General features: G+C 44.4%; 3 protein-coding genes across 4 annotated transcripts; 1 reads left to right on the forward strand and 2 right to left on the reverse strand.

Moving 5' to 3' along the window:
- The first annotated feature begins 3,474 nt into the window (after positions 1–3,474).
- Positions 3,475–33,846, forward strand: CFAP91 (cilia and flagella associated protein 91). The gene is made up of 18 exons (XM_059822930.1): positions 3,475–3,548; positions 3,882–3,957; positions 6,065–6,222; positions 8,976–9,059; positions 10,201–10,257; positions 11,163–11,344; positions 12,053–12,230; positions 12,573–12,730; positions 12,991–13,173; positions 13,282–13,424; positions 19,544–19,660; positions 22,546–22,617; positions 24,178–24,324; positions 27,275–27,496; positions 28,771–28,919; positions 30,140–30,231; positions 33,411–33,730; positions 33,812–33,846. The coding sequence occupies exons 1-17, from the start codon at positions 3,475–3,477 to the stop codon at positions 33,710–33,712; spliced, it is 2,394 nt and encodes a 797-aa protein (XP_059678913.1). The 3' UTR covers positions 33,713–33,730; positions 33,812–33,846.
- Positions 33,847–47,043: 13,197 nt separating this feature from the next.
- On the reverse strand, positions 47,044–195,581 carry GSK3B (glycogen synthase kinase 3 beta). 2 transcript variants are annotated; one of them, XM_059816718.1, is made up of 12 exons: positions 195,423–195,581; positions 139,103–139,296; positions 111,987–112,070; positions 99,320–99,430; positions 96,220–96,350; positions 94,832–94,938; positions 85,438–85,535; positions 73,822–73,917; positions 63,404–63,442; positions 60,839–61,025; positions 54,719–54,817; positions 47,044–47,764 (listed from the first exon to the last, which is right to left on the reverse strand). In XM_059816718.1, the coding sequence occupies exons 1-12, from the start codon at positions 195,508–195,510 to the stop codon at positions 47,697–47,699; spliced, it is 1,302 nt and encodes a 433-aa protein (XP_059672701.1). In that variant the 5' UTR covers positions 195,511–195,581; the 3' UTR covers positions 47,044–47,696. The 2 variants fall into 2 exon arrangements, with proteins under 2 accessions (XP_059672701.1, XP_059672708.1); XM_059816725.1 differs by lacking the exon at positions 63,404–63,442.
- Positions 195,582–218,112: 22,531 nt separating this feature from the next.
- Positions 218,113–233,131, reverse strand: GPR156 (G protein-coupled receptor 156). The gene is made up of 9 exons (XM_059822190.1): positions 233,001–233,131; positions 230,156–230,292; positions 227,617–227,752; positions 226,671–226,781; positions 225,501–225,626; positions 224,936–225,031; positions 221,893–222,129; positions 219,913–220,071; positions 218,113–219,297 (listed from the first exon to the last, which is right to left on the reverse strand). Exons 1-9 carry the CDS (start codon positions 233,103–233,105, stop codon positions 218,113–218,115), a joined length of 2,292 nt encoding a protein of 763 aa, XP_059678173.1. The 5' UTR covers positions 233,106–233,131.
- Between the last annotated feature and the right edge of the window lie 23,822 nt (positions 233,132–256,953).

The raw sequence follows: 256,953 nt of genomic DNA on the forward strand, positions 1-256,953 counted from the left end.
ATAGACAGCACCCCAGCTCAGCTACAGAGTCTTGTTCTGGAAAAGCTATTTCTGAAAAAAACCCAACAAACCAACCCAAAAAATCATGCTATGGCCCGCAGCTCTGAGGAGAAATCCCATCAGTCAAGTTCTTTGAAAACTGTACCTAAGAAACAGGCATCTTTTTTGATTGCTTACTGTTTAGTTGCCTTCAGCTCACTTTCACCAGAGTGACAGTATGCGTCCTTGACGTGGACAGACCTGCCAGATAAGCTTTGAGTCCGTTTTCCAAAGTGCTGGTCAGAGACTAGGTTGCCAGAATTTACTGCCTGGGATCAAACATTTTCTCAGAGCCTTTCGTGTTTTGGGATCTTTTCCTTTGGAAATGGCTGATCTGCATTAAAAACAAACAAAAAAAAAGAAGACTGATTCAGACCAAACCTCACCGCTTCGCCATTTGCAGTGTATTCCACAGCACACACCAGCGTGCCAGGGGTGCTGGCCAGGTTTCACTCCAGCTGCAGGTCCATAGGAGTATGAAGACTTCAGGCAAAGAACATTCAAGATAGTAATAATCAACATATCTTTCAACACTTGCAAGGCTGTTCACTGCCCACATCTGTAATTCACAGAGATTTCTCAGAAACATTAGTTAAAAATAAGCCAGTAGTTCACACACACATCCCCCCCCAATCTAATCTAAGCAAGCTCCATAAACCTGAACCTTGAGCTTTTTAGCTCAGCCACATATACCTGTCACCTCCTGTGAGTGAGTACTAGTCTTCAGGCAGCTATGCAGTGACCTGAAAACTTCTATTTTCTGACAGGTTAGTTTTCAGCCCCATCAGTCTCCTGAGATTGTTTGCCACATGGTCTTTCAGCTGCCAACACCAACAGATCAGAAGCAGTGGGGCCAGGCAGCTCATGGTGAACAAAGAAGTTGTTGGCAATATCTTACATTTAGACCAATTTAATGTGGTTAAAGTTAATGGTGGGACTGCACCTTTTCGATCTTCCACAACTCCAGAGTACTCATCTGTTAGGCTATGTCCTGGGTTTTTGTTGTACTCCGTCAACAACTCATGTAACTGTTCCATTGCTCCTTCCCTACCTGGTTTCCATCTGGTTCCTTTCCTCATCAGAAAAACAGAAGTCCAGACCACCTGTATCCAGTCATCTCTGAAAACCTTAAAGTGGAAAAACTGAGAGGGTGGAGCTGACAAAGAATAATTTTTTGGCCAACATATAGTTTACACGCCTCGCTACCTCAAGGCAGATGTCCAGCATGGAAAAATTTCAGCATGGAAATTATGAAGTTCTAATGAAATGAGACACAAAAAAGGAAAACTGAACTCAATCATGAGAAATGTTGGTCAACTCTATTAACAAGTGACCTTCGCCACCCCTGTCAATAATTATAATAAGGTATCACTTTGTAAAGCTCTTTAGTAAAATGAGGGCCTTTACAGCCTGCTGGGTATCTTTAGGGCATAGATCAAGCCATTGTGGAAAGTAACATCCTACAGACGTCAGTCAGCAACAAAGCTATGACAGCATTTCTTAGTTCAGACCTATTTAGATAAAATACCCTTAGAAAGAAGTTGTTGCTTCAAACAAGTGACGGGCCTTTAAGAAAGTAAACCAGCATTCAAAGTTGAATAAAATGTCTACGTGTACATTGGCAGAGCCGAGGAACTTGGAACCGTGGTCCTAATATTGCTCTCCTGTGATGAACCACTGAGGAGCCAAAATTTTATGTCAGATGTGGCAAGCTGTGAGGAATTCCTTGATATACACAGTTTTATACACAAAATAACTAACGTGAGGGACCTGCTTCAAGATCATAGGCAGAGGAAAGGGCCCATTTGCAATTCTGCTGCTTTTTGTGTCCTATACCACAAGCCTTGGCAGCATTGCCTCCAAATCTCTTTAGGCTGACAAAAGCATTGGCCTTTCCTGCTTAACAGCATGAAGAAGCTTCCAACTTCATTCCTCATAGAAGAGGAAGGCCTCCTCCTTGCAAAAACAGCAACGCATCTTAATAACAGCGTAGTGTTTATTTGCAATGCTTTGTGCAGTTCTCTCCAGATGCTTTACAAATGCAAAAATACCTGCAGCCCTTCTGGGAGGTAGATACCATGCTATTTTCGCCACTTTATGGCAGCAGAAGTCCTAAGTAGTAACAAGCAGAGCCAGGAATAAGAATATCCAGGCTTGAATCCAGTCCCCCACTGTCATTGCTAAACCAGTTTTCTTAAGCACTGAGGGTCCAAGGGAACTGGAGAGCATCACATACAACAACTTGAACAAGAGCTGTTGAAAAGCAGAAACTCCTAGGCCCTGTCCCCCCACCCCGGTCGATCATTCCCTGACCTCCTCAGACTACACAAGCCTCCCCTACGCCTGTTCCACAGCGCAGCGCACAGCACGGGCTCTCCGCGGCTCCTCGCTCGGCAGTGAGGGGGTCACCAGCAGGGAAGGGAGCGAAGCTGACCCCGAGGCTGCCCGGTGCACGGGGCCCAGCAGCGGGGAACGATGAAAAGACCTGCGTCCCCACCTTCCACACCGGAGCAGGCGAGCGCTGGGCCGCCTCACCCCCTCAGCTTCCCGCCCACGCTACCGCCGCTAGCCCTCAGGCTCCCTCTGCGGCGGCACAAAATGGAGGCGGGCGGGCCGGCCTCGCCGCCTCACAGGCCTTAAGGCTCTCCGGAAAGCTGGGCCCGCGGGGCAGAGGCAACCCCCGGCCACGGGGATTTGGAGGAAGCAGCAGCAGCACGCCGGGAAGCGGAGGGGGAAAGCTGGAGGGCCGACGCTGCCCCCGGGCAAAGACCCGAGATGCCGCCGGACCCTCGGGGAAGGTGAGCGCCTCGCCCGCGCAGTAACGGCCCGCCGTGGGGGGCGTGGCATACCTCGGCCCCGCCCGCCGACGGTCGCCATGGGAACGGCAGCCGGAGGCGCCATGAGCCGTACGGTGACCGGTGCGGTGCTGGCCCCTTTCCTCGAGGACGGCCGCCGCGGCCAAACGGCTCCCGGCCGGACCTTCGACCGCTCCTACGGTACCGGGCCTGGCCGGGAGGGGCAGCGTCCTCCCCGCGCCCTCTGCCCCGCCTGCAGCCCCCGGGGCGGGGGGACTGGTGCGGCCAGGCCCGACACCCTCCGCGGGGAGGGAGGCCGCGTCCAGCGGGGCCGGCCGGGCCCGGAGCTGGGGGGGGGCGGCGTGCGGGTCGTTAAGCGGTTGGGCTGCCACCCCCGGGTCTCTCCCTCCGGCCGAAGGGCACAGGCAGGCACCCCCAGCCGCCGTGCAAGACGAGGTGCGTGGCCGGAGCTGGGCGAGAGGCTGTCACTGGGCGACCGGTGACTTGCTAGGCCGGGAAAGCAGGTTTGGAGCCGGGAAGATGGGTGCCGCCCCAGGAGCCGGCCAGAGCCACTTAATGGTAAAGCCTTAGGGTCGGCAGCAGTAACGGAGTCATCAGGAGCGAGGAGAGGCTTGGGACTATGAAACATTTGCAAGCTGGAGGAAAGCCAGCACTAGCTAGATATCCCAGAGGGAAGCATCATGTGCAGTATGATATTTCTACCGATTACCATTGCACCATGCTTTGTTTTTTCTGTTTCATGTCTTCATTTTCTGTTTAAGGTGGCAGTGCTTCCAAAGAAAGCAGATTTTTCTTCAGTCATGTGCATGTTCCACAGAACAGCAGTATTTCACAGCTCTGAGGCTCACTTGTGTGATGGTGAAGTTTCTTCAACATGGAGAGATGTATTTCCTTCTTTTTTCTTTCCTAGTTTGTTTTATACTCTCTTATGGACAGACTTTTAAAGAGGGAAGCGGAGCCTGACTGATGATTCATGCTGATTCCTCAAACATGTAACTAGTTCCATTTGTTCACTTATCTTTCAGGCCCTCTGTACACACTGTCAAGTGAGAAAAACCATTCAAAGTCAAATGTCCGTGTTCAGCTTGTCGGTGATAAAGTGGTAGGTGTTGGCCAAAGACAGCTCACATGTGCACCTTATATTTCTGTGTGTATGCATACACATGGGTAGAAACTCTCTCAGTTCTAAGCTGCTCCCTTGAAACAGTAAAAAACAAAGCAAAGGAAGCAGTTTTATCTAAACCAAGACTTAATGCAGGCAGTAACCATGATTGCTGGCCTAGGGTGACTGTAGCAGCAGCCTAGAAATGCCCAGTTCCATGTACTGAGTGATTTCCTAAATTGTGTGTCAGTATTTTTAATAGAATATCTCCAAATGCTGTTAACAATAGCTTGTATATGTTATTAATATCTAATAAAAGAACTCAACAGTTGTTGGGCTGTTGTTCAAGCAGAGCTGTTAAAATACATTATTTCACACAGTGCCTCCTCACTTACCTTGGTATATACTTACACTATAGCTCAAGGTAGCATACTTAGACAGTTTAAAATTAACTAGGTGGCAGCAGCTAAGCAGCCTGTAAAGACTGCAGACCCATCCTGATTTTCCATACTAGCTTAGAGCAATTTAACTTCCTTAGCTAGGTAGCCCGTGTTTAGCTCCCTACTGCATTTGCTCCCCTGCTATCAATATTCACCCAGCCTAGGGCATGTCTGTGGGAGTTGCAGTCACACCTTTAGACAGCAGTGACTGATGTCTGGACAGGCTGCATATAGGTAGAATGCCAAAGGACTTGGTACAGATTTGGTACAACTGCACAATGAATTGGATTTTAAACAAAGAGTCCTCCTGAAGCTATGCACTTGACTGAGCTTGCAAGGCAGATATTCTGAACTCTGAAACTCCATTGCTGTACAGCGAGGAGGAAATCCCTGAACAGCTTTCCAACAATGGAATCAAGAAACAGCTTTTTGAAGAATGTTTCTGAATGTCTCTTATCCCATTATCTCAGACTCTTATACCTACATGAAAACAACGTATGTTTGTCTGCCTCTCTGTAGAGAGACATACACGTGGAGCTGGAAACATTGCCTGTCATCATAGAGATCCTTGCAAGAATATGGCTGTGTTAACAGTTCAAGCCAGACAAAGTAAGCAGGCATACTGTCTCTAACGTCGTCACGTCATATGTGTGATGTTGCGGATGGGTATGGTGACAGACTCTGACTTGCATAAAACATGTGCTAAGCATATGAATCAGCAAGTGCATAACGTGCAATTCAAAACAATACAACTTTGAATTCTTAATCTATAGCATCACAAAATGGGGTGGACAGGGTTGTGATAATACTAGTTTATAGGGTTTTCCAACCTCTTGAAAGTTGAATTCCCTTTGAAGAGAAGTGAAACAAAAACGCAGTCTCATGCACAGCAAGCAGCTACTCATAGCAGGGTGCCTAGTTCTTCGTTATCTGACACTCTATGACACTGGTGAGTTAGTGTACTTGAAATGTCACCACTTCCCTAGTTAGCACCCACTGAAATGAAAGGGGCATTTCACAATTCAAATCTGATTTCAGGCTTTACAGAAGCTCAAGCCAATATAGCTACATCACTTATACTTGAGTCACAATTGCAAAGATTTATTGGCAACCATAAATTTAGAGATTCAAGGCATATCTACCCAGGGAAATTAGTGCTTAGAAGGTAGGGTGTAGATTTTTAATGTGATCATTTTTGTGTGCCAACTCCCGTCAACATATTTTTAACACATGCTAAAATTGTTACAGTATAAAATAATGTAACTTTACTCTGTAAGCGGAATATGTTACTTCATTTCTAGAGCACATGAAATAGGAGGGAGTTACATGGGGTAATGTGCTACAAGTTCACATTACTGCACCTTCACAGTTGCTGCACACTAACTTCTTTATGTAACTAACTGTTAGACCCTTTGATGTTAAGTATAAGTTTAGACACTGGGAAAGAGCCAGAAGACATATCTGTGCATCTGCTGCTAGTCTCATGCTCCACATCTTGAGAAGTACCATCTAACCAGCTGACATCATTAGCATACGTATGCCACCTTCTTTCCCCATCCCAAAGGTGCAGTCCTCTAAATCACAGCAAGCTGAAGTTCTGCTCTCTTTAATGCTGTTTGAAATTGCTGAATCACTGCCTCTCTTCTTTGTGTCCACACAAACATTAGGTAAAGGCACCAATGTTCAGAAGTATGTTTAGTAGCTTGATCCATTTCCCGGACTACAGTCTGTGCTTGGTGGGCAAAGATCCAGCGCCCCCATTTATTGACCGAAGATGGAGAGGGAGGGCTCAGCAGCGCCTGGAGGCTCTTCAGCAGCTTGCTGCGTAAGTGTTCTGTGGTTGGATAATTTAAAACAAACATACAAACAAAACCAATAAAAACCCATGCACACTGAAGTGGAGATGAGTGCAATTTGCTCCTACTTATATTTCCCTTGAAATGAAGAGACTGCAGCTGTTGTGGAGTATGGTTGCCCATCTGTTTCTTACAGGGTGGATGTTGCACATTCCTTCATCCCTGTGCTATCTGCTTTGCAGCGGTTGCCAGGACAGAGAAGGGAGTTATTTCAATCTCTTACAGATCAGATAAGTTATGAAGACTTCAGTGACTCACGTGTGTTACTTCAGCAGGAGCGGTTTCCTTTTAGTCCCGCGCAGTTGCAACTAGTTAGTTGCTTTTGCTGCTCATTCAAGGGCCTGAACCAGGGCCCCACATTTTTAGTACAGGGGTTTCTTATTTGAACTTTCTCCTGGCATCACAATTTGAGCTTCTGATTCAGCAAATATTTAAAAAAACATTTATGTGGTTTGCCATACCATGCGTTTTTTGGAGTCCTCTTGTAGCTGTATTCAAGACTGCAGGCATCAGCCTAGGTTGTTGTTTTCAGAGGTTTTTGCTGCATTAACAAGCTAACTTTAGACCATGGGCTTTTCAGATGATGCTGGGGTTGCTGGTAACCACATGCCAGACAGTAATCAAAGATGTTTAAGAGTGATACAGCGGATTTCACACCTAGTTTTGTTCAGTTTTGAAAGCATATTCTTCTCAGTTCCATAATAAAGTAAGAATTTTGGAGCCTTTTTTATTATCATTATTATTTTCAGCATTTCAAACTGTCCCCAGCACATGAAAAACCTCAGTGGCTTCTTACAATTTGTTACTCTGTAACAAGAACTTATTTGACACCTGCGCTGCTTTAAAATTGATTTACATTTCAACAATATGTATTTGCAAAATGTCTTGCAACAAAAAATGAGAAATACGTCCCCTCTGTTTCAACCTGCACTGATTGACAGTGTTGCTGATACAGAAGATAGACTATTTCCCAGCTGTCTTCTCAGTAGTTGTATTGCCTCTGCAAGGTTACCAGGAATAAATGCTCATTTATTTCAGCAAAGTCAGCAAATATAAGTCAAGGACATGCAAGAGGCAGGATCTGTGGAATAACAGGGGCTATTTCACTGGGTTCCCATTGTGCCTATAACTATACCATAATAGGATGAACAGCTTATGCTAATAAAGTTAGATCATAAGAATAAGTGCCCACCTGTGCTGAATGAAACACAAATCCATCTGGATGGAGCAACAGTCTGATATGTAAAGAGTCAGCTAGTGGAACTAGCCATCAGCTCAATTAACTCATTTGAATTACAAACATAACTTCACAATAATAGGTTGATTAGTGCTGAGCAAGTATCTCAGGTTACTGCACTGCATCTCGAAACATTCCCCTCTCTTTTGTTATGTGATATGACTGAAAATGCTGGGAAGAGATGACTTTAAACTTACCTTGGCAGTAAATTGTATGCCACGGGAGGTTAATGAAGCATCTCTCTATAGGCTTTGCTGTAGCGGTTAGCCATACTGTGGCTCCCCGAGTTTCACAGCGCAGCTCGCAGGTCTTAGGTGAGGTCTTTGAAGACAACTGATCTCAGCATGCAATCCTCTGTTTTGATCCCAGCTGTCGAGCAATGTAACATATTGTTAATGGTATCTCTGTAAATATACCTCTGTATATAAAATAAAGCAGCAGCAACCAAATCCAGCACCCACAATCCCATACATCTGAGGCCAGGATTCTTACAAGTTGCTAAAACTGGTCTTACGTAAAACATGACCTTCAGGCCTTGCCATATATATACCTTAAGGAAATGACTTACCTTATAATGCCATGGTATGGGTTTTGGTTTTTTTTTTAAAGAACTTCTGTTTCTTGACTTTAACCACCTTGCAGCTTGAGAAGCGTAAGACTGGAGTATAAAGTGGTTGTGAAATCAAATAGCAATCCTGATGCGTAGCTTTTAAAGGACTCAATTCTCCCCATTCTCTCACTGACTGTTTTAATGAGGTCTACCTCACGTTCTTCCAAAGATTTAAAATAAATAAAACCCTCCAAGATATTATAGTGAAAAATTTAAACAGTCTGCCTACTTTAAAATCAAAATGGGGACAAAATAAAGACAGACTGGTCTTGCAAAAGATATGCTTGTTCCAGCATAGGTTTTGAAACATTCACATGGTCATCCTATTTTTTCTCCTTTACTGGAGAATTCAGATTGAAATTGCTGATTCTAAAATTTTCCACATTTGCTCAAAATCTCTTTAGCTACTTTTGAAAGGTAGAAAGCGGTAGTCTTCCCCTTTGTTCATCTACTCCTTTACACATATTTTCTGTTATGAAAAGTTTTTCACTCTTAAGGAAATGAGCTTGCTCCCCCCACTCCCAATAAAAGTGGTTTACTTTACAAGGTCAAGCATTTACAAGTGGCTAATCCTTTCCACAACAGGCACATAAGAAACTTTTATTAAAGGCAGCAAATGACCATTTCTTGCCCACACATAGTGGGAAATACACATAGTGGCAAACTGTTTTGCTATCTATATAAGTATGAAAAAAGCAAAATATAATTGCTTGTATACATATGGGGATTTTGTGGAATTTGTAGTGTGCATGTTTGATTGTGCAACCACAGAAGTAGAGAGAGAAGATTAAAATAAAAAAAAAAACCATAGGAAGAAAAGATCAGAACTGCTCTGAATGTACTTCTTAAATTATATCCTGTATTTTGGCTTTTAGAGCTCAGTCTTCTCTTCAGATACCTCAAATTGTGTATGAAGATCCTGAAGTTAGTGGAAGGAATCGCTACAAATATTTTGCACGGTAAGGAATGAACTGATTTGAAACAGAGTTCAAAAGCTTGCTTTTATGCAGTTTAAAGAGCACCTAAATAAATGCCAGAACCTTATTTCTTCTGTCTTTTCTGTCAGTTCTTTGATCACTGCTGTGGAAAATCTAAATAGTAACCAAATCTTAGTAACCAAATAGTAATAAAAAGGTCTTTTTAAATGCACTCTATGCCAGAATTTTCAGGTAATTAGTTACCATATAAGCAAATGTACTTAATAATTATATACTTAATAATGATATGTACTTAATAATTGAATAAACATTCTGTACTTAATAATTATTTGTAGAAAGCTTTGGGCTGTAGATCCTCCTGCACAAAGGAAGAAGATGCTCACAAAGCCATTGTGGTTCTCCAGACTTCTGAAAAGCTGCCTTCTTAAGAAGGAACCTTTTAACTCCCAGTTTCTGCCAGGAGCAGAAAGGGAGCAAAGGGAATCCTCGATTAACTTTTCATTAATGTCCTCTACCGCAGGACTGCTCTGCTCCTTCCAGAGTGACACTGCGGGTCAGCAAAGGATTCAAGATCTGAAGCAACAGCTAGCATACAAACATTCTCAACTTAGTCACATACACTTCGAATTACGTTCACTATTATAGTCAGCAGCTATTGGCCAATATGTCCACTTTAAATATAAAAAAATGGCCAAGTTTAATAAATTTAAGTTCTTTATGGCTCTTTCAACAACAACAAAAAAAGTGCAAAGACAATGTTCTCTTCTGCAATTTGAAATTAAGCTTTAAAGTCTCTCAAAGGCTATGGGAAATTGATAGTGAACTACAATATGCAAACTACAAGAATGCCTAAGAAGGAATTAGTATTATGTCGCTAAGCCCGTATCACTTTCAAGGTACTTCATAAAACACTGCAAAAAAGGAAACAATCAAATTAGATGAGTCCAAACGAGTTTACCTACCTTACCAGCTGATTGTAGGAATTCATTTCAGGATTTCAAGAATCAGAATTCAGGCACAATTCTTAAACATGCAACTACAGAACCTGAGCTGTGGAAAATCAGTGTAACTCCACTAAAGTTAGTGGACTGCAGTTTTTCTAAACTGGGATGATCTTTTACGCTCATGGTTGTTGTCTTACATCTGCATTCTCTCTTTTCAGACCTCTCATCCCTTCTAATATGCTCCTTCCGCTAAATGTTGCTTACGCAACAGCAAAGTAAGTAGCAAGTTCTGGAACATTACTGTTGTAACGGGTCACATCTCACCAGAAAAAGACTGGGAAACTATTTAGCTGGTTCATAATGAACCAACAGGAAAAACTTTTGAAGAGGTAAGGGTTTGTTCACCATTGAGAATTCCTGAGGAAACAGGTGACTGACTGTTTCAGAATTTGCTTGCAGTATGAAAGTAGTGCCTCAAGTGTGTTATGATTATGAGGCCTGAAACAGAAAGCCAAGTGTCTCTGAATTCTAGAAGAGATACCGATGCAAAGAAGATTCTCCAATACAGCAATATTGTTGGAAAATCTTCTGATGTTTTATTACAATCTCCGTGATTGTAAAACTTGTTGCAACTTGTAATACACTTGCAATACTGTTCAGTGGTGCAGAGCATCCATGAAGAAGTCTAATGCGGTTTTCAGTGGGGATCAAATTTTGAGGGGACATAAGAAGATTCAGTTTGTAGTAGAGTCAATGAAAGTTGCAAGTGCTTACATCAGCATTGAATTTTTTGTTCTGGAATTGTTGGAAAGACAAACATGTACGTAAGCTAAATTGAAGCAGTCCTACTTCATTTTACACTCAACCATGGGCACTTTTTGTGCCCATTAAAAGCAATGCTTTAGAATGGATACATAGGGAAGATTTGCATGTAATAACTTATGAGAGCTGAAACTAGAAGATTTCTGGATTATTTACCTAAGGAGGGAGGTTTCAGAGGACTCAGTGTAGCCTCAGTCTGCTTTTACTAAAGATAATGGAGTTAACATCAGTGAGAGCAATGTTAATATAAAACAAAACACATTTGGATATCCTACCTTTGCCTTAGTGTTGTGTTTCTGTTTTGGTTTTTTTTTAAAGGAATGAGACAAATGTTCTTCCATCTTGCATCTCTTTTTAGAACAGAGCCCGATGTCCATTCAGCTACAAGAGACAGCAAGGTCTTTGGTCCCAAGTTACGAACTTTGGGCACACAGACAGATTACAGGGATGGTGAAGCCCAAACGGATCCCTATTCCCCTGAATATGTAGTTCCCAGTGGCTCAGTCCCTGAACTTCTGACACTTGCTTCACTCACTTGGGGTGAGTTGTGAAATCAAGATAAATGATAATAATCATGTCGCCTCTTTAGCAGGAGGGTTTTTTTTTTCCATGTCAGGTTTCAAGTCTATTGCCAGCTTTGGCAGCCCTTTGTTGTCTTCCTTTGGGGCACATTATTTTATCTATTTCTAAAATAGGTATGATATTTTCCTACTTAATAGCACTGTTCTGGGTCATTTTATAAAGAGTTTTGAGCTCATTCAATATAAAAAGGTCATCTGTTTTACAAATACTAACTAGGAGCAGTTTTTCCATTTACCCACTGTTCTTCAGCTGTTCTGAGTTAGACATCAGTAAAAAACCAGTGCGAACACTGCTGCCCCAGGATATACCTGTGAGCCTCATTTCCCAGAGTCCCACCTGTAATAGTGGTGGACACTGGCCATGCCAAAGAAAGTACTCATTCTGAGAAAGTGTCTTCTTGGAAAAGTTTTTCCTCCTTTGCAGCCTGCAGTAGAGGAATGAAGCGCTAATGTTAATGTCAACTAAACTATAGCAACTGCAGGTCCTACCATTCCTCATACAGTAGAATTTTACTGGCCTTAGAAGTATTTACTTCTGGCTATTGACAGTTCTGCTTGTGTTTAACGTACGGGCTTGTGCCCATCCAGCCCTCTAATACATTTTGGTGGTGGTTATTTGCTGGATTCACCATTCTCCCAAAGACCTACTGCTTCTTGTCCCTGTAAGGTCGCGGGCTACCAGCAGGACTAGCTGAGGTGGAGATGATTGAACGTGCCCGGGAGAAACGTGCATGGGAAGCAACTCTTCCAGCCATGGACAACGCCTCACAAATTGCGAAGAGGAGGAAAATGATGGATGATATGGAGAGGAAGGAGTGGGCCTTTAGAGAACAGGAAATAGAAAAGTAGGAGTCCAATTATACCCTTTATTTCTTTTAATTATTGACTGAATAGAGAAGGAACAAGAAGGTTTAGGGGATTGGCTGAAGGGTACAAGCCTTTTATTTCTGTGAAAATCCCCTGATTTTGGGAAGGGATATTTTTGTTAAATTTAATATAAGAGACTGCTACCACAATACTTTTCACCAGTGCTAAACTCATTTTTTAAAATGAAAGATTAAATACGAGATATGCAATATGAACTGTGTGTAAAGCAGTCAGTTGGTATGTAAGATTTGGTGATGACAGCATTGCACAGAACATTGCAGAGTACAGTAGGTCATACCTGGCCTTTTCTTTTCTTGCAGGTTGCAGGAGATTCGACTGGAAGTCTTAAAGAAGCTTCTGCAGAGGCGAGAGGAGAATCAGAATGAGCTGGATGCCAAGCGCTTGGATGACCACTGGCAAAATTGTCAGAAGGCTAAAGAAGAGAAAATAAAAAAGATTCAGCATGACTGTGCACTGAGTAAGTTTGAAAGACAGGGAGAGAGCAGTATGAGACTTAGTTTTCAGACAAGCCATTTCTATTTTCACAAGGTTGCAGTCTTTATTCAAGATGAAACGGGTTGTTTCCACAATATAGATATGCATGGCCAGCATTTGTTCTGGTCAAACAGGTCATGTTTTTATATTAACTAGCAAAAACTCTTGTGAATTTCCAAAGATACAGCTTTTTTTAGAACTATTTGTATGAAGAACCTTCTGACATTTGTATTTCCTTTTCAGTGCTCAGGAAACTGATAGCTAAGAGGAAGAATGTGATGGGGAAGCTGGAGAAACGAGAGATCATCAAGGAGTATACTGACTTTGCAACACAAACATACGCTCCTATGTCTAGAATTGGTTATTTCCCAGACAACCATTCCGAACGCTATGTGGTAAAAAACTTCTATCTTAACACCTTTGCAGGTAAGGCGTTTTGGAAGACTCAGTTTGTATGAGATACTTAAAATATTAACAGAACTCAAATTTCTCTCCCCAGCACTCCATTACTTAATCGCTGTTTGTATTTCTTAGGACTGTGTGAACTGGAAGCATCTCTCCCAGATTCTGTCACCCAGGTCAAGATTAAAGCTCCAAAACCTAAGTACACCACCACTAAGACTGGATTTATTAAAAGATCAGCAAGGCTAGAGGTGGAGCTGGCACAAGTTCACCAGGTATGGAGCTGCATCCGGCAGCATGTCAGTTCCTCTTAGATCTGAACTGCTCAGAAATGCAATTGGGAAGACACGTGTGTAAGCTTTCTCCCAATTTCCTGGGCTAAATTCCTATTTTCTGTAAGACACCTTCAAGGACAGAATGGATCAAACATTCAGACTGCTGTAGGCATGACCAGTACTGCTCTGGAACTCAGTCTGTCAGTATTCTCTCTCCCTCATATCTGTGCCTCTGCTCCAACCCTATAGAAAACAAGCACAGCTGCTTCTGCCTTCCTGCAGATCAGGTATTTGGATCAGAACATATTATGTCAGTTTGAAATTCTCTCCTGCCATTTGCTCATTCTCGTTTCTCCCTTGCTTTTATATTGCAGAAGTGGCAAGCCTACAGGTTACACTGTCAAACAACTAATAATTCAATAAACCAAACCTGGATTCATACTCTAAATATTCTGTGCATTTTTTAAAATGTACATTTTAAGTACATATTGCAAAAACACCTGCAGCAAAGCGTGATTAAAATGACCCCACTCATAAAATCGGATCAAAATGGTGGATGTACATCACTGTTGTTCCCTAACAACAGCATCTGATTTGCAAACATGCTAATAGTATTTTGCATATCTTAATTTATCACAACTGTTCATGCAGATGAGGTGTCCATATATGCAATTAACCACTGAGGAAAGAAGTGCCTCATTTGCATCTACAATCACAATATTTGTAAATTACATGTACTTTTAAGTACGCTTCTTGTGATGCTGTTGAGGGTTACCTTTTTTTAAAATCAGGCGTATTCTTGGCTGGCTGCTGCATCTCTGAAAAATATTGAACTTCATTTGTAAAGCTTGGCAACTTTCACTTATGCTTTATTTAGTGAAGAAGTATTTCATAATTGGAAATTATGTGTATAGCTTTCTTGGTTTAGTGTAATTTAATAATACTCTCAATGCAGACAGTAACTTTCTGCTAATGAATTTTAAATGAAAATCTTGTTCTGAAAAATCAGTCATATAATCTCAAATTTAAATTCCACTGGATCTTGTAAAAGATGAGACATTGCATCTGATTATTATTCAGAAGGAAAATTTTCAAAGAAAATCTTGAGTGCTACAGGAATTGTTCAAGAAATAAGGACATTAATTCACCACAGTTTTAGAGAAGACGACACAGCAGTATTGAAGGGTTTTGAGTTTGGGTGCTTTTTGCGTAAAATTCAAGCAGTGACTATGTATAATCTGGATCATAACACAGTTCTCATAGGCAGCAGAATGTAAGTCCAAGCTTTCAGAGCTGAATTCCAATTACAGCAATTGTATTCTGTTTGTTCAAAATACTTCTCATGGTTGGAAAGACCACGGTAGAGTGTCTAAACTGTAGTCACAGAGAAGTATGCCCTAGTCCTGGCTGCTCACACAATAACATCTCTTCAAAGAAAAATTGGTGGCCAAAGGGAGGTGGGATGCAGAACAAAAGCAGACAATTCTGCATATTGTGTTTCTTAAATCAATGTAGATCACTTGGTCTACATTGATTTGTACCAGCTGAGGGGTTAACATAAATAATACTCATTTCCTCACCACAAAAAGGCAAATTGTATATTCTTTTAGAATCACAAAGCATTTCCTTTGCAGGCAAAGATGATAAATCCACTATGCAAAATCTAACTGCTGCTTTTAGATACACAGAAGTAGACACCAGACTGGTCGGTCCAGACAAGCAGAAACTACTGACACTGTGAAACACCCAGACTGCCTCAGCCACCGTTAGATTTAAATAAACTTTCTGTTCAGAGCAACAAGAAATTACTGCCCTAGTTAGCGCTTGAGCTCTGTGAGACTGTTACTGGTCACTTCTCCCATCAGAGTCTTTTGCTTCTTAAGTTTGGTGGCTATAGCATGCTCTGGCTTAGCAGGGCCTCTCTGACAGGTCCACCTCATAAGCTGCTGGAGCTGTGAAGAAGAGGGCAGTAAAGGGTGCAGAGTACTTGAGTTAACAGAATTTAGCACTTGAGAGGCCAGCTGTCTGACTACTTGGCATAAAGCAGTCCCAATCGTGCCAACAACCTGCGTCATACGCGGTATGAAAGAGGTTTAAAGCGGGCAATTAGGGATCATCTTGGAAGGGCACTGTGTTGCTTTGCATTATTTCTACTGGTTTTCTCTTCGAAAGCCTCTTTTTAGTGCTGTCTTAGCACACCTAATCTATAAATTTTCTCCCATAATCCTAGAAATAAAGCATAACTCTAGAAAATTCAGAGAGTACACAGTGTTCTAGCTCTCGAATGAGTTTCTTTCATTTTCCCTGGATAATCTGTGGAAGGAGGTGGCAAATGGAGGAGGAGTGCTAGATTTTGGCCTCAGAAATAATTAATTTTAATAAAGGAAGTTTCCAAGGCTTGCTTCTCTGGCCAAACAAGAGGCAAGATGGACTAGTCCTCCTCATTATGTTCCTCTGGGTTTGCCATATTGAGGGTTTTCCTAAGCTTAAAGCTTGTAAGAAGGGATAAGCAATTATCCAAGGAACTACAGAAAGGATCTGTGTCCTCTTGAGAATAAGAACCATCTTCCTCCAGACTTGAAACTAAGCCAAAAATAAATGATTTTAGAAGCAGACTTTTTGAGGACCATCCTGAAGCCTTCTACAGGAGTATTATGTACACTCAGTATTCTTTGAATAATTCTCTAAAACAAGAGAGCGTGGCAGAAACAGGGGTGACCCAGGATTTACAGTAAAAACAATGATCTGTATCTTAAGCCAGATCTGTAAAAGGACAAGGAAAGCTAGTTCCTAGCCAGCACAGATGACTGTGCTTTAAGAAATGTAAGTGAGCCATTATATAGGCAGCCTTGTGTGAAAATCCAAGGCATTGAGAAGGTAGCATATATAGGTAATTACCGTAGGAAAGAAGTGCAACTAGGTAACTGAATACACCAAGGAACGGAGGAGCTGCTAGAAGAAATCCCAGTGCAGAACAATGCATGACTTTAGGCTGACCCTGTGTGCTCTGCTGACTCAAGAGGGGTGAAGTGTCAGGTAGTTTCAAAGTGCTGGATCAAGATGATGTCAGAACAAAGAAGCTCTCACCTCAGCATTAAGTGCAACTCTCATTCCTTTATCCGGTTGCTGGAAGAAGGTAGAGAAGCAGGGGCGCCAGGAATGTCTCTGGAGAAAATCCCTGCCAACTTCAAAGCGTAGGAAAACCTGTTCAAGCAGTTATTTCATCAAGAACAGATCTCCAGCACAGTGTTAGTTGGCTCGTGCTCAGACAAGCTCAAAGAGCTATTATGTCAGTCTTGATCAGCCAAGATGCAGCAGCCATGCTGCATTGCAAAGTAGGTAGTCAGTCTGTCCTTGATGATCTCACCTTCTTCATTCGCGGACAAAAAGGAAGAAAGCGAAACATAATTGTATACTCTATGCTGTACACGAAAATAAAATATACCTAGTCTCTTGTGAAAAGGAGAGGATCACAGAGAAAGAAGGATGGAATCTAAAGAATTATTTCTTTGAACAGAGAGTTGTTTCTCAAGCCACTATCCTGTCAAGAGTTCTGCTTCTATCAGAAGCTAGCAAAGAAGCGAAAGCATATGGCTAGAAGCATGGGTGCCATTTGCTGTTCACTGCATTTGCCAGGAAAATGAAAAGGAGATGAACTGGGTGGTCCTTCACTGTCCAGTCCAACCGGATTATACCATGACTCTGAACCTATTACCTGAAAAAAGTAATGTAGTCTATCTCAAAAAAATTAGAGTGTGATGCATAGGCAGTAACGTTTGAAGTATGCTGTTCAGAAATTTAGCACTTCTTTCTTTTTAAAGAAAGTATTTTACAGCGATTCTTGGGCCCTGGTCTCCCTATTTCAAAAAATGGTAACTTGTTGAATTAGGCAAAACCAGTTATGCAAAAAACATATTTTCTTTTTCTTTTCTTATGTTAAAGTCTTAAAATAACTTAAAACCTCAGATTAGAGAAAGCAAATGGTAAGCAGTTTTGACTTAGTAAAGATAGTAAAGCAGGCACTAGACTGTGCTGACATAAAAATGTAAAACCACTTCTGGGAGCTGCAGTATTTCTCAAATCTACATTAATAAGAATTCCCTCTTATCCGAAATGCTCATAGATTTTTCTGTCTTTAAAAGTTGTTATTCTGGTTGTATTTTGTTATTCTGGTTAGCAAGAAATATTTTTGGAGGCTAAGGTTTTATTAGAAAAATTCTTATGAATGCAACATTGTACTAATAAACATAGGAGCCATTGTTTTCGAAAGAATCACAAATACAGCAGCTTTTTTCTTTCAATTTCTCCCCCCATCATGCAAAACACCTTATAAATCATAGCAAGCACTGTTATAATCTTCATGCCAGAGAGCTCTAAGGTCATCAAATACAAGAAACAGTTCAGAAAATCTCTCAACATTTTTGAGCTATAACCATTTCACGTGGCTTATAAGCAGTTTATAGGTTTTAATTCTTGCAGTATTAACACGGTCCATTTCAGAAGTTTTCAATAATAAAGCATTTTATCCCCTCCACCTAGAAATCGCTCTCCTTTTCTGAAGCAATTAGTTATCCTGGCCTGAAAAGTCAGATCCAATATGCAAGAAGAGTTTTGAACAATGACCACTGGAGTTTCAAAACTTCATTAATTTCACTGTTAAATTCTGTGCAAGCACCATCAATTTCCTGTTAAGTGAGAGAGAAATTCATCATGGGATTTTTTTCTTACATTTTTCTTAAGTTTTTCTTTGGTTTCTCTCCCTAGTGAAATACTGTATTTGAACATTTGAAAGAGAGAGAGTGAGAAAAGAAAAAGGCACACTTTTCCGTGCTGGAATATGTCTGTTCTTTCAGTAATAAAGACTACAGATCCAACCTATACAGTAGTAGGATTATCATTTTGAAGGAGCTTTAAACATACATACTCTCTTCCCTGTTCTTTGCGAGCCGGTGTGATGTCCTACAGCAAGCAAGCATTGCCTTGCAGTTGGAAATTATTATCTGAATATCTTGTTCTAAGTAGCTTGCGATATGAAGTTGGAAGGACTTTGGTTCCCTAAACAGTTTGAAAATGTCTTGAAAGAGTTGTGGCTGTGGTGCATTTCCACTCCTAGCCTGTTTTGGCTGACAAGGTTGGGCATCTGCCACCAAAGAGCTGCGAGCAAGATAAAACCCACTATTAATGGGCTTGTGGATTTTCTTGGTAGAAGGAAGTTCTCAGGCAAGTTAGTTTCCCTTTCACCCTTAGTCCACTCGTACAGTTGCTGTGGGTGCCAGTGGGCTGCTGGGCAGTTGCAGATGAGCAGAGTAGAGTTTCAAGACATATTTGGCAAGGAAGGGGTCCTGGGTCATTTGGTTCACCCCTGCGCATTAACAGCGTATCATACAAAGAGGTTTCACTGAGGAAGGGCCACAGAACAGTGACAAAATGCTCTTCAGATGACCCCCTTCATAAAACCTCCTGACCGCATAACGTTTCTAACCCGCAGTAACAAGCATTATACCTATAGTTAAAGGCAAAGAGTTATAACCAGTCTGTAGTGATATGTAAACCCTAAATAAATTGTGATATTCCTACCCATTTTTCATGTTTTAAAAGAATCTTACCTCTAGCTTACAGTAAAATAATTAATGTTTTTGTCATTGCATAAGGGAAGTAACGCACACAACTGCCTCTGCTTGCATATGGGTCAGTGTTTAATTGGTTCAATGAAATTCCTGTTTTAAAATGAAAAAAATAAATCTGAAATATGCTTTTACTTAACAATGTATTATATTAGTGAGTAATTTCGCACCGATTTTAGATTAATTTTAGGTGACTCACCCTATGCAATTGCTGATTACTTCCTTGTAAATATATAGTAAAATAACTTCCACGTCCTTCTTACGTATGACTTCGAAGTTCCCATCAGTATCTTCTGACCAACCGATAGCCTCATCTCCTGACCATATGCAGTTTTTCAGTTCACGTGCAGTAAGAAATAGAAGCCACAAGCCTGCAAAGTGCAAAATACTTTCAGCTCCCTGTAGTCAGTGTGATCAGCAACAGTCAGCATCTGGAGGACTGGACTGTGTTGTTCTATGTAGCCCAGTTTTGATTAAATTGTATGTCCATTCCAGGCACTACTGGAGAAGAAGAATAAAGTCAAGGAGCCAAAGAAGCCCCTCTGTTTCCTTGAAAACATAGAAAAGCCTGTTCCTCGGCCACCCACTCCAATCCTGGAAAAACCATCAATTGTAAGTGGGCTGGTTTTAGCACTTTTTTTTTTCCTATTGATCCCTGATTGTTTCCTACGCGGTTGTTAAAGGAATGCCCAGAGAAGGAAAGAAGTAAGCTTTATTTTTTTGTGTGCATTCATGTTAGAAATAGGCATCACTATTTCTTAAGACTCTCTTAGGGTCTCTTTATTCTATAGAGATACTGGCAGCCAGAGAATTGAAAATCTTTATAATATCTGTTGGCCAAATCCTTAAATGAACTTTATTTTATAAAGGCATAAATTAGTAGACATGTTATTCCCTTGTTCTTGGGTAACAAAAAGGCAGAATCATATTATTATTATTATTATTCAATGTCTTCCAACCTTCTGATGTGACAACACTATTGTAATCTAGTGGAGCAATTAAGTTTAGTCCCACTGAAGTCAGTGAAGCTCTGGGCGCTTAGCACTGAGCATGCACTTCATTAATTTGCAGGAGTGAAGCTCTTGTCATCATGCAGGATGCAGTCTTTGATGAGCATGTTTCAGTTCACAGAAGATGATTCTTCTGTAGAGACTGAAATAGCAGTAATGATGTGTCATGGGGGATGTGATGCACTGTAGGAAAAAAACAACTTTTTAGGGGAGCTGCAACTTCTTTTCCTTTCTTAAAGTAACGTACTTAGGAGGTGGTTGCCCCAGTGGATTGCTTTGTCTGCTTATTAACACCATTTTCATGATGTAGTAAGAATCAGACACCACTACCATTTAAACTTGTGAATTCAAGAGTCACACAACCATGGAAGTGAGAGACAGAAAGTCTTATTAGATCATCCATGCTGTCTTCCTTTGTGCAGTGTGATGTCCTATGGTTTATACAGTCTATTTTAAGATTACTAAAACAAGAATATCTCCTTGGGAAAAGCTTTCCACAGCTTTACTAACTCCTAGGTATTACATACTGTATTGCAGTGGTAGATTTACACTATTTAGATTTACCAGTTTAGCAGATTGTTAAGTATTTCCAGGTAAAATGGAAAGAAATCAGAAAGATTTATCCACCAGTTGTAGTCATTCTTGAATGTGTTTACAGATTATATTTTTTTTAAAGAGTTCCAATACAGTAGAATTCCACATAAATGAATTCTGTCAACATTCGGTTTATTTTTAAGTATCTTTATGTGTGAACACATAGAAGAGTGGACCTCTCCAGTGAAGCTCCATCTGTAAAATCAGGCTACTTCAGCCACTGAAGAGCAGCACTAACATCTCCTGCCTTACAGAATCCACGTAAAGTTTCTCCTACCAGTTGGCTGTGAGGAGCACTGAAAGCAAAGCTCTTCTCTGTTGCTAATGCTTCTCTTCCTGCCACACATAGATATGGCTGTGAGGAGCACTGAAAGCAAAGCTCTTCTCTGTTGCTAATGCTTCTCTTCCTGCCACACATAGATAAAGTACCAACTTCAGCCTGCTCCTAGATCTTTCTATATCCTTATTTCCTTTTTTTTCCCCCTGCAGGGCATGATAGGCTTTCCATCTCCCCGTATTCTTTCCTGCTGGTCTGTAGCAGGGAGATGGAAAAGTTGATAATTACCCTTGCTAAGGCATCATTTGCAGCACTGAACAACAGAAGTACAGAAAAATGCACCCCACAAAAATTTAAACCAAATCTTAGTTTATATCAAACCAAGCAGTTTGGCTTACCTGTCCAGTATACGTGCCATCTCCATTTCCAAAACTCTGTCCTGAAGGGCTTTCACACTGTAGCCTGGTGATACGGTCAGTTTAGCTCTCTAACTTGACTGGAAATTCATCCCTTCTTTCCAGATGAAAAGAACATACCTAATCATAAGGCAGTCCTTTGGCTAATTCTGCTTTGCTCCTTCTGGGTGGTGGTGTGGAAAGGCAGGAATGCTTCCTTTTTGCTTTTGGAAAACTTTATCTTCACACCTAAGAAAAAACAGATACTAAGATTCAAGCCCACACCACTTCTCTCATCCCACGCTCTTCCCTGTTTTTCCAGCACCTCTAAAATACCACATTTCAATGCAGACCTCATATGCTCTTCATTAAAAAATCTTCCTTGCAATTTTTAGATTTCTTTTTATTTTTCCCAGGCACCCAATGGGCTTTTTACTTCTGCTACTGTCTACTCCAGACTAGAAGACCCCTCAGCAAGAAAAAATGCTGCCAGCTGTGCTTCCTCTATTTAAAATAAGCCTTTTTTTTTTTTTTTTCTTCCTCCTATGGTCATGTTCCCTTTCCCACTATGCTCTATCATTCTTCCAAGTTTGTACCAGTCACACAATGCTAGGTCAGTAAAGTTCTCAAAGAGACAAATCATAATATAATGTAATTAATTTTACTTCCAAACTATCACTTTCTGAGTTTTAAATTTACTGAGTTACTCTGATAAAGGTCACCACTGGAATAAATATCAAAAGAAAAATTGTGTATGTTCCCTTTTAATTTAATCCTTTTACTTATGGTTAACAGCTCTCTTGTACCTCCTTCAATAATAATTCTATCCCCTTAGTGTCTTGACCTGTTAAATTAATGTAGCTGATGCTCATTTTGCAAACTCAGATTCAGTCAAGCTACAAACAGTACTTCTAACGCATACAATAATTTTCTCCATCAACATCTCCTTGTCATTAGGTACTCATCTCTAAAGACCCTCTAAAATCTCAGATAGAATCTAATTATGCAGCCTTTCTCCCCCACCTCTTGTAAAACATGGAAGTACGGATTATTCTGACTCACCTTCCTTTCCCTAGAAATTCGAAGAACGGTGTACAGAAACAACTGAGAAAAAGCTGGATGTGACTTAGACTTTTTGATAGTTAGATGGATAAACTATAGAAATCTCAGTCTCCAAGGAAATAATTAATTATTGTGTGGATATTTGTTTTGTTTTGGCAGGAGGAAGAGGAAACAGAACTGGCAGTGATCTGTCTGCAGAAGTTGCTCCGAGGCAGGGCTATTCAGAACATGGTATTCTGTGTCTATTTGTTTATGTCTGTCTTCAGAATGATGGTGGGAATGATTGAAAGTATGTTTGCAATCTTTCTTCTACAGCACTAATTAAGGGTAATGAGGCTTGTGCAGCATATCCTCCTGTATGTTATCTGGAGTCCTTCAAAGCTGAAGTCTTTGCTCTCTAGCCCAAATTTCTTACAGAAACTTCTGGGTTCCTACACTTACTTGTCTGTGAGTGTCTCCCTGTTCCTGCCGTCCCCTACACTCAGCTGTTTAATTAGATGCTTCATAGCAGAATTACTCAATTGGCAAATTCTAGACTAGATCTGGGCCGTAAGTACATTTTGCCTTGATTATGCCAAGATCCCAGGCACAAGAAACCTCTTACATCCCGGCAGGGTGGCTTGTATTTCATACCATCTTTCCAGTTCCCTGCGATGGTGAGCTGAACCTTAGATGAGGAGCAACTGAAGCATACCACCATGATTTCCAGCAAATGCAGGACCCATCATTCTGCTTTCAGTGGCACAGAAGTGGGTCTAGGTAAAAATTGAGTAGCCATACTTCGTGGGCTTTATATTAAGCAAGTCTATCACTTTTGATCAGACCAGTCCAGAAGGTTTGTTGTCATGCCTGCTGAGAATATAATTGATAGTCTCTCTTGCACTAACTATTTAACGTTTGTGAAGTGTTCCCGGCGGGACCCTGACCTGAGCTTTAGCAAATGATACAATACTGTGAAAGTGGCTTGAGGTGGAATATAAACTTCTCAAGTCTTCTCCAGTTCTGTGGTGATCTATGAGAAGGATGTTCGATGCCATTGCAGGACTGTTGAATTTCACATCATGAAACATCCCATCATTTTAGGAATCTGCTTCCAGCTACTACTGGATCAGAAATATATGACTCAGTTGGAGAATGACGTGAGCACGGTTGAGTGATCCTTTGTTGCTGTTGGAAGTCCTGTTGGAAGAGAGGGGGAATGCAAATAAGACAGTGTCAGGGAAGGACTGGGCCACATAACCCCATAACAGGGACAGCAGCAGTTTCAACAACCTCCCCACCAATTTATTGCTTTGAGCAGTTGCTGGACTCCCTCAAAACAAAGGTCAGAGAGCAGTAGATGTTGAAACAGGAGACATCTAACCCTGGACTGAGGAGAAGGGGCAATGCTTACGCTGGGAAGCTTTGACATTGAGGCTGGTATAACAGGATATCCAGAAGGCTCTTGCCCTTTTCACTTGACATTGGTAGTGTTGTTCCGCATTCCAGTGGTTTGAGTTCTGGGTGAAGCCAAACAGAATTAAAAAATATATATATAATAAAGTAGCAAAGGATCATCTATACTCCACAGCAGAAGGTCTCAACTTTCATCTTCTATGCAGGAGAGTTTAGGCAAGATGTACCTGACAGCTGTAGTGTTTGCCTAAATGGGGCCACAAATTCGTTACGGCAAACCAGGTCTTGGAAACAGCTGACCTTGCAACTCGGAGAAAAAGACCGTGCTCTGCTGGCAAAACATGTTGATCCATATTCTCCATTTAATATGCTTGGTTGTTTAACTTTATTTTAAAGATGTTCGAAGGGAAGGAGAAGCGGCTGGAACTGATCCGAGAGCTGCGCACCACTCATGCACTCCAGGAGGATGGACAGCTGCTGTTGAAGGCAGAGGAGCAAATGACACTGGCTCTACAGCAACAGCGTGACTTGCAAATGCACAAGGTTTGCCTGTATAGATGGAAAGGCTGATTCACAACACTGTCCTGACCAGGCAGTCCGTGCTTGCAATACCACCAGCACTCTCCCATTTAATTTCTTTGGTTTTTTCTATTATCCACAGCACAGAAAGCACCCCAAGTAACAAAAATGCTCTCCTAGCACAGGCCAAGCATTGAATGCCTGAGGGGCTGAAATTGCTCTCTCACTGCTGTGGGGGCTCTGGGGAATCTCAGAAACAGACTGAGGCACCCTGACCACAGCTGCTACCCAGGCTACACTTGCTTTGTTTGCAGACAGAGCATGCACTTATATTTACAGGGCTTTGAACAAACTGCATTGTCAGACAAAACTCAGTTTTCCCACATTTCAATCCATTTGACTGATGCTGTGACCTGGCATCACAATACATGCTTGTCACTCACATCTGTCAGATATTTTACTGAATGTGTGTTACTGCTCTGTCATTTCCCTGTTCCTTTTCTGGCTTTGCACATTCTCAGGCTCTTCCTCAGGCATAAAACATCACAAAAAAATGCCAAAGCGGACTTGCTTTTTAAATCTTGCTGGGCTCGAGACTTCTAGGAGCTTAGCAATGGTGTCACATTCTTGTACTTGCCGCTGTTATGGAGAGCAGAGAAATTTTGGGCTCCATCCTCTGCCAAGGATCTAGTGAGAGCTGGGGATGCAAATTCCTGTCCTATTTCCTTGCACAGCTACAACCTTCCAGAGCAAAGTGAATCAAATGGCAGATGCTGGTCTGAAATGGATCATAAAGAAATTTTGTCCAGGCTCCACTGCATCTCAGACACACAGTATCTCCCACATTCCTGCAGATTTTCCTATAGTTTTTACTACTCTCCTGTTTTTTCAGGGACCAGCTGTGAGGCAATTCTGCAGGTTCTAGATTATGATAACAGCATCCGCTGGCCCGCTGGCCTGGCAGAGGTGAAGCCGAATCACTGCTTCCTGCTGGGTGGGCAGCAACAGAATTTCCCCTCAGATGTCAGTAAAAATTGAACTGGGTGACTATGTTTTACTGTTTGTCATTTCCAGATGCTCCCTCATACACAGGGAGCCCAGGTGCGGAATGCAGGAATACAGAATTTTTCTACTGAGGAATTAAGAGAAAAATAAAAGCCGTAGGCATTAGGAACTTGAAATGCTCCTTCTCTTCTGGAAGCCCAGGTGAGAGTGAAGGAGAGAGCAGTTCAGACACCATAATGACATTCATAGAGAAGGAGAGAGAGCAAACGGTAAAGATGCTGACCTCTGATCTCAGAATTTCCTTTTGGGAGAGCCACTATCCCCCTCTGCTGGTATCTACCTCCTCCTCTACTCTTGCTTTTTTTTTATGTCTCTGAAGGCACACAAAAGCTCAGGTCTTCAAACATTTTGAACTTTAAAACTTTCTGGAGTGCTTGTGCAGGATTTTTCTATGTGCGTGGCTATTTTAGAAAGTCAGTCATGACTCACAGTTCTTTAGGTTTTGGTGGTCGCAGTTTTTTTCCTGGGTTGTTTTCCTCCATTTCACACCAGTTTTAGACACAGCACCTGGAGCAATAAAGAGGAAGCAGCATGTTAGTTCCATGTTATCCCTCCCTGTGGGCTGCTGCAGTTACTGCATTGCCATCCTCCATCTTAAACACCCACGGGCTACGCACTGTCACTTCTAGATGTGTGCAACACTGACAATCCTACTTTCTTTGAAACACTGCGTGAGCAAATGGCACAGCAGTATAAGAAAACTGATTTATTACTACTTGTCTGGGATATTTCAGCTCCATTTTGAGTTTTACATTCAGGTCTGCTCTGTTACTGCCTGTTTATTCCAAGAGAGACACAGCATCCCAGTCAGTTCCAGACATTCCCTCCTGCCAAGGACTGTGGCTTCATAGTCCGTACTGGAGATAATGAACTTACCATAGATCTTGTTGCTCTCTGAAGTGCAATCACGCATACCCAACCCATAAAACATGATGCGCTTGGAACAAGGAGTGAATGGCACAGTAACACTGAACACTTGGAATCTAGTCTCAGCTCTGTCACAGACTTTCTGGTTTTCCATTACCTAGAATTTTGAGGTCTCATTTGCACTTCTGCAAACTCAGTATAATTACTGTTGATTTGACTTTGTTAGCAGTTAGTAACTTGTACAGTTTTAGGTAGTAATTCATGGTTGCTGTATTATCTCAGCAAGTTGATTCACTTTGGTTGCATCATGAATGTCCAACCAAAGACGTACCATGTCACTGAGGTGGCTTTGAACTGTAACAGGCATTTTGTATCCTTAGCAGAGGATAGAAATGTGACTGTACTCACAATTGCACAGTTTCCTAAACCTTAATTCAAGCTTCCTACTCATAAAGACTGAGGGTTTACTTTCCAAATGCTAGAAAGAAGCTTCATTTGCAACTTTTGATCCTATTTTTCTGTTCTGGTCTAGCTAAGCTTATTACAGAAAGGTGGAGGGTGTGCAGCTGAAGTCATTTCATTGTCACTTTTATACCTCCCCTTTCTTGGTCTGGGCAGTGGAGCGTTCCCCAGTAACAGGCAGATGGCCTCGGCAACTGTTCTGGTTATACTCATAGCCACAAAAGCAGTTCATAATACCTGGAATAAAGCACTGGAATACAGTGCTTTATCTCCTCCCACCCACGCAAGCATAGGGGCTGCTTGTCCTAGTGTGACTGTATCAGGACTATTCCCACCCTGACTAGCTTTGCTATCTTTTAATCTCTTTATGCCATCAGACCCTATATACAGGAACATTACGTTATGCAGAATCCAGGCCAGCGCATGTAAAAACAACAAGAATGCAAAACTCCTAGGGTTGTCCCGTGGCTGGTCTGAGTGGATGTTGCAGAGCTGTTTCACGTGCCTGTGGTAGTCCTGGGACTTCAACCAACATTCCTGAGGTTTGTGACACAATTCTTTGCATTTTTGTTTTTTAAAGCTGTCATCAGTGGAAAACCACTTGGCCAGGGAAGAAGGAAGGATACTGGTGAACATATTTGATTTCCTGTCCAAAGAGCTGGTGAGGCTGCAAGAAGAACGGAAGATCCACGCTTTTGTCATGCTGGCTGAGAGGCAGAGGCGGATGTGGGAAGCGGAGGAGAGCGGACGTCGTCAGGTGGAAGAGAGGCAGCGTCAGGAAGAAGATGAGATTTTCAAACAGGCAAGAGAGGGAGACTGGCGAGACTGTGGGCAGTTTGTAGGAACTGTCTCCTTGTGGGAAGGTCCAGATGGAAGGGAAGTGCTTCAGCTCTGACTTTGGTGATGGCTAGTTTTAAAATTGAGGGGAAAGGCTTAGTGAAGAGAGGGTAATGCCATTAAATTAAGGATGATCTGAATACCCCTACAGACAGTTCTGTTAGGCATATCATGAACGGATGTAGGTTTCTAAATTTCCACAACAAACACCTATGGAGAACAGATGTACCTAGATCATCTTTAGGAATAATGTTTTGTCAGCACTTGGTCTGTCCAGCAGAACTTTTAGGTGCTCTCCCAGGAAGGATGCCTTTAAGCAAGGTTTTGGAAAGATTTTGCCCCCCACAAGGTGGACTGCAAATAACAACAGGTACAGAAATTATTCTGAAGTAATGATAATGGATAACATAACCTTGAAGTCCAGAAACAAAAATCCTGAATTACCATATTCCATAATTAGTCTATAGTCCTATTCCTATTCCCTAGCTCCTGACTGCATGAAGCATATTTCTCCCAGTTGGAAGGAAGGAGTGGGAGCCTAATTGACTAAACCAATAATTTTCAAACTTTGTGGGAGGAAGTTAATACCAAGAGAGTCTGGCATCATGTTTATTTTTCTTCTAATTTTAGCTTCTCCTCTTATCTTTTCTGCATCTCTGAGTGGGAAGCAAGGAGGGTTCAAAGTGCCATAAGCTTATGCCCTTCAGACTCGCAAAAGGAAAACACCCATTTCTAGAATCTCTCCTCTACATCCATTATAAGGAAACCAATAATTTTATCTTGGTTTTATTCATGTTACTTAGACTGGCTTGATGGAACCTTTTCCTTCAGGATTTGCTTGAATGAAAGCTGACTAATTTACTGAAGTCAATACTGATGGTTATTATTTGGCAGTTGTTGCTTAGGGGACCATGAGAGCTGAGGAAGCAACTGCCATTGCATTCACAGAACTAACCTGCTGCAGCAGAATTGGATCTGTGGATAAGTTTTTCTTCCACCACTGGTTCTTTCCTGCACTTGTTTCTGTTCAATTAGTTCTTGGAAAGAATTATTAGAAAATAAATTTGTCCACAAGTTATTCTTCCCAGAAAGCACCTCTGAAACCAAATCTCCGGCTAGTCTGCCTGAAGTGAAGAGTCTGGTGAAAATCTGTGTTTCTTGCTTCTTTGGAAATCTGCTTCCACCACGCTCCTGGCACAGCAATAGGCAGAGGAACAATCTCTCAGTGTTTTGTTCCAGGTGGTGAAAGTGCACCAGAGCACTATTGACTCCTATTTGGAAGACATTATCCTGAGTAGCATGGAGAACACAGCTGAAGAACAAGCCAGGGAAGAGATTCAGCGAATGGCTGTAGAAATCAATGACATTGCTTATGAAATGGAAAGTCGGTACGTTATTAAATGGCACATTAGAGGCTGTTTACAGCACTTTAGAACCTGCCTGACCATCTGCATCTGTGGTTATGTGTATAATCTAAGACATGGGAAGGGCAGAGCAATACTGTTCATGATCGCTTCGTTAGTGTGACTGCTGTATGGGAACCACACTGTTACTACCTGGTACACACATCATAGAAGTCCATCAGAGCCTTATTTCTATACAGCATGTGCCAGATTCCCTTTGCAAATCACTTGTGGGATCTGTGAATCACCCTTTTTAGACTTCTCCATGCCAATGTGATGCTGTGACTGAGCTTTAAGTGAATCTGGGAACTGCCTAAAGCAATACCCATTCATACTGGTCTTTTCATTTATTTACACTACTACAGAAAATCGGTTTGAAAGAGATGCTAAAAGATACAGCTATACAGAAGGCTTTCATTCTGGGGTGGCTGTTCTTTAAGAAACTGCCAATTTCCATGGGGGTCAGTCATATTGATGGCTGCCTGACAAGGCACTTTGAGTGGAGTAAGTTGTTGAGAACACCACAGTTTTGTCTTTGGCTGGGGCATCAGCAGTGAATACTTTTTAGGACCTGCCAAACCTCCAGTTCAGTTTCTATGCTTTTTTTCTGGAATTGAGCCATAAAAATCCCAGTGACACAGTGACTCTCCTATGGTACAGCAGCTGTGTATTTTGTAACTAGATGAATACAACCAGAATGTTGAAATCCTTGGGGAGAATGAAGCGTAGATAATGAATGCAGCCCCTGGGCCAGTTGGGAACCCACCAAACGCTGGCATGGAAAAGAGCATGGGGCCCAGCCAAATGCAGAGTCACAAAAGGGAAGAATTTAGCAAACTCAGCAATGGGCCAAAGACTAAATTGACAAAGACACAAATCCTCAGAGGTATCTCCGTGTCTAATTCAGTTTGTCATTAGTGGGAACTGGGCTCCTAAATACGTTCAAGGATAAGGAGCCTAGGGTGATCTTCTCCCTGGAAATACTGCTTTCCAATGCAGTATTGGACACATTGGCAGTGCAGTGCAAAGGAGAATAGTCATACTGTCACGTATTATAGGATAAAGAGAGACCCAGCTGACAATTAGCGCCATGACAATACACTCCCTTGAAAATAGTGAGAATATTTACGAGGGACGCCTCTGTTTGCAGAAGTGAGCTGGAGAGAAAATTAAAATACTAATACCACTCTGCATCTCTTCTGTAGTCGAACTCGCCTACAGTCAGAAGAGATTGTAGCAGAGCTCGTTTATGATTTCCTGATTCCAGAAGCTGAGAAAATGTCTGTCAGAGAAAAAGGTAAGGAGTACAGTAACTTTATTCTCTTTGTGAACTGGTTCTCTCTCCTCACTCTAGCTCACTGAAAGGAAAGATGCAGTGCCAAGAGTTGTCTCAGTTCTCTGAGATTCCTCTTTTGCAATCTGCAGGTAGAAAGTTAAGCCCTCTGACCCTTTTTCACCAATTTCCCAGTAGCTTTAGTCTTTTAAAACGGTGGCCTGAATTCAGACCTGATGTCAATTTGGTGTATCTGCAACAATAAAACTACATGAGAAGAAACAGCCCATTGCACCTTCAAAAACAAACTAGGAAAAGTCTCCAAGTAGCATGGCTGTGAATTGTCTATTATATGGCAATTTCTAAAAACTGTGCAAGTCTTTAACAGGCAGATTACTTAAATATATGCGATATGTGGAAGGAAGATTATATGCTTTCCCCCTCCTCCCTCAATTGGTTGAGAGCTAGAAGCAAAGATAAGGTTTTAGGGTTGGCCGTAGTATTTTAAGTAGATAATCTTGCACTTGTAAAGGATGCTTCTGTTTAGCCAAAATGGAATAGCATCTGTCAAAATACAGAAGGGAGGGCCCTGGAAACCTGTGTATTACATTGAGTGTCATGAATAAAGGGCTGTTCTTAACTGGGATGTTTCCACTGACCAGCACACTCAGACCACGACTAAACCAGTCACCCATAGAAAATGGATATAAACTAAGAAAAGCAACTGTATCACAGTAGAGTCTGAAGTGGTCGTTGCCGCAGTGAACTTCTCTGACTTGAGAACAAAGGCACTTCATTGCTTTTTTCCTTGCTTTGTGAATGAAAACACAAACCCTGCAAACACATTTTGTGGTCTCTGAATTGTGCAAACTTTTTTCTTCCTAGTTTGTGTATTTTTGTCGCAACAGCAGCATCTATTCAGCAGCTGGCAATTCTGCAGAAGCTTACATCAGCTCCCTTCTCCTTAGCCCTGCTTCTGCAAGCCTACCAAAGCAGGTGATGTAATTTTAGTCAATGAAGCCTGCAGCTGAGGCACTAACACACGCAGGTTAGCCTGTCTCAGAAAGGAGAAGAGAAAAAGAAGACCTGGAGATCGCCTAGGATTCTGGACATACAGAGGTACCAACAAGGAAGAAAATATGTGCTGGGCTTAAATGCAACAGCAGCTGATGAACAAAGCACTTCAGAAGCACTCTCAAGCAACAGAGGAAGAAAAATCTTCAAAATCTGTGATAGCTACAGTGGGTTTGCCTGGAAAGCAGAGCTAGACCCAGGCAAAAATGAAAGTGGATGCTAGAGGAAGAGCTAGAGCAGTAGGTGATAAAGTACAAGACCTCCTTCAAATGTGGTCAGGTGAAATTTGCCACAATATTCTTGTGACAGCAGGCATCAAACGTCTGGAAGAGACGTGGCTCATACTCTCTTCTGCTATTGCTGCATGGGATGGAGGGGACTCCATACACTTAAGAGAGAGGTTAATGTACGGTCTGATGAGCACACCCTGCCGTAAACCTCCTGCACAGTGAAAGGAAGCAGAATCAGTAACTGTTCCATGTAAATCCAAAGGAAATAGTATCAAAGAATGGCATTAGATCTCACAAGCACATCAGTGTATTGCATTTCTGTGGCAGCTTTTAAAGCTTTCCCTATCGTGAGCCAGATTATTTATTATTATGAAACTGTGTTTTATAGCAACATGGCACATGCTTGAGCAGACACCTTGCTTGAAATGAGCAGGAAGTGATCTAAGAGCGCAGTTTGTCTGGCCTGCCAGAGGAGCAAATCCATTCGTAGAACAAAGATTTGAGGACCTGCAAGTTCAGTCTTTGCCTGCACTTTAGCTTCCCCTTAAACATCTCTGTTTTGCCATTACCTGGTCTTTTCTTCTTTTTTTTTTTCTCCTCTTTTTGTCACATTCCTATGCATAAAAGCAGGGATTATCCAATACTGGCTTATCATGAAACTTCTCTGCACCTCATTTCTGAACCCTCCCTCATAGGAAGTAGAAGTCAATGTGCTGATATGAAAAAACTTGCTTTTAAAAGGACAATCACTCACCAATTTGAGCCTGCTTTCTTTTAGCTGGAATTCACTGTGGATGGAGGAAGGGACCGCAGCAATACCAGGAGAGTATTCCTGGTATATTTGATGCAGTTCATGCACATATGATGGAAGCCAAAATGCCTTGGGTAGAGAAAGCTCTCCTGGGAATTGAGAGCTGGCTGGTGAAGGTCAGCTTTTCAAATGCAAGTGAGATCCAGTTGCATTCAGTGTCGACAAAATGGACCTGGGAGATGGATAAACATAAAGAGAATGGGTTAGTAATGTTGGGCGACTGAGTCAGTGACAGCATGCAGAACTGTATGACAGCATGCAAGACATCAGTGGTTCAGATTCACAGTTAAAGTACAGCTCAGCCTTACAACATGAACAGACCAAAGCAGCAAGGAAGTCTTGGACTGTTGCAAGGCAGTGACACGATGAGAGCCAAAGCTCATTCCTGCAACATTCCGTACACCCTCCTTACAGGCACGCAGTATCTCAATCCCCATGTTTACCAGCATCTTAAGTCTAGAGAGAGAAAGAGGGAACAAAGAATAGTGAAGAGCAATGAAGAGAATTGTGGGGTGAATGCTTTGGCTCGAGTCATTATTTCCCAAGAGGTGGGCTGGAAATACATGCAAACGAGATTGAATGAAAACTGTAAAACACAGTAAAGAACAATCCTTCAGTAGCAAAAGGGAGATGGTAAGGTAGGTGACTTAATGTGTCTATACTGTTTCCAGGTCTTACTCTGAACTCAGAAAGAGTTTCTCAGTGCAGGCAAAATCATAAGACAGGAGAGGACAGATTTCAGCTCCAGTCTTCCAGAGACCTGCTGCAATTAACAGACACTGAAGGAGAAGTTATTTTAAAGCCTGATAACACATCCTGGGCAGCTATGCCCTAAGCTGGAAAGGAAAACACTTTGGCTGTGCTTCCCACTGTGGGGGGCTAGTCTTCAAAGTGAAATGCAAAGTTGGTTGCTGCTATTAGGTGGCAGTAGAACACTTTCAGCCGAAGTTAGAAGGGCGTGATTTTTTTCCCTGGGATAGGCTTTTCCACAGCTGCAGGAAGGCTAAAAGCTATCCCTCCCTTCTCGCCTACGGAGAACACTTTGCTGTGCATTTCCAAGTAAAAGCCTTACCTCTTTCTATGCACAGTGAGGCAGTCCCAAAGAAAACACATCTCTGCTGCTCATCAGATTATCCACAGGGGCATAGAGAAGGTAGTGGCTGATCTGGCACAACATCGGGAGGCATCTGGCAGCAAGAAAAAGGAAGATCCTGCTGCTGGGACAGCTAGCGCTGCTTTGAGCGGGACAGCTGCTGGAGCAAGTGCAGCTGGCAGCACTTGCTCTGCCCCAGTTGCACGCGAAGTAGCTGAACTTCCACGCGAAGAAAGCCCAGGAGAGACAGCAGTGAACCCTTCTGGTGGATCAGACAAGGATCCCACAGCCTCCTAGAGACAGAAGGTGAGCCAGGTGAGTTTCCCTTCCCCTCTGCGATTTGAGCTCGGAGCACAGTGAAGGAGAGGGAAGCACATTATATTTACTTTTTTTCAGGGCACCCAGAATGGAAAATCCTCTCTTTCCCTTGGGCTGTCCCTCCTGCTGCCTGCCAGCAACGTTGTCCTGGAACCCCTCTGTATACATTTTGGTGTGGCAGCCCCAGTCCAGCCCCTTCCACCCCCTTCCCAACTAGCTATGGACCTCATTAGCTAATTTTCCTCTTTTGATTATTAAGAGAAACTTGAGTGAGAAAGCAGTGTTAGCATTCCTTGTTTGTTTTCCTGGCACAGACCAATAAAGATCTGCACCTGGGCTTTTGATGGTATTTCCGTGCATCAATGACATTAAATGAGTAAATATTCCAGCAGTGGGAAATTTTTGTGTTGAGACCATACACAGAGTCTTTTCTCAAGCATGTCCCACTGATTTCCTTAGTGGAGTAAAGCGAAGAGTAGCTTCCTGCATTAGCACTGCTATTAATAAAGGGTTGAAGTTGAACGAAAACGGTCAGATCTTGCATCATCTTTTCACATAATTATTCCTTGCATAAAGAAAAGGCGCTCTTGACCTCAGCAGAGTGGTTCCTGCCAATCAGGCAGTGTCTGACTCTAATAACTGAGCCTAGGTAATCACAGAATGACATGGCGGGGACTGATGTCGCTTGTGCAAAGAACCCATTAGCCAGTGCTTACGGCTTTTCCAGAAACGTTACTCTTTGGGCTGACCTCTTCTTGCTTTTTATCGTCCCAAAGGAGAACAATTCTGGAAATAATCTTATTTTTCTTAGAACTGTGTTAGTCACTCTGGCTTCCAGCTCCAGGGGACTATGCAGGCAGGATGCTCGCTTTGCCTTGTTTGCAAGCATGGGGGTGCTCCAGCTCAGGATGTCAGAAATCCGCGGGCTGCAGACAGGCACAGTGCAGCTGATCAGAGAGCTGTCAGGGACTTGCTCAGCTCTCCAGCACTCACCTGTTAAAATTCCTGAGGTCTGTGGGTTTAGCATGCGAAAGGTACATTTACACCAACATCAAACACACCAGCTTTGGAGGAGCAGGCACAGCCACACCACCACACCCAAAATGCTTACTCACTGATGCTCTGGCTACAACTTATGCAAAAAATAGCAGTGTTAGCTCTCCGCGCTAACGTGCTAATGGGCTGATCTCTTGTGTACTTCCACCATTTCTCTGTAACTGATAGTCCGTTCTTTGTGCTGGGTCTGCTGGTAAAGCCTCCGGTGTGGTCCAGCTAACCCTGACCATAGCACTGCTCCTTCAAAACACAACCCAGCAGCTGGTCAAAAATTCAGGCTCATTAGTGCATTCCTGGGAAAATTTTGCATCAGGTTTCTGGTTTGTGGATTGGGCAGGAGGGGAGCGGGGTGGGCAGGGAGAAGAGAGGAGAAAAAAAAGTCTGAATACCCCCGTATTCCACTGAGCTGTGAATAAGAACTGGAGAGAGGAAAATGGGAGCTGCACCAAGAAACTACTGCTGGTGTCCAGGTCACTGAACCGGAGGCACCAGGTGACTGGTGGGGTCAGGCAGCCTCCGTAAGTACTGCAGAATCTGGCAGGAGTCAGAGATGGGTGATGAGTTTCAGTTAGGACTCTCTAAGGATGACCCCCCTTAGGGTTTGGGAAAATTCTCATAGCGTACCTTGCTAGTCAGTAAAAGGGAAGGTAGCAAATGCAAAAAACATAGAAAGAAACGCTCTCACAGTGTGGGAGGAGAAGCTGTGCAGGGATCTGCTCTTTTGCCTCAGGCCAGCTTGGACAAATTTAGCCTGGTTGAAAGAGGGGGGGGATAACATGAATCACAAGAGCCAATGTAATGAGAGAGACATGGAAAACTTGATGCAGCAGAACAGTAGAACAGAAAGACCGATCCAGTGAGGCGTTTACTGTATTTCTGAGATGGTATGTTGAAATAAACATTCTCCATGTGGCTTGTTGTACAATTTGACGTGGTTTTAGAAAGATAAGTATTCCAGCAGGTGTGGGAATAGACATAGGTGGCCGCGCTTTGGTCTTCTGCAGGGATACAACCCTCTGCCCGACAACGAGGGGGCAGGGGACTCCAGATGCTGTGCACAGGCTGAGCTATAAATGTCTTGGCTTCTGTTATGATTTAAGGGACGCTGTCAGGGTAAAGCCATCTTTTCCACATGACATTGCCTAGCATGTAAACTGAAGGCCACAGCAGGATTCCTGCAGGAAACTCTGCTCTAGAAACTGCTTTCAATTGTCATGTGCGGGTTTGGTTTTTTTCCCAAGCTTTGCAGAATGTGCTTTCAGAAAGAAAATGAGCACAGCAAGAGGGAATTGGGATCATAAATCAACAGCACAAGAATGCACTATTCCCTCTCCTAGCAGGAGCCAGAACAACCCTGGGGAAGAGCCCGTACCCGAAACAAACACAGCAGATGCCTCCAGGGCTGCACCAATACAGTGGAAACACCAGGGAAATTCTGCTTGTCCCGCTTTTCTTTCACCAGCTGCCCACTGGGAGGGAGCCTGGCTGTGCCGATCTGCCGGCTTCTGCCTCCTGGCAGGTGGGGGAGACGGGCTGAACCCAACGAGCCGTTGGGGTCACTGCGCTGTGAGAATGATGAGAAAAATCGGTCTCTTTGCAGTAAATTAATGAATGCAAATTGTCTCAGGTCTTCCCTGCCGATACGGCTCTTGCAGTGTGGAAGGAGGAAACCCTATCGCAATAACTACAGTTCAGACCAGCAAAAAGAACTTTCGGTAGGACAACTGGAAGCCAATGCACCTTTCTCACTGGACACTTAACTATACCTATGCTTTTGCCAACATAAAAACCCAACAAACACATGCTCTCCCGTCTCTCCTGCCTCCCTTAAAAGCAGCATGACCATCACAAAATTTGCTGCTGTAGACCTGGCTGCGGTGCTGCTAAAGGAGTTCCTGGCACTTTTCTGAGCGCTGCTGTTTTTGTGCTCCTGGTCTTGCAAGCTCACAGGATCTGCCTGCTGCTTTGTTGGGCTCAATTCAGCCCTCACACAACTTTGGGGGGGTGGGTAAGCCTACAAGTATGGTCCTCACATGCTAAAGGCTTTTAACAAGGTCCAATTGCACTGATACTAACTTCACCTCCTCCCAGTCCTGTCTCCCGGCTTCCACCAAAAATCCTGTTCATGCAGCTTTTCCTGCGTTTTTCTGACTGGTGAGTCAGTATCTTCTTGGCATCCACCAGCCTCCCCTCACCTCAGTGCCCTCCAGAGTCGGGCCAGGGCTTGAAAGAGGAGCTGTTGTTTCATACGTATGCCTTCCACCCCACCAGAGAGGCAGGAATCATTTTGAACATCTGCCAAAACTGCCAACTCCCCGAGACGTAACATGTACACCTAGACCAGTAAATTCAACCTGCCTGCGACCACCCCGGACTGCGGCGCCCACCTCTCCTCCCAGCCACTGCCGGGAGCAGAACTGGTGGGGAAAGCACCTCAACAGACACTGCTTGCACGAGAGAGAAAACCCCAGCGGGCGGATGGGAAAGGTGTACGCTGAATCCCGGGGAGGAGAAGCAGCTCTGGCTCTCTGCTCCGATTGTATCATCCGTTCCCTCTCGTTCTTCCTTTTCTCCCATATGCTGCGTCAACCCCACGCACCTCTTCCTCCACCTCCTGTGGCTGGAGTCCAGGCCACTTCTCTTGGCCCGTTCCTGTGTGCCAAAGCCCAATCCTTCATGCAGCGCTCACTCAGAAGGGATGTTCCGTTCCCTTTTCCTTCCTGGGCTGCTCACATGTATCCACTTGTTACTCAGGGCCAGAGCCCTGCCCAGCCAGCCGGGCTCAGCACACCATCCCCAACAGACCCGAGAGCTGTGACTGCCCCTGCAAATACTCGCCATTGCGGCTGGCCATTAGTCTACGGCTGGTTGGACCTGTTGCACAGCCCAGCCCATGCCCAGCCGTCTGCGATTTATCACATCTAGTTCCCCCAACGGGGAGCTTTCATAGTACCCTGCGCTCCTCGCCCATCCTGGAGCTCCTCGGTCGGTGCTGGGTGCGGGGATGTTCATCCTCTTCCTTGGGGTAGCGGCTGGAAGCGTGCCGTGCTACCTGCAATGCAAATTGCAGTGAGCTAATTGCAGCTGCGCAGCGAGGACCCGATGCTGTTGCTCTTGGTGACAACGTCAGCGCTGAGCGTGAACGAAACCAGTGCTCTGAATACAGATGCAGCAAGAAGCCTAAAATATTTAACCAGTGCTCTTACGGAGCCCCTAAATTGAGAGCGCACTAAACCTTCTCCGAAACACCCTCCTCGGCCAGCATCTGCTCGCTCACCATTTTGCATCACTAGTGTTTGGAAAGCAGCCGCTCCCACCCGCGTTATGGAGACTGAAAAGCTGCATTCGCTCCCCTCCTTAAGTTGCTGTAGGAATAATCGTAAGAATGAATCTCCCTTTTATTTATGAGCCAGTAATAGCCAGCCCTTCCCTTTAAAGCCTCTTGCAAACACTGTGTTGGTTCCTTACCTATTGAAGCCTTTCGCCACTTGCCCGTGTAATTTTTCCACCTCCAGCCAAATGCGAACCATTTTTCATGGCTGTGCAGGCCCCAAATTTGTTGTCTCCAGCAGAAACAGCTTCCGTTGACCAACCTGTTCCTAGGCCTGGTGCCATGAAGCAAAAATCTTGAAAGAGGAGTGAGGTGTAACTGAGATGGTCCAGAGACTCCCCAGCTGGGTAGCCCCCTTCATTTCCCGAGACTGCTAGCAAATGACAGCATCCCGAACAACGTCAGTGATCTCCTTGAGCAAAAATGCCCTCAAACAAGCCGGGTTTTGCCAGCAGTCACCACTCGCCTCCTCAACACTTTTGCCTGTCAAAGGATTTGGTTACAGGAATGAGATGCGGAAGGGAGGAGAACACGCCTGCCCTCACGCCGCAGGAAACACGGGGTAGCTGCTGGGCTGGTGAAAGGAGGATGAATACCTCTTGCTTCCTCTCAAGCTCGCAAGCCGTTCCCACCGTATGTCTGACCCTGCCTCAGTCCCTGCAGCCCCGGCCTCCCTCTGACAAGACCTCCCACGTGTTCCTGTGTCAGCAGCCGGCGTCTGGACCCCGCGAACCCTCACCATGTGGAGGCGTAAAGCACAGGGCGTTCAAGCAACAAGCTAAGATGAAGAGTCCTGTTCTAACTCCTGGATTCCACCAATTTTTAAAAACTTTGCTTAGGGAAAAAAACCCCACCAACCAAAAAACCAACCCCAACCCCTCCGTCTCTCTACTTGGCAATCCATTACACACCCAGACCCCAGGGCCCTGCCACCGTACGCAGGGCCCGTGGCTCCTCTGCTTGGGAGGGGCTGTGCTCGGCCAGGCAGCTCTGCCTGGGGATGAGGTTTCCTTTGCCCACGGCCACGTTTTCTCACTCTGCGGTAAGCGAGGGGGCTCTGCAGGATGCCCTGGACTCGGGCAGGCTGCCCGGCTACGGCTCTCCTACCAGAGCACCCTGGTCACAAATGCTCTGCTGCAGCCACTCGCAAGCTCCCACAAGGGAAGAGGTTGGTTGTTCTCCACCTACCTTGTCCTGGAGGACCCAGCCTTGCCTCTGGAGAGCACGAGCGGAGACAGGTGATGCAGAGAGCGGGGAATCCCTGAAAGAGAAGGCTTTAACTCCATTGACCGCATGGGAGACCGACCCAGCTGAATGCAGACTCTCAGGGGGCAGTAGGATATACCAAGAAGAAAACATCTGTGCCAGGACATCAGGAGTTAGCTGGGCGTGCAACAAGGTCCAGGACTGCATTCCAGCGTCAACCAGAGGCAGGTGTTTGCTGTGAAAGTCCAGCTCTCCCTTACAGCCCTGACCACTGTCACCTGCACTGTCTCCTGCGATGAGCACCAGCAGCAGTTTGTTTGGGGGACCGGTCTCTGCCCCAAAGCCTCAGCAGTTGTATGACATTCATGCCAAGATGTGAGCCTGGGTTTCCTGCCCTGCCCCGCGTGGTGTTGCTACCTATGCACCTTCCTTTCCCACCAGAGCTCGGCTTTGGCAGCAGGTTGGGTCTGACCTGCAAAGATGGAGCAGCCCTGCCCTCCCCAGGAACGCCAATGCCCCCAAGGCTAGAGAGGGAAGACAGGACAACGACCCAGCCAAGCCCTTCCCAGAGCCAAAGGAGGGGAGCGAGGTTCAAGTCTGGCTAATGAGGTTGTGTACCATCTGCCGCGCTCGCTGTCTCCAAGCAACTGGACTAGGCGCTTCAGACACAAACCGCGGTGTTCCCGCTCTCCCCTCTGCATTTTGCAGCTTGCTTCCCTCCTCCTTTGTGGCTCTTGTTCTTCCTTCACAGAAAGTGAAAGCCGCTTGGACCTTACCACCGGCAGCCTGAAAGCTGCCACCTTCCAGATAACAAACGGTGCCGGTAGCCTTGACGCTGACTTTTAATTCCAGCACCCAGATGGCTCGAAGTTTGGTCGATAAAGGCAGAGCACATCAGTGGAGCAGACTTGTACCGCATTCAGCTCAGTACCGCTTTGCTTTTGGATTAGCGTTTTAAATCATTCAAAGGCGTCAGTGACCAACAACTAAGTGGATTTGAACCCGGTTTACAGACAGGTCTCAAAAGGTATTTTTGCATGGGGAACGGTGACAGAACGACTGTTCCCTGGGAGGTTGTGGGGGACTGGCTACTGACGCTCAGGTGTTTCATTATTTCTTTTTAAATGGTGGTTGGGGTGAAACTATAGAAGTCTCATTGACAATGTTTGCAGGGATTACAATGGGAGGGAGTGACGGATGAACTGGACAACTGCAGCCTCCGCACAGAAGGGCGAATGCAATCCTTGGGTAAGGAGACGGGGAGGCACCAGCTGCAACGTGCTCTCTAGCGCCTGTATTTGACATTGGGGAGAGTGTTGTAGGAAATCTCTGGCTTGTTTTGGTACCCACTGCTTAAGGAGGGTGTTAAAAACAATTGTAGAGAAGAGGATAGAGTTGAAAAGCTTAGAAAGACGTGAAGGAGCTGAAGATCCCCTTCCAGTCAGCTTAGCAAGAAGTTACAAGGTGACTAGGTCCCGGTCAAGGGACTCTGATGCTCAGAAGAGAGACCTGAGGCTGGAGCAGAGGGTTCCTGTGCAGAGACAATGCAGAAACAGAGCCCGCAGCTCGCATTCGCAGTGAGAGAAGTTCAGAAGACACAGAAGGCCCCAGTGCATGTGCATCTAGAAAAGAAAAGTGCCTAAGGATAATTAACCACCACCCCAAATTACTGAGGATTGTGATGAAGTCCCCATCAGCGGCAAACTTTAAATCCATAAACTCACCTGGCGAGGTGCGGTAGTTCAGGCAGCGATGCCTTTGCAGATGTGACTGGCCACCCTTAATGCCAGGGGCCGGACTGGTTGAGCAGAGCAGCCCTGGTCTTGGCACATGAATTAGACGCAGCCCGAAGCCCGGTGACGTTGTGGGACCGACGTAAACGAAGGGACAGCAGCCAGTCACCTGTGTCGCTTCTGGGGCAGCCGGGCCGTAGCCAGCTGCCTGGCCCTGTCACCCTGGTACCCCAGCGCCTGCCGGAGCAGCAGAGGCTGAGCAGAACAAGACCCATGCCCCCATGGGTGAGCCGGGGCGGGCTGGCGCCTGGTTTGAGGGGCGCAGCTTCAGTAGCCAGGAAGGGCGAGAACAGCCCACAAAGGGCTTGGTGCAGGGGAGCCGATGCATAGCAGCGGGGGGATCGGAGGGACCCTAGCACAACACTTACGGTGCAGACCCACCAAAGACATCAACTATGCTGTCACCGCTGGCTGCCTGGTCCAGGGAGCAGGGGGGCCTTGCTCCGCGGGAAGTGCTGGGCTTCACTCACTCAGGCCTTTAACACACCAACCCGTTTGGTACCAGCAGCCTCTTCTCCGGTCCCGACCGAATTCAGGCATGGGCAGCCTCTCTAATAAACCAAGGTCTCTTCCCCGAGAGAGGACATGGCCAGGACACCCCTTCCCGCCCCGCTCCCACCTCTCCTGGAGCGGCTCCAGAGCGGAGGCTCCAGGCTGGAGCCCAGGAGAGGAGGTTTCATCTGGACAACCGCGGCTTGTGGCACACGAACAAACCAAGAGGAGCCTCTTTGCAATATAAATTTGTTTTTATTGAAGCAGCAGTCACATGACCTCGCATCTAGCCTTTAGGATAGCGACAGAATGGATTTGGCCAGGTCAGCCAGCCCAAAAAAGGATTAATTTTTTTTTTCTTTTTTCTTTTGCGCTAATAGACATGTCATGTTTAATACATACATTATCCAGTACCGGAAACCCAACTCAGAGATAGCTACGTGCTGATTTGCTGGAGGAACGGTCCACTGGACGTGGTCTCGACAAACTTTACAGATCACCACCAAATAACATTACTAATGGGATCAAATGATAAAAAAAACCCAAACCCCAAACAACCATGAGTGCAGGATTCAAAGCCAGCAGTTTACACAGGTTCTTAAGTTCGTATCTATAGGTGGACGGTAAAGGAAGATTGGTTGGTTTTAATTTGAAATATTTATGTCCCAGGGTTCCTCTCTCCATCAAATCAAACTGTATCATAGACAAGCTGGCATCTCTTGAAAAATAGCATGGAGTAACACAGTTCATTTAAGAAAACATGCTTATTTCTTGCGGTTTTTCTTTTCATTATTATTACAAAGATCCACGTCCACCTACTCTTGCAGAGTGGAAAGAGGCATGAGGGCAAGGAAGAAGGGGTGGAGAAGGGAGAGAGGAGGAGGAGGAGGAGGAAAGGAAGGGGCAAGTTTTTGAAATAAAGACCACACACTTGGTATTTTTTAAATTTCATTTCCAGGCTAACCTACTTTTTATTTAATGCAAATTACAGTACCAGTTAACTATTTCCGAACCGAGTCACACAGAACAAAACGTATTTACAAGGGGAACGGGGCGGGGGAAATAATAAAACATTAAGCATACTTTCCACAAAAAAAGTTTATATTTAAAATGAAAAAAAAAAAAATCAGTCACAGAGGCATTCAAGTAGTAATAATGTTATACAGGTTTTGCTTTTCCTTTAAATCAAGACAGATTTGCACAAGTGTATGCAATAGTTTGTATACAACCCACAGTCCTTAATATATATATATATTTTTAGATTTCTGTTTTTAAGATGGAAGTGGTCACGCTAATTGGTGTGTACAGGCCCAAGTGATCCATCAGCAACACATTAATGAACGCAAATTTTACAGGCAAGCAAATTATATATATATAAATATATTTTTTATATATATATATTAAAAATAAACTGAGAAAGACCAACACAAGGAAGCTACTTTTCTCGAGCTAACCCCCTAGGTACTGTTTTCCCTTCCTGTCGTTTTGCCGTTATTGCAGTGTTGCAAAACGAAGCCAACTATGACCAGAACCGGCTGAGAGCCCCGTGGAAATCAGCTGCCACCCCCGGGGTACCCGCCGGCCGTCTCCGAGAGGCAGAGCCCGGACTGAATACCCTACTGTGCTTTTTCCTCATCGGCTTTGCCTTTTTCTCCGCGGTGGCTGAGGTTCCCAGTACAGGAGTACGAGTCTGACAGGCTGCTTGACTTCTCCTTTTCCCAGTACTGCAAAGCAGGGGGGAAATTTAAGTTGCAAGTCGCAGGCACCTGCCGTTATTTTCGGTAAAGCTTGGCTTCGAAATAAGGGGACAAAGTGTTCGGGGATCTTCTACCAGCCAATTTTCTTTTGCAGGTAATTTTTTTTGTTTGTTTTTTGACCTAGCAAGGTAGATCAGTTTAATATTAAAGGACACCAGCATCTTGGCCGGACGTCCATCAGGGGAGACAGACTGCGATTAAGTCCGGCTCAGAGACCCACGCCACAGCAGGGCTGACGTAAAGGACAGATCAAGACCGGACTGGGTTAAAAACAAGCCCGAAAGAGAGTAAAAGAAGAGAGGGACAGCTCCGAGCAGACCGCCGCCAACAGCTTGGCATCACTGACCTTCGTGTCACCAGAAAGAAAGCGCAGCCTCTGCTTCACTGGAATGAACACGAGATGCTTCGAAATAAAACAGCAACCTTTGGTTTGGTAAAGAGTTAAGTGTTTTCCCATTCAAGACAATCTTATGTGGAATACTAACAAGGTAGTAAAACACAAGCAAACTAGTTTTAGAAACAAGGCCTTCGTGCTGGGCACAAGAAATCAAGAGTCATGTTAAACTCATCACCTCAAGAAAACAAAAGTGACTTTGGGGAGGGGCGTGGGGGAAAAACAGGGAGAAGAGAAAGGGAACAGAAAGTCCCCCCGGCAGAAAAAACCACCACGGTCTCCTACAGCGATGGCCCCGCTCCTACCGCGGCCGAACGGCTCCGAGCGCAGCATCCCTGCGGGGCGCGGGGGGTTTCCCTCCCCGGGGGTCCCTTCCGCCCGCCGGGCCCAGCCGCTGCCCCCGGCACCGCCGCAGGGAGGGTGGAAAGGCCGAGCCTCCTGGAAGCTGCTGCCGCCCAGACAACTTCTGGGCACAGGATCGGGGTGGGGAGAGATGAGCAAAGCCGAAACGAGCTGCCAGGGCAAGTGTCCGAACGAAACCGGTCGCTGCTATAGCGGGAGGAGGAGAGGGCAGGGTGGGCAACTTGGAGACATCCAGAACAAAGCCACAGCTCCAGTGAAATGAGTGACGGCGGAGACGGTTTCCTTTCGTTCCGCTACTGATCAGGCTATGACTGAAACCTTACAGCACTCAGAGTTTGAAAGTGGGGGGCAGGAGGGGGAGCAAAGATGCAGGTTTGGGGTGGGAGACGTCGTTAATAAAGGAGGGGGGAAAGGGAAATAAAAATCAAAATCATGGAAGCGAAGGCACTCCAAACTATATAGATACACTATACATCGCTAGAGTTATTGTTACAATAATACAGGCCGGTACCTACTGTACAGAGTTAAAACTATATGGCTTTAAAAAGCTCGTCTACATTTTGTCTGATTATTAAACAGAATCACTGCCCTGAACGGTAACTTTTTGCTCATTAATAACAGTTCCTGGGTCCACATATTTACATACAAAACAATAAAACTCAAAATTCAAAAACAACCGAAAATAATAATGTACAAGCTTGAATTTGGTGAGGAGCTTTGTTTTTTTTTGTTGTTGGTTTGGTTTTTTTTTTGTGGTTTTTTTGTGTGGTTTTTTTTTTTCTTATTTACAAAAAAGGTTATTCAAAGACCTGGATCTAACTTGTATAAAAGAGTGTGTGATCCTGCCATGATCCTTGGGAAAAAAAAAAACAAACAAGAAAGAAGAAATAAAACCAGAGGGGCACCCCCGACCCTCCCCGCAGCCTAACACACACACACACAGAACACACACAGACGCCTGCAGTCACAAAACCAGAGAGAAAAGCTCCTAACTCCCCTCCGCCAGCCTTCAACGAGAAGATGAAACGAAAAAGAAGAAAAGCCACATTTCCTGGCACAAGCAGCAATTTTTCTTCATTATTTTTATTACTTTTTTTTTTTTTTTTTAAAAGACTCAGTAATTTACTGCCTCCAAACAACAGCATCTGTGGGCAACGCTTCAGCAGGCTCGCCTATACAGCGGATCCATACCCTGCCACTGTCCTACTTTTTGAGTCTCCTGCATCTATTTGGATCACTGGGTCAACCAAGCCCCTTCACTTACCTTTCGGGACACTGACTAGCCGAGCTCTCGCATTAAGATGCTCTTCAGCCCTTTCTATTAAGTTGCACGTAAGGATTTGGAAAGCCTTCCGTTTCTAAACGTGGGTGTGCTTTCCTTTGCAGCCAGCCAGAACGTAACGACAGCTAAAAGCTTTAAAGCCTTTTTTCGTGTGTGTGCCCGACAGCAACGAGCCGAGGGGTATAACATGAGGGTTTATCGGTTTCACGGTAGGTGGTCGCTCACCTCTTGAAACAGCTCCTGCTTCCCCGAAACCCCCCGTGTGTCAGGCAGGAGGGAGAGGGCAGGGCTTTTATCAGTTCCAGGGCTGCTAGGAGAGAGCTTCCAAAAAATCCCACGTCAACAGGATAAAAGGTACAAGAAGAAACACGCTGAGCTCATAAGCAAAACCCCCACTGTCCCTGTGGCAGCCGAGCTTGCCGACACCGCTATCGCTGGCTACCCCCAGGCCGCGCGAAGCTCCACGTGTTCCCAAAAAGCAACCGCTTGCCTTAGATCCGCAGGTCGAATAGCAGCTCGATAAGCACCAAAGGCGACTACAGTTTCTCCAAAGGAGGATAAGGCCGGAGCGGACACCAACCGCAAGCCTACAAGATCAGGTCTCCAAGAGTCTCGTTTCTACGCTGCGGCTGCGTCCGGCCGCTCACCTGACCCTTTCCCGAGGAATATTGCTTTGACTTCAGGAAGAGAGACATGGATGCTCACACCACGCGCTGTCGCAGGGAGGAAACCCGGACCCTGGACAGATGGACTAGAACAAGCATTCACCTCGCGCTTCAGTCAGACTGTTTCGAGATCGTAGACAAAATAAAAAAAGCAGTATTTTATCTATGTATACATGTATATATTTATATAATATATATACACACACACTCATATATAGCCAGCTTTCCTACAAGTCAGCAGGTACAAATTACTGTCGAGAGCACTCGGATGTGTATTTTATTAATATTCTACCAATGTAAAAACATAATGGCGATGTGGCAACACGCATCAATAAATAGAGATCAAAAAAAGCAAGAGGTTAAAAAAGATGAAATTAAATACAGATTCTAGCTGTGGATTTAAAATCAGAACTATCGTAGAATGTGGCATCCTGCAAGTTAAAACTGCAGTTAAAAAAAATATTACAAAATAAACCAGTAGACTGTTACAGTTCACATTATAAACCCTGGTGTCCTTTTCCTGTACGCACCTTGGGGAAGGAAAGCCTGTTCAAATCGAGAGCCTGGGGCGGGGAGGGAGGGGAAGAAAAGAAAAGCAAGCTTTCACAGTGGCCACTTTCCAAAAAGTCCCTTAACGTCCCCGGCTGGGCCCCTGCCTCCTCCAAGGATTTTGTTCGTCCGCTCTTCTCTGCTGAAGACAGGAGCTGACCGGCCGCCTCTGCCGGCTGTTTTGCCCGCGACACGAGGGGCAGGAGCTCCGGCTGGGCAAAGGAGCTGCTTCGGTAAAGCTAACCGCTTGTGTTCGGTGCATGTGTGTGTATTATATTATATATAGCCCACGTGGGTAAGACTTTTCCCATAACGAAGCTGCATGTTTCTTCATTGCTAGCACTGATTTTTAAAATGAAAGGCTTCCACTAGCGGTTCAAGCCTTAGACACACGGCAAACCCTCCCCCCCACCCCACGGCAACCTATTTTCCTACCACGTCGCCCGCTCCCCATACCGAGCCGGGGCAGTTCTTCAGACAACCTGGGATATGGATTCGCTGACAAGAAACGCTGAGCTCTGTTGAATGACCCCTGCTAAGCTCCCGACCAAATTCAAGCTGTGCACTACATCAAAGTCCGAAACTTCACTTAAAAAGAAAATAAAAAAAGAGGTTAAAAAAACAGAACTTCAGCAGAGAATGAGGTTTGGGTTTTTTTGTTTTGTTTTGTTTTGTTTTTTCCTTCTTTCTGTTGTGGGAGGGGGCATGAGGCAAGAGTCCTGGTTCTGAAGTACACAACAGCAAACTTCCAACATGAAGAGATTGTCGAGGGGAGAGACATCGGTGTGTTGTATTGCTCCGCTTTCCCTCCTCCCCCCACCTAGTCCCCTGCCCCGGACACCCTGCAGAGTGAGAATACAATGAAACTGGTTTGTATTTATAGATATTTTACAAGGTTAAATAAGAACAACAATAATAATAATAAAAAATTGAACACTAAAATGAACAGGTTGGTTGGTTTGTTGTTTTTTTTTTTTTCCTCTTTTTAATTTTCTTTCCAAATGTGACCAGTGTTGCTGAGCAAGACTCAAATTACTGGTGATTTTTCCTGTGCAGCTGGCTGCTTGGTACCGGTTCAGGTGGAGTTGGAGGCTGATGCTGTAGCTACACTATTGGTCTGAACTCGTTCTCCTGCGTTAACATCTGCAAACAACAGGCAAGAGGAAGGGAAGAGAGAAGAACAACCAGTATTACCTCCAAAATACAGACACATTTGGAACAATAGCTATGACATTCTCCGCACGGGGAAACCCACAATTCCCACTGAGGTGCCCTTTGGTTAGGATGCTCTCCTGACTTCAGGGGATGCAGATGGAACAGTTTGGTCTGGGGATAAGGTGGGAGTACAGTCTTTAAGCAGGACAAAGGCAACCTCAAGGGCTGAGGGTTGCAGGCCGGCACGCGAACACCCAGCTGGGCTCTAGCAGATTTTGCAGGACGTAACATTGCTCACGCAGCGGTAAGTCGCCCACGTTACTTCCCAGTAGCTCTAATTGCAAGATGAGGCACACTAACCTCACCAAAGCTAATGCATCAAGTTATCTGTGGCCACTACAAGGTTTCACGTTGGCGCTGAAGTTTCGTATTGTTAGGCCTTTTTGTAACAAAGGCGTCTGTTAATTGTGTGAATGAGCGCAGACAATGAAGGCGAGGAGCCTGCTTCCCTGGCAGAAACAGCTAGTGTGTTCATGTGTCATTCATGCACTTGTTGCCTCAGAAAACGTTGTTCAAGTCTACTGCTTTATTCTGTGTTGCTCAACCAAAGTTGGATCTGCCACCCTCTGAACTGCTGAAGCATATTAACATCAAGGCCTGAAGCCAGTAACGAGGTTTACACAAGCATACGACATTGTTAGAGGATCGGGTCTCTGCAGTAAACGGTCTCCAACACCTTCTCTTCTCTGGGAGGGACAGTGCTCCGCAGAGAGACAAGTCGCAGGATCATGGGCATGTGCCCAAGTGCACTCCAAGAAAACGCAGGGCTTGCAAAGAAATACCGAAAGGAAATTCACTGTAACTGTGTTTTCATAGGCCACACACATCAGGTATTTGCTCTAAAAAAATTGTTCTCAGTATTAGAGGAGTTGGTAGGGGAAAAAAAAAAAATATGCACCAGCTTAATCTGGAACCATCCTATGCAGCATCTAATTAGCACGGCCACAAAAAGGAAAATGGATGAATGGTTAAACACATAAAATACTCGACACAATAAATACACGATAGGAAAAAAGATATTAAGTGAGGTTTTCTACAAGAGACCATCATGCATTTCTCCCATTTAATTTAAGTAAGGTTAACTGCAAAGCTATCAATACTGCAAAAGGAAAAAAAAAAAAAGACTTATTATGGCAGTACAGAAGAGGGCAGACTGGGCAAACAGCGCATTCGAAAGACATGGGGAAAAGGCCTTATAAAAAGAAAGAATAGATTTACTGATCTCAGACTGAAGGACAGCATGTATAAATAACAGACACGACAAAATAGAACTGGCGGGCAGTGGGGGTGCAGCAATACTTCCCCAGCACAGGAGAGCTCGTGAGGGAAAGCAGCCGGGCAATGCTCTACAGTCACCTGTTAACGAAACCCCTCTCCTCTCCTGCCACATTGACCTGACGGTAGTTAGAAGAGCAGCCGCGAGCAAAGGCCACAAAGGCGAGTCTAGAGACGGGCAGCACTTGCTGAGCAACAAATTAAGTAACATACACAGACAATGGCAACAAAAATAGGAAAAACAAACAAACAGCAGCATCCAGGGATACAAGGGGCAAGTGGGAAGAGAGGATGATGCCTATTGGAAAAGGAAATGCTGCGAGGAGCGTGTGGGAAGAAAAGGAAATTGTCCTGTGGGCAGAGGATGCCAGATGACTGCTCTGGGAGTTTCCCATTCCCTTTCCTCTCACCCCAAATTAATTGCAACCCCTCCCTCACCAAGGGATGACCACCATGATAAAAAAAAAACCTCATGCAGTTAAAGCACGAAGGCAGCATGACGACAGTACCAACGTTATTTGGAAAGCTAGCCTTGCACGCAAGAGACTCCCTCCTACGTGGAGATAATTCTGCTCCCTGCAGGAGCAATTCCCAAACCCCACGTGCATTCAGACCAACAACGACCACGGAAATTCAAAGTGACCCAGCCAGACAGGTAATAGTTTCCATACTTTAAACTCTCACTGTGCCTGTTCTAGATTAATTTTCAGGTATGGATAAACTCCAGTTAATGCAACATCTGCCATGCCTGATGCAAGCAGTCCAGCTGGAGTCTGTACTGTTGGCAGAGGATTTCTCTGTACGTGTACAAAAAGTGCTTGTATTTCATTTGCTGAAATGAAATGTGCCTTTTGATCTCCTATTCCTGAAGACAGCAGAGCCTGAAATCGTTATCATTACATTGCTACTGAGCGGAGATAAAGAAAAAAGAGGAGGGGATGGAGCTACTTCATGTAACATATGCTCCTCTTCCATCATCACTTTACTGGGGGAGTTCCTGAGAAATATATATGCCACATGTTAAAAAGGAAATAAACCAGGTGACGCAGCCCAAGACCATTTACATGGGGCTTTTTGCAATATATAGAAGTCGACCCAGGCTGGGAGAGAGTGCAGAGCCTGCCCAAGGCTCTACTGGCTCCAAACCTGCAAGAAAATGCAGTATTTTGACATTCCAGCTTGTTCTTTGAATCCGCATCGACAGGACATTTGGGGAACAAAGCGGGGCTTGTTCCAGCATCTCTTTGTTGAAGTGCCAGAAAAAGAGCACAACTGGACTATGAGGGTCTCTGGACGTTCACTGGCTCCTCCTTACCAATTTGGGCATAAGAGAAGAAAATCTAGGCCTTCAGCAACGTTGCTAAAACATCTGCTTTGCAAAGCAGTGGCCTGTGACACCGTGGAAGCCGTGGGGAGCGAAGCTAGGAGCTGACGTGCAACTTTCTGGTAAGGGCCAGATGACTGCACAGCAAACTGCGGCTTGAGGTCAGGGCAGCCTCTTTGCCCTAAACTGCCCTCCTGACACACCTCTGTCTGTGTGGGCAAAGAAACCACATTAGGGCTTAAGTGTCAGCCGCTTCCAAAACTTCTTCCAAACAGAGGGCAGAAGTATCTCTCATCAATGTAGAGCACCTCCTCCAATTCAGCTTTTCCCCCTGAGGAATGCCTCAGCTTTCTTGGAGGGTACGTGACACTCCTTAGAAACCTCCCGGAAAGGAAAGATGGGGCTACAGTTCAGAGCAAGACAGAGACGCCAACTCAGTCTGCGAAAGCCCATTAGCACTAATGACAGCATTAGTTGGTTGGATTTGTAATGCTGACAGACTGTGCCACTCGTCTACAAAGATACAGAAACAAAACTACCACCAGCCTGGGAGTCCTCACAGGACAGCTGAGGAGACAAGTGGAAGGAGGAGAAAAGCCTGGTTTTCCTGTTGTGCCTGCTTATGGATGTAGAAATCCAGGGCTCAGAGCAAAACTGGCGAGCCTGAAATGCGCAAGTTTTACTCCTCTAACTGTCACGGACTCACGCCTATGCTGGGCTTGCAGAAGCCTGAGCAAATTGCTTGCCCCTCTTCTCCTGGTTAAGGAATTAAAGTTTTCCAAAATTCCTTCAATGGGAACACCGTAAATGCACTAAATCTTATTTTGTGGAGCACTGTGGGCTTTTTCAACTGCCACACACCAGCAGGTAACCCCAGCTCTAGTCTGTTTTGTTGCTGAAAGTTCAGGCACACCATCGCATTTGGGATTACACGGGATCAACACAGCAGGATGCCGAAGACGATGACCCCAGCATCCCTGCAGGCACAACTGCCCTGCAGATGGCAATTACGCTCTTCCCATCTTAAGGCTGACTAGCAGAGAGGTAACTACTGCTGCTGGCTGATCCAGGAAGAAAAACATGTAGACACACAAGCAGATATGCTTTCGGCTTGGTGTGCATGCTCCCCTCTCAGATGCTGTGGCTGCACGGCGATGAAACCATCCTCCTCCAGGTAGATCAAGTCAGCATACACATGAATAAAGCTGTACTGGCATTTTTAATCAATGGCCAGCACAATTCACAGAAGGCTAGCACACCATTTCAAGCAGGGGCCAGTAACTCCCATCTTCCTTTTCCTCCTCTTTGGTTTAGACATGCCACTAATGTCACAGAGAATTTCTCATAAACATTTAGGTGAATTTACTAACGTCGATGTGGCAAGGCTTCATACTCCCACTGCAAAGCCAGCTTCCATTAGTACAGTGAGTCCAGCTTTATGCCTCAAAAGGAGAAGACATTTACAACAAATACATTTTTTTAACACTCAAAAATTAGCTACAATAATCCCCCTGCATTTAAGATCATGATTCCAGGATTACTGTTGCATTGGGCTGTTGAAACCACCACTGTGAATCTATCAGTTAATAAAAATTACTCATTTTGTGTAACTTTTAAAAACGCAGATGCGTGTCGTATCAGTTAGCACAAGGGCTAGTATTGCTGGTGTGGTGAAATCTGCACTGTTAACGTGGTAAGTTGAAAAGCCAATGTTTCCATCTCTTAACACCACACCACTGCTAAGTCTCCTGGCAAACACACTACTAGACTTCGGACAAATAGATCTCATTTTTTTAGTTATTCTCTAACTATGACCCTGCCCTGGTGCACGATGAAAAGCAGTGCTTTACACCTTATCAAAAAGCTGAGATTCTGATATGGCTGCACACCAAACATGACAGCTATGAAAATGGAGTAACTGTCCGCAAGCAGGTAACAACAGCCCAGCTGGATTATCTACAGTGACGAACTAGTACACCGCGTTTCCGTGTACGTGCACCTGTGCTTACAGAGTAGGCAGCTATGCTGGACATAACAGCAGACACTTGAACCTCAGTACCAGTTCTGCTTGCTAAAGGGAGACAAGAGTTACACACTAATAATGTGGACTACAGGTTCATACAACTTGCTTTGCCCTTCGAATTGCCTTGAGAGCTACATTTTGTAGCTTCATCGCTACTCAAAAAAGTAGTTTCTGGACTTGTACTGCTTAGTCACATCAGCAAACGTTTTGCAGGAACGCCTCCTGCCTATCGGGATGCACTGGGTTAGGTGGGAAAGTCCCTCCCATGCTGTCCTTGTAGTTACTGAAGAACTAGAAATTTACTGCTCTGGGATGTGCTGGGGGTATAGGGAAAGAAGGGACCCCTTCCATGAAAATCTCTTGCTAAGTGTAGCATCAGCATGCAAAACACAACGGATTAACACAACCTCATACAGGACCTAATCCTAAAAATCACAACTCTGATGAAATTCCCACTGCCTGTTGTGAGAACCCCATGTGAGTAAGAAACTACAAACCAGCTGTGCTGCAGAAACCCAAAGCTGTGTGTTGCCCAACACTGAACTTAATTTCACAATTTCTTTCCAAGCTGCAAGGATTTTTTTTTGTTGTTTTTGAACTATGAATAAGATGTCCTACCCCAACTCAGTGCAGTGCTTGCAAACAGCAGGTCTAAAAATGTTGACATCAGTAAGGTGGGGTTGGGTTTTGGTTTTTCTTTTAGTATACTTCACATTTAGGACTCAGACTAATGCCATTTTCCCCCCACATGAACTCTCTGGGTGAAAACAGACTTCTTAACCCCATTGACTCCTCAAGACTTGGCTCTTGGCAAAGAGAACTCCTTAAAAGGCATGAGAAGGGCATTAAGTGAAACAGTATTTTTCAGAAGGGCTTAAAATAATTTTCCATGTTTGTATTTTGTAGTTTTTTCAATCACTTTTACTACTTTATCTGCTTCCCCCCCCCGACTCGTTGTTGAGCAACAGATGCACATAAAAGAGAAACAGAGAACGTGACTATTTGCAAAATACTGCCAAGTGCATGAAACAAACATACTAAATTTGAAAATAGCAATTTTGTTTTCTCCTAAATTCAGAGCACGTAAATTGTACAGGCTGTAGCTTTTATCTACTGCTGCTACATTTTCAGAGAGAAGCCTCATCTTTCAAACCTGGATGCATCTGTCTGTCCCGGAGCATGAAAATGCTTTCTATGCAGCACTGGCTGGAGCAAGCGCATCAGATACCAGGTAACGGTCCGGCACGTTAACCTGCAAAGGCTTTCCTGCACGTTTCAAGAATACCTTTTTAATTAGGGCTTCTCCTTATCAGCTATCTTACACTGAGTAAGTGCCCTGCACCTCAAAAGGGGGTCACAGCCCTCGCCAAATGGGGCTGATGTGCGCGCAGGGTACGTATGGAAGCACACCCATTTTGCGGCTTGCCTTTGGTTTCCCAAGCCCTGAGACAGCCGGCTGCTGTGCTGACTCAGGGCTGACTCAGAGGAAGAGTGCCACATCCTGCAGCACCTACGATTTTCTCTGGGAGTCTCCCAACTGATATTACCCAGCTTTTAAGCTTTCACTGGAAACAGAATACAGTATGGAGTGGCTACAGGCCAACAGTGAGCTTTTAAAAGGTTTCTGACAGAAAATAGAGAGAGCGCGAGAGGCAAAAAAAGACATTCACTCATTGCTGGCCAAAACCATCTGCCACATGCCCGAAGACGACACAAGCGAACTCGGTAAGAAGCAACTGCAACTACTTAGATGAGGCAGGGAGTACACTGACTGAACTCCCTAACCAGACTTTTAAGAGCTATTGCCATTGGGGAAAAAAATCCTCCCCATCCACACTCCACGGAGGCCACGTGTACTGAAGCTAACCATTTTTTCCTCTTCCTAGGCATCACAAACTCATGCTCCAAGTCAGTATTAATTTCAGACTGTCTGAGAGCTCAGAAATTAGGTGCAAACCAATCCACAAGGATTGCTAAAAAACAGGGGAGGTAATGATTTCTTACTAGTGGAAGTCTGAGCGAGAGGGACCAACAAACTAAACAGTCAAACATGGAGCTGCCCCAGGTTAGGATTTGGGTTGGTGACCACAGCTAGCACCCAAAAGACCACCTACCAAGTTTCAGGTGATGCTGGAACGAACCCTTCCTCCCCATTCACCCTGAGGGCCGAGGTGGCTCACGGACCACAGCAGAGAGAAGGTGCCTGGGCAGGGGGAGTGAGGGTGGGGAAGGAGGGAGGCAGGCAGGCGCATGTTCTCACCTGAGGCTGCTGTAGCATTTGTAGGGGTTGAAGCAGCTGCTTGGTTCCGGGCATGAGCAGGGATGAGGATCGAAGCCAGAGATGGGTTACTCGACAGTTCTGGAGGGAAGGTGGAACAAACAGAGTTAGCTCATCGTCCACAAAGAGCCCTGCATGCAGGCTCAGCTCCTCAGGTTTACCCCCCGTACCAGCAACCTTGGGTGAAATGCATGCCCTTACAGCCAAAGGTCGCGTTACGTTTTCTTCTTCACCGACCAGCGAGAGGAAACCACAGCCATATTCGTCAGGGCAGTCTCCAGAGCAAGACTGTCAAAACTACAGGTAGTGGTGCAAAGGAATTATTTCCTAGAGAAGGTCAGCGGCTTGGGAGCTAGCAAAGAACCAGCCAAGCCTGTTCCTTATCAACAGCCTGGTAACGCTGCTTCCTTCTGAGCACTGGAAGGATTCCCTTCACAAACCCACTTGCAATCAGTCTCAGGGCAAAGGCTGATAACAGTGGTGCTGCTTTGGGCACTGGTTCAGCAAGCAAGCAGCTGCCACAGTTGCTCCAAGAGCTTCAGTTCTTTGGCTCGCTCAAGCATCACGTTCTCAAGGACCCAGGAACCCAAGACCAATCTCTCGCAGCAGTCTCCTTGAGCGAGGCCAAGAAGAGGTGACATCTCATTTAAAAGCACAGTGAAAAGCAAAGGGAATTGGTGTGCTGGGCAATTTAAATGACAACAAAATGATGCAACCATTCTTTCTGAAGACATTATCCAAGGAAAAAATAGTCATGTCTTTTAGGCTCCAAATCTAATATAGCTTCAACGCGTATCAGAATAAGAAATAGGCATCTTACAGCCACAACTGTGGGAGGATTAAGGGCAACACGTTGCCAACGAATGACAATCTTCTGGCACCCTTTCAAGAGAATCTAGTGCCTCACAGAAGGTGGGACTGAGCCGAGACAAGACAGGTCCTGTTTGTTTCAGAAACAGGAGTGACTGACTGTCTCTTGAGAAAGCAACATCTGGTGAAAAGGATGTGAACAGTCACCTCACGGAAGGAGACTGATGACTTTTGGAGCTCCAGGAGGTCATCTGGAGGAGAAATAAGAATAGACAGCTTTTTACATAAGACCTCCAGATAGCAAGGGCTGTACAGAAACCAGTCCAAATCACGCCATGGGTTCAGTAAGGTGGTTTTGTACACAGTCTTAAATTACTTGGGCTCATTTTTAAGAGCCTATTGCTTTTCTTTAACGCAGGCTTTAAACTGAGGGCCTAAAGGGATCAGTAGTCTACCTGGCGATTTTTTTTCCCCTCCATTAAGTTACATTAAGTTCCTTTACTGCTGGGAGGGCAAGATGCAGAAGGCTCTCAGCTGCTTACAAGCCTCTTATTACTACACATTTTGAGACTGTGTTTCAGCGCTTATGAACACAAGCTCCAGCCCAGAACCAAACAGAAGTTGCTACATTACCTGCAATCCATCCAATCTATCCTGTAATGCTGCATTCAGGTCTAAGCAGACCTAGCTAGTCCTTTTACAAAGCCTCAATACTCACAGCATTTGTACAAATACTAATCCTCAAATTCATGTGGGAATAATTCACAATTCATACATTCGTAATAGAATTCAGAATTCGTTAAGTCTCCATTTTAAATGGAAAAATAAACCGAAGAAACATGAATCCTCAAGTGTCAAAGCTGAACACCAGCGATAAACCTATACTTTAACACTAATTTGGATATTAGCTGCTCCATGCGAGAAGATGTAGCTCCTTTAGTATTTTTTGCAAAGCTATTTCTCAAATCTGTTATTACTGGCAAACTGCTGTTTACCTCGCTCTTTTAAAAGTTTCTATCATCCCCACATTATTTTCTGCTCATCACTGGCAGCAATATGGCGCTGTGACCCAAACGAAAGCAGAGCTAAAACATCAAGGAAACCAAATGACATTTGCTACCTTCCGATGCCATGCGATGCCTTGAGGATGCAGCTACAGACTGCCTGCATCGTTGTAGCTAAAGAACCATCTGATCCAACAGAACAACGCCCTTGCAATGGCACTTCGACCCCGTTCTCGTTCCTCCCATATGTTCATCTAATGCCATCAGAACACCTCCTTTTGCAGCACCAATTATGGCAAGTATACTGTTTTTTGTTGTTTTTAAGGCAAGTGCCACTATTTCTCTGAAGCTACCTTAAAGAACTTGCATAGAGACTAGAAGACTGATCTTGTTCCCTTCCTCTCAAACCCTACGTTATCTTTCTTGGTATGAAGTTTCCTAAATTCGGCATGCTCTGAATGTCTTGACACTTCACTTAGAGCAGCAGGTCAATTCAGACAAGAAATAACCAAAGTAAATCAAACTCTTCTGGCTGAAGTTTAATAGCAGCTTTGCTTGAGAACATGTTTGAATTTTTGTTCTGCCATATTTTTGCAGCTATCCCGTCTGTAAGGATGAGACATGTTGATAGCGAGGAACAAGCTTGACCTGTGGTATCTGCAGTCTACAAAGTATTGAGAATCTCTGTTCTCAGTGATTTCCACCACAGTATTTGGAGAAGCTGTTGAACTGTAGCCTGCTTATCTAAATCAAACTTGCAATTCAAGGCTGGATTCATTACAACCAATACTGTTTCAAGAAGGCATTGTGATCAAGGCAATCCAGACAAAGTTTTCAATACCATGATGTGAACAGAGTAGCTATCCCAATTCATTTATGAGAGCCAACTCCCATTCACATCAGCTGGGAGAACACCTTTGGCTTTCTCCAGATCAAATTATGCCATTTGTAGCCAGTTTACAACTCCAATAAGGAACAGGAATGAAAATGTCCAGTTTTACTAGAACATCAGATCATCTTCATTCCCCAAATGCAAGAAAATGGTTCGTGTTGGGAAATAGTGCAGCACTCTTTTTCAGTATGGTTATGTTTGATGTATCAACGCTCCCAGAAGCCCCTGGAAAATATTAGTCTTGTATCATGTTTGCTTTGTCACAGTAACAAACTTTCCATGTAACTCAAGTTATTCCAGCAGTTTCTCCTCAACGTAGAAGAGTGCCGGAAGCAGAAGTTTCATCGTTTTCTTTTCTTCCCTCCCTCCACATGCCCTGAGCAGAAATAATCTGTCTAAAAAAAACCTACATGGCACTCAAATGGTCACACCAAGGATTTCTGGTCACAATGAAACAGTCTGGTTAGAAATGAAGGGGAGATATATATATATTTTTACATATATATATATAGTCTTTTTTTAAAGGTCACCAGCTAGGCTCATTTAAAAAAACAAACAAACAAAAAACCAACAAAAAACCTACACAAAACCCCCAGACTCTAGCAAAAAAGTCATTTTTCATCGAGAAGCATGATAACGATTCCTAAGCGCTGAATCACAGAAGACTTTTACAGTCTTTAATGGCCAACATGGAGCGACAGTAACATTTGCGACCCAGCACAATCACCGACATCTTAGAAGTAGTTTAGGAAATGGTAGTCATTTCACAGATTGTTTGAAAATTCAGCTTCTAAGAAAAATTGCTTTCTGTGCTTTCTGTCTTGCAGGTCTAAGCCACTGAACTGCAGCTCTGTGGCTAGTGGAGATACCTCCTTGGCCAAAATAATTTCTTCAAACCCCAAGTAGCATTTAACATTTGTTTAAATACTAAGAGAAACTTAGGGGCAAGACATTAAGAATGACCAGATAAAGCTCTCTTCGACAGCTCTCATCTCTACAATAAAGTAAGCACCTACATGCCCCACAACTACTGCTGGCAGCCAAAGACCATGATCTTTATCTTCCATATACTCTCACTGCTTTTTTTCTAGACTATATCTGAGCAGCATCGGTGCCCAAAATCAGCAGATTTGGTACGATGGTTAGGTTCTTTCTGAAAATCAATCCAATGCATTAATGGTCAGATTTATGTTGTTATTTCTAACAGTTTTGCCTTCAAGCCTTCTGCAGCTACCTCCCACTTCATGGGTTTCAGGCAACTGGATATAGCCAAATAAAACACTTCTAAAACTTAATATTTTCTGTTGAAAACAAATGTCATCCGAAACAAAAGGATGTCTTTCATTACCTTTTAAATTACCACAGATGTCTTAACATGAGTCATCATCTAATTTCCAATGACCTGATCTATTTCCCAGTTGGGAATTCTGCTCTGGACTAGCCAATTTGACGGGACCTTGCACAGTCTGGCTAAAGAGTGAGGACTGCACAGTGGTCACAAGAGGAGCAAAAGCTTCTTGTGTATCTTGAGGTTGTCATCAGGACTGCTGCTGCACGGTTATTAGTTACAAAGGTCTTAAAATCACTGCACTAAGCAATGTATATATTTATTTTAATGGTTATTTTTTTTGAGCTTGGCTGGTCACCTGCAACAGAGCTTATTTGGAAATGCGTTAATGACCAGCCTCCATCCTGCCTTCCCTTTTTAGATGGAAGAACTGGCACCTGCCGACGACAGAAACCTGCTTTTTTGAATCTTAAGGAAATCGCTCCACTGGAACTGGTTTCTCTTGTCATTCCCATGAGTCACTGTGCAAGGGGAGAGCACATCAGCTCCTTAGCATGGCAAAAGAGGAGCTTTGAATTTGCTTGAGCATTAGGGTAGCTTACCCAGCAGTTCCTACACTACCTGGGAGGAAACCAGGGACACAGCCAATACATACTTTTATTTTTCCCCTAAGGATTTTTAAGAAGACTCACTATAGAGTTTCTCAACCCTTTTTAAAATCCTTGTTTTCATGTAGTAGATAAGCCCAATCTTAACATCATTAAGGAACAATTAGTAAGAAATACCTTCAAAAAGAACAGGGGTGAAGCTGTATTAAGATACTGGGATCAAAACTATCTTAGCTATGGAAGGTGGCCTTCGAGTGCAAAGAAAAGGCAATCTATGAGTACTGTAACGAGGAAGGACCTGTAACATAACTACTAAATTCATAACAACAGATGCAGGAATCTGCACAGAGGATAGTGACCTGGAAGCACAAGCTATTTTCTTGAACACCTTAAGGTGTTCATGCTTCAGAAATGTTTTAGTGTATTCAATATGTTTACCTTCTGCAAGGCAGCCACTCAAAGCAAGTTAAAAGTTTATTTCCAGGCAGGTTAAAAAACTACTTTGTACAGACACAAAGCTTTTTGCCCCCCCCCCCCTTTTTTATTTTATTTTAAATAAAAGGGCTCCACATGTTGAAGGAGAGGGCTGTTTCACATTTTAGCAGGGGGGCACTGCATGCACTAAAGAGTTTGAAAAATTACATTGATGCTAACTGAGCCAAAAGGTGTTTTAGACTTTCAACAGAAAACACACACAGATCTGTTCTTGCTCAAAGGGTGAGAACTGGCAGCTAATCACTTAAAAAAAAAAAAGTGCTGTAAAATTAATTACTAGCATATTTGTATGCCATACTTCTCACATTCTCTGTCTTGGCAGGCAAAACCATTCTAGGGGGGATTATCAATTTTACATTTCTGAATTCTGTGGAAAAAAAAAAATACATGAATGCTTTTAAAATTTGATACCAGTCTGGCTTCAAATAAAAAATTTAATTGTCTGTCATTTTTACAGATGCTAAATGACTGGGTCAATGTAATGCCAGATGAACTGTACAGCACATAAAATCTGGACACTAAAGCCTCTATATTTATCTCACATCCAGAACCAAAATGGGCAGCAACACTACAAACCTCCCTGCCAAACCTAATATGCATTACTCCTTGCTATGGTGTTTCAGGTATGAAGGAGCGGGATCATCTCCAGAACGATAATCTAATCTCCACGGTCCACTGACAGTGATACTTCACAGAAAACCATCAGCTAGGTCGCAGACACTGAACTGCAAACATAAGCCTTCTTGATGCAATTCAATAGTAACAACCCTCAGTCCCCTGCACTGAATTTGAATCGAAGGCACCAGGCACCTGAACATCCCATAACCCATTTCTCCAAGTCCCTTTCCTCTCTTTTTGAAACGGACAGCCGGTTAAGCAACCGCTTGATAACCTCAGTCCTGCTTGGAGATTTTTTGCTTTTGAGGGAGTGACATCCGCATTAGAGCGAACATTTATCCCAGTGCTTCTTCCTAAAGAAGGGATCCTTCAATGCTCCCAGGCTACCTTGAGTGGTGAAATTGAAGAGTGCAGGTTTCTCTCGCCCATTTGGTAACTTGACATTTGGGTCCCGTAGTTCATCGAAGAAAGAGTGCGCACAGGCCTCCAGGGGAGTCAGGCGGGCAGTGGGGGTGTACTCCAACAGACGGCTACATAGCGCAATTGCTTCTGGTGGAGTGCGGGGCCGGAAGACCTGAAAAAAACCAACAAGCAAGGAGAAACAGGTTGTCTGGGTATGTTTCTTTTCTTTGCTGACCAGAAGCAAGTCAGAGCAATTAAACCTCTCATTGCCCCACAAGCTGGAACAAACTGGTGGTTTGTGCTAATCAAGGTCCTCCCGTAAGGATGGGAAAATCCAGTTCCTGGGGTTGAGAAAGGGTTAATTGCAACATCTTGCACTAGAGTGAAGGTGCAATGCCAGCAAGAGACTTCATGAGAGCGCACTCAGAAAAACAACTTTAAGAACAAAGGGGAAACTCATTCAAAAATCATGACAAACACACACAGGTGCTACCAGCCATGCATATGGGGTGGAGTGAAGGTGGAGAGGAGGGTTCAAATGAGCAGGATTCACCAAATGTAAAAATTGAATAAGGCCCCACTACGGTTTTGGGTTGGGTTTTTTTTGGCTAGTGAATGAAGTCGTACTAACACGGACTTTTGCAGGCAGGCAGGTCAGATTGTTGCTATGGAGGCTGCTGTTCAACTTTGGAGAACAACAAGGAAAGCACGGGTGGGGTGCAGGAAACGTCTAGCTCTAATTTGCAAGTTACTCCTTCTGTGACCTTATTCTGGCAAGTCATTCCCAGAAGTTTATTGGGATAATTCCTGCACATTTGGTATTTTTAAGGACAGCTGAAAGTTGCGTCAAGAGAACCGACTATTTTACTCTAAAAGATTTTTACCTTGAGTGATTACAAAAAGGCGTTCTTCACTGCAGCTTTGTTTTAAACCTCTAAGAACGGTTCTACCCTCCGTTAATCACACCCCCCCCATTCTCCTTTCTCATTACGTCAAAAGCAAAATATGAGTTAATCATGTACGTGACCTGGATGGCCTCCTCAAGCACTTGTTTCTCGCTACGTTGCGCGTGATACGCAGGCTGGGGAAAAGGGAGTGGGGTGGGTGTGAGTGTTAAGTTCTGATGCCAGCATTTTTGGTAAAAATTGACCTAATCCAAAATGCTTTTGCACCACTGCAGGCGAACCCAAGCCACACAGCACCAAGGAGAAGGGAGAAAAAAGAAAAAGTCAGTGCATGACAAGCTAGCTAATCACAGATGAGGCACTTGCACAGGCACTCCTTAAGTAGGTTTTAAACCAAAGACATATTGCTCTCGTTAATGAGAATCAAACACAAATGCAAAGTTCTCTGGGGACTGAAATTTTTTCCCCTTGGTGCCCAGCTGGCTCAGGAGCACGGGGGTTTGCTGCAGTGCGCGCTGTACTAACTTGCGTGGCAGGGAATCCTGACTCGGGGAGTCAGAGCGCCAGGTACCGAAAGAGCAGAATTTATTTCCACTAGCAGGTTACTGCAAAACAAACCGAAAAAAGCTTTCGCAGGAGGCCTATAATGACAAAAGGAAAGGCTTTAGCTTAACGCTGCCAGCAGAGAATTCTGCTGACCACCGTGCCGTGAATATACGGTTACACGGAGGGGCAGAAGCTCCAAGTTCAGTGCCAAGCCCCATTGCCTGCAGAGCCGGGATTGCTGACCACAGTGCAAAGTGGATGCAAGTATCACTCCCAAGTCACGGCCTGACCAGAACAAAATCTAGGACTGTCTCCAATTCAAAAAAACCCCACCCTCTATTTTTTTTTTTTTTTTAACCCCATGGTAAGTAGCACAATTGAGTATGTCTTGAGGTAAACCCACAGAAGTGAAGTTGCTTGGTATTTAACGTGATGTAAAAGTACTGAGGTCTCCCTCATCCACCTTCTCACTGATGTTTTAACAGGCTTGATTTACCACAGCTTGAAATTGAAGTACATCACTCTTAAGCTGTGTTTTTCCCTCAGGACAGCTCACATATCAGCTACTGTAAAGATTTTTAAAAAGAAAAAAAATCTTTTTTTTTTTTCTTGAGGCAAAGACGACAAGCCCTTATCGTGAGCAAATTAGTAGGCAGACAGTTGCAAATCTGCCCTCTGTAAAAGGAGTAAGTCTAGAAGGAGTTTGTCCACTCTTACACTCCTCATTTTCAAGTCGGTGAAACCCTGACATCTGTTTCCTACACCCTGTTGAGAACTGCTCAGCCTGCCTTTGGATGAGAAATTAGTCCCTTCGGGTCGGCAGTTCCCAAAGTCTGCCCTAACTGCTTCAAACCAGGGAGGGAAAAAATACAAAATAAATTAGAAGGCCTCACCCGGCCTCCTCCTGCAACAAGTGGTGACTAACAGACGGCGTGAGTTACAGGTCTGTGCCCACCTCATCTCTATCACCTTGTGTTACAACATTCGCCTGGCTGCTGCCTCAAGGCTGCGGTTTGAACTCAAATATTCCACTTCTAGCATTTCTCTCCTTTTTTTCAAGGCTAGGCCTAGTAATTTGAAAAAATGTTTAAGTACATACCCGTACTCCTGAGGTGAAATGTCCTGTTCCTGACGAGTCCTAAAGATGATAATGCAGTGAAATAATCCAAACAGGGGGAGTCAATCCAAAAGAGAATAGTCCAGCAAGGAAAAATATAGCCAATATTATAAGAAATCCATGGTGTGGGGGACATAGAAAATGTTTATACAATTAGAAACTTTAAACATCAGTCTCCATAGCAGCAAGTCCAACTTCACCACAGTGTATGCCAAAAAAATCGATTGTGCAATGGTGAGGCATAGTATAGAAACATTTCTATATTAAATTTATGTTCCGATGCCAGTGCATTTACTAAAAAAATAAAAAAAATTGAAATCAAAACTCTAACTTGAACTAAAAGGGTAATTGAAATTCCCATCATAAAGAATTTTCAGTCCTTGGTCCTGGATGTAAACGTCCACAGACAATGGGGCCAGATTAGTTCGTCCCCAAAGGTGCATCCCCACTTGCAAATCTGTCCCAGAGACACAATGTAAACTTTTGGGTTGTTTTGGGTTTTGGATTTTTTTTTTCCCCCCCAAAAAAACCCAAACCCCTAGCAATTTATAATTTGTGCTGAAGAGAAAGTAAAAATCCGAGATCTGTACTTTGAATTTGGATGCTTTTAATTTGCGTGAGCTACGAGTGCCTCAGGCCGCCGCGGATTATTCTCCATTTTGGATTGACTTCCCCCGCCACTGGATTTTGTTTGCTGGCGTTATCTCTTTAGGATTCTTCAGGAACTGGACGTACCACCTCAGGAATGCGGGTATGGACTGAATTTCTCTCTATTGTGGGTTTATTCCCCCTCATACCCGTCGCACCCGTTACTTAAGAAATTTTTTTCCCTTCAATTTGTCCCCTCCCACCTCCCTTTTGAATAACGCCCTAAGAACTAAAAGCAAACCCCCCTGCCATCTTTTAGCTCTTCCCATTCAACACAGTTCCACCGGGAAAGCTGCCCAATTCGCCCACCGAGAACTACACGAGCGGCTGCCGCCCGCAGCAATGGGTCCGCCAGCACTTCCATGCCACGGGGCGCCGACGCCAAGGCAATGCCGGGCCGGCACTCCGTGGTGGGAAGGAGTGGGAGGACAGACAGACAGTGGGACTTGTGAGCCACGAAGGCCCTCGCGCGTACGGCTCAGCGGGAGTTTAAGGTCTCTGTAGTTCTCAGTGAGGGAATCAATTTAGTAAATAATCCGCGGATTATTTTTAGTCTGCGGACTAAAATTTAGTGCACGGACTAAAATCCGGCCCATCGGAGCAAAGTCTGTCTCGGTCTAAAATACATCTGGGTGAAAGCAAAAGAAAAAAAAATTAAAGAAAGAAAAAAGGAGAAAGGAAAAAAAGGAAAAAAGCTAAGTGCACAAAGTAAAGTGTTTGGGCGGACTAACATTTAGTATGCAGACTAAATATGGCCGGGCAAAAGGCACAGCAAGTCCACAAACAAAAAACAAAAATAAAACACTGACAGGAACTTTTAAAGCAATCAAATACTACCCCACCGGCGCAGCAATTCATTTTTCTAAAATGAAACAAGACCTTGTGTAAGGCTATTTGTCCACAGGAGGGACCGAAGGCTCAAGTTTTCATTTTAAAAAATGAACCTGTTTTGGAGATAAACAAATGCAAAAAAAAAAAAAAAGGCTTTACATACAATATTCTTCAAGGAAAATTTGCACTTGCATAACTCAAAACCTCTTGTTTCTGCAAAGCAAATGAATTTCAGGCTGAGACCCAGGTCGCTGGCTTTTTGTTTGGTTGGGGTTTTTTTTTTGGATGAGTTACAAAAATCTCTGAATGATCATGTCAAATGGAAATGCTGACTCATCCAAAAGCACCGCTTCTGGTGTTTTTGTTCCCCTCCCCTCCCCTCCAGATCCCAATAAATCTATACCTCACCAAAAAGCTGAGGGACCAGTGCAAGTTCTTTCTTTGTTCAGGCGTGCTGGTGATGCTCAAATGCTGACAGACCGTAGCAGCTAGACAGCAAGGCCAGACACACTCCTCTCACCTTTCTAAGTTACGCTGCTATCGATGGGAATTTTTTTTTTATGTTATTTCTCCTTCATTCTTCTGGAACTACCGCCATCCTCAACATTTCAAACACAATTGCCAGGCTTAAACGCCCCTGGCGCACTATGCGGCTCTCATCCCCAAGTGACTTCTATTTAGACGAAGTCTTTGTGCAGTAGCAGAGCAGTCACATTTTATCTTACTAATTTGAAATAGTTCCCACCAGTCTAGGGGACTTCACGCCCCTTCTGAATTTTATTTTTTTGTTGCATGCATGGAAAGACAAAAGAAAAAGGATGGAAAGCACAGGGTTCTCCTGTTTCACTTCACTCCCATCAGCATTCAGCTCTCAAATAAAACCACGCGGGGCAAGAGCTAAGTATTGTTTTAACAGAATGGTTGCTCTGACTTTCAGTTCATTGACATTCTTCAAACAGACTTTCCATGCACGACACGGAGCTCTGTCATCTTGGTCTAATTAAGCCCCAAAGCCAAAGCTTCGCAATGTTACACCAAGGTGCTCTTCTAGCCAGCGTGTATTAAAAGACATGACTTCATGCCATCAACCACTGTGCGTTTTGCATGCAGATTGAGAATACCGCTCACATGCTGTGCTCCCTAAGAGAGCAGAGGCTTATGAAAATGACATCTGTTGCTAACGCATCAAGTTTGTGACACCACGGTTAAAAAATTCCTCACCAGCTTCAGCGACTCATACGCTCTGCCAAGAACCACCCACACCACCGATTCAGGCTGACAGTCTGTGCACATCTCCTTTCAGTTTTGTAAGCACATTTTTGATGGCACATGAACATTAGGTAAGAGAAAAAGCTCCTCCCTTCAACCAAAAGCTCATACTGTTTATAAGCAAAGTCATCAGATGTGGGACACGACCCTCAAATCAACTTTTTAAAAATGCCATCGCACAATACGATTACCACCACTTTACGACATGAAGCGGTATTTCGGTCAGGCAAGTTTAACACAATAAGCCTTATGATAAACACGACACATTCATAAACACAAAAGGAGAGGGAAGAGACACATGCGGGAGAGCAGTGTTTGCACTGAGCTCCACCTAACACAAGGAAACCCAAAGCTGCGGCTGAAGCTCTGGCCTTGGGGCCAGTCTTCTTCCACGGGGCTGAAGATTTCAGAACGCGATTTCTGAAATACGCCATTTGGTTATTTTGAAGTGCCTACAACTCATGTGAAACAAATGAAGGTTAAAAAGTCCACCAAAGAGGCACTGGTGTTGGAAGTTATTTTAAAATAAGCCCTTCAACTTCCTTCTCTGATGAAATCCCCCTACATTTTTTCTAAAAAGCAGCTCAGAAATAGCAAACGCCTTATTAGTCAAAAATCCCTGTCAGGTGGCACTTCCACAGACAGGAAAATGAAATAAAGACAGAAGGGTTAAGTGGCTTACAAATGAGCCAACACAGAACTGGGAACAGGACCAGGAACCTGTCTCCAAAGCTACTTCTTGTTGAGACCACACACTTGTTACTGGGCTCCTTCCATTGAGGACCCGGGCAGGGACAGAACGAGCTCGCGTTTATTACCCAGTGCATGTGCTCTGCTTCTATCAAGCTCTAAAGGAAAGCAACAAAGCTAACCAGAACAAAACAGCTCCCCTTCTTCTCAGAGAGAACCCCCAAAAATCTACCTCTGGTATCGCTCTCAGCCTTGATGGGACAGCCGCTATGAACAGCCTAGACAGATGTGTTGCAATGAGATGGCTAAACAGAAGGTAGATTGCAGAAGACATGTTAAACTTAGCATTTGATTTCCATAGTTGCACCAATGCAAATCATGTCTTCATGTTACATTAGTGCTCGCTCGTTTATTGTTAAGCAGTGCTTTCTTTACTGCATACAAATTGGGCAGAGGCAGGGTAATTTACCGCCCAACAAACCTGGCTTCTTTTCTCATGCTTTAGATGGAGATAAGAGATTTACACGGTCAAAAAAATCATTGGTCCTACAAAAGGAGCTGGGAAACATGAACTTGCCAGAAAAATTTGGTTTGTTTTTTTTTTTTTTTTCCTTTTAAGTTAGTCTCCAGCAGAGCTGTTTTCACTCTTTGCTTGAAAAAGTTGTTACACACCAAGTGAAAAACAGAACTGTACTCTTCAGAAAGAGGTCAGGGCACAGTTTCACAACAGGCACAAATCACCTCCAGTACACACTGGAAGAGACAGTTCTGCCCTTCTGGCCACACAGGTCTGCCCTGTTCCCTTGTCGCAACACTTGCAGTCAGGGCTGAATGGTCAGGCAGGTAGGAAAGGTGATGCAAATCCTGAACATTCATGTTATTCAAGAGGTTTTTGCTACTATACAAACAGTAACGCAGAAGGGAGGCATCAGGAATATGCAGGTGGGAGGTGGAGAACCGACCCCACTCCATGACGAACTTATGCCAATTATGAAACTGCACCCAAACATCTCATCTCTATGGTACCTTTGGAGCTCTACAAAAGAGCAGACCCCAGCCTCAGAAAGAAGAGTTTGCATTTTCAGCTTTAATTCAAATGCAAGTCTACTTACAAGACTTCTGACAAAGGAATTTTTGCTTTCGTTTGTCATCAGTTATAATTAGAAGTGACAAAACAAGCTATGTATTTATCCATTTTACTGTTTGGTATTCTTCCTCGAATCTACAGTATGAGCAGTCACTTTGGAAGCATTACAAGCAAAACAATCTGCTTAAAAACCAGACAAGAAACAGGAGAGCGGGAGTAGGACAGGATGAAGACATGAAACTGATTCTGGAGGGTGGAAAAATATGCTCATGAGAGAGACCAGACTCTTTATGTCCCAGTCCCAGAGTGTGGGGAAGACAACAGGACTGCCTGCTACAAGCACAGAAAAATTCATCAAAGTGATTAGTTTGGTAAAACGTACACAAGGAATATACACACACACACACAGAGGACACTCAGACCAGACTATTTGCCAAGTATTTTATAGTATTAGCAGAAATTATTTCATAATATAGGCAGAAATATGGATCCTAAAGTCAATATCCAAAGCTACTCTGTAATACAACCAAATGCGGTTCTGAACAACTTCAGCTGCAGCCAGGAGCGGCCAATTGCTTTGGAAAAGTGCCAGAAGGGATGAGCTAGAGCCTGAAGTTTCATCTTAGGCACTGTTTTGCTCTGCTGTAATAATTTGGCTTGATGACACAGACAGAAGAGCGCTCTGAATAGTATAAATAAGAAAAAAAAAAAAGGAAGCACTTAGGAAGTTGGGAGGGACCCTGCCCTAACCTGCTGCAACTTTCCTATGATGGCAAAGTGCTGCAGAGAGAAGTCCTCGTGTATTCATCCACAAGAGTGCACTGCAGAAGGGCAGAGATGCTCAAAACCAATCTAGACATGACAGTTTTTCTCTCGCTCTCTTCCACTGTTAAACAAATGACTCCTGTCTTTTTCAATCTCAACGCTGACTTGGAAATTATGATTCGGACACCAGCTAGCTATAGATTTGGGGATGGTGAATGAAGCCATCCTTTTGAGTACACTCAAACCTATCTCACCGACTGTGTATTTAAAAAGTGCAAGTATCTTCAGAACAGCAGAAACAAAGGCCACTAAAACTACAGCATGCTGAAGAGATGCACTGTCCATTTTAAAGAGCTGCCTGCAGTGGAAACTGCTTCCACGTCTATACAACGGAGACAAGGCAGAGGTTATGATTTGACTAAAGAAAACAGCCTTTGCTGACACAACCTGTTGTCTTGTTCTGCCATTATGAACCACAGCCATGCCTTCAGCTCAGTAGATAAATCAGTTCATTATAATGCCATTACCGGTAAACATGTGGAAGAATCCTTGGTAGGGGAAAAAAATTCAAGTGAGTCATCTCCCCCATGCAGAAAAGGCCTAAACTACATAATTATATCACATTTACTACAACCTTTCTCAAATGAGATCCTTTACTAGCTGGATGCAAGGGGAAAGGTGGGCCATCACAGATGGACATTCTTCATATTTCTGGAAATAATCACAGCACTGCCTTTGTTTTTCATAACCCAAAGGATTTGAGATCTGAAGGTAGCATCTGAGTAATGCTAGGATAAAGGCCAGCTGTAATGAGGCCATGGTAAGCAGCACCTATTTAACACAAGCTTATCAAGCACGTGTTTAGACCTTTCATCAGCCGCCCCACTGTCCCTGCTCCCCTCCAAAGGGGCCAAAAGCTTCAGAGAAAGCTAATCGCTAAAGCTGAACTTCAACAGCCCTGTGATGTACAATCTTGCACTCGATCTCAGATTTTCTTCTTGGCTTTCCAGTCACACAGTTATAAAGTATAGAGCAAGCTCAGTCAGAAGAAGAGAAAGAAGTGTAAAGATCAGTAGCAGAGATCAGACTGCACTTCCAAGAAGAAAGAAGGCTCAGGGCATTGAGGTGCCCGAAAGACAGAGAAAGAAGGTTCTGACCTAGTAAACAGCAACAAAGCCTCCAGAATGAGGTGATACAGTTGGAAAAAATGGACAGGTTTTCCAATCCAAGATAAACCTGAAGACACGACTGTGTGTCTAAAAGCCTACCCATTTTTTCTGACTCTAGTCAGTCAAAAGATATTCCCACCCCTGCAAAACCTTGCTTCTCCTCTTCTAAAATTAATGCTACTTACTTGCGGACCAAGGCAGACAAGCAGTAGAATGCGCCTCCATAAATACAAAATATTCTATACTAAATGAAAACAAAGGGAGGTCTGGATGGAAAGAACAGCTACATTACTAAATTAAACACTCTGGTATTCTGAAGACGACCCCCCCCAAAAGAACCAAAGTGTCCCAGATTCCTCCTTTTGGGGCTGGGGTGCCAGAGGGGAAGAAGAGAGAAGTCCTGTTTCGGAAGAACTGTTCGAAAGATTCCTGGCAAGTTCAGATTCTCTTTTCTTTTGCTAGCCAGGGACACACTGAACTCCCATCATCATTTGCATCATGCACGTAACTGGTATAAAAACACGCACGTGCTTGGGCAACACAGAACTGTATCGGAGAGAAGAGAGGCCTCTGTACATTTTATAACAAGAGATTCCAGCTCTTAAGTTACAAAAGTATTTCAATCTCAAATTGTCAACAGATTGAAAAACCAGTCTGAGAAGAGTTTGCACTATAAACTTTCGTTATTGCTGCAGCACAGAAAAATATTTTTTAGAGTGTTAGCTTGACTTCTCTCCTAATCTATGAAGACAGACCCTTGTTAATTTGAGATCTCTTTCTTCATACTGCTACATCACATTGAGTATCAATACTGTATTTGGATGATACCAATCCATTTCCACTGAAAAGTCTAAGATACATATATGAAGGTAGACTTCAAGTTTCCGTAAAACTTGTGCTCAAAATTCCAATTTCAGCCTGAAACTGAATGAATCCGAGAAACAATATTCCTTCATGGACTCATCCTTATTCAGCCTCAAACAATTTCTCCAGTTTCTTTAAAAAAAACCAAAACCAACCCAGAACCTATTTCATTCTGCAACAGCACCAGCCACCGTTCTTCTTCACCTAGTAGGTAACAGAAAGTGTAGCAGATTACACCACCACAGTGATATACTGAGTAGGAAAATAACGTATCAGTGCCTGCCAGAAATACCTGGAGAGCAGACTAGAACCAGGTACCTTCGACTGAAGTCTGCACCACAGAATTTCAAATGCAACCCATAGGTACTACAGCTTCCAAAGAAAATTCTTAATTGCCATCTGCACACACTTTTGCAGACCAAGAAAGTTCTGTGAAAACAAGAGCGAACCATGGACTTTACTTTTGTTTAGATTATTGGCCTGGATGCAACCAGTTCCAGACTGCATAGAATAGGTTAAACATCTAGACGGTAGCTGAACATGCACCTTCACTGGGCATCTCCACTGCATGACATTAACTCCAAGTAGGACCTACAAAACCCTCAACTTTGAAAAATACCCATGTTGTATTAAACAACATGAAGCAACAAGGAGAATGCCCTCATGTCAAAGAGCTTATAGCAGGGAGTGGCTATATTCTCAGTAATTCTCTCTCAAAGATCCTGAAAACTAGCTGCCTGGAAGTTCTTCCACACAAAAACCCCCTTAACTTCAGTCTCCTGAGTCCTCTGGTCATAACTAGTTCACAAAAATAACAACCTTCTAAGCACTGTAATCTGCAGTAATTCTTTAGCTTAGATGGCAAAGCTTTGTGCTTTTGAGGCTGAACTTTAAGTTTCAAGTCCTACTGGCAACTATCTGTAGCACTCTAGTTACATACATCGTTAGAACAAAAACACATTTGCACTTCACTTCTTCAGTCATTCCTTTTCTGCTCATTAGACAGCCAGAGTTCAGAAGTGCTTTTTCTCCCACGCTTTTCAATTCTAAGATACAGAAGCTCCAAGAGGACACACATGCCCACTGCCATGCCATCAGTGTTACACCAATACAGCTGGGTAAGGAAGACGAATTCTACATAATACTACCGCTTAAATCTTTCAGGGCTCAACATGCTCAAAACGTTGAAAGGAAAGGATCTTTAGAAGTAATACATTGAGAGGATGATCATCATTACCAACACCATGCTGGATAATCTATTTTGTTAATTTAGCATTTGTATAATAAGAAAAGTACAAATCTCATAAATGAAGTATCACCTAACCCAATCGTAATAGACTGGTTTACATGCTATCCTACACCCAGCCGATGTCAGGAAGAGTTGTGTGCAGAATGACTCAAGAATGAGAAGTTATGTTGCAAGCACAGCTCTCCAAAACTAATTGTGTCCCATGAAGAATGCAGATTTGATCTTCTGGCAAGCTCCTCTCAACGCTTTATAATCGACTTAATTTCACTTGCGGTCCTTTAGAATGACCAAAAAACATTCATATAAATAGAAGGAAGTCTCAGGTTCTTTTTGAAGCTTCCATTTGCCAAAAGATCTCTGTTGCGGTCTAACAGACTGTCAGGTGCATACAGATGATTAAGACTGATCAGGCAGAAGATTAGTTGCGTAGATAGCTTAGATGCTCGCTCTGTGTCCTACACTACATCTCTGCACTCCTAGTCCATTGCATAGTAATTTAACCCCTCCTAATCCAAACACCTTCCCTGCAGGAATTCAGATGCAACCCTAGTATTCAATGCTACAAGGCTCTTGGATTTATTCTTGCAACCTCCCCCATGATGCAATTTGAAACTGAAAAGACCAACTCCCAGGGATTTCATTTGCCCTGATTTTTTTCCCCCGTTAACATAAGGTATTAAAAAGCCTTGATGGATTTACTGACCTCTCATACTATTATAAATTACTTAGCCAACCCACAGAAATAAATTTGGATATGGAAATGCAAACTGGGGATTACTGGGGAAGGGGAGACTTTAGGTGATGCATAACTCGTTGGAGAATGTATCACAAAAATAGTGACTTGCAGTACCTAGCCTGGCATGTACCTAGTGGGTACACAGCCTGCTACCGCAAAGACCCTCAATGAGATCCAGCTAGTTTATACCGAGTTTCTACCACCACAGAGCATTTGGCCCTAAAGAGTCTGACCTGGCATGTGCTCAGCTAGGAATGTGACCCTTCCACGCATGCACACTACTTTCTTAGCAGAAGGAAACCTGAGCCGTTAAGATATAATATACTGCTACTATGTCAGCCATTTCTCAAGCAGCAAAAAGGAAACATTAACTACCCAGGCTTCAGCTGCTTAAGACTCAATATTTAACTTATTCCGCACCCAAGAGGCTATTTAAATAATTGTTACCCTGTCCCAAATCAAATATCCGTCATTCCTCCACCTGTGGAAGACAGCTTAATTGTGTGGCAATGTATTTGTTTTAATGTTAACAGCTTCCTCTTTGATCCTTTGTCTGTATGTGCTGCAATAGCGTCTCCTTGTGAAAGCTAGGTAACAAGAACAGTCTTAAGAAGTAACTCCAAGAAAAAACAACCCCCCTCAACAGCACACCTATAGGAGTACAAAGGTAACAATATCTATGTGAACACCAGTTAAGAAAGTGACTGTCAGCCCTCGTCACATTATGTAATAACATTACCAACGTGTCACAGGAATCACTGGAACATGTCCTCATTTGTAAGTGACTTTTGTGCACATCAATTTATAGCATGACAGGATTTAGATATATTGCAATCTGCTATAAACGCACGTACCATTGTTAAAAAAACCCCCAAACACCTGTAGGCAACCTCAAAAAAACCCCAGACCAATAAATATTACAGTGCACTGCTTCAATACCTTCTACTCCTTATCTACATCAAAAGTAACCAGGTCCCCAGCTTAAAGGCACCCAGTTTAGACTGAAAGCCACCAAGCCACTGAACAAACTGAACTCTTTGCATTTCTACTTCCAGCCCACATGTCTTTATTATTCAGTTCATACAGACTCACCTTAGTCCATGGATGTGCCTTAATCTGAGGGAATTTGAATTCAGTATAGTTTGGATTCATTTCTCTAATTTGCTCCCTTGTAGGCGTGCCCAGAACCTAGAAAGGAGAGAGAAAAATAAAACAACAGGCAAATTGTTTAGATATGCTTCATATTCACATGGTACTGAAGAGCACAGTGTAACCTATCACATACTGAGACAACTTAACTGAATTCAATCTGTGTAACTAGTAAGTTAATACAGTGTTGAGAACAAAACAAGAAAACTTCTGCAGAACCACTGAAGTTGGAAGGGACCTCCCTCTCCCGGGAGCTTCTGATCCAAGCCCCCTGCTCAAGCAGTGTCAACTGGAACAGGTCGCTGAAGACCGTGTCCAGCTAGGCTTTTAGCGTCTCCACAGAAGGAGACTTCACAGCCTGTCTGGGCAACCTGCTCCAGTCTTTGACCACCCTCACAGTAAGAAAAAAAAAGTGTTTTCTTGCATTCAAATTAATTTTCCTGTGTTTTACTTTGTGCCGCTGCCTCTTGTCCAGCCAGTGGGCACCAGTGAGAAGTGCCTGGCTGTTTCTTCTTCATTCCCTCCCACCAGGTATTTATACACATTGATGAGACTTCCCCCCGAGCCTTCTCTGCTCCAGGCTGAACAGTTCCAGCTCCCGCAACCTCTCCTCATATGACAGATGCTCCAGTCCCTTAATCATCTTTGTGGCCCTTGCTTCAACTTCAGTAGTCTCTGGCTGGCAATTCAGTTCATGCTCCCAGCCTAGTGTCAAAAATTTAATTCTCTTCTACAGTTTTTCACAAAATTCAAGCATCTTTCTCAAACTTAGTGGTATTTCAATGGGGAAGAGAGTTCGCTCTAATTAGACTGTTATAAAGCAGTACTGCCGAACACATTCGGGGATTGCAGCTCACTGCCTACGGCTGATTAAGGATCAGACCACTAGCACAGACTGCATTTTACAAGTCACCAACAGCAGCCCTCTGACGAGCTTAAAAGCTCAGCCAGTTACTGCTGAGGGGAGCCAGCCAGGTTTCCCTTCCCGCCTCCCGCCAAAGCGTGGGGATTTTGGTGGTGGCAGTGGTTCCCCACCCCAGTATTTCCACATGGAACATAAACTTAGTTTAAACCTAACCTGGAAGCATCTAAAATGCGTACCACTCCCTGGTTTACTTTTACAAATTTCTATTTCTCATTCCCAGAACCTGCACAATGTCATTTATACATGTAAATTAGTAGTTGTACGAGAAATAACATACAATTGCACATCTCTTTGTAGGGGTGGATAGATTTTGAAAGGATTCCAGAAATCCCTTCAGGGGATAAACCGGACAATACGGCATTAGTGCTTTCTGTTCAGTTAGCACTAAGCCTAAGAGCCATCGCCTTCTACCCAAATACAAAAACTGCAAAGCAGGTTCAAAGAATCCCGTTGTTTTCTGTTTGCACCCGGTTGCTGGGTATCGTTTTGTTCTGCAGAGAGACCTGGAGCGGGCAGAAGGCAGAGGAGTCGCTCCTCTATGCTAAGCTGCGGTTCATCTTCCTATAGGAACCCTGTAGCCACGCTACTCTCGCCCCGTGACAAATCTCTCTCCGTACAGATTAGCATAATGTTATCAGCTCACCTCATGAGACTGCACTGTCACCGTCAGGAAACAAACAATCTAAAACATGACGTTAGCACTCTGCCTTACTGCTTGATAAAGAAATATTTGGTTACATGGTCTGGTATCTGTGAGCATTTTCATTCTGTTTGAAGAGGGGAAACGACACAAATGCACTCTCAAGGAGTCAGGTAAAGAAGAGCAAGTATCACTGTTTAATTAATTCGTGCAACAGAGAAGGTATACATCATCATATATATCATCAGGTATTACGGAAGGAGCTTGGTATCTCTTTATTCTTTAAAATATGAGCTGTACGGCACAAACTAAAATACCTCCCCACAAAACAATCTTAATAAACAGCAGTGGAAATAAACCCCCCAACCTGTTCAGACAGTTGCTTCTTGGATAACAGCTAGAAGTGACAAGTTGTAAAAAACAACTCCCGTAACTCCTGCCTTCCCATCGCTAACCAGGAGTTAAATCCCACCTACTCTAAAAGCCAAAGGTTACCTTCAGAGCTGACAGAAGGTTTTTCTGTGCGTGTCTGAAAACGCTGGCTTTGCTCAGGTGGTAGAAAAGAGGGTGTTTGCAGGATTCCATGCATTTTGCTCAACTTTCAAAGGAAAAAAAAGAGCTGACAAGAAAACGCGCCCTTTCCCTGCCGGTTTTTTGTCTGGCTCCCCCAAAGCACTGGCCACCCAGCTGCCAGCATGACCGCTGCACTCAAAGCTTTCCAGTTCTAAAAGGCGAGGGGATTTCACACCAGCAAATATTATTTTCATCCTAATTCAGGATAAAAGTCACTTTTAAAACTTTGGAAGTTTTTGGATTAGTTAAATTAACTTCCTGAAAAATCATGGATAACTTGTATTGCTGTCCCACCATTTCTAAAGGCTAAGTTTTCAGGCCTCCCTAGTATAAACAGGACTTGTTTCATAATACGTTTACCTGCTTTCCCCTTCTCCCCCCCAAAAAATTCCTTTCATTGCCTTCCTTAGAAGAGGCGAAGACTAGATTTTTTTATCCAGCCAAAATTCAGGAAGCTGGCTCAGTTCCCAAGGCTGCTCAGAACAGGAGCCTCCAGTGCAAGTATCTTTATTTAAAGACTGCCTGTAGCATCGGAGAGAATTCAGATTAGACAGGCAAGGGCAATTTCATGGACAATGGACCCATGGACAATGTCTACCCATACATTTCACTAAAAACACAGCTGTAACTCCAGATGATGAGAGGGAGCAACTCCTAAGCTCAAGCACAGGCATTTAAGCAAACAGCACTTAAGGTCTCATGAACGCTTAGAAAAGAAGGTACCGAAGGGGGGATCCCACCAGCTAAAAGAAAGGATCGCCTGACCTTTCAGTTACATAGCAGCCTGTGACACACAAAATAATTGTACAAAAGGAAAAGTGACTTATATTAGCCACTCAGTGTATTTACTTTGTTCTCTCTGGATTGTAAAGCCAGATTGGGCTTTCAATTTGTACTGAAGGCAGATTAAGGCCAAAAAAAGAGGAAAGGAAAGTAGACAGGAAGAAGAATGGAAGCTTTAAAGACTGTGTCAAATTCAAATGGGGGATGAATAAAGTGATAAGCTATAAAATTGTACTGGTACTTGACACATCTGGAAGAGGTCCTGTAGCAATTAATGGACAACTCCTCTCCCCGCCGCCCCAATGCCCCAACACCGTTTGTTACGTGATTTTTAAATTGTACCTCACTGATTTACACTGAGTTTCCAGTATATCAGGATTACATTCAAGTAACCTTGGTGAGCAACAGCAATCATTTAAGCTATTGCAGAAATTGGGCAAACCTCTTCTTTTAAAAAATGTCACGTATGTGACTGCTCTTTCCGTTTGAAAGGCAAAGCAGCAGCATATATTACTTTGCACATTTTTTGGCAGAATTACTCCATCAAACAGCTGCTCTTGCTATACCAACTCTGAAAATACTATGGAGCAGATGTTCCTTGGAGAGAGGTTTCACAGAATGGCTGAGGTTGGAAGGGACCTCTGGAGGGCATCTCGTCCAACCCCCCTGCACAAGCAGCGCCGGCGAGAGCCAGCTGCCCAAGACCACGTCCAAATGGCTTCTGAATGTCTCAAGGATGGAGACTCCACAACCTCTCTGGACAACACGTTCCAGTGTTTGACCACCCTCACAGGAAAAATCCGTTTTCTTGCGTTCAGACTGAATTTCACGTATTTTGGATTCATGCCCATCACCTCTTGTCTTGCCACAGGACACCACAGGGAAGAGCCTGGCTCCCTCTTCTTTGCACCCTCTCTTCAGATACTTCTACACACTGATAAGATCTCCCCTCATCTAGCACGGACAGAGAACTTTTAAGAAATACAGGGTCCAATACTGAATTATTCAGGTCTATGCAGATTAGTGTATACTAGTCTACTTCTTGGGGACAGTCTTATGAAAGGTGATACTGCAAAGGAAAAAGTTGATTTTTTTTTTTTTAATTGGGCACTTTTTTTTTTTTAAAGTGAGAATCAAAACAAAGTAGGTACTTGAATAATACATAAAGTTGATTCCATCAGACAACTACATCTGGAATGAAGACTAAACTTTTGAATGAATGAAGGGGGTCTATGTGAAATGACAAGAAATCTTCCTCCAAGTGCAGACAACAGGTCAACTAGTTTTGCTCTTCATTTCTGATTGTCATCATCATCTCTTAAACAAAAATAAAAAGAAACCTTCAAGGCCAGGTTGGACGGGGCTTTGAGCAACCCGGTCTAGTGGAAGGTGTCCCTGCCCATGGCAGGGGGGTTGGAACTAGATGATCTTTAAGGTCCCTTCCAACCCAAACCATTCTATGATTCTATGATTATCTACTAAGATTAACTGAAGAATCCAATCACTAAGACGACAGATACTGCTCTGATTCTCTTAGGAAAAAAACTGAATGCAACAAGTTTCACAAGTGTTTTCTGGAAAGTTTTTCCTTGACATTAATCTGTAATAGATGAAGCTCCCCAAATAATCTTTATTCCAGAACAAGGTTCGTGAAGGTAGGGTAATGGTATATATCTCAAGCAATTAAAGAAAAGCTATAGGCTCCCAATAATATCATCCTTAACAAACATGAGGAGGAGATTTCTGAACCTGGAATGTGCCCTACATTTGACTACAAATAGCATGAAAGATCTTCACTTTATGTTCTTGCAAGCGAATTTTCATAGGGGAAAAAGATGGAAGAACGTCTCCAAAGGAAACCTTAGTTACACCCCAATACTGAAGACAGCTCCTGTCCACACCTGGCTTCACGGTGCAAAACTGCACGGAGTTATTTGTGACCAAACCCCCACTGTTGCAACACCAGAAGAAGAGGAAACTGCAAGGGTCTCAACAAACCCCAGTGGAATAAAGGCTCCGACAACCATTGTTACTGCTAAACCTTTGCTGAAACGTAAATATCAGGGTTCAGAAGCTCTGGCTGGTGATCAGTGAACTAAAGGGGTAGAAGGTGGTTATTTAAATTAGAAGCCCCTAGAAAGCCATAGTTACAGCGGTAGAGTGCCTTCCCTGGGAAAACCATGCAAGTTTACCAGGAAACATGCTTCAGGAAGTCTGGTGTGTATGACTTACCAGATGGCATACTTAATACTTCTGCAAACATGTCTGCACCTCTTCAGAAAGTTGTGAGAGGTGTCCCAAACACTTAGTTAAAAAAAATTCACTGTGCTGACAGCTCAAGCAGTAAACATGGGTCAGCTTTGAAATAATACTTTAAGAGGTCTGTGGTAGAAAATTAAAAAAAAACTTACCCATTTTATATAGACTGCCTTTCAAAAACACGCTCTTGTCAAACAAAATGAAAGCCAACCAAATATAGAGATTTCTTCTATTCACAAACACAAGAGCAGCTAGACATCGGGAATAGGAAGAAACCCCTTGTCACTGCTGACATGAATGTAATTGCTCATCAACTTTTTTATACTGCCTGCAAGCACTGGAAGTGATGAATTACATGCAGGCACAGGAACAGCCAAGTTGTGATGTGGAGGGACACTGGGGAAAAGTGTCATGAGACCTCCCTTAGGGGCGAGGAGAGGGGACCCACGTGAAAGCCCGTGTCAGATGCAGGCAGGTCCTCAGCACAGGACAACATCCAATACAATGAAACACTCTCTCCTACTGCTTACTCTCCCGGAAGAGACAGCTCCTCTCTCCCCATTAACTACTGCGACTGAATTTATTTTATTTCAAAAACTGAGCCCAAAATAGTACCTTGACATTTGAGCATGAGCCATATATTATAATTGAGTCTATACTTAGCATTCGGCTCAGTAAAACTGTCAGAGACCAAAAAGTTACACATGGATAGGATTCCTGATACTATTGAGCTTGTCTTTGAATACATTTTTTCCCCTTGCCTCATTCCTAACCCAGAGAACTATGGGAAGATTTTATTATTTCTCCTAAATAACTATGAAATGCCAGTTTTGGTGCAAGGAATAATCACACAGTCCAGCGGGAATTAAAAAACCCAAAACAAACAAAAAAGCCAACCCCCAAACAAACAAAACCCCATAATCCTTTCCTATAGTTTTCACAAGTTAGTTTATGCATCTCATACTCTAGATTGCAGCATACGGAGAAAATATTTCTGGCAAAGACAACGCAAGGCAGACCAGCAGATGCTGTCCTCCCCGTGTCCCAGGGCTGCTCAGACAATTATTGCTGCTTCATTCTTCTGACAGAGACGATTTTTTTTCTTTCCATTTTTGAGGGGAGTAGGAAGGTACTAAACAGAACCTTTCAGAAGATAATGATTATGTTAGAAACAAAACCATTACGCTTCCAGGATTTTATTTTTGCACAGGGGAATAAGGAGTAACCACTGTCTGCAGGAACTGTAGTTGGAGATGGTTTAGGTTGCGGGGGGATATCCCAGCCAGTTTTCCCTTGATGGTTTCGGAGCACTACGGGGGGGGAGGCAGGGATCCCCGACCTCCCAAGCTTTCGCAGGGGGCACGGCAGTCCCACAAACAGGACTGCAAGCCGTGCGCACACGGATTTACGGAGGGGTCTGCCCTGATGGTATCTCAAAAAAATCCCTGTCGTGGTCTGAAAGCTTCTTCTTTTAAGCTGTATTCAGCGGTATCCCACTTGCACAGTGGATTTTACATCGGGAAGCAGCAACTGCCACCCTCCCGGGCTGCTGGAAGGAGGAGTGTTTCACCCTTCCATCGGGGACAGAACTGTACGACTCCTCTGAGGCATGGCGTTTGCTCATGCATCATTTCTTTACGTGACCACTGATGAAACCCACACTGCCACTGCGCCTGCTTCACAAACTGAGCGCATTTCTGAACGAGATGTCACTCGAAAGCCCGTAGGGACATGAATTTTAATGATTATATCAGGTTACCCACTTGAGATACTCCCAGCAACAGGATAACCTAACATTTGGAATAGCTAGCAAGAGCTAAAAATAAGGAGGAAGAGTCACCATTCAAGATCAAACTCTGGAAAAAGCACAGCACATGATCTCTCTCCTGTAATGGTATAAGTATTCAAGAAGAATGTACTTGGGTTAAATTATTTCTTCAGCTCGAGCTCCAAGACAGTATTTCCCCATATCGAATATCATTTTGTCAGGGGTAAGTCGTCAAAGATCTCTCTCTCCCAGCCAGATTGAGAACATCTGGAAAGACTGTCTTGAAAGAAATAGAAACTAGAGAAAAAGCAGCTAATAAGAAAGGGACTGTTTTTTGATTCACACAAACATGATGCTGTGGTTCTAGAGGGGCAGAGGTTTTTGGAGCAGTTTGCAAATATGCAACAGGCCTGGAGAAACTCCAAGTGCAACTGGCTGGAGAAGATCTTGCAAGACTGCTTGAAATGAAACTACGTGAAGCCTGCTGAAAGTGAATCCAAACCTGACAAAAGCCAAAAATGCTTCTGATGCAGCGAGGAACTGAGGATGTCGGGCATGCAGCCTGCAGGAAGGACAAGCCGTGCCGGACTGACATACCACAGAAATCCTATCTTCATGAACACAGCTACCGAGGGGATGTCATCAAGAACTGCATGAGAAAGGAGGACTGGTTTAATGTGATGGCATTGTGAAGTCATTCTCCAGCCTAATGGAAAAGCTTCATACCCAGGTGTAGCATCCAATTGCTCTGTTGTGAAATGAACTCTGAATAATCAAAGCTGAGTAAGCAACTGAAGAGACAACTGAACAATTTATCTTGGCTCAAAAAATGCACAAGAGTGACTGTGACTCTCAGTCATCCTGAATTGATAGGAACCAGCAGAAAAGTTTCTAAGCTGACCTCTCTTGCAGTGGAATCAAGTAAATTTAAGGGATGAAAGTCAGATGCATTTCCAAATGTGTGGATAAATATTTTTTTTACTATAGCCTTTTTTGGGAGTTTAAAATACTCCATTTTCTCTGCCCCTAAGTTTCAGACATACTCAGACATAGTTCCAAGGAAGCTAGTCTGAAAAGCAGGTCCCAACCTGCAACCTTCTACAAAGTTCATCGGCGTTCTACAACTGGCAGATCCCACAGCTCTGCTTCTCCTACAGCCAGTTAGCATTTAAATAAGTCTGTGTTACAATGGAAGTTTTAAATAGTAGTATTCTGTGGCAGCAAATGGAAGTGGTGGACATCATCTGTAAAAATTTTTTTTTTTTTTTTAAATGAAACATATTCTAAATGAATTCTTATACAAACTAACATTTTACATGTTGAGCCCCAGACTTAACGTTTCTGGCAATTTTTATGCTGCAGAGTTGCATGTCTTCAACTGTATTGCGGCTGCAGAACCCAAGCTTGCTCAATGAACACAGGTTGCATTTTTATGCTAAACTTTCAAATCTAAGTTGAATTTAAGCATCATGCTGGGAGTGGAGAAGAGGAGAATGTTTCGTGACTTTTTTGCAGATTTCAAAACCAGATCTGCTCAATTTGATTATTGGTCACTTTTAAGGGATACAGAGTAGATGGGACAGATCCCTGCCAACAGCTGGCAGAATGGAAAATTGAGGACCTCACTTTCTTTTTCTACCTTCTCAAGAAGTGAGGAAAAATGACTTGAAATTTGAGGTAATTGTGCTGTTCTCCCTCTACTCCCAGCACAGGAAATATCTGCGGGTCGGTATCTGCCCAGTTCTTGCACTTTTCTAGACAATGTCTCATAGCTGTTGATTTTGAATGCAGTACTCGCAATTGTAACTCTCTCTGTATTCTCACCTCAGCTTTCTACCAGGGCTTTTCTGAATAGTTGCTACAGAATTTCACAACACAAGATTTGGTGACAAGGGCATTGAAAAACAGTTGGCTTCGGTAGTTTGCACTCATTTTCTCTTCCAGTGTTGCCTTGAGAATATATGCTGCCTCAGTAAAAAAATATATGGGCAGAAAAATATTCATGGTACCCACCCATTCGGACTCGCATTTTCCATCACGCTTCCCTAACGATTCAGTGAACATCCTTTCATATGACTACTAGTGTAAGATTTACAGCATTTGTTCTCTCAGACTTTCCTAAAACATACTGTCTCAGTACTGTAACCTTTTAACTGAAGAGACCAGGCTTACTATGAAATTGAGTTATCCCTACATTTAAGTTGTTTCACCTCATTTCTATGCGTAGGGGGCTACATATCTAACAGAAGATGAGAAAACCCCAATGCAACACAGGTGTGTGGACGATCATTCAGTATCCTCCTTTCTACATGTAAAGAAATGATTCAGAAATTTGTTTCTGCGGAAGTGAAAATCATCATCTCAAGCTATAATTTACTGAAGTTAAGCCTTTACCCTGGATACTCCTTCAGCTATCATGAGAAATAACATTAGTTTGCCAGTACTATGTATTCAGCTATGAATTGGTCAATAAAAGTTAATCACACCACTCACAGTAGTAGCCTTTAAAAGAAACCACAGATGGGACACAGGCTATCAGCAATTTTATTAAAGTACTCCTCTGCTTCAATACAACTTAACTCAAGTGTAAACAAAGCAGAATCATCACAATCGGAGCACATACGTGCTATAAAATTATTAATTCACAGATGTTTACTTCCAATACTGCAGAACTGAAAACGTTCAACTGATGGTAACAGCTTCTAGCAAACGTTGAACCAAATCACAATCTCTGCTTGGCAAGCGTGTCAATAATGAAAATGCATCTATTTCCTGATTATTTTACTTCCACATCGTGAAAATCAAAGCAATGGTAAGGCAGAGCACTATGGTTTTGCTGGTAAGGCCCCTCTACTCTCAGATTTCTAACTGAGCTACAAAAGGACTTACAGGACTGTCACCGGGTTATAAACAGTTGTATTTACAAAAACTCATTAGATGTAGTCTCTCAGGATTGCAGTTATTAATCAAGAAACAAAACAGGACTTTTTGAAAACGTCTGAAGGCAAACGCCACAGTTTACTGCACAAACTCCTGAGGAACTCTGGCCATCTGAAGTGGTCACAGGGACCACTTCACACCTCACAAAAGCAACGTAGCAGAAAGCAGTGCACCGCTCCAAGACACTGCTCAAAAGGAGAAAACTTGTACCATCATCAGCCCTGACAGCAACTCTAGTTTTCCCATCGGTGGTTCTTACGTAAACTGACCCAACTTGGACATGCTGAGCTTGACATACACTGAGCAGATAGGCAGTAATAAGAAACCACGGAAGTCATAGGAAAAGTAAGTGCAAGACAGGGAGCCTCCAGAGGAAAGGAGATGACTGGAGGATTTCCAGCAGGACAGACAGAAACCCACTGTAATAGAAGCGAGGTTTACATGGTCAAAAGCTGGTGGAGACATGGCAAGAGCCTAGAAAGGGCAGAGCACACCCCATGAGACCATAAAGCAGGCTACAGAAACACTGAGCCTCATCAGCCCATGTCCTCCACGCAGGAGAGTGACAACTTGGTGTGGGTTGGTGTCATACACTCTGTAGGACAGGGACAAAGACACCAGCAGCTCTTCTAGTGAGTAACACAGATGCAAATAGGAAGTTCTACTCTTTCAACCACACATTTTGGTTTTGAGGGGGTTTTCACATGCATGCCACACAAACACACATGTATCAAGGTAGCAGTTAAGTGGCAGAACCAAGGAGGAAATTCTCTTAATACAGTCCCCTCGTGGTGATGAAATCAATAAAGCCAAACAGCGTGTGCATACATCTTATCCTCTGTAATATTCCCCTCTTATTAAAAGCATAGTATAGATTGAGAGGAAAAATATACTGCTCTCTCTAGAAATCTTGCTTCCTTCATTGCAGAAGTTGAAGGAGGCGGGGGAGGCTAGGGTGCTGGGAAGTCAGACACAAATCTTTTAAGCTATGAATTATTCTTCCATGCCTCTAATTTGAGAATCACAGAATATTCACAGCTTACCAAATGAAATCAATCAACTTGTGTTTGAACATAAGTGATATATCAATGTTATGTATTCTGAAACATCAGGTCTTTTTCACTTGAAAAAACAAGACTCTTCAGGTAGAAGGTATCTTTGCCCTACATTTCCTCATTCTCCATCTGCAAAAAGGAGTGCCCTTTCTAACCGTTCACCTCAAAGAGCTGAAAGGAAGGAAGGAATAGAAGGCGGCTACATATGTGAAGAATCTGGCACAAGGAAATTTAATAACACTGTTTTCAAAGCCAAGTACTAATTGCAGGCAACAAAGGAAAAAGAGCCAGATTCTTCAAGAATGAGAATCACACATTAATAAATATTGGCTCAGTACGTAAGCACTATTTCCAAGCACACTGAAAGTGCAATCCTTTAAGAGGGGAAAAACCCTATATAATTAAAAGATGATATATCGTTATGGATTACTGCAAGAGGGGCATAAAGATCATAAAGTTCTGAAAGAAGCGTGCTAAGTGTTTTCAAATGCGGTTTACATGCAACATCCTGTACGATGGTGACAGAATATATATGTTGACAAAGTTGTAAGAGTGCACGTTTTCATGCTGATTCCCAAGGAATAATGCAGTCAAAAAACCACTTTGAATTCCATACCTTGATTATTTCCACCAGCTGATCCACACCACTGTCACCTGGAAAGATTGGTTGTCCTAGTAACAGTTCAGCCAATACACAGCCTGCTGACCACACATCTAAAAAGGGGAAAGAAGTGGAGGACAGGGAAAGGTATCAGTAGAAGGTACATATTAGGCCATTTATATACAAACTGACAGTTTTAAGCTACTTACTTTCTTCTTTGCCATGTTTAATACTGTATATAACACAGCTAAAACTAAAAAACATTCCTCTTCTAAATGTTAATCTAGAAAACACAGACACCTGATGTAAAGCAATGGTGGGCAGACAGCCTTGGAAGTCAAACCATGAGACAATGAGAACTGGAAAATAATGTTAAACACCATAATATATTGACATTAAAACTTACACATGCAGGGGAAAGACCTGAGAACATTTGCCATCTGAAAATTCAGAATTTCCCAAAACCCTGGGTTGTTTTTGGATCACACTTATCGTGAACTATGCATAGGTATCATCCACCACAACAACTGATGTTTTTACTGTTTCTGAATGTTGAATAGACTCAACTTTTCATGCATATATTGAAAGCTTATATACACTAGCAGATGAACCAGTACTGCAAGTATTACTTGTATTCTGCAGTACATGATGATTAAGGGATCTGGGAGACAGCCCCTCTAACTCAGTCACATCAAGACCTAATCTTTATCCCAATTCCATTTGCAAACTTGGCTGGACAACAGAACTGCAAGTCATAGACCAGGTCAACAGCACCCATCGAAGAAGCCATCAACTAATTTCCATACATATACCAAAAGCCACAAGTAGTCACTAGCAGCTACTCCTCTACACAAAGAAAATTTTCATGATCTATTACAGATATATCTTCTTACATATAAATAAGACAATTCAATACTACAACAGCAACTTAAGAATGTATCTAAGTGTACTACAGAATATAGCATTTTATTTTTGAAACACAGTTAATCTGAACAAAAAACTTAAAGGAAATGCAGTAAACACTGCGTAGCAGATGGTTGTGAGAATTTGCTGTAACTGCACACCAAATATTGAAGTTTAAGCTGCTCAACACACTAAAAGTATCGCACCTAGATGCAGAGACAACTGTTTCTCTAAAAAAATAGATTGACTGTAAGGTTTTCTGGGAAAGCCATCATTTGTTCAATGCATATCTGAAACCTTACACTAAAATCTAACCTCAAACAAGCAATCGGTAATGCAAGTTTTGTAAAGCCTATGATACTGTAATGACCCAAAAGGGAAAAGAACAAGAACAGTCCCCTTCCAGCCATCTTTCTTTGAATTCTCACCTACTTTTATGATCTAACCTTCCCCTGAGAAGAAACGGTAGCATCACCATGACTCAAAACCCAGAGAATTTACCTCCTGAGGCCTCTTCCAAGCTGAGATAACACACGCTACGACAGAGATCCTTATTCTCCTCGTGTATTTGAATTACGTCATTGGGAAGCAGGATACACCCAAGATTGTCAGTTATGGCTAAAGGTCTGTGTAAGGAAAACGTCTCTGACAGTTCTCTAAACAGTCTATTATCACTTTGTCACAACCACTAGAGACTGGTACAAAAAAATAATTAAGAAAAAACCATTCAGGAATTCAAGATTACTAACAAATATGACTTTTCCTTGCCCCATTTCTAAATGAAAGAGAGCAGGGCTATGCAAAAATACTTCCCCCTCCTCTCAAGAAAGATACGGTTCAATTGTAACATACAGTAGACGAAAAGCACTGCTCATTACTGCAGCTTTCAAAATCATTCACCTCTAAGTCAAATAGATGCATTTTTACATAATGCCTTAGTACAAACATTGCATCAGGGTTTATCCTAAAAAGTAACTACTTAGAATACAAACAGCAACCAGAAATAATCCGAAGTTTGACTTTTGAATTTCAAGAAGCAAACAAATCAGATTATGCTTTTTGATTTTCTAGTCATATTTAATAAAAATGATATGGCCACCAAGGTGCTAAAATCTCTTTTGGACAACAAATGAAGAAGGCATCACGTAAATAACATTTAATTGCATCCAACTGCTATATGACGTCTCTCTCTAATAGCTGCTGCTGTTGGACCAACATGTACCAACAAACAAGTGATGCAAAGAATCACTTTTTAGGTCATCCCATGCATACTGGGTTTATAGAAAATGACACAGCAGTTCAACAGATAGCTTAGATTTCTTCAGACGTATTGAAGAAACAAATTAGACGTACTAAGCAGTCAGAGTACTGTAACTTAAAAGCCCAGTTAAAGGCACCTTAAAGGGTTTTGAAAAAGCTGAGTCCTCTATACTGAATATGCAAAACAAGCGGTACCCCAAAGCTATAATCATTATTTACAATTTCAATCCTTGTTTTGCACTGAAAAACAAACAGCTCATGGGGAGCAAAAGTATTTGACAGAACATACTCACGTCAGCTTTGGGTTTGTGTAAGTCAGCACTCACAACTCACTTCCTTTTAAAAATTTTGAAACTATGTTAGCAAGATTCCGCCCCCCCGAATTAGACTGTGGCTTTTAAAAACTGTTTTAAATAACCTTCTGGTCTGGCTGCTCCATGAAGTTGGCTTTGTGCTGTTTTATCTTTTCCCAGTCTCCCTAAACGCCTTCGCACTCCGTCAGCCGATTTCAGACAAGCCTGAAAGGCAGAAGTCTCAAATCCGTTGCAGAAGTTTTGTAAAAACCGTGGGGAGACTGTGCATCAGTGCTGTTGCTGAGGAGAGGAGGGCCACGTCGCTGTGGGACGTGCTGGGCTTGCCCCCACACCACCACACTGCAGCTGCAAACAAGTCGAAGGATGTACAAGCTCTCAAGGTCCTTGCTCAAGCAAGGAGGCCAAGCAAAAACAGCAGAGAAAGCTGAGGGCATCGCAGGGGGAGAGGGGAGGAAAAAAAAAGGATGTAGGTGATGAGGAAATAGCTGGGGAAGTCTGAGGAATACTTGCTGTATTTGTGATGGGTTCAATCCACCAAACATACAACAAATCCTTCGGAAACCTATGTAGTTGTTCCTCATGCAGTGAAATCTTCCAAACCAGGTGGTTTAATGCTTTGTCAAAAGTCTATTTAATTTTCCTTGATTTTCCTCGCTAACACTTTAAACACGCACTGAAATAAGCTACCGGCATTCCAAAATACTCAACTTTTTTCCAGGAGTGTAATTTCACTGACTTCCAAATCAGGACTTGGGCAATGTTCCCTGGGCAAGGAAGTGAACGAACCCTTGAAGCATCCTCGGTGAAAGCCAGAGAGCGGAGGCTAACTTCAGCAGCTCCAAGCAGGGATGGCAACAAAACACAATTTACATAGGTGTTTATAGAACCCTGGTGAGCAATGTACAATATGGAAGAAACTGGGAAATCTCAGCTCTGCTGAAACTCAATGGAATTTATGCCATCAACTTTAACAGGACTAAAGTTTGGCGCCAGGGTAGTTTGCCCTTTTTTTTTTTCCCCCTCCCCTTTGAATCTGGCATTTTAAAATTTATCTTCCAAATTTGGATGGTAACATTTTTCTCAAGCCTGAAGTAAACAATGTACTGAATTCTATATTTAAAGACATGGTACTTAAGACAAGTGATAAGGTAGTTAAGATTAGCTTTTGATAGCTCCTTCCCAGACCCTTTTCTGCCTTAGCACAGTCACAGCTAACTATTACAGGTTACTAATCTTTCAGAGTAAGTTTGTGGTGTACCTACCCACTCCCATGGGACAAGAAGCATTTTCTGAACTATTTCTTTTTAATATGTGCAATTTAATTAAGGCGGAATATGACTATCATTCACATGCTTTAAACTGTTAATAAACAAGGTAAGAGAGAACTTTAACAGAAAACAAGAATCAAGGCAACAAATCACCTTTATGCCAAACTAGTCGGGACAGTGTGAAATTTTAGGAGAAAATACTGAAAGCTATTAATTTTAAGTAGAAGAAAGTAGGCAAGGCTACTTTCTTCATACTTTCAGTGAAATGTAGTTTAAACAATATGAACAGTAAATGCAACTGCCAGCCAAAAGCAACCTTCAAATAAGCTTATTTCAGATAGCTTTCACACATTATAGTAGCAGCTAATGTCACATCTTTCGCAGACTGAAGAACGCTTAGACAAATACTATTATTACGTGAACTACCTGCACTAACTTAAGCACACAAAGAATCATACAGCCTCCTATAGTACAAAACTTTTCTTAAATTAAGTTTCTGTTACTTTATTGATCTCCACAGTTGTTAAGTGGACATTAACTTATCTAATAATATCATCTGTGTAATCCCCTTGCTTTGGAATGCCATTTCAGCGTTAAAGAAGGTAAGAAAAGGAAAATTTCCCTTTAGTTCAGGGAGAGGCATCCAGCAGAACAACCTGCCAAACACCCTCCTTAGCCTGAATTGTGCAAGTGGGCAATGACCATTTCCAGCTGCCTGTGACAGAACACTCCGTCCACGACTTTCATTTTTGTGATCTCCAACCCTGCCGTTCCAAGCTGAGAAGCTGGCCCTCTTCTTCACAGCACGAGCGCCGCTCATTTTATTATGCTCCAGCTCCTCTAACTTCTTATTTGGAGGACACGAAGGAAAAAAACAAACCCACAGAAAACCCACCAGCTGAGCCTGCTCTCATCCATTTAGTACAAATTAAGAACTTCCCTTTATCAGACACTTTATGGGGCACATTTACCTTTCTATGGTTTTTTTTCCCCCCTCATCTATTCATCTCTGCCCCACTATCCCTTGATCTTGATGGACTTCTTCCATCTTGGAAGTGACTCAGAGTTGCTGCTCTGGAAACAAACTAGTAGGGAAGAAACCAGGAGTCAGAAAAGCAGCCCTAGGAAGTCGTAAAATCAGCAGCTTCTAGTTGCCAAATGCCAGAGCACAAAGTGCTTTTCATCGCTGCTTGTTTGGAACACTTTTTAGGATGTCAGAATGAGAGCAAAATTCTGAATTACGGGCATGCGGTGCTATGTCGGTGCAAGTTTTGTACCTCAAGCTACCACAGATTATGGAGACAGAATAAGGCTGAAACCTTAAATGCTTGGAAAGCCATGCTCATTCCAGTACTTGGAACAAAAGCTAAACACAGGTGTGTCTATTTTTCTGCAAGGAAGAGATGAAACTACAATGACAAGTGATAGACTATTTCAGTAAATTAATGCCTGTGCTTATTTTCAGCATTGGAAGTTGCTATCTGAGATACAGAGGCAAATACTTTTCACTGTTCGGCAACAGGTTTGGGACACACCTCGCGATGGTTCTTCCCCGGGAAGCTCTGAGACAGCCCGACTACGCACGCCTCCAGAGGAGCTCCTGCTCCAGACCGCTGAGGTGAAACCCTCTCTTCCCTCTGTCTTAGCGCTCATTAGGAAAGTGAATGAGTAACTTTGGGATACTTATTTTGGGACACCCCAAGAGAAGCCAGCGATACAGCCACGCAGATCAATCTCTCCCTGCCAGCAGCTATAAATGTTCCCTCTGGAACGCTCTCAATTCCTGCCAGCGCAGTGACAGAGAAAACGCACCGAGACCAGCAGACCCTTGTTATCCAGAAGCGCCATCGCGTTCTGGTGAGCTCTTCATTGTCCCATCACCTAACCCAGTAAAAAAAATAAAATGCATGGTCTGGGGGTAAAGCTTAACTGCACAGCTTCTTTCTATACAAGAGGATCACATGGCATCAGAAACATCTGCACCCACCCCGGCTCCACCGCCTCTGTTTGTCCCAGGACGTTGTAGGGGAATATGGGCAGCCATCCCACATTTTTTTAGCAGGCAGCAGCACCCAGATGACCAGCGCAGCCAGCAGCATGCCGGCAACGTACTCTGGGATGGCGTAACGCATACGGACCTGCAAGGAAGAAGCTTCGGCCAAAACGCTGTCAAGGGATAGCTGAAGGGCTTGGTTTGCCAAAAACCCCAAACCAAACCTCCTACAAATCAGCTCCAGGAGCAAAATTATGAGCTATCCCCAGCAAGCCTTAAGGACACGCACACACTTGCAGAATTCATAGTCAAAGGTGCACACAGGCCCAAACTCTACAAGCTATGGAGGCAACCAAGTGACATGAATGCATGTGCCTGACCATTGAAAAATCCCTTAAAGTTGTAACGCAGGCAGGCGACAGAGCTATTATGGGCCTGGATTTATAGCTATGTGGCAACAGGGATTATTTAAAAACTTGAGTAGGTCATTTCCCAGGTCATTATTTTAATAATAGTCCCAGGTCTGCCGGGTGACACACACAGAGGCATTAACTGCAGTAAATGTGTTTTGATGCTACTCTTACTATCATATATATTTACATACAGCACTAACGCAGTACTTTACAAAAGCACAAGAAACACTACCCCTGGCTGCGAGTTATTTTTAAAGAGACCTTTTGGGTTAGACTTTAAGTCATGCACTTTGATGAAATAATCAAGACCCTAGAAGTTAAAAGCCAGTTTACAGTTCTGTTGTGACATCCAGGATGAAAAGGCAGATCCTGGAACCAACTTTAGTTTCTGCTACACTGAAGAGCAAGTAACATTGCAAGGACAAATTCATGTGTTAAAAGACAACCTAGATGAAAACCAGATGACTAACTACTGAAATGGTCATGATGCAGGCTGGCTGTGCTGTCAGTTCTGGGCCACCACAGTGTCACTGCCTAGGTTTAAAAAGCACTGTTTGCTCAGAAATACTTCCAGTAATTACTATAGTGCAGTGTGTTAAAATCCTAAGCCTTGCAGTAATGTCAGCAAACAAAAAACCTCAGGAAAACAGCTGGATGCCTCGCAGATAACGTACGAAAGGGTTCTATTTGGAACACATTTGGGCTTCGTATTCTTCTCCGATTCTATTTTTAAAGTAGTTTTAACATAGCATATTTAAACAGATGAGTGAAGATTCCTACATCACATTTAAGCTCAGTTTTTGTTACCCCCCTGCCCCCATGTGAGTTCCTACATTGAGAAAAAGACTACAGCAGGAAAAGACTGTTGTGCTAATAATTCAGAAGAAAACAAGAACTGGAAAACACAAGCATGTCCACATTAAAAAAAAGGTTTCAAATGCAGTATTACAATACTGAAGCATCTCATGGTTTCCTACAGTTTGAGTTATGAATAAATTACTGATAATTAGTGTTCTTTCCTCTCCCTCTCTTTTAAAGAAACCTATCTATCTGTGCCGGTTCGTTGGTATACAAATGCTGCTGGTTGAGTTTGGATGAGTAATCCTATGTGGAATACGGAATAGTTCTCACTAAGCACTGCTGCTGCCTTATCTAGCAAGAACTAAGGAAAACCATGGTATTTACCACCACTGGATGCAGCAGCATCACAAAACTAAACCCCTAGAATTTCTAACGTATTGCAGGACACTGGGAAACTGCAAACTAAGTTTGCAAAAGCATTTCATTACTTCCCAGCTCCCAAATGCAAAGATTTTGTTGATAAGGAAGTGGAGGGAGGAAAGGGTAGGAAGGAAGGAGTATTTGCTGAACTTCATTTTCAAGCTGTTCTGTGCTAGTTTCATTTAGATTGATTTGTTCAGAGAAAGGGCTTGGGGGAACAAGGTGTTTTGGCGGGGCATGAGAAAGTCTGAACCACAACGCTTGAAATTAATGATGTTTTTGACAAGTGGAAAAGGGAGTCCTCACTTTAGAACGATTGATTTATTAGAATTATTTTCGAAACCAGCAGATAAGAAAACAAAAATGGAAAGAGCAACTTTAAAAAGGTTCTGCAAAAAAGTGCAAGATTAAAGTCATTATACAGTTGGAGCAAGAGACATTTCACAGGCTTATCTACAAAGCAGTCTCTACTGGTGACACCTAAAATATTATGCAGTTATCCTCTGCAACAAGTTGTCTCAGTGCACTCTGATAATGCAGCTGAGCCAATCTATTAGCTCTCAGCTGTCAAAAAGATGTCAACCAGGATCAGCCGCCTTCCTCTCACTCACGAGCTCCCGTCTCTTTGCTTTTACCTGGGCTCTGCTGCTTATCAGAGCACACAGTAACGTTAATTCAACTCACTAATGTAGCAGAAAGTTAATCTAACCAAACTAAAAGTCTCCTGTCAATTGAAGCCAAATCGGTGCATGAAACAGTGACCCATGAGAGCCAGGGTATCCAGGGGCAAGAAAGAGTAGGGCTAGGGCTGCCACGTTTGGCAGTGGCCAACCATTAAATAAGTCCTGCCTTTTTATCTTTTTGGTGCCATTGCTTTCCCCAGACTTCTTACAGTTATGCCTTTTTTTATAGGAGGGGAGATATGTGAATGTAGCTATAATACATACTGAAGAATAACTAATGGGGAAAAAAATTCAGCAAGAGCAGGTAAGTCTTCTATTTTCAAAGAACTGCAGAGTTGAAACAAACCAGCCAGCCAATGAGTTTAATACTAGTTAGAACATCCTAACTTTAAACACACTTTAACGCATTATAAACGTATTCTGCCAAGACTTGATCATGATCTCCAAATCCTTTTGAACACATTAAACCTTGCCTAAGCGACTCAGGTCCAAAAGCAAGGTAAAAGCTTAGCACAATAGTGGGGAACCCGAGAGCCAAATCTCATCTCTCTAGCACCAGCCGTCAGAAAGGGCCCAGGGAATATCTTGACTAAAAAACCTGAACAAGTTACCCATAACCAGCCAACACACTGTTGTTCATTTTGCTGTGCATTTTTATGATTCCACTGTATGAAAACACAGCTATTGCCTGTACTCTGCCAAAACCTCCAGCTTTCCCAACATTTCCATGACACGGCTACGTGCCAGGTATTAGAAAGAAGGCTTCTTCGTGTTCAAAATTAACTTCTGCTGTCCTTTAGTCATTAACAGTGTAAGTTGAATCAGAAACACTACTGTATGCAACATTAAAACTGTCAAGAGAGTTTAAAGCCAATCATCAGGCCACGTGTTCTCTCCCACTAAAACCACTTTACTAAAAGCCAAGTAAATAAATGACAGAATTATTCATGTCTAAATCATAGCATATCAGATGCAGTAGTTGATATTTCTACAATCCTTCTTTACAGTTATTTTCAGTCATCAAATGCTTTTTCAGCTTGAGATCTCATACCTACTTTTAAACTAAATAACAAAAATCACCCAGAGAGCTGGAAAATGTTTTGTCTGAACCCAGATTTCCCCCCATACATTAAAAAAGCCCCTTTCCTAATGCAACCGACACTGAAATCTCAACAGGTGTAGAAATCACAGCAGCCATCTACAAAATCTGTGTATTTAGTTAAGAAGTGGTATTTGACCATTTACAATGAAATTCTGTGTTTCGGGATCATATCCAAAATCTCCGGAAACCTTTACACTTAAGCACAGAATAAAACCACATCTGGTACAGATGTCAGCAAATATACATACGTACCTATACTGGAGGTATAATCGGTGGCTCCAAAGATCAACTCTGGTGCCCTGTAGTACCGAGAGCAGATGTATGAGACATTAGGTTCTCCACGAACCAGCTGTTTTGCACTGAAAAGGAAACAAAATAATAATCTTTCAGTAATTAATAGTTTTACAGTATTGCAGTGCAGACCAACATTAAGCTTTGGCACTCTTCACCCAACCCCAAATCCTAAATGCTAAAGTACCGTGTTCTTCTAAGCTGATGCAAGCCGCAGACCCAATGATTTACTGAGAAATCAGTCCAATCCATCAAGCAGCTACCTTATAACTGGACACAAAGGAAATTCTGACTACAATCTAGGCGATAAATAGGGTCAGATTTTTGGCTGGCAGTTGTCTTTTGCCAGGTACAAAGGTTTATTTACAAAGGAAAAGAGGACAGAATACAGTTCAGCTGAACATAATCATCTTTTAAGGTTCGAAAGCTCTGGATACTCACCAGAACTGAGATGGGTTTTTTGTTGTTGGTTTGGTTTTTGGGGTTTTTTTTTGGGCAGGGGTTGGTTTGTTTGGTTTTTTTCTGTTAACACAGAGGAATTGCCACCTTTTTATGCATTGTAACTTTTCAGTTTCAATGCAATTCCTATTTTGCTCCTACACCGGTGAGGCAGAGCTGAGCAGGAGATTCCCGAGCCACCAGGCGTGACGATGCACTGCTTGAATAACAACCGTCTGACATTCCCACTCACTACGGGCAAGCGAATTTAGCAACAGCCACTTCAGTGACCCCTTGCACATATGCCCTAACTATTTTAGCCTGCAAAGTTATAGCACAATCTAAAGACTGAACTTTCCCAGAAGGAAATCTGTCTCCTGTCTCAGTGTGGATTCCCAGAATTTCTGTATCAGCTCCTAAGATGAGGGCTGGACTCTAAAGGTGATTCACTTGAATGGATACTGGAAATAAATGTGCCATTGGAACCTAGGATATAAACGTCCACTATCTAAAGAGCTTCAATTAGAAGTCTTGCTTCTGATCTTAAGCCTCTACAGCATTTGAAACATTAAATACCTTGGTGGACATACAAGTAGACTAACAAAGTGTAACATTAGCCTTTTCAGGTTACTATACCACTGCGCCTGTCCTCTCTTTCCCAAACACACTTCACCCTAATATTTGGTTGCATTTTTCCATGGCACAGTATTTTCCCTACACAATGGAATATTTATTTTATTTTTTGACTACCTGCACAAATAACAGCCTTGAATTTTAATTCCCTCCATATTGATTTGTAGTTTCAAAACTACAAATGAAGACCTTCCCAGAGGGTTCCTCTGCATAACTGTACACAGGTTCACTTTGAAAGAAGCTCTTTTCACCAGGCTTCAGGCCACAGACACGCTTACCTTCCAAAGTCGCAGAGTTTTAGAACAGCTGTATCAGGGTCCAGCAAGAGGTTCTGTGGTTTTATATCCCGGTGGCAGATCCCAAAGGAATGGATATAGGCTAAACTCCGGAACAGCTGATACATGTACAACTGGAACACAGAAACATTGCATAAGGCATGCTTTCCCAGTCAAAACAGGCTAAACAATTAATTTAGCACAAACTCTCATTAGAAGAAAAACAAAATCACTCAAAACAACCCTACTGAGCGCATATTAGTGCTACGAAGATGGGCAAGGTATTCTCATACCTTTCCCACCGCCCTTTGCTACATACCCACACATGCAGTTCAATTTTGTTCGTTTGTCCTTCCAAAAATGAGCACAATTCCAAAAAAATAATTGTGCCAGCTTTCCAACATTTATAAATAATGGTAGTCATAAAAAACATACACAAAATAAAGGTGTTTCAGTTTGCTTTTTAAATCAGCCTCTTCATAGAAATTAAGTATTCCAGGTTATGTAAGAAAAAACCCAAAACAACCAACAAAGAAAACCCTTTAGTTGATGAAGTTAATAACAACATATTAAATATTGCCCAAGGAGTATGGTAGCGTCTCAGCCTGTCACTTGAGCGAATCTCCCAGTTTCTCTTGGTGATGGGACAGACTCATTTTAATTTCAAATCTTTGGACAAAAAGAGAGGGCAGATAAAAACAACTGCTCAGGATAATTTTATGCAAGGCACAGTAAACAAGTATGCTGAGGGAGGGTTTGCTCTGCCCCCTGTCCGAGGCTAAGCAGCCCCTTAGCAAGGAGGAATACAGCAAGGGGAGGTGTTATGAAGCCAAAAGCTTCACAGGGCAAGACTACAGGGCAAGGGGAGGATGTCCAGCGGCTGGAGCTACGCACTTTTTGGCTATGGAGAATAAAAAGCTGCTGGACACAGTTAGGACTGTATAGCGTATACAGTCACAAAGGCATAGGAAGCCCTGTTTCAAGGTTGACAGCAGGCTGCCTTTGTTATCTTTGTTGTGTCTCCCCCAGGTTCCATTAAAAAAAAAAAGAAAGTAATCAAGCTACAGGCAGGACATTGGACTGGAGTTGCAACTCCACGCTTTCCTTTTCTAAGCTCATTCTCCGCAGTTCACCTTTAATGGTCTGTAAAACTGGGTGCAATTGCTAGATATTGCTATCAGGCCACGTTTGCCTCACTTTCACCGCTATCTTTGTCTTTCACTCTTTCTCTCTCCCTTGGTTTTTGTTGTTCGTTTGGTGGAGAAGGTAGGAGCAGGAAGAGAATCGCCTGAATTTTGGCTCTAGGTCTTTAGTTTTCCTATTTGTTTCTCAAAACCACAACTCTGCACAAAGAAAAGCAAACAAACATGTTTTCTGAATTGCCTGTTCTAGACACGTTAAGAATGTATTGTGCAAGCGTATTGCAAAATAATCCAGAAGATTGCTCTAACTTGAGGAGTCAAGTCAACACACGCGGGATTTAGAAAGTATGCCTTTCATCTCCACAGAGCAAACCCAAAATTTCCAAGAATTTCTTACAGCATGTTAGAAGTTACAAATAAAAATTAACAAAGAGACTACTAGAAAAGTTTCCGTACAGTTCTTTAACAGTTTCTTTGTTACCCAGGGAATAGCAGCTCTCTGCCTGCCTAGGCATCAATCAGAAGTGAACAAATAGCTATGATCTGACCTTTGTGTAGCCAAGATGTCTGGAAAATTGCAAAAGTTTTAATGACATCAAGGTAACATGATCTTTTTAAATACAGGATTACGAGAAAGGCTTGCCTTGCCAGAAAAATAACAACAGCCTTCCAGGCTACCTGGAACGGGAAGTCCCAAGTATCCAGCAAGACAAAAGAGTTGAAGCAGAATTTTCTCTCAGAAGGTAAGTAAGGACAATTTTTTCCCAAGTCCCCACAATGAAGAACAATTAGGTCAAGAGTACCGACAAAAGCTATATAAACAATTTCGCAAAAGCTAAGCTAACATTTTGGGGAGCATGTAACCTGAAGACACGCTGTTCCACCAACAGACCAAACAGAATGACCTTGCAGTCGGAATTCTTTATTGCTGGACAGTAAGAGTCTGTGCTTTCTTAAAAACAGGCACCAGTGCTGGCTATTGCAGAGACATGCCATTTACAATTTCTGCACATACCATTATGTCACAACATTTTGTTATTGAAATAATCACTATTTTTAACTTTCATCTTTGTAACTTTCATCTTCTTTCAATCAAATTAAAGGTGTTTTTTAAGTCCATCCTCATGTTAAAGCATTACACTCCAGAGGAATCTGGAGAAATCCATATGAATCAGGAGTGTTTGTTGCTAATTTCCACTTAATGTTACCTGGATGCCATGTTAACAAGTTAACACCATGTGAAAATATGATCATTCACTAGCGTGTGAATTGTGATCGCAATATATGAAACGGAACTACGAGACCCAGAAGGGTCCCATGTTTGGAAAAAAAAAAAAAAAGTAGTTTTGTTTGTTTTAACCACTTTGTAAAAGATGACAAAAGATTCAGACAACTGAAGTGAGGTTTTGAGGCTACAGCGTGCATACAAACATCTTGCCCCACATAGCTCTTCAAGACAAGAGCCACTGAGCTCCAAGAGCAGGGAAGGGCACAAAAATATGCCTTTCATGCCCACAACAGAAGCACACGAACTCTTACTCATATGCCAGGAAAGGGGGAAGATAACAGATAAGAGAACACTATTCTTCCTGACATCCTCTTTCAGTTCCTGACCTTTGTACTCTTGTGTCATCATCATCTCCGGAAATTGAAGCTGCTAATCTGGCTGGTGTCAGTCTCTATCTAAACTGCTTAAAAACCAAAACACTCGCCCCCCACTCAGTCGCCCCCACCCATTCCCAGATTTTTGTAAAGTGAGAAATCAGGAGTGCTCACTTTAAGCCTCTCGCCTTTATTTTTCCTTCACCGTAACAAGTAATTATTTTAATCTCTTTTTTTCCTTGCCTCGAGATGTGCGCTCCTAAAAATTTCAGAAAACTAGTTATGTCAGAAAAGAGGTATCCACAAAGTCTATGCCTATAATATCCTTCTTCATCTAACCACATCTATCAGTTACCTACCTTGACATAAATCATAGGGAGTGTCTGTTTGGCCCGACTATAATGTCTGGCAACTCTGTATACTGTTTCAGGAACATAGTCCAGCACCAAGTTGAGGTACACCTCATCTTTCTGAAAGAGAATAGAGAAGAAGAAAAAAAAAAAGACTTGAAGCATGAAGTATAATTAAAGCATTCAGAGAAGCCAACAGGATGAGAAAGCTGTGGACGTTTTAAGTACATGTCTTTAGTGGGAGTGTGAGCTGCCGCCAAACTGTTTATCCTTTAGTCTTTGCACTTGTGCACTAATACTTAGGTCAAACTTATGTTTAAGGTCACGTTAATTAATATGGTCTCCAACATAAGGCATTTTCTGATTATGAATGCAGACAAGAATATAATTGTTCTCCCCATTCAATATTTTCATTAGGAGATATTTCGAGGTGACACCTGCATCATTATTTAAAGCAGTCTATTAACCCATTTGTCCCTTCCCCGCCAAAACCCAAGAAGGGCAAATTTCAAAGTCCCAACCTCACATCCCACAACTACACATCAAAAAAAAAGTTTTAAGTCCTGCATCTTTTAGAAATGTTACTTTGATCTTACTGAATTTCCAACTATTAAGGGATTAGTAATACATATTAACCAATCATTTACAGTAAGCCAGTGTGAACATTTATAACCACTCTGTTTACACGCATTTTGATGTCCCAGTTATCTCCAACTTAAACGTGTGAACTTCTTCATGGCAAAACAGAAGAAGACAAAAACAAAGACTCAAGTACCACTTTTAGTATCTAGGATCAGGTTAGAGGTCTGTGTGAACGTAACACAGAGAAACAACAAACATCCCTTTATAAAAAGGTACTTTGTTACAGAACACGTTAGCAAAGGAAAGAAGGAACAAAGAGGAATTAAATGAGAGAGTACTGTAATCACATAGTGCCTAATTGTGGAACTGAGAATTTTCAGCAGTAAAACAGGTCTTAAAAAGACTTCTGATATTTTAATGCAGTCTTCTGTGCAAATCCTATCAAGACTGTGAATACATTTAACGTTGGGGGGTGGGTATAATTAACTATATCAACCTGAAAAATTATTTTTGAAAGCTAGGTGAATTAACCAGAATTAACCTCTCCTGCTATTGCTGTATTAACAGCTAGATCCTTCTATAGAGAAGGACAGTACATAGAGACTTTACTTGGTTGGAAACAGTACCGAACTCCCAGGTCTTCAACTGGAGTCCCTTGTCCGCAGGTCCACTGGCTACGTACCTTAATACCCGAAAACAAACCTCATTTAGCTACAGCAATTTAATGATATTACTGTGACTTAACACGTCATTTTGAGCACAGAGCATGGTGTGTTACTCTCACCATGCTGTTTTCCTTACCTGTCTCTATCCTGTCTCAGCAAAGAGCAGCAATCTCCAACGAGTAAAGAAATGGTACGTGGTAACACACACAGAAATACACACCTTGAATACACAACAGGCAAAGAACTGCTGGTTTTGCGTGTTGTTAAAGACTCAGAATTCAAGATCTCTGTTCACCGCTGTTTGATAATAAACACTTGTATTTTGAGGACATTTTAATAGCTCTTACCAATACCTCCTAATAGACCAAGTGACCTTGCAAGGGCCTGCCTACATCACTCTTCCCTACAAGAAGATGCTCTTTTTTAATATCATTGTTTAAATGACAGCGGTAATAGCACCAGCACTAAGCAAATGCCAATGGCCCACTAACTTGTATCTGGTCTTACGGTAATTCTGCCACACAGACACGGAGCAGCAGCCTCCAAAACCATGCCTATGCTGGTGCCTCTCCCAGCACCACCCCAGGAACCGGGTAGCAACATGAAGGAATCTAGGGACCAGGCTGGAGAACAAACTTTTTGACATGGAGGAGGAGGGACAATTACCAGCAATGCAGAGGGAATACCAGACAGCTCTGGAACTCCAAGGATGTGTAAATGTATGCAAGAAAAATACATCCTTGTGTTTTAGCACTTTCCCTTCTGCAACAAGAGAAGCTCTTCCTTCCCTGACTCTCACTTCAAGCCAAGAAAACTCCACCACCACCTCTTCTTAGGTCAGGGCTTTCAAGGTAGTAATTATAAAATACAGAAAATAATTGTCCTGAAAAATCAAAGCTAAATTATGCCTGGTATGGCAACCTGTACACTAAGAGAAAAAAAAACAGTCTCATGAATATGAATTCTGTTTGATTCAGTGTAGATACAACCTGATGAATATGTTTAATGCTTGCCTCCTCTTGGAGAGTGGGAAAGTCTTATTGGTAACAAGTCACCGCACAAAGTACTCCATTACTGATGTTGATTACTTTCATTCAAAGGATTCATGTTCCATGTGTTAAAAAGATACATGAGAGATTAGAGAGACAGGAAAAAAAGGAGTAGAAATGGAATTACAGTGATTTCATTATCCTCTCATAGTACAAGTAAAAGGAGACATGTAAACCAGTAATACATATGGACACTAAACCCCATCTACGCTACTTCACAACAGTGAGTTTTGAGAATTACGGAACTCGACTTAGTTCACACCACCTTTATTTTACTTTTCTCTCCTCCATTTTGATTTTTACGTTCTGTTGGAAATGAGACTAATTCAATGGCATGGCATGGCACAAGCACAGGAAGATCAAGGCATCCGAATCGTAGAGGGGGAGGTTTTGCCCCCAATCCTTATGAGTTTTTATGCTACCCACAGTATCTGAACAAACTACATGGGTTTTGCATGGTATTGCTCCTGTGTAAATGTGTATTGCACATTATCACCTAGAAGACACAAAGGCACACAAAAACCTTTCCCCCAACCAACAAACAAGTTTTGACGTACCATTTGATGTACCCAGAACTTTAATATGCAACTACAAAGGCAAGGCTTATGGTGTTGGCTAAGTAAGTAGCAGCGTACTCCACTCCTACCACAAGCAACTGACACTTCAGAAGTGCCCTAAATGACTACTTGAATGAATTAAAGATGATTCAAGCGTTCTGACCTACCTCCTCCTGATGTAACCTGGCACAAGTCTGATAAACACTCAGAACAGAGTTTTCAAGAGCCCTCACCCTTCTCCGTGAGCATGAACTGGATGAAAATAACATCCAAGTTACCTGGATTCCCCTGAACAAGATTCAGTACGAGCTAGAAAGCAGTCATGGCCTGACAAGCTCTGGGGATGATGTAACCTGGTTTGCCTACCTCATGCATTCCTCCTAAACATATTTTTCCAGTGACCCAGATGTATTGCAATAGGAAATAGGGTTAGCTCGAAGAGCTTGCCAAATGAGGGCAACTGCTTGAGGATCAAGCGGGAGGATCAAGGCTTATCCTTCCATTACAGGAAGCCTTTTTCAAACCTCACCACGTATTCCACACGGGACTTGTTTCCACACTGCTGTTTCAAATTCGCTGGGCTGGGAACCAACCAGGTAACCTAACCGTCAGGAGCACCTCTGAAACGCCTCTACAGAGAACAGAAAGGTCCAGAGGAGACTGCGTCATGTAAATGATGGAAAGCAAACAAGATGTCATTTAATAACTCACTCCTCCTTACAGACATCGGGATTGAAAAAATTATTAGCTTTCCTCGGCAGGTCAAATGTTTATGTGCATCCACGTTCTCCTGTGTTTGCTGCTAAGGTTATGACCATGTACTCTTTAAAATGAAAAAGGGGAAGGAGGGCAGGGCCCCAGATCCTGAAATACAGGATCAATGTATTTCATAAGGATTTTGGTTTTAGCAATGCAGCTCATGTACCTGCAATTGCCTCAAATGTTAGAAGCTGCTCTTTTGTCACTTGGCAGATAAATCCTCAGTTGACAAACACTGCTCCAAAACGAGCCAGAGCAAAATAACCACTGCCTTGCCATCGAAACGCTCTGCACCTCTCAAGAACTGACAATTCAGGCACCATTTCCCTTTGGTTGGAAGCACTTCATGTATGTAGATACTATTACAGACTATGACAAAGTAAGGCATGCGAAAGAGTAGGGCACAAGCGCCGAAACACTCCAGCAACTTAACTTTTTTCTTTGTATCAGAAATTGGAGATGAAACCAGCTGCAAGTACAACTACTCTAGCACATGAGCCTTACACATTATGTGGCTGAAGACTGAGCAAAATTGAAAACATTACCCTGCTGACATAGGAAAGGCCGCATGGAGGTCCCAAACTCTGCCTTTAAAACTCTTCTGTCCTTCAATCCACACAAGTAATCCGTTTTAAGGACCATCCACCTGAGCTTAACTGTGGCCAATATAAAGCAACAGCTATTGAATTCAACGATTTGCTCTTCTGGATTGTTCCTTGCAGGGAAAGTACAAATATTCCTTCTCGCTGATCCTCCCCCGCCCCAACACACCCCAGCTATTGTTAATTTTTTTTCATATATTACACACACACACTACATTTACAACGTGTATGTATAAAACTGTAATCAACATTAGCCAGCCACAGTCCAGATATTTCCCCTATTTACCACCAAAACAATGACAGAAGCCAGGAAGTTCACACAAGCCAAACACCAGACCAAGGGCAAAATCAAAAATCACAGGGCATACTCTGAAGAGTATGTCAGCATCTAGGAAGACGTTAGTAGTTCTCCTGAACTGTCAGTCCTACCTGGAATGTAAAGAAAATTTCCCTGAGCATCAATAGGTTAAAAAGCTTAAGAAACTATTCCGTGCGCTCTTTCTTCTAAATTTACTGGTCAGCATTTGGAGAAAAAAAAAAAAAGTGATGAACATGCTCATTTCAGTTTTCACCTCCTGGCAGATCAGTAACAGTGTGGTGGTGGTTCTGGTGTGGTTTGCAGGTGGTTTTTTGGCCCCCCCCCCCCCTTTTTTTTTTTAAAAAACCCAGATGATTTAATTGAGCTAGTTTTCAGATAGGCTCTATGTGATCAGCTGTATGCACGCAACTGAGAGAAGATGAACAACACAAATGTTTCTTAAATTAACTCTGCATTTCAAGAAATAAACGTGGAACTGCACTCTGAAGAAACTCGCTCTACCTGCCTATTCAAGCTAAAAGCATACAGATAAGCGACAAACCTAAAATTAAGGAATATGCCCCCAGAATACACTTACTGAAATTATCCCAAGGCGTCAGTACTGGGGCTATATGAGGTGAATAAGCCAGTCAGTTTACTCAAGGGGTTCATATTTTCTTCACCATACGACAGCACCCCACCGATGATGTTTCAGAGGTAGGTGCTACACGCGGAGCTGTTACTGACTGGATGGCGGCTACGCAAGGGTTCTGTCAAAAAGCGCTGAAGGATTTAACTTGGAATGCAAGAAAACTGATTTTAGCATTTCACATGGATTACACCTTCTTTCAGAGTGCATTATTTAAACACCAGAGTGTAAGCATGAGGTAAGTTATGCCCTTCACCCTGGCTTAGCCATCTAGATTTGGACAACATACAAGGTTCAAAGTCACGCAGTTTTTGCCCTAGATTCAAAAAAGGTTATTTTACTTTTTCTTAAATCTACGACCAGCACGCGCTTCACACACCCTTATCAAGCGCCACAAAAGACCCGCCTTCCTTCTCTTATCTTGAAGGCTGACATAGTACCTTAAAGATACAAAGACTTCAGAACCGCTTTCAAAGACAAAGTGAGAATTTGCAGCCTTCCTACTCTAACTACTGAGTAGCCACGATACACGGAAAAATTTGAAAATGCAAAAAATGTTGTAGCTGACCTTATTTGTATGAAGGAATGGTGACATCCAGTGGCCACATGTGCCTGTTTTTACTCGCAGTTTATAACCACATCTGTTTCAAAACTGAGCTGTGGCTGCCACCAAAATAAAGGAACCGTAAGCCTAGATGTATAGCTGCAGTTTCACTCGGACAACTCCAGGGGGGTAAGAGCAGTTGAAGACTCAACTTCAGTGTTCGGAAAGATACCAGTATCTTCTGTTAGTACTGTAAATGTTGGCTAAAACACCTCCTTTCCTATTCCCTCACTGCTCACAACTGAGTTTGAGAAATGACATCTGCCCCAAGCCTTCTGTTCCTATACCTACTTGTCAAAACTTACCACCTTGTTCTGTAATGTTCATTACTCTTCAACATAACACAGTCTGATGTAGGAACAGCCGACTGGGTCAGCTGTGATGGTAGCATAAGGGCGGAAGTCAAGCCTCCCAATATAATTCAGATTTAAGAATTTTCCTGGGTCTTGTTTTAAGACAGTTGGTTTGCGTTGTCTACCTTTGATCACTTAGAGCCTAGGTTCTTAGGTGATGCACTAAGCCTTTCCCCTTCATTAAAAAAAAAAAAACCACACCAGACATTTTCTGTCATAGTTTTCCCCTCTAAAGAGATAAAGTATAGTAAAGAAAAAGGTCACTCATTAGGAGAATTTGGGAATCTCTGCCAGTTCTTGTTTATTTTACGCCCTGTAAAATCCTTAAGCTTTTAGCTGTACTTCCAAGGAGAAGTATTTCTATGAAGTTGGAAGCAGCCACCCGATATCTAAAAGGTAGGATCGATTTGCGATCTTTGACCCAGGTGATCTGTGGATATTTGAACCACATCTCCCAAGCACGGACTGTGCCATAGGCTGGCAGTAACTCTGTTAGAAGATGAAAATTAACGGATAATGTTGGGATCACTGAGCTGTCCTGCATACCTTACCATGCAAATGAAAAGCAGAGTCTTTGGAGATCCACTACTTTCTTGCCTGCACACTACCTTCCAGGCTGAGTAGGAATTCCTGAATCGGGATATATCCATGACAGAAAACTAGGCAAGATAATACACCATAATTGTTCAAACTACACCTGCCTCAGGACAAACAATACAATCTGCTTTCCTAACGGCCATCCAACATGGGAAGATGAGAGCAGTGGCTAGAGCTGGTAGAGGAATGACTTGAGAACCGAAGCGACTAACCAGACGTACTGGACGGTTCACTGGTGTAGAGAGAAATCACGGAGCTTCCTATTTCCACTGCACCATGTACCCCATGGAGGATCTAGCCACTGCTGCCTACTCTGCTCTTGTAAAGCCCTACCACAGGCAGACAAAACTGTTATTTCTATTAACACAACCTACTCAAAACCAGAGACTGCTCATAACTACAAGTAAGGAAATTCCCAGCATGTTGCGAGCCCTAACAGCAGTAACTGATAATTGTTATCTGATGACTGGTGCCCGTTTTGAACTAAGCTTGGCAGGCCTCAGGCAAGGACTACAGAGATACCAACATCACAAAACTCCTCATAATTGGCATTAATTGCTCATTTGTTGACAGCACAGCAGATCTGCCAAGGATTAAATGGATCGTAGTGACTAAATTCATCTCTAGTGATGGCCCTTCAGCACATTACTAGGTTGGTGCAAAACACGCACACAGGCTCTGTCCATTCAAAACTGGGCTAAAGGCTCTGTCAATTGAACGTTTTGTGCAAGAACTTTTTTTTTTTTTTAAAACAAGTTCATTAAAGAAACCAAATGGTTCAACTACAAAGTACTCCATTTTAACAGGGACAGAACTGATGGTCCTTACATAAGGACTCATCTGAACACTCCCACAAGAAAGGGTGGTGATGTTGGTGCCTCTTTGAAGGTGGAGGATGTATCTCTTCCTAACAGGGATATGAACCTGGAGAAGTACCAACCATTCAGCAAAGCCCAAACTTGCAAATCAGCCAGTTGCTCCCTTCTTCCAAATTTCTTCATTGCAGTTAATACACCGCTGCCAAAGCACACGTGAGATACACGTTGAGCTGCATCTATAAGCTGCTGTACACTCTCTCCTGCACTTTTATTTTAAACCTCAGCCTTACTCTATGGGAGTAAATTTCCATCCTGAGTCTGCATGGACTTTTGGCTGCATGCCCTTACAGCTAAGGCTAAGTAAGATTATAAATCAATTAGAGCATGCAGAAGGGCCAGCTCAGCCTCCAAAATAGAGTCAGCATATTTCCTATTCGTGATCTCTGTGTTTCCATATACGCTTTGACTCCTCTGAATACCAAGCCACCTTAGAGAGGTTAAAATAAAAGTTACATAACCAGAGATGCAATTACTCAACAAAAACTGCATTTACTTTACTTTTATGCGATTTGATGCAGGAACAAATCTCTCCAGTGACTTCTTTTCCTCATTTGGGTACGGATACAGATCTATCAGGCTATTAAACACTCAAAAACATCCACACAAGAAAACCCAACAGTTACGAACTGCCACAAAGAAAGCTCTAAACCAGAAATAGAGAGAAAAAAAAAAAATGGTGATTAGGAACTCATTTCAGGTTTTACACAGCTGAACAATTTTACTCAACAGCTACTGATTTAAGAATTCAGGTCGTACCATTAAACATCAGGGAATACTCTCAGCAAAGGATCCAGAGGGATTATTCGGTATATCCATGTCTGCTCCCTTGGAGCATGGCTCAGAAGGTTGTCAGCAGAATTAGGCTGAAAAGGGCAGGCAAGAAGACCATCTCCCTCTGCTTCAGTAAATCAACATTTACATTTACATGCCATGCTAAATGCAGGGCAGTCCCTGAAATTAAGGAAAAGTAGCAAAAATCAAACCAGAAATGTACGCTTCCCTAATGCGGTCTGATATCCCAGTGGCAAGCTGATAGGCAAACCAGGCATCTTGTTCAAGAACTCATCCTAAGGCAGAATACCGAAACTACCAAACGCAGCAGAGTTGGCTAGCCCTACAATCCTGCCCATTTTCTCAAAGAATTACCTAGAAAACCACAAATCACAGAAATACATGGAAAAGACTTGTGACTACTTCCACCAAGAGAATCTTCCATACACAACTCAGCCCATTATTTGGTTGTTCTTCCTTCCTCTCTGGTTTCCACCAGTCATAATTACAGGTTTTGGACTACTGAAAAGCTCATTACAGCTACGGAAGTCAGTGTCCTGCTATCAGATATCTTATACAGCCTCAGAAAAAAAAGAAATCAGAATCTACTCTCGCAAATTCATTAAGGATGAGTCTTTTGGAAGAACTGGGTTATCCAACAGGTCTGACAAACGTCAGTGAACTTACAAAAAGAAAAAACCAAGCAGGAAATAGTTCATAGAAGCAACCTGAATGCCAAGCCTCTCAATAGTCATATTAATATACATTACGTGCTCTCTTTGAGCTCTTTTAAACTAGAAATTAGTCAAACGTGATTAATATGTAGTCAGTACTCAAAACAACTTTCATATATATACACACACATATAAAGGTATAAATATATGTGTGCACGTGCATGCATCTATACACACACATCCCCCCCCATATAGGGTATACCTACATAAAGGCAATACAAATTCAAAGATGCTCAGACAAAAGGCAGTCACCCAGTCATAGAAAACAAGGGAGAAGAAATCAGTCAAAGCCGTGTTTGATACAAGGTTTCCATGGTGCTAATGCTGGATTGCTTTTGGGCAAAAGCAGGAAGAAAAGTTTAAGCAAATGGGAGACACAGAAAGGAGAGTTCATCACAAGGAAAAAGAAAAGATAGCGAGCTCAAGCACTTCAACCAGTTCCATGGATAGCCCCTAGAAAAAGCGAACAGAGCGCTCCAAATCTCTACAAAGTAGCTACAACTTTGATGCAGCTAAGGAATAGTCTTACCAGCGAGTGTTATTTAGAATTGTTTTTCTATTTGATGCTATTTTCTATTGCTTCCAGTTTTCTAATAAAGAATTAAACCCCCTGTTTTCCTAGAATAAAGCCAGTTTTAAGGTTGCCCAGTGCCTAGAAACGCCTAACGATTAAAATGAACTAAAGCAACTACTAGGCACACGGCTTTCAAAGAGTGCCAGTCTGACTGGATTTGGAGAAATCCTTTGAGGTATCTTGAAATGGAGACAGATTTAAGCTTCTCAGATATTGTCCAAAAAACAAAGAAAGAAAAGTCTCTGGGCTTAGATGCACTGGTGTTACGCACCAGGGAAGAAGGGAGAAGTCCAAGAAACACTAGAACAAACAGGTGGAGTGATGACGGCAGCATGAAAACCTTCATGCAAGAGAATGCTTCATATATTGGTAGCAAAATTAAGTTCATTGATGAACTATTTCATTAAAGGGATCAGCACTATTATAGTTACCTCTGAAATTTTACCATCACTGCTAGACTTGAGCAATTAACAGTTCACTGCCATTAATCTGGGTTTATGCTAAGTTCTTCACGAAGACGACAGACAATTGCAAGCCCCACTCATCACTATGCTACTGCATTTTCTGCTATACATCCCTTGGATTTTTACATTACTCTTCCCATTGGGCTTGGCTTCAAGAATCACTTTTTATAAAGCTCTGGGTCCCTAGCATCTAAATCTGCAACAGCTTCCTACATCTCCTGCCTGGTTACCCGATGGGACCTCATGCTTTTCTCCCTTTTCTTCCACTCTCCAAAGAGCCAGCTTGATTATGGGGGTAATCTGAAGGAAAAGATGTTATTGCTTCCCAAACTTACAAAAACATGAGAAGAAACATTATTCTTCCTTCCCAGATGAGCTTCAGAACACCAACTTGCTGCTCTCTAGAGGTCTTCCCAAACAGCAGCCAAGAAACTCATACACAGTTATCTTCACCTGCTGCCACCCACGTGGAAATACTTGCAAGCCAATTATGTATCATTTTGTACCGAACTGCAAAGAGACCTTGCAACCTGAACTGCGACATTACCGCTGCTGATGTTCTGCTGGGTGCACCTTTGCCCTAGGGACTGGTTCGCATTCGTCCCGTTTTGCAACAGGATAGCAGTGGAAATCTCAAAAAGACATGAAGAGGGAAGAGCAGAAAGGAATGTGAAAGAGAACTTCTCACTGAAGCATGAAGATTCACTGGTCATGGATAGAGACCACATTTTTAAAAACAAAACTAGCGTTGCCAAGAATCAGCCACGTGGAGTTGAAACAGCTAAGTGGAAAATCCAGTCTCAAGCTCAACATCAAGTTAAAGATTTCCAAGAGTTTTACTCAAGTTACTGTTATATAAAGGCTTTCTGGAACAGTGTTCTGAAATGTTTTAACACTTCCATTGTTTGCAGGAGGTTTCTGAAAGCCATTAGATAAAGCAGTTGTCTTCTGCTTGTCTCATGAAATTCTACTTCACCCTAGCCAAGTTATAAGCTGGTTAAAAAAGCAAACATAAAACCCCAAAACCAAGCCCTCCTTCACAGTATTCCCCTTCTTGTACTCATGCTGCTTGATGAGTTTCTGGTTATATGCTAAATGAGCACAATAAAGTTTAAAAAAGTTCACTGCACTACCAACAAAACAACAACAGCCATATAACACTGGAAATGCTTGCTATCACCAGGCAAGGGGGAGGAAGGAACAGGAAAGGCTGATAAAAAAAAAAATTAAATCACATTTCTCCTTGATTCCTGCAAAGTGGTTCTGCAAGCTTTCCATAAGCACAGGCACAGCACAGGGCCAGGTGCCCCCCAAGCACCTCTCAGAGAGGTAACAACAGAGCTCCTCCAATTACCCCTCTGTGCACTGCACGAGACTGCAGCGACCTGCCACCAACAACTTATCCTGGAGATGTCAGCTCCTTCTCTAGCTCCAAAGATCATGAAGCGGGTGGGTTGCCTCTTTCACTCTGTTGGCCCACTTTGTGGCAAGAGCAGTTAATAGCCTTCCAGTAGCTATCAGCTCTCTTATACAGTCCTTTACAGCATTGTAGACACATGTACTGGAATCTGAAGACAACTAAGGCTGTAATCTGCTTTAGAAAATGAACATAACATCTATAAAAATTACGATACAATTTATAGAAATATTTATAACTATATATAAAAAGATCAGAGGAAGTTCAGAAGGTCGTCTACCCCATTTCCCCACCTCACAGCTTACATTAACTCCCACACGGGCCAGAAACACATTTGGGGTTTGGTTTTTTTTATAACTTCATGGATGACCCTGCTTTAAGCATGAGGTTCGACCAGATGCCATCTTGAGGTCCATTTCATCCTGAATTCTCCTACGATTCCTAAAATGCTGATACATACATAAGCAAGGAAGCTGTTAGAACTTCACATTAAAACAAAACTTTGTAACCCCTTTTTAAAAACACCTAAGGAACTTCTATACCTGGACTGAAAAGAACGATAAAATGGCAGTGTCTACTTCTTGAGATTTATTAAATCCAGCTATGTGCTCCTTCTTCTGGAGCATAAGTGTTCTGACAAATGCTACAATCACGTGATCGTACATTATTCTTTCGTCTGGGCTTGGAAACTCAGCCTGTTTACAGAACAGACACACAAGGAAGGGGGACAGAAGCATACAGAGACTGAGTCTGGGAAGAGTCACAGAAGTGCTTTAGATCTAGAGTGCTTAACGCCGAATCCTAGAAAACGTATCTGCACGTATGGAAAGGTAGCACTAGAACGTGCAAATGAAGCCTGGCTGTGCTTCACTAAATTGAAAAAGAGGCGGTATGTATCCAAATCCATTACGCTATTGTTGTGCTATACTAATAACACTACGCCTCATGGACCACACACTTCCGTACTGAAGATCTGCTCCAACATGACCTGTGGGGCACCACTATAGCATTTTCTCAATGTTATCACATCTACTATCTTCACGCTCCTGTCTCTAGAAGTGCAAACAGTTCGGTTATACCCCAGATGGTTACCAGAAGGCATTGCCTTGTTTTTCATTCTTACCTTCTCTCCGCTAGAGTAGAAGAAATAACGCAATCGGACAATGTTACAATGATCCAACTTTCTCATAATCTGGAGCTCTCGGTTCTGTAACAAGAGGAAAGCAAACGATTAGAAAAACTCTTTTCTCACAAAGTTAGAGTACTGTAATGAACATCTTAATTTACAGATACAGGAACTGACAAAATCAAGGTACCACAGAACAACTGAAGCTGGAAAGAGGCAACAGCTTTCATAAGTTTATTAGTCTTTCTTCCAATTACTTTACCACTGAGCATATCAACCTCTTTGAGCACATTTTCCCTCTAAAATAAAGGTCCACAAATCCATCACAAAACTGAAGAATTACCTACTTACATTACCAGTTTCAGTGGTAAAAAGCAAGACGACATTAACTTTCCATTTTTACTTTCTGATCTTACAATAATGCAATATATCAGCCCGAACGGTTGGAAGCCTATCCCCCTTCAACACCGTAAAAATAATGTAAAAGCAAACATAACACTTCCACCTACACACCTGCCCTCCTCCACACTGCAAAAGAGGTTTGTGATGGAAGGTCATTTCCCCTACCATTCTCTTTGCTATTGGCAACAAAAAGCAGCTGAAATCGAGTAGGCAACTCCGTTCCCACTTCAACCAAGGTTTAACCAGGTTTAGGCAGACAGAACAACAGTGTTATTTTTCTGTTTTATATCAACCTGAAACAGCTGTTAAAATCAGTTCGTTACACGCATGATGAACTGGGGACTTTACTGCAATATCCACTGTAACCGAGCCCTAAGCAAATGAGGGATCTTGTAGCCTAACAGATAAAAATGAGTGAAATGTTGAATTGCTGGTATGAATAAAACCAAGCAAGTAAAATTAGCACAGCTATGTTTGTTATACTTCATTCCATAGTCTCTACAATCTGCAGCTTCACAAATAGAAGGTATTCCAACTTCTACTTGGATCACAGAGTTGCTGATCATGCATCCTAACTAGCTAGGACCAATACACTAGACTAATACACTGGTCCTACTAACATCATTAACTCTGGCCAACTTCAGGAATATTTAGGAAGAAAATTCCTTAGCCACCACACATTTTCATACTTAAATGCACAAAGCTAAACACCTACTTTGTGCAGTGCTGCTGTCGAAATAAGGATTTCATATTCTGTGTATCAGAGGGTCACGTACGGTGCCTATCACTATGATTAAAGCTTAAGGAACTCCACAAAAATCACTCAGTGCTTCTAATGTGAACATGGCTATGAACTCTGCTTTTAATTCCTCTAAGCCATGTAGCCTTAAAAAAAAAGGTGTTAGGTAGGATGCAGTATCATTAATCCTACCATCCCTGCCACCCGCTGACGGAAAAAATACTTCAGTATTAGCCAGCTCTTTACAAACACGAGTGACATCTCACAGAATTATCAGTTGGCAATTATCCAGCTAGTATTTAAGGAGAAAGCAAGTCCTTCCCTGAGCCTGCCCGGCTTCTGAACAGATTAAAGCCTAAGTCTGTTAGGTGCACACCGAGACAGGCCTATTCTATACTGAAGGATGAAGAGAGAAAGTAAGAGAAAGCAGGGAGAGACCTTTACGGCTTTCATGTACTTCCTGAAATCCCATGGAGTGAGTTTCTGAAAGAGGTATACAGGCTTCATCACATAACCTTGCCAACACACCTTCACATCTCACAGAGAAAAGAGTTCTCCTGGTAGGAACAGGAGCTCAAATATTCTCCACTTACTCTTTATTAAATGCTACCAAAAAGTCAATTTTGAGAGTCATGGCTGGGGTTCCTGTGACGCACAGCGCAGTTCAGACTTCAGACCAACAGAAAGACCTCCTCCTCTCATCCTGCCTGAACCGCAAGCCACTGCCGGTTCAGCGGTGTCTCCCCAGACCTTACAATCTCGTGCAGATTTCAACTAGCGAGCTGAGGTAGGGATGGCTCGAGATCCCATCTGTCACTGAAACACCAATTATGGCAAGAGATTGATTTCTCCAGTTGGCTTTTACAGTGCTTAACAGTCTTACTACAGGACTGAACCTAACACTGCAAGTCCCAGCACCTCAACCAAATTCCGCCAGCAATTCATAGCACAATGTAAGGATGGTAATTTCTGCCTCCCTTTCTCCCACTGGCTGTGAGATGGGGATAGCACCTTTTATCTCATGGAATTACTGGAAGAAACATGAATGCACTAAGCATGAATGTGCAGATATTATTTTGGCAATATCTCTACTAGCTCCTTAAAATACACATACATACTCTAAATCAGGTTACCGCTTCGTGCTCTTTAGTTAGCACGGATACGCTGATTGGATACACTGGGGGGGTGTGGGGGGAAGAAAATCAGCAGAAGTTAGTCTAACGCTAGGCTGAAGCTATATTTATACTCTGGTGTCTCATCCTAGCACAAGCACAGTCTGTGCCCACTTTGATGCCTTCCACTCCGATCCATCTCCTTCAGCTCTCATCCTGACCATCTGCTGCAGCTGCACCAACAATGCTTCAAGAGGTGCTAATATCAGGGATAACTCATAAACCGGTCACACAGTAACCTATATCTCGCATCCTGCGACTAGGCAGAAGGAAACTGTCATCTTAGTCAAACAGTCACCTCAGCCACCTTTAAATCAAGCTGACTTCTAATCACCATTCCCTGGTGGAATAAAAACTGGAAATACTCAAACACTTGCAAAGCTCGAATTGGACGTGGCGGGGGAACCGCTACCAACTGATATTCATGTAACAGACTGATGCTTTAAAGAATTAATTTTTTCTCAGATGAATACGTCAAGTAGTTTCACTTCATCATGTATTTCCCTGTATACATCTTAAATAAATAACAGCCTTTTCACATTATAATGTAGGCTGTTAATTACCAGTGCACAAACGCACTGGGGGCAGGGGGAACTATCAGATTATAAGCAGGGAACCTTTAGCGAAGTGAACAGTGACAGATGTCCTACATTGAGTACAAGAGAGAAAACGCACGTCTAAATATAATGCAAACTAAAACCATTTCAAAACATGCTGATGAGAAAGGCTGAGAGTGCATAATCAAAAATACAGGGTGGATGAAAACATAAAGCTTGTGCTTACCCTTAACTCATCATTTTTGTCTTCTTCTAAGAGACATGGATGTAAAGTCAAAGACTCAAAGAGGAAGTTATTCTTCTTTCCTGTTCTCCCACCCATTCACACGAAGAGAAGGATTTCGTTTTCTTACTGAGAGTATCAGACCTGGTAAGCAGTGATGCAAGCAATACCCTTCAGCGCCAGCCTCACCACGACAGAGGACCCAGCAGACTTCTGTTTGCACCAAAACACAGAGCTCCTGCAGCACACGTTCCTTTGAGAAGCCGCAAACCAACGGGACTATGAACAGGTTACTTAGCAAATTTCTGTTGCAGTTTGATTTCTTTAGATAAAGTAGATTTCTTTATCCAGAAGGCAAGGGGCTGCTGACGCACAACTCCAGAAGACTGCTTTGAAACTGTGCATTTGAGCCCTTCACTAACTACTGAAGCAAACCCAACGTGACAAAGCCCTGTTCATCACTTCTGAAGACAACTTTCTTAGCCCAGACTGCCTGTATCTGTTCATTATATCGAAGAAATCTGGTTGCTCATCAAAGTTAAAGATTGCCAAGACAACATCAGATTTATAACTTCAAAACATAGCCAATAAAGCTCATGCATGAAGACTCATGCCTTCTCTCCAAAGTTACAACCCCAATTCCTCGTAACCGTGCTAATGCTGCAGTTGATATAAAACCACCAAAGCAAGATCATTTCTGCCTCACTACTGTAATCTGCTATTACAGACTAGGATAACCATCGCCCCCCCCCACGCACTCCCTTCCCTCCGCGTCCGGAGATTTCTAGAGCTATGCCAGTTTGCATTCATCACACCTAACCTGGATCTTTGCTTTTTCTTTTTTTCCCCTCCTTCTTCCCCCCCACCCCCTTTTTACAACGGGATAAAACGACTGGATCAGAGATGACGCCTTATGGACTTGCAACTTTCTGAACTGGACCAGAGCAAATGAAGGTGGAAGGTCTTGTGCAGCTCATGTCAGCAAGACATTATCAATATCTACCCAATAAAGTGTAGAAATATCACCCGGATCCAGTTCAGAAGAGAATTCCTCAGAGGTTCCTTAGCTAAAGGGTATGCTGGGTTTTGCTCTTCTTTTTTCTTCTGAAACGCCTGTTTAAAGTCTCAGCAAGGTTCTCTGAGGATTATGTTCAAAGCAGATGAAATGGGAGAAATTAGAAATCCGTATTTTTGACCTGTGCCACACCAAAGACATGACCTGGTTCTTGTGAACGGGTAAGATTGCATACATCTTGTACTTTTAAGAGAGGATATCTTTTTGATGGAAAGGCAGGGATAAGCTACCAATCTATTTCAACAAGCAACTTCAGCAACAGTCTTCTTGCTTAAAACAAGTAAGGCCAGCAACTAAAGCTAATTCTCATTTTCGCACTTTTTGAACTGATTTTTATTCTTCTCAGGGTAATACCTTCAAATGCTGAAGCTCAGTATCTTGCATTCTTCTATCAGGTTGGAAAAAACAGAAAATGGAGGGTAATTGTCACATGAACTCTGGCATTACAGATGGATGGAGGCAATACAGGTAGATCCAAATTTCTGAGTATACACAATCCTCCTCCTCTTGCACATGTCATGTTTACAGTTTCCTCCTTTCTCCTGCTTCCATTATCATCTCCATTTTACCACATATCTTATTCTTCAGTCAAAGCTTTCCCCACAGTGAAAAGGCGGAGCAGGGAGCCACAGGCAAAGCTGGGGAAGGAACTGGTTTCCTGCAGGAGGCATGAAGGCAGTGATGAAGCAGCAGGGCTTGCTTTTTTTACCCCGCTGCTTCCTTCCACTTGAGCAGCCTGAATGACTAGTCACCTCCACTCACCTTCACCCGCCGCACTGCTGAGCCTGCCCAGGAAAACAGGCTCAGGCTGAGACCTTGAGAGATTTAAAGCATTTTCATACAGCAGGAAGACGACTCTTTATCCTGACCATCTCCCACCACAAGAAAAAGGCTGGACTCCCAAGCACAGGACAGCAGGCGCATGCTGACAGAGGTCTTTCAACGGGATCCTAGCCAGCTAAGCTTGATGCCTTGCAGAGACAGGTGCTTGCGCAACGTTTGAGCCATGCCTCTCAGGCTCAGCTTTGTAAAATGTACCAAGACAAAACACTCCAGACCACAGAGGAAGCCTTCGTTCTCACCATAAGCTGCCTGTGGTACAGAAATAGCACCTGACAGGCTACCAAGGGGTAGTGGCATCACCAAGATGAGCATATTTTCACTAGTACCTTTACTAAAGCTCCAACCCTAGTATGGCTGGTTTCTCCTAAGCTTAGTGGGACAGACTGGAAAATAAAAGCTGTAGCACATCTTCTCTAAAAATTCCTGAAGCTGCCTGACCCATTCCTCCAAAGGTGGATTTCAAACACCATCAATCACAAGGCTACTTCTAACACTGCCTTGCTGTCAGCAAAAATTTTACAGAAATTATTCTATGGCTTACAGAACTGTCTTTCACAGATATATGATAACTGAGTCATTTTACAGAATAAAGGCTAATTCCTACATTCTCCTGTAGTTGCCCTAAGCTATCACTGAAATAAATCAGTGCTTGGAGGAAAAAGTGCAAAAGGGGCTTAACTACAGAGGCCTGGGCTGGGAATCTGCCCGTGCCAATCATCAATAGCTAGCCACCCATGAAAAGTCCATTTTGTAGGCAAGCAGTTTCAAGCAGAGATAAATGTCAACAGGGATCACAGTTTTCGTCATTTACATTTGAGGCGCGGATTAAGACAAAGCCCCAGTCTCCTTCTCCTGCCAGGCACGGCACATTTCCAACACCAGCAGATCTAAGTTGGGAAGGTCTCCATTTTTAGCACCCGTGTTAAGTCCCAAACTCACACAATCATGACCTTTAATCCAGAAATACACAACTATACCAACAAATAAATACTGTTTATTAAATATCTGTATCTATGACATACCAAGAGCTGTAATGCCACAACCACCACCATCTAGTTAGTGCTGGTCCATCGACGATCGTTAAATAGTTGCAGCCCAGCAGGCCTAACGCACAGGTCAGAAAGTCCAGATACCGTGTCCTGCGCCAACCTCTACCAATGTGTAACACATGGATGTGCACAGCAGCAGCTTTGAGGGTTAGCGCTTGCAAAAGCGCTTTGACTGCTGTCATCCAAAAAATCCTAGAGACATAGATACAATACCAATTACTATCCTGTTAACCTTCAGGGCTTCCCTAAGAAAAAAATAGAAATCAGTGATAGCAATCAGCAGTTTACAGCATAAATACAAACTTGCTGCTTTAAATATCAGACACACACTCCCCTTCCTCGACACCTCTCCCTGCCTGCCATCGATAGGAATCCCAACCCTCACGCAAGCGAAGACCCAAAGGCTAAGTGCCTATACAACATGAGAATAATGAGTTAACGTGCACTGTGCCACGCAAGCGGGAAAAGTGGAGGAAGCTGATGGGGGGTCCGAGATACAGAATGCCTGCGCATGCATTTCTGTGAAGCGCAGTTGCATCATGCTCTGTATTACTACAAAACTAAAAGCAATGAAAAGGCTCCAAAACCAGCTTCGTTTCGCTACCAAGTTCCACAACACTGCCAAACTTTCCACTCTTTGTCCTCATGTAAAAATCTGATAATTAAGATCCTGAAGGAACAAACAACGGAGACCCACAGCAGGGCTGCACAGCAAAATGTTTCTGAAACGCTGGCCTGCAAACACCCAGAAAGAGTCAGAGGCACAAAACGCGTGCGTCAGCTGTATTCTAGCCAAAATTTATTACTGAGCACAGCGACCTTCAGCCCTGGCAGGGGTACAGATCAGGGCAAAAAGCATCGGCTCCGAACGTGGCAGCAGGCAGGACCTGCGTGGAGAGGCCAGCGGGCAGAGCATGCCGGGCTGGAGCTGGGGCCAGGCCAGGGCAAGCCGAAGGCACGGGGTTTAGGCAAGCGTAGGTGGGGCCACCAGCACACTCCCAACTTGCAAACCCATGATTTATTGCAGCTCGGCTGAAATTAAAGAGCTGTCGGGGCAGCAAGAGGAAAAAAACGTGCCTGAAACTAAAGCTCTAGAATAATGAGTGAAGCAAAAAGTCACACAGCCACTGCAAATGTGAGCTAGACTTCATTAACCCCTTAAGAGCTAGATAGATTTGAATCCCAACCACGCAGTAATGAGTGAGCTGACAGAAAGGCATACTGGATGAAAACCTGAGATACCAAACACACACCTTGTTTCCACCCTATTAATTCCTTCTGTTGTAGTACTGCCCCCAATAAACTCAGGCATTACATCCCTTCTCACAAAGGGACCACGTGCTTTCAACTTCCTAACTCTTCCCCTACGCAGTCAGCAATGGCAAGTGCCGTATAACATTATATCCAGCCTGCTCTTGCCAATGCCAGACACAGTCCCCAGGCAGAAAACTCGAGCTTCATACAACTATTACACATCATTTCCTGTAACTGGAGACAGAAATGGCTTATTTGTGTTCTTAAGAGAACATACAATATGCCTCAATCTCTTGGGAGAGCAGAAGAAAAATTCTGACTCTTCTTTTATTTCCTCCCCGCACCTCAGCGGTTAATTGAAGGATGGGAGCCCAGTTCTTCGTTAGCTCATCGCTGCCTCTCTGAATGGAAGTGGAGTTTGAGAGCCTCTCAGAGACTTAATACCACCTCTAAATTCCTGCCAGCTCAGGAAGCTCGAGACTAAACTTGGAACGTAAATTGATTTCCAGCATCATGACACTTCTAGACCACAACCTGAAATTCACTTAATCATTTTCAAGTGGTTGTTTCAAATACTGTAACTTGATGAACAGCTCATTTCAGTTCTACAGCATCTACTGTGCTCTGCCAGCGGCGAGTCCACATGCAGGAGGAATTACAGTGTAGCCAAGATAAAAGTCAGAAAAACAGAACTAAGTCTGAAACTCAGAGAGCTGGTTCAAGTCCATTATAACACTGAAAGAAAGTGCAGGAAGGAGAATAATTGAAAGGAAAAGTATTTTCTAAAAGGCAGCCCTATGCTTTCAGAGATAATAGCCATTCTTTTTCAGAGGTAGCACAGAGGATCTCTGTTGCAAAACTCTTACAGTAAAAAACATTCTCCTTTCATAGAAACAGCAGACAGATTTTTTTCCTCATGTTTTGATCTTTAACTCTTCAACTAGGAAGAAGAAAGTAAGTGTAAGCATGCCTATAACATCAGTCCTCAGGGCATCTGCAACATCCATAGAAACTTACACCTGCAATCACAACCGGAACAGGTTGCAATTAATCTATTAATCAAATAAGTTCCACTCTCCCATGGGCATAAGACATTTGCTGGATTGCTAATCACTATGTTATTAAACATTAATGAAATGCTTTATTACTCTTGGCCTTCTCTTCTTACGCATGATGCAGCAGATGTTTCATGCAGACAGATTTCAAAGGACTTGCAAAACAAAAATAATTTCTCCTCACCCTCCAAAAGATTTTATTTATTTATTTAGGGAACAGGTAAGTGCTGCCTCCAATGTTTAGTCTTCCTTCGTCTCAGGACTATTGCTACATGACGCGAAGATGCCTGATGCTAGAAGTCATTAGGGGCTTTAATTTCAATCCAAATGAACATTTCTGACTCCCTAAGACCCTAGAGGAAGCATCCAAGTTAGAAGGACTCAAGAAAGGGAAACGACAGGTAAAGACTAAGGCAGGGAGCAAAGGGGGAGCGGAACTGGCAAGTGGAATTAGCTGCCTGCAGATGATTATTTGCCAAGCAGAATTAAATCCTTCAGAAGTACGAGTCTTAATAATGAGCTCCCAGATGACCGAGCTTTTAAAAGGTTAAGCATTCCCCACTGAATTCTGTGGGAGCCGGGGCAGCTCCTCCTCTGGGTGTGGGGGAATGGGAGAGGAAATCGGCTCAACCCTAGCAGCGACGTTAAAATGAGGACTTGCACTCCTTACCTTATGCACGTATACAGTAAGCCCTTCTCCCCAAATTCCTGATGGGCTCCCCACCCCCATGATTTGGTAAGTTTGTCATGAGCAAATATCAGCATTTATTAGTTACTGCTATAATTTAAAACCACCACATGCAATACCAGGTCTGAGATAAGCCTAAGATAATAAATACCCTACCAAATTTCAGATCATAGCCACACGTGTATAAGAATGTTTCAACACTCGTTTTTCATAGTTTTATATAGAAAAAACCAATTTGAGCTTCCCCAGATACATATCTTCATACTAAAAGGTAGCAGCACATTCTTCCGGTAACTGCAAAATAATTTCACCAGTTGACCTTTGCTACGTACAAGAAATCTATCATACACTTGAAAGGGAAAGCCAACTATGTCAAAGTACAAATCCACTCTAAGCTACTAGAAGAGTTAGTGTTCAAGTTTGATAAAACAGGTTATCAGTCTTCTTGCTTGAGGTTTTTTTCCCTTAGTCAGCAGTAGCGCTTTTCGAACACTGTCCCATTTTTCAAGAAATCATTTCCTCAGGCTAAAGGGTGTCACAGCACTGAAATGAAAAGATTAGGAAATCTTCACATTCTTTTGGGGCAATTTAGGCTAGAAGTGAAAGAGTACAGAGAAGACGAGTAAGTTTTAGTAAGTATTTACGTAGCAAAGTGCGTTTTTAATGACAAATTTTAATAGCAGATACACAGCACTATGGTTAGATTCGCCACTTGGTCACACTAGAAAGTAATAGAGAGCTTGAAAAGAAGGAAGGGAGCAGAGAGAAATGGTTTCATATGTCAGGTGAGCACCATGAATTTAAAGGGGTGCACGTTAACCACATTTCAAAAGGCTACACTACCACCTCACGGGCCTCCAAGCTCAGAGTTTCCCAAGGGCCAGGGCCAGCTGGACCGACACAGGGCAGGGCCAACCTAACCCCTGGGGAGCTCAGCCCTTCTTCCCCAGTCTCTGCAAAGATCTAGGAATGCTATCGACTCAGTTGCTCCCTTTTCTGTCTGGGATAAGACAGCTCTGAATTTAAGCCTACCCCAGGGCGGGCAGCTGGGTGTGGAGGTCTACCTGTGCCCTGCGAGTTTAAGCTGCTGCTGTTCATGAATCAGGGCCTGGAGGCTAACTCTCATCACAACATACTCCTACGACATTGGTTGTGACGCTTACCCTGGGGTAGGCTTAAATTCAGAGCTGTCTCGCTGCAGGGGCAGTAGTGCAATAGCCATCCCACCTGCAAGTCCTCTTTCTTCAGCTCTTTGAAGCACCCACTCGCTGGCTTCACTGTCAGGTATCTGGGCACAACTACAGAGTTGATGCTAGACCAGCAAGTTTTCAGGAATGAAAAAACAAAAAGCTGAAGTTATAGCTGGGAACTTGGGCAGTAGTGACACTGCCACTGTGTGAGAGAGGGGTAGCTTGGGGAGCATCCTGGCTTCCACCTTACTTCCAGAATAAAATGGGAACTTACATATAACCCTGTAGGAAGTAAACAGAAGGAGAACTGGTGAAACCAAGGGACGGAGGGAACAAAGACAACTTGGTCAGACCAATCATCTGGGCACCACATCACCCAACAGTTCAACAGCAGCCATCACCAGATGCTTCCAAGGAAGGCTCAAAAAAGCTTAGTTCCTAGTCATCTGGGACCCTAAAACCTGAAGACGTGGACGTTTAACCTCTTTTACTGAACTTGTAAACAATTTTCAAAAATGCATTGGTAAAACGCAAGAGACTCAATGACTTTGTGACACTGTGTGCAAGTCAATCACATTAATTATGTCAGAAAGTGTTTCCTACATCACCTACCACCTTTTCAATGGACTACACATTCTCTTGTGTCTAACCTACAGTACTAGAGGAGATTCTTGTAAGGTATTAAAACTTCCACTGTTACTAGTAATGCAAGGTGCAAAACCTTTCACTGACCTTGCCATCTACTTCCTGCAACAAGATCTTATTTTCCATAGTTTAACGTGGTCTCCCACCGCATACATCATGCAGAACAGACATGCTGTGGGGATGAACTGGAGTTGAGTAATGAAAGGAGATTTGTTTTTAAGACCCTTCCCTCATTTGTTACCAGAGGGAAAAGCTCTGCAGGTGAGGAACTGCAGAAACAGCAAGAACGGTCTTCTCTCAGTCATAGCACTTTATAATACAGTGTTGTGAAAAATGGACTTGAATCTACTACTAGTATATAGAATAATCCACATTAATGCGTTTATCCAGGAAGCCATTACATCTGTTTTACTCTGCCCAGCTCAATATTCTAAAGTATGGCGATCAAATACACATGAGAGAGAGATCAATAGGACCACTGATGTTCACACCCGTCAAAAAGCCAAAATTGGCCTCTTCTGTCCTGTATCCATTACAGAAACAGATGGAAAAAAACCTCCCAATGTCTGCACTTTAGAAGTCACATCAGGAAACCGAATGTGAGATAACCAAGAGAGACAGGGCACCTGTCCTGGCCCAAGGTAGAAAACACACAGTTTTGACTAGATGGAAGAAGTTGTTAACTATTTCTGGTCTGTGTTCAAAAAGCTAGATATATTCAGAGGTACAAGGGACATGAAAAATGGTGGCATCCAGCTGCCAAACCAGTCGGGCCCCTCGTTACTCCCAGATTAAGTTTCTGAAGGACCCTAAGCCCAAGAAAAAGTTATCAAGTATCTCCTGAACACTTGGTAGCTTCCAGTGAAATCAAAAGCCTTTTAAGGACTGTTACTTCAAGATCACAGTGCTCCAGAAGGGAAGAACAGGGATTCATTCCACAGGGAAGCCCTCGCTGTCATAGCAATGGTGAGGTATACCTCTGACTAACTTTATTCACTGAGAGGAGGACTTGAAAGACAAAACACAAAGTTTTTAAACCGCCAACTTGCTGCTACCTAAAGCAATCAAGATAATCACAAGTAACAGCTTCCAGACCCAAATACAATAGTGTATCTCTATGCTAAAGCTTTTTTCCCCTCAATACTTTAATTCTCTGCTTGATACGTTCTCTCTCCTGACCTGATATTGAAGGGTATGAAAAGCAGCAACCCCTATTTCTTCCCATCGTTTGCTTGGCTTTTGAGAAACGTATGTTAGAACAACCAAGGCATTAACATTTAGATTAGTAACAGAAAAATTTAGTTTATGCCCCCTTGAAGCAAACAAGGCCTACCTCTCACTTTTATCACACATAGCACCCTTCATTAGACTAGACGTTAGGGCCTACATTGTTCTGCAGCACCTCTTAAAACTAGGGATTAGGCGTTATTTAATACTTCCATGAGAAATCACAGCAAAGGCACTGAATTCAATTTGAATCAGCACCTCCCATGAGTTACCTGTCCTTAGCAAGTCTTTACGGGATATAGAAAACATGGTGCAGCTTTCCTAAGCAGGACCGCACCAAAGAGGATGCGCACAAATTTCAACATTTTCCTAAAAACCAGCTGCCTTCAAAAGCAGCCCAAAACACTTATCCAGGTGAAGTGATGGAACCCCCGCACAAGACCGTCTCTCTCTCATTATATTCTCCTCCTCAGTTCAAGAGTCTTACAGCTTTATTCCACAGCCAGAAATAAATCGAGCAGGGCTGCTGCACAGGAAGACAAACCCAGTGGGTCAAAGCACATGTGAATCAAGATTATTTCTCGGCTGTTTATGAGAAGCTGAAATTTTCCTGGGTTAAAAAAAAGCTTAAAAGACAGGTTAAATCCAAGTGCTCTACTATCCATTTCCATACAGAATGCTTTCTACCGCCAGTTTTATGAGCCTGAAAAACTAAACTTGCTCCATAATGTTTTACGTGTATCCTACTGAATGTTTTAAAATAAAATTCTGAACCTTTTCTCTTCACATTGAAAAACATTACAGAATTGACCCCGCAAAAATGACTACAAGCCAATGGAAACGTAACTCGTCTCAATATCCCTTTAAGGTTTTGTTTTATTATATGTCATGGACTATATGTAATTGTGCATTTTAGAAGTGGGGAAGCAAGACATGAAACCTGTTGTCCCAGTAAGCAATAATTTAACCCAGTTTTAAGCAACTGAAGGTATCTTGTACTTGGACAGTACCTTACGTCATAGGAACTGCAGTTGTAAAAGTTGGTGCTCAAGAAAGAGCAGGCTATAGAAGAGTCTCTGGTTATCAGAAGTGAAGAGACCAAGGATCAAATGCCAGCAGCTTCATCTCTCTAACCACCCCGAGTTAGTCTTTGCAGATCAAGATCAACAGTCACAGGAGCAAGGTTTGCACTATTGCTCTTTGCAGCCAGAGCAGATACAGCTTTTAGCAGGGAAGTTCTTAGGATAGCCCCTACTTGACAGGAGGCATTAAGCAGCAACATACTCATTGGAAATGCAACAAAATACTATCAGCTGCCTCGTATTTCCACAGGATTGTGCCTTCTGAGTTGAACTCAATTCCTTGCCCCACCCCTGAAGAGTGAACAATGCTTTTCCACATTCTGTTGAAATCAAGCTCTATGCAAAGGGTGCCGAGACCCTTCTGCATTCAAAATCCCAACAGCATGAAATAATGAAGAGTTACTTCCCGCTGTGGACATGGTACTGCCGCTTATGTAGGCAAGACAGTATCGCTCTCCACACATTCTAGTGTTTACTGTACACAGGTTAGATTAAGACAGAGCCACCGTATCTTCAGTTATATTTACATTCAGGAAAATTTAATTCAAATAAATTTTAAAGGTGAATCAGTTAAAACTTCCAACAGAGTTTAGTTGGACAGCTGAATTCAGAAGGGTCTCAGCCGAATTGAATTCCCTTTGAAAGCACGGAATCTACTCAAGAAGTCACCTACGGATTCATTACCCACAAGCAGATCCATGCAGACAAGCCAGTAGGACAGGATGCCACAGCTCAGTGCTCCACCAGGAAGGGACTTTCTACTACCACCTGCACGCAGCACTGTGCATTTGTGCTGGGTACAGCCCGTTCCCACTGGCGAGGTGGACCCTTTCCAAGAGATACTCATCAGGTTAGCTCCAAACAAGAGTCCTTGTGCTGTTTATCCTTCCTGTTAATTGATGGCCTTCGTGCTGCCACAGAGATTGCTCAATGAGCACACCAACTCTGTTATGCCTCCAACACTGCAGGCAACCCTCAACTTGCCCTAGTTTTCCTATGTCTCATACTACTCTCTTGTCCTACTAGATCTGTTAGCCCTGCATGAAAGTAGATAACCTTTATGCCTGTTATGCACAGCTACCGCAGCAGAGCCACTGCCTACCAGGAAATCTATTATATTATTTGCAAACCATGTCCTTTTTCGCCCTTTTCCAAGTTATGTTGACTTTTCAGAAAAAAAAATAGAAGTATGCATTGTACCAAGTTCTTGACTATTTGCTCTGGCTCTTCAAATGCTAACTCCAATCACCTACTGCGGTTTCCAGCACACCAGGGAAAGAGCATTTCTGTTTCACATGCTCTCACGCTGCAGCTTTTTGCAGGTATCTAAATGACAAGTGGATAGTCTTAATAACCCCAGTGTAACCAAAGAAGCCCCAGGTCTCACAGACAGGCAATTCTAGTACAGTTTACTCTGATGTTGCACTAACAGAAGAATCTAACCTAGAAAGAATATAGCACTACTTTTTTTAAAAAAAAAACAAACCTACAGAGCTTCTAATGTCATTGCATCAACTAAAAATTATCAGCTCTTACCACCTCCTAATTTTGTAACTCAGAATTGCTCACTATTTATAAAGTATGTCCACAAAGAAAAACAGTAAGTATTTATCCTTATTTTTACAAATTCTTCAGAAATCTGTGCTTACTGCAGATCTCCTGCTCTACATCCTGTTGCTCCCTCTGTCAGTCTCGATCTCAAACGTGCTCACACAGTTTGCTCAAGGTCAGAAAGCAAAACAAGCGCATCCGTGTAAGACACTGAACTGAATCTTCCTGCAGTTCCTTAGCCCATGCACTACATTTTGGAGCGGCAAACTCCAAAGTGCTCATTTCCACGCTTGCACTTACTACTAATTCCCATGTTAAAAGAAGTCAGCAACACATCTTTTTAAAGCTGTTTTTGTTGTTTTGTGGGTTTTTTTACCAGTAAACCCAAACTTTTCCACTAAGGTGCCTTACTGGGTTCACAGAGGCAACATGAACATCCACAATGGATTTTACTTAAAAAAAAAAAAAAAAAGAAAAGAAAAGAAAAGAAAAAAGACGAAGAAGAAAGGAAAAAGTCCTTCTCTCTACACTTGCAGTGACAGCAATGCGACTGGTGGACAACGCAGCTGGAGAGCTCAGGCAGAAGTATGCACGTCCCACCACAACACCCAGCTAAGTTGCACCGTCCCATTTCACAGACTAAGTAGCCTGCGACAAATGATTTAATTTATAATCAGTCAACATTCTTGCACTGTTACACTCATCTGGTATAAATGGGATGCCTGTTTTAAGCCCAAAAAGCTTGGTACAACCTTTATGACTCATGTGTCTGGTGACATTGAAAACGAAGATGAATGCACAGGGGCCTGCAAACTCAGTCTGGTAAGCAGATCCTTGGACAAATCTTCAAATGAAGAACACAGAAGCAGATGGATCTTTAAAAGACATCAAGTCACATTTCTGTCTTCATCCTCATTTGATAAAATTTAGGGAGGAAAACAAGGAGGGAAATACATTCTAGCTCTCTGTGACAGAGTGCCTCTTGAATTAAAAAAATAAATAATCAAAATTAGATCCAGCTCTTCTTTTACATACGTATTGTTATGCTTCAATGATTCAGACTGGATGTTTGTATTTTGACTAGTTAGCTCAGGACTAAGCAGTCTAATCATCATGGCTGGGCTTTCAAAGGAACATCACAAATGAAGAGGTGGAATGAGCACCTTTGTTGGGCCTGTAACAATTAGACCAGGCTTCAGATTTTGGAAGAACCAGGGAATATAGATGTATGTAGTCTGGGTATTTGCATCATGACACATATAGGAGCCTCAATTACTCATCCCAGTTCACTATACCAGGCGCTACATAAAGAAAAACCCACCCTGAAGAAAGCAGACTGCATTCTATTTAGTTAAAAGTTTGTAACATATATTTAAAAATGAGATAAACACCACACCTCACATCTCACCCTAAAGAAGAAGAACTGGATTTTGAGTGGCTCCCTTCCTTACTCCTGTCCCAAAAACAGTACAAATGTATGAGGACCTTTTTATTGGCATCACTTTTTATATTTTAAAACAAGTATCAACACAATACCAAAGCATCAAGCACCATAATTAGAATTTTCCTTAGTGGAGTAAGTTTCTCATTACCTTTCCGGAAAGATTTCTTATTTTGGGTTATTACTGATGATACAACTCTTATAAAGCCACTCAAAGAAAATCAGATTCGATTTTGCTTCCTGCAGCAGAACACACAGGAGTCGAGGTTATCCAACAAAACCTCACTGTCTCCATGATACTTTAAATTTAGTCTTGGGCACCATATGCCAAATTTCACTGCATAATGCAGACAGAAAACATGAGGGAAAAACCAAAGTGGGACATAAAGCCAAAACAAGCTTTTCTCAAAAACGTGCAATGTAAACCAGCAGAAAAGTAATTCCTTGTGTTGTGTAGGCTAAAAATAATTGTGTTTGTCACTCACATCTCACCTTCTCAGCCGTCCCAGAGACCAGGAAGTATCCAAGTCACAGGAAAAACCGGCAGCGTTGCTAATTCTAGACTATGCCCGACAGTCTGAAGTGTCTCTGTCTCTGCACTATAGATGCTTGACAAAACATTTAAAATAGCTTTTTCCCACGTCTTGGTACTACCTTTCAGAGCAGCAATGGGCAGTGCACATCGCCTTTAGCAGCAAAGGAAACAATCATCCATTATATGGCTCTCAAGGCCTTGAACGCTTCTCATAAGCAGCATGCCAGTTGGTTCTAAAATGTCAGGTCTACTCAACAAAACAAAGTGGCAATCAAAAATTATTCCCATTTCCACGTTTCCGTAAACCTTCCGTATTTTGTTTGCTGAATTTGAGTTACCCCTCTTCAAGTAGGAACCAGGAATAAAAAAAAGCAGCTCATTTACAAGGTTTTAAACAAAGCTGAAAGGGCTGAACCACAAGACAGTGCCAGAGGGCCCAGCTCAGCTGTCTTGGTGACACATGAACGAAAAGAGCTGTCCCCCCCTCTTTGCTTCAGGAAGCCTCCGTTTAGCAGCAGGTGGATCTCTCCTGTCCTCCCTGTCTCACGTTTCATCAGCTATCCCTTCTTTCCCCTCAAGAGTACAGTTACCACAGCAGAATATTTTAATAAATAACAAATACGGAGTTCAGAAAGGACACACAGTTTACCACCGCCTGATTTAGCGGCCAAGTATTTTAAAGATAAAAATCTGTGTTCACCGGCAAAAATTGAAGCCAAATTATTTGATGACATATTCCAATCGCACTCTACGACGGGCGCGTTACACCGAAGATAATTTGACCAAGAAAGAATGAAGTAAGCAAGTGAGAGCCACAGGCACGCAATGTTGCCATACGTAAAAAGTGTTTATGCGAAGTCTTCCGTAGCCAGGCAATCTCACACTGTGGGACTTCTAAAAGAGAATACACAATGGTACAACAAAAGCCTTGAAGTAACTGCATGCACCAAACATCCAAGTAGACTCAAAAGTACCATTTTTATCTCAACAAGCATCAGCTAATCTATTTATACCCTACACAATACTCTCCTCCCCAACTGGGAGACAGGTGTAGAAGGTTCCCACGGGGACATCATTTCCACCCAACATCCGCTTTAATACCCAAGCTCTATACAGCAGCAGTGTTATCTAGCTCTCAAGAGCATTAGACCTGCCTACTCGTCTTAGCTAGAACTGCAAGATGAAAAAAAATAAATCCAGCTTAGAATTTATGTACGACCTCACACAGAAGTGTATCACTAATCCCCTGAGCTTCGGAAGGACTTCAGGAATTTTACTGTGACTTTGCTCTTTTTAAATGACCAAGTTCAGGCTGCGTTCACAACACAAAGAGCAGCCCTCGATTCTCTGCTTCCGACAGGTTCCACACTTAGAAAGACTACTCCGTTGCCACACTAAGAGGGTACCAGTGGCAGCCATTAAATACTTTATTTTTAAATGAGAATGAGAAAGGCAAAATCCGCTCCACCAGCCTGTAATCCACCAATCTCAGAGATGCATATCTAATGTGAGGATATATTCTCAGGCAAACAAAGATATATAGTCTACATGGTAATGCTCCTGAAAGGCCATCACAGATCTTTCCATAAAGCACCACAGCCACACTTTTCACAACTGATTTTGAACACCAGCACGGCACCCCAAAAAACCCAAGAATGTTTCAAGTCAGCTTTCAACCTCAGTTACACAGACCCAACAAATACGTGCCAGGAACAAGGCTCCCTCTAAGCAGAAGGCATGACCCAGAAGTAAAACTTCAATTTACAAATGTGAACAATAAAGAGGTTATATCCCTACTGCATGCAGAATTAGTTTCTCTATGCCAGTCCTTCTCAAGACACTTAAGAAGCAAAACTGGAAAGTCAAAGGAAATTACAGTGTCTTTTAAAAACGGAACTTAATGTGACCAGATCAGGAATTCTGCAGCACCTTCAAGTATACTCGCACAGCTATAGTATCCTGTCGGTACGTGGCAGAGTTACAGTTATTTATGTGCTTTAAACTACACATTTCCATACCTTCATGTCTTTGGAATTCTTTTAAACTGTAACCTGCACTCTGAATGTCATGATTTCAGAATAGCATCCCTACGTTATTCTTTAACCTCTGCATCTCAAAGCAGTCTCCAGCTTAATTTAGGAATATTTTTATATATATATATGTTCCATATATGTTTCATGGCATCTATATAAATATATGTATTTCATGAACATCAGACATAGGAACTCACTTCCTTTAGTGGCCATGAGAGACAACAGGAAATAAACCAAATAATTCCTATAGCTGCTGTAATAATGATCTGGATGAGTGAAGCAAAAGACTTTTTGTAAATTTAATATATCATAAGTTTCTTTTTGTTGGTCAGGAGATATACACAGGACAGATAGGTTTAATTTTAGTCTCAAGTTAAGCACTAGAAGTGGAGGAGAAGAGAGAAAGTTGACCACAAATGGCTATCTTGTTTTAAAATCCTATCTTTGGTCCTAGTCTAAGGAGTACCACAGAAAAAAAAAAAACACTTATGGAAATAGAAAAGCTCAAAATCCAACATAAATGCAATACTTCAACTGTAGCATGTATCCACACAGATGCCTCATACTAGCATCCACGGGGGGGGGGGGGGGGGACGGAACAAAGCCCTGGAGGGCTATTTTGAGTCCTTCTTTTTCAGAAAGCAAATTCTTATGGCAGATATTTCCCTTGTAACATGTGGGTTTCCACATAGTAATGTGTAGAAACACATTTCTACATGCACAGGCAGCCATGGCTGCAGATGAAGAGCACTTCCTCCTCTTCCCCAGGCCAGTGGATGATGCTGCATTCCCTGGGCAGCAATTTTAAATCCAACTCCCCAGCTAAAAAAAGAAAACTGAAGTCAATGCCCTTAATACAAACTCCAATTCATCTTCACGTGCCAAACTGAAGACCTATTTTGCATTAACACCTATTATGCATCCAATTTATCTGTCAGATTAGAAAACATCTGTAGAAACCGTCATAACACAACTAGAAATAATTTTATTATATAGACTTTAACACAATACAAAGTGAAGATGATGCTTCTTAGCCCTCTTAGATCTCTTCTAGGCCACAAAAGTACATCCAGGGAGGTTTCAGCGGCTACAACAAACGGTACACTGCTTACTTCAAAGGCTTCCAAAAGCAAGGATACGAACAGATTTTTGGTTCGCTAGCAAAACTCGGTGTTTGCCAAAATTGGAAAATGGAATGAAATACAAGGTTGTGAGTGAGAATTCAGGTATCGACCCAGCCTCTTTGGTGTGCTGCGATCAGACAGGCACTGCAACTGCAATTACAGCCAAATGACAGAATTAGCTCCGATAAGCTAGCTTTCGGGAGACAGACAGATCAAGTACTGCTATAAGAAATGCCATTATCTCGGTAAACGTCTCTGGCTAAGCTAAGCTGGACCAGAGCTACAAATCTGGCCTCTGTACAGGAGTTAAAGCACAGACTTGAAGAAACTTTCTGGAACTGAACACAGCCCTCCAGGTCTTCAGAAGATGAAAAAATATCCTGAACATATGCCCAGGCATGTCCCATTCTGCAAATCATATTTGATAGCCCAGTCTTTAAGAGGGACTGCATTCCCTCAGATGGGCATAGGGGGACTAGAGGGATAGTTTTGGAAAAGCTTTGAGTCAAGCTGAATTATCTTCCTTCTAGTTTCACAAAAGTTTGTAATATTTGCTAATGTTACTGGAAAATATTTTCAGCCTTCCTTCCTCACTTGTGATACAAACGCAAGCCATCACATTAAAGTAGTCAGAAGACAGATCTGTTGTTCTGGGTGTTCTTTGTAGATATTTAACAATAAAATTAAGGCATCCTTTTAAAAGTACCACCTCCATAATGGTCTTACAAACAGTGATTCACTATTCCTCAGACCTTCAAAGTAGCTAAGATGTGCAAGTCTTCAAAGACTTATAAGAAAGGCGCTTAAACATTATTATTTCTCAGTGCCATGTCTTTCCTTGGCGACTTTTTATCCCATGGGTGCTTCCAACTCAACTGGGAAGTCCTTGGAGATGAGATGGGTAAATAAAGACATTGTTTTGAGAGAAGGCCTTACAGATTAACATTTGAATATTCAGCAATCCTTAGATGGAGATATGAGAAAGCTCACCTAGCTCACACAAAAGAGATTAAATTAACAAAGAGTGCAGTCTTTAGTTCAGTGGAAACCTGTGCAGATGACCAGAAGTCACAGAGAAAGAATATCATGAATACACCAGAGCAGATCCAACCTCTACATTGTATTCAAGACTTAAAACGCTGACTTAAGATGAAGACAGTGTTCATTCTAAACCTCTGATAACTTCCAATTCCTTCTCTAGAAAGGGGTAAAGTACTTCACTCAGCCACTGTGTGCTTGAAAGGGTCTACAGCTCAGGCACACACAGACAAAGGAAGTCAGAGTTCTACGCGATATCTGAAGTTTCAGCAGTGATGATGGCTTTTCTTCAACTATACATTTAACGTTCTCATTCTTGGCAAAGCTAAAATACATAGGAACAGGAGCCTGGAAGATGCATTTGTTAAAACATTAAAAGGCAAGATGCTTCTTGCATCCTGTCTGAACCTGGCGAAGGGAGACCAAACCTGCGCTAAGGATACAGCGACACCTTTTCCCTCAAAGATTTCCAACTGGGTTCTCCAACACGTATCAAGAGGCCACATGTCAAACTCCTGTTTGTTTGTCAGTCTATAGACATGACTATCTATAGCCCAAGCTTACAGACTGCAAAGAAAGACTTGTTTTAACTTTTAGTTCTATCAGGTTACTAGGTACATCCATCCTCAAAACAGATCAGCTACACTAACAGTGACCTTAGTAGACTGAAGCCCCCTGAAAATGCAGCCTTTTTTCAATATAATGCTGGTACCTGCTGTATCTTAAACAGCCACGGATAACCAAGAGCCAAGAAACAAGCCAGGGAGGGTCAGCCAAGAGCAGAACTAATTAAACCTGATTTGAAGTCAGACTCCCATGGTGGTCTGCTAACCACTGAGATCCTGAGAGCAGAAGATATATAACTCATTAGTCAACAGATTCACACTTTTTGCACATGCGTGTTCACAGAATGACACCTTCAACCACAAGCAGAGACACACAACCTATTAAAACAACTGGGTCATCTTTAGATTGTTGAATGCTTTAAGCAGAAAAGTCTCTTGAAAAGTTAACAGAACTAAAGAACCTAAACACCTAGTCATTTTTCAACAGGAATTCTTCCTTGCGGTTTTACCTTTTTCATGTGAGCTCCTACGATCAAAGTTCCTGTAATTAAGTTAACACAAACAGTGGATACGGGCTGCTTTGTAAAAGGATCTTTTTATACTTCGCAGCTTGATATGTTTGAGGCAGGAACTGAAGGAAAGCTGTTGCTCTTTCAGAAGCATTTCAAACAGCTCAAAGTACACACACCCAGCAGAGAAAGAAAGAAACCAGAACCTCAACATAAACTTATTTTTCCATCCTGCTGCTTTACTGGGTTTTAAGGCTCAGATTAACACTGTGATTTTACATATTTAAAAAAAAGATCATGCAAATGGTCACAACATATATTCCTTCCACAGCTAAAAACAGGAAAGAGCACTGCCTACTATTCAGTGGCCTCAGCTTTATCAATGCACGGCTCGATGTTTATGGACCATCAGGGCCCTAGTTTGACATACTCTCACATTCCAGAAGATCTGCCTATTTGAATAATTCAGGCAACTAAGCCATGGGCACCCACAGCTGGAATGCTAAACCTAGGCAGTCCCTGAACAATTTGACAGACTGGATGGCATGACGGTTCTCGTTACAGGAATTTGGCTTTCTCTTGCTGCACACTTCAGGTCTATGCAAGCCGTTAACAAGAAATGCGATGCCCAATCTAGGATGTCTGAAAAGATGCAGGCTTATTGAGAGCTCTCTTCATCATTTAGATGGCGACAGCCTAGCACTAAAGCCGAAACATTAAAGTACCACAATTCAGATACAAAGAATTTAAGTATTTATTCTCAGTCAGCTGAGAAATATTTCTAGCAATTCATGCATTCATTCCAACAGGATTTCTTAAGAATGGGCATGGAATGACAGAAATAACAAAAACTAGACTAAGAATTTCCTATTTGTGCTAACATACCTGCTTGCTTATCATTGCTTTTTGCAGAATTAAGAGTCAGTCATGTTGATGTCTAATCTGAAAAATATTCCAATGAACATGCCAACAAAAGCAGTGCAAGAAAATTTATGCTACCAATATTTTTGTTTCAAGCATCACATTTAGGCTGTGTTAGTTCAGGGCCTGCACAGATGAAAATAATTGAAAATATTATAAATAATTTAACTGCACCTATCTGTATCAATGTTTTGCATGAGGACCTATTCTTATGCATCTATGGGATAGGAGCAGAAACACAGTGTAGATCTATGAAAGCTGGAATATAGTCTTTGGGAAATTTTGCCATTTGAATGGATTTTGGCCCCAAAAACTTGTGAATAGCTGTCTTAACATCATTTTTCAAAGAGAAACATCTCTCTCTTACCCTTGTTAAACTTTTAACTGAGAAAAACCCGAAGAAAATATGACCCTCCATACTGACTAGAGACAAATTCAGTGGTCCTACAGATGAACGATAAACAACATGTAGTTTGTGAACTACTCACCTAAGTATCACGTAATTGTCCAAAATTACATTACTTAAGTTCCTCACGCTTAATATGGAGATCTAGCTTAATAAAGGCAGAATAACTGCAAACCAAAATTAAGCATTAATCACTACATTTTATTTTCTTTATTCCCCTCAGCCATTTGGCTCTATCTCTAGTGTACCGATACTACTGCTCTAGGTTACCCTGAACTCTAGACATACTCATTTTAAAACCCAGAACACTTCAGAGATTCTGTTTAAAAACACAGCCACTGTACTGCCAAGCTGAAGAACCACTAAACTGCAACAAGGGAGTAGAAAGAAGTAGGAGCATCGCAAACTATCTTTACCATCACAGAAACTGTAATATTCAACTCTTTAGCAAAGATTTTACACTCCCTTCGTTCTGGCATAGACCAATGCTGCTTCCACTTCAGTGGAGGCTGCCGAGAAACTTGTCATAGTAATGGAAAAGGAAAAAGGAAAAAAGACAACCCCCCTCTGTTAATTCCAGCTTTCAAGCTAGCTTTAAGCCTGGATAAAAGTATCTCAACTTCCTGACAGAGATCTAAAAATTGGCAACTGTGGTGCATTTTCCACATCTTCACAATAAACTCCCTCCACGTTCACAAAATGCAGAAGGAGCCTAGAAGTTACACTCTCTTGGGACTCCCTGAAGTTTCTGAATCATGCCCTTTTAAGTTTCGAGACTTCCTGCTGGCTTTTGTAGAAGCTTTTCTTTTTTTTTTTTTCCCTCAGAGCTAAATCACAACAAAGGAATTATACTGCGTGTACCAAGACAAAGCCGTCAGGATATAGAGATAAGCAGGCACCAGAGCTTGAAGCATACCACTGAAAATTTTGTTGATGATCTACACTTTAGGAAGCAACTTCCATGCATTACTTTCCTCCTGTTGCTTCTCCACCACTGGGACTAGTGCAGACAGGTGTTTCTAAAGTGCTCCCTCTCTTCCCCCAGAAGCTGATAAGGCTGATTTAAATCAAACAAGCTACTGCCACCTTTGGCTGTCTACGATAGGGTTTTCCTCATCATTGCCAAAGCAGGGTTGTACATTAACGAGAGGGAAGAAGTAGCAGATTTCTTAAGAAACTCCACTCACCAGGGCTTGGATCTGGACTAAGGCAGCCGTGCCGGGGCAGCTACCGCCCCGCTGAGCTGCACACCACAGCTCAATTCTCCAAACAGAAGAGCTGGTCCGCTCTTACGCTGCGATCCAACTGTTTGGCCAACAGACACTCAAAGTTCCCTGTTTAACTGGTAAAGCGTCTGGTCCAGCATTTACAACCTAGATCAGACGTTCCCAAAGAGTAGCATACCCTGAAGTAATTGTATGCTATTCTCGATATAAGATACACGTCTCTAGCTTCCAAATCTGTCCAGGCAGAGGCTTTCATCCAGCCTGCAGGAATTTACACCTCCTGCCAACAGAACATACACTTCCAGATCAGAATGTGAAAAGGAAGGGAGGACTAAACTGATGAATGACGGGAAAAACTAAGGAGCTGAGACCAAAGGTAGATGATGTTGTGCAGCTGGGATACAAGTCTGGGATAAGAACATGAAAAAATGCACAACTTGGGTACCACTGCAGATGTGACCCATGCAAATTAGGAAGTTAAAAAAGAAAGTATTTTTAAATTAATGCTATCTATCTGTAAAACCATTAATTCCACCTAGTTTAGGGGTATTAAAGCCTCCAGGTACTGGATGTTCTCAGCTTATGTCATCATACATGGGCAATTAGTTCAGAGTCCAAACGGGAAACACCCTACTTAGCTTTTTCACTTTTGGAGTTTTTTCCTTAAACAAAAAGAGGGCTAATATTCAAGAAATGTCATGTTTTTCCCATGACACTTAAAGAAACACTCCAAAATAAAAAGATAGTCAGATAGCAAAACGCCACTGTTTTTCTTATAGTAGTCGATTCAAAGACCTACATTTTATTCTAGACGCCCAATACAGATTTATTAAAAAAAAAATTAAGATGCCACAAACTATTAGTATCTGATGGGCAGGAACTAAAATGCTCAGTCAAGTTTTCACTTTGACACCCTACATAACCTCAGTCATGAGACTAAAGAAATCAAAGATTTTGGTCCAAAACACTAGCTGACATCCACCAAGCACGGCATGGTAAGGGAAGTGTCCTGGCCTTCCCCCTAAAACTATGCAATGGGAAGAGATCAAAAAGCTCTTTTAAGCATGGCTAGGTTTAGAGCTTTTGTTATTCCTCTACCTCTTCCATTCTTCTAAAATAACCCACTCTTACATCATATTGCATGCCTCCCCAGTAGTAATTGCCTTCAACACATAATACAGTCCAGAAATAACTCAGATGCAAGAACAATGTAAGAACTTTACACGCCTTTCTCAGTTAGAGGTTAAACAATGCTGCATGATTACATTAATTTAAACGTCTTTCCTTTTCCATTCTTCATCTAATGCATCTGTGATATGCTGATGCCTGTGGTGATGACAGCATCAATTTCAAGACTCAAGGAAAAGGCATACACCAGATCCTTCAAAACACTTCAAAAGAACGATTTTGCTACCGGAACAGGACACAAATTACAAACATTACCAGTGAAGCTAGCTGTGCGTGAAGTCTTTCCAAAAAAATGAGAAAACTGAGAAGGAAATTAATAAAGTGTCATCTAATAGCCTTTAGAAGTATTTCTAAGACTAACAGTAAATATCAAATTGTAAAAAAAGAAGTTTCAAATTGCTGATTTTCCTTAAATATGCTTCAGCTTCCTATTTTTAAGCTCAGAAGGTTTTGTATCTAGACCATGTCAACAAGATTATCCGTGGCACGTTCTCTATATATTGAGCTTATGCTTCCATAGTCATGAAAGCTGTGGCCTTCAGATGCTAAAACCCACACCATTAATTTCAGATGCTAAAACGAGTACCTTTGCTATCGTTCACTGCTTGCACAAGTTTAGCTGCAGGACACCTGACTTACAGGGAAAGCAGTCATGCACACCAAGTGCCAAGCAGAGGACTAACAGCAGTCATGAGGTTGCTGATAGTCCTTAACTTTTATTTGGTTTAAATATCCCCAGATACAACCTTCCTTTTTGGAAGGCTACTCGTTGAGAATAAAGAATCACTAGTCTATTAAAACCACCAGACTATATCACGTTTATAAATCAGATAACAAAGGGAAGTAACTCGCCTTCAGTCCAAACTGCCCCAGGCTCAATAGTTGTTATCTTCTTGCCTGGCCTGGGGACTTTCCAGATTACTCAAACACAGCCTTCCACTTTGTAGGTGCAACAACCAGGAACAAAGCCCAAAGGCTTCTGTTCCTTCCAGCAGCTTAATTACTAATGACTAGAGAAGAGTCTATGCTAGAAAAAAGTAAGCATAAGACAAGCTTTTCCCTTGTTTCCCCAGCTCATTGTCTGAAAAAATCTAGCCTGCAACCTGGAAACAGCAGCACAACATCAAATCAGGATTTTTAGCTTCCTGTTTTGCACTAATCCAGATAATCCTAACAACAGTGACTCACTGATTTTCAAGTTAAACTATATCCCTTTATCATAAACCATCTGTTTAATCTTTAGTCTTGGAAATTTTTATGTGCATTTATGTGCTCCAAAGAAAATAAATGAGAATAATCAAAAACATTGCCATCAAAGTCATGGAAAATGAGATAACATTCATGAAAATATTCTGAACTTATGCATAGGCTCACCTTAAATCTTTTATCCTGCAGGACTTTCTTAATGGCCACAAGCTCTCCTGAATCACAGAGTTTGGCTTGATACACAACACCAAAAGATCCATTTCCAATCACCTTGGTGTCTGTGTAGCTAACTTCTTGTGGTCGGTCCGGACCTTGTCCAGGAGTTGCCACTACTGTAGTCACTTTGCTGCCATCTTTGTCTCCTGGGAAGCAAGAGAAACACAGATAATCAATATACATGCATAAACCCAAGATGACCAACAAAATTGAAAACAGAGGAGGGTGTAAAGCAAAGATTTAAATCAGCATGTGTATTTCAATATTACAGAGAAAGATAAAAAACCCAGAGCATATTTTCTACTGAAATATATTAAGTGGTGACAATTTTTAATCTAGATTATTGCTAACAAAAATATTCCCTTTCCAGGAGCGAATAGCTGAGCAACAAAATGTGATGTATGACTAAGACAAGTTATTTCCACATCTGATTAACATAAGTGGTATTAAACACAGTGGTGTTTGTATTACAAAAATTAAGCATTTCCCCCATATTCTCCTGTAACTGAAGAAACCTAAGTGTCAGTATAGCCTGCAGAGCAGCCCTCTGTCCTTTATAGGCATGTATCTGGCAAAAAAACCCAGAAGCACTGACAAAGTTTGTTACAAACCCACCTACATGTAAAGCTTCAGCTTGCACGCACGCATTAGGAAGCAAAACCTTTGTCAAAACTGGTTGCGTGCACCTGAAGTGAAACCCAGGCTGCATCATACAGCGCAGTCCTGCTCCTCCCTTCTTCCACACCCGGACTTCCTTGCAAAGAAGGGTGGCACTCACTGGGGCAGGAGGAGGAAGGGGGATAAGGATGATGATGGCACACACTTAGCTCGCATCTTGACATGAGCCAGAATGCAGACAGGGGCGTGCACTCAGGATGCAAGATCGTGGTGGATGCTGCACAGGTGCATGCACTTTGGCGCAGCTACAGCAGCTATACATTTCAGCAGTCTGCAGCCAACCACACGTGTACTCGCAGTAAAGCAGTCGCTTTCCCATCAAAAGACAAAGCCGCTATTACCTACTCTTAGCACAACTGTCATCACCAACTGTGCTTCCTCTTGTTCAAAGTCTGATTGCGTTTGTAATAGGACCAAAGTTTTAGACGTTTTGCAAGCACACACTGGGCATTTATTGCCCTTCAATTACAGTGGCTCAGGTTACAGAATTGAATAGGGCTGTAAAGAAAAAACAGAAGAAATCTGCTGTTCCACAGCAATCACTCTACAACTCTACAGAAACTGCACTCAAGAGATGCTCATCACATCTGCTTATTAAGAAACCTTCCTTCCACAACTTCCCCAGGGAACCTCTTCCAGTCCTTCTCTACTCATGCATTTAGATTTTTCCAACAGGTAGCTCAGATCACCTTTAGTGCAGTTTAAGCAAATTGTTCCTCGTCCTGCTCCCAGAAGGCATGGAAAATGGCACAGCTTCCCCCTGCCCTCTTTCCCTCAAATACCCCCTTCAAATACATGAGGAGCTGTTGCAAAGAAAGTTACCATGATGGAGAAGTTACTTCTCTTTGGGGGAACCTCTCCCTTCACTGCTAAAAGTCTCTCTGGTACGGTACCCAAAACTAGACCCTGCAGAGGAAGCTCACCTCAGCTCTACCCAGCGTGCTGGTGACTTCTCGCGTCCGACTTACAACACACTTGTTTGTACAGCCCAGCACAATGTTTGCAGCTTGTGCAATGCTTCAACCCAGTTGACTCATGGTCAGTTTGCGTATCAAACTCTCCTCTGCAAAGCTGCCGCTTGTCCAATCCCTGTCCACTTTCCACTTACACACCTGATTACTCTTATCAAAGCCTAATATTCTGCATTTGTCCGGACTGAACCGCATCCAAGGTTACTTAACACTCTTTGCCAGCTTGTCACATCCTTCAAGCACAGAGTCACCACCAGGAGGAGATCCATTTCACGATGCTACCTGAAGTTTATCTAACAAATCTGTGAAAACCACCGAATCCTGTGAGACTGCTTAAAAACTCTGCAAAAACCCATTACATATCTCATCCTAATTTTGTCTTGAACATCTTGTTATGCTCAAACAAAACAACCAAACCATTTCACATGCCTTTCCGGGGATTTCCAGTAATCTATTGTTTTCCTAGGCTTCTCATGAGAAAATTAGTTTGAGAACTTCAGAGTCAAGATACACACATCTACTACTACTTCTTCTGTACCTGTAAGATCCAGAAGAAAAGTAGGTTGGCTTAGCATGATTTGCTCCTGAAAAATCCACATTAACTGTTACTCATCTCTTGTGTTACCTTTTAGGTCCTTACAAATATTTGCTGTTACGCATCCAGCTGCTCCAGGAAACAAATGATCAAATTAAAAATAAATAGACCACATTAGTGCAAAGGGTGCCAATTACTTGCCAAGCAATACACAGCAGCTATAGTCCTTCCCAAAAACATTCATGAGAAGGTGAGATGCAGATTTACACATTTGAAGAGAAAACAGAGAAACAACAATGAAAAAAAGAAAAACTGGAAAGTGAGATGAATTTCTGCTCAGAGGGAGAGAAAGGAGCATAAATGGAAGCAGACTAAAGCTGCATGGAAAATTCACCCTCCTCTTTGATAATTGTAAGAACCAAATGGAAGGAAGCCAGGAAAAGCAAGAAACCCTTTTTTTGGTAAACAAGTGGAAAGTGTAATTCTGATAGCAGCCCTGCATTTTATTTGCCCAACTATTCTACGATCAGCATTCTAACTCAGCACATACAAAATAGGTGACATCTCCTTTACTGCAACAATCGTCATAATTCAAACGGTAACCCTCTCTTCCCTACTTTTTTGGGTTTTTTGTTTTGGTTTTTGGTTGGTTGGTTGGTTGGGGTTTTTTTTTTGGCCTCAGTCACAAGGCCAGAGTATCAAGATTACTGTTAATGAGGTTTGTTCCCTGCTTTCCCAGAAATCAAGACTACTGAAGTCTTAGGAGGTAAAAAAAATCGTCCCTGGCAATACTGGTTGAGATTTGAAGTACTTGGTATCAAGAGATCTGCTCTAAGAACACTCTTCAGAGCTGCAATTGGCTTAGGGGTCTCCTCAACCACAGAAGCAAACCCTGAACTTCAGGCCACGTCAGGTGGTTCTTCTCAACGTGGCGCTGCAGCAACCTGGCCAACTTCTCCGGAGCTCAAAGGAGAAGCCAGTCAGCTTTACACACTTTCCTTTAAGTCCATGGAAAAACAGCTCCTACCTGAAGTTGTTAAAATCTTCAGTGCTTGAAAGTGTAAGCACTGACTCTAATTAGCTACACGAAGAACTACTTGTTTCTTTACCAGAATGTTACAGAGTATTAAGCCTCCTAGATGTTTCTCCCAGCTTCCTTCTTTCAATAAACAACGACTCTTGCAAACCCAGCCACAAAAGAAACCATAAGGACTCCAACCTTTCAAAAAGTAAGCCCATTAGAGTTTCAGTTACATTCCATTACAGAATAGTTGAACCTGAAGGACTGTAGGGGTAAAATTCACCTTGCACCTTTGACCTCAAAGAGCAAAATATCTCACTGCTTTTCTAAGTACACAAATAATAATACGTATTTGTATCACAGCAGCATCCAGGGGCCGCAAGCCTGTTTTGCCACTCATGGCACTACATCCATGTATGTACTGTTCAGAAGACCATACACTGAAGTTCAGAGTGGTTATCCCAGTTTTTTTTTTTGTCTGGATAGGAAGAGTTGACTGGCCATCCAAACAGCATATGAAGGAGTTCACTGAACAGCTCTGGGAAATACCAGTTTTAGCCTCAGCGTGACGGAAGACAGCAGAGAGGAAACACCCTTTTCCAGCAATCTTCACGACCTCCGAATTGAGACTCCTAACAGCAAACACCAAAAAACATTATACCATAGCGAGTCTTAATGAGAAGCCTAGACAGTTTTCATCTCATCCCTTTCACCTCTTATTTTGCTTCAGACTGTCAGACTCAGTGGCCCCAGTGGATAAGCAGGCATTGTCAAACACACAATACTCTCGACACTTTCGACTGTAGGTCTACAATAGAACTAAAACATTAAATTGAAAAACTAAGGAAGGAAGGAAGGACCAAACACCAAAACACTAAACAGCTCTTGCAGCACAGAAGTAACAAAGAAGCAGATTCATGTGACTATACAACCATCATCTAGGCAAACCAGCTTTTTAACATCCAGGACAGAAGGACAAGTAAAAATAAATAGCCATCACTCTGTAATACACTTGTATTTGCACTTGGTACATTTCATGCAAACCCTTAAAGCATTTCCCCACACCGTTTTGATGTTTAACATCCACGATGTGGTATTTGGGGGTGTTTTTTGATGAAGAGGTTATGCCAGAAGTCTGATGTGCAACTGAAAACAAAATCCAGACATTTTAATTCCCAAATGCTCTCATCTTTCCAGCTCACTTTCCACCTTTAGCACATGATGACCATATGGGACAGATCATGAGCATTAGGTAAAGTCAGTGGTTTGAAAGCAGAGAATACTCATCAGTTTGTGGGAAGAGAAAGAACATACTCCACTTAAGACTACAGTTTATTAGAGCATCCGTGCAAGCTCCAAATCTATTTTCCACTATCTTGGTAAAACTTTAGAATGGCTCATGTCATCATTTCACCTAATGCCAATGGCCACTTAACCTTTCAAGCTGAGTAGTAATTAAATTTTGTACACTCAAAAAAAGCTGATTATATTTAATTCTGTCTTGTTTATACAATTCACCAATTAAACAAAAATGAATATGGATCAGTATTATTTTAATGAAATAGTCGTATGGTTTGGGAACAAGAGGCATGCATCTCAAAAAAATGGTGGCAGATGTTTACCCAGGTGAGCAAAGGGATTCTGCTACTGGACAACTATTTCATCACATAAATACCCCACCAGCTGCAGATCCCTACCGCCAGCTCAAAGCTGATGATTCTACAAGTGTACTGCGTGTATACTTTTTTGCCAGTGCTTAAACATAGCTGTCAGTCAGTAAAATTCACTTCAGCCCTCAGAGACCATGAAAGATGTCCTTTGCTAGTGATCAGAACTGCCCCCATGCCTTCTATTGAATGGGCCTGGAGAAAGTCCAAAATTATGTCTGCCCTACATCCCTTCAGCTGTTTAGCTTCTGGCAGAGCAGTACAAATGCACATTAATGCACATATAGGCAGAGATCTATGATTCTTTTTTCTTTCAACTACATATAAAAGAGGAGGAGAAGGGTGTTAGAAGTTTTGAAGTTGAAAGGAAGAAACAATGAAATAGTAGGATGTTTACAGCTGCTATCTTCCTACTTCAAATGCAACCTCAATCCTTTGCACTGTCTACAAACTCCTCTTTTTCTTCTTTCTTTTGACTTTACCTGTCTCCTCTTGCTTCCCTCCTCCAGTTGCTACACTCCTCGCTGGCATGCACACAGGTCCTCCCATTAGATGTTACTTAGGTTGGTTTTAAGTCCTAAAAGAAAATCTCACAGACCTGCAGCACACTCCGTACAATGTCTGAAGTCATGTAGCTGTCTGTTTCCACTTAATTCAAATATCCACACTGATCTGTTTTAATTCTCAGTGTCACCTCCCTGTTTAGATATGGCTCACTATTAAATCAATATTGACTTAATAATAACCCTTCCCAAGTCTAAGGCTTCTTCACACACTTTCATCTTAATTTGCTCAATGTTCAATACAGTCAACAAGTCACTTCCGTGGAAACCCTACACTGCTGGATTGAGTCCGTGCCAATTTAAATCAGTTACAACCGGCAGCTGAGACAACTATCTATAGAAGAGCGAGTGACCAGAAGGGGATGGAAGTCTATCAGAACTGCATTGGCTTTTTTCAGTCACTGATAATTGAGAAGGTCAAAAGATCTGAATACTTCATGAAACAAATGTCTTAATAGAAAGCACAAGAAAAGTTATCTGTGAGGATCTGATGCAGACCATCAGATTACGCTGTGAAACAAAACACCTGGCTTCTTAGATATCTGTTCATGGCATGTGAAGGAAGAAGGAGGTTTGAGGTCATCAGCTGCTGTAAGAGTCTACAGTGTGAGCAACATATGCTTGAGGTAATATGCTGTTGGCAGTAGAAGTCACAGTGCTAGATGACATTTTTCTAATTATCTTCCCTGCACACAAGGGAAGTTTTCACAGAATCACAGAATCACTAAGGTTGGAAAAGACCTTCATTGACAAAAACCAGCTGATCAACTCAGTAGTTGTGTAAGTGCAAGCAATCACATCATGATTCCATCGTTCATACATAAATAAGTAAATTTGAAATAGTACCATGGATACCTACTACATTTTTTTAGAAGGTTAATTTCACAAAAAGCTAATAATTATGAGCCAGTAGAGGGGAGAAAGTATAAAAATGGTATTAACAAATTGTTTTACTAGACAGCTTCCTTTCTTCATCAGTGAACTGCGTGAACATTACCAAGTGGGATACAGCAGAAAACAGAAATGAACATTCAAGGACCAAATCAGAAAAACTGAGGGAATCAAAGAAAGCAGTTGAACAAAATACAATGTTTTTGGTTTTGGGTTTTGAATTTATCCCAAACAAAAGGAGTCCTTGAAACTTCAAAAATAGCTCAGGTCAAACATTGAACAAAAACTTGTAAGTGTGCCAATCATCACCCAGAGAAGGCAGAAGCATTCAACATAAATATATAAATACATATATACACACACACTTGTTTCAGCACAGGAAATGTCATCTGACTTCTTGACTGTAATTAAATACCGCAATAAAAGAGTGGCTATCAGACATTACTTAAGATCAGAAGAATCTCATGATTTGTATCCCAGGATTTTGGAAGAGCTGGCTAAGAAGTCTGAGAAGTGATGTTGATTTTTGAAAGGAGTCAGAACACTCTGAGAACTTCAAAGGTGGATGGTATGGTCCAAACGATCCTGTAAATCTGACAAAAATTCCAGATTAATTATTGTATCAGCTACTTTGATAGTGAATAAAGAAGCAGTAAGGTGGTTTATAGAGACTGGATTGTTGGACTCCATATTGAGAGATTACAGGTTCATTTGGAAGAGAGAGGGGGAAAAAAAAGCATTGATGCAAAAGCACTGTGACTTCTGTAGGGTTTCTGACTTGCTATCACATCCTGAACTAATGAAGAAACATGTATACAGAAAGAAACAAAATTATTAATCAAATCCAGGGTCCAGGACCCAGGGTGATAGGCCATACAGCCAAACCAGGTAAACCCACCGAGTGGGGTCATCAACTCTGACTTGCAAGGCATCTTGGCACAGACAAGAGTGCCTAAGCACAATGTTGCTACTGAGACCTAAAGTAATCCTTAGATGTATAAGCAGGGGAACATCAGCCAGGAAACAAAACAAAAAACCCAACACCAACCCCCCACCCCAAAAAAACCAACAACAAAAAAAGGACTTCTCTTTCCTACTTGGCAACAAAAAACCCAACACCAACCCCCCACCCCCCCAACAAAAAAAACGACTTCTCTTTCCTATTTGGCATCCATGTAACAGCTACTGGAATAGTGTGCTCACTCGTGATAGCCAAAATTCAGAAGCAATGATTCAAAACACTAAAGATTCAGAAAGAAGCCACAGACATTATAATGCCAGAAAAATACATTAAGTGAGACTTTAAGAAGTCAAATAATTTAAGTCAAAGAGAGAAAGCTGGAGGATTATATCTAAAAGCTACCCATTTAAGGACCAGATATTTCAGAGAGGGCTCTGATCCACTAGTGGAGAAGATATCGCACATAAAGACTAGAAATAGAAATTGCCAAAGTTTGGGACAGAACTGTGGGTGGACAAAATTAATAAGGAGGTTATTTTTTCTAAAAAACTCTGAAATTTAAGGTTATTTTTACAACACAGATTTTTACTTAGGATTGGAATCTTTTCTGAAGCATACAGTACAGCTGAACCGCAACTGCTAGGCTTGAAATAAGAAAGCCTGCACAGGATGAACATAATGACTCCCTGGGTCTTAAGAAGGTCAGAAAGGTTCAATACCCACATAAACCATTTTTTTTTTTTTTTTACCCAGCACTAATGTGTCATAGCTCAACACCGAATATGCTTCTTTCCACAACAGCCAAAATCTGCATTCAATTTAAGCAAAAACATAGTAAAGTGATAAATGATGAAACGGTGAAGCAGGCATTCTTTGGCTTTATTGTTAGTGATCAAATGATAGTCACGGTTAATTATGTGTCAGTTCATTTCTGTTCAGTTCAATACAGAGACAAATAATCAGGACAAATTTCAGCAACAACTGCCAAACCAAAGACCACTAAGGTTAAAAAAGCTTTTAAAACACTCCATCCTGAAATCAAAGTTGCCTTTGCCTCTAGCTGGATGCAAAGGAAAGAAGAAAAAAAAAGAAAATATTTATTCCACTTGCACCAAGCGATAGTAATGCTTTTTTAAATGTCAGTCAATTTCAAAACCTTCCAGAAGGCAAAACCTGTAACCCCAAAAAACTGTAGGTACCTCTACATTTTGCTCAACAGCTTCTAAAATGGCACTACTAATTCAGAGTACTAAGTGCTAAGTTTATGCAGGAGACAACTGGAATATGGAGTAAAAAGTAAACACTAGACAGAAGTCAGTCACTGCTACTGTAAAACAAACTATACCATCAGTACACAAGAAGCAGTAACAGCTCAGAAAGACAACATAACTTAATAATAAAAATGAAATAGTGTGTCACTCAACTGACCTCTGTCTTCATGTCTTTTTGAGGTCAGTATGTCACAAGGAAAGAGAAACTAAATATATTTCCAGGAAAGGGTGACAGGTAATGACGTGCCTCATATGCATACATTTCATGAAATAAACACAGAAAATGACATTAAGATGCAGGGATTTTTTTCATTATTATTATTTTTTAAAAAACCCTAAAATTTAACTAAAGAAACAGCATCTGGATTTACTGCATCCGAGTTCAGTCATCCCAAATGCCACTGGAGCTTCAAGTGTCCCTCTAGAGGTAACCATAATTTTTTGGAAGGGGCATTCAATTCACTGTCTTTGAAAGCTCAATCCTAAAGGCTGTAAACAAACCTTTAAAAAAAAAAAACTGAAAAGGGTACTTTGCAGGTCCCAGAACGTTCACACGATAGGCTTGTTAAGATGTCCACTGTAGTGGTCATTTTATACATGAAGCTCTAAGGCATTGACTTTCTACGGGTTTTTAGCCCTTAACTAAGGAAGTCAAAGCCAGCACAGCACATCATTGACCACGCAGTTGTGCTAGTCTGCCCCAGCATAAGCTTGACTCTGAACAATTTAAAACACAAAACAAAAACACAAGAGGAAAAAGGATGGGAAGAGCCCTGTTGATCTAGCCCGGATGCCTATCACATTGGCCATCAGACAACCTCCTCCGGAACCAACTGTGGCAGGTGGGATTCCAACATCCAGCTGCTTACATTAACCACCACAAAATCCCAGCAGGTTACCATCCCACTGACTTATAAACCAAGCAGTTGAATCCAAAAGGGATGTTTACTTGCAGCATCTGAAGAAAAGATTTATCTTACTAAAGCCTTTCTTCCTACCACTGCGTAAGGTGGTGCCCGCACCTTTCTGAGGCACAGCTAAGGCTTGTGTTAACCATCCCTCTCTAACACATAGCTTGCTTCAACTACTCTTTCTGTCATGGCAAACATAGACCAACAAAGCAAATTTCTAAGCAAGAGTGCTTTCTCAAGCTGCATTTAACACTGAGGTGGGGGGGAACCCTACCCTATTATCTTAGGGAGTAGCATTAAAAGATTTATTTTTTTTTCCTGCTACTAAACAAAATATCCACCAGAATGCTTATACTTAAAATTTCTGCTTTGGAAAAAAAAATACAGAAACATACAATTAAGATAATCTAAACACTGGCTGCTGGGGGGCGTTCATAAGCAGTCTCATGCTTGTTAACAAGTTATTTTTAGTAGGCACTCTTTCTGTTCTCCTCTCTCCCCACCCACCTCACACACACAGACAAACCCACCCCACGGAAGTTGTTTAGCTATATAAATCAACTTTAAATTTAGGTAAGGTGATTCCACAGATTAGGAAGCGAGTACCGAAGCGATCATAACAACACTTGTTTTTATAATCTCAGGTCAGGTTATTCCTGCCCCAAAGAGCTTACAGATTAAACACAGCACCGAAGACAAGGATAGAGATAGGGAGTGAGTGGAAACAGTATCACAACATTGTTTTGACATGAGACTGGGGCCTCAACAGTATCCCCCCTTTGCTATACAGTTCCGAGTTAATTGCTAGCTGAGAAATCCAGGCTCTACAGTACTAGGATTTCTTATGTGAAGTTTCCTTTAGTTGTTGCTCCCTCTTACATCATCAGGGAACGTGATTTAGCAAACATTTGCCAAAGACAACTATAGCAGTTCAGCTGACACGTAATAACTTATAAACCCCCTGTAACTGAGCCCTGACAGGGCACCGGAGAACCCCAAGTTGCAAACAGATCGTATTTACCCACTTGTTCGTGCCATTCAACAGTTGACCCTCAACGAGTCTATCAGCGTCTTCTAGCAAGGCTGATACAGTGAATCCATCACTGGGCACCTACTGGCACACCTCCTTTAAGAGCACTGTCAGAGACTCTGAATCTCCCTCCCCTTGAAGACTAACAAATAATAAACAGCACATTTGGGGAATTCCTAGAAGGCCTACAATCTTCCCATCAAAATATCTGGTATGACCTGTAAACCTTTCACTAAAGTAGTTTCTTGTAAACCACTTAAGTAGGAAACTACCTACTTGCTGGAGGCCTCTCTGGCTCCATTTTAACTGCGTTTGCTGTAGTTTTTGAATCCAGTTAAATGTACATATATGTCACCGAGCCAAGTACATCTCTGATCCCTGAGAACAGAGATCATCGCTGTTTTTTTCCTTTTCATTATCTCTCTGCATCCAGTAAGAGGTTTCTAACGCACAAGACCGTACCATTAAGCAAAACCCATAGGATAGGCACCTGCAGTAGCTGCAAGCTGCCAGGACCCTCCCTACTACACACTTGCACAAATTAAGAACATCTTAATACCTCTTAGAGGGAGTCTCCATTCTTCTACTGGGGTTTAAATAAGAAAGCTTAAGTATCAAGTGTGAATAGGACCCCACTGTGCTAGGCACAGCACCGGGAATAAGAGACAGCTCCTGCCCCGGCGCGCCTGCAGCCCAGCCGAAAAAGCAGACAGACAGACCTAGGCTGAGACAGTACAGCCCACAGAGGAAACTGTATAATGGCCAGTTGTTTCAGGCAACTGCCACAGTTATTTGAGAAGGAAAGAAGGAATGAAGAAAGAAAAGAGCAAAAAGGAAATAGGCTTTTAAAAAAAAAAAAAAGAAAAAACTGAAGGTAAGGAACAGCAAAGAGGCAGGGGAAAAAAACCCAAAATATACCAAACCCAAAAAAAACCCAAGAACAACATCAGAACCACGCTAATAAGAGAAAAAGCAGAGAGAAGCAGAAGCAAGAGCAGAGACTGAAGGAGAGAAGGGAATTTGGAGCAAGACTATTATCAGATTAACACTGGACAGAGAGAGCCCCCAAACGAGTTCTCCGAGCGCACAAAGCGCTTGCTGTCACCACCACCACAGGAGCCCGGGCCGACAAAGCCTCTGGCAGGTTCTCTGTGGCCTCTGCAACCCTAGCCAGACCGTGGAGCTGTGGAGGAAGGAGCAGGGCAAGAAGCGTGTAGTTACGTGTCTGCTGGAGTCTCCTCAGCAGGGTCCCTTTTATTACACCACTGCAGTTACCTGCCACAGCATCTGATCTTTGTCACAACACTGCATCCTTGAACCTCAACTTTTTTTGCCTAAAAAAAGAGCAATTACTGTAGTTATCAATACAGTGATGGCCTTGAATCAATATGGCCTTGAAAACCCAGGAGCAATGAAAAGTAACACCTGCTTGAACCTGTGGAGTTTTCCTGGGAGTGCAGAGGACCAAGCTCTCCCGCCCCAGCCAGAGCCCTGGGTTCTGATACATTTTTCTCCTCCTCAGGATGTCGGAGGACTCTACTTTTTGCTCTGCAGCTTCTCCCTTCTCCTAAGTACCCCACAATTAGTTTCTGCCCTATTAGGACTTCATATGTTTTCTTATTCTCCAACTTTACTGAAAACTGGACAGGAATACAATATGTGCTTGTCATGCTATTCCCTGTAAGACCAGGAAACATCCTCACAGACCCAGAGTCCAACCCAGAGAGTGAATTAGTCTGAGGGTGAAATCACAGCGAGAAACAGATTGTCTGGAATCTAACAACAGCAGCCAAAATCCAAAAGAGAAAGACAGATGAAGCTAGTTATGAAGAGACATTCATTTGATGCCTATCTTTTAATGCTGGAGGAGGAGTAAGAAAACTGCCAGCTGTTCAGAACCAACATCCACCTCGGGTGGGAAGTACAGTGGAAAAAAAAAAAAGTCAAAAAGTGAGTAGTAGCTAATCTGAATCCCTATGTTGAACCGTGACCTGTGGTTGAACGCTATTCTAAGAGCGAAAGGGGCACTGCTGCCAATTCTGTAGAGAGCAAAAACAAGTTGTGCTGCACTGTCCGGTTCACGCTGCAGAACACAGACCAGCTCTAAGAGACTACGCAGCCTCCGCATCCGTCCCACGTTACTGCTTTAGATTCTGTCACAGAACTGCACGGAAATGGAACATGTCGGTTTAGGTTAAAGACAGTTTTGAATTCAAGGAGAGCATTATCTCAGTTAACAGTAAGAAACTGTAGGCATGCCATCGATGTAATGTAGATATTCTCCATGGCAGAAATAGCTGTCTTGGTGAAGGAGCTCTTATTACACATGAGGCAGCATTTCAGAAGCTAGATGCATAAGCTTTTCGTCATTGGCAAATCTTGATTTTTTTTTTTCCCCTCTAAATAATAAAAACAATAGGACAAGAAGGGCAAGAGAATTAAGTGTTGGACATACCTAAAACTATTTAGGGTAACCAGAGAAACTGCAGTTCGTTTTCACATTATACATAATTTGATCAAAGTGGGGGGCCACTGCCGAAACAGATGGTCGCATTTCCCACCTTCACGCTCCCGCCATGGCAAATCTGGCAATCTTGTAGCCTGAGGATGAGTCAGTTTAGCTTACTGATCTGACAAACTAATCCATCTCCAAAATAAAACAAGCCTCAAATCAGCAAGTTGAACCGATTCATCTTGAGGACAGGCAGTTGTTCGATCTGACAAGGTGCAGAACGGAGAACAAGACTGTTCCTCACTGCCTATACTCCCAGATAAGCCACGCTAAGTGTAACGTAAAGCCACACCCTTTGACTCAACGCCATGGCGAAGCTGCACCCTGCAAAGGAGGCTGCCTTCAGAAGGGCAGCGCTGGCCCTCCCGTCCCTCCTTGTGCCCTGACACCGCTTTGCACTGGTACCGGGTATCGAACAGCTGCTATCAGTGAGTGAGGTGGATCAGAACCGCTTCTGGAGAAACAAAACTCCCTGCCCTGATTCACCCCGCAGCAATGCGAGTGCTCGGGCTGGCAGAGGGAGGAGATGGAAGCAGGCAATAAGGCCAAAGCCTTTCCTCGTGATGACAGCCTGCGTCAAGGGCAGGCTGAAGCAGTCAAACTGCAGGCTTGGGCGAACCAAAGTGATACAACACCGGGGAACCACATCCACTGCTTTCTCAAAGCAAAACACAAGCTCAGACTGTCAAACAACTGAATAATACTTCAACTATGGTTAAAAAAAAAAGTGTTACATTACACCAGTACAGGCATTTATTCTGGACAGTAACTATCCTGCCTTAAAATGCATACTTTAGCTAATAAAAAGTAGTATTTTCTCCCAAGGCTTCTCAAACCTATTAATAAGTTTATTTTTCCTCTCTCAGAAACAATACACCTACTTCAATAAGACTTTTTTTCCCCAGTGAAAGGACAATAATGTAATTCAAACTACAGAAGATATTTCCCAAATATTTTATTGCAATATAAAGATTTTACTAAAACAAAATCCTACACAACAGGGATCAGTTTTCTCCACGAAGAAAAACATGAACAAAAGGAATATTTCTCCTCGTAAGAAAGAGCCGAGACATCTGGGTATTCAATTCCCTTCTGCTAGCACACGAGCAGACTGAGGCTTTCAGGGACAATCTCTACACATATAACTGAAATTCTCAAAACTGTTCCTGTAATTGTTTGTTAAGGAAGACTGCTGGAGCTTGAAATCCTAAAATAGAGACAGGTATCTGGAAACAGGGAGAGGAGAGCAGCACTATTTTAGCAAAACTTCCTCTCAATTACGCAGGCAAGAAGAAAAATAACTAGCAAAAACAGACCTTTCCCAGATTCTGCCAGTTTCCACGCTAGGCAAAAAGAGTATCACTTTTGAAGATACGACAAAGCAGAAAGTAAGTACAATGCAGAAAATAAGTGATACTAAGCAGAAGATAAGCCTAAAAACTCATGAGAGCAAATTCTGAGAAATTATTACATATATGTCTGCAAAAGTTGCATACCTATCCAGAAGCGGAGGTTTTTCAAGGGCTGCTGTTCCAGATCTATGTAGGTTTTGAAAGCACCCGAGGCTTTCTTGCCAGCAGTGCAGCAAGTTTTCTTATTTGTCTTTGAGTGAAAATAGACTTTGAGTCTCAACAATGCTCAGCTCGCCCTTCTCTTCTTACATATGCCCCTCATCCTAGGAATCTCAAGCAAGATAAACCAGGCATTATGAAGCCAAGACTGGGGGTACATGCAAAAGATTTCCACTTCTAGATGGAGATGATGGAGCCTACTGTTTCCCTACTGCTGCTACGACTGGAGAATAATGGCAATGCTTTATCTGGGTCCAGGTCAATGCAACAATACAGACACCCACCTCAAAGGAGAGTAAAGACAAGAGGAGCAGTCCAATGTTCTGCAGACAAGGGTTTATATACCTAGCTCAGAAGACAGTAACTAATATAAACAAATAAAGCACTTTGAAGAATACAATTCCTTTATTAAAAAGGTTCAGATAGAGGAAAGATACTCAAATACGGTATCTATCAAGATACAGGAAGCACATAGGAGACAAAACATAGGTTCATCTATCCCATTTTCCCATCTCTTATAGCAGCAAGCAGTGTTTAAGGAAGAGTATAAAACAGGATAAGCTTGCAGGGACAGCTATCCCAGCACACTCTCCCAACCCCCAGCTATGGGTGGCTTGGGAACTTCCCAAGCCAGAGGCAGTATCTCTGGATTTTTCTTTCTGTCTTTGCAAACCCAGCCCAAGATCTGGAGATACTACATGCAATACGCCAACCAAACATTTCTGAACAGGCATAAGAAGTGACATCTCTAAAGCATATCAGTGTCAGGACTACCTAGCAGAAAGCTGAAATTTTATCTCAGGTTCTACAGTAGCAAGTAGTGACCGTTCTGTTCAGAGTCCAGGGTGGCTAAGGCATGTGCACAGTAGGCAGCATCCAGGCAGCTTTTACTACACAGGATTGGTCTTCACCTTGTTCAGAAATTCATCTTTCATCTTGGGATTGGACAGAAACAATATAATGTAAAATCGACTGACATCTTTAAGCAGACTAAACAGAGTAAGGTCAGAAACACTTAGCATGAGGTTGGGAACAGGAGATCACGTACGATAAAGATCAAGTAGTGTGGAGAAGAAAGTAATTCTCACTAAAGCAAGACTGGAAAGGAACATATAGAATATGCTTGAATGCTTGCATTTTGGCTGAGACAGGAAGTAAAGTCTTAAATAGAAGTTATTTTCCACAGTAGCAGCCACTCACCCAGAAACTCGCAGTGAAATTATATTAAGACATTACAGCCTGGCACCGTAGCAGAGATAATGAATGCATAAATCAAACTTATCACAGAAGGATTTTGGCAACGGCAAGATGAGACTCATCATCTTAAAAAGCTATGGCAAAACCCAACAAAAAAGCAGAGAAATTTGCTCATGTTTCAGTTTAGATAAAGTTATTACAAAATACACTCTTTTTTTCTTCCTTTAGTAAAAACATTCTTCTGAACAAACATGTTTTTCTAACAATCAAATCAGTAATTTTCCTTTATCCGCCAAGAAATGAACCCAGGATTCTGTTTTCCGTCACACTTTGCATATAAAAAAAAAATCTACTATTTCACTTTAGATCCTTGATAAATCAAACAGCACTATAATTCAGTGTGCAAATACTGGAAAGAGCTGTTTCTCCTTACTTTCTTTGAAACAGTGACATGTAATTGAGTTGGTACAATTTTCGAATTAGTGAAAATTTTTTCAAAAGACTTATTTCCTCTGTAAGATGACCTGAAAAATATGATCTACTTTTTAATCCAATTATTGCCCCTTTCAGTTTGTCACATCCGAGGAGTCTGACAGGTGATACAGCAGATACAAACTCCTGAAAGTAATGCATGCTGCCTGCCTCACAAATGAAGGAACAAAGAAAAACCTGTAGATATTTTTATATATATTGCTTGTCATCAGAGGGAGTTAATGTGTAGGTTCATCAAAATTACATGGCTGGGAAATATTCAAACTCAAACTCATCCCCTTTCCAACACCAAAGATTACAGCAATACTGAAGTTTAAGTTAAAGACAGGTCTTTTAGTTTAATGACTGATCGCCATCCATCCCAGTGGTGGATCTTCATCTACCTTTACTCTTAGCTCATTTGCCAAGGCAGTAGAATTGTTCCTCAGAAACTTAGAATCAGATGAAGAAATGGACAGGACAAATACAGATTGGTTTCTTCCATAATTCCAAGTACTTCAGAAGGTCTCTCCATCGCTAAAGAATCTAGAAACAAAATTATGCCTCAAGAGTGGAAAGCCAGGGCATTTTATTACAGCATTAGAAAGCCTATCCTGAGGAGAAAATGCTCTTGGGTCATTACAGGGACCTGTGGCCTTTAAGACTTGGAAGCAGAAAGTTGCTTATGCAACAAGACACCACTGTCAAATTCACTATACTGTCATTTCTTAAAACCAAGAAGTTATTTCCTTGATATATTAAAACAGAAAGATCTACAGCTAAGATAAGAACACACTCCCTGAATACAGGCTTTGCAAACTCACTGTGATCAAAAACAGAAAGCATCTTAGGTCTTCGCACTAATCTATGAAACATCACTAGGTAAAACATCAGTCACCAGAACTGACAGGGTTAGCATTCACAGGTTTTCTGACAATTAAAAAAAGGCATCCTAAAAAAACCACTTTGGTGGTTTTAAACGTAAGAAATAAATTATGTACACACTGGTATTTAATAGTTGTAAGTTACTCCTTTCAATTTCACAATCCTCCTACCATTTGCCCCAGCAGATACAGAAGTCCCCACAGAAGCCACACAGGACAGACCAATGCAAAATACACTCAGATTAAGAGAAAAATCTGTAGCCATGTTCAACACAAAATATTAACTCAGGCAATCTGCCTTTCAAAAAATACCCTAAGCCAGTCCAATTATGAGAAACATAACATTTAACAGGAATTTTCCCTTACGACAAGAATTGTTTAATATACAGATGCTTGTAAGCATCTAACAGCCAAGTTGAGACGCAGGGTTTTACAGCCATCATTCCCATCTCCAACGTGATGGCTCTGCTTCAGCACTAGAACATCCCTTGTAAGTACCTAGTCTCACGCTGGTTCAACGTATTTCAGTTTTACAAGTACACGTTCTTTTACTTTCCGTTATTTCAGTTTTAGTATCAACAGGGACAATCTGAATGTAACATGAAGGATATTTCGAGCAGAAAAGCAATTTCCTATCTTCCGTATTTCCTATCAGGATTCAATAATGACTTACTGTTACCAACACAAGTCTTCCTAGATCAAGGCAATGCTACAGGAGTTCAATATTCTATTACTATACTCTATGGCCACAAGTCAACATCTACTGCCTATTACATATTTGCACTTAAACAATGACACTGTACCAAAAAAGGTAGCAGTGAGCTTCATGCAAGTAACATCACCATCATCACAGCAGCCACAACTGCAAAGTATTTTTGTATGAAAAATATGGCTAGGACTCCTAATTTACTGGTTTTACATACAGTTGATTGTGTAGTTGCACATTGCTTTTCTCTGGTAGCTAAGTCAGATTAAGAAGTCTCCCACACACCACGGCAACTTGCTCCTCTCCCTACTACCATAACTCATCACGCACTAAATCATGCTGATAAAACTGTGTGACTATGCTATAAACATCAATGAAGTAATCTGGGAAGGAAACCAAGCCATGTTTTTTAATAAAAAACATACACTTGCAAGTCTGGACCACCTCACGGATTGGGTTCACAGCACAGCTGTGGAAGAAACCAGCGTGGGGGACTGAACAGGTCATGGTCAGACAGGAAAATGAAAGCAGCCTTCCCACTAGGAAAACTAATGTAAATCTGTACTCAAAAAAAAAAAAAGCAGCAAGGGGTAAGAGGTTTGTCAGCCTTAACACAGGTAACTGCCACTATAAGAACACTTACCTTTAACCCAAGTGCTAAGAGCAGATCAGTGTTCACTTTTTAAAAAAAAAAAAAGAACAAAACATTTATGCAGTATTAACTTAATAGAACTCTAAGTCATACACACATTTACATGAAGCCATGTGCCTAATTTGGGTCTAATATGCCATATAACATAGTACAGTTAAAGTCTGCAGGACTGCTCTAGCTATAATTGAGTTTTCACTTCACAATATCCAAGCCTGTGCTTTTGGGCATACTGGGTCAGGAGAGGAAACTTCTCATTACTTGCAGGTTTCTTTCAAGTTCTTCGATAATTGGCCTGGTGGGCTCTCCAAAAAAAGACTCCAGTGGGAATCTTAAGAGCTACAGACTGGTAACGGGATCTCCATTCACGGCAAGACTGCAGATGCAAACAACCTGCTGGGGTAAGTCGAATATGGCTTTGGCAAAGAGAAACCCTGCTGGCACGCCAAGCAAACAGGTAAAAGGGATCCAAGGAAAACACATACTTGGACTGTCAAAAAGCCCAGGCTGCTTCTTTAACAGTCTATGGCAAGAAATCAAGTTGCCTGGTTACAGAGGAAAGGTCCATTTATAGGCAAAAAGATGGCTAAAGACTAGGAAGCAAAGGTAAGACACTTAATAGTCAACTTTCCACTATGGAGAAGAGTCAATAGCGGAGCTGACCTGGCAGCATTGCTAGGACTTACTGTATTCAACATCTTCAGGGACCTGGATAATAGTGCACAGTGAAGTTCTCCAAGTCTGCAGATAAAGCTAAGCTTTTTCAGCTGCAATGGCAATGACTATGAACTCTGGCAGGACCTCACTAAACTGAACAAGCAAAGTTTAGTAGATGAGCTTCAATGCAGACAGATCTAAGACAATACATATGAGAAAGAAAAAAAAAAAACCACCTAAGTTGTGCTTCCATGCTGAATTTATAACTGAAGTTTAAAATTCAAAAAAGTGATCTTGGAGTCATCGTTGATAGTCCTCTGAAATTACTGGCTTAATGTGCAACGTCTGCTGAAAATGTCATCTAGATATTGGACATCAACAGGAAGGAACTGAGAACAAGGCAGAAAATAATTTTGCACTTAGTGCACTACAATCTTAAGAATCAAGATGTGAAGACAAGAACAGCATACAAGCATGGCAGAGCAGAATTCAAAAAGGTATAGAAAAGGACAATTAAAGGATTAAAGAGACAGAGCAGCTGCCTTAGGAGAAAAGACTGAAGAGGCTGGGGCTCTTCAATTTGCATGCAAGATGATGAGGGGTGGGAAGGCATAATACATTCAAAGCTTACAAAAACCTCATGGCAGTACGTAAGATCAGCATTGCTGGCAAGGAACTTTGGGAATCTGTTGCCTCAGGATCATGAGCAGACACTAAAGGGAACAGACAAGGATATAGCCTCTAATCCTGCCAGTCTGATGACTGGATGCTAGAACAGTAAGAGGTCAGTGAGTCACAGAGTGGCCATGCTCACATGTTCTCCCTAAATAGCAATGTCACTGCCACTGTTGAAGACCACATATTTGGTTACACGAACTAGTGACCTGATCCAGTATGGTATTTCTTACTTTCTAAATCAAAACTGGAGAGGAAAATGTTAATGTGCAATATTTCAAACTGACTTAATACCAGAAAAACATCTTAAAATACAATTTAATTATCTAATTTCCATTATACCCTTACAAGGAGGCCCACTTCAGAGAAGAAAAGTACAGATGCTAAGTTAGATGTGGCAAGGAGCTTGGCCTTTGGGATGGAGGAGAATGAACAGGAAGACGACAAGCTTAGCTATCTCAATTATACATTGCTCTGGGCACTTGCAGTCAGAAAAAGCTTGCTTCCAAAACAGCTACACACCTCTGTGCCACAGGCTCCATCTCTGAAAGCTTCAATGTCAGCAAAGGCAGCCCAGGTTAGAAGTGGGCTGCCTGCTCCCGGCTGCATGACCAACCATAGTTACAGTTCCTTGATGTCATCTCAAGGGAATTCCACCCCGAGTAAAACACACCTTTAAAAGGCAACATCTATTTCTCTATGAAGGCCCGTCCTCTATAGGCAAATCTTAAATTAGGAGGGACAGAAAAACAAGCTTAAAACAACTGAGTCACTGCCCAGTATCTCAGCCACAGAAGTTTCTTCAAGAAGAGACAAGGCCACGTTAAGCATTTGTACATGGCTGGTTTCAAATACTAGCAAATACAGCAGTCTCACTGGTATTCCTCTCTGCCCTGGAAACACCACGGAAGCAGGGAGGTAGTGAGGCTCTCATCCTAACTTCTGCTGCTGAACAGGTCTACAGCCTGCTCTTCTGAACCAGACCTCTTGAGTACCTAAGATGCAGGTGGCTTCTTTTCCTCCCGTGTTTTCCTCAAAGCAGCCAGCTGTTCTGCTTCACTGCTTCCTGCTCCTACCACAGGGGATGGCAGAAGAGAGGCAGGCAGAGACAGGCTCTGAAAGCACTGAGACTGACACAATCCCTGGAGAAATATCTTCAGGTGATGGCAGATGTGCTTTATTACTGGGTCTTCCACAGCTGGTCAGAGCTGACTCCTCCATGGGCTGAGACTGGGGGCTGCGGGGGTGTCTGTCTCAGTACAGGGCCAGTACTCCTGGCAAACACACCTTAATAAGGCTTTGGTCTCTTGCTCCTTACAAGACAGTCTGGAAGCAGCTTTCGATACTACGCGAGATTGTGATGGACAACTTGTAACACAGGCCTAGAGCACGCAACCTCTTCTTACCTTGAGACAGGAGTTGCATAGAATAAAACTCTCTTATCCGGTGCTCAGAGTCTGAATCACAGTTGAGGCAAAGCGGTTCAGGAGCACTGGACTGAGCTGAGACCTGGCAACACAAACAGACCCTGAACTGGTATTTGCTCTGATCAGCGACGCTGGACATGAAAACAGTGGTGCATGCAGGACCAACGGATCCAGTGCAATTCTTGCCTTGGGTCAGCACCCCAATCCCCGTTGCAGATGGGGCTCAGCAACACCTTCCAGGGCCCTGGGAGGCTGTAGGGAGACCAAACCAGCCACCAGCAGAACCTGCTGCAAGACCGTGCCCTCTCTCCCTCCGTTTGCAGGCTGTGAGGAACCACCATCCACAGCAACAATAGAGGAACTGTAAGAAAAAATTATTTGGGGCTTTTCCATGTCTTCAGATCCCGGTGAAAGAAAATGACCCATTTAAGCCGCAAAGACAAGAACACAGCCTGAAGCACTATAACCACAAAGAACCACCTGAAGCATATTTACGCACAACAGCACTTGATCAATCACATATACAGCACTGTGAATACCCTAAGCACTACAAAAGCACTAAAAAGACCAATGGCTTCATCTCCACTTAAACATTTTGATTTTCATTTTAAGCAGTTAAAAACACATCCACACAGCTTGCAACAAGTAGGTATAAAAGCAACAAGTTTTGTTTTACTATCGAATTAAAATGAATTTAGTATTTTTTTTAAATTATTAGTCAGTTTCTACCCATGTATTTTAACATGTATCTTAAAAGCCAACACTTCTCAAATATTGCAATTCATATAAGACAAATATACTTTTAAATGTCTTTGCTCAGCTTATACTTGGGTTGGAAAATAAGAAAAACACACCAAACCAAAAATAAGGAAAAGTCAAGCTGACCCTATAAAAGAAAAATCATAAATGACACTCCACTAAAATTAAGATACAATATGTGGTATCACTCGTTTGTTATGTCCCAACACTCTGCTGCAAAATTTAGATTTTAAATGTTTTGGAAGAGTATTTCCAATCCAAGCATAAAAAGAATTTCAGCTGTGCTAAGAGTCTTGCAGAGCAGGACACAGCCTTCCCAACTCCTTCACAAGGATGCGGATGGAATCACCGTGTTGCAGAAGACAACAAAGGAAAGAATACACTGTTCAAAGTCCAGTTTATAGTCATTAAATGCATACAATTTAAATCTGTATCACCGATCACAATTAAAGCACCATGAGAAAACTATGCATTTTTGTTTGCTCTACAAGTTATGCAGTTCTTCAGATTCATGGGCTGTTAAAACCTCAATGTGTTGGTGGATGAGTGTTGAGGACAATGCTAAGACCATGTTTTTTGCAGTATATCCTAGTCGTTTTAAGTATTTAACTCAGTAGTACATTAGCACAGAATTTTCCATATACTAACACTAAATGCTGACCTGTTAATACTTTACTACACCTGCTGCACATTTTTGTTTCAAATGAAACAGTAGTTTGGTCTATGACATAAGGCACCAACAGTCTTCCAGTTACTTGCCAGTGAACAGAAAGCAGTAAGATAATCTATTTCAGCAGTATGTTTATCTTCAGGTATTCAACTGCAGGAACTGGGAAGGAAGGGTTTCCGTGGTTGCTTTAGTCATGTGGCAGTCTATCTATAGAGCCCTTATTTTAGTAAAGTTTTCCAAAAGATCCCCAAACAATGTGGTACTTGTGATTTTGGGGGCTTTTCCGAACAGAAATCAAAGCAACAAAAATAGAAAGCAAAACACTGAGAATTATTATCATTGTATTGGGCAGAGACAACAGAACAGGAGAGAAGTCCAGAAGTCACACAAACACTCGAGTTTCTGTCAATTAACTAACACAGCTAAGAAAAAAAAAAAAAGGTGATAAAATACCTCAAAGTTGAAAAGGCTACAAGCCATACATTTATAACTACTACCTTAAATAGGTAGTATTCTTTTTATAGAGTTTGGAGTCACTTGATCATACAATAAACTCAGCTCTCCTTAAAAGCAACCCCCATTTCTCATCTTAGAGTTAAGCAGAAACCCTGGGGAATATGAAGAGGCATAACCCTAAAGACAAAAACTTCTTTTCTCCCATTTCAAGCTAGGGTAGTGTCGTAATTCTGAGCAGCACTGTTTGTGAACAGTTGACAATTACAAAATTAGGTACAACAGGCAGGTTTTGTTTGTTTTAATGCAAAATATAGCCAACTAGAGCTCAGCACACTTTGGTTTACTCAGAGGGCAAGCACAAGTTCAAATTCTTATAAAACTCCCCTACATTCACTTCACGAATCTGGTGGAGTTACTGAACTTAAATTAATTTTTCAAACACACTTGCACAGTGTTCCAGACCAGTTACTTCCATCTGCAAGAACCTTATTCTACCTAGTTTCATTATATCTCTTCCTTAATTTGTATTCCCATATCCTTTCACTGTTTACTCCCATTGCCCCTTCAGATTTATTTTGCTCCTTTCAGCTCTTGTCCTACCCTGCTTCTTCCTTGTCTGTCACTCAGAATTATAGTAGGAACCTCTAGTTTGCCCCCTTCAATTCCCTCAAATGGAAGGAGTATCTCTCCTCATACCCGATCATCTATTCCAACCTGTCTCAAGAGGTGAGTGATGAAGTCATTGGCATTACCTCAGCCATCCTTGCAGCTATACAGCCTCCCTGTGATTAAAAGCAAAGTTGAATTTGTGTACAAATCGTCACCATCCAGATATATGCACAACCAAATGCTGGTTTCTGGAGTGTTCATCCAGCAGCTGGGAAAGAACTGATCACAACTCACACTCCCATACTTCTGCCCACAGGCGTGCCAACAGCATGATCCTTTTCCCGGAAGAGTTAACTGAACATCTACTGAACATTTAAGTTTTCAGCTTTTCTGAACATTAATCAAGCAATCACAAATAGCCTGTGGTGTGAGGATACCACTCATGCATTTTAGGCTTTGAATTCTCCCAGAATTTAAATTCATCCCACCTAAAGGCTGGGGTGTGGAAAATCAGTTCCCAAACTGCAGAGCACACAGAAGAAAAAAGAAAGAGTGGCTGAAGCCCCCTCACCTGGTCTGGCACTCCTGAAACACAAAAGCCAGAGATAACAGAGATGCCAGGACTGGACAGAGGGCCACGAGCTAGCAAGCCAGAAACTGCTTTCATAAAGCTAATTATTAGCCTGCCATTAGGTTCAAATCCAAGTCAACTCACTGAAAAGAGCTGGACTCAATTTTAGCCTCTGGCTACCTTTTAAAACATGCTTCCAACCACCAAAGGCGAACAACCTAACAGCCAACAACCCATTCGTACTGGTGAGACTGGTGTCCTCTCCAAATGGTGGTATCTCCAGGTACATCACCCGCTGTGTCACTTTGGTATTTGCACATGTTTACTGCTCAAGCGAATGCCTGTTTTCACAACGTATTCTTCCTTCAGAGGTTGCGCAAGTGCTTGTAAAGGTTTCCAGAACCCATAAGACACTTAAAGCTCCTAATTCAAGTTTATGGAAGCAATTATAGCAGCTTTCAAATGTCATTTTGATTGCCTTCAGCATATATGCTTTTTGAAAGGATGGACGAGGAAGCATTGAGTAAACTGTATTTCTCTACATAAGAAGCAGACGGAAAGCAACTCAAAACATCTCCTATTCTTGTATAGCAAAACACGTTATCTTCTCCCAAAACAGATACTAAATTCTAGAACTCTTTACCTAAAGTACCTCTGTACTCTTACACACTTTTCACTTTGTCCTGTAATCCACATGGCTGTTTAAGATGTGTTTATAATACAGATGAGGTTTTAGAAAAAGACAGGCTCAAACACCACACTGTCATATCACAACCGCAGATCTTCTTTTCACTCATCACAGCATTCAACATTATGTAAAACACACAAACGTGAATTTTACACACCTAAGAATATCAGGAGAATGTATTTAAAAGGCTTTTTTAAACTATTCGGGTGGAAGTAGAAACTAGCACAGTGCGAGGGGAGAGCGCTGAGCTGTGCCCAAGCAGTGCAGAGCCATCAGTCAAATCAATGATTTCATGCTGGAAGTTTTAGGTAGGCAGCATCACGAAACTGCTACGAAACAGAATCACCCTGCATTGACAAAGTCTCCACTCTCTAGCTACTTGCACAGAACAAACGCTACTACTTACAGAAAACACTTAACTTTCATGCTTGTCTCTAAACTAAGACAGCTTCGCACTTTTAATTGGATTCCCACATCTCCAAATGCCAATTTGGAACAGAGAAGCTGTTTACTTTGATGATGGCAAACAGCAGAACTTATTGTGCATAATTTTTGGAACTGCTTGTTTAATTTCGGAAATCAGCTTCTTTTGACTGATTTTTCCAAGCTGAGCGTAGTTACAAGAAACACTGGAACACTACTAGCACCGGCTGAAGAATATGAGCTTTGAGAAAGCTAGGCTTCCCAATTCCCCCCTTCAAGTAGAAGTTTCAGCAGATGAGGTGAACCCTTCATCTGCATGCAACTACTCTAAATGCTAACTTACAACTGATCTCCACTAGACTAGATGTCCACCTTGCAAAGGAAAAGCTGGAAATCTGAAATGCCCCATAAGCACCAAAACCACTTCCTCCATACAAATGACTCCCCAAAATTATTTGCACGGTTATAAAAAGAATTAACTTAATATTGCTGTGTCAAAAGTCTACCGAACTTTAAAATGGTGTTAATTTCACCTTTAAACTAGTCACAAGTATACACAAAGTATGAACCACATATTTTTCTCATGCCATATATACAGACAGCAGTATCCAACTAGACATCATGTTTGTATTTAAGATGATCCCTAAATACAAAACCTAAGCACTGAACAAGTCAATTGGTATACCAGAATAGCTCTTCTTCCAAGAGAACTCCAGGTACAAGTAACCAGCTGCCAAGTACAGCTCCCCACATATCAGGGCTTGTCTGAAGCTTGTCTACCTATTCCATTATCTTAAAAAGCAATGGTGAGGCCAACAAAGATCTTTAGGCACTGGCAGTATTTCTTCAGCAAGTGCACACATCTCCTATCCCTCTCCCTTCCTTATATCTGATACAATCTGCAATGCAAGCGCAGGCTTCATAGGTACCGGAGACAAGCACCTCACCCTTTACAGCTTTTTGTTTGTCTGTTTGCAGAGGAGAGAGGGAAGGTCAGAGCATATCTAAAAAAAGAAAGTGCCATTAACTGAATGAAGCCAAAACCTTGCTGTTTTGAAGTCATAACTATACACTTTTGCTTGCAAAAAAACAGTCTTTGCTGTCTTAGGTGTTTTTTTTTTTTTTTTCCAATTAACTATCAGTAGGAATGCAATAGTGAAAAAACTGTTTCAGTAGTGTTTCCAGCCACTGTCACGCACGATAAACCTTAGTTCTAAGCACAGAAAGTTTCAGCCTACTCTCTCCACTTTATGAGGCCAGTCGTCTGCACACAGACCTGCATCTGAAAAAATCTGACTGCAGGTTTCCATCCAAGGAAGGAAACTGCTACTGAAGGAACGATGTCTGCCAGCCATCCAGGACAAACATGTAAGTGGCCTTTAGTCTTTAACTATGTTGTTACGGGTGTGGTTAGACAAGGCTGTTAAGATGACCTAATACTTAATACTTTGCTGTCACCAAAAGGGACACTCCTTTCTGCCCCCCACTCCCACCAGCCATATAGTCCGTTCCATCCCTTGTCATCATAACTACAAAAATAAGCCAATTCAACTCGCTACCCCGGCAGAAAACTGTTTACTCGCACGTTGAGTTAACTTTCTGATGAATAAGCAAGTTCAAAACAGCTTGCTGTGTGGTCATGTAAGCTCCACTGAGACCACATATAGGAAGTAGTAGGAATATGGCCAGTAGTGGAACCCCATTTTGATAGCAACAAGACACTTCTGCTGAACTAACAGCTAAATGCACTCCACTCCAAAGTTATGTTAAAAGAAACTACATTCAAGAGAAGCACTGAATTAGATTACAACCTAGGACTTTCAAATAAAACCCAAGGCCTTGCCAAATACATTTATATTTGCACCCTTGTATAGTGTCTGTGCATACATACATATAAAAGTATCATATATAAAAATATATATCATTTACTTCAAAGGGTTCAAAAACATGTAAGGGCAACTCTTGACCTCACATACAAGTTACTGCTTCTATCTGTTGCTCATAAAAAAAGTAATTTTCTGTTTAATGAGGAAGGTGATTCAATATCTGTTACAGAATTTCATTGATTGAGAAGACTTACTTTTAGGGGCAAACTCAAATAAGCCCTGACCTAAGTACTTCAGTTAGAAAAGTAATTTCTAGGCCTAAAATACACTGGAGGTGTGAACTCTATGAGTAGAAAAACATTAAGGCAATAGAGTCTTCTAATTCCAATGCCCTCTTGAGGGCATCCACTTACTTGGTCAACACTTTTCAAAAAAAGAAAGACTGAGAAGAATAACCTGCCGGGTCTCTCCTCTCTTGTGAGCAAGGTACTGACAGAGAGAAGTAGCTAATTATTTTGTTGTTGTAACTTATTTCATTATAATTCACTGATTCCTGTGGGATCTGGCTCATCAAAACTGACTTCATCAGAAGTTTCGCATCAGGTGTTTTGGTACAGCTATTATGACCAAAATTCATTACTTGAAGTGATGAAAAACTGTCTTTATGTTAGGTGTGAGTATGACTCATCCTCCAGTCAGGATAGACACCATTTCTCATAATCCTTACTTGCCGTGGTAAACAAGCAGTGACAAAAACAGAAATTACAGCCAATGTATCACAAAACAGACTGCCCTGAAAGAATGGCATCCCACACACTTTACAAATAGAAACAAGAACGGAAACTTCATTAGTATCAATGTAACCTGATGTGCAAGATGACAAGCCAACAAGAGAAAGCTGAGTAGCCACAGAAGCAGATGATTCCTGAAGAATCATACTGAATAAAAGGAGTGTTATCCGCCCTGCGAGGGAAAGAAGAACGTATTTTGTGAAACGCAGGCAGAGAACAACGAAGGAAAATGAAGAGAGTAAATGTGCCAAAAGTGAAAATGAAAGTATGGTTACAAAAGGAAAAGAAGAAAAATGAAATGCCACATCCTTTACTAGATTTTTGAAGTACGTAAATGAAATTACTTCCAATCAACTGGCAAAAAAGGGTCATTTAGACAAGGAAGTGGGTATCATATGTGAAAACAGGAAGACAAAAAGTGCTATAATCTCATCTTTTGGGGAGCGCTTTATGGATGGTTTTTGCATGCTTCAGTTCACAGCAATCGAAATCCCAAAAAGCACCCTTCTGCCTCAAAAAAAAAAAAAAATCCACTGTGTTTGGCAAGACTGAAAACATGGAACAGATGAAAGGGACTGAGCAGTCAGGCTTTGAGTTCAGATGCTTTCTGTTGGCAAATCTGAGTAGGCAGGGCCTTTGGCTTGAAAGTAAGTCACCTTAACTTCTCAGAAGTACACTCAAAAGATTTCTTCTCTTCCATAAACAGATTAGAACTAACAAATGTGAGAGAGAAGAGGGGAGGAGACCACAGACACAAAATATGAAGTAATTGTACTCAGCAGGGATTCAGGAGCAGGGGGAGGAAGAGGATGTTTAGTCAGTACCTCCCAGAAGTACTGGAGATGAAGCTGCCCTACCTTTTCCTACCCAAATTACTTCAAACTTGTGTAAAACAATGTATAGTGGGTTACAGTGCCTCAGTACTTAATTAAAAAGACCAAAAGCAAAAACTTTGTTACCACGTTCATATTATTTATAAACTATTCGCCAGATACATGATGACCTTTAGAAAAAGGTAGATGTGTATATATTTTAAGCAACCCTTGGTGGCATCCCCTTGGCTGTACAGAGAAGTCCTATACAACTGTGCATGCTGCAACCAATACCTCTGTGCTCAAGGGGAGGGAGGAATCGGAGTATGGCCCCAGAAGGGAGTATAGCCTGGGAGGTATTAGCAGTGCTACAGTGTCCTGTTCCTGTCTCGGTTCAGGACACTCCTTCCTCCCCTCACGTTTGCTACCACTGAAACTAGGTCCTTACGTATGAAACACTTGTAACCCACTGCTGCACTTCCCTTTCCAAAGCCTTACAATGGAACAATTTCAGGCGGACTGCGACTCTCTCTCTCAGAACACGGACACACAAACGAGCCACTGTGTGGAAAACACATGATTGAACTTACTATGGAATAATTAGTGCGCTACAGCATTTCATCTGCACAGTCACCCTGAGGTAGTCTCGCTGTAGTTTATTTTCCTTGTATAGGCTCTATCAGAAAGTGGAGTTTCACTCAGTTGACCTGCAATGATTGTTCATGTGTCCGTACCCTTGGGTGCCTATTACTGTAATATACAGGGGCTTCAAAATCTGTAACTGCCCTCAGAATATCTGATAAGATAAGAAAAGGCCATTCATCACATTTTTGAGCTGGGGCACTGCATAAAGCAGTATTTGCCTACATCAGACAGCATTACTGACTGAACAGTAAAAACCCTACCAATGGACACAATCACGAGGTTATAAAGGCATTTTTACATTGGTATAGCCATTTCCACATGGAATAAGAATCGCATGTGAGGATATAAAGTTTCTCTATACCGGCACAATCCAACAACACCAGAGCTTTCAACAGAATAAGCACTGCTTGTTAAAAACTCAGAGCTAGCAGGATGGCAGGCAGGCATATGCAGCTTGCTTAGGACGGCAGCAAGCAGGAAGCGGCAACTCAACCCAGACCTCCCCACTCCCACATTTACTTCACCTTAAGATACTGCTGATGCTCTTCACCCTGCTCTCTTTAGTCTGTTCCCTGCCAGTACTGACAGAACCAAAGCCTGCAGGAGCTCTGCAACCAAGCGCTCATTTAGAGTTCGTTTCACACAAGGCGTCATAACATAGGAGTACGTGACGAGCCGACTCTTGTCTTTCTGCTATTAATGAAAAAGTGTCCCCATGACAGTAGAGCAAGACTAAACCAGGATAAACCTGGGGACTGAACCAAAAGCCTCATATAGTGGATAAGTCTTTCTGGCTGACAGGTTTTTTAAGCTAATTAGGCTTATGTGGTCACTATTTTGCCCATGTGTTTTTCTTTACCACCACCAAAAGACCTGGACCTCATTGGCCATTATCAGCCTAGTCTGAAAGAGCAGAAATCTCAGAGACATTTTGGACCCGCCGTCAAACCAGCAAACCCAGCAAGTGCTCCCTCAGCTCTTTTACACTGGTTGGCAGCAGGATGCCAACTGATCAGCATACACATACCAGGCACCAGCAAAAACATGGTCTACTTCAGACGAGCCAAAAATCCATGCCTTCCATGCCTGTGAGAGAGGGAAACCCAAGGTCACCGAGTTACAGCATATAAATAAATAAAATTGCACAAATCCTTAAGAAAGGAGGCATCATTAGTTCCACTGCTCAGAAGTCTGTGCCATACATGTCCACAAACTCCTCAACCTTTGCTTTAAAGCATTCCAGAGCTCTGCTTCCACCTACATTTGACCTCATTTCTTTACCCACCCAGTCTCACCCAACCTGCTTTAAGATCTTGACAATGCACCCTTAGGAAACTTGTAATAGCGGAGCTACATCTTTCGGAGTAAGGTCACTCTGTGTTTACACCTATGTATTTGCGCACGAAGTAGACACTTTATTTGTACTACAGGTATTCAGACTGCAAACTGAATTATAACTACAACCCACGAGTGCTTCTGTTACACCACTGGGCATCTCTGCCACCAATTATTACCTACACAGAATCTATGCATGCCAGGCCATAATAAAAGCAGTGATAGATAAAAATATTAGAAAAGCTTCTAAGCTGTAAATAAGGCCCAAAAGTCTTATTAAGAAGCAGAATATTGGTTCTGGAGGCCAAAGGTGCAAGGTAAATGTAATTCTAACATGAGAATTTATTTCCAAACCATAGCCTGTAACGTGGTACAGTAATCTTTGCTTTTTAAAAAATTTTTGGCAATGACTTGGTAACAGCTTAAAATAGACCCATCTACATTAACATGATAAGTCTACCTCAATTCTATGCAATACCCTATGGTGAATTCAAAACTCCGCTGGCGAGGGCTGACTACTTTCATTTTCCTAATGCTACTGCCATCTAACAGGCTTCAACAGCGAAGCCACTAACCCCACAATGCTCATGCTTTTCTGGGAGAAGTACTTCAGAGACATGCAGGGACCAACCTACACACAGCTTGGGAAATTAGCATTCACACACAATCCAGCTGAACACCACTAGACAGGAAATAGTTCCAAATGGGAGAAGGAAATCTTTAGCAACAAACCTCTAAAAAAAAAATAAAAATGTCAATTCCTCCTAATCAAGAGGACAGCAAGCAGAACAAGTAACGTCCTAACCGTTACATTTAGTTTAGAACAGACTGCTGCTTTAGGCACACAAAAGCTAAGCCAACATGTTTTAAAGTGTTCAAGATCTACAGAACTGACAATTTGGTTTTCTATTTCTGTCTGCTTCGCCTGCTGCTCCTGCCTGTAAACATTTTGTAGGAGGATGTGAAATTCAACAGAGAGGACTCTGAACTATGAATGACTCCACAGTGGCACATTCTTAGAAGTGCGTGGTGGTGCCTATGAGCTCAGGCATGCTAACGTCACAGGTCAGGGTCAATTCAAGGCAGCTACAGATCTACCTGGTTACAGCTGAATGTCAGTTCATTAATGTGAAAGTGCCCTTTCCCCAGCTCTAGTGGTAATTTGAGGACAGAAAGAAGGAAAAAAAAAAAAAGGAAAAAATATGTCAATGTTTTAGGGAAATTAGGTTAATAGGACACCCGGTAATATCTTCAATTCTTTGCTGGTCTTTAACTTCTAGTAGAAACACACACTGAACACTGACTTCTTATCTTATGAGGCCTAACCATTTCATTTACAATACTCATTTTGTCCAACTTGATAACCTCTGTATACCTTGCATAATTTGCTGTGAATGCTTTCATTCTGGATTCCTCACTTGTGAGGCTCTTATATAGGTATGGCGGCCTGTCCCATTTGCTCCCTCGTCTATATTAACACCGTAACCAGCTACCTGAACTAGTAAAATATAATATAAAAATCATCCTAAGGGCTTATCTACACAGGGCTGAGGAAAGAGTAAATTAGGTAAGATTAAAGTGAGACATGTGACACACAGGTATTCTTACTTCAAGTTAGGTATGCACAACTCATCTTTAATATACCTTGACCTGCTCAACCAAGGTCAATGCAATTGCTTTATCTCCACAAGGAGAAGGTTGACTTTATAATCACAGTTAAAAGAACTTATCTTAACAGTTGAGCAGAACATTGTTCTGACGTGTTTAGACAACTACTCATTTCATAAACACATCGTTAAAGAACTTCTCATTGCTTCTTCAAATCAAAGTCTTGGTTGATTTGGTCATTCAGCTATATTGTATCTAAGACTTCTATCAGAAGAACCTACTATAAATGGCACACCATATCATTAAGTGTCTGAGAAGGACAGATGTAGGTTTCTCCAGCATCATGGTTTTCCACCAGCTAAAGACAATGTACAGGGCTGCCCGTCGCAGAACATGGGACTTGAAACCCCAGCATCCCAAAAGGTGGTAAAATTGTATCTTCTGTTTTATAGAAGCATATATGAGTAGATGAAGGAAGAAAAATAAGTTATAATAAATAAAAAAGAACCAACATCCGCTTTTAAATAAACATGTGGTTTTACCCAACATGTTGCAGTTTTCAGTCAAATAAGCCTTGTTTAATTAAAGCAGGAAAAAAAGAGACCATCACTTAATCTTTGAATTCTACATATGACCATTGTAACAACTTCAGTATGCCTTGGGGTTGGGACACATCTTTGTTACACCATTTATATAAAACCAGTATGAAAACATATACCACGTGGCATGAAAAGACAAGACGCAGTATAAAACACAGCATCGCAGAAAACCTTGCTATCTTTTGCTCATCAGAAAAGTACATGCTCAGGCAGGGAAGCTGAAAACGCCAATGTTCCCCATCTATAAAATGAAACCAAGCTAGAGTACGTAAGAAGGTATCACAACACCACAAGGTGATTTTACTACAAACTCGGGCAAAACCCTGGATGTTGGTTCCCCCCATCACCACAAGGCAAAAAATGACTAACCGTGTAGAGGTTTACTGGAGCTGGAAGCTCCCCAGCACACAGCGCTCTGCCAACCACAGATCAACCCATCTAGTGACCCAAATTCGTGAACAACTAGTTTAGATTAAACATCTCCGAGTCCAACCACTTTGCCCTTGCCTGTAGCAGGGCTTGACCGAGATGAAATAACATTGTCACTGCTGAAGTAAAGCACATTTACATGAAAAAAATTCAGGAGACCAGTGCCTCTTCAAAAGCGAATACTTTCCACTACTTACGAATAAGATGTTTGCTATCTACACAGCTGCCAACTCTACCTTCAGCCTCAAAATATGCACTACCACAGTGAAGTAACACTAACTTATTCCAAAAGAGAGTGCATTCCCATCAGTTCCATGGCAGTGAGCAACACATTCAACTCGTGTCATCCGAAGACTTGCAGCTACTGCACAGCAACCCTAGAGATGAAAACTAAGTTTTGCATTAAAGACTCATCATGCTATAGGACAACTCTTTGAAGAGAAGTTATATATTTTACCTTCTTTTGACCGCAGTCTTCCACATACAGAGAACTAAATAAATCATGAGACAGCGAGTCAACAAGGCAGAAACTTGAATGGAAGTCAAGATTTTATCAACCATTAGATTTGGTATGCAGGTTGCCATACAGAGTCTCAAAGAAAACTGTGCAATACTCTGACGACTCCAAAGGCAACATCTTTAGAGCTGTTAACCCAATGCATAAAACAACTCTTAAAAAGCAATACATACTTTCACAACTCTTTCCATAGCAGAAAATTAAGTGCCTCATTATTTCAATATCCCAAACATAACAGAAACTCACCATGTTGATTGCTGGAATAAAGCTTCCTAAGGACAAGCTAAATATACTGAAGACATTTTTAAAGTTTAGAGAAGCAATATTTGTTATCCCACATGTTTAAGTTAAGTATATAGCCAAATTTTTACCGTTAAAGCAAGGATTCAACCACTCCACTGTGTAAATAAACTAGTGTTGCCTCAACTAATTAACAGTGGCTTTCCCTAAGCACACTGCGTGTTCTCAGAATTTGTAGGTGGAAATATTACACATACGAAAGCAAGAGTCCTCTGAGAGCCCTCAAAAAGCCTAATACCCCACATCAGCCTGAGATCCCAACTGTCTTGGCTGCTCAAGACAGTTTATGAAGCCCAAATATACTTGGGTTCTTTGCTAGTTACACTGAAAGACCTGAAACCCTTCACACCCTCAGAGCGATAATTACAGCCATCATTTTAGACATCAACATTTCAAACAAAAATCTCTTTATAGGGAACTCCGCAGATAATTATTGACTTTCAAAATGACTGTTTTTCCCAGTAAGTTAAAGTCTACCATGAAGAGGAATGCCAAGGACCAACATGGAGCATCTGATGGCAATCTAACTGTACTTCCTTTGGGAAGAGAGAAAAATGGGACATTTTGAAAGCAGGCATTTTTATTTAAGTACAGTATCAGCCTCACATTCAGAACAATGGATGGCAGCCACATTATATTTCAAGGGATTCTGTGTAGATAAGTGTTATTTTTCTGCAAAACAATAAATTCTGCACCTTGGATCACAGCCAAAAATAACAACTGTAACTCGGATGTGTACTGGGGGAAGTATGGAAGCAAAACAGAAGAGTTTGAACACACACTGTGAAATACAAAAGCCAAGATCGGGAGGTAGAGGGACATACAGTCCATGCGCTCTGTACTGTTTCCAACTGAGATAAAGCAGCTAGCTCTTACTGCAAGTCATTCAAAGAATCAAATGTTTATCTAATATTTTATATTTTAAAATATCAACCAATGATATTACATTCCTTTAACTACAATTTTTTACGTAAAAATCAGATTAAGAGCCTGGTTTGTCAGCAAAAAAAAGGACAAAGCATATTTACAAAAATTAGGTCAAAATAAGTATTTCTGTTCCTAGACTGTAAATGAAAGTTTAATTTGAATTCACATGTTCAAGATAGATACAGGTAAGACAACCTCAATTTCTCTTTCTGGACCCACCAGCAGGTAACGTGCTAGCGGTTAAGAGTAAACCAAGGAGAGCCATGGTTGGCCACCCGCAAAATTCACATGGAGCGTTTTACACCTTCATTATAACTGTGGTTATTTTACGGCCTCACAACAAGGTGGAACATCACCCTCAGATATATGCAGCTACTTACATGTCTCAGCACCTCAGATTCCACCTGCAGGTTTGGTGGACTAACTCGTAGTCAAGTTCAAAACCAGATGGTTCTACATCAAAAAGGCTAAGTATTTTGGTTTCACGAAAAAAATAAAAAAAACATACCAAACAAAGAACTCTTTAAGCCAGGGTTTGAAGTTTAAGCATGTTTACGTCCGGTTATAAACTATATGTATGTGACAGCACTGGAAGAGTCTGACACCTCATAGCCAGAAGACACGACTTGCCAGGCTTTCAAGAAGTTGTTGCAGGGTTGTGCTAGGGCTTGAGCACGCTTCTTCCAAACCCTTAAGTGATCAAGCTACCAAATAGCGAGGAAGCTACTCCCACTGACCAAGTGGTTATTTCGTAAATACAATTAATTTCACTGCCCACTGCATTAAAGCTTCACAATAACCAAGAGCAGCAAAAACGCCCTCAAAGAGCAGATTAAACTAGTACTTCGTTTTTACGTATCACAATTTCTTTTTATCTGCTACAAACAAAATGCACTCACACTCTGCACTACTTGATAGGAACAAGAAAGCATGTTATTTTCATGGAACAGACACACATCTTCAGCAAGAGTTCAGTGTGCTGATGGTAGGTCTTCCCAATGCTGTTTATCTGGTAGCATCCTGTAGGATCAGAGGCATGCCTCTGTTCCAGCAACAAGCAACACTGTCACCAGACTGGTTAAGGCATAAAGCTCAACTGTCCAAGGACAATCACTCCATGTTACTAAAAGGATCATAACAGCAACAAAAAAAATTTCCCTGTAATGTTTCCTTTAAAGCTGTGCTTATCCATTTATGAGATGTCAACTGGAGGGAAAAAAAAAACCACCCCAAGAGTTTAGCCAAAATGTTCAATGCAGAAGAACCATGGTGGGAGAGTCAACAGGGAGAAGAGGAGATACTTTAAGAAAAACTGGCACACCTCAACGATACATTAAAAATAAATAAACCGTGATAAGCAGACCCTTGCACTTTGATAAAAGTCCAACAGGACTTGAAATAAAGAAAAGTTTAGAAAGTCATGATCCAAATAAAAGCTCATCAAGGCTACCTATGCTTGGAAACACAGCACAAACTGTACTGATGTTTCACTACTTGATTAGATTTAACTCCTGGCCAAAATGAAGGTTTTCGGATCTTGTTTGGGTACACGTGATGCTGAACCTCCTCACTTGCAGAAGCATTAGAAAATTAATTTTCACAATCAAACCACATTCAACACTAACAGTTTTAACTTGTCCAAGATTTTTGCCTGATGTCTTGAAATAAAAAGCTCTCAAGAAAAGATTTTGCTGTTAGTAGGTCAGGTGCTTGAGAACAGTAAGTGGAAATAGGTGTGGCATTCCGACCAAAACCAGTTTTTTGTTTTCAATTTTTTTTTTTTCATAAAATCCTTTGAGAAAAGAGGTCAAGAATATCAGAGACAGAACCCTTCTATCCACACCTAAAATACAACAGTTTCGCTAAAAGCAAAGAGGCACTTAAAAAATTCATTATATAAAAAAACAAATGGAAGAGAAAACTGGATGGAGATGTAAAAATGTACTTAATATAGCACTCGAGTAAGTTTTATCTATCTGCCTTCATTATAAGGCTTATGATTTTGGTAAGGAACATCTGCACAAAACCCGACACGTACTTTCTCCCTATTAAAAAACCCTAAACACGACTTGTAAGTAGTTCGCCCACTTTTTTCTCCCATATATTGGCTTTATACACAAATACTGTAAAACACTGAATATCCACGCTGATGACTTACAAAAGACTGTTCTATCAGTATAACCCCACTCCTCTCAAGAACTCCACAGAAATTTAACTGTACCTTAAGTTTCAGAAGGTAAGGCATGTCTACAGTATTTTCAAATCAACTTGGTTTCCACTACATCTTAACATGTAGTACTAGCTAGTGCATTCTCTCATGTCAGATACTACATCCAACTCCCCTCTAGATGTCAAATAATCCAACTTCAAACCAGGCTGCACAAATGGTGACAGCTAAAAGCAATTTAAACTTCAAGTGAAACATAATTAATTGCGTAATACTCATTTAGTCCCTGAGCTTACAACCAGAACATTAGTAGTTATGAACTTTAAAATGAGAAGGGGGTTCCCCTAAATATTCTGTGAGCATTCCTAATATGCTAGAGGGAACAACAAAAAAATATTAATGCCTCTTAAAGAATGATAGAAAACTTGGACAAACCGGACAAATTCAATACAGGGTAGAATTTCTTTTACTTCTTTTCTCCTCACGGAAAACATTCAGGAAAAAAGTTGATGTTATCATACAGACAAAATGCTTTTTTGTGCCAGTGTCAAATCTTAAACAGGAGAAAAACTGGAGAACAAGTCTGCTGGTATAGAAAGTTCCTAAACCCAATGCAAGTCAAGACGACTCAACATCTGATAAAAGCTGCACGGCTGTTGTAGTTACCACCAGCCACAAAGAAACATTCCATACACATTCACGAACAACTAAATTAGTATGTTTCTATTTATTCATTTTAGCTTTATTCCAGCCACTTTAGCGGTCTAGATGAAGGCACGCAACTGTTCTTTAACGAGAACAACCAAGGCTTTCTCTTCAAGCCACAACAAAGGATGTCTCCATATATACCAGAACATCCCCCTCAGCATGGCTGAAGTTGTTTTTTTGAGGGTTTTGTTGGTGGTGTTTTAAAATCATGAAAGCCTCTCAGCTTTAACTTTTCATATATATATGTATCTCTTATAACAAGCAGAAAAATGAAAAGGATCTCTTAAGTCCCCAAGTCCAACTTCTTCCTATTGAGGGAAACTATATTGTATAGCCCTGAATGTGTACTCAAACAAGGTAAATCTTCAAGGTGTTTACCTTTTCTTGAGGAAAGCTATTCTAAGATTTCTTTTTCTTTGGGTGGAGAGCACAGAAAACAGATTTTTGAGACAGAAAATACATCCTTTTATAACTTCAGTGTCCTTGTTTTTACACAAGCATTGTACTTGAGGGATGTAAAAGCAATAATTAAACTGATGTTTGCTCACTCTGCCCTCGAAGTATTTACAGAGAAAAAAATACAATAAACACCCTCTCTATTTTGCTAAAGTTAAGACAAATATCATGAGTTTCACTTCCAGGTTCGCCTTTCCCCCGATAATCCTGGCTTGTGCTTCAGACTGAATTCCCTTTTTGCGGAGCCCAAGCGATCAGACGGGTGTGCAGTACCCCACATGTGGCCTCAGGAGCAGCAGCTAGGACTCCGCTCATTTCCCTGTCTCCACTGGAGTACACCACCCAGAATCACTTACCACATTTGCAGCTGTATTGTTCAGATGCCCCAGTCATTCTGATATTCTTGTGCTTTTGGGTACACCGCATGACTTAATTAGCATGCTTAATTAAAAACTTCGCAGCTGGATCCACTGATCTGCACATCAATTTTGGTCCAAATCCAGAGACTTAGTCCATTTGCATATGCTTCTACCACTCCAAAAGCCAGTATCAAAAAAGTTTGAAACATTTAAAAAAACCCGTATTTAAGACAGTAGGATCTGAAACTTCAAATTATCATTGCTTTATTTTATAATCCAAAGGTGCATCGCTGCATTCTTTAAACCAGACCCATTTTCAAGTTTGCCATTCCACTTACTCCTTTCCCTCAAAAAACATTTTTAGATTTGAAAAACATATTTGCATAAAACTGAAACCCACCAGAAAAAAAACAACAAATCTGTGAGTGTAACATCAGCTAAACTCTGGCATTACAAGCAATAAACACAACATTTCCCAGAGATAACTCTATTAGAGAGCTGTGGTTCCACACAGTTTCAAGCGCAAATACGGACCACAACAAAGGTAAAGGAGCAAGAAAGGGAGATCACAGAATCACTAAGGTTGGAAAAGACCTAGAAGATCATCAAGTCCAACCATCAACTAACACCACCATGCCCATTAAACCATGTCCCACAATGCCTCATCCATTAGTGAGATGTACTGGGGGAAGAGTACTGTAGATGAGACCATTTAAACTGAAGGAGTCTTTATACACAAAGAGAAGTTATAATATTTTGACAAATATGGAAGAGAAGGAACAAGTACTTCCCTCCAATTTTTCTTCTCCATGAAAATGTTACTTCAATAATAAGACCTGCTTTAACTTACAATTTCAGTTAGCATACCAACTGTCTCACACTCATCTAATGCATCCTGAACTCAAAAAAAAAAGCTCAGGGCAGAGAGGGGATTTTTTTGTTATTATTTATTTTAAAGCCTTGTCAATTTTCAGAAAACTCAATTAATCTGAATTAGTCCAATACGCAAAAAAGACCACTTGGTTAGGCTCTACCTTACTTCTTTCCTAGCAGCCGTTTCTGATGCCAGGTTATTCTGTTGACTTCTTGTCACCGTCACAGCATTGAAGCTGAAGAACGTCCACAGAAGCGCCCCAGTCTCTCACAGCTATCAACAGGGAAGAGGAACAAGTTTTCCACAATACCTAAGTTGTAAACTCTTCCATCATGCAGATGATGACAGCTACAGACAAAAAAAGAACTGTACGCCCTGACAGTCTAAGCCGTCTAAGAGATGGACTATTTTGTGCATGTCAAAGTCAGAGCAAACATTAAGCACAGCCTTAAGCAAAGCGCTGCCTAGAAATGAAGTACGACAGCCTCCAGCAAGAGCCTCTCTTGCAGCTAACGGTCTACTCCTTTCATCAGCCAAAGATTTAAAAGGGAAAAAATAAAAGGCATTCTGGACTATTATCGTACCTTAGGAAGACTCTGACATAAGGCTTCAGGGTCATCATTTCTTCTCTCTCATTTGAGCAGATTAGAAGGAAAAAAATTAATCTGACATTGATCTATTTTTGCATACTCAAAATCACTTGGAATATGGAAGCAAGGCATCTAAACCAAAATTATAATAATTTTAAAAGAAGTTATATTAACAATAGTTCCAGCCTTCCACAGTAACCTCCTACGTACACTAAATAAGACCGTAGTTTTGAGAGGCACAGAAAAAAACCCATTTGTTTAGCTCTTCTCAAAGTTTCTGCACCAAATGGGAAACCACATACCAGTACAGATGATCATTTTTGCTCCAAAGTATCTTTATAGTTTCTCATGTGAGAACTCCAGACTTACAAGTAAGAGGGATGTGTGAAACTGTTATGTCAAAAAGCTAGGTATGTGTCAATTAAAATCCCAAAAAATTTTAGGGAATAAAGAAGTGACAAAAGGCAACGCTTTGATTTTCAAGGTCCACATGAAGTCTTCCACCTTTGAACCAGAACACTAATAAAAGAAAAAGAATATATCCTTCTACACTCCATAAACGTACAAGACCTGGAATTGATTTTCTTCCTTGGCTCATTTCCTATGCAACATCTGATTGCTACACACGATCTTCAGACACTTGCCCATTTATTAATTAAAAACTAAAGCGACTACTGTGAATAGACAATTATGTATTAAGGGATGAATATTCTTCATGCACTGGCATTACACACCAAAATAATTTACTTATACTGTAAGTTCTTTTGGGCACACACCCCCTATCATAAGCTTGGTACTTACACAAGCTACTCCGATATGGTCCTGGTCTACACTTGAAGCTCTGAGCAGTTCTTCACTTGCGCTAAATTCTTTTGTCTTGAAGTAAGAACCACAGGATCAAAAATTGAAGGAAAGCAATTGTTTTTCTCAAGGCCCACATGAAGCAAGCACCAGAGATCCCCCACAGAAAGTCTGTGGTTCTCAGCTGCAGTACAGGACTACTAAACTAGAGCAAGCTTTCATGTGAACAGCACTTATGTCAAAAAACAAAATTCAGAGCCAGTTTAAACCTCTAACTAAAAATACAGACTCCCCAACCATACTAAGCTTTTCCAAATACAGTACATTTATCTAAACTCCAAGACTAACAAAGTTCTTTCAGACTAGATATAAAGCAAGAAATATTTTACGATGAGGGTGGTGAAACACTGGCACAGATTGCCCGGAGAGGTGGTAGATGCCCCGTCCCTGGAAACGTTCAAGGTCAGGCTGGATGGGGCTCTGAGCAACCTGATCTAGTTGAAGATGTCCCTGCTCATTGCAGGGGCTGTTTAACTAGATGACCTTTAAAGGTCCCTTCGAACCCAAACTATTCTACAATTCTTTCAAAATTAGAGCTACGTGCCAAGGCTAGGACAAACCATTGCCCATGCTAAATTCCCAGACTGAAGCTAACCTCTCTAAGATGATCTGTCTAGCCTTTAAGTGTTAAAGCTGTGGCCAGTTTCACAGATCCTCAACTGCACATTCACTAACTGCCAGCAAGCTGCCAGTAGCAGGAGGCTACGTCATCCCAAGGGGAGAAGGAACAGGATCAGTGCACTGTAACTGAAATTCATCCCGAGACCATGCAGAAATAACAAGAATCACAGAAAGTAAGACCGTAAGGGACCACAGGCTGTCTTAATTAAAATCTCTCCAAACTTCTATATATAAACTACCTGGCAAACGTCTTCATTTTCAAAACAGCCACTGCCGGGAATCTGACGGCCTTCCTAATCTATTCCAGTGCTCTCGTTGTTCGTAAAAGTTGACTCAACTAACTTAAAGCATGTTTGCTGCAGTTTAAGGCCACAACTTGTTTCATCTCCAGCGGAGAAGACAACAGCTTAGTCCCTTCTTTCCAACCACCTTTAACGTATTTAGAGAACGTTACCATAAGAAATCTCCCTTCAGTCTCCTCTAAAAGAAAACATCCAAAGTGCCTTCAGCTATCCCTTAGAGCACATTTTCTAGATCTCTGATCATTCCCATTTGCCTGCAGATTACTTTTCCCCCAGTACAATACCAAAACTAGGTGCTAATAAGCTGAAGTTGAAGCTCAGCATGTTGAGAAGTGAGAAGGCTAACTCCATGTATTTTACATTACATTGCTGTTAATAGACCAAATAAAAAATGTGCTGCTTTTGCAACATCAGTCGATTCATGGCCACTATGCAAACATCTAACTCCAGGTTCTTCTCTGCAGATCTCCTGCCTTCCCAGTTATTTGCACAGCAAAGTCTTACTGAAGATTAACAGACTACATCTGCCCCTGCTAAATTTCACCCTTCTTAGGTACCACTGCTTTGTCCAGATCATTTTGAACACATGGTCTTTAGTCCTTGGAGCACCTCTAAAGGAAATGCAGCCCCCAAGTCTAGAAAGTTTACTCAGATCAGTTGCAAAAAAACTTACTACTACACCTAAGAAAACTCTGCAGAACCCCCTTGACCGATCCTTCTGGTTTGACCACAACTTGTCCTGACCAACTTCAAAGGAACATTTATTTTATAATGGCTACAGACCCTTCTTAGACAAACAAAAGCCTGGAGTTTCTGCCAGGATATATAAGAGAGTTAACGGTGTGAAAATGAACACGTACAATATAAAGACATTTCGTTTGTAAGAATAGACATACTGGGTCAGATCAAGGCATTGCCTAATCCACTTTCCTGTCTTCGAGAGGAGCCATAAGTAAACACCCAAAGAATAACACCACAGCAATTAACAGGAGGTATGCATATACGCCTTAAATTATATATACACATATGCCACGTATTTTAAGCACATCCAGTAGCTTTACCTAACAATAAATTACATCCTTCTCCAGCACTGCATCTTGTTGGCCGTGTCCAACATCAGTTTATGCGAACAAAGAACTCTCAGCTGCATAAAGCCAAAAAAACCGAAAATGATGCTGTGACTGAATTACTGGAGGAAAAACTAACAGTATTCCATAAAGCACACATTTGAAATTTTTAGTGGAGGATGTGTTTTTAAACAAGCACTTTCATGCCACACAGTTGACTCCATTTACCAGCATGTTCCATAGCTGATCTTCTTTTAAGAGGTTTCAGTTACGTGGTCTACATATCCTTTTCTTCAAAGAACAGCCACGGGGTGGGTCACTTTGTAAGGATCTGAACAGTACCATATTTTTTAAAAGGGCAGTTTTGAATAACTTCTAGAGGATTTCAGCTATTTCTCTTTTAGTAGCATAAAGGAATTTTTTTTTCTTAATACTATGCCAAGATGAAGCAAGAGTGATTCATAACTGCACCAGCCCACCTTTATGCATTCTACAGAAGAAAATACACTCTTGAACCTGCAGTAGCAGCACCGACTCTCAAGGCAGATCGTCCCACTTCCAATACGTCACTATAGTTCAGCTCCATTTTTCACACCATTTGAAGAGTTACACATTATATAGTCTATCTCAAGACATCCAAACAGGTACATTTTACAAAGGAGAACATTTCATACATAATTTACAAATCTGGCAGAATAGTAGTATTCTTGCATTAACTCTTTGTATTTTCATTCAAAAACAAGGGAAGGCTACTATGAGGTAGTTGTATCTTTCATGTTTAATGACTTACTTTCCATGCAAGCACAAAAACTACTAATAAATACAGCAGAGCCGATTCCACACTCAGAATAATTCCATACAGTAGCGTTGAAGAAAGTGGTAAGAAACAACAATGGTCAAATAAACACTGAGTCACTGTATGTTTTCTAAGTGTGAGCGGGTTTCATATCAATACAGACAGAATGAGAAATCAAAAGTCATACAGCACAAGAGATGCCCAGAGCAATTCAAGGGATTTCAACAAACAAATCTCCAGAAGTTCAGTAACATCTGCTCTCTTCAGTGTCAGATGAAAGCTCATTATTCCTCTTCATCTGCAGACAAATTCCCCACCCCTTCATTAACTATTTTTCCTGACAAAATCCTGGACATTATCTGGAGTTTTAGTAATACTTGCCTTTGTTCTCCACTATACTTAGAAATAACAGGTCTTTCAAATATACTACAGTCAAAAAATTGCATCTGTAGACTCAAAGCAAAACTGTAAGACTCTATGTACAGCAGCCTTCTAGAAAGTCTAGTCCTCAGCGCCGACACTTTGTTCTCCTTACTGCATAAACACCCTGCCTCAGTTCTACAATTTAATGGACTACCGATACATTTTTCATACGCTTCTTCCTCACATTTCCCAGAAAAACATTTGGCATACTAGCACACCAGAGATGCCACTCCTACTAGCCTTTTTTTTTTTTCCCCCCTGCCAGAATTGCTTACTCCATTCACACAGACTCAGGGCATACCTGCAAAGTAGCAGGTGAGGGCTGTTCACCCCCGCAGATGAATCCATACACCAGCAAAGCTCAGTGCACCACGACTTTGGGAACTCACTGGAAGCACAGCAGTACACAAGAATGCTGGGAGAGGTGAAAGCACCGTAGTACAGAAGACACCGGGCTGCACAGTAAGTGTGAACAGCCAAAATAAGCAAGTTAATACCTACGTGTTACCAGTCTTCCCAGATACTCAAACAAGAATACCATAAGCAGCTTTGAAAGTAAAGATAAATTTTTATACTCATACCTTAAGGCGCAAAATCAAACTACCCAAAATTTATGACAAGAAAAGGCCACAGGTTTTTGCAGCATTTCTGTGACAGTATATGCTACATTAGCACAAACCTAGCTTGAAATATCAACAGCATTTTCAAATTCCCATGCTTTTTCTATATATAGCAACACTAGAGTAAGAATGGTTCACTGTAATGCTTGAATCACCTAGTCAAAAAAGTGACAGAAAAACTATAATTTCCTTAAAAAAGACAGATGTACACCTACCACTGGTGTAGGGTTATACATGGTTTGGGGTTTTTGGTTTTTTTTTTGCTTTTGCAATAACATCCTGAAAAATCCACGGGTATTGAATCCCAGTGTTCAGCACAGATTGTTACAGGTTCACTAACTAGTGCTGCAAGTATTTGCAAAACTTTTACGTGTGTCTCAAGCCTCCCCCTACACCAAAAACTTTTAAACTCCCTGAATGAAAGTCTTATAAGTCACATAGTCACTATGTCCTTACTTGAAAACTAATCTCTTATGAGTTTTAAAAACACTCAATTTTGTAGCCACATAAACACAAAAATCTTGACAATTTATCAAGCTAGAAATCCCACTTCCTACCTTACCAGTATGTTCTTCAATAATTGGCTTGCTGACAACCTAAATGCAAAATCTGCAACCAGGAGAGAAGTCTCCCGTAGTCACAACACTCAAAGGGCAAAAGGCATTTAGAGCGATAGGAGACAGCACATTAGGTTGCAACACAGCTTCTTTCAGAGCTCCCTTAGCAGCATCAAAATTAATTGTTAATGCTAGTGGGATAGGACATTACCAAGTCACAGAACGTATCATGTGAAGTCAAATAAGAAACAGGTTCACCATTTTTGACAAAACAATTATTGTTCAAGTATTAAAACATTACTGCCAAATTTGGTCTGCAGAAATGTAATTAGTCAACCCAGATTTGGCAGAACATTTTAAAGCAGTCTGTAAAGGCTTTAAAGCAGAAACTCTAAAGCAAAGCCTTCACACATGGTCTAGGTTTAAATTCCACATCTCAGAAACCTAGATCATCTCCTCCCCTCCATATCATATTTCTGACAATGCATATGTGTGTGTCTACACTCACAAATACATGTAAGAAGTAACAGATTAAAAGGAGCTGCTAGATGACAATTTATCATTATTTGTTCTCATCTGGAATCTACTGATTTTGACCTGGTCTGCCAGGAACCCCTTACTGATTCCAGTTGCTCTTCAAAAGAAAAAGAGACAAAATAAACAAAAAAACCCACCCAAAACAATGTCCGAATAAACTAAAAGGCATACGTAGCTACTACATGTTCTAAAGTAACTACAGAAGAAATTTACATTTTGTCATTATGCCACCAGGTAAGAGTGGCATTTCACTAGATATTTGGAAATGCAGGCAGTGTCACTGTCTCAATATGAGTATTTCTGAAGTATCATAATTATGAAGTTACGGACATAGTATAAACGCCTATGCACTACTCCCTTTTAGATTTGGCCCACTATAATAAAAGTTTACAGTAAACCATGAACTGCTCAAACATTACCAGTGAAAAAATAATCTAGTGTATTATAAAAAAATATCCACAGGCTATTGCATAAAGCCAAAGCATTGACACCGCACAGAAAATGTTGTTTGTTGCCTCAGGAATATCTATACCTGTCTGCAAAAATCCCACAGGCATTTCAGCTGTGCCTCCTGGGAAAGCAGCCGCCATTCTTTTGCTATCACAGATCCCAGCAATGCCCTTGTCAACTTCCACAGACACTGAAAGCCAGTAACTCCAGCCAAAGAGAAGCTTCAGTCCATTGAAGTTAAGCCTACCACAAAATAGAAGAGAGACTTGCAGATTTGGTAGTATTTTTTACCCTACGAAGATCTTCTATTTAGCCAACTACATTTCTAAAACGCTCCAATTGAATGTCATTCAGAGAATTTGCTGGTGAACTTTTATTACTCAGACACGTAAAGAGTCCAACAGACATACTCAACTGCCATCCCCATGTCACTCGCATAACAAAAATCTATACACAACCCCGAACTAACTCATGCCTACCGCACTGATCAAGGAAGAGCAAGCTCAAAGTTGAGCTCCATCTAAAAACACCAGTACCTTCCCTTCTGGGAGTTGCAATCAAAGCTCTCCCTGCCCTCCGCTGACAAATATCATCTGAAGTTCGGGCCAAAATTTCTGAAATAGTGAAGTTCTTCCACTCTGCACAAACCTCATGCTTTTGTCTCTAGTACATTCATGAATTGACCCACTAGAAAACAAAATCAGACAAACAGAAAAAACCACCTAGCTTTCCACGGGCCTTTAAAGCATTTCCCCAAGACTCAAATCAACTCTGCAGTCCGTTGTGGTTACTAAATCATGTAATCCAAAATTAACAATTTTTGTAAACCTATTTCAAAGTCTCTAAAACTGAGATTTGATTAGTAAGGTTTCTCCGTTCTCCAAGGAACACAGAAAAAAACGTTAACTTGTAACTATTACACTGCATTACACTATACATAACCGTGGCTCCCAAGCCAGTACATACAATCATGAGTAAGATTGCAAGATTAGAAGTTAAATGATCAACGGATACAATCTTCTCAAGGACAACATTATTTTCCGCTTCTTTAGGTTTCAATTGAGCAATTGTACATACAAAAGAAAAACCATTCCAGAAGCCTTACATCTACTCACCTGCAAAAAGCATGCCTTGTCAGAAAGCTTTTATTCTCTCAGCAAGGTACAAAACATTTTTTCTGATGCTGATACTCAACCTCCCACAAATGTAGGAAAATTCATTTATGACTATGGACTTCATTCACGGGGATACAAATCTGTGCCAAATGATTCATATTTACTTGGCCAACAACCAAACACTCTGTTTATTTAGGCTGATGAATTTGTGTCCCCCTCCTCCCTCAAGGAAACCCACTCATACAGGTCAATTCATTGTGTTACTTTTTTTTTTTATAGATACTTAAAACAAATGAAGCACATGAGAGATGGGATACAAATAATAATTAGGTTCTATGTAACTGTTTGCAGCAGGGTGTGAATCAAGAAAACCAAACAGATTGGCACTATCAACTGCGACTAAATATTTTTTCCTCTTTCTACACTGCAAGAAAAAAAAAATCAAATTCTTCTTTGCAGCAATAGTCACATTTTAGTTTATCTTTCTGCAAAACATATTCTTGACCTGTCTGAAAATTAAACAATCGCCTGCATTCCTGGCAAAAGATACTTCTAACTACAGGGCTTGTAGCTGACAAGAATTATATTCCTACTAAAAAAGTCAAAACAGACGATGTTCTACAGCTGTGGCTGTAAGAAGCCTGCCTTGGTTGGAAGAATTCAGCTGCTGCTTCCCTTCTGGTTATAGCTTCAGAGCCAACACCCAACTTCTCTCCTGCTAAGTGCTTTGATCCAAAAGCCTGTGGCAACTTTTGCTGCTACGCTCAAACGCTTATCTTCAAGCACGCACAGCAGCACAGTATTCCTAAGTCCCATACACCCTCTACAACATTACTTATCCAGTGGTATCAGTCAGTAACACCTTCCCTTTCTCTTCTGATGAGCAGGTCTCTTATTACGATCATGTACTGTCAGGCACTTGGGACTACTAACAGGTTTCTTCAAATCCACCCAACTGGCTGAAGAGACATGTCAAGCAATGTTAACTATACCACTACACATTCCTGTGATATATTATGTTTAAGAGACACTTTCCAGACTCAAAAATAAAATCAACAGAAGCTACTTAAAAAAAGGAAAAATAATTCAACTCAACCTTATCATAATACCACCGTAACAGTCATTCACTACTTCCAACATGACTACATTGGTCATTATAACCTACAAAGCAAGAGACACTCGGCCCTATTCAGACCTATTAAAAAATTACGAAACTATATTTTTCTTAGCTGTGAATTCTTACTTCCAAGCAAGTTAAAGTGAATTTCCTATGGCAGGCACCAAGGCCCTCTGCCACCCCACAGCACTATTCCTTCAGCTAAATTGACTCCACGTTACCAATGCAGAAGCCTTGCAAATCATCAAGAAATTAATCCCGTGGAAGATACCTGGCAACTCACTTTCGCTCAGTTAATATCAACTCACTAGTCAAGTGCATGTGCAGGAAGCACTGGTACTGATCCTAACTTAACAGCCCCCCAGCTGATGAGGCTAAGCCAGAAAATACTGGGTCCGCTGCTACGGGAGAAGTGGCAGTCCTCTTGGCAAGGACTGGTGCCACCCCTTCAGAAGGAGCTGTTGCTGTATGGCTTTTGTTTTTTAAAAAAAAAAAAAAGCCCTTAGTGCTTGACATTGACAAGCTATCTTGCCACTTTCCTCTCTTCCATTATAAGACAGACTAGGTGAGAACACAAATTGCCTTAAATGCTTAGATCTACTTCCCGTCTGCAAGAGATAAAAGTACAGAATGAACTGCTTCGCTTTATTTTCTTTTCTGAACAACAGACAAGTCATCTGGGGCAAGAGCACCTAATGAAAAGATTCTTTGATAGCACTGATCATACAAGAAAAATCACTGTCCACTTCTTCTAGAGGCACATCAGTATGACTTCTGGGCATCCATATTTTTGACAATTCTCAGAGGGCGATACAGAAATGCTTTCGGTAAGGTCTCCAACATGGATTTCTGTTGAAATCACCTCATCTCATCTCTCCTCCTGCACAGACAGAACATCACACAGCAGCACTGTTAGAGGATATAGGACTGAGTCGAACGTGTGCTGTCTCATGGACCACACCTAGATAACCAAGACTCTCTCTACGGCATGGTAAACCAGTACCAATGAGGGCAGGAGGGGTTCCGAAGATTTGGTGAAAGCAGTAGTTCCACCTACAGTGGTTATCCAAATCTAGTTTCCAAAAGCTTCAGATAGAGCTTCATTTCAGGCTTCTGTTTAATGAGATACAGCAGCGCTGACCCAGAACACCTCGTCTGAGCATGACTATGATGTTGCAGCCATTTCTCACAGAGGTGTACCTTGCTACCACGTCTCACACCTTTCTCACCTTAAGACCAGATTGCTGCAATGCACTTGATATATGACTACACTTTAAATCAATTCAAAAACATAAAGTGGCATAGACCATCATGACTCCAAACTTGTTTTCCCCAATGGCAGCATGCAGCGCTTCAGCAACAATCTCCATCAGATGAGAAGTGCCAAGGGGGTTCCTAGTTTGCACCTAAAGAGAGGGTGTTTGACCCGTACAGCACTCTGTGGGTTTGAACCTTTATGTCTGAGTGAGTATCTTTTCTTGCCACATTGTAAAAGCTGTAATTAACATTTATTTTCAGTACACAGAAATAAAAGGGCATCTACTTGTGCAGCTTACTGAAGGAAGTGCTGACAAGACAAAATTTTGGATTTTACATGGACTTGGGTCAAAGAAAAAGGAGGAGAGCTGTTTTGCGAGGCATTTAAACTTTCAATAAGCTCCTTGACTTTAAAAGTTTTGTTCATCTTTCAAGGCTGCACTGGGCTGATGCTCATTAAATTCAGAAAGCAGCCAAGTAACTCCACCAGCCATAGAGCTTCTGCAGGAGACAGCCACTTTAGCACTTCCCACACTAGCTATGGGTGACTAAAAGTCCTCACAGTAAAACTGAAATTTTTTTTTAACAAAAACAAAAGGGAGAGAACTCCAGAAAAATGTTCAAGTCTTAAGTCTATAGAAATTTCTGGAAACTCAAAGGTAACAGACCTTCCAATTTAAAAATGGGACTCGCCAAGTCATTCAAAACAAAGAGTCTCCAACAGCTTGAACGAAGAGGCTGCAAGTGCTCTCCAATCACCTTGCACATTATTAGCTAATGTGTTCAAATAACCAAGGGGTTTAGCATTAATTCATTTCAGAAAATGCTAGAGCTGGTCACAGCACAAAGCTTTAACTGCAGGCTTTTTGCAGACACAGATACCCTGCAGGCTTTCAGAATCTTCTTCACATCACTCATCCATCCAGTTCAAGAAAGAGCATGGGGTGAGGGAACAGCAATAGTATCGTATCCCACGGATTTGTATCATTATGAAGACCTGTGATGATTAAACTGGACACCAATATTGGAAAAATCCTGTATGTTCTATGTAAAATAGCACTTAAAAAAATACACTACATCAAAATTAAAGAACTCTTGGGGCAATAGAGGGAAACCCTTCAGCCTGTGGGGTGGTCTTCAGCAATGTATGCCGAAGAACTACTTCTTTTCTTATCCTCCAAGAAAAAGATCAGAGTACGTAAACCACCAACAGCTTTGTGATACCTGCAAGGTCCTATCAAGCTAACGGATGAAGCGATACAGCTTCCAAAGCCAGGATGCACACAGGCAAGGAACATACTCCAAAAGGCATATGGGTTTCTACAGCTGTGTAAATAGGTGAAGAAGACAACAATATTTTAACCATCTTCTAAGAAATACAAAAGGTGGATCAAGTGATAATACAATAGGAGATCACCTCCAGGATGCAGTGTACGGAAGAGGAAACATGCAGAACAGTGACGGAACGAGAAGAAAAGGTTCAGGATAAACCCTAATACGTCTTGCAAGAAAAAAACCCAACCAAAGCACCAACCCACAGAAGTAAGATGTGGGGGGACACAGCAAAATAATTAGTCAAATGATAATTTGACAGGTTCCATTGACAGGCCTCACTTTTTTTATTAGTTATTTTTCTGCTCAACTACCCCAACAACATGAATGAAGAGAAAATAGTTCGGCAGCGTTAGAATTAAGCACAGCAGACAGCTATTTTATTCCTTTTCAGAGTGCAAGGCATGACTTTGGGGCACTACAGCGTGAGACACTTTTCACTGTAGCGCGTGCGGTCATTAGCTGACCCCGTTGGTGCAATTTTTTCAAGTTTAGGCACAAGGAAAGCTGTTCACCCAACAGCAGCCAGAAAGCTGGACAGGGCTAGGATCAGCGACGGCCAGACACATAACGCTCAGCAGGCTTCTGGAAGGGAGTGATCTTCCTCTCTCCAGCAAGGAGAGCAGGATGGGCGGCTTCCAGTTTCAGAAACCAATTAGGCAGAAACTGCTATCAAAGCAATAGAGAGGGCCCTACCCTAACTGGGTTGAGAAACAGAAGGTGGCATTATCTCAATCGTTTTCTAAGTTTCAACAGCCACACTCATTCCTTCTCGCTGCAGTTGTGCTCTTTTCCAAGGGTGCTCTTTTCCAAGGCTCTTCCTATATACCCACCTAGACATCACACAGTATTAAATTAAACCATCACCTAGACACCACACGCTACCTAAAAAGCAGTCACTTTTATGTCCTGGCTTGTGGAGTGGCTACTAACAGAGCAACAAACTCCCAGACTTTATTCCTTCATGAATCACCTTTTAAAGAGCTGTTACACTAATGAAAGATGCATCACGCTCAAATGCCAGCAGTAGTACCATGTGTGAACAGTACACAGCAATATAGGTTTACTGAGCTATTGTGCTTTCGGGAGATTATACAGTACAAAAAGAAGTGACTCTAAGAAGAAAAGAAAAACTTCAACAAAAACCAAGTCTGGCACCACTCTAACATTCTTCCAGAGAGTCCAGAATGGATTATTACAAGATTGTCCTTTAGATTTTGCAACCAAGAGTATGTGTGCAACATCAGAATTAGCTAAAGCAACTAAAATTGCCTTCCTCACCCTCCAAGTTAACAAGTTCTGCATAACCAATTACAGAGCCATGACACTCGCACATGGAGCAAAAACCTCTTCATGGCAAGCACTAGCCATGACATTATTTACTGCAGACCAACAAGACAATTGACTACAGTTATAATAACTACTGCTGTCTACAAGGACTTGCTGTTACTTGAAAAACTTATTTTCCAGAAGCTGAGGGAAGGGGGGGGGGGGGGGGGGGGGGAATCAATTCCACAGTCATTAGATGAAAATTCTCAAACTGCAAACTTCAAGATTTCTATTTTTACACAGATATTTTTGGTCATGTGTTGCATGACTACCCTTTATATTTCAAGATTATTTTTGTCCCATTTGGGAAACAATGTACATCTGCAAGAACAACTAGGTGAAGAACAAAAGAAAGCTTCAAGCTCATACCTCTTCTCATATACTGTAACCAGCAGGTTGATAGTATCAGGAAGTGGAAAACTGGAAGCCCAGCTCCCTGCTTTGCAGGGACAGGCTCAACACAAGGAGCACACACACTTTTTTTGTGCAGGGAAAGCCTACAAACCCAGCAATACAGACCTGCACAAAGAATAACCTACTTGAGAATTACTTTAATGTAGAAATCCATATGGTGGGGTAGAAAGAACGGTGGAGTGATTTCAAAACCACCAAAATATAAATAGAGAAACAAAAAATAGATTTCAGAAGGTACTCTTGATGCTGGTATGGCTTGAAAGAGATACAAGAAAGCCACAGGGCTCCTGCTCTTGCAGAGATGTTAAAACCCTTGTAACGTCTATTACAGAGCAATAAGAGCAGCATGCATGAGAAGTCATCCTTCCCAACAGCCAGAGGAGAGGCAGCTGTTGGTAATCTCCCATCCTTTCATTCAAGGCTAAGGCTTTCTTATGAACTTCTGAGAACAAAGTCTCATAAATTAAGTCTAATAAATTACACAGGGAAGAGATTAAAAAACCCTTGCGCACTCTTTCTCCCCCATATACCTTGGGGAGAAGAACAATTACCATATGGTTCTAGTACTGCTCCTCCCAGTAACACAAATATCAGTGAGCCCTCCTCCACTACTTTATCAATCTTTTCGTCATCGCCTGGATCCGTCCTTCCTAGATAACTGTTGCAGTGCTCAGCCAGGAGCAGCAGTAGCTACAGAGACACCAGAGCAAGAGTGACTTCATCATTTAATTTCACTGCTACTCGCAGGCTTATAAATGAAAGCAAGAAGGTTGACATCAAACAAGTCAGGTTTTGCTCCGTGATGACTCAGAAAAGACCTGCACCAAGACAGAGGTACCAAAGGTGTCCAGGAGACTCGGAAGACACTGATCCATCGATTTTCACCTGCCTCACAAGGACTCTTTTGTCCCAGCTTTCACTCATAAGGGCTCAGAATGTAACTAAGTATCGGTCTGTAAATATATAGCAAAATGAAAGAGCCAACCAAACTCTCTGTTCACCACACAAGTGATTTCTGGTTTTTTTCTAAGCACTCAACACTGGTAGTAAATAACTTGCTACATCATGCCATGAGATGCTACCAAAACTCATGAGAACCAGAAAAATATAACCCTTTTTGACACCCAGGAATTCTTCCCTCTTACAAAGCAAAAAAAAAAAAAAGTTAACTTCCTGGACTGTCTTACATGGATGGATTAACTGAAAATACAAACTGCATTTCCCACAGAGTCCTTGTATGTGGTTGTCTTGCTTTGTTCTGACATTTCTTTCCAGACAGCAGAAGGACCAGGAGCACATGACTAGAGCAACTGTGGGGGTTATCACAAGTGAGTGTGCTTTATGCTACGGCCTTTGTTTCTCCCTCAGTGTTATACACTTGGGATTGAATCCTATTTGCAAACTTGTTAGTCTGCATCAGTTAGCACCCTCCTCACAGGCAAGCATCTGTCTAGTCTTTGACCTCAAATAAATGGGAAAAGAGCATCAATGACCTTTCAAGAATCAAGCTGTAGAGCTTGAATAAGACAAATTTAGTTGCTGAGCATGACAGGTCTAGGTCTCGCTTGGTTTAGACAGCCACCTGCAGAAATACCGATCAACAAGACCCGCTTCCTATTCCACACTTGCATAAAGTAAATCAATAAATTAAAATGGAGTCACCCACAGTTTTTTCTCCATACAAATCAAAAATCCTTAATAAATGCTAATGCTGGACCTGATCACACATAGGCTCTTACGCCGATAATATGGGCTAACTGCACCCATGTTTTTTTGAAGTGCTGCAGGCACGCTGATCATGCAGATACAAGGTAGACTACAGACCCCAAGCCAAATGCTCTCTTCAAGGCTTCAACCGCAGTGGAAGACATTTCGGTGCAGAAAAACGTCAGAATTTCTGATCTGTCAAAAAGCTCACAATCTTACAGCGCTTTGGCATGAAACGCATAAAATGATGTGATATATATGCACGCATGCACACACAGAGCCACGTCAGGTGTGGCTGTACGCAAGTATCAAATAGATCAATTGAATGGTAATGCATATCAAGTCCCATAAAGATACCACCCTGCATTTCTGTGAGAAAAAAGGAAAATATCTCTGAAAACTATGCTATTAACATGAATCTGGAAGAACAATTTAGTTGTTAATATGAACACATTCAAATAGGAGTTAAGAGATTTCCTATTATAAACATATAGCCAATCTTTAGCGACTCAGAACAGGGCCGTTTTCCATTCGCACCGTACATTTGTTCAGATTTAATACATATTTTTATTTCACATAAACCAGCTAATCTCACAAGCTAGAATACGAAGGATGGGCACATATTAAAGACAATTTCCACCATGCCTTAGCAGAATAAAGCACAGGCCTCGTTCTTAGAAATATTCCTCTGATCAGAAAGCTGGAAAAGGCATGCCGAGCTTCAAATAACTGCTCCATAGGCTCACATGTCAAAATAACCATTTTCTTATCCCCTCTATGGGGCTTTTTACCCGAGGCTGGAGCATATTAAAGAGAGACCTTTTGTAAGCCCCCCTCCCCCTCTTTTTTTTTTTTTTTTTTTTTAATTTAAATGGGCTGGACTAAAAGGTGCTCACACCCGATCTACGGGTGCATGGAAAAATCTTCCAAGCTCTCTCCTTCAGAGCCAGGAGTGCTTAAAAACACATAATGAACGTGAATGTCACGGCCATACCTGTGTGCCCGCAATTCGTTTCCTCCTTTCGGAGAGGAAATAAAAAGGGAAATACAGGCTACGGAGCTCCCGATCCGTTTCACAAAGGGGAAAAAAATGCTTTTTAATTAGCCAGAGAGGCCGCTCACAACGCTGGCAGCGGTCAGAGGCCAAGGAGGAGGACAAACCAAGCGGCATTTTTTGTCCAACAGGCCCCAAACGAAGCGGCGGCGTGCGCCTATTCAAGGTTAATGGAGGGGGAAGGGGAGGAAAAGGGAGCTGCCTCAGCCGGGGCTGGGGCCGCTCGCTCGGCCCCCGGCCGGGCTCCCGCCCGCCGCCTTACCGTCTCGGCGAGGGGGAAAGCCCCGGCAGGGCCAGACAGACAGACAGCCACCCCCCCCCCCGCGCAGGGCGGCGGGATACTCACGGCTAACTTTCATGCTGCCGAAGGCCGAGGGCTGCTGCACCGGCTTGCAGCTCTCCGCGAAGGAGGTGGTCCTGGGCCGCCCGGACATGGTCTCCCGCTCCTGCTCTGCCCCGATCACCTCTCTCTTCCTGCCTTCCCGCTCCGCCTCGCCCCGGCAGCTCGGCGGGCCCGCCTGCCGCTCCCTCGCTCGCTCAGCTGGAGGAGACGGGCGGGACGCGCCACATGAAACGCCGGCCCCCCCCCCTTCCCCCCCCCGGGGAAGCCCCCTCCCCTCTCGGTCTCTGTCGCGCTCTTCGCCCGGCTGCTTCCTCCTCCTCCTCCTCCTCCGGCCGCCCGTTTCTCACAAAACCATCCTTCCCGGCAGCGCCGGTGGGTCCGAGAGCCGCCTCCGCCCAGTCCGCAGCCCCCCCGGCGCCGCTCCCGCTCCCGGCCGCGAGCGAGGGGGGTTTGCTAGGCCTCGCTGCCCCCACCCTGGGCGCCAGTCACATGGGGCGGAGGCTCACGGCCCGGCTCCCGCGATCCCGCCGCTGGGCTTCTCCTTTTTCTTTCTTTTTCTTCTTTTTCTTCCTCCCGCTTCTTCCCCCTCCCCTCTCCTCTCCTTCCCCCTCGCCTCTGAGGGAGGCGGCAGGGAACGGGACTATTTTTTCCCCGGCGGAGGGATCTCGGGGCTCCCGGATCCGCCGACAGGAGGTGATGCGGCCGCTCGCAAGGGGATCCGGCCGGGGCGGTGGGATCCGCGGCGGGCGGAGTGGAGGTGAAGCGGCCCGGGCGGCCTCGCTCGCTCTCTCGCTAAGGCTTCTCAGTGCGGCGCTGAGGCGGCGGCTCCGGCGCGGCTCCTCATTGCGCCCGCAGGGGCAGCTGGCGGCGGCTCAGGCTGGGGACGCTGCACTGCGGGCGGCGGCCGGCGGCGGCGGCGCAGGCCATGACGGCGGCGGCGGCTCCCCGGCTCCTCCTCAGCCGGCTTCAGAGCGCTGGCGGCGGCGGTTGTTGCTGCTGCTTCCCCGGGCGTCCAAGGCACATGGGACTCGCCCGCCCGGCAGAAGCCTCCTGCCGCTCCCTCCCGGCGCCGGCTGCCTCTCGCCGGGCCCCCCTCCCCGTTTCTGACGATCAGTCTCTTTGTCCCCGCTGCTGCCTCCGCTGCGTGCCGGGCTCCTGCTGCTGCGCTCTGTGTGTGCGCCAAAGCCGCGCAGCCGCCTATGCCCGTCGCCGCCCTACGCTGCGGAACGGCCCTAAGCACCTTCTGTGAATACCCAGCCGAAGAGCCCGACGCACTCGCTAGCCCCCAGCCCGAGGCCCTTACGGAAACATCCGAGCCTCCTCGGGACCAATCCCGAGGTCGTTACGGAAATGCCCGTAACGGGTCGTAACCAATCACGAAGTCATCGCGGGCGCAGCCGAGTCTCGCCGAAGCGAAACGGAGACCCAATCGCAAAACGCTGCCGCCGCCCTAGCAGCGCGGTCGGGGAGCCAATAGGAAGGAGCCCTCTCTTCCGGCTATTGCCGGGCCAACCCGAAGAAAGCCGAAGCAGGAGAGCCAATCAGGGGGCGCGCTGCTTCTCTCACACAGCCCTGGGACGGTTTCAAGCCGCAGCCCGAGGCGGAGAACGGGCGCGGGCTGCGATTGGCTTCCCCGGCGGAGCGCTCCCATTGGCTCGCGGCGATGAGGCGGCCCGAAGACGCAATCCAGCTCTCCGCGACGGACCAATCCCTAAACCCGGGGCCGCGGGCAGCGCCCGCTCCCGTTGGGGCACGGCCGCTCACCTTTATGACCTCACAGGGCGTACAGGGCGGGGCCGGAGGGGGGAGAGGAGTGCGCATGCTCAGTGCGGCGCGAAGGGCGGGCCCGAGGGCACAGGGCGGCGGCCGCCGCCCTGTGCCCTCGGGCCCGCCCTTCGCGCCTGAGGGGAGGCGGCCACCGCCCCTCAGGCCCTGTGGAGGCGGCTCCGAGACCTGTCCCACCGTGAGGCAAGGCCGCTTGGGCAGCGCAGAGCCGAGGGAGTGGCGCAAAAGAAACCCAGCCTGAACGCCCCAAAGTAGGGGTTTTACGCCTAAAACCATCAGGGACTAAGTTCCCCTGGGCCTGCCTGCGAGCTGTGAAAGACAAAGACATCACACCGGCCCTTGCTACGGCATGCAATGTCATCTGTAGGCCTTTGGTGTGGTTGGTGCAAACGCTCGGCCGCCGCGGGAAAGGGGTAGCGATGTGGTGAGGTGACTCGTTAAAAAAATACGGCAACGGTATGCTGGAAGTCGCAGAGGTGGCACGTGAAGTGATGGTAAACCTATTTTGCAGAAACTGAGCCGAGCACTGGGGGAAGAAGATGAAGACTCTTAGAAAGTTCTCCCAATTCAGCTGTTCTCAGCAAGACCTTCTTACAGGAAACACACTTAGTATTAGAACCATTAAAATGGCCTTTGTATCCACCTCTCAGTGCCACCACAAGTGGGTTTTGCTTTGCTCTGGCCAGAGCCCCAGGCAGTGTTCTGGAAGAGCCCGAACTTCTTCAGGGCTCTGGAGCATCCCCAGGGGCATCAGTTCCCAGTCCTGGCAAAGCAGGCACTGGAGTACTGCTCCCTGCTGTGACCTCAGTAAAATTACTCAGCAGACCTCAGCAAAAGTTGAGCACCGCTTGCTTATGCCATTAAAAAAAAAAAAAAAAAAGGTGTTCTGGCCAGAATAGTTTATTCCACAAACAAAATAACTTGGACTAGCAGAAGCACTTTTTGCCGGTGTTAGAGTCTAACTAAGAGCTGCTGCTTTCTTTTCAAGGCATCAAAATATTGCCAGATTTTTTTTTTTTTTTTTTTTTGCCCCAGTCCCGTTCTGAATGACATTGCTATGCGAGCAAACAAAGACCTGGCCAAAGGCAGCTAAAATTTAACCTTTACAAGAGCTGTTTTCCAAAGCAGAAAACAAACCCAGTCTCTCAAAATGGTCCTGTTCAGCAGTTTGCTCACCCGAGGGTGCTTGGTTTGCTGGAAATCTTTTTTCCTGCCTGATAAATGATGAATGGTTTTACCTACTACAAAGGACCTAGGATTGTTTAAGGTTTGATTCATCATGAGCTACCTGTGCAGCTCTGTACAGCTGGAAACCTGACAGCTGAGAGTGGTGTGCCCCAACAAGGACTAAAAGAGGCAGTCTGAAGTCACTGTAGTGGAGTGGTACTGCAGCCACCGCAGCCCACCCTACCATACTCATAGTTCCAGCCCCCTTCTGAGACACCACTGTATCACACGTTGCTGAGACGCAGTCTCAATAAGCTGCCAACCATGAAAATGACATTTTCTCTCCTGTTTTGGTAGAGCTGTTGACCCCAGCCATCATTATTTGTCAAAAATTAGGGCTACAGATTGGATTAGTTCTCTAAATAGCGATCTTTCTTACAAAAAAAGACAAAGTAAATATGCAACTAGGCAGTGTCCAGCTCTCTTCTACCTGAAATGCACCACCAAACATTCCAGTCATGAGCCTGAAATTATTTTTTTTGGCCTTGAGCATCAAAATGCCAACGCAAATCGCATTTTCTTATTTTCTGACAAAGTTCTTTCCGAAGACTGCATAAACAGGAGAACTGACTTAAGAGAGACAGCCGAGCTTTGTTACTTGAAAAAGTTGGCAGTCTGAAAAATAGCAGGTGGGGGAGGGTGAGCTCTTTGCTTTAGCATTTGTTGTTACTCGGAATAGCAGTAAATAAAAATCAGACCAATGCATAATTTATACCGACGGTGTCCGTTTGAAAAATGTCCCTCAAAGCTTTATAACAAGTCTACAACCTGATAATACAAATGGGAAATCAACTTCATTCACTTACAGAGAACAAGGCTACCTTGGGAAAATGGCTTCATGCTTGTCCTCCTGTATACGGTATAGCCCTTCCCTAAAATCACCCAGTTTCCTCTTCGGTGCCAAAACAATCCGTACCAAACCCAAAACTCTCGGTTACTGCTAATCTCACTTTTTTGAATACCAAGCCTCTCCATCCACTTGGGGAATGCACACTACAGAAATCCCAGCTGCTCTATTTCCTATTAGGCAATCCTGCCCACATTTCCAAGTAATAATTAACCAGCCAACTCTCCAAAGGCTGTCCATTCAAGTCGTAGCGTCTTCTCATCTACCAGGAAACCACACAAGTGTGCTTAAAGGAGGATTACTATTTATTTGAAGGTATGGGAGACTATAAAGCATCCCCAATTTCTGTTAGTCTTTAGATTCTTTCCTTAGCTAAGACTACTCTCAGAAAAACCCTAAACAGACGATGAGGGCATCTGTGAAGCTTTCATCCTCAATTTCAAAAATGGACTGACAATTAAAATCATTTGGGAGAGTCATGAGTGAGCTAGCTGCTTTTTTAGACTGAAAGATTCTCTTTTCACAACATTGCAAAGTTCGTATTTATTTTTGGCCCCTTGGCTGATGAAATGACCTCTCTTTAGAATCTGCAAATATAAATAGAATTGACATTTTAATGATCAGTTTTCACAAGCAAGAATAATCCAGCGTCTCAGGCATTAATATTGTTCCAAATCTGGATGCAATGGGCAGTCGTACAGCTGCTGTATTTCTGTAACATCCAAGTTCCCAGGGAGGCTGCCTGAAAATACGAAGCATCCGATAGAAATTACTGAAGTGTTATCTCTCTGAAATGCCATAAGGTGGCAGTGAATTGGAAAATTGGTTCTATTTCTGGGTAGAACAAAGCTTTAAGGAGCTCAGCAGCAGTGGGAGGGGAGGCTTTTTTTGTTTGTTTAGGGGTTTTCATGTGTTTACATTTCATATATCACCATAAACTTCAAAACCAATCATCATCATCAAACGCTGAATAGGTCCGCTCCAACGTGCACCGGCAGACATGTTCCTGCGCAGGGAACTCCTGCTTTTTCTTTCTCCATTGCTTCTTTCTTGGGTAATCAGCAGGAAGATTTTTCTGTTTGCTTACCTTGCAGTTCTTACTGGGTCATTCCACCAGAAGCCACGGCGAGAGGGCCACCTCCGCTAGCCTGATAAGGATGCAGTCATTCGAGGCTGTTTTGAACTTTGTTACGCTAGTGAATCAAAACGAAATTAATGGATCTACCAGTCTTGCATCTAAATCCTTAATATTGCCAAGGGAATTATCCACGGAACAATTTAGTGAGATATTGTAATAGCTTGTCTCTTGTTTGATTGGCATAGGCAAACTCAATGGTTATGGTTGAACTTTAACTTTTCTTTTTTTTTCCAGTGGAAAATCAGAGATTGTAACAGTAACAAATTTACTGACTGCCCTGGCGTTAATGATTAGACAATAAATCCTGAAAGGTGGTTTTGATTTTTGTCCCAGAACAAAATCCAAATGAATCTATGTTTAGAATGTACCAGTTGCATTGCTTTTTCTGAGCAGGACAGAAGTTTTTAATCCTGAGAACCCAGCATTTTGCAATTATTTCCTGTCACAAAATATGTCATCACCAACAATTGCTTCAGAGAACAGCTGATGTTTTGCTGGTCTGGATGTGCGTGGGTGCACCTAGGCCTTGCAAGACTCCAGGTAAGTTCTCCAAAGCCAGTGGAGCTGAGTGATCCAAACACTGTAATGTAACAGGAGCTATGGACAACTTCCGTTTCCCGATTTCGTGGCGCAGTCGAACAAGCAGATACCGAATACAGGTTCATGGCAACGTTGCGACACACGGAAAACATCGGTGACTCACTAGGCAGGCAAACACGTTCTTCTGTGGAAGACCTCCCTGGTGATGTTCTACACAGGTTTAAGGTTGGTCTTACCCGCTGGCTCTTGAAAGAGGCATCAGGATTCCCACTGTGCCAGGAGAACATCTTGTTCAGTTGGACAGTTTCCCTTGCTCCAGCATTTGTCTGACCACACCTTCTTCATAAATAACCCTGGACAATCGCAGTGTCCAGAGCCAGAGAAGCTCTGTCAGCCTCATGAGCCTTTGACGAGTCTTCCAGACATTTGTGTTCTGGAAAGCAAAAATTATGCCCATTTCCTCAGGAGTTTGAAAGGTTTCAAATCTAGAAAATTATTGGGTTCTTCTGTGTGTATCATCTCCCTCACATTAGATTCAGTCAAGCAGCCCAAGACTGACATCCATTTGCTTTCTATTTGTATTTTCCCGTGCTGTCAGCAGGTCGGGCTGTTTCTGAAAAGGGGGTACCAAGGAGCAGATGGGTCATTCTTACAGCTGGAAATTAAAACGACCCCATTCCCCAGAGTGTACTGGGGCTCTCTGTACAGCAGTATTGGTGGAAGGGCCCATAAATGTGCCATGCTCACTATTTCCCTGCCTCCCCGATCGACTTCCAAACTGGCTGTTGAGGAGACTTTTTAAATAAAGAGAGTTAAAGCCAGACTGATCCCTGAGGCCTTCAGTCCATTCAAGAAAGTCTTGTAGGGCTAGGAAGGCTTAACTTGAGACAGGGGATTAGGACTACTCTTTACCTGGGTCTTGGTAGACGTATGGGAGAGGCATGGGCAGGGGAGAAGACCCAGGCTGGGTTTCCAAGCTGTCACAGTGACCTAGAAGTTGTACAGGGAGCCAAGCACAACAGCAGACAGAGGAGATTTTCCTCCACTTCCTCCTTCAGGCAGCTGGGGGATGTTGCACCGGGGTGATGAGGTTTGTGGTGCCTTCTCACAAACACAGGAAGAGGATTCGCTAATTCCTATTGAAATAGTTTTCGGAAAGAAAGCATTGCGTACAGCACAAGGTGCCAACAGAAGGAGAAAGGGCCATTGGGAGTAGACGTCTGCATTGTCAAAGAAGCAAAGAAGGCAGCGACGCGCGAGGTGGAGCCTGCCCGGGATGCTGTCCTCGCTGCAAGGGCTCCCTGCAACTGAAATTACCATCCTTAGCTGCAATGAAATGCTCATCCAGCTCTTGCTGTCGCAGCTGCTTTTACCCTGACTGAAAATAACTGCATGGGTACGGGTCTCCCCAGGACAGCCAGCTCCCCGGGGGAGGAAGGGGACGATAGTGCTTGGTGGGTTAGAGCCATTCCTGATATCCGCAAGGCGAACTGTGGGGTGTATAATACACTCATGTCTGCAGAGAGGAACGATTGCTCTGCAATATACAACATAGAGCAAAATGGTTGAATAACGCTATGAAATCTTGGTCATTCTACATGCATCAGCCACAGTAGTGAACATGCACTCTTGTACGTCTTACCTATGAACTGGGGGTCTTTAGTTTGCAGCCCGGAATTAAAGGTGGTGATTCTCCTCAGAACCTGGGAGAAAATGCACAGTTAATTATGAAGTGGCCAAAAATGTAACAGTATTTTCATTTTGTTCATTGAGTTTTTGCCAAGCACTCTAATTGATTTAATGATCCCTGTCCCTGGCTGCTCACTAATCACCATCGCACACTACTTCCGTCATCTTTGGCTTGCAAATGGTTACTAATTGTTGCTGCATCTTGCATTGTACAGCTGGTGTTGACAGCTGTCCTCGCCCTGAGATGGAGAGACAGCTGTTTTTAAAAGGAGAGCTCTCTCCCAAATCTAAAACATCTGGGAAAATGTGGCATTGAAACCGAGTTATCAAATATAAAAATTTAGCAAATATGTGGTCAGGCTAGAGGGTTTGCAAACACAAAGCTTAAAAGTAGGCAGAGGAATCAGAACAGAAAAGACTCGCTGCTGTGTCTTTGAAACATGAGTCCTGGGTGTTTCCCATTAAAAATGCCTATTTCCCCTAATTCCCTGTTCAACTGCTTGACATGGCAAAATCTTTTACACTCTGCACAACAGAGCACACCTCCTAATTTGATCAGACTAACAACCCATGTTGCTTTTGCTTCAGCCTGTTAGAGGTAATTCAAAAGCCTTTCTACAAGGCAGGATTCAGGATCAGGCAGCAAGATCTAACTGGCTGGTGACAAGAAACCAGTAGCATGAAAGCACCAAAAAGCCCTAGAAATCCATGGAAACAACTGCATTCCTTAAACAACAACAACAAAAAATCTTTTCCAGAATCTCATTTCCTCCTGAACATTTTGTGACCGTGATTGTTACAAGCAACCCATTTTTTTTCCCTCCCTGTTTATTTTGTGTATTTAATAGCAGTGAGCATACAGTCCATTGTTTTGCTAATGGTCAACAGAGCTTATCTCCCAATCTCACCCAGCCTCTATTGCTCACATGCTGTTCTGCAAGACCTGGATGAGCACTCGTCTCAGACCTTGCGAGAGGCTGCAGGCCAGCAGCAAGAGCAAAGCTGAACTCAACAGGCAACAATGAGTAGGCATGTAAGGACACAGAAAGGAAAATGGGTGAACTTAAAGAAGGTTAGGGTGATTGGAGCAGCAGTCACTCCAAAAGACCCCTAAGAAAAGAGCTACAAGCAGAAAAAGCCTGCTGGAATCAACAACGCCTTTTTGTACAGGGGTCATTTCAGGACAGCTGACTTAAGTGCTACATTTATTTATTTTTAATTGGGCTGGATTTAAGCCATATCAAGCTGATGATGCCATTCTGAGTTCAAAGGGATATTCTCTTTGCCTCATAGCACGGGAGCAAAGGGACGATGCAATTAACAGGCACTTTCAAAAGCAGTAGAAAGAAGTATTTTTAAATTAAGCAATCATCGCATATGTCAGGTACTTAAAGTAGGAGGTTTTTCTAGTCACTGGAAGGTGAGAGACTTCGCCGGGAGATGATTCTAGTTCTAAAGTGGGGTTGCCCTGAAACTTCACCTAGAGGAGCCTCTTTTCTCCACACCTATGGAAGGACCCTAGAAATACCTGCCTAGTAAGGGGGCCCTGCGATAAGAAGCCTCCCACTAGGTGACAGGAAGATAGTTATATTTCTAACTGATCACTGGTGCGGGATATCACTGATGGGCAAATACCTGGATAATACTGACCACTGAAGTAGGTAGTATTAAACCCCTTTTTTTTCATATGAAGCATGCTGTTTGAAATCAAACCACTCTATCTCTATGGAGAGGGATATATAGCCACCTGCCAAGTATGGAAAGGTTTATAAAACACTCTGAAACATCTTGCCCTGACCACAATCAGGAACAAGATAATGGACCAGAAACCAGTGGCTGAGCTGTTTGATATTCAAGGATCATATCCTCCAAGCTCAAGAGTGCTTCATCCTGACAAGAAGAAAATCAAGCAAAGGTGGCAGGAGGCATGCGTGGACGAAGAAGGAGCTCCTGACTAAACTCTGACATAAAAAGGAAATGTACAAAAGGTGGAAGTAGGGGTGGGTGACCTAGGAGGAAGCCTTACTGGTAAGAGTGTCCTTCAGGAATCCCGGGCCCCTGAGCAGGGGTCCCAAAAGTGCTGAGGGAGCTGGCTACTGTCGTTGCAAGGCCACTCTTTGAAAGATCACGGCAATCAGGAGAGGTTCCTGGGACCTGGAAGAAAGCAAGTGTCACGCCTATCTTCAAGAAGGGCAAGAAGGAGGATCTGGGAAACTACAGTCCGGTCAGCCTCACCTCAATCCCTGAAGAGGCGATGGAGCAAGGAATCATGGAAACCATTTCCAGACACAGGAAGAACAAGAAGGTGGTTGGGTGTAGATGGCATGGATTTACAAAGGGGAAATCAAGCAACTTGACAAACTTCCACAGCGAGATGACTGGCTTGGTGAATAAGAGGAGAGCAGTGGATGTCTTTTGCCTTGACTTTAGTAAGGCTTTTGACACTGTCTCCCATAACATCCCTGTAGACAAGCTGACAAAGTGTGGGTTAGGTAAGTGGACAGTGAGGTGGATCAAAAAAACGGCTGAATGGCTGGACCCAGAGTATCGTGATCAGTGGCACAAAGTCCAGCTAGAGGCCAGTCACTAGTGGTGTATCCTGTTACTAGGTTTTATACTGTTTAACATCTTCATTAATGAGCTGGATGATGGGGCAGAGTACACTTTTGGCAAATTTACAGATTATACAACTGGGAGGAGCTGATACACCAGATGGTGTGCCGCCATCCAGAGCGACCTGGACAGGCTGGGGAATTGGACCGAGAGGAATCTCATGAAGTTCAACAAAGGGAAATGCAAAGTCCTGCACCAGGGGAAGAATAATCCCATGCACCAGTATATGCTGGGGGCTCTGCAGAGAAGGACCTGAGGGGTTCTGCTGGACATCAAGCTGCCCATGAGCCAGCAGTGTGCCCTCGCAGCAAAGGTGGCCAGCAACGTCCTGGGCTGCATTAGGAAAAGCATTGTCAGCAGGTCAAGGGAAGTGATTTTTCCCCTCTACTCAGCACTGGTGAGGCCACACCTGGAGTCCTGTGCCCCGTTCTGGGCTCCCCAGTACAAGACAGACATGGACTCACTGGAGTGAGTCCAGCAAAGGGTCACAAAGATGATTAAGGGACTGGAGCATCTCTCATATAAGGGAAGACACAGAGAGCTGGAACTGTTCAGCCTAGAGAAGAGAAGGCTCAAGGGGATCTCATGAATATGTATAAATACCTGCTGGGATGGAACGAAGAAGAGGGAGATGGGCTCTTCTCAGTGGTGCCCACTGACAGGACAAGAAGCAGTAGGCACTATTTAAAACACATGAAACTCCACCTGAACACAAGAAAACACTCTTTTTACTGTGGTCAAAGACTGGAGCAGATTGGCCAGAGAGGTTATGGAGTCTCCACCTCTGGGAATATTCAAAACCTGACTGGACACAGTCCTGGGTAACCAGCTCCAGCTAACCCTCCTTGAGCAAGGGAGTTGGACTAGATGATCTCCAGAGGTCCCTTCCATCCTCCACAGTCCTGTGATGATTCTGTGACCTGCTACAGCAGTTCCTGGTGTCCCATATGCTGTCAGTTCTTATGCATTTCGCTGATTTTTCCTTGAGACAATTATAGACATTACTGGTGTAATTAATTACACTGAATGCATATACCTCTGAGGATGAGGTGGTTATGGAGAAACCGGAACTTAATAAAATAGAGGAATTGTCCACAAACAAAATACAGGAACTGGGAATCGTCATTCATGACTGTGAGGTTCTGTACATGAGCTTTCAGCAGAATGAGCAAGGTGTGGGGAGACGGAGGCTGACAGAGTGCACAGGGCAGGGTCAGATGAGAAGTGGGAGATGAGTGACTTATGACAGCCAGTGCTGAGCACAGTGAATAAGAATTTCGGTTTTATTTCCCAGTGACAACCTATGCATCATGGGCTGGGCTGTTTGAGTGGTGGTGGTAAAAATTAAAGCCCTAATGCTCTATCAAAGCAGGGACAATTAAATCAGAGGCAGTATTTTCAAGCTGAGCACGCAGAAAATTGAGAAAACACAATTAATGACCACCTGGGAAAAGCCTGATTTAAATGACCACCTAGGAACTCTGAAGCAGAGGCAGTTCTCCAGGGCAGCAAGCCACAAGTTGAACCATGAGCCTGTCCTTTCACCAGCTGTGTTCCCAGTCTCCACCACAGCATGGTCCTGGTATATTTTATGAACTGAGGCAGGATCCCATTAAGAAAAAGTATGTGATCATGTCACTAATGTCCATCTCCCAAGAGAAGATTAGAGAAACATTTGTCAAGAATGGTCTAGGAATAATTGGTCCTGCCTTGGGGCAAAGAGATGGACTGGAATCTCCAGATGGCTCCTTGAGGTCCCTTCCAGACCTGTTTTCCACAAAGTCATACATACCAAAATTAAGCCAAATTAAGTTTGCACAAATTCTTTTAATTCCAGCCTTCCCTAACTTCTGAATGCTTGATTTCAGAGCCGTGGCACAGATGACAGTGTGCTGCTTTTTAGGATCCTGGTTGGTTTGTTTTAAAGCCAACTCAACCTAGCAAGGATGCCACAACACGCACATCCACGAGGTGCATCAACAGCCCTGTAACAGATCCACTGCAAGGACCTCTTCCAGGGACTGGCAGAGGCAACCCAGGTGACTGTGCCCACTCCAACTAATGAAGGTAAGGGTGGCAGTAGGAAGAGATCGCTGCGCTGCTGGCCAGCATCAGAGACTTGCCTTTCAAATCCATATGCTGGCAGCGCATGAGATGAGAGTCTCAGGACACCTACGTTCCCTCCCAAACTCTGGAGAGCAACACGTGCCACCAGGAGCTTTTTGCTTGTTTCCATCCATGTTCTCTCCAGTCCTATTTTTTCCAGACCCTTGAAAACAAACAGCTCCTTCACTCCCTCCTCTGCCTCCTGCCCCACTATTGTCTATTGTCAAGTCAGTGTCTCTCCTCTCCCCTCTCCTGCCTTCACTAATTGCATCCCACCTCAAGTCACACCCTTACCCTGCCTCTGTCCCCCTCCCACTCCTAGTCACCTGGCTTGTCCTGCCACCACATGCTTTTTCACCTCTTCTCTTTCCCCTACTCCCTTGCCTTATTTTTTTGCCCAACAGCTGCTCCCAGACCCTGAATCCTTGGTGGTTTAATTCTTCTCTCTATCCTCATTCCTATTATTTGCTGATTCAGAAAATGAAGGTCCCCATCTTCCCCCCACTACCCCAGTCACACCATCTTTCCCTCTTCCACCACCTCCTCCCCCAGCTATTCCAGTCACAACAGGTTCTTCAACCAGATTTACCACTTTACTCCCACAACTGACTTTGATGACCACTTCTTCTGCCATGCTGCTTCGCTGCCAGCTTGGTGGTCGTCACCTTTATGAGAGAAACCCCATTTAGCTCTCAGCTCAGTGCACCCTCCCACAATGGTACCGGCAATGACTCGCAGGTGGGGTGGGCTTGGCTACCACCCGGGGACAGCCCAGGTGCAGGGTGCTCTAGCAGCACTCCCGGGGGAGTTTCCAGGGATGATTTGGGGATGGCTTTTTGTCCACTAAATGCTAAGAAGTCTCCACAAATCTGTGTGGCCCATGATTTTTCAAAGTCATAAATTGCGGTCCAGTTTGGATGGGTTTTGTCAAGACCCGTAGAAGCCACAGTTCCAATTTGTATGGTGTGAGGGAGATGAAGCGTCTCAAACAAAAAACTTACAGACATGCTCTGAATGGGGAAAAATGCATTTTTGTTAGCCTTGTTCTTGGAAATTACCTGAATCACTTTCATTTTAACTTTCCAGAACACTCAGCATGAAAGTTTTGGTATAATGCTTAAGCTTTAAGAAAATTCTAAGCAAGTGAGTCCAAGATATTTTTATGGGAAATGTTGTGCAGCCTTAATATGCAGGGGATATTATGCATCCCTATGCATACGGATGTTCACTGTCAGATAATGCAATCATGAAGTATTTAACTTTCTTTCACTTTTGTTTTTCTCCTTTCCATTCTCACCTTTTATCAAAAATCTGCTAATTGCTGCATACTCTGGGCCTCTAACATTTTACTCTTCATTGGAGACCTTTTTGCTGCAGGACAAACTCCTCATTATCTTGAACATCCCCTGAATTAATTGATTCCATTAGTTACTGCAGAGTCATTAAAACAGTGGTCTTAAACAGGGGACTTAAGTCATAGGCAGTGTTAAAGGAGAAATCTGCTTGAGCAGCTGAATCAGTCTGAGCAACATCCATCCTCCCCAGCACAGCATCATGGACTTCACTTACACTGATCACTTTGTTTTGCAAAGATGATATTCAGGTTTGTTAAATGAATTTATGTTATCCTGGGCTTGGGCATGCTTGCTGAGTTGCTGAAAAATGCCACGAGGTTTACGTTACAGGTGGAAGTCACTGTGCTCTTTCCAGTGGACACAGCCATCAGTAGGATAGCTGTTGCTGCCTAAATGGCATGAGCAAATCAACGTCTTTTATATCTGTTCCGGTCAGCCCAGCATTTCCTTTACACTCTACAGGTAGGTTGCAAACTTGCAAAAACCAATGAGACAGTGGAAATTTCCCTGTAATGAAAGCATGTCTCTCAACACTTCCAGGCATGTTGCGGCAGAACAAAGCTGTGACCTGTTCTTTCATCTGCCACCCTAAGGGTAGGAAGATCTTTAAAAATCAATGTCTCATTTATGACTGTGCATTAGAACAGCCTAAACTGGTCACAGAGGGAAATTATTTTATAATAATCCTGTAAAAGGAGAGACAAAATCTCGGTTGCTCAGCTGTTGGCCGCACAGAGCTTGGCACCAATCTTGAAACCTGATGAATAATTTTTGAAATACTATTGTTCCTATATTTCCAGCTGTACCGGAAGGTAGGTGCTCAGTGCAAAACCTACCTTACCTCCTGCTGCTGCCGCAAGATTGATGCTGTCTGGATCAGGGGGAGGATAGCCCAATTCTGCAAAATAAACAGGTCCCTGCTGTGTCCAGCATAGGGGCGTTGCCTCTCCTTGCAGGACTGTGGCCCCCGCAGCCCAGGGTCTGATTGCATAGCAGGGCACTTATTTTTCCCAGGGGAAAGCTGCAAGAGGATTTTTTTTTTTTTATTTAAGCGCTTTACCACATGTATCTCATGTGCTTGCGGAGTTTTTTCTACTGCTGTCATTATCTAGAAAAATCTCCACTTAGTGGTAGACGTCTCATACTTGCTTTGGCAGATGCTTGAATTGCTAATGGGGAGCTGGGTTCTTGGCTCCTTCTAATCTATGATTGTCAAATTGCAATTATTCCAGGCAGTGGGGTGATCCTGAGAAATCAGGATGTTTCCCCTTTGTGTAAGGACACAAATACATGCAAGAGCATGCACAGAAATATGATTTAATTCCTTAAAACCTGTTGTTGTGATCAAACAATCCACATACAGCAAATACTGATTACTCAACGGCAAAAACATCGGTCTCCACTGTTGATATCCCAGTTTGTTGCCTGAACTCCTTCCCCACCTTCTCTGGCCTCTCACTCACTTTTTCTGGAGTATGTTTGGGATTCTCCCTGAGGTCCAAGACCTGCTGGCTGAGGAAGTTACCAGGGCCCAGCTGGGAGCATCAGCTCTCTTTTTCCTGTTCTTCAATGGGTCGACCTGTCTCTCAGGTCTTCCTGGTGAAGCACCCAAAGCCTTTTTTGCAAACATATTGAAGAAGTCTCTCAGGCAGGTGGCCTTGTCCTCACTTGAATGACAGATGCCAGTAAGACAGAAAAGAGACTGTGGTTTTCCTCTCAGAGATGAGCCCAATGGTCAGTAGAGGAGACAAGGCTCTTGACTCCTGAGTCTTCTCCTTGAGTAAATTAGACCTCACATCATCCTTGGGTACTCTTTTTTGTTGTTGGGTTTTTCTGCTTTAAAGGCTAAATTCAGTCGCCCTCAAGCAGCTGTCACTGAAGGCAGCGGGGGCTGAGAGCTTTTTTTTCCATCAGAGGGTGGAATTTTAGCCCAAAGGTGTCGTACTGTGGCACAGCAGGTACCCAGTAACGCCGGGCTTCCAGGAACGGGAGAGCCTGCCTCCCCCATCGACTGCAGCATGCTGGTATCAGGTATTAGGAGAACTAGGAAAAAGACCTCGCCATCAGAGAGTTGTCAAGAATGGATTGCAGAAGCAAAAGAGCACTAAATGTGTTTTTGTTACGGGTATGAAAAAGGCTGTAATAGCGAGAAAATGAGCTGATAGCTGCAAAAGCGTAATCCACCATCAAATGAAAGAGTCACCTGTCAGAGGAAAGGAAGTCTTTATCCAGCACCTGTATTTGGGGGACTGTTAAAAAAAAAGCAAGCAAAAACCAGCTGCTTTCAAACAAGGGCTTGAATTTGCTGTAATCATGTACAGAGTAGCCCACTGTTCATGGATCTGCCTGGCACTGCTGTAAATTCAAGGTGCAATTGCATCAGCTAATATTATTCCTGCAGTTCTCTTTGGTTTGAAATACCGCCCGACTCATTTGGGTTAGATACGAGATGTAATTGCCTGGAAACCAGCACACAACTCCAGAAGGGTGCCCTGCTAGTTATATTCACCTTGTCCAATAAAATGTCCATGCCATTCCTGTGTTGGATCCTGTCATCAGGACACTGCGCAGGGTGTGCCTTCATTTTGCCTTCCTGCGGGCCCCTCGAGAGGTACCAGGGGCTTCCTAAGGAACTCGTGTCCTTGTGGATTTCCTAAGCCATGGGAAGCTCCAAGAACCGAAGGCTCTTCAGGGTTTCTACACCTGCCAGGCACAGATGCACCTCCCAGCGCTTGCAGGAGGTGTATTGGGAGGAAACATTAGAGATGAACGGGCCTTGCTCTGTGAGAATATTAAAATACTGCCGGTAAACCCGATGGGTGCTGGGGAACCCCACGTCCATTGCAGACTTGCAGAGAAAACGTCAAGTTCCTGCTGACCCCACACGAAATCTGCCTGCTCCTGGCCAGCCTGATGTCCTACCAATGAGTATTTCTTCTCAAGCGCTTTTCAAAAGGTGAGTGTAATCCTGTTCTAGCACCTCACCAAACTCTTTGCAGCCTGCTTTGCAGCTGGAGGCAGGGAGCGGCGTCTACAGCCATCCTTATGTTGCTGCAACGGGAAGAGTATGACCTGGTAGCGATGAAACCAAGGTTCTCCCTCAGTGCCTCTCTGCAGACGGGAAGAGGGGCAGGTATGAGCTGCTAGAGGGAACTAAAGATAGATAGTCTGTTCTCCAAGTAGACCAGGGATCCTGGGAAGAAAAGGCCATGTTCTTCATCGGCATGTAAAAGAGTGGGTTAGCGAACAAGAAGGAAGAACAGCTACTAACTACAAGACAGCACTGGCATGAGGACAAGTAGATAAAAATAGGATATGAAAAAATGTGGGCTGCAAATCAGAAATTAGTTTCCTTCTGTCAGAGTGAGGTTCTGGAATAACCTGCCAAGAAAATTCCTGATGACTCTTAAGATGGACTGTGATAAATTAACAGGAGGGACTTTATGACTCGGAGCTTGTCATAGCTGGGGAATATGATGATGACTAGGAGATCCCTTCTAGCCCCGCATTCCTGTTCGTACGATAACAGAGGAATCTGTGTAGAGCACAGTAAATGCTGAATCACTGAGTGCTTTATATAGCTGCCTGGTAGGACAAAGTCCCTCGCACCCATCCTGTCTGCAAGAACCTCCAGGACAAAAAAAAAAAACAAAAAAACCCAAAAAAATCCTTATGTAAATGATTGTGCTCTGGCAGCATAAAGCATAAAGCTACAGATGCCTGAGTTAGAAGAAAACCAGCTGAGCTACAGGCTTCTCTACACAGGGGAAAGGTGGTGGCATGGGCATGAAAGCAAGAGACCTCGCTGTAAACACCGAGAGGTAGACGCTCCGAGGTCAACGCGCTCCAGCAGCTTCGATACACAATTTTAACGTGGGAAAGAAACTCAGTGCTTGGAACCCCGTGGAGGTATCCCATGCACTTGCTAAGCCAGGTGCGTGCAGGGATCGTTTCCACAGGGCATGATCATGTAATGTAGCAGACAGGTCCTGCAATTAACATCAACTGCTAAAACATCCACCGTTCTCCCGCCACCCCAGGATCCACAACTCTTTCGATGATGTTTTTTCCTGTCTCCTAGGAGTCCCCCAAGGACGAGATCACTTTCTGCAGCGGAAGGCCAGCAATCAGGACGCAGCTTACACTGATGCGTTTGATGCCTCACAACTGGACATCTACAGTTCTGCTGCTCTGGCTCTAAGAGCAGACCTTGGGGTGACAGCAGCTGCAGTTTCAGTAGTACATAGCTAGAGGTAGAGGCCAAGTAGAAGGCACCCATGAAAAACTGGATAAGGTAAGAGATAGACCTGGTTTCTGGGCTCAGGAGAGTAACATCGCTGGGCAGGAGAGTGCTTCTCCACAGCCCTCATGGCTATTAGACTTCAGGAAGGCTTTTCTGGAGCTTCTTCTGGACCTGTGGAGGTCACGTACAGATGTGGGCGCTCCCTCACCTCCTCAAAACCTGCAGCACGGGCTACTTGGAGACCTAGGGCCCCTGACTGCTGCTCCCCACTGTGCCACAGTAATGTCCCCGCACAGATGTGGCACAACTGTACAGCCACCGTCTCCATGGGTCGCACAGTCTGGTTACCCCGGGCCAAGGACACCTGTGGGTTTTCGCTCTTGTAGTACTTTCGAATACCCATTATTTCTAATAACTGCCCCTGGTATCAAAGCTCAGAGTGAGAAGTTCCCCACAGAGCCCAGCTGCCAACGCCAACACAAGGCAGCGGGGAAACTTCCATGCCAACAGTCAGCATTCTTCTCCCAGAGAGCCTGGCTTAATCCCCCTCTGCCGTAGCTAACAAAGCTCTTTCCCCCCCCCCTTTTATTTTTTTGAACCAGGCAGCTGAATCACAATTGAGATCAATTTTGTTATTGCCTAAACAGTCGCAAGCTGACAGGGTAACAGAGGCAGACTGAGCGATGGCAGGTGGTTGCGGCACAAGAGCCTCAAGGCTTCCTGCCTTCCCGGCTCTTGCCAACGCCCAGCAAGCAGGCATACAGGGACATGTCACACCAGCTGTGACGTGACCCTCCCTAAACAGCCATTAGCATGGAAAGGGCACAGAGGTGCCAGTGCATCGCTGGAGTCAGGGGAAGCGGGTGCAGGCTGCGGAGCTTTTAAACAGAGGAGCAGCATCTGTAAACGGGCCCATGAGCAGGGAAAAGCTCCGCTCAGCGGAGCGTCTCCTATCGCACTGTGCATAGCAGGGCTCAGGGATGGTGGCTGAGGTGGACTCGTCCTCTCTTCCTACGGTTTGCAGACAGCAGCAGGAGTCGCGGAGCTGGAGCCTGCGGAGGTACACTGCTAGAAGGGGAAGTATGGCTTGGAAACACGGCTCAGGAAGCTAAAAACATTCAAAGGACCTCATCACCATGAACTGCCGTGGCTGCCCCGTGTGTCATTGGAAGAGGCAACCTCTCTGCTGGCAGATACTGCTTGGATGGGGACAGGGTGCTGGGATAAGGTGTGCAGGATTGCCAAGGGCTGCTCTGTAGCTTCTGGGTCGCAGGAGTTTCTCACGTGCCCTGAAGAGCCGTGAGCACATCTGTAGGGACGGTGAGTCCAGCGCTCACCTTGGAGCAGGCAGGGGACCTTCCTCCAGTCACTTACCTTTCATTTTGATTTCTGTAAGATGAAAGTTTCTGCCTTGACCTGCAAAGAGGCACAGCCTTTCCTAAGAGGAACAGATTTAGACAGCAGATATGTTGGAGACGGAATTGCTCACGTGGGATATTGATACTACAGCCCCCCTGGGTGAGATGCACTCTCTTTAGGCTATAACCATCATCAGTGGCAAGAAAAATAGTTATAAATCAGGGCACTCCCGGTCCTGCTGCCACAAACCTTCTTCTCAGCTACCTCTCCACCTTCACAGAACATGCACCACTGCCCCTACAGCTGCTCAGAAACCTCAGATTCAGGGCAAAGCCCTAATTAAGATGCTTTGAATGGCTTAATGGGGAGAGACAGGCTGCTTTAAAGACTGAACGAAGAGCCGTGGCGGAACCAAATGCCGAATTCAGGGCCTAAGCCAGGCGTCTAAGTTAAGCAGCACGAAGGCTCCTCTGTGTGCCTGTGCAATGCCTGGTGCAAAGATCCCGTAATAGTAATGGCAATGAAAGGCAGCCCACTGTCTTGCTCTGTCCTTTCTTCTCATGTGCAGGCAGCCCAATCCATCACACAGTGTTTTGACTCTTCCCCACCTGAATCAAATGCATATTCCGTGCTAGATACAGGGGGAGGCCAGAGTTAGGAGTCATCAAGAGCACCAGTGAGTTTTTATGTGTGCACATGCACGTGCGTGTATGAACTGCATCAGCCTTCTGTGTGTGTGTGTGTGTGTAAAGTAGAATCATAGAATCATTTAGGCTGGAAAAGACCCTTAAAATCACCGAGTCCAACCGTAAACCTAACACTGCCAAGTCCACCACTAAACCATATCCCTAAGTGCCACATCCGCACGTCTTTTAAATACCTCCAGGGATGGTGACTCAACCACCTCCCTGGGCAGCTTATTCCAGGGCTTGACAACCCTTTCGGTGAAGAAATTTTTCCTAATATCCAATCTAAACCTCCCCTGGCCCAACTTGAGGCCGTTTCCCCTTGTCCTGTTCCTAGTCACTTGGGAGAAGAGACCAACACCCACCTCACCACAACCCCCTTTCAGGTAGTTGTAGAGAGTGAGAAGGTCTCCCCTCAGCCTCCCCTTCTCCCAACTAAACAACCCCAGCTCTGTCAACCGCTCCTCATCATAGACTTGTGCTCCAGACCCCTCACCAGCTTCGTCGCCCTTCTCTGGACACGCTCCAGCACCTCAATGTCCTTCTTGTAGTGAGGGGCCCAAAACTGAACACAGTATTCGAGGTGCGGCCTCACCAGCGCCGAATACAGGGGCACGATCCCCTCCCTACTCCCGCTGGCCACACCATTTCTGATACAGGCCAGGATGCCGTTGGCCTTCTTAGTACGCGCGTCCACGTGACGTGCAGTTTTCAGTTCATGGCTGCTGGTCACCAGAGAGAAAAGCAACTGCCCCAAATTCCAGTGATGAGCTTCCAAACAAACCATAGGTTCAAAGTCCTCTGGAGGGTTTTTCTGCATTCGCTAGTGGATTTTAAGTTAATTTTTATATCAGCTGCTTCTAGGTGGCTTCGTGGTTGATCATTTCCTATGACCGTGCTGCAATATTTCCTAGCCCCAGAGCAAAGTGCTACACTAAACATGCTTTGGGCTGGGGAGAGATCAACCCCAATTTGGAAAAGTGGCTTTGCCCCATATTTAACAGAGACCCTAGAGTGTCCCAGCCACTTCCCTGTCCCACCCGTTGTCCCAGTGTGGGAATGCCATGGGATGCACTGCATGGGGTACTCTGAGGTTTGCTCGTGCACCTGATATGGTGGCAGCAGCCACCGCTGCGAGCGTTACCAAACCGCAGGCGGCTTTTCCCCAGCCCTGGGGTGGGGAGGCAGTGGGGAAAGAGCCCCCCAAGCCCCATGTGCAGGAACCACCCCCCTGGGCTCCCCCAGCCTCGCCCGAGGAGAGGACAGCCAGAGCCCCCCGCCCGGGGCTGCAGCATCCCGGGGGTCTCCCCGCTGGCATGCCGGCTCCGCAGACACGCTCCGGCCTGTCGAATAAATGATGGTTATAAATAAACCACCGGCTGCTGCATGCTCGCAGGGTGCTCCTGCTCCCCTGGGGCCAGGCCGCACGGTGCTTTCTGGCTCTACGTGAGCTCCCTGCGGCTTTGGCATGGCACAGGGTGGATTCAGATGGTAAAAACTGCTTTTTGGGGGGTGCCCAAGAAAGTAGTGTGGAGGGGCATGCTGTGGCATGCCTAACCTCAGCCCTGTTCTCCTACCCACCTCTGGCTTGTTCAGCATCCCCCTGCACCAGCAAGGGCCGCGCTGGCAGCCTTCCCCTCTGCTGGGACCGCAGGAGACTTTCCACGCTCGCACCCTGCCTGGGCTTCTCCGTCTCTGGCCCCCGCTGCGGATTCGCCCCGCAGTGGTAGCAGACACCCAGTCAATGCATTTCACCCAAGCCAGAGCCTACCGCGCAGCCCCAAGCCATAAGTGCTCAGGCAGCTCTGAAAGAAAAAAAGAAAAACAAAAAGAAGGGAACTGGTTTCTGTTCGTTAAAGGTGACAAAAAGAAAATTGGGATCACCCTCCGGGGTGTTTTCGTTTCAGGAATGAAGAGGGGCTATGGGAATATTGTTAGGGCACAGCAGTGAGGGATTTCACCATCAGAAAGGATAGCGCTAACACACATCGTTCAAAACCGGGTTTGGGATTCCTGTCACCTGCCCTTTTAACAAAGTCTTTCTCCAGAGGGGTTTTTATGCACTGAGCGTCAGGTCTCAGCATCCCAAACCTCTTCTGCGGAGGCAACAATACGCTGAAATGCCTTCACAAATACCCCAACAAAAGTGGCCACACTGGATTTACTGTTCTTGATATTTCTAAGACAAAAATTAAACAGACCATATTAATTTAAACAAACCTCATTCCCGACTATGTCATCCATACAAAGGCATACAGAAGGGCACAAGCTTCGGAAAAACAAGGCAAAAAAAGAAAATAAAAACCTTTCCAGATTCTCTTTTACGATTGCTAGCTTGTCTTTCCCTTCGGCTCTGACCTAAGTCTCACCTACGACCGTGCAGCTGAACTACACAAAATGCAAAGACACCTCCAGGGATGTCACCTTTGGACTCCATTTTCTCACTCAGACGCTACCAAAAAAAACCCGCCCAAAATTCTTCTGCGCGCACCCTGCTCCGAGGCCCTTGCTTTGCCGAGGGAGCGGTGTGCCCCAGGCGAGCGGCGGTCTGCAAGCGCTTCTGATGTCCGGCTGTCTCCCATCTCCAGCTGGACGTGATGCTGGTGGGAGGCTCAGCATCGGCAGCCTTGGGGAAGGAGTCCTCTGTACGTCTGTCTGTCTGCCGTGTGCAACAAGCTACACGTTTCTGAGATGCGGTGCTGCTCCCCACTGGTGCGAATCACCCAACGCTCACAGGGAAAGCCCTCTGAGATGATGAAGTTTGGGCTCTCGCACGCCACCCAGCCCCAGTCTTTCTGCTGCCGGCACCGGGAGGGATGGATGTGGTATCTGTGGGGCACAGGCAGCTGCCCGGAGCAGCCGGGACAAAACCACCGCCACCTCCCCGAGTGCTGCCAACCACCTCTCAGCCAAACACAGTCTGCAGTCACCGCTGACCAGGCTGGGGCTGGCACAGCAACCCTGAGCAGGGCAAGATTTATTCCCGACCCCCAGACGCCAGAGACACATCCCTCGGAGGGACGCGTGGCTTTAGCATTGCTGAAAATGTGCAGCGTTTCGGGGGGGGCGGGAGTGCACTTCCCTTTGAGGCAGGGGTGCTCCCAGTCACACAAAGGTGGGCTTCAGATCTTCTTTAAAATTCACCACGGGCTGGGGCCCACCGTGATGCTCTGTCCGGTGGTCCGCGCAGCTGCTGGGCTCTGTGTCCGTGTCCGTGCTACTGCTGCCCAGAGAGCCACGCGGGCTCTGGAAGCAGACCTCGCAGCAGGGCCGGTGGCAGCCGTGAAACATCTCCTCGGAGCTGCTGCTGCTGGAGTCAGAGTCCGGGTAATAGTACAGCGAGCGCAGGGAGGGCTCAGCGGGTCCCCTCGGGGTGCCTTGCTGCCGCCGCCGCTGCTCCCGTGGGATGCATGGGGAAGTGCCCTGGGACTCCAGCCATCCTGGCCATCCCTCTGGCTGGAGGCAGACCTCCCCAGGGATGGCTGGAGGGGATGGTGCTGGTGGGTGAAGGAGTCCTCCGCCAGCCATCTCCTCTTCCCTCCCCAGTGACCTAGGTGCCGACTCCCCATGGCCCCAGCCGTCTGCCTCCTTCACCCTGCGGCTGGCACGAAGGGACACATGTCCGGAGAAGCCAGTGGAGGTGGGGGGCAATGGGATCCTCCGCCGCCGCCTCGCCAGGTAGGGGCTGAGGGGCGTGCGGATGCCTGGGTAGCCCTCCTGGGCCCTCCATGTTCCTCCCTGCTTGCCTGGCGGGCCCTGGCTGCCGTGTGGGGGCCCCGCAGGTAAGGTCGGGCTGTAGGTTTTGCCATCCAGGCTCAGCTCTTGCAAGATTTCCCGCAGCTTCTCGCTGCTCACGTAGCTGACTTTGGGGAACGACTCCCAGGTCACGCCAGCTGAGAAGTCCTGGCCGGGGAGCTGCTCCGGAGCCTGCCCCTGCCCCACAGGCATCCCATGTTCCTGGATGTCTTTCAGGCCACGTTCAAGGCTGACCCCCATGTCAAAAAGCAGTGCCCGAGAACAAACAGGCTCGTGGCTCACATGTTTCTGGAGGTCCTCAGCATCGCTGCAAAGAGGCAGTGTACCCAGCAAGCAGGGAGGCTGCCACTCGTCTCGCTCCGGATCCGGAGGGCAGCGGTCCCCCGGTGCATCCCCGTGCTGCCCCGCACTCTGGGTGCAGGGAGGTGCCGGTGGCGCATGGGGGTCGTAGCCGCTTTCCCCAGACATCAGCCTCATCAGCTTCTCCTTGGCGCTGCTCACTTGCTCCTGCAGGCTTTCGATCACGGCGTTTTTCTGCGTCAAACAAATAACGCCTGTCAAGCGCGGGGCGGGCAGAGGGTACGAAAACACCGCCGATTTGGAAGCAGGCGCTGCCAGAAAACAAACCGCCCCTCTCCGCACGGAGAGGTGCTCTGAGGCAGCGCAGCGGCAGGCCTGCAAGAGCCAAACCGGCAGCGCGTATGACCTCGTCCTCCCCCGGAGCACCCCGGAGTCCCCCAGATGCGAGTGCAGGAAGGGAGGCACCGCGGCAGGCGGCTCTCCAAGCCAGGGTGCTCCCGCCCATGCAATGCAGGCACGAGAGCAGGAGGCTGGGGGCTTTCCTGAGACAGAGCATCTCCCCTCTAAATTAACCATGTTTGACTGGGCTGTGGGAACCAGGCTCTCCTGCTCTTCTCCCTCCATGTTTTTTTTAAACCCTCCAGATTATGCCTAAATTTTGGCGCTTTGGGGTGCAGAGTGATGTGACAAAACAAAGCAGCTCTTCCCCTCCAGAGGGAAGAGGCCAGAGGGGGAGTGCCAGTGCAGACCATGGCGTAAGGAAGGGCTTCCCACCCTGCAAAGCCTTCAGCCCACAAAAAGGAAGGGGAGAAGCTGGCGCAGCCAAGGGGGACCGGCAGAGCCCCGTACCTCAGTGAGCAGCTGCTTCATGGAGTTTTTCTCCCCTATCAGCTGGTAGAGCTGCTCCTCGCTGTACACCGAGCGGCAGCTCCTGCTTGGGCTGGTGAAATATTTTGCCATGTGGCTCACGGTTTGGCTTTCTTCTTCAAAGGCTTTCCACTGCTTGAGCTGGGGAGTAGAAGAGGGCTTTATTGGCGCAGCACGCACAGCCCCTGCCGACATGGGGGAGGCAGGCGCAGCTTGAGCTCAAAGGAGACAAAGGGACGGAGAAGGGGAGACAAAGGCAGGGTGTGATGGAGGAGCAGAGATGGGTGGTGAGAGACGGCTGAGCGAGGGGCTGCAGTGTCACTTGGAGCCTCCCACCCATCTGAGCCCTACCCTGTCCCTGGCTCCAGCTTTTAACGCAGAGAGGGCTCTAAGCGCGCTGTAAAAGCCCCCTCCCTCTTCTCCCCCCTCCCTGACTCCGTGACAGACAAAGACAGTGTCACGCACGCCTCCTTATCCCCGAATCACCGGTGCCAAGCTGAAAACCAGCAATGTTTAGTATCTGTTTTCTCATCTGGTGTCTGCGGGGAAGCCTTGCGCAGCCCAGCTCCAGCTGCTTATCGATCTCAAATGAGCAATAAAAGAGCAAGCCCATTAGGAAAAACAAGTTCATGAATTAAAAGATCCAAGTTAAATAAAAAGTTCAAGGCCCCCAGGCTACAGCAGAAAAATGGTACAGGCAGAGTGCAAGTACAGCCCATCAGCTCCTCTGCCCTCACTCCGAGAGACCTCGCGCTTGGCAGAGCATCGCCAGCAGGCTTGGTGCTTGTCAGAGGACATTTGGATTCTGCTCCCAAGGGCTGCTCATCTAGTGGGTTGGGACTCTGCCATTACACTGCATCAACTGAGGTAGGACCTCTACAAATCATCCAGTTCAACCACCCTGCTCAAGCAAGGTCAGCTGGAGCAGGCTGCCCAGGACCGTGTCCATCTGGGTCTGGAGTATCTCCAAGGATGGAGGCTCCACAACCTCTCTGAGCAACCTGCTCCAGTGCTTTACAACTTTCACAGAAAAAAAAAAACCTTTTTCTGATGTTTAAATAGAATTTCCTGTGTTTCAGTTGGTGCCCATTGTCCCCTGTCCCGTCAGTGGACACCACTGAGAAGAGTCTGGCTCCCCCTTCCCTACTCCACCCCCATCAGTATTTATACACATTGGTGAGATCCCCCGAGCCCTCTCTTGCACAGATGTGCTCTTTCTTCAGCTTCACCTCTTCCTCCTTTTCTCACCTCATTTCCTTGAGCCCAAACATCCCTCTAAACATTAAACTGAGTAAACAACTGTTTCCTCTCCCAGTAACAATGGGAGCATTTTTCCCCACTAACATCGTGGCCAGGCACACCAGGCAGCTCCTGGAGGACATGGGAAGCAGAAGAGCGTCGCCTCACCACAAAAGGCTTCCTTCAAACATCTCTGCATCCTCCTCCTCACTTGCGGCAAAGCCCAGCTTCCTTCTCCAAGAGCGCAGAGGAGGACAGCCTCCCCTGGAGACCACCATAAAGCCTCTGAGCCTGGTGAGGCCATCTGGATGGCCAGAGCCTGGCTCCATCCCTGCCATGGGCGGAAACCCTCGGTGGGAGCAGGCGTGTGGCGTATGAGGAGAGGACAACTGCATGAAACCGACCACCCACATGGAGGAGGAGGAGGGCAGCAGCCCCCACGTCATCACGTGTGTCCACTGTGTGGCTGCCACCCGTGGCATGCTCTTGCAGGAGGGTTTCTGAGCAGCAGCTCTGCAACGCGCCTGCACTCCTTGGAGACTTAGGGGACTTGCTTGGGGAAGCAGTGCCACCGGGGGCTTGGAGGATGAGCTGCGCAGGTGAGCCCGAGCATTTGGGGGAAGAGGCAGGAAAATAAGTGCTTTGGCCCACACGGCTGCTGTTGTTAAACTCCGAAAACGTGCCCATTTCCAGCCAGGTGGCCAGACAGAGGTGGCAGCATACCTGTGGGACAAAGATGAAGCAGTTGATCGTGGTTGTACACACGAAGATGCCTCCAGAGGTAAAACCAAACAGCAAGTTGTGCCAAGCGCGGAAGAAACGATGAACTAAGCAGACAGTGCTGGCAGCCAGGAAAACGAGGTTGACCCCGACGATGAGTGTCAAGGATTGGTTGACTGGCGGGGAGCTGACGTTGTCGGTCAGACCGGCCAAGTAGGTCCCATACAGCAGGAGGATACTCTGGAAGCAGAAAAAAGAGGTTTCCAGAGTGTGGAAAATTACAGCCTGATGATGTCAACCCCCACCTCATACCAAGCCCAGTGAGCTCAGATACACTCAGCGCAATCCTAATTAATGCTCTTTGATCTACAATGCAGACCTTCAGCGTGCGGTGGTGATGCCACAGCAAATGCCCGGCACGCTGCTGCAGGTCAGAAGTGGGGCTGGGGAGAGAGGGCAGGAACGAAGGTGCTGGTGGGCCATGGGGGTCCCAACCGAGGGCTGCGGGGAGCTGAGGGTCAGGTCGGGAGGCGATGCCACGGAGCAGGGCACGGCCAGGAGAGGCAAGGCGTGAAAACCTCCCCTTGGGCAGTCTGGAGCTGGAGCAGCAAAGACGGACAGACAAGAGACGGAGGTCCCTGTGGGGATGCAGTGGTGGGGTGCCATCAAGGAGCAACGTCATACCTCTGAAGGAGCAGGAAGGAGATTCAGAAGGACATTCAGAAGGAAAAAGCAAGGCAGAAGAAGTGGAGATTTAGACTGGAGGGAAGAGGATGTAGTTGGTGCCTCTAAATAGAAATCCAGGAAACTACAGGGTGCAATTCTTCTCCCATTTCCTGCCTGACTCTAGCAGCGGTGAAAGGGGCTAGAGAAGTGCTCCGTACACAGAGGCCCTCCCTCCCCGGGAGCAGATCGGCTGTTTCAGAACAGGCTTCCTCACCGCGCTGCCCCTCAAGTGTCCCACGCGTGCATCTTTCCAGTGTACTCAGGATTAAACTACCCGGCAGGCTGAATCCCTCCCTCCCCAGGGCACATTGGCAGGAAACACCGAGTATTTTTTGCCCGCCTCTGTAGCGCAGGGCATGGTCTGCCTTCAGGATCATTTGGAAATACCATTTAACAAAATCCCTGCTCCTGCAAGGACCCAGAATACAGGGAACATGACTCTTACGTTATTCCTGTGCTACCCAGTAAGTGCAACTGTTGGCCTTTTACTATGAGACATTAAATTGTTATTTGGGCATCAAGAAGTGCTTTGTGACCTGTGGTGCGGATGTTTTGTAGACCTTTCTGGACCCCTCCGTGCTTGATGACTGCGATGGCCACTGCCAGGGCTAGGGTCTGGAGGGACACTCTTACAGGCAAGAGAGGTTCATGTCCACGGTCTTTGGTGAGACTCCCAACTTCAGAGCACCATGAATTCTCAAGGGAGGGTTGTAATAGTGAGACCTGCCTTGCTGGGAACTAGGCTGATGCCCGACCCTGCTTCGTAGGATCTGCACTGGATCATAACCACATTCACCATGGGGCACCTCCAAATACATGGCCCAATAGCAAACCAACTCCTAATCCCTAAGCAAGAAAAAAACCAGCACCAAAGTCCCATTTAAAATTCATATAGTCTATCTGGGACACAGACAACAGCACTACCTTCTGGCAAACTAGGACTTTCAGTGAGCACAGGACTAAGTTTTTTGTTTGTTTGTTCGTTTGTTTTAATCTTGAGCAGAGGACTTTGCTCCTAATTCCAGGCATGTCTTTGGCAAGTCATTTCTGTTCATTGCTCTGTGCCAGTAAAATCAGGATAATACACTGAGAGGCTTCACAAAGGGCTGAGCACATTAATGCCGTGGAAGACAAGTGCTACGTACATGCAGAGATAGAGCCTACTCTCACGTTACTGTAAATCCAGATTAACTCCAGAGAAACCACTAAAGAAATAACTCCATGACCCCCAGTAGGTAGACAGGATCAGGGTCAGGTTCAACGCAACGCTAACAAAGAGCACTTGTGACTGGGAATGGGGATGTTTTATTCCAAAAAGCAGTTTGTAGGAGCTGTAGGCAAAGGCGTTACCTGTCTAAACCCTAACACAAACTGCAGACAAAATCAGAGGTGGAGACACAGCACTGAAAGCCCAGGGAACGCCTGCAATCACTAGCACCAAAGGACTTTTAAGGACAGACTAGACTAATGTCTTTAAAATGAAGTGTAGGGAGGAGAAGGACTTGGCCGTGTCGTGAGGTCTCTTTCTGCTCTTTTTCCTACGATTTTGCGTAGATGGTCAATGAGTATTGTATTACAGTGAGTCAGAAAGGAACTGCCTGTACTGCACACAGAGATGGAGCCATTCCCAAAGAAAGGCTGTGATCTCACAAGCTTCATCAACATCAGCTTTCTGAAACGCGTCCAACCTCTGCCAACCCAGAGACACATGAGACCACAGATAATTACAGCGATAATTATACCTACATAGTTACATCAGTGTAACTAACTCTGCGGGAATAAGAACGGCCACATGCAAAGCTACACCAGTGAAAGTGGACCTCAGTGGTGTAATTAAGCTGATACTCATCCTGTAAAGGTAGGCACCAAGCACTTGTCATCAGCACCTCCTTGATTTGGAGTGAGAGGACTCGGGGGCTGAGCCACACAGCGCAGCACTGCGGTGGACGGTCATCTGAGGCTTTATGGAAAAAGCGTGCTTTAGAAAACAGTAAGACACAAGTTTTAAGAAGGAGATAGATGAGGCATGGGGGGTTGCAGGGATAGAGCTAGAGAGACAGCACGTGCACAGTGTACGTAAAAGAGATGGTGAGGCAGGGAAAAAGTGGCTAACAGGGCTTTTATAAGGGAATGCAAGAAAACGTCAAGCTGGGAAGGACTGGAGATGGGAGGGCTTTCAGGATGAACAGGAGTAGCCGGAATCTGCAATAGGCATGTAGCTTGGGAGGGCAGCGAAACTACGACTGCTGCTAAACAGTCTAGGTTGTGACACTGGGATGAGGCAAGATACAATGCAAGAATCAATGAAGAGGTTACATACCTTAAACCCTAAAATGAGAACGAGCCAAAGATCGGAATAAAGAGATGCGCAGGACTGCACCCGGCTCACTGAGCAGGTCATGCCTTTCTCTGTCGCCTAGGAGGCAAGGGGAAGGCAGAAGTGAAGGCTCCTGCCCCGGCCCGGGAGCAGGCACAGACCGACGGGCAGACGGGTGTATGCATCTGAGCAGGTCTCCTCTGTAAATTCCTAAAAGGAAAGGCAGAGCTGGTGCTGCCAGGGGAAGAGGGTTAAAGCGAGGTAGATTTTGGCACTCTGCTGCCAACGGGGCTGGTTAAACCTTTCTTGAAAGCACCTGCAGATGCCATGGACCCCTCCTGTGTCACCCAGGTGACCTGCACAGATCTGGAAATTTTACAGTGGACCCTCATCTCTGTAATAGACCAGACATAAACCCAGCCCAGAGCACCCAGAAGGCTTTCTGACTTGTTTTTTCTTTCTGTTTTTTTAAACAGCACCTCCAAACGCCCAACCATCCACCAACGTTGTCCACAGAGATCAGACAGGACATGGCGCAACCCTCCACTGCCCCTCCTCATCCCTTTACCCGCAGTGAGACGCTGAGGCTTCGGAAACACTGGACTGGATCAGAGAATACCCACGTCAAGAGCAATACGGCGTCTGCCAGCACCAACACTGCCACCATTGCCAGCAACTGGAGGTCTTTGATAATCTGCAAACACGCAAGAAGTAAGCGTTACCTTGGGGGGCAAATGGACACCAATAACCTCCACCCCCTTGGGTATCTTTCTGGTTGTTTCTTCCAAGGGCCATATTCATCCTAGTACTTCCCCCGTCGTGGAATCCAGTGGCTCACCTACATCCAAGTCAGCCACAGGATCTCTGTCTCCAGCTCACAAACTCTTGGAGACCTAATCAGGCTTGGGGCCAGGTATAAACCCTCCCCAAAGGTGTGGCTAGCTGGTAAATGCTATGACAGAAAACAGCTCTTCCAAAAGTATCATCCCTTATGCCCATATCACAAGCAGAGACAAAAAGGGTGGAGAAAAAAACCTGGTAGGATTATCATTTTGCAAGTTTAACACAGATCCCAGTGCCTCAGGAATGGGAGTCCTTGCTGGTACGTTGCAGGTGGTTCCCTTGCAAACCCTCTCATCTCACCTTTCAACTCAGACTTACTTTTTTTGCCATTGGAAAGTGGCCACTGAAAGCTGTAAGCGCACTGTTACATGCACAAATTTATATAGGTGGCTCTCATTTCCCTCCCAGCTGCTGTATCCCCTTCCTTCAGTGCTGGAGAGGAATACCCAGTGCTCCCTCCCTCCCTTCAAGAGGAGATTGGATGCATCTGAGGATGGCCCTACATCAGACGCCCTTGAGGATACCTGGTTTATTTTCATCCTGCAAAAACAATCAGCCCAGACCTGGACACAAACACTGGTGTGTGGCATAATGATGGCACATGGCCGACGTAAAATGAGAACAAGACCTCGCTTGGAGATGGGGCTGGAACTCCGCTGGGGAACAGGCAGCCTGGCAGGGTACCCACTTGCCTGTGGAGTGGAAAAGCTCCTGCCTTGTTGCATAGGAATAAATGAGGAGCCCGAGCCCAGCTAGGTGTGAAACCAGACCTGTGATTGTGGCACCCATCCCCGTCATGTGCGGGTTTTATCTGCTATCCCGCACTGTTTTGGGACTTGCTGGTGTTTACCCCCTTGGGGAGTTTGCCCCCCACCCCTGGGAGCTGTGTACTTACCACCCGCTTGTCCGGCACCCGCTGGGTGAACACCTTGTAGAGCCGCCAGCTTTTCCCCAGGACGGGGCCAAACACCAGGGAGGTCCCCACGCACAGCAGACAGAGCCGCACCTGCCGGGGGGGCAGAGCAAGGGGGCTGACGGGGCAGCCATGGGGCTCGCAGGGACACCCCGCACCCTCCCACCCAGGGATGCGATAAAGAGGGGTGGGGATGTGTCTACGGTCATCCGGCTTCTGGAGGGTCATATCGGATACTAGAAAGCTGAGCACAGGGTGAAGGAAATTAAAAGGCACATATTCCTCTGCAGGGATGCCCGCTGCCTGCCTTTTCCTCCCCAGCCCGAGAGGCTCTCGTCGGAGGAGCAGGCAGGGAGAGCCAGGGGCACGGAGGGTCCCAGCACCAATAAATCACTCACTGGCATCTCCGTTAATTACCCCCAGCCCAGCGGCTGAGCAGGACGGCAGGGTGTGCTCTCTCCCACGTCCCACTCTCCCACCCGGGTGCATGCTCAGTCCCCGGTCTGGTGGGGTGGCTGCCCCAGCCAAAAAGCCTCACCTGCAACCTCGTGGCACCTGTGCCACATCGGGCGGTGGTTGTGTGGAGGATCCTATCACCCTTCAGGCTCCCCTCTCCCTGTTGCACTTTTACAAGCCCAGCAGCCTGTCTGCCCATGAGGCAGCTGCCGCAGCCGCTGCACTCTCCCCTGGGGACCTGCCTTGCCTCCCCCCGCCCCGATACGGCTGTGGTTTGCACAAACAGGGAAGGCCGTTCAGACGGAAAGCATCTGGTTGCATTTTGCGTATGTGGAAACCACAGCCTGGTCAAATGCGCCCAGCAGCAAGGTGGCGACAGGCTGCAGCTAAGAGAGAGCACGTACAAACATGCATGTACCTGCACGTGTGCGTGTGTGTGAAGGCACCCGTCCCAGCAAACCCCCCTGCTAACCTGAATAAGCTTTTCCACCGAGTCTCCGGACGGCAGGCTCTGCTCCTGAATCCCAAAGAGGTAGGCACTAGTGTAAGTCAAGGCACTGCCCAGCAGGGTCACAATGTTCAGATTGGGGCTGGACATCTTCACGATCCTCCAGGAAACAAAGCAGGGAAGGTGGTGACAGTTACTGAGCGTCACAACCTGGCAGCACAGGGGCAAGGTACCCTTACAGGGATGATGATGGCCATAAGGAGTGCTGACACGCTGTTGTCCCCCCCCCAGCCCCTGCTGTTCACAGCTCCTCCAAAACCTCAGCCATTGCTCCATGGTGCATACCCCATCCCCTCCATGGTGCATACCCCATCCTCTCCCCTGTATTGCTGGCGTGCTTCACTATTCTTAAAGTATTCATTTTGCCCTACCCTGACACTCCTGTGGGACACCAAGATCCCTCCTCCCCGAAACAGACGGGTACCAGGCTTACTCCATGGCACCTCCATGCCCTGCACGGGTCTGCGGCACAGAAAAGCATCCCTGGGGCAGCTTCAGCCAGCATCTTTATGGACAGAACTGTGGGAAGCCATGGGCTTTTAGCAGCAAAGCAGACAAGGTCACCACAGTCAGGTGTCTCTGCTACCAGTGCCCGTGCCAGGCATGCAAAGCTGTGCAGCGGCGCCAGCACGCGCTGCAGCCATGCATCCCCGCAGAGCCAGGGGAAGCAATGCCCCATGGTCACGCAGGTGGCATACAGCGCAGCGCCCATCTCAGCCCCCCAGGTTCAAGGCCGACATCTTCCTCCACTGTACTCTGCTGTAAAGGGGCAGAAGTGGAAAACCTCACCAATGCAGCCTGGGGCAACCGTCCCCAGCAGTAAGCTTTGGGTACAGCAGCTACAAATGCCTCCAGGAACAGGCTCCTTCCACTGCTCCTTCCTTTGAGGAGATACCTCCACCCTCAGCACAGTCTCAACTTCAGGAAGCTGCCAACAACGTTCACATTACAACTTCCCCTCTGTAATTTCACCCCATCATTCATAATCCTATAACTGTGTTTAGGGAGGGGAGAATTGACCCACCAATCTCCCCCGACCTGCCACCCTTCTCCAGCAAGCCCATCAAGCGAAAGCTGTAGCTCCTGCCATCCCCCTGCATAGCTCCATCCCTTCAATCTGCTGCTAAGTCATTGCATTTCTCTACCCTTGAGCTCCTTCCTGGCTTGCTGCCTCGCACACAGAGCCTGGGATTCAACCTGGCTCTCTCCCTCCTTGCCTTCCTCACCATGCCTCAGCCTGCGCAGAGAGACATTTATCAGCTCACCCTCTCAGCTGCATGCTGAAAAAGATCTCCTTTGCACTCCTGAGTTGAGAATGCAGACCCGTATTTATTTGCTGCAGTGCAAATAAATAACGTACATTCATTACAGCTTCAGTCTGAGAATTATCTTCAGGGACCTAAATAATTTGGTAATCAATTAAGGTGGCCACCGTCCTCAACACCACTCTGCTTCAGTAAATCAAGTGCTTGAGACCGGGATGCAGGTCATGCAGCTACTGCACCGCAGCAGGCACGGGGCTCGAGATAAACCCTTACGAGCAGGACCCTCCTGGCTGTATGGTGGTTGTAAGAAGCCTTAACACAACCAGAGCGCTGGAACAGCAGCAGCCCGGGCTGCACACAGGAGCACCTCTCTACAAACCAACAGCACGTGGAGCACAAAGGCTTTGCCAGGTGAAGCTTGGGAGAGGGATGCATCTCTATGGGGGAAGCAGTTGAGAGACCAATGGACCAATGAAGCTGAGGAGAAGGTGGCAAGGAGGCAGGTGAGACATCCAGAATTGCTGAGGAAGGCTAAGCGCTGGCAGAGACAGTTTGAGCTACGAGGAACTGCTGAGCCTTTTGCTTGATTTATGCTGCATTCAGGGGAGCAGGACTTTTTTTTTTACATCCTTTGTGCAGACTGAACAGCACCAAGGAAAGCCTGCACTTCACCACCAGCTTCTCTCACCAATGGAGATCATGTTCCCCACCAACATGGACAACCACCAAGATCAAAAAAGGTTAGCAATATCTTCAAACCACGAGTGGCCCAACAGCAGGACGGACATGTGCGCATTGTGGAGAGCATGATGGCTTTGCTCATGGAGCTATGCTGCTCAAAGTGATGCGCTCGAGACTGTGGAGTGGGGAAGGAGAGGAGCTCTCTTTCTGCTCACTCCTGGTTATGGTTTTATTGAATAGCACCTTCGGGATGAGATCATGCACTGCTGCCTCTGCTACGCCGGAGGGCATCCATGCTTTGTCCTGTTCAGAGCTCTCTGACTTGGGGAGGAAGGGAGCAGTCCAAGCAGGACTGTCTCCACCAGCGATCAACACTGGGTGTGATGGGGAAAGCTGCAATATCCCTGGCATTGCCCTTGCTCGCCCTGTGATGCTCCTTCAGGCTTGTACCCTCCTGATCCTTAGCCGGCCATCAGCTCAGAGCCTGGCCTTGAAGGAGCCCGACCCCGCTGCCCCAGCTCGGGGGAGCTCTCATGGCAGAAGAGAGAAGCCCTTACCTGTTTTTCCTGAAGCGAATTGTGAAGACAAGAAAGAAGAGTGCTAGCAGGACTCCTCCGGTCAGGAATGTCCACACAACTCCCAGCAGAGCAGCAGAGAAGGACGGGGAGCTCTTCCCACTGCGGTCAGAAGATGTCTGGGGGAGGCAAAAGGGATGAGGAGGAAGACATCGCTGGCATGGTCACTCCCACGAGTGCTCCTGCTCAGCCAGAAAGGACTCAAAACCACATCTCCCAAACCCCTCCTCATGAGCAGCCACCCTGGCACTAGAGCAAGACCCGCTGGCAGGGCTAAGGAGATGTGTGTAGACAGGACACATACTCTGCCACTTGCTGAGCGCACAGGAAGAGAGGACGGTACGGGAGCCCTCCTCTTATGGCCAACTAGCCAAACACATAATGAAGCCATACGAGCCACTCATAAACCTCAGACAGCCCTGGCTGTGGGAGAGGGGAAAATGGGCAACGGTTCACCGCTGTCCTTCTCTGGAAAGAAACCTCTGGAGAAGGACCTCACAGTACCCCAGTTTGTAGCACGCTTCTTTGGAAAGTTGGGTAGGGCATCCTTGGCTCCCACCCTTACCCCTACATGCAGCAGATAACCAACCAGCCGGCTGATGTGACTGGGAGCCAGCAGCAGAGCTGCCAGTCGGTGCAGAAAACACAGAAAAGGGAGCGGGACAGCGTTTTTCAGATGCGTTATGCAGTGACACACCGCGCTGGACTCCGCCCGTCTCCCAGCTGGTTGGAAACTAACTTGGTCCTAGGTAGACATCAGCTGAGAACTGGCTTTTGAGGGACACTCCCAAAGCGGGTATGACAGAGGCACCTCTCTCCTTGCACACAAGCGGCCTTATGGTTTTAAATCCCCATTTAAAAATATTCTCTGTTATCTCCCTATTAACTTAGGATGGATAATATGATCCTACGTGAAACAAGAAACTTATTTCCGCTGCGAATCTAAAATACTCCAACATTTTTAACAGGGCGTGCATGTGTGGGTTCATTCACACATACTATGTGTGCATGTTACTGACATCTTTTTTTTTTTTCCTCTTTAAAAAAGAATTACTTTTATTTAACTGCTGGTGCATCCCCTTGAAGGGGAAGGAGGAGGACAGGGACTGAGCTGGGATCACACACCTCCTCACGAACTTCTCTGGTGCTAAGTCCTTTCTCAGGTATTCCAGTTCACCTGCACCCAATTTCTACGGCAGAAGACTATTTTTCCAACAACTGCCACTGCCCCAAATTCCCAATTCTTCCTTCAAGGTCTGAGCAGTTTCTGCTTCCAGCCTTGCTAGAAATAAATCTGCAGGGAGAAGTAAGGCAGTCGTTTCAAGCCGATGCCTCATCTCCCTCTTCCCCAGCCGGGCTCCATCTCCTCTGGGCGAGCGAGAACAAGGCACAGCTTGGAGAATTAGAGCCAACACGTAATTCTTAAAACAAAAATGTGTCACTGCCATGCAAGCGTGGCTGATCCGTGGGCTCCTGGCCGCCCTGGTCGCAGGGCTGCTGCGGAAGGCAAACCCCTGGCTGGGAGAGACAGTGAGTCGAGAGCTGCTGCTGCTGCTGCCTTATGCTGGGATGCAGCTGCACGCACAGCTCAACCCCCTCTTTGCAGCAGCGTGGAGGGATCCCTGGGGAGATATTCACCTCCCTCCCGCAAACTGCTTCCCACCTCCTCTTCCCTCTCCCCATCCCCTGGGGGGTCTTTTGGCTCTCTGGGAAATGAATATCACACCAGAGAGTGGAGATGGTCAGCCAGGTCGGTCCCCCTCCCCTTACACCAGGACTCGCTGTACAAAAACCCCATCATTCAGCACGAACCAGGGCCATCTTCCCACCTGCCTGGAGCTCGGAAGGGCTGACGGGGCTGCTCAGGGCCGGTACAAGGCTGCAATGCCATCCTATTTCTGCGTCCTTCCTGGTCGAGCCCAAGGGTAACACCCCGCTTTTGCCAGTAAGGTGAGCAGGGCGGACTCAGCATCCTGGGGCTCTCACACTTCGCTCCCAGCTGCAGCCACCAGCAGTATCTTTCCACCTCCGGCTGCTGCCGAACATGTTACTGCACCCTCTTCCCAGCAACTGCCCAGGGATCAGAAACACCCCTGTGGTCTCCACCTTTCCTTTCCGAACACACCCCCCCAACGCCCCGACCGCTGCCTCCCTGGATGTTGATGCTACTTGAAGTTGATGGAGCGCTTCACTTCCCGCTGAGCGGAATAAATCCTGGCCCTAGCAGGGGGAGTATTAATTGTAAGGCAGCTGCCAGAGCCAGGGGAGCCAAGCAGCTTACGGTCTTCTAATTAAAGGCCCGTGGTCGTGCAGGACGTGGTGGAGAGCTGAGCGGGCCAAGCCTCGCTGGTCCATCCAGCAGCCTCATGCGGAGCCAACTGCAACTAAGTGCATCCCGGTGTCATTTCTACTGGCTTAGTGGTGGCGGGGAGGTACCATTTATTACAGATGATGACTTTTAATTAAATCCTGCTCTATTCATATTTGAAAAGCACTTTGAAGTTCCAGGGGATGGGAATGGTCAAGGGCAGAGGATGCCATCCCAGGCCACTCCTAAGTGGCTGTCACGCCGGCTGACACACAGGAGGGCTGCTTGACACAACTTGGCTGCCGTGGCTGCTTCCTCACCTTCTGCCTAACTGCTGGGTGTCATCTCGGCAGGGCTTGTCTTGGAGGCCATCCCAGGTGGTGACAGCGTGCAGCCTCCAGCTGGACCAGGACTGCTTGGCAGCTGCACCCCTGTGCCCCCCTCTCCATCCCTTCACCCAAATCCACTTCTGCAGAGGAAACCTCATGCCCCAGAGAGCTCCCCCGCCTCTGTACATACCACCGTGACAGTGCAGAGCTCCTGCAGCATCCGCTGCTGCTGCTCCTGGCTGCCAAAACTGGAGCTGCCGTCACAGAGCTCAGAGCAGTTGAATCCCGGCTCCATAGCACATCCTCAGCCGTCATCCAGCCGCACCTTCGCCCCTGCCGGAAGGATGAGGGTTGGCTTTCTCCAACAAGAAGCCTTTGGCATACACCAGATCTCCCCGCTGTCAGCAGGGCTTAGGGAAGGAGCCTGGCAGCCCAAGGCTGAGCTTACCCAAAGCAATGCTGTGTACATCCAGAGCCAGGATGGGGAGCGCCCACCTCCTGGCGTCCCTCAGGGTGTCCTCTGCAGCGAGGCGAGTCAGCACAGGGTGCAGGTCCCTGCGGAGCACGGTGGCATCCCGAGCCCTGCTATGCCATCCTGCAAACCAACACACACCGGGGTCACGGCGGCCCCTGGCCCCTACACCCCAGCTGCAGAGCCGAAACCAGGTGCCGTGCTGGTCCGAGCCGGAGCGTCGCACCCCAGCACCCCGAGCTCGCCACAGCTTTCCTTTGCCAATGCGTTTTCCCGCACCGGTGCAAGTTCAGGGCGTATCTTTGCAGGTCCCCCCCTCCTCCCTGGCAGCCACTGCTGGTTTCCTGGCGCGGTCCCTTCTTCCAGCAAAGACCCAGCAAGTGAAGACAACAACAAACAGCAACAAGTGTTGCCATCATCTAATGGGACCTAAACCCCGGCCTGGGCGAGCCAGGGAGGAACACGCTCGAATGACACGCGTACCGAAGTGTTTTGGCTGGCTTGGCCCGAGCGGCAGCCTGGCTAGCTGAGGAGTGGGCTGTTTAATAAGGAGATTTAAAAGCCCGGCACCTCCGTGCTCCCCATGCCTCCCAGCACTCTGGCTGCCAGGTATTGTCCCCGCCTGCGCCCGCTCCCCTCGCACCACCTTTGCCTCTGTTCCCTCTTTCATTTCTCTTTTTGGTGGGGATTTTAATAGGCCTCATTACCATTTTAGACATGAGGTCATACTTATCCTCAAGCATCCTTACTCAATTACCATTGTCACCGGTTTTAATTAGCTTCCAGCGCACGACCATAAGCAAGTCTCCCGTCGTTAGCAGCTGGGAAGGAAGCGCAATAACTCACTCCCTATTTCCTCCTAACAACAGGTGGGAAGAAAAAAAATTATCCATATCGTGCTCTTCAGGGCTGCTCCCCGGCCGAGCATCCCCTGTGCCTGGCCAGTGCTCCATCCTTCCCTGCTGCTGCTCCCGACAAGTCCTTTCTTTGGAAGAACTCCCGTCATTATGCAGGCAAAGAAAGAGTAAATTAAAACGAAGTGTGGTCACCAGGACCTGGTCTAAAACTTGCTGTTCTTCACGGGGGATAATCAGGATTCAAACGCCAGAAAAGCTACAGGCGTCATTCTCAGCTCGCGTAAACAGATTTTCAGCTTTAGAGAAGTCGCCTACAAGTCCCAGCCCAAAAACATTAGCAGGCTACTCGTCCAAAATTAGCAGAGCCACCTCTGAAGCAACAACCGCAACTCTCCCGCTGGCAGAAGCCCCAACGTACCGTAGCTGTGGACGCCATCCTGCCTGTGCCAGGACTGCCCCCACCACGAGATCAGCTCACCGTGTCCTACAAACACAATATCACACATTAGCCAGACTTAGGATTTTACACGCATGATCAAGCCTTCCTCTCTCTCTAGCTTGTAGCAAGCCATGGTGGCACTTTCCCCACAGCAGGACTGTCCTCTGGAGGTTTCCATGCCCTTCATTGCTCAGGCTGAGCAATCGGACAAGGGGTACGGCTGCAGGAGATATCCAGCTGCTGCAGCAAATGCCAGGTACTGCAACAAGGGTAGAAGAGCAGTGGAGAGGAGGAGACAGGCTCCAGGTGAACAGTTCAGGGATCACAGAATCATTAAGGTTGAAAAAGACCTGTAAGATCATCAAGTCCAACCATCAACCCAACACTGCCATGCCCACTAAACCATGTCCTGCAGTGCCACGTCCACACGTTCCTTGGACGCCTCCAGGGACAGTGACTCCACAACCTCCCTGGGCAGCCTCTTCCAGTGTTTCACCACTCTCTCAGTAAAGAAATTCTTCCTAATATCCAGCCTAAACCTCCCCTGGCACAACTTGAGGCCATTTCCTCTTGTCCTGTCGCTGGTCACTTGGGAGAAGAGACCAACACCCACCTCACCACAACCCCCTTTCAGGTAAATGTAGAGAGCGATGAGGTCTCCCCTCAGCCTCCTCTTCTCCAGACTGAACAACCCCAGCTCCCTCAGCCGCTCCTCATCAGACTTGTGCTCCAGACCCCTCACCAGCTTCGTCGCCCTTCTCTGGACACGCTCCAGCACCTCAATGTCCTTCTTGTAGTGAAGGGCCCAAAACTGAACACGGTATTCGAGGTGCGGCCTCACCAGAGCCGAGTACAGAGGCATGATCACTTCCCTGCTCCTGCTGGCCACACCATTTCTGATACAGGCCAGGATGCCGTTGCCCTTCTTGGCCACCTGGGCACAAACACTGGAAACACTGCAAGATGAGATGATAGCGGGTGGAGGGGCTGCGTGCAGCACCCGGGGACAGGGGTAGGAGAGGGGCACTGGACCTCTGACGATGAGAAGACATGTAGACGAGTGCTGCCCAGCCTCCCAAAGGGCTCGACTCCTCCCCGTGCCCCCAGGTGTGTTTAAGGGCAAGGAGTATCCCTATCACTCCCTGTAACCTCCTGCCCTGTCAGAGGGGGAGCCCACCTGCCAGGTGGACCGCTACCCAGGCTGGCATGAGGCCAGCAGGCACGGCCCTCCCGTGGCTCGCAAATGGAGATGTTTCCACAAGGAGCATCTGCTCAGCCTCCACCCCCCCTGGAAGCCACCGCTCGGCCGAGGGCAGGAGCCCCTTGGGGTCTCCCCAGCCCCCACCCCACTATTCTGCAAACAGCTCCCGCGCAACGTTGATAACAAGCTGAACCAATTAGCGCTCATTAGTATGCAACAAAGCAAGCACTAGTGTGGTTGTCGCCGAAAGGCAACAGGCATTTCCAGCTCGGCTTCTGCCTCTCGTGAGAGCCGGCAGGAACGCTGCTCTGTGGCCTGAAGAGCACCCGAGGAGGACCGGTGCTGTTGGGGGGTCACTGCTCTTCAGGGTGAGGTTGGGCAATGGCTGGGGGGAACAGACAGCAACACATCCTTAAAATGCGAGGGTCTCTTGAGAGCAAAGACTTGGGGGGTTTTTGGTTTTTTTTTTTTTTTAAGGCCAAAATGCCGAACAGTTCTGGTGGATCATTTCTGGTGCAGAATCACAGAATGGTTTGGGCTGGAAGGGACTTTCAAAGATCATCTAGCCCAAGACCCCTGCTGTGGACAGAGACATCTTCCACTAGACCGGGTTGCTCAAAGTCCCGTCCAACCTGACCTTGAACACTCCCAGGGATGGGACATCCACAGCTTCTCTGGACAACCTGTTCCAGTGCCTCACCACCCTCACTGTAAAAAATTGCTTCCTTATGTCCAACCCAAATCTCCCCTATTTCAGTTTAAAACTGTCACCTCTTGTCTTGTCACTACAGGCCTTGGGAAAAAGCCTTTCTCTGTCTTTCGTATAAGCCCCCTTTAAGTACTGAAAGGCCGCAATAAGGTCTGCCCGGAGCCGCCTTTTCTCCAGGCTGAACAACACCAACTCTTTCAGCCTGTCTTCATAGGAGAGGTGCTCCAGCCCTCAGATCATCTTCACCGCCCTCCTCCGAACTCACTCCAACAGGTCCGTGTCCTCCTTATGCTGCGGGCCCCAGAGCTGGACGCAGTACTCCAGGTTGGGTCTAACAAGAGCGGAGTAGAGGGGGAAAACCACCGCCCTCGACCTGCTGGTCACGCTGCTTTTGATGCGGCCCAGGATACGGCTGGCGTTCTGGGTTGCGAGCGCACATTGCCGTCTCACATCCAATTTTTCGTCCATGGGTATCCCCAAGACCTTCTGCGCAGGGCTGCTCTCAATCCCTTCCTCACCCAAGAGGAATTAGTTCTCATTTTCTGTGTTTGTCACTCCAGAAACATTAGGCTCCCGTTTGGGTAATTTCAGAAGAAAATTCAGCTCCTAGGAAGAGGAAGGGAAAGGCTGAGGGCATTAACACCTCCTTGTGCTCCTGTTAGCCTGAACATCACAGAGGGAAAAGGGAAGCCAGAGAGTGATGCTGACTGTAAGTGGAATTTACTGACATTTGATTTTCAAACAGCAGACGTGAGGGAACACCACGAGAGCAGTTTCCGACAGCCCACACACCCTGTGGAAGCGGTCACAGCGTCAGGTGAAGCAAAGCTCTTGCTCAGCCTGCCGGCTCTGCTCGCCTTGTTCTCCTCCCCTTGCCGCCCTCGGTCTCTGTGGTATTACATCTGCTGGCTGGTTGGGTCATAGTGGCTAGTATTTGGCCACGGCTGAGCATCGGCGTGCATGTGGACATGATCCAACAAGCCTGAAGTTGATAGGAAACGAGTGACTGGACCACATGAAAAATATTAGCACCATCATCTTCTAATGTAAAAAGGAAGCACTGACTGTTAAACACAATATTTGGATAAAAGCAATTTGTGGTCATCTCAATGGTTGATCTTCAGGGCTGGAAAACCTGTTTCTTTAAATCCATCAAGACCCAAGATTACTTATACACCAACGCTGAGCAATTGTAGACTAACGCATAAATATCCCTCAGAGATGCAGTTGATGATGTCTAAATGCACATCTTGACTCTCTCAAAGTTTCTTCTTCCCTTCAAAACCTTTCTTTTGAAAAAGCAAAGAAAAAACAAAACTGAAAGAAGCTGAAAAATTGATGCAGCATGTATGGGCCCAGAGCAGGCAGAATGAACGTTTCACCCCAACCAGTTCCTTTTGATCTAGCATTGAAAGAGAGACTTCTTGCCAAAGAACAAGGCAATGTCACGGCTCGGTGAATCAAAAGGTAGAAAAGTGAAGACGTCAAACCGCAGACAACAGAACAATTGCGTTCAGAAATGTGCCAGTTTTCATGAGCCCTGCAATCCTGTCTGGTCCTATCAGTCCCGACAGAGAAATGGTACATGTACACCTCTGCAAGGGAAGAGCAGAGCATATCTGGAGAAGCACATCTGTTGGGAAGAACGTCTCGGGAAGATGCCTGTACAGCCAGCTGCGACCTGCAGCTTTGCTGCATGCCAGAGAGACAGAGAAGAACAACCAGGGGGGAAGGAGTGATGTGCAGAGAGCAGAGCCACTCCTGCCGCCTTGGGAGGGGAGCAGGAGGACTTCAGCTCACCCATGGTGGGTCTGTGCTGCTACTACCACTGCTGATGGGAGATGGAGGTCTGCTGGTGGGGACCAGCCCCAGCTAGACAGGACATCTGCCACAGACTTAAAACGGCAAGTCGTCCGGATAACTGTTCCGGCGAGATGAACGACATGAGATGGGGTTTTGCAATTCAGAAAATGCTTGCACTTCTGAGACAGGCTCCTGCTTTTCCCTTCTGCTCTTCTTGTCCAACAAGATCCCTTCTTGTTTGACCTGAGAAACCTGCAATATTGCCAACCCCAAGGCGATCAAAAAAATCACAAGCTAGACTTACTGCAACACCCCCCCGACGGAGCTAGTTAAAAATCCTGAGTTAAAACACACAGCATATCTGAAGCTTATTTTTAATTTGTATTTAAAACTTCAGCATCGAAGTTTTCACACTTTCCCCTGCAAACACAAAAGGAAAAAGAAAGAAAACCAAGAAACTCTGCTCATCACGTAATCCTAAAACCTGGGTTAGAAAGCCTCAATCCCCGGGAACACCGGGGAGCCGCAAAGGGGAGCCACAAAGCCATCATCACCCTACTTCTCAGGGGCCATGCCACACTCCTGCTCCATCCCACTCTTGCCCCTGGGATTTCCAGAGGCACCTCCAGGCCTCTCGGATATCTTCATCCCTGGCAGACAGACAGCCAGCTCACTGCACATCCACGCGATGGGTCACGTCACAGGGCCCAAATCGGGTCATCTTCCCACCCAGGCAGTGTTCCCGGTGATGCTCCCGCTCTGTGACCCATGCCCAGGGTATGGGTGATAACCACCAGGAGCTGCAGGACCTTCCTACGCGCAAAGGCAGGAGATGCAGGACGAGCTGCTTCTGTCTCCCAACACACAGGGAGCTCACCGGCTGACTCTGGAACCTGAAATGACCGAAGCTAGTTGCAATTTTGAAGCATCCTATCTGTTTTTGATAGCATCTCCCACCATCAGGACGGCAATCGCTTCTGAACGCTGATCTTACCGATCACGCCAGCGCTGCGTGTCTGTCCGCTGCAGGTCCCTCAGCTCGGGAGGATGGCACCAGCCTGGCTGGTTTAGCTCTGTGTCTAGTCTTTTTCACTTTTTAAATGCAGGTTAAATACCCGCCCAGCTCTTTTCAAATCTGTGGTTTATGTTTTGAATTTAAAGAAACCTCCATGCAAAAAAAAGTCATGACTTTTTTGAACCACCACGCGGTCCTGCAAGGAGCCAACTCACCAATCTCCCACCAGAGAGCTGATAAGGCTTTTAACTCTCTAATTGCTATACAATAATAGGCATGCGAGAAATAGAGACAGACTAGATTGGAGATGCTCAAAGGAAGGAAAACTGGGAGGAAACACTAAGAGCCCGGGGGAGCTTGCCGCAGATGAGACCAACATGACCAGAGCTGACAGGGAGGTGAGCCGAATGCCTGGAGCTGCCGCTGAGCAATCCTGCAAAGACCCGAGCCTTCCCACGTGTCCAGCTGTGGCAGCGGCTGAGCAGTGCGTGGATGAAATGAGTGTTAAGCCTCCAGGTTTCTGCCTCCCCGAAGTGGCTAGGAGCCCAGGGGTTGGGACCCCGCCACCCGTCCTGCTGAGCTCATCCCCGCTTGCACCGGGCAGCTCGGCAGGGCTCCCCGCACAGTGCCCAGCCGCAGCGGGAAACAGCCAGAGACCCCTCAGAAAGCTCCTTCCCGCCGTTTTTAAGTGACACCGTTGGTACCCCCAGGTGGAAACCCACCTTTCTGCGGTGAACGAGAGCGGCGGTGGGATCTCTGCAGCAGGACAGCAGCCTCACCCCTCGGGGCTAAGGCGGGCGCAGCTTTCCTGCCTGAAACGGGGCAGGGGACATGTCCCAAGCACAGCTCTGAGAAGATGCGGTGCTGCTCCTCAGCCCTTTCCCATGCCCAAGCCTCTGCCGCCCTGGCTGGAGGCTGAGGTGCGTAACGCCCCAGCAGCCACGCTGCATGAACAATGAGGCCAAGCAGAGGTTTTTCACCACTTTGGGCAAAATCTTGGGGTTTCATTATTCCACAACAACTTCATCAATCATTTAATTTATTAGTGGGAGACCGCACCCATAGGTGCTGTTCTGCCTCCACGGGGCAACCTCCCCATTTGTCCCCAAGCCGAGGCCAGGAGGGTCCCCCATCCCAACCACCAGGCACGTGGCAGATGACCTGAAAGTGGGGTGGCAGGGGCTGCCCCTCCAAAAACACACGGCCACTTCCACGCTGAACCGCACCTTCATCAGAAACAGCCCCGGCTGGTTGTAGGGCTGGACTGTGCGGCCACCATGCCCTGTGTGCACAGAAACACGGCTCTTGCCTGCCAGGCGCACCCACAGAGAGAAAACGTTGGAGGCGTGCAAAAGTCCCCAAGCATCTGCTTCACATTTTGCTGCTCCTGCATCCTGGGCAGCCGCTGTGAAGCGAGCGGCAAGCCCCCATCTGTGGGGCTCGTTAATCCTGGATCCCTGCCAGGGATCACTCCCACATCCCTGCCCCACAGAGGCTGGCACGGTGTCACGGGACAAAGATGCTGTGGGACACTCCGTTGTGGCTGCGTGACGCTTGCACTTGCCCACTGGGACACTGACTCAAGGCACCGTGACAGCGTCACAGTGCAGGATTGATGGGTCTCAGTGCTCAGAGCCTGGGGTCCCTGCCCATCCACGTTACCTCCATTGCCTGTATGGTCCTCTCCTGCTTCCCTCCAGCTGCGGACACAACCTCCTTCAAAAAACCTGCCTTTTCCCAGGCCATTCCTATGAAACGCCACTGCTTCCCGCTTTGTGCGTGCACCCTGCTACACTGCTCTGAGGCACGGCTCGGCCCCAAGCGCCGCTGGCAGCTCCAGCATCCCTCCCACCGTCAGCTCCCTCCGTCTTCAGGGTGTTTGCACCAGCCCGATGAACTGCAACGGCTGAACAGCTTTACGGGAAGGCGTAGCCTGCTACCTTTTCCTCTCTTAACTGTACCATCTTTAGAGAGCCGCCATGCATAAGAGGTAAAGAAGCCTGATGATTTAGTATTCTGATTTACAAGAGAGATCTACCTTGTGGTTGAGGTGTGTATGACTTAATTAAAAAGCAGAGGCTCATCCCCACTGAAGCTGTTCACTGCTGAGCTATCAAACACAGAGGAGGAAGAGGCCGCAGAGGGGATATTTTCATGAAGTTACATTTGAGATGGAACCTATGCCCTCAAGACCTCTCCGTTTCACAAGCTGGCAGAAAGACACAGTTCATGCAATCAGACACCGGCCCCTCACAGCCTTCGCAGCACCAGCTTATGTTTTCACAAGCAGGGCTAGGATGGCCGGGTTGCAAAGCCAGACAGACGCAAGCACGGGGATGGCTGCTAACCCTAACAAGGTTGGCATCTTTTTTCTTTTACATTTCACAGGATTTTGGAAATCAAGTGACATATTGTGTCCCCAAAAGAAGAGGCAGAACAGAGCGCTGCGGCTCTTTCGCCTTGCCCCTGCTGATAGAGCAGCAGCGAATATTTCCCCCTAGGAGTCAGATTTAATTCAAGGCTCTGAAAGCCGGAGATGTCCGTGGCTCACCTATCTCACCTCCGGGTAACGCAGGCTGTCAAGCTGCACCCAGTGGTCCCTCACTCAGGCTTCTCATCCCTTTGCTGGGCAAAGCAACCGCCCCATCAAGGGACAGGGCCACATCAAGGTTTCCACGAGGTCCGCCAGCCGGGGCTCTCTGCAGACGGTGACGAGGCTCGCTCAGGGGTTGAGAGGTGCAGCTCCAGAATTGGAGGCGCAACCGAATGTGGGTGGGAAGCGCTACTTGTAAACTGCGCAAGCACAGGGGTCTGCAACAAGAGGGAGGTAGGCAATGCCCCAGCACCAGCAATGCCCCAGCACCAGGCGGGTGAGGCGATGCAGCTGATACATCAGGGATGCATAAGAAATGCCAGCTGCAACCCAACACTGACAGCTCCTGGTTACCAGGGATCCGGTTTCCTTGGCCTCCTCCCTGCCCCTCTCAGGCTGCAGAGCACCTGTGGGGCAGTGGAAAATCCAGGTCTGGGTGAGGGCTCTGTGGGCCACCCTCCCCAAGACATGCCCGAGCCCCGGGGTGCTGCGTGATGCTCGACTCCGGCAGCTGAGGAAGAGCAAGCGCACTGGATCCTGGCGTGCTTCCCGGGGGGCTCTTACCCTGAGGAAGCAGGAGCAGGACAGCGGATCCAGCACTGAAGGGGCACACGGGTCCCTCTCTCTCCGTCTCCCCCAAAGGGGCAGGTTGCACTGTGGTTGCAACCTTTCTTCCCAACAAGTTAAACTCTGCAATGCACACAGGTAGCAGCGGTTTCATTAGAAGTCACTAACCAGCGCTGCAACTTCACATCTTCGCGTCCTGCAAGACGGCCCTCTTCCATCGCACAGTGCCGGCAGGCTCCCGCTCCCACAGCCGCCTTCTGCAGCGCTGCTCGCAGCCTTTGGGACGGCGTTTTCTAGAGAGCTACAGAAGGCCGTCCCAAGCCCACCACCCTTTCGAGCTCAGGGCTGTACTCTGGGCACCGCCAAGCCAAGCCAAGGGCAAAGGAGGAGCGCTCCATCTCCCAAAAGGCGACCCCAAACCCGGCCTGCCGGCCGCCACCCCGCCGCGGAGTGCGAGTCCTCGGGGTGCTGCCACGTTTCCCCCCTCAGCCCCACGGCCTCGCTGCCGGAGGGGGACTGCAGGGCCGCCCCCACGGCCCCCCACCTCCCGCGGTGATGGGGGCACGGGGGGCAAAACACTCCAAAGCAAAGAGCTTCGGGGTAGAAACGCGACTCGGGGTGGGGGGGAAACGGCCGCCCTCGCCTCAGCTACCGCCGCGGCACCACAGGACCGGCCGCAGCGGGGCTGGAGGCGGCCCCCCTCTCCCCCCCACACCCCCGCCCCGAGCCCCCGACCCACCTGCGGGGACGGCACCCGGGCCCGGGGTGCAAACCTGCGGGGCTGGCTGCGAGCGGTGCGGGCGGGCGGGCCGGGGCGGGGCGGGGAGCTGCCCCCCGCCGCCCGGGGGACGCGCAGCTCCGCGCCGGCGGCCGCCCCGCTGCGCCCCGGCTGGGCCCGGCCCGGCGGAGGCGGGCGGCGGGGAGGGGCCGGGGCGGCCGCGCTCCTCCCTCCCTCCCGGCGGGGCTGCGGCCGGCTGCCCGGCGGACCCGGGGCTGAACTTCTCAGCGCTGAGGAGAAACGCGGGGCCCGGGCCCCGCCTCACGCCGGCGCCTTCTCCCTCAGGCTGTCGGCGCGCCTGCTGCACACGACAGCGGCGTCCGCCCCCCCCCAAAAACACCGCCCGTGCCAGAGCCGGGACCCCCCCGGCACGGCCCACCACCCCTCCGGCCCCCTCTGACCTGACCCCGCGTCCCTTAGCCCCGCTGCCCCATGGCGGGGCCCATCTCCTGCCCCACTGCTGCGGGTGGGGACGCGGCCCGGCCCGGCTGGCAATAACCCGTCTCGGCCGGGCGCTGCCTGCAGCTGAGGCAGCACAAAAACCCCACGTCTGTGGCAAAACCGGCCGGAGAAGGTGAGTAAAGGCGAGGGCGGCCAGCCTCGCACTCCGTGACCTGCTTGCGCAGCCCCATGGCTAGTGGAAGCCAATGTGACTACTGCCACAGCTATGTCTGCGTGAGCAACGCTCTGTGTCCTGTGGACAGACCCAACACCCCGTTCAGCGTCCCCGTGCCCCCCGTTTCCCTTCCTGCCTCCCACAGCCCTGATGCCCTCAGCAACTTCTTGCTCTCTCCCTGCAAGACATCCACTCCATTTTACTGGATTTTCTTCCCCAGCTCCAAAAGCTCTTCTCTCCTGCCAGCACCAAAGCTGCTCTCCCAGCCCGCAGCAAAGCGCCAGGCACACCTGGAGAGGGTTGTTTGCGGAAAGGCGTACAGCCGCGCAGGTTTTCTTTCTTCATGCACATCCATTTACCTCATTACCTGACTCTGCCAAGCCTCGGCATGAAGAGTGCTAATTTTTCACTCCTGCCTGTTCCCAAACCTGCAGAGCCGTGGCCCAGACGCAGCCTTGGTCCGAACGGGAGCGGAGAGCTTTGCGCAGCCCTGTCAGGCATGCTGTGCCACACGGCGCTGCCACAAACACGTGGGCCCGTTAGTTCCCCAGCCCGGTAAAAGCATCCAGTCTGCAGCCACCGGTTCAGGCAGCAGCTCCCACCCCCTTTTACTAGATTTGACTGACGTCCCAGATGAGAAAGTGGGGAAGCTGCAATAGGACCGCTCCACTCCCTTTTCCCATCCTCTTCCGAGGGAAAACAGAGGGATGCGTCCTTCCCCAGGGAGTCTAACGCACCGCCCACATCATTTGCTCCAAGGTGCATTCAACAATGATTTTATGTTTACTTCAAGTTTACTGTTGAAAAACGTAGGCCTCGAGCCGATTTTCGTGGAATGAGACCCCCTACTTACCAATTGTTAGCAGTAACACCTCTCTTCTGGGGTCTGGCAAGCAGCAGGGTTTCAGCCTGTTTAACAACTACGCATCGTCCATCCTCAAGAATTCACATTCAACCAGCATCGCGCAAAGCAACGTCAAAACTGGCCTCTATTTTAGCTACGGCTTTTGGCCATCTGCTAAAATCTCCTTAAGCAACTCACTTTTCAGTCAAATTTCACTAAATTTGTCTAAGTTTTCTTCAGGACGAACTGCAATTTGTATTTTCTTCAGTTTGGGGAAAATGAGTCTCTTTAAAAATCCCAAATCCTATATGACTACCTACAATCGTCCTGACTTTGCTCACATTGATTGTGATCAGGCAACTAACTGACTGTAGCTCAACGGCGAATTCTTCTTTACCCATCACCAGGAAATCTGAAAGGGAGACGGCGTGTGCTGGATGGCTGCATCCTCCACTGGGAAATCATCATCCAGCACACTTAGAAACTCTCATGAGACGCGGATGCAGCCTACAGGCAATCTCCACAGACGTGTCCTAGAATTAAATTCTCCATGCAAATACAGTTTTCTTTTCACACGTTGCAAATAAGCCAGCGGAGAGACATCCGTCCTGGGCCTCGTCTGATGAGGTAGTAAGTTACACACAGGCGTGCACAGAGAACTCCCTCTTGGGCTTTACTAATTAGCGTGTTGATCTACATACAGACTGCTTCGAGTTACCCCTCATTCTAAAGCGGGTAATGTTGCCATTAGCATAAAGCACCACCCTTATCCCTTTCACACGCGATCTCCTTTCTCAGCATGCAGGAGGCAGCAGTTGTAACATCGCTGTTGAAGAAAGCATCTGACCAGACTTAGGCAATACCAGTTTCGTCCAATTTATTCTTATAAGTGAGACTTTTTTCACTTTTTCCTCTTAGCAACAAAGTTTCTCATTCTGGAATTTAAATAACCGATTATTTTCTTCATTTCACATAACCCCTTACTCCATGGTCCCTTGAGTTTAAATTGTTGAAGCTTCCGCCCATTTGAAGATTCTCTTTGCAGGGTTCATGGAGAACATCCTGCCTTTTCCAGCCCGTTTCCAGCCCGTGAGGCTGGGCTTTGGACAGACAGGTCATCCTGTAGCACCACTCTGTCCCCACGGACCGGGGCTGAGTGCCCCACACAACCCAGCCTCTCAGCAAACACCAGCCACCAGTCAGACCTTCAGGAGCTTCTGTCCTCTCCTCCAGCTTGCAGGAACAGGACCTTTGAGATGACCACTTGGACTTTCTTCTCCTTTTCTAAGATTCCTGAAATCTTGAATAAGCTCTTGTTATTCCCACGCCATCCTGTTGGCTTTGTGACCCTTCCTAAATGGTTTCTTCTTAACTCCTCTTCATTCTCCTTAACAGAAGCTGCCCATTATAATTGCTTGCCTTGTTAAGGCAACTGGGGACATGTGTGGCTCGCTCTTGCAAATTGAGCCAAAGAGCTGCACTTGGGGAGGTTCCTACTTCTCACTCCATTCCTCCCAACACATCCTGGAAGACCATCTATTCAGATGGTGAAATCTCTGCTAGGAGAAGTTAGGTGCAGCTGAGGACAGCAGTATGGACTGGGTCACATTCCCTTTCAAGCCTATTTTCTATGCTTCCGTGAACCGCTTTAGGATGACTTCGTAACTCCTGCCACGGAAAATTATTAGGCCAGCTAGTGCTGCTCTGTTCAGGGCAAGGAAAAAAAAACCCACTTTCTTTGTAACACACAGCCCTGCATCTTCCCAGATTTGAAATAAACTCTCAAAAAGATAATCTTACAATCTTCGTATGGTTGATGTGGACCCTGCTGTTGCTAGGTGAACAAGCCAAGATCTTAAGAGTGACCCAGCTGAGGACAGGAATAGGAAAAAGTTGGGGGGGAAACAGAGGAATCCAAGGAAAGACTAAGAATATGGTAGAAGAAAAGCACCTACGAGCGGCATGAGGCCCACATCCCCTTGTAAGCAAAAGCTATGGCACTTAGAACACACCTAGGGCGGGAACGTCAGCTCCAGCCTGGTTTCCACTGTGCTTAGAATTGAAGCTCACTCCCGTCGGCGAAAACTGGTTTGCTAGCAACACCCTACTCATCCTACATGTCTCTTATGCAAAATAAGGCTAATCCGAGATTCACCTGGCAGGGGGTCAGGTCACAAAGTCATGGAAAGCTGGGGCCAGAGACACGACCTCCTGCCAGCCACCGTTTGGCTACTTCCCCATAAGAAAGGAGCTGGTGCTCACTGCTGATGGAAAGGCTGGTCTACTTCAACTCTCCCTGATCCTTTCTGCTCCACTCGTTAAGCAGATCCATGGGCTGTTAAAAACTCTCTGTGAAGACTTTCTGCACCCCGCCAGTGGCAATGCTGGATGGGGATCAGCCCGCCTGCAGTCAGGGCAGGGGGGCTGGATCTGCCGCAGGAGCAGGGCAGCTGGATGGAGCAAATCCTCTGTCGGTCTGTCGGATGTGGGAGAGAGATTGCCAACCTTCCGTAAATCGGTTTCCCACATGCTTTCTAATTATTATTTTTTCAGGATGGCATCAAGGGGAAAACATGAGGTTATGAATTAGGTACTGCGTCAAGGAAAAAGAAGCCAAGGTAGGGTACCTGAGAAAGCAGCAGACTGACCCTACACCGCGATGTGTAGCCAGCATGTAAGGAAATCGAGGGAGGCTGTGACCAAGCTTTCTGGTGAAGGAGGCACCAAGCACCTATCGGGCTCTGGCAAACAAGGATGTTCATACAGATTCGGTCCCGGGACTCTGAGACAAACAATTACCTCAACTTTGATGACATCCTCTACAACCAGTCAGGACCATTCCCATTTTTAGGGTGATACCCTAAGGGAATGAGGCTTATTCAGTGCACGTGTTTGTCTGTCCAGCATTCCCTCTTCACCAACAATTTTTAAACCACCTGGCAAATTGCCACAAATTTAACAGCAGGCTGGGAGTCTCAAAGCTATTAAGTTTCTACAAGCTCCAGTGGATGGTCAGAAGAGAGAGAAACCTGGTCAATCGTTCTCCCTCCCACGCAGGGAAGGAGCACGTGCACAGCTTTTATTAGACATCGGCGAATCCCTCTCATAGGGGTGGGATCAGGCAGAATCATGCCTTATGGAAAACCAGAGGGTCTGCAGGTGGGAAGACAGGGCATCCTCGACTGAACTGCCCACAGAATGACATGTTTTCTTTACCATAATATAGAAAATCAGGAAAAAAACTGAAGAACCAAGCGGTTTTCTGCTTGTTGTTTTTTCTACTTGTATTTTCCATTGGAAAATCAGTTTTCATCAGTCCCCATTTTTGGCAAATGAACGACTAACGTCCTCCAAGACATTGAAAGATCATGCCTGGGTGCCACGCTTCAGAAAAGACTGCAGACAGAGCTCCTGAGGGTTCCAGCCGGGGTTTGCCCAAGCCCAAGTGCATGCTGACACAGGATACCAGTTTAGCTAATTTTAGGTAAGGGACTGGTCATGCCAGATGCAGTCAATAAGCCTGCCTGCTCTTTCCTTTCATACTGAGTCTCAGTGGAGGATTTTCATTAAAGGCTTAGCATGACCTGGAACCCAGGAGAAGCATTCAGCCTCTTTGATGCTAATCTGAACCACCAAACCTTTTAAGGTTCACTTAGCACAGCAACACCCAACCGCAGGAGTGATTAGTGGTCTCCTGGGAGGTATCTCAGCCTCTTAGGATTTGACAGGGACACAATAAAGTCTCCAGTGGAGCTGAGTTTCAGCTGTGCCCATCTGCTAAATAACAGGTGGTAAATGATAGTTTCCTTCAATTGTAGCAGTCGTGACTACTCATGAAGTCATATAATGATCTCACCTCAGTTATTCACCATGTCCTTTCTTCTACCTGGCACAGTAAAGATGTATTTCTTTCTAACAATAGAGAATAAAAACAAAAACAAACCCTTTTCTATTAAAGCAGATCTCATGCACATCCAATGCACAACAGAAGCATCCCTTGTTTCTGGCTCTAGCTGCCACATCTGAAGCATTTTCCTTGTAAGAGTTGGAAGCCACCACCTTCCTTTTAAGAAGGTCCCTTGTCACGGTGGGGGTCTGGGACTTCTCTCCCTGGCTGCTAAGCACTCTGCTGTCAGGCAAGGACTGCACATCCCTTTTTCCAGATCCTCACAGCCAAGGAAAACCCTTGCTCACAGCAGTCCTTAGAGACTAAGGCTTCAGTCTTAGCCTGAGACTGACAACCACACGGAGCAGAGGGAGATGTTCACTGCTCAACGTTTTGTCCTCAGGCTGGTGAGAGCATGTTGAATGAGGAGGTTCCCATGGCCATCAGAGCCAGCTCTTGGGTGAACGGGCCATCCTGGAGCAGAGACGAGCAGGCTGCGTCCTTACCATCCCTGTGGGGACAGCTACGGCGTGCTGGGGGTCAGCAGTGCAAGAAGGTGTTTCCGGGCTTACTAGGAGGAAGAAGAAGAGGCAAGAAGAAGTAAGGACAGGAGGAAGAAAGGCCACCAACCACTTGCAGAAGCACTGTGGAAAAGCATGTCTATGTGAGTGGGGATCCTTGGCAGAGTGGACGTATGTGCTGGCTGCCAGAGAAGGGACTGCAACGTGAGGAATGGATGCGAAAAGGACTACGATGGGGTCATGGAAAAATCCTTATGCAAAAGAGAGAACAACAAGAGAAGAAAGGGGTGTTGTGTGGAGGGGAATGGGAGTAAAGGTAGGCCAGCAAGGCTGAAGGGCTGAATTAATCTGCTAAATCAATGTGAAACCTCAACTTCCACAAGGACAGCGCTGTTGACTTCAGAGACAAAGGCAGAATGGGTTGTAAGAAACAGGGTCAGGAAATGGAAGTTAACCACTATTCACATTTTGATATCTGTAGTATCAAGAATAATTTAGTAAACGTGAGTTCAAGGAAGGAACTGGGGCAGGTGGGAAGGTAAAGAGAAGACTAGTGTCTCTGAAGGAACTGACAGCAGCAAGTATCTCTAAGAAATCTGCCAAGTCAGGAGAAGACCAGTTTGTCCAAAGAGCAGCAAATGGAGAGGTGGTGAGCAGCACGGAGAGGGAAAGGCAGCAGAAGAGAGGGTTGCTGTGGAGTTCCTTCATGCCCAGGTTATAATATTCATTTATGGCATCAACACAAGCTGTTGGACAATGAACTTACATGATGTGGAGGACAAGCACATCCTGCAGAAAGAATAGGTTGAGCTTCAGGACTTGAGTAACAGTAGCTGAACAACATTAAACACTACTGGTTGTAAGGTGTGTCCTTTAAGATAGGCCACAACTTTGCTGTAAGCCAGGAGTTTGTCAGCTGAAGGGAACAGAGAAAGTGGAGCAGGAGGAGGAGTGATGTCTGAGACACAACAAGGCACGTGCAAGCCTGGCATGCAAGGAACCAGTTGTTACTTACTCTTTGTAAAAGCCAGCACAAATAAATTTTAAAAGAAGGAGAACTATTGTTTCAAACACAGCTTTGCAGCAGCTTTCCGTGGATGCACAACACCCAATTTAAGAACTGCTGAAGTACATCTTATCCTTGATGTGGACATATTTAGATCAATGCCCATGTTACACCTGAAATACAAGTCATATGATAGATTTTTCCATGGCCTTTAAAGTTATTTTGAGTCAAGGACGTGTACCTCAAAATCACAGATCTCTAGTACAGAATTTTTAACTACGCTTTGAAGCACTTCAAATAAATAAGCTCACCACTTCGTTGCCACTAAGAAACACAAAGCAGTGACTGCAGATTGCTTTACCCCCACATTTAGAAACTGAGATGGGAAAATATTTTAGAACCCACAACAGTTTTTGCTTGCTGTCATTTAAAAGCGTTATAATCACGGACTTCATAGAGCGACACGCACCAGCCCTGACGTTGTGAACTCCTCAGTCCCTCTGAAGGTTTTGAAAGCCATTCAATCGGGGGCTGCTTTGAAAATAAGAGAAACACACCTTTTCTTAAAAAAAAAAACAAACAAAAAACAAAACAAAAAAAACTGAAAAAAGGATGCCTTTGAAAAGTTTATGACTACATGTTTACCAATGAAATTTGCATAGGGAAGACTTATTACTGAATAAAAGATCATGAAGACATTACATTTGTCAGCTTTTTTCACCCTGGAGAATTATGAAAAAGTTCGTGACAAAAGCAACAGGACTTGCAAGTAAAAGGACTTTCTGTAAAAGGAAAGGGGAGAGGAGAAGAGAAAGTCATTGCTGAAATGGTTGGGCTGCCATGTAAAATTCAACAGTCAGGCGGAAACCTCTCGGATCTGGGATGTTCAGGCACGTTACAACAAGGAGAACACATGGGCAATGGAGAATTTTTTTATCATTCTAACCAGGAGTGCCAGCATTGACGTCTTCTCATAAAACACCAACTCAGCTTCTGCAATGGTTAGTTAAACCCAAGGGTATACCAGCTTTCTGGGAAGTAGGCTTGGGAAAATGCATTATCCTGGCACCTGGAGCAGTAGCAGAAGATGACCAGAACAGTCTTTTCAAATGCCATTTCAGCCTTTCTGTTGCCAGGCTGTTACTCTGAACTTCAGGAATTAAAGCACTGCATGAACAAAGTTACCGCGGATCCATGCCCACCTCCTGTGGTTGCCCGGACTAGGACTACAACTGTTACAGTTGTCTGGAGAGCCTTTGGAAGGATGAAAAGGTTTTCCGTTGGTGACGAACCAGCCACCATCTTAAAGATTTGCTGGGTCATGATAACCATGAGCCTTCTCATCATCCCACATATTACTGGAGGATTCATCTGTCATTAATATGATCAATGTGAAATAACTATTTGTGAGGCGTATTTCTGTATTTCTAACTTGCTACATCCCCATCCATGGAAAAAGCAATGTATGTTACCTTTACACATGATGAAGTATGTTCTGCCTCCATCACACCACCATTGCTATTTAAGTAATGTCAGACCAGAGCAGATACGCGTCATTTTGTCATGTCAAAGTATCATTAGGCTTCACCTTTGTCCCCAGAAAGCTGGGGACAACACTATGATGGTTTAAAAAAAAAGCCTCAGGTGAGACTTACCCTCACTAGACACTTCTGATGTATTGGATGGTATAGACAGCATATTCCATAAATTTGTTGAAAAGCTACAGCTTGTCTGGAGAGGGACTGGAGTTCAGAAAATCCCATTAAAGAGGATGTTCCCTCCTCACTCACCTGTTACAGAAGCCACCTTCAGATCCTGTGACGAATGGCACAGATCACTACCTTGCATTGTACTTTTGCCAGGAGACCACAAAGGATGTTGGAAGGTGTTCTCTGTCGGGAGACCCTTGGTTCGGAAGCCGATATTGGGTTTGAGGAATTATGCTGGGGTCTATGTTCCTTCAACCATAAGAGGAACCCCCACAAAACTTCACTAACTGGTAGCATGAGACAGGAGTGACACTTTTGCCACCCGTTTTCAATATGACTGCGGGAGCAGAGCCCCTGTGACAACCCAGAGCTGAAGGATGCAGTCGCTGAGGAACCTCTTTCTTCAAGAAAAATGACATTTGGGTGCAAAAGCTGAACTGCATAATGGCATAGGCACCTGCCATTTCCTAAGCCTAGGAGGCACCTCACGTGAGCCTCTCTTGTTTCCACGCGCATTGCTCAGCCAGGGGCTGTGCCTCGCCTGGACCACGTAGGGATGTGCGCTTCTAACATCCTCGCTAGCAGCCTGGCCAGATCTCAGGAGAGCTTGTTTTTGGGACAGCCACCCACACCACCAGCAGTAATCCCAGTAACTCCCCCTCCCCTTGCACATGCATTTTTCCATGCTGTTGATGGAAGACAAACCCTGCTAATCCCCTGCTGTGCAAATGGCATTGCATAGGGGCATTTACGTGCAACCAGTGCAGGTAAACAAGCACAAGCTCAGGCTCCTCCTTGCTGCGGGAACACGCTGGCCCTGGGAGACGCCCTGTCTGCCTTTGCCCTCTTTCCTGGGGGGAATTCACTAGCCACAATCCCCTGCTTGAAGTGGGGAAGAGAGGAGCAGGAATACACCCCATCAGGGCTTTGCCAGTCACTATTAATGCAGGCTAAATTTATAGCAATAAACCAGAGCAGACACATACTTCTGAACTCTACATCAATAGGGTAAGATGGCCAGAGCCCTTTATCAAGAGATGGAGAAGCAAATGAGATGCTCCTGGACATGCTTCACAGCAGTTTTAATCCTCGTGGCCCACAGTCGTAGAGACCTCAGAGCGCAGGGATGAAAATACCCGCTGCCACGACAAGCCTGGAGTATGCCAGCTGGGAGCATTCGATCAAGGCAAGTTTTTGCCTCCTGAGGCCATACTTCTCCCCTCCACATACACACCAAACGAAACTTGCTTTCCTAAAAGCACTACTAAGTGTTTCTAGGCAGGATGCTTGGAGGGCTGTGCTTGGGACCAGGGACGAGCCATGGCTGGGTGCCCAGGCTTTCGGGGTGGGCTTTCCCTACAAACCATGGCAAAGGGTCATCTCTGAACAGGTTTTCAAAGTGCAAGGCAGTGGGGTTGCAAGTTGTGAAAGACCAACATAAAGTTTCAGGCATTCCTGGACCGTTTCAAAACGTGTTTTGACGAGCCTAGTCACATGGGGTTTTTTGCAAGGCCTTTTATGATTATATCTCTCTGTAGAAGACTCACGACTGCTTTAAAGAAAGAAAGAAAAACAAACAAAAAGATGCAATTTAACTCCAAATATCTGAAGAGAGTAACCAGGGAACCCAACTCTGGAAAACACACTGCAGTGTTTATTTGAAGATAAAAACCACTGCTGCAAACCACTCAGGTCTGATTTAGATTAGAAAGGGTGGTTATATAAACGCAAGGGATGTTTTAAAATCTTTCAGCAGCGCTACGCACAACCGAAACTAAGCGCCGGGTTCAGGCAGTGCTTTCACCAGCCCCCTCCGCCCACAGGGAGGTTTTACAGGCAGGGGGTTGAGTTCAGCAAGGTCCGCGGGCCCTCTGACCAAGAGCAGGGTAATACATTGGGAAACAAAGTACTGCCCTGAGCGACTCAGGGATCCTCTGCCAAGGAGGTACGAGAGCTGTGGTGACCTGTTTACCTGATGCAAAGGGCGTTCTCCAAAGGCCAGTCTTCTCCCACCTCCAAAAAAAAATACCCAGTGTGTTAGAAGCAGAGGACTATTGTAAAGGGAAACGTAACATCCCTCACTTCTGGCGTCCAGCTCTCCATACACACTCCTCCCATTCCCATGGTCTTCCAGCTTGGTGAAGACTTGTTCAGTGTCACTCTGCTCACAAGCAGAAGCCATTAAGTCATCTACACCAACCATGTGGCTGCTGTTCCCGAGGAACGTCGGGGCTGCCCTCCCCAGAGTTAATAAAACAGCATTTGCAAAGCAAGGCTTTGGAGAGCAACAACATAACATTGTTTGGTGCAAAGGACGTTTGCTCAATATTACGCACGTTGGTCATAAAGTCACCTTCACTGTGGAGACCAGGGCTCCAGGAATTATGGGAAAACATTTTTCCACACTGGCATTTTCCTTTCCTATCCATTTTCAAAGTCCTAAGGCTGAAATTTACTCTTTCAAAGACAACCCTACGGGACGTGGTTTAGTGGGCATGGTGGTGTTGGGTTGATGGTTGGCCTTGATGATCTTACAGGTCTTTTCCAACCTTAATGATTCTGTGAACCCTCAAACAAAACAATCCCACACCTTTCATACAGGTCCTTTCACCAGCAATAGATGTTTGTGCCCTTGCTGATGTAAAGGGCGACACGCAGACCTGCTGGGCTTCACCTTGGGACCACCCACCCCAAACCATCATCCAGATGAAGGGTTTGTTGGCCCTCTCAACTTACCAGTTCCCCAGCATCCATGTCACAGCACAGGCAAGGACCTTGTAACACTCCTGGTCTGCCACGTTCCCTTACACAAGCAACGAGGTAGCTTGGTGAAGTCACTCATTTGTCAACACACCAGCAATGATCTTCAGAAATGTGTAAATGGCAGCCAGCCTTGTGGAGCTTTGACACTCTAATCAAAGAGCAGTATTTAGGATGAATGTACAATTTGTTAGTCAGTACTGACTTCAGGTCCTGCTTTTTCCACAGAGTCAAGAAGGGGTTACAGACAGGGCGTTCGGACAGCACTCTGAAGATCCTTTGCCAGTCTGATAGCAAGCTTTGAGCTGCTACCAGTAAATCCCAGGCCAGGACAAAGAGAAGGGTGTTCCCTGGGTGACCAGTCCTTGAACTGACACCAGAAGAGCTGCACCCTCACCTCGCCACAAAAGACCATTTGGAAGCAGGACTTGGGCTCTGCTATGGATTACCTTCCCTTCCATCCTAAAAGGACCTTGGCTGCTGTTAAACCTCCTTGTCAAAACTCTCCACTTTGCTGGCTGGTGAGAGAGGAGACCGCAGCAAGCTGTAGTACAAGAACGCACGCTCTCAACCCTCCTTCGCCAAGTCACCACAGAGCAGTGGCTATGGAAAGGGAAGAGACACTCAGACATGGCATGCCACCTCCAGGCTGTGACTAAGGGCGCAGATGGCCCTGGCCTTCTTCAATGCAGCACTCGGACTAACTTTCTTCCAATAATTTTTTTTTAAATGGTTGGCAACTGCAACTCACAACCTGAGCACAGACGAAAAGGTGCATACATTGAGCTGTAGCTGTCTTGATCACCTAAGGCAGCCCATCTGTGTAGGAAATGTATAGCTCTATGTTATGAAGAGCACTTCCAAAGCATCGACGTAACACTCCCCTATAGATCTGTGTATTTCTGCATGAGCCTAAAATGTCAATCTGACATTCTGAGCATCTGCTTCAGGCATCTACATAACTCATGTTTCATTTACACTCTTCTCTTCTTTACAGTGCTAAAAGCAGAGAAGAAAGTTTGAGAGCCAAGATTTGCTCGAGATTAGAAGATGGGCAACTAATGTAAGGAAGACGTTGGACATTTGGAGAGACTTCTGCCCTAGGAGGAGATTATAGCACCAGGGGCAGCAAGACTGTGGACTCTTCATCCTTAGAGGTTTCTAAGCCCCAGCTAGACAAACCCACAGCAACCTGAACTAGTGCTGGTAATAGTCCTGCTTAAATGAAGAGGTTGGAGTAGAGACCACCAGAGGTTCCTTTGCACCAGCACTTCTGTGATTTTGTTTCTGAATATAAGAAAGGTATTGAGAAGACACAGAAAAGGGTATCTTTAAATTAGTTAACAAAAAGAAGCAAGAATATTCTCAGCTTGGTTATTACAGGCAGGGTGACTCCGTTCCTCGGTGTTTTATGTTATTTGAAATGGGGCTGCTGCATAATTTGAGAGGTTTTTCATTACATATGAAGTTGAACCATCTCTGAAATAGTTCCTGCTGAAGTTAGTATCAAGTAATTCTTGTTTCCCACTGTCCCATTTTCTAATAGACCACATTTCTGCACTGACAACTGGTAATTGCACGGCAGGATCTGAAACATTTTGGCAATAGATCACAAAAACTCTTCAGGATGTAGGAGGAAACATGGGATTACACAAGAAATGGGAACACATCACCCAGTTAACATGATCAGAAAATTAACATTCAAAAAGTCATTTACAGGTTTCAGGGTTAGCATATTAAGTGGGAAAGGACTCAAGAAGTTTAGAACTGTTGTTTCACATTGCTGGAAAACTCCACCATGACACCGCCTTCTCTTGTTCGTGTATTTATCTTGCCCATTGAGTTACTTCTACCTTTAAACTGTGGAGCCAATTTTTGCAACACTATACCAGAAGTAAAACAGGGTCTGGTCTGTAACACTTTCTGGTCTGTCACAAGTGGGCCCCAAAAGCCAAGAGTTTCAGCAGTCCCTTTGGAAGTCTCACCTACTCTTGGTTTTACACAGCACAGGTCAATTCTCATCTGTTCCCCGACCACGTACAGCCTCATTTTTAATGTTTACAATTCTGCAAGGGTTCTGCCTGCAGCAATACTAGAATCAAGATGCCGGAAAATAATGGACAGACAACTGTAGAAATAACATTTTTGGTTTAGTGTTCGCAATTTGTTTTACAGCTCATAATGAAATACTGTTAGAGATATTCTACATTCATACATTTCTAGCAAAATACACTTTTAAAAACATAAGGCACTTTACAACTTCCTAAAACAAATGCTCATGATAAAAATTCAACAAGAGGGCTGGATGAGAACCTTTTCTACCCTTAATGCTCAGGTCAGTAAAAGATCAATCCTCTAGTCAGGCAG

Source organism: Gavia stellata, chromosome 1 (genome assembly GCF_030936135.1).
Source record: "Gavia stellata isolate bGavSte3 chromosome 1, bGavSte3.hap2, whole genome shotgun sequence".
Classification (NCBI taxonomy): Eukaryota; Metazoa; Chordata; class Aves; order Gaviiformes; family Gaviidae; genus Gavia; species Gavia stellata.

Excerpts from the sequence above, each read along its gene's own strand:
- GSK3B (XM_059816718.1), bottom strand. The coding sequence starts at position 195,510 with ATGTCCGGGCGGCCCAGGACCACCTCCTTCGCGGAGAGCTGCAAGCCG. Across the intron at positions 112,071-139,102 it reads TGCAGGATAAAAGATTTAAG|AACCGAGAGCTCCAGATTAT; the intron begins GTGAGCCTATGC and ends CTCTTGTTACAG. Across the intron at positions 96,351-99,319 it reads TCCCTATGATTTATGTCAAG|TTGTACATGTATCAGCTGTT; the intron begins GTAGGTAACTGA and ends TCTGTGTTCCAG.
- CFAP91 (XM_059822930.1), top strand. The coding sequence starts at position 3,475 with ATGAAACATTTGCAAGCTGGAGGAAAGCCAGCACTAGCTAGATATCCC. Across the intron at positions 24,325-27,274 it reads GTGACTTGCAAATGCACAAG|CTGTCATCAGTGGAAAACCA; the intron begins GTTTGCCTGTAT and ends TGTTTTTTAAAG. Across the intron at positions 28,920-30,139 it reads GCTTATGAAATGGAAAGTCG|TCGAACTCGCCTACAGTCAG; the intron begins GTACGTTATTAA and ends TCTCTTCTGTAG.
- GPR156 (XM_059822190.1), bottom strand. The coding sequence starts at position 233,105 with ATGGAGCCGGGATTCAACTGCTCTGAGCTCTGTGACGGCAGCTCCAGT. Across the intron at positions 225,627-226,670 it reads GGGTGCCGGACAAGCGGGTG|ATTATCAAAGACCTCCAGTT; the intron begins GTAAGTACACAG and ends GCGTGTTTGCAG. Across the intron at positions 222,130-224,935 it reads TTCTCATTTTAGGGTTTAAG|AGTATCCTCCTGCTGTATGG; the intron begins GTATGTAACCTC and ends TTCTGCTTCCAG.